This window comes from Microcaecilia unicolor, chromosome 2 (assembly GCF_901765095.1).
Source record: "Microcaecilia unicolor chromosome 2, aMicUni1.1, whole genome shotgun sequence".
Classification (NCBI taxonomy): domain Eukaryota; kingdom Metazoa; phylum Chordata; class Amphibia; order Gymnophiona; family Siphonopidae; genus Microcaecilia; species Microcaecilia unicolor.
This window is the reverse complement of record NC_044032.1, coordinates 233,063,163-233,314,766: the sequence shown is the minus strand read 5'-3', so window position 1 is coordinate 233,314,766 and position 251,604 is coordinate 233,063,163. Positions and strand designations below refer to the sequence as shown.

Genomic DNA, 251,604 nt, shown 5'->3' with positions numbered 1-251,604 from the left:
GCATGCCTAGCATTTAGGCATGACCACTTATGCCATGCACCTTCAGTCTGTCCCAGTATGGCAAAACTTATGTTCTTAAGAAGCTTTGGGGCCCTTTTACTAAACCGCCTAATTTCCTCAGGAGTTTTTTAAGAGCTGCGTTGTCAAATGCCTTTTGAAAATCCAGATACACAATATCAACCGGCTGAACTTTATCCGCAGGTTTATTCACCCCTTCAAAGAAATGTAATAGATTGGTGAGGCAAGATTTCCCTTGATGTGGAGGCCATTTTCGATATGACGTCTAAGTCAGACTTTGGATTTTTTGTGTTAAACATCCCAAATCCAAATAGCAAATGCAACCATTTTCGAAAAAAGAAAAACGTATAGCTTTTTTTTTTTTTCAAAAATACCATTTCAAAGAAGGTTTTGTGCGTTTATCTTTTTAGGCCATTTTCGAGAAATATGCACAAGTTAAAAATGCACAAAATTAAGCCATTAGGATGTAGGAGGGGCCAGCCTTTTTAACTGACTGGTTCCCCAGACACCCCAGGAGAGCAGTGGGGCACCCTATAGGGCACTGTTGTGGAGTTCATGTAAATGCTCCCAGGTACACATCTCATCCATTGCTCCCTTATCTTGTCTGCTGAGCCCTCCAAAGCCCACTACCCCCAGCTGTACACCACTACAGTAACCCTTACGTATAAAGGGGGTACCTATATGTGGGTGCAGTGGGTTTTTAGTGAGATTTGGAGTGCTCACAGTTCCCACTACAAGTGTAACAGGTAGGGGGAGGTCCACCTGTCTACAGTGCACTGCAGCCACCACTACACTACTCCAGGGACCTATATGCTGCTCTAAAAGACATCTATAACATCTGAAGCTGTCATAGAGGAAGTGAGTACTATTTTTATTCACTTTTTTTAGAGGTGGGTGGGGTCAGTGACCACTGGGGGAGTAAGAGGGGGGGTCATCCCTGAATCTCTCCAGTGGTTAGGGCACCCTTTTGTGTCTTAGTCATTAGAAAACAGGTCTAGACCAAAATATTGAAGTTTTCTTCCTAGACCTTTTGGTTTTGTTCCATTATGCCCTAATCTCGCCTTCTAAACTACACCCAACACGTCCCCTTGTGATTTGGATGCACTGCAGATGAATTGCACAGATAAACATCTACAATATAGGTTTCAAAACACCGATTTGGATTTTTTGAGAAAAACATTTGTCCAAATGGTGCTTTATGACACTTTTTTGGATATTTTTCTCTTTCGAAAATGAGCTTCTAAATCCATGTTGGCTTTGTCCCATTACTCCATGCTCTGTAATTTTGTTCTTGATAATAGTCTCTACCATTGAAGATCATGTGATGTGTTGAGGAAAACGGACATGTTGCTGCCTTCCTTTGGGACCCCTCCGCCTTCCTGCCCGTGCCCACTGCTGAATTGTGCATAAAAGTGGGAACTTATCGCAGAGCCTGAAAATATTTTATGTATGGCCCTCTTTGTCACCCATTCTGAGGTGGTGATGCTGAGCAAAGCCCCCACAGATAGTCCTGGCCCCCTCCACTATTGACCCCCCTCCCCCCGCTGCCGCAAGTTACCTTTGCTGGTGGGGGTTGGGGACCCCCGCCAGCAAAGGTACCTTGCGGGGGGGGGGGTCGGTGGCTGGGGGAGGCCAGCTAAAATGTGCCCCACCCACCTTGGACTCTGGACCCCTCTCCCACCAAGGTCTGGCTATGCCGCTGCTGCCAGGTACTTGTGACCTGGCTTGGCCACTGTTTCAAAAACAGGCTACTGGGCTAGATGGACCATTGGTCTGACCCAGTATGGCTACTCTTATTTTCTTAAGTAAATGATAGCAAAGCACCAAAGCTCTATTCTGCACATATCCACTTAACTTATATAGAGCATATTTGCAAGGGGGCACACACAGGTACAGAGCATAGGCAGGGCTTCTTACATTTATTTTTATTACATTTGTACCCCGCGCTTTCCCATTCATAGCAGGTTCAATGCGGCTTACATATTATATACAGGTACTTATTTGTACCTGGGGCAATGGAGGGTTAAGTGACTTGCCCAGAGTCACAAGGAGCTGCCTGTGCCTGCAGTGGGAATCAAACCCAGTTCCCCAGGACCAAAGTCCACCACGCTAACCACTAGGCCACTCCTCCACTCTGAGGATACTCTAAGTTATGTGCATTCCTGCCACATTTAGGTGCCCGCACTTTATGGCTAGTTTAAGTATGGGCACCTAAATGTTAGATACACCAATACCGGGTTACACTACTATTCTATAATGGAACCTAGGTGCCTAAGTTCTGTTGTAAAATAGACTCCTATTGCTTGGTCTCAGGGCGTATAAATGGAGGTACCCAGTTATAGCATTGCCCCCTTTTTGTGGGCAATGAATTGGTCAAAATATATGAATGACGTATATTTTTCAAGTGTCTAGCGTACCAAGGGTAGGGCGGTCCTCCCCAGGTGCAGGCAGCAAGGGGGTGCGCTGAGCAGTTGCGTGGCTGTCTGCTCTGCCGGTCCCCTGCCCTCTCTGACATCAACTTCCTGTTCCAGAGCAGAGCAGACAGCTGTGCAACTGCTCAGTGCACCCCCTTGCTCGGAGGGGGTTGTTCTGCCTTGGGTGGCATGCAAGGTAAGTACACCACTGGTGTTAAATGTTTATTTTGGCCAGTGTCACTTTCAGCATGATGGAAAACAGAGTAGTGACGGAAACACCATGCACCGGTGAGGGACATAGTAACATAGTAGATGACGGCAGAAAAAGACCTGCACGGTCCATCCAGTCTGCCCAACAAGATAAACTCATATGTGCTACTTTTTGTGTATACCTTACCTTGATTTGTACCTGTCCTTTTCAGGGCACAGACCGTATAAGTCTGCCCAGCACTATCCCCGCCTCCCAACCACTATCCCCGCCTCCCACCACCGGTTCTGGCACAGACCGTATAAGTCTGCCCAGCACTATCCCCGCCTCCCAACCACTATCCCCGCCTCCCACCACCGGTTCTAGCACAGACCGTATAAGTCTGCCCAGCACTATCCCCACCTCCCAACCACCAGTCCCCCCTCCCACCACCGGCTCTGGCACAGACCGTATAAGTCTGCCCAGAACTATCCCCGCCTCCCAACCACCAGTCCCGCCTCCCACCACCGGCTCTGGCACAGACCGTATAAGTCTGCCCAGCACTATCCCCGCCTGTTCCTGAACGCCCAGCTCCCTCCAATGTCACTTGCAGCATGATGGAAAACAGAGTAGTGACGGAAACACCAAGCACCGGTGAGGGACATATCCTTCTTGTTTTGTGCACTATCAGCACGATGCCTATGTTACATATAAATGTAGATCTTTCAAGAATCAAATGAAGTTTGGTTGATATGCACTTATCAGGGCTCTGATTATTGATCTGCAAATACCATTTTTTTTCTGAACTGATGCCTCCAGGAGTAATGATGAAATGGATCAGCCGGAAAGCCCAGCAATTACAGCACCATGCAAGAAAAAAGGGAAACAGCATGCATTGTAAAAATGAAAAACATAATGACGCAAACTCATATTCCAGATACTCAAAACCAGCGACAAGGGGAAGGTCTCACTGAAATGTATGTACTCACCTCTCACACAGGGGATAAGGGTAGCCCCAGAGGTGCTACTTGAAAGGAAAAAGATGGAAACTTAGAAATGTAAGGACCAAGCAGCAAAAATTTACCAAGACTGTTAAATCAAGGACTTAGGTGGCAGGGATGAAGCAAACATCTCATGATCTAAGCAGGAGTGGCAAGACAAGAACTCTTGAAACTTTAAATATTGTAGTCCACACTACTGTGGTATCATTAAGTAAAACATCTGTACTGGTAGTTCTCAAAAATATGCATATAAGATATAAGAATTGAGCAGGACAATAGCCCTGGGTGACCCAGGAAATTACAGACCAGTGAGCCTGACATCAGTGCCAGGCAAAATGGTAGAAACTATTATAAAGAACAAAATTGCTGAGCATTGTAAGAGGGAACCTGGAATTGAGGAAGAAATCCCCAGAGCTCCACTAGTTTTCCCTCTTATTTCAAGGCCGAGAAACAAAAGGGAGAAATTTGATGTAATGAAGGACTTTCCCAGTAGAGGGCACTAGGATGCATGTAACATGAGGGAAGATGTAGATTACAGGAGGAGGAGGAGGAGGGGAGATGTTGCAAGGGCCGACTGGGACCAGTTCAAAAGGGAGAGGTTCCCCAGGGAGGAGCTAGATGGTATAAAATCTCCCAGTGAGTTAGACTTGGAGGATCCCATGGAGGTGGAGGATTATTCCCTAACTGAGGAAACCAGAACTTATCATGAAGAGATGTCTGAGCCTAGAGATCCTGTAAAAGAGATGGAGGTTCAGTACCTTTAGAATCTGGAGAAAGGTAGCACTCAGCAGTATCTTTAAACAAGCAGTGAATGGTTAGCCTATGAAGACATAAGACACCTTTCTTTTTCCTTCCTTAAGTGACATCCCTGTTACTGGCAGAAGTGGGGTGGGTCACTTTGCAGTGTAAGCCTTCTGTGGTGTGAAAAAGGGTTGGGCCTGCCAGTCTTTGAGCACTAGGCTTACTGAGAAAGAGGGTTCAACTAGGGGGAGGGGAGTCTTTTTGTTAAAGTATTTTGTTTTGGTTCCTTGAAATGCGTGACTCTGTTGAAGAGAAACATAAAATACAGAAGAGTTTTCTTAGGTGAACTGCTGAAAGACTTTGTTAATACTGCTTGGAACTAACTGTCATAAATTGAGACTGAGCTGGGGAGGGAAGGGCGAGAAAGACATATAAGTCATTGACTCATTTGGAACTAATTTACATACAGCTTTACTTTCCCTTGCATGAACGTTGAGACTGTTCAACCTTCTACAAGAATAAAAAGGAAAGAAATAACTAACAAAGTAGCTGTCTGGTTATTCTTGATGAGAAAAGGAGTTCAAAAGATTAAGAGCCACTCACCCTAAAAGAAAAGGGGACTACTAAGATAGACTGTGAATAAAAAGAAGGGTTTTTGAGTGGGAGACAAGTTCTTTATAGACTTCTTTTTGGGAAATGAAGTTATCACTCTCTAGCATCTCCTGTTGGAAGAAGAAAGAGTGGAGTAACTCCCCTCTGTTGAAGGAGGAGTATTTGGGGCATATCCTTTTCTCGCTTCTTAGTGACTAGAAGAGAGCATTCCTGAGAGAGTCCAGTAGTGCTTTTCCTGGCTGGCAGGAGCACGCCACAACATATACATAGGTATGTATTAATGGGACAAAGCCAACATGGATTTAGCCAAGGGAAATCCTGCCTCACCAATCTGCTACATTTTTTTTTTTTTTTGAAGGAGTGAATAAAAGTGGATAATGGTGAGCTGGTTGATCTTCTGTATCTGTATTTTCAGAAGGCATTCGACAAAGTACCTCATGAATGACTCCTGAGGAAATTAAAACATGATGGGATAGGAGGCAGTGTCCTGTTGTGGATTAAGAACTGGTTAAAAGATAGAAAACAGAGAGTAGGGTTAAATGGTCAATATTCTCAAAGGAGAAGGATACATAGTAGGGTTTCATAGGGATCTGCTTTTTAACATATTTATCAATAGAAATCAAACAAAATAAAACATGGAAAAGAAAATAAGATGATACCTTTTTTATTGGACATAACTTAATACATTTCTTGATTAGCTTTCGAAGGTTGCCCTTCTTCGTCAGATCGGAAATAAGCAAATGTGCTAGCTGACAGTGTAAATAAGTGAAAACATTCAAGCATTACTATGACAGTCTGACAGGGTGGGAGGATGGGGGTGGGTAGGAGGTATGCATGGGGACATCAAAGCATGCATACCTCCTACCCACCCCCATCCTCCCACCCTGTCAGACTGTCATAGTAATGCTTGAATGTTTTCACTTATTTACACTGTCAGCTAGCACATTTGCTTATTTCCGATCTGAGGAAGAAGGGCAACCTTCGAAAGCTAATCAAGAAATATATTAAGTTATGTCCAATAAAAAAGGTATCATCTTATTTTCTTGTCCATGTTTTATTTTGTTTGATTTCTATTGATAACCTTAAGAGTGGACTAACACGGCTACCACACTCCTCTACTTAACATATTTATAAATGACCTTGAAATTGGAATAATGAGTAGGTGATCTAATTTGCTGATGACACAGTTACTCAAAGTTGATAAATCACAAGAGGATTGTGAGGAATTGCAAGAGGACCTTAGAAGACTGTTAAACTGGGCATCCAAATGGCAGAAAGCATTTAATGTGAGCAAGTGCAAAGTGATGCACATATGGAAGAGCATCCCAAGTTATAGCTCCAAGATGTAGACAGCAATCCAGCAGTGAGAGGAGTGCTATCGAGTCTTTTGTATTGAATGTTTCATGTATGATTATCTACCAATTGTGAGAGGTTATATGTATGCACTTCGTGCAAAAGGTTCCTAGCTCTCAGAGAACAAGTCTGATCTCTTGAAGCTAGAGTACCAGAATTACAGAGTACCAGAATTAGAAGAGCTGAGGCAGTTCGAAAGGTATTAGAGGAGACCTACAGGGTAGTAGAGAAGTTCCACTTCCAGTATGGCAGACTCTGTGCTGCCTTGGAGGAAGGAAGTCACCTAAACAGAGAACATCAACTTGGTGTAGCAGGAAGTGATCCTGTAGCCAGGACCTGCCTTCCAGGCAATGCAATACCCTATTGCACTGAAGATTTGTTGCCAGAAGCTTCTTTAAAAAATAAGGCACAAATGAGCCCTCAAAATTGGAACAATGGAAAGTCCTTTAATTGTAATAGACCCAACTTGGGCCGTGTTTTGGCATCAAATACGCCTGCTTCAGGAGTCAATTCAGTACTCTTTAGCAAAAGCAAGTAAAATCCAATAAGATCAGTCAAACAGCACTATGCGAAGGTAGGTGACAACACAAACGAAGCGTATCTATGCAATGTGAAGTCTTCCAACAAACAGGAGACATATTTGAGGTCTGTGGAATGCATAGGTTCAAAAGGAGGACCAGTAAGTGTCTGAAGTACCATATTGAGATCCCAAGCCACTGGTGGAGGTTGAATTGGTGGATGGAGCTGCATTAATCCTCTCACCGTTTGGTAATTGGATGCCGTATAATGGTAGTATTATCTAGTGAGTCATGAAATATTGATATGGCCGCTAGCTGTACCCTAATAGAAGAATAAGACAACCCACTATCAGGTGCATCAGATAATCTAAAATCAATGAAATGGAACTGGCAATTGGGTCGATCTTTTTTAGAGAACACCATTTTGCTGCATAAGACCGCCTAGTGGAATCATTCCTAGAGGCCAGAAGCACTTGCAGTACTGGTTGGGGGAAAAAGTTCATCAGCAGCTAAGGAGAAGGTTGTAGTAACCAAGCCACCAGATGTAGTGACTGCACATTTGAGGAGTGGCCTAGTGGTTAGGGTGGTGGACTTTGGTCCTGAGGAACTGAGTTCAATTCCCACTTCAGGCACAGGCAGCTCCTTGTGACTCTGGGCAAGTCACTTAACCCTCCATTGCCCCATGTAAGCCGCAGTGAGCCTGCCATGAGTGGGAAAGCGCGGGGTACAAATGTAACAAAAAAAAAGAAAAAAGATGTCCTTGATCTTGCGTGAGGAGGTCTGGATTCTGTGGCAGAAGCTGCGGATGGTAAACTGCCATATGTTTGAGAATTGGAAACCACAACTATCTTGGCCAGTGTGGGGTGATGAGAATCAACTGAGCCTTCTCCCTTTGTGCTGTTTGTAATGTTCTTGATATTAAAGGGATTGGTGAAAAGGCATATATGAGGCCTCCTGTCCATTGGATCTGGAATGCGTCCTTGGTGACTCTGTTTTGACTGGGTCACCGTGAGCAGAATTTTTGACATTTGGCATTTCGTGGGGACGCTAACAGGTCTATTGATGGTGTGCCCCACTTCCAAAAAAAAATAATATTGGTCTTGAGTGACCATTCGTCCAGTTGTAATTTCCTGCTCCGCCAAAGTCCGCCAAAACATTGCTTTTACCCGGAATGTAAGTCACTGTTATGGTAGACTGGAATGATAGGATTAATTGCCATATCAGAATCGCTTCTAAACACAGAGTCTTGGAACCTGTTCCACCCTGCTTGTTCACGTAGTACATTACAACTCTATCATCTGTGCGAACTTGTGTGACCTGATGTAAATAAGTCCAAAATGTCTGAATGGCTAGCCAGATGGTCTGGAGTTTGAGTAGATTTATGCTGTTTTTTGGAGACCAAACTCCCTGTGTGGAATGATTCTCGAGGTGCGCTCTGCAGCCCATCTTGAATGCATCCGTCATGAGGACTATTATGGGTTGTGAATTTTAAAAGGGTGCTCCCTGCAAGAGATGTTGCAGTTGTGTCCACCAGCTTAAGGACTGCTTGATCTGTGTATTGAGTAGAATTCTGGTCGACTGCAGCTGCAGGAATTGTATCCATCAATCTCTCAGGTACCACTGGAGTAGATGCATATACAGCCTTGCTAGTGGAAGAGCATACACTGTGGATGCCATGTATCCCAGGAACACAAGAAGGGTTCTAGCTGTTGTTACCTGCACTGATTGGAGGGTTCAGTATTGCTGTCAGATGGGATTGCGGTAGTTTTTCCAACGCAGTCAGTGTGTATCTATATCTGGTCTGATGTATTCTAATTGTTGAATTGGGATCAAATGTCACTTTCATCTACTGACAAGAAATCTGAGTTCTGTGATGAGGTGAACTGTGTTCTGCAATGCTTGGAGATTTTCTTGAGGTGAGTTGGCTACCATCAACCAGTCATCCAGATATGGAAATAGGACTACGCCTTTTTGATGTAGCTAGGCCACTGCTGCCACCACAAATTTCGTGAACACCCTGGGAGCTTACATGAGGCCAAATGGCAGTACTCTGTATTGGTAATGCTGTGCACCGACTACAAAACGAAGATACTTTCTGGATGATGTGTGTGTGCAGATCCAATGATGTCATCCAAACATTTGTAATAAAAAGGATTTTAGAGATTGCTTTTCAGCTCTATCTGCCTTGACCAACAAGTGCACTCGGGATCTGTATTGTTGATCAGAAGTAATTCTGTTTAAAAATTATTGTTTAACTTTGATTGTGTGAAAATAAGTTGGAATACAGAAGATAAGGCACAGCTCTAATTAATTTGGTATGTAAAGAGAAGGACGGGGCTTGTTTTCGAAGTTCAGACTGGCTCAATACATCTGAGTCTAAGCAAGCTACTACTTTCCTATGAGGATGACATCCTGCTTCTCATTCCAATAGACTCTACTACCAAAGATCCTATCCAAGCAGTAATGACTGGCATGAATGCTATTAGCTCCTGAACCCTAACCAATGAATTGAAATTGAACACTCAAAAAACCAAGATCCTGTGGTTCCAAAATCAGGGAATCGTGGCCTCAACTTCAATACCATTGGCTAATGGTCAAAACATCTCAGTTGAGTCTGAAACAAGAGTACTGGGAGTCTTGCTCGACTCCTCCCTAACCTTTTCCTCCCATATTAACCAAGTATGGAAGATAACTCTGTTCAGAATGAGACAGCTTCGCCTAATCAGATCATTCTTTGACCAAAAAGCCTTTACACTGCTAGTTCAAATGTTAGTCCTACCACTCCTCGATTACTGTAATATCTTATCTCTTGGTATTGTGTCAATATCAGAAAAAAATTGCAAATCATACAGAACACAGCTGCTAGACTAATCTTCAATCTGAATAGATATACTAGCCTATTATCACACTTCATCAAACTGCACTGGCTCCCCATCATTGAAAGAATTAGGTTCAAAGGTGCTTGTTTAATCTTCCAAATCTTACATGTCTTCACCTCAGAACTGCTAATGAGAGTTGCATCACTATGTCTGGTCCAGTCAAATTTCACTGAAAGATCAACTAATGCTATCCTCACCGTCTCATAAAGGAATTCGATACCAGAAGATCTTTGGTGCACTATTTCTGGTGCTAGGAGTCGCTCTATGGAACTCGTTACCTACTTCCATAAGAACAGACAATCAGCTTTCGAAAGAGAAGGACGTCCATCTTTCGACATAAATCGGAAGATGGACGTCCTCACAGAGACGTCCAGATCGGTATAATTGAAAGCCGATTTTGGACGTCTCCAACTGCAGTCCGTTGCAAGGACGTCCAAATTTCAAGGGGGCATGTTGGAGGTGTAGTGAAGGCAGGACTTGGGTGTGCCTAACACTTGGATGTCTTTGACCCATAATTGAAAAAAAGCAAGGACATTCCTGACAAACACTTGGGCATTTTCACCCGGACATTTTTTTTAACGAATAAGGCATAAAAAGGTGCCCAAAAGGACCCAATAACCACCTCCCGTTACTCCCCCAGTGGTCACTAACCCCCCCTTCACCCTCAAATAACATCTTTAAAAATATGTCGTGCCAGCCTCAGATGTAATACTCAGGTCCATGACAGCGCATGAAGGTCTCAGGAGCAGTTTTAGTGGGTACTGCAGTGCACTTCAGACAGGTGGACCCAGGCCCATACCCCCCCCTGTTATATTTGTGGAGGAAACAGCAAGCTCTCCAAACCCCACCACAAACCCACTGTACCCATATATAGGTGCCCCCTTCACCCGTAAGGTCTATGGTAGTGGTGTACAGTTGTGGGTAGTGTGGTTTGGGGGGGCTCAGCACACAAGGTAAGGGAGCTATGTTCCTAGGAGCATTTTATGAAGTCCACTGCAGTGCCTCCTAGGGTGTCTGGTTGGTGTCCTGGCACATGAGGGGGACCAGTGCACTACAAATGCTGAGTCCTCCCACAGCCAAATGGTTTGCATTTGGACGTTTTTGACATGGATGTCTTTGGTTTTGAAAATCGCCGAAAGTCAGAAACGTCCAAATCTTTTTTCAAAAATACGTTTTCCCTGCGCCTGGATTTGGACGTTTTGCAAAGATATCCAAATCGCAACTTGGATGTTTCTTTCGAAAATGCCCCTCAATAGCTACCTTATCTTCTGGAAGAGAATCAAAACTTTTCTCTTCCCAAAGACCGTATCATAATGACCCATTACTTCTACTGTTGCCCTCAAATCATCTATAAGACTTTCCTATAATGATCTTTGTCATGTCTACACTCTGACAGTTTCTATTTTTGACTCAACCAGTTTGTAAATCGCACTGAGCCCTGAAAAAGGGATATTAGCTGTCACGGTGGTGACTATTTCCTTGTCTGTGCTCACCTCGCCCTCTGGTGGCCTGAACCGGTGGCTGCTATGAACTGTCACACTTTTCAGACTTCAGCCCAGTCCGGTCCGGATCTTCCAGGCTGCCAGACTTGCTTTTCTTGTTTGTGCCAGAACAGCACCCGTAGCTGCCTTGTGATTCCTGCAGCTGAACTTCAGCTGCTGATGGGCTTTTTTTAGCCACCTAGAAACTTCTGTGTTTGCCTTTGCATCGTCTAAGGTCCCTGGTATGTGGGTGTGCTCTGTGCACTTCTGCCTAGTCCAGTTCTACTCTGAGTTTCTTGTCTGGTTCTAGTTTGTTTGTGTGTAGTTACCTTTGGTTTTATTGCTTAGTTCCTAGTCTTGTTTCTGGTCTGCATTTCCTTGTCTTGTATCTGTGTTTCTGTCTTAGTGGCTGCCTGGCAGCTTTTAGTCCTGACTCTGTTGTGTGTTTCCTGTTGGTATCCAGTTCCTGCCCTGTCCTGTAAGTCCTGCCGGCCACCTGCAACCAGGGGCTCAACTCCTGGGGAACGGCGGTCAAGCGCAGGTGAAGTCTAGCTGTTCCTGCTCTGCCTGTCCCAGCTTTGCCTCTGCTGCAACTCCAGTCCAGGGTTCCAGTCCTGTTCTGCCTTGCCTCTGGTTTGGGGGTGGTTTTGCCTGCCACTGCCGCTCCACGGCAGTGGTCCAAGGGCTCACAAACCCTGTGCCTCCGTGAGAAGCCTGGCATTAGCGGTATATAAGAATTGATTTGAATAGAATAAGGAGATGCTTTTTTCCTCCCTGCTTTCTAAACAGAGTTCAGAGGGAGTATCTTGATTGATCCATTTCTTAATATGAAATCTCAGGGGTCCTTTTACTAGGCTGTGGTAAAAGGGGGCCTATGCTAGTGTCAGCGTGTGTTTTTGACATGCGCTGAGGCCCCCTTTTAAAGCAGTAGGTAAAAGGCTCTCTTATTTTTTTTAAAAGAAATGGCTGTGCGGTAAGTGGTTCACTTACTGCATGGCCATTTCAGGGGGGAGACCACCTACCATCATCCATTGAGGTGGCAGTAAGGGCTCCCGTGCCAACCCGGCAGTAACCGGGCAGTGCCAATTACCACTGGGTAAGCACCAGCGCTACAAAAATAGAAAATATTTTTATAGTGCCAGAAATGGCACACGCTGGGGGGGGGGGGGGGGGGAACTACCGCCGGGTGCCAACCCTTTAGTAAAAGGGCCCCCCAGCTAGCTAAAGTAATTAGCACTGTATTTTTTCAAATTAAAATCTGTTAGAAGATTGAAGGATTATTTATCTTTTGAAAGTTTTTGTTTGGTGGTTCAAAGCATAGTAATACCTCATTTTCACTACTGTAAAGCTTTGCTCTGAGGTTTACTGAAACGTGACTTACGGTCATTACAGATAGCACAGAATGCTGCAGTCCATGTTCTTTTAGGAATTAGGCGTTTGGAACACATTACTCCTGCACTTGTTTATTTACATTGGCTGCCAATTGTGTACAGAGTGCAATATAAGATTCTGTTAGAGTGGAGGAGTGACCTAGTGGTTAGAGCACAGGTCCTGCTATCCAGAAGTGCCTGCTTCAAATCCCACTGCTACTCCTTGTGATCTTGGGCAAGTCACTTAAACCTCCATTGCCTCAGGTACAAACTAGTTTGTGAGCCCTCCAGTGACAGAGAAATACCCAGTGTACCTGCATGTGTCTCACCTCAAGCTACTACTGAAAAGGTGTGAGCAAAATCTAAATACATTTTGTGATGTTTTAGAAGGTTGTCTGTCTGTGTTGTGAATTTATGATTATGAGTGTAAATAAATTAAATATCATTATTTTGTAAAATCTTTTCTGGAAGAATGAAGTAGTTTGTTGTTGATTGACTATGGTTGTTTTAATGACGGTTATGTGTATTCATGTTTCTATTGCTTATGTATGTTTATTTGTTACCTGCTTTGGATAAAGGTGGGATATAAATAAAATAAATAAATAAATAATATTATATAAATAAATAGTCCCCCGCTCAGAATAGTAGATATGTAGGCTACACATTTTTAAAATAAATAAATAAAATAACGTGCCCTTAACACAGCAAAAATAGCCTAATGCAGAAAGCACTAAAATGTTCCATGTCATTTGTGGCATCTGCATGCACTATGCCTGCAATATTTTTTTTTGAGGGGGTGTGTCAGGGGCAGAGAGAGGGCATTCCTGTGCTAACCAGTTAGTGCATCTATATTAACACATGGCAGCTGGTTAATGTATGGTTAACGCAGGCGCCTTTACAGGGGTGTGGTGGTAAATTTTTAACAGCAGGCTCTTTCTCCGGACGTAGCCAGCTCTGCAGTTGGAAGGGCAAGGGGTGGCCGTGGGGGTGGAGTGGGGGGAGCAACACTTGTCTTTCTCTCCTCCCTCCCTTCCTGTGGGCACGCTAGGCATACCTTTGCTGCCACCACTCCCAACATCTTGCTCTGAGCAGCATGCTGGAACTTCTCTCACATGCTCGAGAAGTCCCAGGCTGCTGCCCAGAGCTGGAAACAAGGAGCGGGGTGCAGCAGTAGTCTATTTACTTGACTGGCAGGGCTCAGCATCCCCACCAGCAAAGTAAAAGAGAATTCAGCAGGGGGCCCAAGCCCACATTTTGGGAGCCCGTTGTTAAAGTAGCCATGGGGGCCCTACTTTAACAACCGGCTCCCAAAATTCTTAAAAACTTAACAACCGGTTCTTGCGAGCCTGTGAGAGCCTGCTCCAGCACACCACTGAGCCTTTACCACCTCTTAGATAGGTGGCAGTAAATGTTCTCACAATAATTTTTTTAATGGCTATGCACTAGTGCTATCATTAGCACATGGCCATATATATTTTTTTAAAATGGAAAATAGCTCTTTTTCATGGCCGTGGTAAGGTAGAGGTAAGCGAGATCTCTTTAAGAAGAAATGGATGCTCTTTCAAGCATTTTTACAAATGGGGGAAGAACTTGAAGGAGAAGGGAGTTGGATCCTTGCTATGTACCAGTGGCTTGCTCAGTCAAGTTACTGTATGTGCATCAGGATAACTGTACAGTACTGCTGGTGAGTTGTGTTTATTTTTCATTCTGGCTTTTGACAGAGAAACATATTGCAATGCCTGCTTAACTTCCAGCTCATCTTATACCTAAATGAAATCCTGTAGTGCCCTCTTGTGGTTGAAAGCAGAACATCACAATCCTTAGGAACCTCAGTTTGCTGGTGACCCACTGTACATTAACAAAAAATAGTAATTTGAACCATTATTTCATTAGTGATTTTTTTTCATTTTATTTCTCAAGTTATGTTGCATATTTTGTTTCTATCAAGTCCACGGGGTGGGGGGCACTGAATCCAATTTTTGACTCTGGATTTTCCAACCAAACTTATTCAACAAGCTTGCAGCAGCATAGACAACGGCACTGCAGGGAATCTAGAATAACTCAAAGTGGTACAAAGAGTAGCATAATTCCCCAAAGCACTAAAAAGGGGCAAAAGACACCAATATCAGTAGCTGATCATCCATAACAATTATTTCTCCAACGTTTTGTGAAGGTCCAGAGCAGTCCTGATGTGTAAATAGCTTCAGGAACTGGCTTCAGGAATAAAAGACTAATCAAACCATCTAATAACCCATTCCCTCCAAATTTTGCCTATGGAGTGAATGGGATACTGGGTCATGGGGATTAAGTTTGAAGACCAAATTCCCCTTCGCTGCGCTTCTGATCATGCTGCTACTTGTAGTGGGGGACAAGGTCTCCGGCATATCAGTCTCCTCTGCAAGCAGTGAGAGAGGATCAGGGTCGCAAGAGCAGAAAATGACACTAAAAACAGGGGCATGAACAATCCAAAGCACTAAGAGAGGGACATAGCAGCATCACAGTGGCATGAACTCAAAGCACCCTGAGAGGGTACATCCTGGAGCTGCCCAGTCTGGGTATTGTGGGGAAAGTAGTCAAATCATCTATGCTAATAGTCAAAGCAAACTATGAAGGATGTCTGTAGTTCTCCTGACATACAGTGGGGGAAATAAGTATTTGATCCCTTGCTGATTTTGTAAGTTTGCCCACTGACAAAGACATGAGCAGTCCATAATTGAAGGGTAGGTTATTGGTAACAGTGAGAGATAGCACATCACAAATTAAATCCGGAAAATCACATTGTGGAAAGTATATGAATTTATTTGCATTCTGCAGAGGGAAATAAGTATTTGATCCCCCACCAACCAGTAAGAGATCTGGCCCCTACAGACCAGGTAGATGCTCCAAATCAACTCGTTACCTGCATGACAGACAGCTGTCGGCAATGGTCACCTGTATGAAAGACACCTGTCCACAGACTCAGTGAATCAGTCAGACTCTAACTTCTACAAAATGGCCAAGAGCAAGGAGCTGTCTAAGGATGTCAGGGACAAGATCATACACCTGCACAAGGCTGGAATGGGCTACAAAACCATCAGTAAGACGCTGGGCGAGAAGGAGACAACTGTTGGTGCCATAGTAAGAAAATGGAAGAAGTACAAAATGACTGTCAATCGACAAAGATCTGGGGCTCCACGCAAAATCTCACCTCGTGGGGTATCCTTGATCATGAGGAAGGTTAGAAATCAGCCTACAACTACAAGGGGGGAACTTGTCAATGATCTCAAGGCAGCTGGGACCACTGTCACCACGAAAACCATTGGTAACACATTACGACATAACGGATTGCAATCCTGCAGTGCCCGCAAGGTCCCCCTGCTCCGGAAGGCACATGTGACGGCCCGTCTGAAGTTTGCCAGTGAACACCTGGATGATGCCGAGAGTGATTGGGAGAAGGTGCTGTGGTCAGATGAGACAAAAATTGAGCTCTTTGGCATGAACTCAACTCGCCGTGTTTGGAGGAAGAGAAATGCTGCCTATGACCCAAAGAACACCATCCCCACTGTCAAGCATGGAGGTGGAAATGTTATGTTTTGGGGGTGTTTCTCTGCTAAGGGCACAGGACTACTTCACCACATCAATGGGAGAATGGATGGGGCCATGTACCGTACAATTCTGAGTGACAACCTCCTTCCCTCCGCCAGGGCCTTAAAAATGGGTCGTGGCTGGGTCTTCCAGCACGACAATGACCCAAAACATACAGCCAAGGCAACAAAGGAGTGGCTCAGGAAGAAGCACATTAGGGTCATGGAGTGGCCTAGCCAGTCACCAGACCTTAATCCCATTGAAAACTTATGGAGGGAGCTGAAGCTGCGAGTTGCCAAGCGACAGCCCAGAACTCTTAATGATTTAGAGATGATCTGCAAAGAGGAGTGGACCAAAATTCCTCCTGACATGTGTGCAAACCTCATCATCAACTACAGAAGACGTCTGACCGCTGTGCTTGCCAACAAGGGTTTTGCCACCAAGTATTAGGTCTTGTTTGCCAGAGGGATTAAATACTTATTTCCCTCTGCAGAATGCAAATAAATTCATATACTTTCCACAATGTGATTTTCCGGATTTAATTAGTGATGTGCTATCTCTCACTGTTACCAATAACCTACCCTTCAATTATGGGCTGCTCATGTCTTTGTCAGTGGGCAAACTTACAAAATCAGCAAGGGATCAAATACTTATTTCCCCCACTGTATATACATGATTATAAAAAAACAAAAGGCTAATCAATCCATCTAAACCAAGGGGCAGATTTTCCATTATGGGGGCAGGGACAGTGGCATAACTGCAGTTCCTCTTTCCCATTCCATGCCAGCCTATCTTAGCTTGTTAGGAGGACAGCAGCAGTGCAGTACCTCAGGCTGTCTTCCTCTACTGTCCAGATCCCCACCGTCATGCTTTGAGCTGGGTGGGACACTGTGGTGCTGAGCAGCTCAAGGTGCAACAGGAGTGGTCTGGACCAGGCCTGACCTCAGATTTTGGGGGGCCTGAGCCCAGGGCTGAAGGCAGTGGGTGAAGCTTGCCGCCATATTGGTTTGTCCAAAAAAAAAATAGCAAACTTGTGAGGTTTATATTGTTTTAATAAACATCCTTGGTATTGCATTCTCTCTATTAGGAGGGGATACAAGTTACAAAATTGGTTCCCTTCTAACATTTAGCACCTAGCATATAATGAACATTCATTCCTGTCTGTCTGATGTGATTAGACTCCAACCACTCAATGCAAAGTGACTTAACTGGGCAGGAAAGGTTCCTGCCCGGTTAAATCGCTTGTGATGTGGGCTGAATATTGACCAGCAAGTTTCCATCTTCCTTTCTCTTTATGACTCTGCTCATTGTCTTGCACATAGAACTCCCTGGAAGCCTTTCACCGCTACAAGTGCTCTCTGACAGCTATTTTATTTATTTGAAAGCTTCCTGTATGTAGTTCCTGTGTACATCCCTATGCTGCACAAGCCTGCATGTTTCTAAATATAACTGAGATAAAATAACAATGCACAATGATGTAATGCATAGGGATTGCAACTAGATCATGATTCGCCCTACAGGGTTGATCCAGTCCTGGGCTTACCCCCAATGCATGCAGGGACTTGTAGGCTTGCTTTTCTTAGGGAATCCCATGGGGAAATCAGAACCACAAGTCCCTGCATGCAATGGGGTAATCGCAGGACTAGATCAACTCTGTCAGGTGAACCTGGATCTAGTTGGTGTTGTGGACATACCAAAATGGCAGCTGCTGGGGGAACTGACTTCAGCTTTTTGATGTCATGCCGTCTCCGGTCATCAAACCTCCTTGTTTTTTTGTGAAACTGAAAAAGAGACAAAAGAGGGAAAACGACCACGGACTCCTAAGATGAAGAAGATAGCCTTGATACTTTAGAAAAGCCCTCCCTCGTGCACTGAACATGTGCAGAGGGCAGGCTTTCCTCGTGCATGCTCAGTTTCACAAAAGCCAAGAATGTGTGTGTGTGTGGGGGGGGGGGGGGAAAGGTTTCTACTGACAGGGCTTGGGGACCCCCATAAGCCAAAGTAGCAGACTGTGCCTCAATTTGGGGGCGGCCCCCCATGGCTATGCCACTGGCCTGGACAGGATACAGCCCAACATATTCTCTGCCACTCCACTTTTCCTTATAAGCTGATTGGGCTGGAATGGGAAGGGAAGGGAAGGGAAGGAGAGAGAAGAACCACCGCTTTTGCCACTGCTACATTTATAATTTAATAAGCAAATCTATAGAAATTATGCAAATCAACCCTCTTCCATTGCAGTCAGCCTTCAGAATGTTTTTTTTTCTAGTGCAGACTGGTACTGAAATAAACTAACCAGCAGCATACAGATGGTGAACTATGAGGCAATATTCAAAGGGTTTAGGCTCCTATCATTGTTGCATTGCAACTTTACTAGAGCTGGGTTCCCAAATTTAGGCTCTGAATTTAACTAAGCTCCTAATTTTAGTATTATAAATATATGAGGCTACAGGCGGAAGAGGGAAGATATGATACAGATATTTAAATACTTCCATGGCATAAGCGCACAGGGGGTGAGTTCATTTCAATTGAAAAGAAGCTCTGGAATGAGCGGGCATAGGATGAAAGTGAAAGGGGATAGACTCAGGAGTAACCTGAGGAAATACTTCACAGAAAGGGTGGTGAATTCATGGAAAGGCTTCCCGGCAGTGGCGTAGCTACGGGGAGCCATGGGGTCTGGGCCCCCCCCCCCTCCAAAATTGGCTCTGGGGCCTCCAGTTTGGCTAGCAGGGGTCCCCAACCCCCGCCAGCTGCAGCATTTGTCTCGTGCTGGTCTCACCGCATTGCCTACCCTGCTCTTCTCAGTTGCACCGTGCGTGCTCGTTTTAGTGAGACTGAACATGTGCTCATGCTCAGTTTCATTAAAATGAGCGTGCACGGTGCGACTGAGAACAGAGCAGGGAAGTCAATGCAAGACCAGCTCGAGACAAATGCTTTAGCTAGCAGGGGTTGGGGACCCCCGTCAGCCAAGGTATCATTGTGCGGTGGCGGGGAGAGCGGAGGTGGGGAGGCAGGCCAAAATGTCTCCCCCATTTCTACCGGGAAGCAGGGGTGTAGCCAGATCTCGACAGGAGGTGGGGCCAGAGCCCAAAGTGGAGGGGGGGGGGGACTGACTGTATCTGAATTCAAAAAAGCTTTGGACAAATACATAAGATCTCTTAGGACAGGATAGCAGATGACATGATTGGGCAGAATGGATGTCTTTATCTACTTTCTTTTATCTATGTTCCAATGTTACAGAGATGAAGGTAGGGCCCTTTTACTAAGCTATGATAGACGCTAACACGCACCTAACACAGGGAAAATGGCCTAAAGCAGGACTCGCTAAAGTGTTCTGTGTTCGTTTTGCAACCTATGCACTAAGCCTGTGTATTTATTATTTTGTTGTTGTTGGGGTTTTTTTTGGAGGGGCATGTCAGGGCGGAGAATGGGCATGAATGTGTTAATCAGCTAGCACGCTGACATTACTACCATGCTAACTGGTTAGCATGTCCATAACGTGGGAACTCTTGGCGCCCCCTTTGCATCCAGCTTTTCCTATATAGGCGCGCATTGCCACTTGACCTGAAAACTATTCACGACCTAATCAACTTCCGAAAATCACTAAAGACTTTTCTTTTCAACAAGGCATACCATAATAATCAATAATAGGAATTCTAACTCATCACTACTTACTTGATATTCTGTTTTCTTATATACCGAATTGCTTATATCTATTACGTTACACTTGTTCTTTATGCAATACCAATTGTTTCTTTACTCTTGAATGGGGCTTGCCATGATGGAATATTGTAAGCAAAAAGAAGGGGTTCACACCTTCCACAAATCCAACAAGGAAAACAAATGCAGAGTGGAAGAAAATCCAATCCAAGAAACCAGTCAGAACTGACGGAATGAAAACTCCAAATAGACTTTATTAGGACCCTACATGGTCTGTGTTTCGGCTATAAAGCCTACATCAGGGGTCGATATGCTGATTTTCTATTGAGCATATGATACTACTGGAGCACTGAAAATAACACAAAGTCAAAATCAGAGATAGAGATAGTAGTAACTGGTGATCACTGCAAACTAATACAACTCCAAAGAAAAAAATATTGTAAGCCACATTGAGCCTGCAAATAGGTGGGGAAATGTGGGATACAAATGCAACAAATAAATAATAATAAATAAATAGGAGGAAGTACTCCTGCAGTAATTTTTTTTTATGGCCGGGCGCTAATGCTAACATTAGCATATGATCAGAAAATGATATAGTAGAAAATTGCCTTTTTACAGTCACACTAGAAATGCACTTAGTATGCAGGAAAGACTCACGTAAGAATACACTAAGCCCGTTTACTAGCGAAGCTTAGTAAAACAGCCCCAAAGTTAGTTACTTAGCACCGATCTTCTGCAGTGGGAACCCAACTCTAGGTAAATTTAAGAGACGTGATTGAGAACTAACGGAGCAAAAGTAAAGGCAGTGCATTTTTTCCAGCGAAAAAGGTGCCGGTACTCAAATGCCAGGCCACCCTTCAGGGGTGGGGTGATCACTGAGGGACCCACCGCACAATAGCCAGGTCCCCTGCAACCAGTCACAAAAGCTACAAGGCAGAATTGGTGTGTAGAGCCTGAGCTCTTTCATTAAAACTTAGGAACCATAGGTCAATTTTAACAGACAATGAAAAAGGTGCTGGTACTCAGTACCCCCCCAAATACCCCCTCAAAAAAAGCCCTGAGTAAAGGTAAACATAAGCCCAGGCACCAAGAGAGGCACAGAGCAGTGACAGATAAGGTAAAGCAACACCAATAGGATAGTGGGATGATCAACCCAAGGCAATATGAAAAAGGGCAAGATATCAGGAATAGTGACATTTACCACACTCCTTTTAGCTGGTTCTTTGAAGACACTTTTCCCATGATTAATCAAACTCCTAAAATTCCCCTTAATGCAGAAATATTATATTACCTCTCAACAAATACATTCATATATACTGTATATAGGGATCAATATTCAATTTATCTGGTTAACTTTGGGAATTTATATGATAAATTATGCCCTTTATATCGAAGCCCACAGAATGGCTAACTTTTGCCCACACAATTCAATGTCTTGCTAAAATTTAACCAGATAATAATATGAGGTCTGGAAGGCAGGTTGGGGGCCTATCCTAAAGGCAAATAAACAACACTGATAATGAGTGTTATCAGGTTAACTTTACCTGATTAGCTGGGACCACATAAATAGCTGGCCTAAATTTAATTGCATATTCAGTGGCCTGAAAATCCACTTAAAATTCTCCAGTTAACTTTTAATTGAAAACCTCTGTGTCCCCTTAAATATTAGTCTCACATTTTTTAGCTCAGGCTTGTATATGTGGGAAGGGATGTACACGTGCCATAAGAAAGTACATTTTTCGCCATATGAAAGTACATTTTCCTTCAATGCTGGTAACTGGACAGCTGTACACAGAAGCAGTGCAACGGGTTGGGCCAGTGGACCAATCTTTTGCCAGCACAACATCAGCATGGGGATAGACTTGGAGACTTGACTCCTTCAACCAAAAAGGTGTTCCACTGCCCCTGGTTGTACATCACACTTGCCTGCAGTGGGATGGCTTTATAGTTTGTTTTGATTCCCAAGGTACTGAATGAAAGACATAGAAGGATTAGATGTAGTAGTGTTTATCCTCTTTGGTGGTCTACATTATTGTTACCATGTTCTTTCCCTCATTTGGGGATTTTTTCCTGCTCAGGTCTGTCTGTCATTGTCACCCTAATTATATATATTCCCATTTCTCTCCACAATGACTTGTGCATCCCTTTGCCACCTTCTATTAAAAACTAGCTGTTAAGCCCGTTAAAACGTGCGAGATTTGTGTTTTGCAAAATGTAATAATTCTCACCTCCATCCATATCCAGCAAACCTCCTCTCTTCCCTGCCCTCCCCTCCCCTGATCCATGTCCAGCAACCGTGCTCTCTCCCCTGCCCCCCCCATGTCCAGCAGCCCTCCTGTATCTCCTGGCCTCCCCCGTCCACCAACCATGCTCTCTCCCCTGCCCTCTCCCCATATCCAACAACCCTCCTCTTTCCCTTGGCCTCCCCCCGCCCCGTCCACCAACCCTCCTCTCTGCCCTGCTCTCTCCCTTTGTCCAGCAACCCTCCTTTCTCCCCCCTGCCCTCCCCCCATGTCCAGCTACCCTCCTTGCCGCCGCTCCCTCCCCCCTCTGTGCCGGGCCCCCTGCACTGACATGAGAGCGCCTCTCACCTCCGTGTGAAAGCGCTGCAGGCAGCAGCAGATCGCTCTGCTGCTGCCTGCAGCGCTTCCACACAGAGGTGAGAGGCGCTGTCATGTCAGTGCAGGGTGCCCGATACGGAGGGGGGTGGGAGTGGTGGCGACGATGACATCGGGGATGGGGGGGTGGAGGTTGGTGCGCCAGCGATGTTGGTTCGTTTCAACTTTCCAGGCTCCAGCGGCAGGCAGCGTCCGACTCCGTTTCCCTCTCTGTTCCGCCCTCTGACGTCATCACGTCTTGACGCGAGGGCGGGACAGAGAGGGAAGTCTCTACTGCGCATTTGCAGGTGAGTCGGTCACTTGCCATTTATATGTTTGATGGTTTATTAAATCATTGAACAATGGACATTAAACATTAACACACTAAGGTGCTCATTTCTTTAAGCATATGGACGCTTCAAAAACCCAAAATGAACGTCCATGTAGTGGGAACCTTCAAGTACCGATTTTGCAACGTCCACACAGGGAGTATCCAAGAGAGCTAGGCATCATAAAGTGGATGTTTCCTGAAAGGGCGATCTGGGGACGTGTCGAAGGCAGTGTCACGATCTGGACGTCCGAATGCAATAACGTATAGCAGGCCGACATCCAGGGCCAGAAGTGAGAACATCCATCGCTAGACCTGATATAAAAATGGACAAGTGAAGCCACAACTTATCTTTTGTGACCCATCTGTGTTGTTGCTGAGTAAAAGAGAGTGGACAGGTGGCTTATGGTTTGCTTGCTGACTCTGTGGGCCCCAGTCTGAACAGTTTACGCTACAAATCTCCAGTTCTGCCTTTTGTATTGTCTCTTCCTGAATCTATTGCCCTTACCTATAGCGCTGTGTACATCTAGTAGCACTATAGAAATGATTAGTAGTAGTAAAACCTGCCTCTTCCGTATCCACACCCATTCCCTGCTGTATACTAGGCCCCATCCCCCTTTGCTATGTTCTCCTTCCCTCACCAGCCCCTCACTGTCCACAACCCAGCACAGATCCCATTCTAGCTCCTGGCCTTTACTGTTTCTCAGTGTGTGTGTGTGTGTCGTGGCGATGGGGGGGGGGGGAGGAGGAGCCCCGTCGACCCCACTGATCATACATGCATTGCTGGATATGGCTGAGAGTCAAGAGGAAAGGGCTAGCAGGAGGAGTAGCCAAATGATTAGTGCAGTAAGCTGAGATCCTGGGGAACTGGGTTTGATTCCCACTGCAGCTCCTTAGGATCCTGGGCAAGTCACCTAACACCTCCATTGCCCCAGGTATAAAAAAAAAAAAACACCTTAGATTGTGAGCTCACTAGGGATAGAGAAAGTGCCTGCATATAATGTGTTCAGCACTGCATACATCTAGAAATGATTAGTAGTAGTAAAAGCTTGCCAGCTATGTCCACCTCCTGGGTTCCATGCTGCCCAGCTCCTCTGTGGCCACCCCTGGCACTGCACTCCCATCCTCTGGCTCATCAGCTTCTCTGAAATCAGCTGGGGGTGGGATGGGTTTGACTAACAACTCCTCCTGTTCTTTCTCAGCAGCTGTCCCCTGCCTAGTGTCCTGCTGTTGTTCCAATGGAGCCATGGTATGCCCTCCTGCATCTTCCTGCCCCACTACCTTTTGTTCCTGCTCCTGTACAGGAGGCTGGCCCTCTGGCTGTGTGCTGGCACCCTCATTGTCTTCTGAGTCTGACTCAACACCTGCAGGTTAGTGGAAAAAATGATCTAGCGTTAACATAATCACACATAAATTCCCCAAAGCTATGTCCACTCCATCCTTTAAATCCTGGCCTCTCCATAGACCCTGAGGCTGCAATTCAGCAGACTGTTATACAAGGGCTGAAAAGATTCATCTTATCTCTCCCCCCCCCCCCCCCAAACTCTCATCATGTTTTCCAACCCTGCAGCACAGTAACTATGCCCTCAACAATGGCTGTACATAACACCACACTGTGGCATCATTTCCAAAGCAGATGGACGTCTCAGGATGGCCAAAAAGAATTAATCTTCCAAAAACATCCAAATCGTGATTTTCAAAAGGCAGAATTAGGACATCCTACACTGCAGTTCATCCAAATAGCAAGGGGCATGTTTTGGACATGGTTAGGGAGAGACTAGGGAGGGTCCAAATTTAGGATGTCCAAAAGTGATAATCAAATGGGAAGAAACGTTAAAGTTAAAAAAAGAAGGGCATCCTATCTTAGACCTGTTTCAATCACACTAGAGTATAAAAAGGTGCATTCATAATTTGGCCATTTTATTTTGGAAAATGGTTGTTAATTTTGGATGTATTTTTGACCAGAAAACCCTGATGTTTTTCCTGTTCAAAACTGGCTGAGAAGATTTTTTTTTTAATGTTCTGACTTGGATATTCATTTCAAAATGCCGGTCAACACATCAGAAAATAAAACAAATGCTTTACCTGCAAAGCTTACATCAAAAATCCCAGTTCTCTCTTCTGAGGTCCTTAAGGATCCCGCCAAGAGGCATACCCCTTTGACAAGCCCGTTCAGCACAACAGCTGAAGCATGGTGCTTTAGTGTTTACTGATGATGATGTCATAGGTGGGGGGAGTGGCTTTCACCCAATGCAGGAAGCAAACACTGAATTCCACATCTCTGCAGTACAAAGGATGCTGCTGTTCAGAAATTGCACCAGTTATGCCAAAGGTAAAGTAAAACATGCATAAAAGCCAGGCAGAATGCTCTGTTTGTCGATGTCTAATCAAGGCCACTAATGATGACATTATAGGAGGTGGCAGGGCTTCCACCCAGTGCAGGAAGCAAATAAGTATTGCCAAAGGTCCATGAAGCCCAGAATCCTGTTTCCAACAGTGGCAAATCCAGGTCACAAATACCTGACAGGATCCCCAAAAAGTACAAAACATTTTATGTTGCTTATCCCAGAAATAAACAGTGGAGTTTCCCCAAGTCCATTTTAATAATGGCTTATGGACTTTTCCTTTAGGAAGTCGTCCAAACCTTTTTTAAACACCACTAAGCTAACCGCCTTTTACCACATTCTCTGACAATGAATTCCAGAATTTAATTACACGTTGAGTAAAGAAAAATTTTCTCCGATTCGTTTTAAATTTACTACTTTGTAACGTCATCGAACGCCCCCTAATCCTAGTATTTTTGGAAAGAGTAAAGACAATTCATGTCTACCCTTTCCACTCCACTCATTATTTTATAGACTTCTATCATATCTCCCCTCAGCCGTCTTTTCTCCAAGTTGAAGAGCCATAGCCGCTTTAGCCTTTCCTCATAGGGAAGTCGTCCCATCCCCTTTATCATTTTTGTTGCCCTTCCCTGCAACTTTTCTAATTTCACTGAATTTCACAGCTCTACAGCACAATATAAGCTGCTGTTCAGTCCATATAGAAAAGGTAAAACTGCAATGTGCATATCAGATAGGCAGAATGCTCTCAATTTGCCTCAGTAAGTCAGCATCTAATCAAGGCCATTAATGAGCTTTGTAGACAATCTTTACACCCTTATACATATAACTTTGCTGTATATTTTCAAAATTTGAATAGTACTAAGCCAATAATACATCTGAATGCCCTGATGCTATCCATACAATATGAAAATGGGTTTAGGGTGGCACAAGGACAAGCTTTCAAACATCCATAAGTATATAAACATCTCCATATTGGGACAGTCCGAAGATCCATCAAATCCAGTATCCTGTTTCTAACAGTGGCCAATGCAGGTCACTTGTACCTGGCAAGGTCCCAAAAAAGTAAAACAGATTTTGTACTGCTTCCACCAGGTGTGAGAAATGGATTCTCCTAAGTCCACCTTAATAATGGTTTATGGACTTTATGAACTTTTGTTTTAGGAACTTGTCCAAACCCTTTTTAAAGCCTAATTTTCATTATGCTGAAGCATCGGCCTGTGCCTTCTCAGTGGTGGGTCCGAAGCTATGGAAATGCATTACAAGGGCACATTTGTTTTTGTTCAACACTGCAGTTATTGAAGACGCACTTGAATGTACTGGCTTTTGTTCATTCCTAAGACTTAATTAGGCAATCCTCCAGCTCAGGTTCTCTGTATGATTTTAAAATGTATTTTTGTTTGACATGTTTTGTAATTATGTATGTATGTTTTTATGATGTAAGAAGCTTAGGGATAGGCAGGATATAAATTTTTAAAATAAAATAATTAAATAAATAAGCTAACTGCCTTTACCACATTCTCTGGCAATTAATTCCTAAGCTGACTTTTGTAGGCTTATTTATGTTGGACCTTCAGATGTCACTCGGGAATATCAAATTTTCACTGAAACTCCTGCACCATGGTCATCATAGGTCTCAATCTTAGCCAACTTTTTAATTTTCAGAAACATTTTAATCCGTATTAAACAAAAATTCAGTCTCTGAATCATGATTTCAAATAAAGAATGGTACTCATCTGCTTAATAGAACTTGGCAGGGGGACTTAACTCCAACATGAAATTATGTTTCAACCTAGGCTTTATCAAGGATCATCCTCTCTATATGTGTACTTCTCTTTAATAAAATGAGCTTGCAAAACACAGAACAAAACAGTGATGGTCATTCAGCAGCGAACATAGCAGTAAACAGTGATTGCCTGTAAAACCCAAACTCTTGTTTTATTTATTTATTTATTAAGATTTATTTACCGCCTTTTTGAAGGAATTCACTCAAGGCGGTGTACAGTAAGAATAGATCAAACATGAGTAATAGGCAATTACAGCAGTAAAAATATTCAAAAACAATACAAAGTATGGCATGGTATACTACTTACAATGTCAACACAATACGTAATAGAACATTATAATTGATAGTGAAGGGTAAAGCAAAGATGTAACATATAGATAGGTAAGAAAGTAGGAAGAGTTAGCAAGTAAGGTGATTGATTTAAAGAAAGTTGCACATGAGGTCAGAGAGATGGTTAAATAGTATCTCAGCCAGAGTAGGAGTGGATAAGCATGTCCTGCTGCAGTATATGCAGCCCGAGTTACTCCTTGTGTGTGTGAGACTAGCAAGTTAGTTACTTCTTCCAATAAAGGCCTGGTTGAAGAGCCAAGCTTTCACCTGCTTCCTGAAGTAGAGATAGTCTTGTGTTAAGTGCAGCCTTTCAGGCAGTGCATTCCAGTGTGGGGGCTACTCCGGAGAAGGCTCACTTGCGGGTATCACAATGAGGCATATTTTCAAAGCACTTAGCCTTCCAAAGTTCCATAGAAACCTATGGAACTTTGGAAGGCTAAGTGCTTTGAAAATATGCCTCATTGTGTACTGTCTTTTGGAGAGAGTGTGGTTAGCGGAAGTCCATGGGAGGACCTTAGTGTCCTTGGCGGTGTGTGGAGGATCATCCTATGTTTCCCAAGCTTTAATACATAGGTTGACTGACTATACACCCACATTCTGCACCTGGACTAGCTTGCTACACATACTGTAACTTAGACCGGTTCCTGACATCTTGGTTAATGGCAAAGCTAGACAAGGATCTAATAGAGGATATTCAAAAGATTGGTATGAAAAGGGAGGTGCTACTGTTGGGAGATTTCAACTTGTCTGATGTGAACTGGAACGTCCCGTCTGCGGAATCAGAAAGAAGTAGGGAGACTGTGGACGTCTGTCAAAATACCTTGCTCAGACAAATGGTGACGGAACCCATGAGGAAAGGGTCGATGCTGGATCTAGTGCTCACGAATGGAGAAAGTGTTTCTAATATCCGGGTGGGAGCCCACCTATGTAATAGTGATCACACGATATGGTTTGATATAAGGACAAAGGCAGAGTGTGGATGCACAAAACTAAAAGTACTGGATTTCAGATGTACTGATTTTGATAAAACGGGGGAATACGTGAAAAAGGAGCTGTTGAGTGGGAAGACGTAGGAGAAGTAGAACATCAGTGGTCAAAGCTGAAGGCTGCTATAAATATGGCGACTGATCTTTACGCGAGGAAAGTAAACAAAACCAAGAGAAACAGGAAGCCTATATGGCTCTCCAACCAAGTAGCTGAAAAAAATAAGAGCAAAAGAGGCTTTGTTCAAGAAATACAAAAGAACGCAACGAGAGGATCATGGAAAAGATTATCAGATTAAACTCAAAGAAGCAAAGAGGGAAATACGGCTAGCGAAAGCGCGAGCGGAAGAAAAAAATGGCTAAAGATGTAAAGAGAGGTGACAAGACCTTTTTCAGATATATTGGAGAAAGGAGAAAAGATAGGAATGGAATTGCGACACTGAAAGATAACGAGAATGGTTACATGGAAAGTGAGGATAAAGCGAATGTGCTAAACAATTACTTCTCTTCAGTGTTCACGGAGGAAAATCCTGGTGAAGGACCGCGGTTGGCTGCCGAAGGAATATCTGGGAATGGAGTGGATACTGCACCATTTATGGAAGAAAGAGTTTATAAACAACTTGAGAATCTGAAGGTGGACAAAGCTATGGGGCCGGATGGGATACATGGATACTGAGGGAGCTCAGGGAGGTCCTAGCGGGACCTCTTAAAAGATTTATTTAATAGAAGATTTAGAGATGGGAGAGGTTCCGTGAGATTGGAGACGAGCAGATGTGGTGCCTATTCACAAAAGTGTAGACAGGGAAGAAGTGGGAAACTAGAGTGATCTTGCAATAAAAAAGTCTTACACCACTCCAGGGCTCGCACCAGTACCTGCATAGCTACATCACCTTGATGATGGAAAGAAGACCCTCCATCTAAGTTTTTGCAAGCTAAGTAGTTATTTTTATTAAAGATTCCATTCTTCTGATTATTTAGAGTCGAGATACAGGATAGGAGGCAGGGAGTGCTATGATGGTGGAATGGTGTTGTTGCATTTCTCGAGTCTTCGGGACGCTGTAATACACCAAAAAAACTGAGCAAAATTGACAATTTTATAAACATATTATTATAAGTTTTTCACACCAATATAGAGTTTGGTTTTGACCTTATATATATATTTGGGTTGGTTTCTTTATTATTTTTTTCAGTTTAAATTTAATGCCAAGAATTATAATCAAACTCAATAAATGATAAATAACATTAGTAATTAAAAATTGTGCTCAGTGAAAACATGATCATCCCTCAATGAGATAAACAAAGTGCTACAATCATTGCACCCAAGGACAGATAAGCATATATGTCCATGTATTTCACAACTGGGTAAAGGTGGTTTTTGTTTTGGACCAAATTCTCTCTAGGCATCTGCAATTTCTTTTTTCTTTGAGCATATTCTCAGAGAACCAGGGATATATTTTTCTGGAGAGTATAGATATTCAATGTTAAATTTTTCCTCTAGTTTGGAAGGTGAACTTTTTGTTGATTATGATATCTTTTGGGGCTATATTCTTTCAAACCGAGGGTAAAATTTAATTTGTAATGGTTTGACTATAGTATTGGTGACCATAATTCAGAGATTTGGAAGTCAGTTGGGTCAGTAAATCTAGATGCCAAGAAGTCTAATTGATGACCTTTGTTGTGGTATTGGGAGTTTGTGGATATAGACAGGATGGAAAATTGCCAATAGTTAAAATTCAGGAAACTCTTGGTGTTAAGGTCATTATGTTTTTCTAGATGTAGATTACTGTCGCCCACCAGTCAAATATTATTTGAGTTAACACATATGTTGAACAAGAATTCTGTGATATCCTCTTCCGCATTATTCCAATTTCCTGGAGGTCGATAGAATAGTAGTAGGCCAATTTAATTAGTGAGCCATCTGTGATATTGCAGGCTACTGCTTCTAAGTTAGAAGACTGTACTTTTGAGATTGGATCAATTGTAAAGAAAGATTTATAGATTATGGCTATGCCACCGCCCCTTTTGATATTTCTAGAGAGACCAACCAACACAGACATCCCATCTGCAGACAGCCTTGCTAAATACTTCAATGAAAAAATTACAAATCTATGTAACACGTTACCCCAGGACAATACCGACACTGAAAACTTCATCACTGGCCTGGACCCAACCCCTGGCGAATACCCAGTGGACAGATTCTGGTCAAACTTCGCCCTCCTCACCGCCAAAACAGTCACACAGGCGATCAATAAGTTCTCCAACTGTCACTGCAAACTGGATACCTGTCACAGCTACCTACTAAAATTTCCCCCCCCCCCCCCCCCACCGTTTCAAAGCAGACCTCACATCCCACTTAAACTACATGCTTCAACAAGGTCTCTTCCCTAAGGAAAAATGGCAACATCCTACCCACCCCAATACCAAAAGATCCCAAGAAAAAAATTAACAAAATCACTACCAACCAGTAACATCAATCCCACTGGTGGTCAAACTGATTGAAAGTATGGTAACCAAACAACTTACTGACTACATACACAAATTCACAATACTACACGAATCACAATCAGGATTCTGCACCCTCCATAGCACTGAAACAGTACTAACTACCCTCCTAGCCAAATTCAAGAAGAAAATAGCAACAGGTAAAAGCATACTTCTCCTCCAATTCGACATGTCTAGTGCACTCGACATGGTAAACCATAAAATACTACTAAGACTCCTGGACTACTTCGGAATTGGAGGACACATACTTAATTGAATCAAGGGCTTCCTAACTACTAGATCATATCAAGTGAAATCAGGCTCAAATATATAACCCTCTTTAACCTAGTGATGACCCCACTAGCCAAATCCCTATCCAAACAAGGCCTCAACCCCTACATCTACGCTGACAATGTCACGATATAAATCCCATTCAAACACGATCTAACAGAAATCACAAACAAAATCGAAATCAGCCTGCAAATCATGAACTCATGGGCAGATGCATTTCAATTAAAACTCAACACTGAAAAAACACACTGTCTCAACATATCATCACAACACAACACATACAAACCCACCAGTATAAACACCCCAGATTACACTCTTCCTGTCTCAGACAGCCTGAAAATTCTTGGGGTCACCATCGATCGAAACCTTATGCTAGAAAGCCAAGCGAAAATTACAACAAAGAAAATGTTCCACTCAATGTGGAAACTCAAACGAGTAAACCTTTCTTCCCGTGGAAAATATTCCGCAGCCTGGTACAATCAATGGTGCTAAGTCACCTAGACTACTGCAATCTATGTCGGATGTAAAGAACAAATTATAAAGAAACTTCAAACTGCCCAAAACACCGCAGCCAGACTCATATTTGGAAAAACGCGATACAAAAGGGCCAAACCCCTACGTGAAAAATTGCATTGGCTTCCAATCAAAGAACGAATCACGTTCAAAATCTGCACCCTGGTTCACAAAATTATTCACTGCGAGGCCCTGATCTACATGGCAGACCTCATAGACTTACCAACCAGAAACACAAACAGGTCAGCACGCACATTCCTAAATCTCCACTACCCAACCTGCAAAGGAATAAAATACAAATCAACATATGCATCCAGCTTCTCCTATATAAGCACACAAATATGGAATGCACTACCAAACACCACAAAAACAACGCATGACCTAACAACCTTCTGGAAATCATTAAAGACCTATCTTTTCAAGAAAGCCTACCACAACGATCCAACCTAAACACCCGAACCCTGCAACACAACAAAACTTGTACCAGAAAAGAACACTTAATTCTTCCTCCTCAACTACCTGTTACTCCTGAACTTTAACGCAATTACCACTATGTATTTCTGATACCGGAATTGGCGTTCACCATCATGGTACTATGTAAGCCACATTGAGCCTGCAAATAGGTACAAATGTAACAAATAAATAAATCACCATGGAAAACAGAATGCGGAGTACCTCAAGGATCACCACTATCGCCAATACTCTTCAACCTAATGATGACCCCACTAGCCAAAACCTTATCCAACCATGGGCTTAACCCTTTCATCTATGCAGACGATGTCACAATATACATTCCCTACAAACATGATCTGACAGAAATCACCAACAAAACCAAGCTCAGCTTGAATATCATGAACACATGGGCAAATGCATTTCAGCTAAAACTCAACACAAAAAAAACATTGCCTCATCCTCTCATCCCAATACAACACATACGAACCCACAAAAATAACCACCCCAAACCATACCCTCCCGATCTCAGACAGCCTGAAAATTCTCGGCGTAACAATCGACCGCAATCTCACACTAGAGAACCAAGTGAAATCTACAACAAAGAAAATGTTCCACTCAATGTGGAAACAAATGCCTGAAACCATTCTTCCCAAGGGAAACATTCTGCAACCTGATACAATCAATGACACTAAGCCATATAGACTACTGTAATGGAATCTATGCAGGATGCAAGGAATAAATCTTAAAGAAACTCCAGACTGCTCAAAACACGGCGGCCAGGCTTATATTTGGAAAAATGCGATACGAAAGTGCCAAACCCCTCCATGAAAAATTGCACTGGCTTCCAATCTGCACTTTGGTCCACAAAATAATCTATGGCGAAACCCCGGGATACATGACAGACCTCATAGACCCACCAACCAGAAACACAACAAGATCAACACGAACATACCTAAATCTCCACTACCCTAGTTCCAAAGGACTTTAATACAAATCAACCTATGCATCCAGCTTTTCCTACATAAGCACACAACTATGGAACGCACTACCCAAAATCGTGAAAACAACATATGACCACCTAAAATTCCGGAAAGCATTAACAACCAACCTTTAATATCTGCTTTATCAATAACTGATCTTGCATTAATATACCCTATTTGGTATTGGCAAGTAGGAATCTGAATTATAGTGAGAAGAAGCAATGTTGAATAGTTGTTTATTTTGTGGTGGTTTTGGTTTGAATGTATAAGTTGTTCTAGGAGAGGGGTAGTCGTGAGTATAGTAATTCGTAGAAGGGTTATCAATATTTAGTTTTCCTCTGAAAGGTATAGTTTAATTGTAGTCTGGGGGTATGTATTATTGGGATATTATGTAGTAATTTGTATGTTTGTGATCGAAGACTTAAAAGTCCACAAAATTAGAGAAATGAAAGGTAGCCAACGGAATAGTCTTGACATAGATTGCACTGTATTATGATAGTGGTCACCTTACTGTGAAGTAATTAGCGATAGTTATAAATCTGTACTGTTTATAAGGTAACGAGAGTTAAGATTTTGAAGCTAATGTAATTTGATTATAAAACAGAAAAGATGAGAATTTATAAATTATGATAATATGCATTGTGGTTTAGAGAATTATTGATGATAGTGTTAGCTGATATTGTAGGGAAAAGCAGCAAATAAAGAAATTACAATTTAGCGTTTAACACCCATACTGATAGTAATGAGTAGTATTACATTTGTAATGACCTATGCTTAGTAAGAAAAGATGGATTACATCTGTTTAAAACAAATGTACAATAACATTTGAGTCTCTTAGGTTATATTAACGTTTTGTTAACTGGAATTCTTAAACAGGAAGTAATAATTCAGCTGGTTGCTCATGAAGTTGCTCACAAAGGGGCAGGATGTGACATCTCAGCAGGCTATTGAGAATTCAAACTGGGGTGGAAGATGACATCACTGCTCAGCGTGTTCTGTCCAAGGATTGCTGCGTGCAGTAGCAGGGAAAATTTGGTGAAGCCTCCCAGGTGGACTGGGGTTTGTTTCAAGTGCTTTAGTGGAAATTTAAAGGGAGCAGGATGTTAAGCGACGCCTCAGCAAGCTGTTGAGATTTTAAACACTAATACAAAACCAGAAAATAGTCCTTTTACAGCTGTGGTAAAAATGGCCTTAGTGCATGGGAATGACCCGTGAAAGGGCCCGCTAAAGCCACTTTCTGCTGCAGCTTAGTAAAAGGACTCCTATGTGATTTACCCAAGATGAGAAGGAGCAGCATTGGGATTTTAAATAGGCTACTCTTCTCAGCATGGTGCTCTAACAACCAGACTATTCCTCCACTCCAGGTCCATTTTTCCTGTACACCAGGGCCCTTTTTCCCGCAGCGGGTAAAAAGCTTAAAAAATGGCCATGCAGTAGGATTACTCTTACTGCATGGCCTTGTGGCAGGGAGCACTTACCGTCTCCCATTCAGGTGGTGGTAAGGGCAGACCTGCCAAGTCTCCTGCACTGAGTGGGAGACTCCCGCTTTCACTAGTCATCTCCCGCACTCCTGCCAAAGCAGGAAAGTCTCCCGCTGATAGGGGTGGTCCTGTGAGGCACTAAGTCTGCTGCACTCCTCCTGCATCTTTCCCTTCCTGCCGCAACTCCCCCCCCCAATCTCTTTTCCTTCTTCCCTCCCTCAACCCTCTTCCTCTGAGTGCTACCTTTGTTTCAAACCTTGCCAGGCAGTGGCACCGATTCACAGGCACTACCCTGCCCCCATCCAGACATTCTCTCTCTACTGCTGTGGCCCACCCTCTCGATGTAACTTCCTGTTTCAGCTGGGGTGGGCCGCGCAGCAGGGCAGCACCCATTGATTGCTGCTGCTGCCCAGCAAGTTTTAAAACAAATTAAAGGTGGGCTCGGGGAAAAAAGGTTGAGGGCGGAAGAGGGGAGAAATAACAATTGAACATCAGTAAAACAGCTTAAAAAGTTATTGCAGCTGGTAGAGAAACTGCAGTTATAAACTGTATTTTGTGCTCATTTTTCTACAGTTCTATACAGATGGCCAAATTTCAGTGGGGATATCCTGTTTCTTGATGGGTTCATCTTAACTGCTGTAATCTGCCTTGGGAAGCCTGGTGCTATAAAGATGGAGTATACTGAAAGTAAAATTAAACTCTCCTTTCATTGGGGTACATGAAATCACATCTGCATCTGTTTTGTAGAAGTTTACATTTTAGATTCACAAACTATTATTCTGTTTGAACATGTTTCAGGGACAAGTGGTTTTATAAATCAAAATAAACATTTTGTTTCATGCAGATTTCTTATGTTTAATAACTAAATGGGCTCTAATCCCCTAATGCAGGTCATTGGTTTCTTATATTTTGTTTTAGTGATGACTTATACTGTACTAAAACTGAAAACTTTTATCTCTATCTGGTTGATAATAAACAAGTGCCACAATTTTGGAGTGGGCTTAAGCTCAAAGTGAGATGGCCAAAGCCCCCTTGCGTTATGTAATAGGGGATGTAATAGAGTGAACTGGAACTCTCTCTCTTACCCATCCCTGCTGTCACTGGTGTAAATAAAATATTTTCTGGAATGGCTGTGGGACTGAGGTGTACAAGGGGGTGGTGCCATGAGGTACAGTGGGTGGAGCCAAGGATGAATGGGGCCGGACTGGGGCCTGTACTAAAACTTCTCTCTCAAAAATTAGGGCCCCTTGATACTATAGCCAGTGTTGCCAGGTGGGCGGTTTTACCGCCCAATTGGGCGGTTTTCCGCGACCCGCCGCAGGAAATTTTTGCCCGCGGCGGGTTGCGGTTTTTTGGGCTGCTTTTTGGCTTCAGGGCGTTTTTTTTGGCCGCAGTGGGCGGGGTTGGTGACGTGGAGGCGGGGCCAATGACGGGGGAGGCGGGGCTGATTACGGCGGGGGCAGGGCTGATGACGCGGGGGCGGGGGTGTCAGGGGCGGGGTTTGAGTTTGGGCGGGTTTTGGGCTGGATTTTGGGCTCCTTTGTGCGGGAAAAAAATTTTCAACCTGGCAACCTTGACTATAGCTCTGCAAGGGCTCGAGCAGTAATTACCGCCAGGTTAGTGCCACAGTAAAAAAAAAATTGTTGTGCCAAAAATGGTACGCGCATAGGACAGAACTACCGTTGGAGACTGCATTGGGCGGTATTTCTGGGATGCTGTGCGGCAAACCTAGTAAAAGGATCCCTCGATCTGTATGCTGTTAACTTGAGCATTGGAAAGTTGTGTGTGCCGGTTCCGCAGTTTTTTTTTTTCCCCGCTGCAGTTCCCTATAGCACCGAAGTTGTGAGCATCAATTCATAGAAGCTTTTTCGCCATCTCAGCGTTCAGGCACACATTCTCTTCCCTTCTTCCACCCCAGTAGTACAGCTTCACCGGCTGTTCAACCCTAAAGGTCGCAAATATGGAGGCACTCCAACACTGCTACCAGCCCAGTCTCCTCTCTTCGTGGTGGCAAAGCGGGCAGGCACTCGTAATAGCACACAGCGCAATAATAGTTCAGTGGAAGACGTTTCCCTTTCTGCCAATCATCTCGCCACTCCTTTTGTCATCGTCGTGTCTCTCCCGAGCTCTTTACTTTTCAGGTTGCGACGTCCTGACCTGATGAGTGATGACCTACCCGCGCTCCCCCCCCTTTCCAGACACGTTGCAAACGAAACGATGTTCTTTCTATAGAGAGAGCGGCCGTCTTCTACTCAATCTCCCTCCGTCCTCCGATCGGTAGCCACAACTCCAAGTCCTCCTCCTCCACCACCCGCCGCGTGCTGCTGCTGGTCTCGCGATCAACGCTGCTGCGTAAGTTGGCGGCTTTAGCGGTTCTTATCGCGAGAGCAGCGCCACCGGCAGGGCCGGTCGTCTGAGTTGACGCGCTTTGCGTGCAGCAGCAGCTGTTCACACTGGAGGAGGAGGAGCGAGTGGCAGGCGGGCGGCGTTCCAGCGGCTGCTTTCTACAGCCCTCTTGCTGCATGACGCCTGGGGTAGCTGCCTCGCTCCCTCCCCTCCCCCCCGGGTCCCGGCCCTGCGGACCCAGAACTTCAGCCTGAGCCTCAGCATCAGCCCCCCCGCGAGGGCACGCTCAGCATGTATTTTCTGAGCGGCTGGCCCAAGAGACTGCTGTGCCCGCTGAAGGCGGCCGAGAAACCCTGCCACATCCAGCCCGACTCGCAGCGGCTCCTCTTCGCAGTGTTATCTCAGAGCCAGCTCAGCGTCTGGTTCAGCAGAGTAAGTACTGCGAGGGAAACAATCCCCGGGAAGCTGCGGACAAACACCTCCCCCCTCCCCGAAAAAAACCCCCAAAAACCTAACAACAACAAAACCCCTTCTCCTGATGTGTACGGCCTGGGATCGCCATCTGGCTCCAGAGATCTCCCGGGAGCTGAGCGCTGAAACTTCTCTGTGCTTGCAGTTTGACTTCTCTGTTTACAAGGGAGTCCTCAGCAAGTTGGTGGATTACCGTTTAGATATATAAGGCGTTTTCTTTGTAGGCTACAGTCTTTAAATCTATATCACTTAAAAAAAACCCCATGGAATATATTCTGGCGTGGTTAAGACAAAGAACCCGTTGTGCTGAATAATTTTGCTTGGTTGAAAATGTACGAATCCTACGTGATGTGTGGGGTTGACAAAATTCGTTGGCTGTATGCTTTTATTGTAGCTGGCAGTGAAGATTTTTGTCTTTTTACGGTGGTTAGGTAATGCTTTGTGTTGCTTGACATTTTGCAAGTACGGATTCATCAGTTCAGTTTAATGTAGTCAGAGTAGTGTTTAGTTTTACTGTTCTGCAGTGCACACGTGGCTGGAATTAGGTCCTCTACAATAAAGTGCCTTCCGTTTTAGTCCACGTAATAAAGATAATACCTAGAAATAAAACAATTGGACTAACCGAATACATTTTTTTTTCTTGACTGGATTTCGAAAGCAGAACCTTGCAAAAGATGACAATGGTTTTAACAAGTACAAGTTTGTAGGATCTTATTGTGCATGTCTCTCATAAGGCACCAGGTTTTGAGATTTATTGCACTTGGCTACTAACAGAGAAAATAGATACAAATCATATGGTGTATACAGACTGCCCATCTACTACCTCCACTGGGAGGCCATTCCAGTATCCAGCACCCTTTTTGGTAAAGAAGCATTTCCTTAGAGTACTTCTTAGTCTGTCCCATTTTACCGTGTTTAGTTCAAGGTAAATTGCATTAGTAAACGATATTAGTAACGCATGCATATCCCTAGTGACTGCAATAGTTGGAGAAAAGGGAAGAAAGTTATTTTTTGTGCCTTTGCATAAATCAGCTATTTTTGTAGAACTGTGTATTGGAATTTCCTTTGCAGCACGGGCCTCTTAGTACAGATTTCCAAGAAATTGGCAAATGAGCATGCACCCCATTAAAGCAGAGGGAATGTGATGACAGATAAGGGCCATGAGTCTCATCTAGTCTGCCTTCTTTGCTTGATCTTTGGTATTCTCTTATGCACAGTTAAGAATCTTATGTGTATTATGTGGGTTTGCTACTGCTTTTGTATCCACAATTCTATATCAATCATTTTTTAAGTAAATAACTATTGTTTTCATATTGTACCTTTTAGTCTACCCCAGTGCTCCCCAAGCTTTTATCCAATATAACCAGTGCATTTTTTCTAGTGAAAAAGGTGCTGGCACTCAAATGCCAGGCCACCCGTCAGAGGTGGGGTGATCATTGAGGGACCCACCCCACAGTAGCCAGGCCCCCTGCAACCAATCACAGAATCTATATCAAGGCAGAATTGGTGTGTAGAACCTGAGCTCTTTCATTAAAACTTGGGGTCCATGGGTCAATTTTAGCAGACAATGGAAAAGGTGCCGGTACTCAGTACCCCCAGGTACCCCCTCAAAAAAAGCCCTGAATATAACCCAGTTTTAAACATGTAAACAGAACCCCAGGTATTGATGAAAATAAACTAGCAAATATCTGCTGCCCTCACCCCACTTATCCAAAATATGAGTGCAACAGCAGTCTCACAGGACTCCATGAGTCTGTGTGTATTCTCAGACACCAGTATTCTGCATGGGGTCCCAGTCTAACAGGAAGCCCACCTAGGAGGAAGGTGCAAGGCCTGTAAACATTCACTGACTCTCGGGCCCAATGCTGAATGCCAGTTCTGTGCATAATGACGCAATGGAGGACCAAAGGGAGAGAGTTATCAGCCCTGTTTCTGTGACACTCATCTATTGATTGTGATCCCATTTATTTATTTATTTGTAGCATTTATACCTCGCTCTTTCCCGCTCGATAGCAGGTTCAGTGTGGCTTACAATGTATTTGTACAAAGTATAATAGAGAGAACACTGTGTATGGGTACAAAGTATCCTAGAGGTAACATAATGAATGGGTACAGAGTTACACATAGATAACACAATTGTATGGAGAAGGGTAAGAGGGAGAGATGTGAGGGGAAGGAATGAGTTATGGTAGTATTAGTGATGTGGATTAGATTTGTGAATTAAGTTGGGTTGTTTGGGTAAGCTTGTTTGAAGAGGTATGTTTTCAACAGCTTTCGGAATGGTAGATGTTCGTTGGTTGTTCGGATGTATCTTGGTATGGCGTTCCAGATTTGACTGCCTATTACAGAGAAGTTGGACGCGTAGTAGGTTTTGTATTTGAGACCTTTGCAGTTGGGAAGGTGAAGATTGAGATATGTACGAGAAGATTTGGACCCGTTCCTGGCTGGCAGGTCGGTTAGATTGGTCATGTAACTTGGAGATTCACCATGGAGGATCTTGTGGATCATTGTGTGGACTTTGAAGTTTATTCGCTCTTTGATAGGGAGCCAGTGGAGTTTTTCACGGAGTGGAGTTGCACTTTCAAATCGTGATTTACCAAAAATGAGTCTGGCTGCCGTGTTTTAGGCAGTTTGGAGTTTCTTCAGGATTTGGGCTGGGCAAGCAAAGAAGATGATGTTGCAGTAGTCAGCGTGGGTGAGTACTGTGGATTGTACCAGATTGCGGAATGTTGTTTGGGGGAGGAATGGTTTTACTCTTTTCAGTACCCACATCATGTTGAACATCTTCTTTGTCATGGCTTTTGTGCGAGTTCTAGAGTTATGTGATTGTCTAACGTTACTCCCAGGATTTTTAGGTTGTCGGATATTGGGATTGTAACATCAGGGGTGGTCATGGTGGTTGGGAGTGAAGTAGAGTGTCTTGATGAGAGGATTAAGCATTGAGTTTTTTCTTTATTCAATTTCAATTTTGAAGGCATTGGCCCAGGTGGCTAAGATGTTCATGCCAGTGATGATTTTTTCAGAGATTTCTGCAAGGTTGGATTGGAAGGGGATGAATATAGTGACGTCATCTGCATAGATAAAGGGGTTTAGACCAGCTTTGGATAGGGCTTTAGCCAGAGGAATCATCATAAGATTGAAGAGGATCGGGGATAGAGGCGATCCTTGGGGGACTCCGCATTGTGAGGACCATGCAGATGATACAGATGAGGTTGATTTGACTTGATAGGATCTGGTGGTGATGAAACTTTTCATCCATTTAATGATGTTTCCGCCGATCCCTAGTTTGTCCAGTAGTTTCGTAAGAATATCGTGGTCTACCATGTCAAATGCGCTGGATAGGTCAAACTGCAGGAGAAGTATGTTGTTGCCAAATGAAATTTCTTGTTTGAACTTGGATATTAGGGTGAGTAGTACCGTTTTAGTGTTGTGTGCAGGTCGAAAACCTGACTGCGACTCATGTAGTATGGAGAAATTTTGTATGAACTCGTTGAGTTGGGAGGTCACTCTATTTTCCATTAGTTTGGTTAGAAGAGGGATGGAGGCCACAGGTCGATAGTTGGTGATATCTTTCGCTGGTTTTTAAGGGTATTTTTGGTATTGGTGTGAGTAGAATATTGCTGTGTTTGGAGGGGAAGGAGCCTTGTTGAAGTAGGAAATTTAAGTGGGTGGTGAGGTCAGTAATGAATCGAGCTGGAGCATTTTTCATTAGATAATTGAGACATGATTCCAGGGGGCAGTGAGACTTGGAGAGTTTGGATAGTGCTATGGAGATTTCCTTTGTGCTGAGGGGGGAGAAGTTTGTCCAGGAGCGGTCTGCCGGGATCTCTTCTGGGTCGGGATCCATTTCGTCGAGGAAAGTATCAATGTTTGTGTCATCATGGGGAATTGTGTTGCATAGATTAATGATTTTGTCGTTGAAATATTTGGCCAGTTGGTCGGTGGATGGATAGTTTGAGGGTGAAGTTGTTACTGGATTTGTGTTGAGAAGGTTCTTTATAATTTGGTATTGTTTTTTTATGTTTGTTTTTGTTTTGTGTTGTATGATCTTTTGGCTTGTTTAATGTCATGCTTGTATTTCTTTTGCGTTTGTTTCCACGCATTCAGGGTGCGATCATCTTTTGATTTACTCCAAGTTTTTTCTAGTTTCCTTGTTTGTTTCTTTAGATTTTTTAGTTCTTCGTTGAACCATGGTGAGGGTTTATTCTTTGTGCTTAGAGTTTTGGAGTGTAGTGGGGCAATTTCATCCAGAATAAGTTTGCATCTGTGGTCCCATATTGTTAGAAATTGGTTTGAGTTTGGATCTATTGACCAGTCATTGTCATAGATTTGTTGCCAGAAGGTTTCATTATCGATTAATCCTCTGGTGTTGATTGTTATGGGGTCAGGTGGTTTGGGTTGGTTTTCTTTCCGCCATTGTATGGATAGGGTTGCTTTGTGATGGTCTGACCAGGGGGAAGCTGCCCAGTGGATATCTGATAGGAGAAAGGTTTGGTCTGTGGAGTGTTTGAGTGAGATGATATCAAGTGAATGTCCTTTGATATGGGTTGGTACTGTTGAAGGAAAGTTGAAATCCCATAGTTGGAGGAAGTCTTTACATTCCCAGGCGTGAACAAAATTGGAGTCTTCTAAATGGAGGTTTAGATCCCCTATTAGTAGTATGTTGGAGTTATTAACACATGCATTTGATATAAAGTCCATGAATGTGGTTTGGTTATGGTTCCAGTTGGGAGGTCTATAGAACAGTAAGCAGGTTATGTGTTCATATAGTGTGGGGCTATATAATTTTATAGAGGTAATTTCAAGTTGAGCTGAAATGGACTCAGAGATGGGTTCTGCAGAGAAGTTGGATCTGTGGATGAGTGCAATTCCTCCTCCTCTTTTATCTTTTTTATCTTTTGGGGTCCATACCCTTAGTTTGGAAACCACTGATCTCCCCTTCACCATTACCCCTCTCCCCCCTGACGCTCAAAACTTGTTTCTCCTAAATTTTCCCTATTGGAGCTTCATACCTTAACATCAGGAAAATATTTCTTTACCAAAAGAGTGAGAGAGACTGAAGCAATTAAAATAACATCATTCAAGAAAACATAAGTACTGAGAATCCCTGTTTGCAAAGAAATGAGGCAAAAGCTGGAGTCTATGAAATTTTAGGTAGACGGTGGTTTTCAACCCAGTCCTTGAGGACCACCTGGTCAATCAATTTTTCAGGATATTCACAATGAATATGCATAAGAAATGTACATACCAAGAAGGCAGTGCATGCAGATCTCTCATATATATTTATTGTGGATGTCCTGAAAACCCAACTGGCCAGTTGGTCCCTCAATGGACTTAAAAACCACTGGATTAAATGGGCATTATGGTCCTTATCTTCCATGGTATTTTATGGTTTTATCTTCCTGTGTCATTAATTTACCCCTTTTGATCATATTAAGTTGTTGATCTGCCATTTTGTGTACATATTTTCAGGTTGTCATATTGCCCAGTTTTTAGCTGTCATTTTGGGAAGGTGCTTCCTATACAGTGGTGGAAATAAGTATTTGATCCCTTGCTGATTTTGTAAGTTTGCCCACTGACAAAGACATGAGCAGCCCATAATTGAAGGGTAGGTTATTGGTAACAGTGAGAGATAGCACATCACAAATTAAATCCGGAAAATCACATTGTGGAAAGTATATGAATTTATTTGCATTCTGCAGAGGGAAATAAGTATTTAATCCCTCTGGCAAACAAGACCTAATACTTGGTGGCAAAACCCTTGTTGGCAAGCACAGCGGTCAGACGTCTTCTGTAGTTGATGATGAGGTTTGCACACATGTCAGGAGGAATTTTGGTCCACTCCTCTTTGCAGATCATCTCTAAATCATTAAGAGTTCTGGGCTGTCGCTTGGCAACTCGCAGCTTCAGCTCCCTCCATAAGTTTTCAATGGGATTAAGGTCTGGTGACTGGCTAGGCCACTCCATGACCCTAATGTGCTTCTTCCTGAGCCACTCCTTTGTTGCCTTGGCTGTATGTTTTGGGTCATTGTCGTGCTGGAAGACCCAGCCACGACCCATTTTTAAGGCCCTGGCGGAGGGAAGGAGGTTGTCACTCAGAATTGTACGGTACATGGCCCCATCCATTCTCCCATTGATGCGGTGAAGTAGTCCTGTGCCCTTAGCAGAGAAACACCCCCAAAACATAACATTTCCACCTCCATGCTTGACAGTGGGGACGGTGTTCTTTGGGTCATAGGCAGCATTTCTCTTCCTCCAAACACGGCGAGTTGAGTTCATGCCAAAGAGCTCAATTTTTGTCTCATCTGACCACAGCACCTTCTCCCAATCACTCTCGGCATCATCCAGGTGTTCACTGGCAAACTTCAGACGGGCCGTCACATGTGCCTTCCGGAGCAGGGGGACCTTGCGGGCACTGCAGGATTGCAATCCGTTATGTCGTAATGTGTTACCAATGGTTTTCGTGGTGACAGTGGTCCCAGCTGCCTTGAGATCATTGACAAGTTCCCCCCTTGTAGTTGTAGGCTGATTTCTAACCTTCCTCATGATCAAGGATACCCCACGAGGTGAGATTTTGCGTGGAGCCCCAGATCTTTGTCGATTGACAGTCATTTTGTACTTCTTCCATTTTCTTACTATGGCACCAACAGTTGTCTCCTTCTCGCCCAGCGTCTTACTGATGGTTTTGTAGCCCATTCCAGCCTTGTGCAGGTGTATGATCTTGTCCCTGACATCCTTAGACAGCTCCTTGCTCTTGGCCATTTTGTAGAGGTTAGAGTCTGACTGATTCACTGAGTCTGTGGACAGGTGTCTTTCATACAGGTGACCATTGCCGACAGCTGTCTGTCATGCAGGTAACGAGTTGATTTGGAGCATCTACCTGGTCTGTAGGGGCCAGATCTCTTACTGGTTGATGGGGGATCAAATACTTATTTCCCTCTGCAGAATGCAAATAAATTCATATACTTTCCACAATGTGATTTTCCGGATTTAATTTGTGATGTGCTATCTCTCACTGTTACCAATAACCTACCCTTCAATTATGGGCTGCTCATGTCTTTGTCAGTGGGCAAACTTACAAAATCAGCAAGGGATCAAATACTTATTTCCACCACTGTATCCAGTTGCATGGAATATTTAATGTTATAATTTCAGTTGCCTTGTCAGCTGTTATAAATAGAATTGACTGGAATAGATGTGTGTATGGGGTGGCAAGAGATTAACTATTGTGTAGGTATGTTAAGCTGGTTGTTGATCAATATATCTGTTTTCATCTACTGTCGTAAAACGAAACCCTCTAGTCTGCTATCCTTATCATTGTTTCATGATGGATAATTTCTTAGTATTTATTTACAAAACAAATGGTTGTTACTCTTAGTTTTTACATCAACTACCATGTTCCTTTAGGACAGAACTTGAACATTTGGTGGGTTTATAGATGGAAACCTGGACATTGGGTAAATAAAGCTTAACTGTTACTGTTTACGTTATTTCTTTATTATGACCCAAATGTCTCACTTTGAGTTGTCTGGGGAAAGGAAGCTGTTTGCAAATTCTCTCAAGTTGTATATATCGTACAGTGCTTCTCAACTCTAGCCCTGTTAGACTCTTCTAGTTAGTGGGGCGTTGATCTCAATGCCCTGTGTCATGTTTATTTTTTTACAGCTCCCTCTTTCTCTGTCACACTTATTATTCTCATCATCTTTTCTTCACTCTTATTGTCTTGTCTGACTCTGCATTTTCCTCTTTCTCATCCTTCCTAGCCTACATATCTCTAGGCCCCACTGTACTCTTCAGTCTCATCCTCCCTCGTACATGTTCACATATTTCTCTCCCTGAATCTCTAATGAAATATCTGATTTAGCAAGATGGCTGAGAGTTGCCATAATAATGATACTGCAAGCCATGATATAAAAGAGCAGAGAGGGAATATATGAGCAGAAGTTAATAGAAGACTTCACAACAAAGAAAATTCCCATATCTTAGCGTTGGCTTCCACTGTTCTGAACCAATGGGTTGTTATCCCCTCCTACCGGCAGATGGAAATAGAGAAAACTGAATTCTACTAATGACATCACCGTATAGGCTGTGGTGCTCCCTGGAACAATCCAGTATTTTTTCTACCTTCCAGCAGGTGGTAGGTCAACTTTTGGTGCTCCTATCCCTAGTCTAGCTTCCCACCTTGCTGGCTGTGGCTGCATAGCATTGTTGAGCCTAATGACCGTACCTGGTTGAGCATAGAGCTTGGCTGCGTAGCCCCCAGTCGCACTCCTTAGGGAGCAGGTCCCCATCCCCCTACCCCCTTCCCTGTTTACCCTGTTTGGGTATGACCCTATGGGCTCCCTCTGCAGCTTCTAGGTGCTAAATTTGGTCTAAATTGCCCTGGTAAGCTGCCTTTCCTATTATAGGGAATAAGGCTTTTTAGCTGCTACTGCAACTTTAAGGATGTACAAAAAAAGAAGAGAAGCCCAGAATATGGAAATCCCCCTTACTCATGGTTAAAGGATTTCCCTGCCTAAACACCCCCTGAGAGCCCAGGACTATGGGGGAACTGAAGTCCTGGGCTGAGGCAGGTTAATGTGTGACTGTCATTTGATCGGGCATGCTGGCTAGCAAGTGCTGAGCAAACTGCAAGAGCCAGCAGCTGAGCACAGCAGCAGGCTCTGTCTGCCATCATTGTGACAGGCTGTTTCTGACTTTGGAAATGGCTCGGGAGGGATGTTGAAGGGGGTCTGGGCTTGATGTGACCTCCCTCTCCCTTCTGAGGCATCTGGAATGGTGGCCATTTTGTTATCTTCTGCTTCTCTTGCTGCTGCTTTGGGATATTGTCTTCCTCTTCTACCTCTCTCTGGTCCATTTGTGGCTCCAAAGCTTGGTGCAGTTAGTCTGACAGCAGTTGCAGTCACACAGGTGCCCCAGTTTCGGTTCCAGAAGCTGCAGGACTAAGGTGAGGGCGCCAAAGGCAACTCTCCCCTCATAGGGGGTGGGGGAGGACTCAGAGGTCCTCTCAGGCTACTATTCCATGCTGACTTTGATTTGGAAGACCCCCCCCCCCCCCCCACACACACACACACACACACCTTGGGAAGACAAGGAAGAACGGTCCTATATGATCTGTCGCTTCTGGAGAGAGGAGCTGTCTCGTCTTGCTGATGAGGTTACTAGGGCTCTTTTCATACTCAGTACTTTGACTGTAGACCTTGTGGAGGGGGATCCTTTACTGAATGGCCTTGCGGGACCCCTGAAACATTTTCCCTTACACAAGGTTCTTGTTCTTATGTTGCTGGCGGAGTGGGAGAACCCCGATGGCTTCCTTCAGGATGCTAGGGCTCTTGATCGTTTTTATACCTTTGCTCCAGGGAAGATTGACAGGTACTGGATGTTCCCTAAGGTGGAAAACTTGGTTATGGCAGTCACAAAAGTAACTGAAGTGCTGGTTCAGGGGGTTTGACCCTTAAAGAGCTCCATGACAAAAAGGTGGAGCAGTAGCTCTGCCTGACCTTTTACATGGAGACTTCCAGCATTCAGGCCATGATTTGTGCTGGTTATGAGGCGAGGGCCATGCTGCAGTGGGTTGCAACAGTTCCCGGAGTCCCTAGATGTGGCTTGCCTGGAATTTGGGACAGCCTTTTTGGCTTCCCGTTCACTGATTGGCTATGGCTCTGCTACTGGGTGGCAGATGGAGCTTCCAAGAAGCTGTTGAGTTGGCTGCCCTTTAGGGCTCCTTCTCTTTGGAGAAGCTAGTGAAAGATACAGGGGAGGTTTGGCCTTATAGGCTACCAGAGCTAAAGCAGAAGGGTACGCAGTACTCCAGTGCTCCTAAGACGGGCTGTTTTTGGTCTGCTCTACACTTCTTGATGGGGGGGGGGGGGGGGTGCCAAGGCAGATTACTTCAAGCAGAGTTTCTTTCTTAGCCCCATGAGAGCCTGTGCTGTTAGTCCCTCAGGGGGAACATCTGCCACTGTCAGGCCCAGTGAGGGTGTGCCAGGCCCCTTGTTTATCCAGGTGGGAGGCAGTATGTCTCATGTGCCCACTTGTCCAGGAAGAATCACCTCAGATCAGTGGGTCCTGCAGGTGCTCAGGAAGGGGTACTCTGGAATTTGCCCAGCTAGTACTTTATTCGCTGCTTGCATAAAAGGACACGGGCCGTGTTTCGGCACAATAAAACCTGGGTTGGGTCCTTTTATCCATGCATCGATTAAAGCATCCTTTAAGTACTATTTCCTGTGTTTGGAGTGTCTATTGGCCAGCCTCTATTTCTTTTTGGTTGGACTTCCTACATGGAGGTTTTTCCTGTTTGCTGTGACTGAAGAGCAGGGAAACATGTCTAGTTTTATATTTTTGCATACACAGTTTTTGATGGATCCTTCAACTTTGCTTGAGAGCACATTGGGAAGGAACTGCATTGTGTTCTGTCACCTTAGAATTAACCATTTTAACTCTGGTGCTGATTGATTATAAGGATCATGAGAATTAATAGATAATGATCATTAAAAAAACAGACTTTGGACCCATTATGTTTGCAGAAGTTTCCAGTGAGATCAAGTTTTCACACTCGGAATGGCAGAATTTATTTTGTGATGTCATTGAAAGTGTAGGTTCTCTGTATCTGTCTTTGTAAGTGTTACACCTGTCACCTATTTTCTGTGGTCTCTAGCAACATTCCAGGTTGGAAGAATCTGTTTTACTTCCTGGAAGCCCTGCACTTCATTTTAAGCCTTTCAAGGAGTGTTCTGGCTGACATCATCATTTCCTGTCTAGTAGTATATAAGGAAGTTCCTGACTCCCAGCCAGTGCCTTTGCAACAGGTTGCCTAGTGTGAGTTGCAACCTTTTTCCAGCCGGTATCTTCAGCTCTATTTTAGTCTCTGCCTTGTCCTAGCTACTCTCTGGCCTCAACTCTGTCAAACCAGCCCTCAAGGGCTTTTTAAAGAGCCACTCTCCAGTCTGGTCTTTGTCAGAGTATGGCTCGCCTGCTGCCAGCCAGGACCTGTCTGGCCTTCGGGTTGGGCCGCAGTTGGGTTTATGCTGCTGACTACCCTCTTTGGCCACCTCCAGGATCTTGCTGAGGAGATCCAGCTACAACGGACTCAACTTCAACAGTTTACGGAAACCCTTTAGGGGATCTAAGCTCAGCTTGCTGTGATGCAAACCGCAGGCCCACCGGTTCTGAACCTGCCTCCAGGACCAGCTGTGGGTTACCCGAAGCAGAGGCCCTGAGTCTTGGCACAACCGTACCAGGTTGTGCCAAGGATTTATTAACCAGAGATTGATGAACTTTGAATTCTCCGAGGACAGGTAGGCCTTCTTGTTCTCACATTTGGATGACATCATCTGACAGAACCTGTTGCGGACCTTGCCTTGTAAGTGAAGTAGAGAGTTGTAGCAGCAACTCATCGCACATGTGCTGGTGCCGCCCAACGCACAAGTGCGGGTCCTCCAGTCTTCTTTTTTCCGTGGAGCTGAGAAGACGTTTTTGCGTGTTCTTGCGCTGTGATTTCAGATTTTTCCGAGTGCCTTCCTGTGTGGGTATTTTTCTTATTTTACAGTCTTTTTTTTTGGGGGGGGGGTCCCTCGTTTTATTTTCAGGTGTGGCTGCCCAGGCTGGGCTGCAGCTCCGACCTCAATTTGAACGCTGATCCTTTTTGAGAGTTCAAGATTGGGGAGTTTAATTTGGCTGAAATTCTTTTTTCGATGTCACTGAAGACACCCCCCCCCCCCCCCCAATGGCTTCAAGAGGTGCGCTCTGTGTAGACGGGTGAATGGGTGATTTCTCCCGTGGACCCACTCAATTGGTGCATCGGGCGCCTTGGGCCAGATCATGACCCCTCTGATTGATTGATTGTAATCTCTCTTTGAGAACTCAGCAGGTGCAACCGATCAACTTTTTTGGCTCCTTGAAGGCTGGAAATTGACTTTGGCACTGGTGGCACCAAGCTTCATAGCTGCTCTGACAACTTCGGCATCCCCTGGGAGCGCAGCACTTGCCTTGACTCCAGGCGCTGCTAGAAGGCCCCGGGCCTGGTTAGCATCAGAACTGATGCAGAGGATGTGTACGGATTCGGCGGCGTCCTCGTCAGCACTGGGGAATCGATGCTCTTTGCTTAAGAAGTACAAGCATCAGTTTTCCTCGATGTATGGTGCTCGGAGCATTGGGAATGGTGCTGGGAGCATTGGCACATCAAATCCTCTGATACCTGAGAAGTGTTGGCATTGGGAGGAGCGCTCCCCCCCCCCCCGCCATAGAAGAGGTGCCAGTGCGCAAGTGATCATGAGGCCCGGGCCCTGCCAACAGTCCAGTACCAATGGCTTCTGACTGCCTCTGCCCTGGCTCCCATGAAGATGCTCACCTTTGATGAGCGGTTCTGGAGCATGGTCCAAGAAAAGCTGATGCAGTTACTACAGGGGGCTCCTGCTCTGGCATCTGCTACCAGCGGACCAGCTCTAGGCCCTCTCAGAGGCTCCATCAGTGTCGGTGCCCAGATCTTCGTTATCTCACAGGGTGTCGACGTCTATGTTGGGGCAGGCAGTACTGTCTTCTACATCGGGAGAGGAAGCTTCCCCGGAGTCTGAGGGTAGGGCTGCACCTCGGGCAGTGTGGAGTGTGGACATTGCTCCACCAGGCCGAGGTCGGTACAGATTCATTCACCTGCTCCTGAGTATAAGGAAGAGTCTGATTGGGATCGCTCTTGGGAATCAGATGAGGATCCATATTACTTCTCAGAGGAGGAGTCATATGGAAATCCATCTAATCCCTCTCCTCTTCAAGGGAGACAAAAACCTCCACTTGAGGCGTTCTTTCACTAGTTTTGCGAGGGAGGTGACTGGCTGTGCCATTTAAGTTAGAGGTCTTTTTTTCTCCACTTTTAGAACATTTGCAGTCCTTCTGGTACACATTATTTATGTAGAATTTGCTATATATATTTTTTGGTAATTGAACTCACCCATTATTAGAGTGTTGCCTAATTTATCAGCTTTTCTAATTTCTATAAATATTTCATCATCTGTCTGTTCATTCTGTCCTGACGGATTGTGGTACATCTTACAAGAGTACACCTTCCCTTCATTCATGGAATTTCTATCCATAATGATTCCATGCTGCTATGTTTTCATGTAGAATGTTTATTTTGTTTGACTCAATTCTCTCTTTAACATATAGCACAGCCCCCCACCCCCAATGTGATCCACTCTATCATTGCGATATAATTTGTACTCTGCTAACACAGTATCCCATTGATTGGCTTCCTTCCACCAAATTTCTGATTTACTATTATATCTACATTATTATTTAGTGCCTTATACCAGTGGTTCCCAAACCTGGTCTTGGAGGCACCCCAGCCACTCAGATTTTCAGGGTATCCACAATGAATATTCATGAGAGAGATTTGCATGCTCTGCCTCCACTGCATGCAAATCTATCTCATGAATATTCATTGTGGATATCCTAAAACCCTGACTAGCTGGGATGCCTCCAGAACCAGGTTTGGGAACCACTGCTTTATACTCTAACTCTCCCATCTTATTTTTTAGGCTTCTAGCATTTGTATACAGGCACTTCAAATTGTGTTTTTTCCTTGCATCTACAAGCTGCTTTGAAGTTGGTGGGCATAATTCTCCCATTAGAGACTTCTGGCTTTCTTTCACCATTATTGAAACCTCTCTATTGGGATTCTCTAAAGATCCTGTTTCAGTAGTATCTTCAAGGATACTTCACACCGAACCATGCGCTCCTGGGTGACTGTCGCGCCCCCCCCCCCCCCCCCTTTTATTTTAAAAGCTGGTCTGTCTCCTTTTTAAAAATTAGCACCAGCAGCCTGGTTCCATCCTGGTTAAGGTGGAGTCCATCCTTTTGGTACAGGCTCCCCCTTTCCCAAAATGTTGCCCAGTTCCTAACAAATGTAAATCCCTCATCCCTGCGCCATCGTCTCAACTATACATTGAGATTTCGGAGTTCGGCCTCCCTCTTGGGTCCTGCGTGTAGAGTGGGGAGCATTTTTGAACCCTAACGGATGTTGTTCGCATACACCAGAACTGGCCCATTCCCTTCTCTGGTGGACAATCTGGTTTACTTTGACCCTAGGATTTCTATTCCAGATTCCACGCCTCAAAAGGTGTTGATGACGAATGCATCCAACTTGGGTTGAGGTGCTCATATAGATGGATTTCATACTTGGGGCCAGTGGTCTGCTCAGGAGGTTCAGTTCCACATCAATCTCCTCGCTCTCCAGGCCAATTGGAATGTTCTAAAGGCATTCAGACAGACAGCCAGGTACGGGATCCTAGGAAGCAGGGGCTTTACTTCATGGTATGGATCTCTGTGCCTCTTACCTGTCCGTCAAGAACAACAGCCTGGTGGACAGGTTGAGCAGGATATTGCAATTACACAAGTGGTCTCTTAATATGGGCGTAGCCTGGAAGATCTTCCAAGAGGGCATGGCCTTGGATCCTTTTTCTTGTCCTACACAAAATCTGCTTGAGTACCTCCTGCACCTTTGAGTCAGGTTTAAAAATCAAATCTCTAAGGGTTCATCTTATTGCAGTTGACGCTTATCACCGTGTGTGGGAGGCGAGTCCATCTCTGTACAGTATTTAGTTCGCTTTCTGAGTGGTTTTTGTTAACGAAGCCCCCTACCAAACCTCCCATTGTGTCATGGGATCTCAATGTAGTCCTCACCCAAATGATGAAAGCTCATTTTGAGCCTCTGGATACCTGTCATCTGAAGTTGTAGACCTGGAAAGTTGTGTTTCTGCTGGTGGTCATGTCAGCGAGCTCCAGGCCCTGGTAGCTCATCCACTGTATATTACATTTCATCACAACAGAGTTGGATAAGTTCTTGGAGGAAAAGTCCATAGTTTGCTATTAAGATAGATATGGGGAAGCCGCTGCTTGCCGTGGGATTGGTAGCATGGATTGTTGCTACTAATTTGAGTTTCTCCCAGATACTTGTGACCTGGATTGGCCACCATTAGAAGCGGGATACTGGGCTAGATAAAATAACACACAGCCTTGTATGCCACTATAACCTTACAGTTCTAACAAAAAAAGGGACTAGGATATAACCCCAAGGTGACATCTAATTGGACCCAATACCATCAATTATAAAACGTGACTTAGTACATTTTTCCTAAATAACCAGGCTTTTAATACTGTTTCTACAATCTAGATAAGAATGAGAGCTGTAAAAGAGAGGCAGAATCTTTCTCCAGTTCTGAATATTGATACGCCCAAGAATCTCAGCCATTTTTTTTCTCTCCCTTACAGATGGAAAACAAATTAAACTGGAATTATGAAATCTACGATTTCTAGTTGTAGTTGCAAATAACACATGTTGATACAGATACTGTGGAGCCATGATCTGATGTGTATTTTGACATGCATGAATTCAGAATGGGCAGAGGGTTTTAGTTGGATGCTTTGCAGAGCAGACAGGAGTGTGGAAAGCAAATTCTGGAGGTGAACCAAAACTGGGTTTTGGTGTGCCTTACAGGATGGGAAAAGGGAAGGGACAATAGTTTCAAAATTAGAACAGAATATAGTGGTTGTATTTACTCCCAGTCCTTGAGAGCTGCATGTGGGTTAGGTTTTCAGGATATCCCCAGTGAATATACATCTTCCTACCCCTGTGAGAAATTACCTCAATAAGTTACAATAAATATATTAACATTTCCTAGTAACTTTGACTACTTTTGATATTTAACAAATCTTTATTTATTCATTATTCCTTCACAAATTTATAAATCCATAAAACTCCCTTGTCCTCACTGTTTCAATCACATACATTCATACCATTCACCTCTTGGCACCTGTCAGTGAATATACATGGAATATTTGCATATGATGAAGCTGATATGCTTCATTGGATATGTATATAGATATATATACACACACATTAAGGATATTATGAAAATCTGATCCGTTTGTGGCCCTTGAGGACCAGAGTGAATGATAACTGAAATACAGTGTTAGAGGAAGAAGTGTCTGTGAGGGTAGGGGAAGAGGAGAAATGAGATAGAAGGTATTAAAGTTTTGTGTGTGTGTGTTGACTAGATGAAATTGGGGCAGGGTGGTTTAGATGGGATGGTCAGAGAGGGGAAGTCTGAGGCAGCAGTTGGAAGAAAGGACTAAGTCAAGGTAATAGCCTTGCTTTTAAGTGGAAGTAGTAGATAAGAGATATAGAATAAACAAGGAGGTTAAAGCAAAGAACTTGTGTCAGTCAAGAGTCAGAATTGTTATATGACAGTTAAATCCTCAAGAATCTGTTTTTGGATTTGGTTCCACGTTGGCTGGCAATGGAAAAGTATTTACAAAATTTGTGCCCCAATTAAAACATTTTTTTTAGAAGCCAGGGCAAATAATGCGGCGTGATGTCATTGGACAAAGACTTGGTTTAAGAGGTGACTGCAAGCTTCTGTTTACTGATGAGTGAGTGTGGGATGTTCAGCCTTGCTTCCTTTAATTCTTTTGCTGTGACGTCCAAGTGATGTTTTTCTTCACTCTGTAACAGCTCTGATATATAGTATAGTACAAATTTTACAAAGTGACTTTCTACCCTTAGCTGTCTCTTCCTTTTGGTTCCATTTAGTTAGTTTTATTGCTATCATTTCACATTTCTTAAGGGTCCTTTTACTAAGCTGTGGTAAGCACTAGTAAGTGCATACTGCAGATTAAAATGGTTTGCCATGGGACATGCTCAAACATCCTGTGGTTAGAGTTTTGGGTATGTGTTCGCAAACCATGTGCTAAAAACTTTTTTCTGTGGGGTGAAAAGTGGTTTCTGTGCTAATCAGTACATCTACATTACTGCACACTAAGGCCCTCATGATCAAAAGCAAACTCTGGCGCTAGAGGCTGTTAACGCCATACTAGCACCAGAGTTTGCAGCCGACCCATGATCAGAGCCCTCGAGCACCTGAAACAACGCACTCGAGGGCTCTCAGCGCAAGTAGCATGCAAATGCATGCTAAACAGGGCTTCTAGCGCAATTAGCTTGCAAATGCATGCTAATTGGCGCTTAACGCATTCATCCCCAATGATCAGCGACCAGCGCGCCAAAGATTGGGTCGCTGGCCGCAGCAAAATCAACGCCAGCTCCGAGCTGGCATTAGATTTTGCGGATCATTGGGGAGGAATGGTGAGCCCCCCCCCCCCCGTCGATGGATCACAGTGGGAGATCCTTTGGCCGGAGGCGGCCAATCAACGATTTCTGGGGGTTTCGGGGGTTGGAGACCCACCGATCCTCCAGCCCCCCCCCCCCTGTTGGTGGGTGGGAGGGTAGGACAGCGCTTTTCGGGAGGCGGCCACTTAAGGATTGGGTTCGGGGGGGGTGGGGATGCTGGAGACCCACCGGACCTCCAGCCCCCCCCCCCCCCCCCCCGTCGCTGTGCGGGAGGATGGGAGACGGTTTGTGCGGCGGCCTCATTGTTCGGCATGCTGTTTGACAGGTTTGGGCGTTTGACAGCCCAGACCTGTCAAACAAGTGCGGGAGGATTGTGCTTTTCGGCACAATTCTCCCGCACTTTAAACATGATAATCAAAGATAATAGCGCTGCTTAGATTTGCATGCATTATCTTTGATCATCGATGGCCATTTTCTGGTTCCGGTAAAAAGTAGCTTTAGCACTCGGGGAAAGACCACATAAAGGTGTGTTAAGGCTACTTTTTATCGCAGCCTAGTAAAAGGAGCCTTACAAGTACAAAGAATATTTTATCTTGTTTTACTTTAAATGTGCTACTATGACATGGCCTTTTGAAGGAGTGAACAATTGATTTGTGTTTATCCATTCCACTTCACTCAGGATTTTATAGACCTCTATCATATTTCTCCTCTGCTAGCTCTGCTGTAAGCTGAAAAGCCCTAACCTCTTTAGCTTTTTTCCTCATTTGAAATTTATTCTCTCTCCTTTATCATTTTGGTTATTTCTCTGTGCCTTTTTTCCTAATTGTGATGTGATATCTATAAGATAACAGCAACCAGAAGTGCACACAATAGTTGTGCTATGGTTGCACAATGGAGTGAGTGTCTTGATATTTTTTGTTTTTGTTCGGAAAGGAATAGAGAATAATTCTAACATTGTTTGCCTTTTTGGCTGTTGCTGCACGCGGAAGATATCTACTTGTTTATGATGGCACCTAGATCCTTTTCCTTGGTGGTGACTCAGTTTGTGTAGTTATAATTTGGATTATTTCTTTCCAGTGTGCATCGCTGTGCACTTGTCTGCATTAAACTGTATCTGCCATTTCTTTCTAGTGTACATCACTTCACTCATTCCTATTTTCAGGTCATGTATAAAAATGTTAAGAAGTGTAGGTCCTAGTACAGATCCATGTGATATTCCACTATTCATTTTTCTCCATTGAGAGAATTGTCCATTTAACCCTACTCTGTTTTTTGTATCTTTTAACCAGTTCCTAGTCCACAACAGGATATTGCTTCTTATCCTATGGTTTGTTTGTTTTTTTTAATTTCCTCTCTCTCGCTCTCTCATAAGGGGTATGGTTGAAAGGGTTTTTTTTTTTTTTTTTTCTGAAAATCCAGATAAACTGGCAATGTCAACTGACTCACTCATCTTAATCTACATGTTTAAAATGTAGTAGATTGGCTATATCCCATGTGGACTCTGTCTCATTAAGGTCGGGTAAGCCACCTAGGTGGATGAACAACAAAATCCCACAAAACAGTTGAACAAATAAGGAGAGTGGGAAGTGGACCAATGACTCCAGAGACTGGTACAGTAGGGTTAATCCGAAAAAATCTTTTATTACAGACTCGACACAGATCTGTGTTTCGGCCACAGACCTGCCTCAAGAGTCTCTGTGAGATGTAATAAAAAAAAGCACCTCTGAGAGATAAAGGGGTTTTGAAAAAGACCTGAAGGTATAAAATCTATTCGCTCTGTCTACGGAGCTCAAATGTGAAAAATGAAGTCATGCAGATCTATCTGCGGAGTCCGTAATAAAGTTTTTTTTTTGTTTAACCCTACTGTCCCAGTCGCTGGAGTCATTGGTCAACTTCCCACTCTCCCTCTCTGTCCCATTAAACCATGTTAGCCTATGTGTTTATTAATTTTGCTCTTTTATAATAGTTTCCACCATTTTGCCTTGTGCTGATGTCGATCTCACTGGTCTGTAATTTCCTGGAGCACCCTTTTAAAAAATTGGCATTTTTAGCCACTTCCCACTCTTCACCGTTCCTGCTGTCCTTTCCTCTCCCTTCACTCTTTAATATGTGGGATACATTCGATCTGGGCTTCCAAGATGGTATTTTTAAATGCTGCCCATGCCTAATTTGAAGTCTTAACCTTTGCAGCTGCTCGTTTTAGATTTTTAACACATTTTCCTTATTTTATCACAGTTGCTTTTCTGAAAGGTCAATATAGTATATTTTCTTAATGTCTTCAGTTATTATTTCAAATTTGATCATGCTATGATGACCATTGTTGGGTAATTATCTCACCAAGTCCTGCATTTCTCTAAAATAGCTTCCTTTTGTTGGTTCCCAAGTATCTGCTTCATGCAGCATTCATTTATTTCTTGTAGGAACTTTACATCTTTATAGCATTTTCTGACATGACATTTTATCCAGTCAATATTGGGGTGGTTAAAACCACAAACAGTAAAGGAAGATGACAGAAAAAACTACATTCAAAATACCTTGCACACTCTTGACAGGTTGATGCTGCATATAATGTAGATTTTTATGAAAGACACCAAAAACCAATCAACATTGCAAAAATGAGAAAAAGGCCTCATCTCAATATTTCTCATACTTGTTACATTCCATCATAGGTTAGCTGTTTAATCATTGATCAAAAAACACAAATCCTCCTATATCAACGTATAAAATTCACATTTACAAAATGTCTTTTATAAAAATTTGAAATAGCAAGTGAGTTATTTGCTTTCTCTCTCAGGTTGTTGCTGCTACATATATTATCAATTTAGTTTTTTTAATAGTAGAGGGTGTAGATAATAGAAATTGCCCATTAACATATGGTTGCAACCGTTAGCTTTTCTAATTTTTGGTAATGTTATATTATGTGTCTTGTTCTGACCTGATGAATGGCAGTATAACCCGTCAACTATTCTCTTTCCCTTTACTCATTTAATTTTGATCCATCAGGATTCCACATTGCAGACTGTTTTCTTGCACAATTTTAAAAAATTTTGATTCAGTTCCCTCTTTATAGCAATGCCCACCATAATCCGATCGTTGTGATATAATTTATTCCCTCCCTCCAGCAGGTATTGAAATGACTTTTATATCTACCTCTCTTGTTTACTTCTATATACTTTAACTTCCCCATCCTACTATTTTTACCTTCTACATTTCCATGCAGACATTTCAAAGTGTGTTTTGTTTGCTTAGCAGCTGACTGGGATAATTTGCAATCCTTATGTTTGCTTTTCCTTTAAAGATACCTGGCTTACTTTTTTTTTTTTTTTGTAACCTCTGACAGGATGCCCTAACTTCCCTGTTTTGATAGTTTCCTCCAAAGATTACCTTGCTCATGACATTAGTGCCAGCATCCTTGTTCCATACTAATTAACGTGGAGCTCAACTTTTTAAACAGGCCCCCTTGTTCCCTAGAATGCTGCATGGATCAGACTCAGAAGTTGTCATGGGGGTGTCCCAACAGCAGCAGTGATGGAAGTGTTATCAGAGGTGGCCATAGAGGCTTGATACAGGAATATCCAGGACAGAGAGACAGGACAGGACAGAGAGTACCTGAAGGGAAACAGAAAGAGACTAAAACAGGAAGATGAATAAAGGCTAGAGGAGACTGGCTTGGAGCTGAGTACATGGGAGCCTGGGGAGAGTGATAGCCCTCAACATTTTGTATGTTTAATAATGGGTCCACAAAACCAAAAAGGCTGAAAACCCCTATCCTAGCATTTCTAAGTATTAAACTTTGTGTCTATAAGGAAGAGTACCAAAACAGAACTAATGCTGTCTGTGGCTATAGCTACAGTCAAAATAGGTATTTGGTTAATTTTGAACATTTGTACTTCTACTGTGAAACCACACGCAAATCAAATCATAAATGGATTAGTAAATAAAAACATAGATACAAGACCATTTTGAATTATGTTGCCCACCAAAACTTTGAATTACTTATCAAAGTGCTAGTTGTTTACTATTTGTAAATGTATACATCACGTCTTTTGCTTCTTTCCACCAATCTAGATTTAAATGACCTAGCAGGAGAGGATTAGTGTTGTAAGTTGATTTCATGTGCTATAATTGGACTTCTTGCGTCAAGCTCAGATGAAGGGCAGGATATAATTAATTCACAAAGGATTTATTCACATAGCCATAGATAGAATTTCAAGGAAGAAACTCCATATGGTCCACTTCAGAACAAAGACGCCTCTCAAGACTTCTTAAGTGAGGTGACAACATGCATGTTCTTCCTGCAGGGTGATGAGCATGCAGTTTTCATAGGACAAGCAGGACATAGATTCTCACATGTGGGTGACTTTGCCGATGGAGCCCTGATGCGGGCACAGCCCGGTGTTCTGTGACTTGGCACCCCCCGACCGTGCATACTACTACTACTACTTATCACTTCTATAGGCTACAAGGCATACGCAGTGCTGTACACCATACATGAAAAGACAGTGCCTGCTCAATGAGCTCACAATCTAAATAGGACAGACAGACAGAACAACTAAGAGGTAAGGGAATTAAAGAGATGGGGATAAAAGGGTACAGGGCAAGTGAGTAGTGCTTAGGAGTCAAAAGCAGCGTTAAAGAGGTTGGCTTTTAGCCTGGATTTGAAAACGGCCAAAGATGGGGCTTAGACATGCAAGCTCGGGAAGTCTATTCCAGGCGTGAGGTGCAGCAAGATAAAAGGAACGGAGTCTGGAATTAGCAGTAGAGGAGAAGGAGACAGACAAGAGAGATTTATCCACAGAACGGAGTACCCGAGGGGGGGGGGGGGCGTAGGGAGAGACCAGAGTGGAGAGGTACTGTGGAGCGGTAGAGTGAATGCTCTTACAGGTCAGTAAGAGAAGTTTGAATTGAATGCGGAAACGGATAGGGAGCCAGTGAAGTGACTTGAGGAGAGGGCTAATGTGAGCATAGTGACTCTGGCGGAAAATGAGTCGCGCAGCAGAGTTTTGGACTGATTGAAGAGGAGAGAGATGGCTAAGTGGGAGGCCGGTGAGAAGCAGGTTGCAATAATCTAGGCGAGAGGTGATAAGAGTGTGGATAAGGGTTCTGGTAGAGAGCTCAGAGAGGAAGGGATGAATTTTGCTGATGTTATACAGAAAGAAACGACAGGTTTTGGCAATTGCTGAATGTGAGCAGAGAAGGAGAGAGAGGAGTCGAAGATGACCCCAAGGTTACAAGCTGATGAGACAGGGAGAATGAGAGTGCCATCCAAAGAAATAGAGAAAGGGGGGAGAGGATAGGTGGGTTTAGGGGGAAAGATGAGAAGCTCGGTTTTGGCCATGTTAAGTTTCAGATGACGTTGAGACATCCAGGCAGCGATATCAGATAGGCAGGCTGATACGCTGGTCTGGATGCTGGTTGAGATTTCGGGGGTAGAGAGGTAGATTTGGGAGTCATCAGCGTAGAAATGGTATTGAAAGCCATGGAATGATATCAGAGAGCCAAGGGAAGAAGTGTAGATTGAGAACCGGAGAGGACTGAGAACAGAACCCTGAGGTACACCGATTGGTAGTGGGATAGAAGAGGAAGAGTGTACACTAAAGGTGCGAAGCGAGAGGTAGGAGGAGAACCAGGAAAGAACAGAGCCCTGAAATCCAAGTGAAGACAGCGTATCATGGAGTAAGCTGTGATCAACAGTGTCAAAAGTGACGGATAGATCGAGAAGTTGGCTATCAAGAGCACATCAAAGCAGGGAGCTCACAAATCAGTGAAGAGAACTATTCAGACGTTGGAGCTACTAAGGTTCATGATCAACTACCCCAAGTCCCACCTGCTCTCAGTACAGCAATTGGAGTACATTGGAGCCCTGGTAGACATGGGTCAGTCTGAAGCCCAACTGCCTTAGGTACAGGCGGATTCACTAATTTCCATTGCCATTCAGGTTTGGTGTAGTCAGCAGGTCTCAGCTCGGCAGATGCTGAGGTTATTGGACCATAAGGCCTCCACAGAGCATGTCACACCCATGGTTCGTCTCCATTTGTAAGATGCCTAGTGGACCCTAGCTTCCTAGTGGTGTCAGGCCATGGAAAATCTGGCAGATGTCAGGGTCATAACCTAGCTGACTCAGTTACTGTTCTGGTAGACAGTTCAAAGCAATTTGACTCTGGGACTCCTATTCCAAATTTATCCTCCATGAAATATTCTGACCACAGATGCTTCCACCCTGAGAAGGGGTGTTCATGTAAATGGACTTCATATCCAAGGGCACTTGTCTGCTCAGGAGACTCAGTTTGAAATCGAGCTCAGGGCAATTTGGAACATTCTAAAGGCTATCAGAGGTTGTCTGTTTGAAGAGATATTGAACCAAATTATACTAATCCAGGTTGCCATGCACAATGTCAACAAACAGGTACAGATTCCTAACCCTTGTGTCAGGAAGCCTTTGGGATGTGACAGTGGGCCTCCTTTTATGGGTTAGTTCTCAGGGCCAAATACCTGGCGGGCAAGAACAATAGTCTAGCAGACAGACTGAGCATAGTGATGCAACTGCAGTGGGGCACTCCCTCAGTTGATCTTTTTGCCATTCATCTCAACAGTCTTTCAGTACTGTTCTAGACTCAGCTCACATGAGACTAGTGTCCGATGCCTTTCTCCTGGATTGAGGGAAGGGCCCCCTCAACGTGTATCCTCTTAGCCCTCTGATCGGGAAAACTTTGAAACTCGAGCAGGATCACGGCACCATGATCCTGATTGGCTTACTGGCCTATGCAGATCTGGTTCCCTCTTTTTCTGGAGTTATCTTCTAAAGATTCATAGAGATGGGAGTGTTTTCTGACCCTCATCACGCAGAAAGAGAGTAGTATCTTATGCATCCTAAGCTCCTAGACTCCCCAAAAATGATTAATCTCCGGTCCCTGGCCCTCATAGCCAGGACACTGAGAGCATAGAATTTGCATCCCTTCAACTGCCTGAGGATTTCTCCAGAATCCTGCTGGTTTTCAGGAAAGACTCCACCAAGAGTCTTTATGTTTAAACGTTTTTTTTATTGAAAGTGCAACTGTACAATGCTCCATCAACAAGGCACTCATTATATTCCATAACATTGAACACAAAATAATAACAGAGCTCAATTTCCAGTAATCTGTTTCCAACATTTTCTCCCCAATTCCCTGACACCCCCCCATCCCGTTATCCTCTTTCCTTCTTCAACTCATTCTCCTATTATACATGACCCCTTATTACTGTTCCTCTCTCGTCTTCACCTAAAACCATCCACCCCTCCGCTGTATCCTTTGGGGCCTGGACTCTGATGGCCCCCAGGATCCCGTAGAAGAGGGTCCTATAGTATGTCTGTAATGGTAGTATGGATGGGTAGATGGACAGGAGCGTTCCCAGCTCTTATAAAACTGGTGGATCTCTTTGTAAATACAGTCCTATCTATTTTGAATGCAGGATATTCTTCAACCCTTCCCCCCCCTCTCTTCCTCCCTTCCTAACCCTTCCAAACCCCCCCCCCCCCCCATTCCATGTATTTAAAGTTTCTGTGGGGAGCACATTACTCTGAATGTAGTATGTAACCTTCCCAATGTAACCCAATATTGTGGTGTCCCCTTATAAGTACCAAACCCCACCCCATCCCATCTCCCCCTCTATTCCCTTCAGCTCTGTGTTCTCCAAGCGGGGGTACTTCTTGATCCTCCTTCCCCATCCGTTTCCTATTCCCCATGTTCCTGGATGATGTTCATGAAAACGTGTTCAATACCAAACTACGGGCTCTGTGGGACAAAGATTGGATATAATTATTCCAAACGGACAGAAATTGTTGTTTCCGCTTGAATGTCACTCGGGCATATTGTAACTCTAACATCATAAGGTTATGCAATCTATTCCTCCAATGCCAATATGAAGGTACCTGATCACTGGTCCATACCCCCAATATCACTCTCTTACCCAGCATTGTTGCCTTCCGAACTAACAATTTATAATTTTTATTGTGCACCCCAAAATCCTGATACTGGTCCAACAACCATCCTCTAGGTGATAACCTAACTGGCCCAACCCCCAGGCTTTCCAGGTAAAGAATCTTCCAAAAGGCTTGAATCATACACAAAAACTACTAGAGTACCTTCTGTACCTTTTTAAGTCTAGTCTGAAAATCCGAGTGCAACTAGCGCCTACTGTTCCCATGTAAAAGGTAAACCCATCTCTGTACAGCCTCTGGTTCAATTTCATGAGAGGTTTGCTTTTGACACAGTCCCTTGTAAAACCTCTGACTGCATCAGGGGACCTCCAACATTGTCCTCACCCAGCTGATGAAAGCTCCTTTTGAGCCACTTGATTTCTGTCATCTGAAGTACTTGACCTGGAAGGTCTTATTTTTGATCTTGGTTGCTTCGGCTCACAGAGTTGGTGAGTTTCAGGCCCTAGCAGCGGATCCACCTTACACAAAGTTTCATTATGACAGAGTAGTTCTCTGCAGACATCTAAGCTCCCTTCCTAGGGTAGTCATCTTAATCAGTCAGTTGTTCTTCCAACATTCTTCCTGAAACCTCATGCCCATCCAGGTAAAAGCACACCCTGTACTTCAAGCAAGTCTTTTTTATCTATCTGGAGTGGACTAAAGCCCATAGACAACCTACCTGGAGTGGACTAAAGCCCATAGACAGTCCACCCAGCTTTTTATTTCTTTTGACCCAAACGGGATGGGGTCAACCATTGGTAAAACACACTGTATCCAATTGGCTAGCAGACTTCATCTCTTCCACTTATGCCCAGGCTGGTCTGACTCTAGAGGGTCATGTCATGACTCATATCAGAGCCCTGGTAGCATCGGTAGCTTACTTGAGGTCAGCCTCCATTGAAGAGATTTGTAGAGCTGCAGCGTGGTCTTCAGACCAAACTTTCACATCTTACTATTACCTTGAGCAGAATACTCAATATGACAGCCGGTTTGGTCGCAGTACTGCACAGTACTAGCTCCATTCTTTGTTTCAGGCTGCATCTTCGCAACAGGGTTGTTTTTATTTGGTTCTTGTTGGCCCTGCCACTGCAAGTCCCTATTGATCATTGTCTTCAGTGAGCCTGGTAGCTTTAGGATTCTCACATGTGAGAATCTGTCCTTGGAGAAAGTGAAGTTACTCATCTCTGGCAGGACACATATTCTCACATTACCTCCCACCCCTAGGAGTTGCATTCTGTATACTTTTTTAACCAATTGTGGGTCCTGCACAACTCAGGCAGGCAGGAAGGCTCTCTTGCATACATGGTGAGGGCCTGCCAAAGACTTCTTAAATTCACAGAATACTGGACAATGTCCACACCAGGGCTCCGTCAATGACATCACCCACATGTGAGAATACTTGTCCTGCTGTCATTGGAGAACATCTGCTACAGGTGAGTAACTTTGCTGTACTGCATTAGTTCCTGCTACCCAGCCCCCCCCCCCCCCCCACTTTGATTGTAACCACAGAGAGGTGGTATATAAAATCCCATCCCCGCTCCTTCCCTTCTCTAAATGAATGATAATCTCTCTCCTTTCCACCCCCAGATCCAACATCTCTCCCTTTCCCAACCTTCACTCCCTCTCCTTTTCCCCCAGACCATTATCTTTCTTTCCTGGGGTCCATTAATCTCTTTCTCTCTCCTCCACCCCCATGAGCAGCAACACAAATTTGATGTGAGCAGCAGCACCAAGCTCATCTTGTGGCTTCTGGAGCTCACTCTCTCTCTAGCTTCCAATGGTGACCCTTCCAGTTCTGCTTGAAGGTCAGCAGCTCACACCTAGGGTTCAGTATCTACCTCCACCCCCAATCAATACCCCTGCTGGTCTACCTTAAAGGTGGTCTTCTGCTGGTCCTCCGAGTGGCAGGCCACAGGCAGCATATGTGCAACGCTACTCTGAAGCTTTCCCTCTGGCCTGTCCCGCCTCCTCTGATGACATTTCATGTTTCTGCCTGGGCAGGACAAGTCAGAGGGAAAACTTAGGAGCAGGCAGCATATGTGCAATGCTGCCACTGGCAAGGGTCAACACAAAACCACCTTTAAGGTAGATTGATGCGGCAGGGGAGGGGGTGAGGTGTTGGATTGCACAGAAGACGTGTTGAGAGTGGAAGAGAGCAGAAGAGATGTTTGGAGGAGACCATAGGCGGTTGGTGGCCCAACTATTTGGGGAGGCTAAAGGGGGTGGGGTTAGGGGTGGGGCTTACATCCATAATTGTCTGACAACACATAGAAAAAAAATAAGTACAAATAAAAGTCATCACAAACAAAATATAAGAAAACCAATGGACTGCATTAGGGGCTTATAGCCCATTTAGTTATGTTTAAACAAAAGAGATCTGCACGAAACAAAATATTTATTTTTTTATTTTGACTTATAATATAAAACCTGCCTCAGAGTCAGCACCTCTCCTGAAATCCAAGTACGGCATGCCACAATTTAGGTCTGGGAACACTAGTATCAGACAGCCACACTGGGTGGATAGTATTCCCAAAAATGAGCTCCTTTTATTAACGACCAGATAGGGATAGATTGATAAGTTTTCAAATTTCAATTTTGGCACAGTATACTGTAAGTTATTATCACAAACAAAATATAAGAAAACCAATGGACTGCATTAGGGGCTTATAGCCCATTAGTTATGTTTAAACAAAAGAGACTCTTTTGTTTAAACATAACTAAATGGGCTGAGATCTGCATGAAACAAAATACTCATTTTTTTATTTTGACTTAAAACCTGCCTCAGAGTCAGCACTTCCTCTCAATGTGTGGTGCGTGCCACAATTTTCTTTTGAATTTATTATGGTCTTCTACCATCGAAGCGAAGGAAGTGGGTGGAAACTCTTAGCCAGCCTTGCCTTCTCCGTGACGGCCCCGCCCGCGTGTTCCCGACTTTGTGGAAGTTGCATCATGACAGGAGCGCCCTCGTAGGGAAGGCTGACTGGCTGAGGGCTGAAGGCAGCAGATGAGTCAGCGCGAATCGACAATCGCTATTCGCTACTACTGTAGCGAATAGCGATTAAGGCGGGAGCACTCAGGAGTCAGGACTCGATCGTGTTGGCAGGGCAGCAGCCGCCAGCCCTGAAGGCTGAAGAGACTGAGGCGCACGGGGGAGGGAAACAGGAGAAACGGGGCGCAGGCAGCACTGCAAAGAAGAGAGGAGTCGGGACTGGTTGGAGGAGGAGAACGGAACGGAGAAGAATAAAGACAGAGAAACAGCTGATCCATCGTGCTCCTGTTGTTGAGAACTTGTGACTGCCGGCTGGGGAGGGCTTAGTCTCCCCAAGCCTCTTATACCGGGCGCCTATGGAGGAGACTGACCTTGCATTGTGACTTTTTTTAAAAATTGCGATTCATTTAATTACTTCATCACAGAGTTAACTACTTAAAGTTCAGCCCTGTACTATTAAAGAGTAGGTTGTTCACTTACGCACTTCTAAGATCATTGTAGGAGGGGTTAATCATGATTGAGTTTAATTATCAAATTCTTATGGGGCAGGTCTAGAGGCCTGAAAGATAATCAAAGGAGAGGGAGTTGCAAGCCTGTAGGTTCACCTAGGGTGCATAATACTTTTGCACTGGCCCCTGGTTTAGGTCACCACTAGTCATGGTCTCAGACAGGCTGCTTTCCTTGGCACTTTTTTCTTTTTCCATTCTTTCTCAACCCCTTCAGCATCAAGTGCCTAAACAAATGTGCCAAGTCAGCCCCGCAGTTACACAGCTGCACAAAGTCTAGACAGTCTTTTGTAATGTACTTCACTTTCTTCCTTTAGGAGCCACATCAGGTAAATGACTGAAATACAGAACATAACATTTTCTTCTTAAAATAACACATTTTAATACAAGGCAAGTGGATGGGGTGGGGGTAGTTTTAAACTGAAATTCTCTGGACAATATGTGAGAAAAGGATGTGGATCTAAACTACACAGACTGAGCCACAGTGGGGAAAAAAATGAATAAACAATTGTTCTACCACCCTATACAATTAGGTTGCACGAACATAACTTTTTGCCCTTCCCATTAAAGCAAGTTGAAACGTCCACATTTACATTGTGACATAATGGTGGGTTTCCCTATTCTCCATGCACAGACACATCTGTATTGAGGATTCAGTGAGAGACGTGGTAAAGTATGTCTGAGTACCAAGGATTTGGTGGACTAGTGGAAAAGGAAATCAAACATATAAATGGCAAGTGACCGTACTCACTTGCAAATGCGCAGTACAGACTTCCCTCTCTGTCCCGCCCTCGTGTCAAGACGTCATGACGTCAGAGGGCGGAACAGAGAGGGAAACGGAGTCAATTTGTTGGACGCTGCCGCCTGGAAAGGAACATCGCGCAAAACAACCTCCATCCTCTCCCCCATCCCCGCCGCCCCGCCCCCCTCCGTATCGGGCCCCCTGCATTGACCTGACAGCACCTCTCACCTCCTTGTGGAAGCGCTGCAGGCAGCAGCAGAGCGATCTGCTGCTGCCTGTAGCGCTTTCACACGGAGGTGAGAGGCACTGTCAGGTCAATGCAGGGGGCCCGGCACGGAGGGGGGAGGGAGCGGCAGCGAGGAGGGTAGCTGGAAATCTCGCCCGTTTTTACAGGCTTAACGGCTAGTAAATACATAATCTGTGTGTTGTGACTGGTAGTGCATGTAAATGGGTATATCTGTGAGTGATGTGTGAAACCACATTACACAAAAATCCCCCAGGAGGACTTAACATGTATCAATACCTTTCTACATCACACTGCCCACCTGCCTCTGAAACAACAAAACATCTCAAGAACCCCATGCCATACTGCTCCTCCGTAAGACAGCATCCTCATACAAAACACAATGACACAAGCCCCCCTTCGCTCCCCCTCAGCCAATAAATATCTCATTCTAGGCTACTCCACACAACTCTCCAGCTCTCCACAACATTTCAAGCACATCCCATATACCTCAGATACATACCTATACTTTCTCTGATATGTGAATTCCATACAGGCACTGATGTCAAGAGCTGTCCTCTCCACAGCAAGAGGTGGCAGCATACAGCTACACTTTGACCTCGTCCTCCTCTTCCACCATCCTAGGTCTGACTGTTCATTTGAATGTCAAAGGCCTCTGTATAGTGGAGCGGAGGACAACATAGCCTGATGTGCAGTTGTTCTTGCACCAATTATGCTGCGAGAGCAGGTGGTGGTAGAGAGGAGACAGACTAGGCTGAGGTAAATACTGAGGGGAAGAGGGTCACTGGAACAGAGGGTGGGGGTGTACCATGTGGGTAAGGAGGCAGAACAACCTTGGGATATGCCATGGGAGCAGAGCAAGGTTGATGATGTGCAGTGGGGGAAGGGGAGCAAGCTTTTGGGTATGTGTGTGGGAGGAGAGTGACTTTGGGGACAGACAGAATTTGGATTCTAACTGGGAGTTAGAGGGATACAGAATTGGGGTGAGTGAAGTAGGGAAACTGCAGTCGAGTGAGAGTATTATAAACTTTTAAGGAGAGTGGTTGAAATTCATCATATAACTTTTTAGCCTTCTGAATAGCCCCCCTGTTTTAAACCACATAACTTTGGCCATCAAGTGACTTATACAGCCAAAGGTTGTGTGTTCCCATGGCCAGGATTATAAAAAACTTCTGGAAACCACTAAAAACCTTTCTTTTTAAAAATTCTTACAACAAAAAGATTAATTCTAATCCAATCTTATATCATCTTGGAATATTTCTGTACATCTTTCTTAGCCCTAAACTGAAATTGAATCATTCTGTAACATTGTGAAACAATTCACGTATTTTTCTGTTTTGACTTATAAGATTGTAAAAATACATTATTGCTTAATTGCAGTCAACTGCACTATACAGTATGTATTTCTCTAAATATTTGCATCTGTAAGCCACATTGAACTTAAACATTGTTTGGAAAAACGCAGGATATAAATGTTAAAAGAAATAAATATTTAAAAGGTTTGGGGTGGGGAGGAGTCGGACGACTTTTGCTGCCAACATCCAATAGTGGCTGCATACAGATTTTGGGCCCTGTTTACTAAGCCGTGCTATAGGCATGCTATTGTTTTTAGCGAGTGCCAATGCTAGAGACATGCTGTCTAGCGTTAACACATGCTAAAAACACTAGCGCACCTTAGTAAACATGGCCCTTTGGGATATCGACTTCAGTATGTTAAGGAATGATGCTTTTGCTTGATAAAGAATAGCACCTTGGTCTGGTTAGGCAAGTTGAAGGATAAAGGCTCACCACCTTTAGAGGCCGACCAAACCAAATTGTTTTTTTTTCCTGTTTCGTCTGAAACCGAAACTGCAGCCGAAACTGAAAACTAAAGTTTGGGTGTATGAGTGTGAACTAATGATGTCCACTGGGTATTGTTGGGAGCTTGAAATCAGCAGCCCTCTTCTGAACACAGAGAAAATTATTATCCTGCAGTCCTAGGAACTGCAAGCACAGGCAGACAACTGGGAGAGCCATTTTAACCAGAACTTCTCAAGAAGTCTGGCACATTTAAGTTTCAGTGCAGATGTGGTTGAATATCCTCTGAGACGGGAACTTTGTGAGAACATGTAAAAGGAAAAAAACATCACGATTACCAGCTTTTTATACTTTCCCAAACTGTGCACAAGTAACAAGAGGAAGTAGCATTGAGATTTCCCATTTTGTATTTAGTTAGAAAGACTAGAACAATATAGATTCTTACTAAGTATAAGATAAAGGAGTCCAGACACTGGTTTACACTGCGGACATTACACCAGCTTGATGCACAATCCAGAATAGAAAAGCACATTGATGTTACTGAATGTGAGGACTGAAAAATGACAATCAAGAGCAACACATTTCTCAAATTATTTTTTAATATATAAGCTTGTTCCATTTTACTATGTGAAGTCATATATGGCAAATGGTTTGACCATGGATGTTTAAATGATTAAAAACTATCAAGCATACCAGTTTTCCCCACACAATACATTCTTAAAGAGAAATTGTTCTGAATCATAGGTAAACAATGATTAAAGTGGAACACTGCGTGTAAAAGGAGGTTTAAAGGCACTGTGTAGCATTTTCAAACTTAATTTTTTGGGATAGAGGGCACATAACGCTGATCTGCAACCTGGCTGCCTAACCTGTATACTGTAATTCCTGCCTTTGTGTGGATCCTGATGGTGTCTGTGAGTTTTAAAAGCAATACACCAAACTTAAATTTTAGTAAGGAAAGGTCATTTGATGGTAGTAGGGGGAGGTCCATGGTTCTGACTGGTGACCAGTGGTGCGCCAGGTGCATGGTCCGAGAGAAGTAGGTAGGTTGATGCAGGAGGACACAGATGAAGTGGAAAAGTTGAAGAGTAGGCCGCGAGTAGGTGTATGCACAGTACCTCCAGAGTAATGGTGTGCTCACTGTTGTTGCCAAGCAGACCAGGGAGAGGACAGCCATATGGATGCTTCCAAAGGACTACCTCTTACGCTTCCTCTAGTTCATATCAGAGAGTGTAGAATGGTGATGGTGGCATTCTGTAAGCACGGAAGAATAAGAGTCTGTTTTGTGGGCATGTGCTGACAGGATAAGCAGAAGGGAGGCGGTATGAGACTGAGATCAGGTGGGCATAAAAGCAGCTAGCCCCCAATCCATTCCTGACATTTATATCCTGCTTATATCCAATTAGAATCAATGACACAATAATCAAATACAATCAAGAAGTCATATACATCAGAAATATTTACCAAACCAATACATTTTTAAAGCTTTTAGGAAATTCAGGTATATATCTATGCTTTGGATTGGGATTGAATTCCATAATTTAGTAGCAAAATAGTTATCACGAAAATGCTGCCCAATGGGTAGAATCCACACAGCTGCCTGTATACTCATTGCAACTGCTAAAATAGCGGGAATCATGGAAATGCTGTGGAGAAGCCTTGGAGAGACTTTGAATACAGAATACAGCACACACTTTTATTTTTTTATTTTATTTGTTACATTTGTATCCCACATTTTCCCACCTATTTGCAGGCTCAATGTGGCTTACATAGTGCTGGAAAGGCGTTTGCTGTTTCCGGTGTGAACAAATACAATGTGATGTTGTGATAAGATGAAGTTTAAATGGCAAAGTCACAGTAATAGTTGTAAAGTGGGAGAGTAGTGTTGTGTTCATACATGCTTCGGTCTTCTTGTGTAACCAAGGTCAGTCCTTTAAGTTGGATCGGGAGGGCATGCTTTTTTGAACAGGGTGGTTTTTGGTATTTTCCGGAAGTTTAGGTGGTCGTAAGTTGCTTTTAAGGCTTTTGGTAGTGCGTTCCACAATTGTGTGCTTATGTAGGAAAAGCTGGATGCATAGGTAGATTTGTATTTTAGACCTTTACAGCTTGGATAGTGTAGGTTTAGATATGAGTGGAGGAGTGGCCTAGTGGTTAGGGTGGTGGACTTTGGTCCTGAGGAACTGAGTTCAATTCCCACTTCAGGCACAGGCAGCTCCTTGTGACTCTGGGCAAGTCACTTAACCCTCCATTGCCCCATGTAAGCTGCATTGAGCCTGTTGGAGTAATGTATTGTGTTTTACATGCATTTTCTGTCAGCAATGTTTTGTTTTTTTTTCTTTCTCTGTGATTACTCTGTGACCTCTGATGTGAATTGCCTAGAGAGGTCACACCCATGCAACTTCCTGTGGGTGTGATTAGGAACAGCACATGGAGCTCTAAAGGTCTCTCCTAACTTGAGGATCTATGGTGTGAGCATCCATTACCATCTAAGCACATGGAAAGAGCTGATAATCCAAATGTATTGTATTATGTTATATAAGCCTGCCTGAATATCAATCTAACTAAAACTGTGAGTAAACAGATGTTTTGTTAATTCAACTTTAAAGTGACTCAGCAGTGAATTATTCTGGGGTGTATGTGAGAGAGATGAAGAAAAGAAATTAACATTTCTAAAGCTGAAGCTGTGTGTATAAAAATCTGCTAATTATTTACTACAAATAATCCAACAGAGCCTGCCATGAGTGGGAAAGCTCGGGGTACAAAAAAAAAATCATATTGAATCGGAGGCGTTTCTGGTTGGTAGGTCGATTAATTCTGTCATGTATCCAGGCGCTTTGCCATAGGGAATTTTGTGGACCATGGTGCAGATTTTAAAGGCTTTGCGTTCTTTGATTGGGAGCCAGTGTAGTTTTTCGTGGAGGGGTTTTGCGCTTTCAAATCACGTTTTTCCAAATATGAGCCTAGTTGCCGTGTTTTGAGCAGTCTGAAGTTTCTTTAAGGTTTGTTCTTTGCATCCTGCATAGATTCCATTGCAGTAGGTGGCTTATTACCATTGATTGTATCAAGTTATGAAAGGTATCCCTCAGGAAGTATTGTTTCACGCGTTTGAGGTTCCACATTGAGTGGAACATTTTCTTTGTGGTGTAATTTGCTTGGCTCTCCAGTGTAAGGTTGCGGTCTATTATGACGCCAAGGATTTTCAGGCTGTCTGAAATAGGGAGGGTGTGACCTGGGATTGTCCGTGTTGTGTTGGGACGAGAGGACAAGACAGTGTGTGTTTTTTCTTTATTGAGTTTTAGTTGAAATGCATTGGCCCAAGAGTCCATGATGGTCAAAGTTAGCTCAATTTCGTTGGTGACTTTTTTTTTTCTGATTTTTCTCCAGGCAGCCACCTTGAGGTTGCACAAGTGTGCAACTCCTTGACCCCTGGGCTCCTCACATTGGTATCAAGAGTTGGTGTCTCAGTCCTAGAATTACTCTGTTTACCATGGCTATACTGCCTCCTACTCATGAACTTGGTCAAGTTATGTAAAGGTGATAGCTAAATTTAGTAGACCAGTTTAAGGGAGTACAGCTGGGCCAGCAGTAACAGTGTATGCTTTGGCACAGACAATTTGAAAAGATCAGCTGCAGCCTATGCAGGCATTAGAAGTGGCCATTGCCAAGGAATAATTTCTGAATCTCTTGAGCTGCTTTGGAGAGATCTCCCCTCAGGAGTGTAAGACACAGCTCAAAGCACTGGATGACAGTCATCCAAAATGAGATTCATAGTGGTGAGCGGATTTATTGCTTATATCCCACCTATCTATAACATCTAAGTGGGTTACAGCTAATACATAATAATCAAACAGAACAACAAATAAGAAAAAGCAACAAACTCAGCAGAAAGCCTCACAAAACATATACGTTTTCAGACATTTCTTAAACAATGACAATCCAGCAATCTGTCACAACTCCAATGGAAGGGTATTCCACGATGTAGGTCCAGCCACTGAAAACATTCATAAGCGGCTGTCTTGATGACTGACCTGATGCAATGAAGGAAAATCTGGAATACAAATGAAATAAATAAACCATCAAAAAGTAGGCATCCTAAGACCTCAAGACTCTCGGAAGTTGTGTAAGGTATTGTAGGTTACGGAAAGTCACTCCCCAGGCAAACGGTGTGAAAGCTAACCCTAGACTGAGAAGAAACTCGCTCAGGGGGTCAGGGTGAGATAGTCCGAAAGACATGCCCTGAAGAGACAGGGACGGAGACCTCAGAGAAAAAATCAGAAGAAGTAGTAGAGCTGTCAGTCCGTGAACCAGAGCTGCTGTCGGACTTCATATGTAAAAATTCCATTTCACATATCACATTCTGCAGTTCCTGGTGTAGAACTTGTAACTCCTCAGCATAATGTGTCAGAAACTAGGAAAAAGCATTGTTCTGAGAAACAACATGCTGAAAACTAGCAGAGAGAGTGTCATGTTTCATACAGAGGGTCTCTAACTCTAGATTGGCTGTGCCAAAGTGAATGGGCAGAAAGAATTCTTGTCAGTGTATGGTTTCAATAAATCCCTGTTCAAAACCGCAAACCTCTGATCCAAAAGAGACTGCAACTAACTAACATGACCTGCTAAGCTTCATTTGTCAGCCAGCAAAGAATCACATTGCAACTGAGCTTGGAGAAAAGACGGCTGAGGGGAGATACGATAGAGGTCTATAAAATAATGAGTGGAGTGGAACGGGTATACATGACTCGTTTGTTTACTCTTTCCAAAAATACTAGGACTGGGGGCCATGAGCAGAAGCTACAAAGTAGTAAATTTAATACGAATCAGAGAAAAATTTTCTTCACTCAAAGTGCAATTATGTTTAAATCTATTTTATTGACTGACTAAACCGTACAGACAGTAAAGTACAAGACACTTTTGTTCAGACATAATCAGTATATCAACAATATTTCCACAATCACCACAATTTTCTTTCACCTCTCCTTTCCCTTAATTGGAGAACTCCAACCGTACAAAGCAGTATACTATAATCAACTAAACACAGTAACCTATCTTTCTTTTCTCCCCCTTACCAACCCCTCCCATCTCCTCCCCCACCCCCTATCAACCCTTCCCCTTTGCCCTCCGTTATTTCCTGCGTAGCACTGGGACTCAAAAGTTCAACATATAACTGCGCACCACAGAGGTCATAGTGTCCCAGAATGGGTGCCATCTTTGTTGGAACCTCTTACCATTCTTAGAGTCAAAATCTTTTATGGCCATGCGTTCCATGCACAACAGGTGCACCATACGTGTACGCCACTGCTGCCTTGTGGGGTATTGGTAGGACAGCCAGGATCGTTTGCTTACCCACAATTATTGCACGTAGTATAAATGCAGTGTATTCTTTTCTGGGCTTCGCCCCTAGTTTGGGGTGTCCAAAGAGTAGAGACGAGTCATAGTGCCACGATTGTCCCCACATTTTGGCAACGTAGGCTATGCTGCGTTCGGCACCTAACCCTTACCGTTCAGTGAATCCAGACTGCCCCAATTTGACTGCCCCTATCGGACCGACCATTCACTTGTCTATTAGATTGTAAGCTCTTTGAGCAGGGACTGTCTCTCTTTGTTAAATTGTACAGCGCTGCGTGACCCTAGTAGCGCTCTAGAAATGTTAAGTAGTAGTAGTAGTATGATCAATTTCCAGAATTTCTTGATTCCAACACAAGTCCAAAACATGTGACCAACAGTTGCTCCAGGGACGCCACACTTTGCACATTCTCCCAAAGGCTCTCTTTGGCGGTATGTGCAGACGCAGAGCCATTTTGTATTGTAATTCCCAATGTGTAGCAAAGGCTGTGGCTTGTCTTATCTGCAAAATGTGGGATTTTATCTGTTGTGTTGTAACTGTCACCTGTAAGTCCACTGTCCACATGTGCGCCAGTCTATGATACTGCAGCTCCGGCGCTGTCACTCAATGTGCAATTAAACTCTGAAATTCGTTGCCAGAGAATGTGGTAAAGGTGGTTAGTTTAGTGGAGTTTAAAAAAGGTCTGGACAGCTTCCTAAAGGAAAAGTCCATAGACCATTATTAAATTGACTTGGGGAAAATCTACTGCTAATTTCTGGGATAAGCAGCATAAAATATATTGAACTTTTTTGGGATCTTTCCAGATATTTGGAAACAGGGTGCTGTGCTTGATGGACCTTTGGTCTGTTCCAGTGTGGCAATACTTATGAGAAGGCAGGGACTAGCCAAAAACAGGCACAACCCTGGACAAGGCAGAGAACTCTCTGGCTCAGACAAGAAAAGTGCATAAGGTGCCATAGTGCACACAGAACACACAGCAAAATGTCCTGGACACAGTTACTCCAATATGTATACAGCAGCACACAGTACAATTCTGACAGGAAACAGACACAAAGTCCCAAGTAGGTACACAGTAAATTGCCTTTCTGAGACAAGAAGCACTAACAACCCATTGGATGAGATCACATGATGTGCACAGTAGCACTTCAGTAAATTCCTTCAAGGGACAGAACGCTAACAAGCATAGGACGAGCCCTCAATATGTAAGGTACTGTAGATACTTTAGACTTGTTTTTGCTAAGGATATGACAGTACCTAAATGTGGTCCTTAGGTTTTTGTCAAGCATAGGACAAGCACCAATGAAAGGAACAATGCCAGAATGGAAATATTATTTATTATAGATATAAAAATAATAATTGGCCATATGGCAAAGCAAAATGCAACAATAAAATACTGTACACTACAAGAATACTGATTATCAGTATATCCTGAGAAGATTGCCAACTTAGCAGCAAAGGTAGGCGAATGACCACATGTCCTGGGACAACCAGTCCTTCACAGACAAAAACCAAAACTAACTAAAACCTGCATCATAAGAGGAAAAGTCCTGTGTCTCACCCTTGCAGTCCTTAGGTTTGGACTTCGGATGGTGATGATTTGGCTCCTCTCCTGGCTCCAGCAGAATTCCTCCTGCAAGCCTATTTGTCAGGTATTAGTCTGATGTACTTGCATGGTGAGCAGCTGGTTACACAGTCTTGGGAGAAAGCCACAGATCTGCTTCTGAACTTGACTTTCTGCAGTGCGTGCACAGAGATACAGTTCACAGGTGTTTCGGGCAAACCAGTCTCTAGCTCCTGAGAGAGATCTATACACCATGAAATCTTCTCTTTTGAGTTTCTCTCCCTCATGCCCAGCATTGACACTGCCCTCTGGATCCAGCAGGTGACAAACATGGACCAGTCACTAACCATGTACCTCTGTCTAGCAGATTACCCAAGGTCATAACAAAGAGAGGCCTTGTGGGCTTCCAGCAAGAACATCTTATTGGTCAGGACCAAGCTCTCCTCTATGGTTCACAGATGTTCCAGAGACTCTGTCTCTGGAAGGCTAGTACACATAGACATGTCCTTGATGAAGTCACCAGCACAGCTGTGCCAAGAAGTAGTTTTCCTTTGTAGAAAGCTGGTAAATGTTGTATTCAGGCTGCAGGCCACAGAATCCATATTGGTTTAGGCCTAACTAGGCCTTAGACCAGCAAAGGTGAGAGAGCAGTTTTCCTTTGTAGAAAGCTGGTAAATGTTGCATTCAGGCTGCAGGCCACAGAATCCATATTGGTTTAGGCCTAACTAGGCCTTAGACCAGCAAAGATGAGATAGCAGGAAAACCCCTACAGATGGTAGGCTTGCAAACAATGCACAGTGGCCTCCGGGGCATCATCATTCAAGGCCATAAAAACCAGTAACAAAATTTGAACTTAATACACCAGGCCACTGTAAGCCAATGCAAGTTGGCAAACTGTGGGGTGATTTACCTCATCCTTTCATGTCCAGATCTCCAAAGTAGTACAATGATCTTTTCACAAATTTACGTCTCAGATCTATTCAACATTTACTAAACTTATCCGCAATAAATATTTTAGTTCATTCCTTAATCATCTATCTTGCAGCTAGATTATTGCAACCTCTTTCTTGTCATCAGCAGCAGATGAATCCATTAACTGATGGGTTGTATCCGCCTACCAGCAGGTGCAGATAGAGAACACTGAAAAACCATAGTGCCTCTTGGACGGCTAGCCCCAACTGCCTTCAGTATTTCTCTATCTCCCAGCAGGTGTGGACATAGCCTGATCAGCTCCTGGATTTCAGACTGCCTGGGGTGGCTCCTGTGCTCTGCCAGTTGAGCAGGGGTGTTGTGGCTGATGGTGCCCACTTTAAAGGTATATAGGTTCGCCCTTTCCCTGCCTTACCCATTCCCCCCGCCTCCTGTAATCCCTCTGTTGCTGCCTGCCTCCAACTTTCCTCACAGCATTAAAAAAAGGGAAAAAAAAGCGCGCTTTTACTGGGTGGCTGTTCTGAGGCTTTTTCCAGAGATTCTGGTTCTGTGCAGCTTGATTGGAGCTCATTGACTCGGTCTTCTGAGGTGAGAGTGGTGCCCAGCTCCTCCGTGAAGGTCCCGCGGACGCCGTTCCGAACGGGGTAAGCTTTGGTGCGAAGCCGCCATTTTATTGCCATATTTCCGTCCAGTCGGGCGATGGCTGCTGAAGGAGTTAAGCGCTGCTCCCGTTGTGGTAAACGCAGATCAGCAGCGGGGCTGTGTAAAACGTGCTCCTTAGACACTCACGCTAGTATGAGCATGGCGAGCGATGTTTCTTCCCGCTTGATGGAGCTGGCAACGGGTGCCATTTTGGAAGCACCGCATGTCTCGACCCTCGCGGTTGCGGAGGAGTCTGAGTGCAGGGGGACACCTCGTTTAGAGGCTGCCAGAGGAGCTCCTACATCCGTTTTTCCTAATTCGGAGGCGGAGGGCCAGGGTGAGTTTTTCTCCCCTGAGTTTGTGCTTTTAATGCATAAGGCTTTCATGCTGAAAAGAGCTCTGCCGCAGGTGTCTGACACTGTGTTGCCTCCTGGCTTCCCTTCGGGTGCTGAGGCCCCAGGGATGGCTTCAGAGGTTATTTCCTCCCCCGAGTGTTGGAAACACGCTAAACATAGACGGGTAAATTCCCCGTCTGAAAGTGGCGCATATCCTTCCCCCCCCCCGGTCGGGCTGTGGGAAGTCTGAGGTGTCTGGCAGGCCCTCAAGGATGGATGATCCAGAGGAGGGTGTCTGTTTGCCACTGGATTTGGATGATCCCAGTGCGGTCCGGATTTTCCACCGCGTCGAGCTGCCGCTCTTATTACTGACGCCTTCCAGGCCCTCTCGATTGATGATCCTACTGAAGGCGAGGCCTCCTCTGTTAATCTTAGGATGGCAAGTACTAAGAAGCCTTGCCTTAAGGGCGTCTATTTGCAGTTCCTATGCAGCCCGGGCATGCCTTTCCTGGTTACAGCAGGCAGTGGAACAGCCCGCCGATGGTGTGGGTACCCTTTCTGAGGTTGCCCCGCGGGTGGAGTCGGCCCTGTCATTTTTGGCTGACGCCCTTTATGATCTGGTCAGAGCTTCGGCTAAACAGATGTCTGTGGCGGTTTCTGCCCACCGCCTTCTTTGGCTGCGGCATTGGGCGGCTGACATGGCTTCTAAGCAAAGGCTGGTGAGGCTACCCTTTCGGGGCCTCCTGTTATTTGGAGAGGAATTGAAGATTGTGAAAGACCTGGGGGACTCTAAACCCCAGCGGTTACCTGAGGTTAGTAACAAGTAAAAGAAAAAGAGATAACAAGGTCTTTAAAAAGGGTGTACAAATTGTAGAAAGCATAATAATAATGTGGTTAATCAATAAGTAAGAAGGAATAGGAGGGATTAAGTGTAGAAGGGAATGAACATAGGGAGATGTGCTTAGGAAGGATGGAGAGGAAAACGATGGGGGATGAACATAAGGAGAATAGGAGATATGGTCAATGTATAACCATATAGCTGAGGGACCAAGAGCAGATAAATGATGGGAACAAGGTGCATGGTAGAGAGTCAGTTGTGATAATTTTGTGATGGTTAGTTAAACTCAAGGCAAGTTCGTTGTATAGTTAAACAAGAGATAAGGAACTGATCTAAGTTACAGTGTGTGTAGCAAGCTAGTCCAGATGCAGAATGAGTGTATAGTCAGTCACCCAATCAGGCTCATTTTCGAAAGAGAAGGGCGTCCAAAAAGAGACTCAAAAGGCACATGGGCATCCCCATGAAAGAAGGTCGCCGAAATCCAATAATCGAAACAGGGCCGTAAGGATGTCCTTAGTGTGAGGACGCCCATCTATGGTCGTCCCCACAGGGGGTGTGTTATGGGCGGTGTTACGAGATGGACGCCCCCAGCGTATAATGGCTGGCGAAATGGTTTCGCATGGGTGGGAACATGGGCACCCTTAGTTAGACCTGAAATAAAAGCGACCAGGGTAAGGGGGAAGTCGTCTTTAGACCCATTAGAGCTTTTGTGCAGTTGGAGAGTGGCGAGAGCTTTGTTGGGAGAGAAAGCTGAGCGTTTGTTGAGTACCTGTTACCTTTGTCTGTGTGCTGTAGTCGGAACGTTTTCACCCTCACCTGCCTCATTTCTGCTTTACCTTTTCAGCTTTCCCTACCCCTTCTAGCCCCCAAACCCAGACACCACTACTCCTTCCTCTATCTCCCCCACCCCCTCTCCTTCTCCATTCACTGTCCCCAAGTTCATATTTCATTCCCTTACCTGTTTGTAGTCTCTGTTTGTCTCTTTGTCCTGTGTACTGCTGCAGCGTGTTTGTGAAGACTGTCGTTTGCTGCTTGGAGAGTGAGTGGCTAGAGGGTGTGGCAGGATAGTTTGTAGTGGGTCAGAGAGTGCTTGCAGTGTGGCTCTGCTGTGTGTGACCGCATTGTTTGTCGGTGGTGGAAGAGTGAGTGTTAGCTTCTGTTTGTTGCTGCTGTGTTTCACCAAGTTAATAGGGAGAGGTGAGCACTAGTGTCACTGCATTGCACCTGTAGTGTGGGAAAATGGAGGCACTAAATGCACAGGTGGCTTACAGGTTGGAGGAAGAGGGGAAGTACTGCAGGAGGTACCCGCGCCCCAGAGTTTTCAGAGTGTGTAGAAGTCTGCCCAGCACTGGCCTTGTTCTCCAACTACTGAAGCTGTCATTGAAGCTCAACTCCCACCCATCCAAATGTGTCTGGCCATAATCAGGGCACACACTGTAGAAGTCTGTCCAGTATTGGCCTTGTTCTCCAACTACTGGTGTTGCCATCTAATCACTGCTAAGTTGTTTGGTTCCATGCCTTCCATAGTAACATAGTAGATGACGACAGAAAAAGACCTGCACGGTCCATCCAGTCTGCCCAACAAGATAACTCATATGTGCAACTTTTTGTGTATACCCTACTTTGATTTGTACCTGTGCTCTTCAGGGCACAGACCGTATAAGTCTGCCCAGCACTATACCCGCCTCCCAACCACCAGTCCCGCTTCCCACCACCGGCTCTGGCACAGACCGTATAAGTCTGCCCAGCACTATCCCCGCCTCCCAACCACCAGCCCCGTCTCCCAATCTTGACTAAGCTCCTGAGGATCCATTCCTTCGGCATAGGATTCCTTTATGCTTATCCCACGCATGTTTGAATTCCGTTACCGTTTTCATTTCCACCACCTCCCGCGGGAGGGCATTCCAAGCATCCACTACTCTCTCCGTGAAAAAATACTTCCTGACATTTTTCTTGAGTCTGCCCCCCTTTAATCTCATTTCATGTCCTCTCGTTCTACCATCTTCCCATCTCTGGAAAAGGTTCATTTGCGGATTAATACCTTTCAAATATTTGAACGTCTATATCATATCACCCCTGTTTCTCCTTTCCTCCAGAGTATACATGTTTAGTTCAGCAAGTCTCTCCTCATATGTCTTGTAACGCAAATCCCATACCATTCTCGTAGCTTTTCTTTGCACCGCTTCAATTCTTTTTACATCCTTAACAAGATACGGCCTCCAAAACTGAACACAATACTCCAGGTGGGGCCTCACCAACGACTTATACAGGGGCATCAACACCCCCTTTCTTCTGCTGGTCACACCTCTCTCTACACAGCCTAACAACCTTCTAGCTAGGGCCACCGCCTTGTCACACTGTTTCGTCGCCTTCAAATCCTCAGATACTATCACCCCAAGATCCCTCTCTCCGCCTGTACCTATCAGACTCTCCCCGCCTAACACATACGTCTCCCGTGGATTTCTATTCCCTAAGTGCATCATTTTGCATTTCTTTGCATTGAATTTTAATTGCCAAACCTTAGACCATTCTTCTAGCTTCCTCAGATCCTTTTTCATGTTTTCCACTCCCTCCCATACAGGATTCCTTTGTATTTATCTCACACATTTTTGAATTCCATTACCATTTTCATCTCCACCATCTCCAATGGGAGGGCATTCCAGGTATCTACCACCCTCTCCATGAAAAAGTACTTCCTGATTATTATTCCTGAGTCCCCCCCCCCCCCCCCCCCCCCTCAATCTAAATTCATGTTCTCTAGTTCTATCATCTTTCTGTCTCTGGAAAAGTTTTGTATGTTGATACAGACATTCAAATATTTGGAAGGTATCACCCTGTCTCGCCTTTCCTCAAAGGTGTACATCTTCAGGTCCTCAAGTCTCTCCTCAAATGTCTTGTGTACACACCCCATGCCATTTTCTCTGAACCGCTTCAAGTCTTTCTACTTCCTTAGCAACATATGTCCTCCAAAATTGAACACAATACTCCAAGTGGGGCCTCACCAACGACTTGTACATGGGGCATCAACACCTCCTATCTTCTACTGGTTATACCCCTCTCTGCAGCCTAGCATCCTTCTGGCCAAGGCCACCACCTCATCATCACATTGTTTCTTCACTTTGAGATCCTCTTACACCATCATCTGAAAGTCCCTCTCCTGAGTTGTGCTTATCAATCTCTTTCCTCCTATCTGGTATATCTCCTTTGGATTTCTGCATCCCAAGTGCATCACTCGGCACTTCTTGGTGTTAAATTTTAACTTCCAGACCTTTGACTATTCTTCTAATTGCGGAGATGTGTCGTCATGGTTTCTATTTCCTCTGCAGTATCCACTCGGTTGTCTTTGAGTCATCTGTAAAGATGCAAACTTTTCCTTCTGATTCTTCAGCAATGTGTCTCACAAATATATTAAACAGAATTGGCTCCAGAACCAGACCCCTGAGGTACTCCACTACTCGCCTTCCTTTCATCCAAGTGGATTCCTTTTACCACCTCCCTCTGACACCTGTTGGTTAACAGTTTCTAATGCAGTTCACCACTTTGGGTCCTAAGTTCAGCTCTCTCAGCGTATTCGTGAGTCTTCTGTGAGGAATCGTATCAAAAGGTTTTGATGAAATCCAAGTAGATTACATCTAGCGCATGTCCAGTTTTCTAGTCACCTGGTCAAAGAAATTAGATTTATTTGGCAGGATTTTCCTTTGGTAAAGCCATATTGCCTTGGATCCTGCACCCAGTTGGATTCTAAAAGGAGTTAAGATGTAGAGGCAGACATGATGGTTAGAAAATGGGAGACTTTATTAACAAATAAATTAGTTAAAAAGGAATGCCCGACACATCTGTGTTTCACCCGGTGAGGGCTGCTTCAGGGCTAAAATGTTCTTTAAAAACAAACAAAACCAATATATGAATAAGACCAAATTATAAAATCATCTCTCTCTATAAAAGGCAACACCAACGTTCTATGAAGCCTCCAGCCGGAAGTGTGAAGGGGGCGAGATATCCGGTTTCCCTATGAGTGTCTGCCCCGCCCTCTCTGTAACACAGTCAGTGAAGGAAAACAGCAGAGCACGAAATCAAATCGCTGGCTCTGTAACAGTGAAGGACTCAGAGGGGGGAGGGGAGAGAGGCCAGAGGGCAGGGACACACACACTCCCACATGCACACAGAAGAAAACATTGCTAGCCCCCGTTTCATTTGCATCAGAAACGGGGCTTTTTTACTAGTAATCAAATAATGCTAAAAATTAACATAAAAGGACAGCATAATCAGTACCAGTTGAATAGATAAATAAGTAAATAAATACATATATCAAAAAAATGTAGGCTTCAAAAAATATTCAAAGTGACATAACATACTAATGAACATTAAAATGTATGTGGGAACGCAAAAAATTATGTACCCCTATGGCACATGCTGATGTATTTATCTCAGGCGTGAGATTGAGCATTAACTGTTTTATTCATGTTTTCTGCAGCATTGCCTGTGGTGATGTAAATTGCTTACACCCATTGGATTCTAGAAAGTTAATTATCTTTTCCTTAGCAGCAGCTCCATTATTTTCCTACCACCACTATGAGGCTTTACTGGCTTGTAGTTTCCCACTTCTTTCCTGTCCCCACTTTTGTGGACCACATCCGCTTCTCTCCAATCCCATGGAACCTCTCCCGTCTCTAAAGATTTATTAATCCTTAAGAGGTCATGCCAGGATTTCTCTGATGGGAGTGGAAAGTGCAAGAGGAAATTAATTTGCTTCCTCTCCCCAATGTTGTGGTAAATGCTGTTTTTTTGACTTGCAGTTACTAGTTCAATTTTTGTTTTCAGAATTTGTGATCTGTGTTTGGTGCCAACGTTTCAGAACAGTTAGGGGTGCCAGACACAATACAATATAAATAACCCCTCCCTGATCACAGTGAAGGAGTTTGTCCAGTATTGGGGATGTTCAGCACACACTGGATCCACAGAGCTGGCTCCTGTGTGGCTGTTTTTGCCTGTGACCAAAGTATGGGGACTTCCAAGAAGAAATGTCCTTCCTGTTTTGTTTTGTTTTGTTTTTTTTTTGGGGGGGGGGGGGGGAGGTTGGAATTTTGTGAGGAATTTAACTCATAAGAACTGCAATACTATGTCAGATATTTAAGTTATGTTTACAGTATTAACTATTTTTAGTTTTCATATATGTAGATATCATTATTAATGTTAAATGTACAGAATTTTTGCCCTGGATTATATATTTAAATGTCTAAATGTTTGCAGAGAGAGAGCGGTTGGATTTATAAATGACAGAACATTTATATTACTGTGTAGTATTCCTCCGTTCCCACCTAGCTACTCCTTCATGCACTAGGCTGCCAAAAATTTCTGGCGAGAACACTGTGGTGTAAACCCGTTGGTTCTATAAAAGTTGCCAAACATTGTGCAATTTAATAGATTTAATGAGCCAGTTAGTGCCATTTATAGAATTCACCCCCCCCCCCCCCAAATGTATAAAATGTTAAGAAACACCGAACAAGATTTTGTTCATAATGTTGCAAAATTGTACTCCTGTTGATAATATTCTTTAACATTTTTTAAAAATTAAATCTATGAATTTTCCATGTATATGTACATTTCAGCTTACCTTCTATCCACAAATGAGGTATTGTGCTGAGCTACAGTCCTAGCCCCACCCCATCTACTTTTTGTCTACAAATTAACCCTGAGTATAGCTAAATATCACTATACAATGTGCAAAAATATTGTATATAAAATATGGAAAAAGTTGTCAGGTAGTATGAAAAGGCTCCTTTTGCCAGATCCCAGCCTGGCTTTAATTGAGCTGGAAGAAATAGAGGTAGGGGAGAACTCCCAGGGTCAAAAAGAAACCTTTTAATTTTCGTGTATGTGTGTGGTAGACATGTTTATGAAGGCATCTGTATTTTGACTGTCTAAACTACTAGCATAGATTATGCAGAGATATGCCTAGATTGTAGGCGCTCACATTATGCTTCTTCCAGAACTGGCCTAAATGTTAGCATGCAAGGCTCATGTATATGTGCATGCTTCCCTAATCTAACTGCAAGCATTTTCACCAACTCTATGGCTGGTGTAAGTGCTCATAAGTTAAAAACAAACCAACAAAAAATCCTTGTTACACTAGTATACTATGGTGCTCATTTTCAAAGCACATAGATTTACAAAGTTAACCTATGTAACTTTGTAAGTCAGTACTTTGAAAATGAGCCTCCACATAATAAAGTAGGTGCCTGTTTTTTGTTTTTTAATTGGAGACCTGGGAAATTAACTTTAAACTACTTTTCTTAATAGAAGAGGCTCTAAATAGATGCCCTCTTATAGAAGTGCACTGTTGTCTACATTGGAAGGGCAAAAGATTGAGCCAACTATATGAATTTGAATCTGGAACTTCATGTTAAATGTTACAAGGAGATGCTTTTGTTCTGAACAGTCTAGCCTTGTTTCCCGGTTATGGATAAGAACACTAATGCTGTTTTTTTTTTTCCACAGCCCAGTGTTTTGATTTTAAGTTACAAGGAATCTGCAAAAGCAGCTTCACAGTTTGGACCCTTCAAGCGAGCAGAATGGAGGCCTGACAGCTCCATGTTATGTGTTGCAGTAAGTGAAAATATTTTTCTCTTTCTTTAATGTAACATGTACTAAAAAATAACTTCTTTGATTCAGATGTTTCCATCATGGTTCTTCTGTTGTCTCCTTATTATGATAAACGCTACCTGGACTGGAATAAATGTACTGTGCCTTGCTTAAATCTTCACATTATACATTTTTTCACATTCTTCTGTCGGAAAAATACAACTCGGAGTGCATCAAAGTAGGCGTTTGTTATAATGATTGATTGAAAACACGGATTATGCTTTGTAAATGTGAAAGAACAGTTGTGAAGGGCGGCACCTGCAGCAGATGAATCCAGACACTTGTGGGTTGATCATCTACCAGTAGGTGGAGATGGAGTACTGAACTTATAGGACATTATGTTCCTTGGTTCGTCACTATATCTCTATCTCCAGACAGCAGCAGGTGGTCAGTCGCAAGGTTGTGTTTTCATCTGTGTTGTGGCTCCTGTTGGGTTTCCCGGTTCAGTAGAGCCTGGGGGTGATTACGGTAAATGGTGCTGGCTTTAGGGGGTACACCTGGTGGTGCCAGGTCTCTCTTTCCCCCTCCCTCACTCCTATCTTGCCACTTTCTCCTTCCTCAGAGATTAAAAAAAAAAAGGAGAAAAAGGATTATGGCAACTTTGCCTGCTTATGTGGTTACTTGAATGTTGGAAGGGGTTGACTCTTCTGCTACCAGTATACCTTGGGCCAGAGTGGTGAGTCAGAACTTGTTCCTGGAGATTTGGTGAGTGTTTCCTCAAATTTTTCTCCCTCTTTGGACATACTCGCAGTTTTGCTTCCTTTTCCTTGCGATGTCTGCAGAGTCTTGTCAGCACTACTCTTGCCGTACAAAGTGGAGAACAGTGTTGGGGAAATGACAGAGTGTTCTGAAGGCATTTTGGGGGGCAAAGCGTTGTCTTCCAATGCTGTGCAATCACAGCCTCTCTCTCAGCTGACATTCTCCGACAAGGTTTTCAGGTTCCCATGACTATTTTAAATCAGGATGATTCAGTTCCTACGGCTGCAGGATCAGTGCTGCCTTTTCAAGCTGGGCATATTTCTGGACCTGATACATGTGTTGGTAAGGTTTCTCACTGTATTGTAACTCCTGGGTCTCTGAAACCATTTTCCAACATTTGTTCTTTTAGTGAATCAAGCCTTTATTCTGCAAAAGTCTCCTCAGTATACATAGTCTATATAATCTTCTGCCTGTCTCTCTCAGTGGCAGTTGAAGATTTCTGGGTCCTTGCAAGATTTTTAGCTTCTGCAATTGGATTCTGTGAAAGGAGAGTTTTGGAACCTGTCTTTAAGACAGGCTCTTTTGATCCTCCATCTCCCCCTCAGTCTGAATCAGGCTTGTCAGCAGCTTCGCTACCTTCCAATTTTTTTCTGAGGGAGTTGAGGAGGGAGAGATTCTGGTGTGGAAGATGTTCTACAGCTGTTAATGTTTCCCCCCCCCCCCCCCCCCCCCCCAAGAGGAATTAACTTCCTTTATTGTTGAGGTTCTGAATGTTTATAGTTTGGAGTCACTCAGTCTCTGCTCCAGGGACGGCTAGCACACTGGAAACTGCCTAAAGCATTCCCTATACTTGAGCTTATGCATATGCTTATTTTGGCTGACTGGACCACCTCAGATTCTAGTTCTCAGGTGGGCCATGAGAGACAGTAATCTGTATATTGCTAGGTGGTCATAGGTCTTCTCCGCCCCCCCCCCCCCCCCCCCCCCCCGGTACTTCCTGATAAATCTTAATAGCTGTAATTGGGATCTCCTCAGGCTGAGATGCTTGATTCTTCATGTGGCAATGAATTTCAGTTGGAGGGATTCCTTCAACAAACAGAAATTCTATCGCAGCATATTTCTTAAATCACACTAACGAATGCTCTCACAGCTTGCTTCCATTTCACAAGCAATAGCAAAACAGCCTCTTCATACAGACACTTCTCACCAACTGAGGTGAAGAGCGATTCCAAAGAACAAGTAAACATGTGTAGCAGTTCAGTGCTGCCATCTCATGAATTACAGAAGTGGAGAAATTATTATGAGTACTGCTTGGATACATTCTTGTGTTTGGAAGAGGGGCTTACACAAGAACAGAGCATGATTTGGGCTCACACACTTAAGCATGTACATTACAGAATATTGTTAAGTCAGTGATTCTCAAACCTGTGCAGGGGGAGCCCCAGCCAGTCAGGGTTTCAGGATATCCACAATGAATATGCATCAAATTGATTTGCCTATGCTGCCTCCTTGGTATGCATATATATCTCATGAATATTCATTGCTATGTACCATATAGTGACCACTTTGTAGTTTGATATTTAATAAACATGTATTTCTTAAATACTTTTCTTGTTTGATATTTTTCTCATATAGATATCATATACTATGCATCCTTATCATTCAAACATCATTCATACTTGCGATACTTGCCACAATGTATCAAAACCACATTGTCAGACGTCTTCAGGGGTTTGACTAAAAGGAAATTAGATATGATACCTTAGAAATTCAAATCTTTTCAGCACAATTCTTTCAACTTACATATACATTATAAAACAGTACCTTGGATATTCTACCGGCTATATAAACGCACTGAAAGAATTGTGCTGGAAAGATTTGAATTTCTTTTTTTTTTTTTTAATTTATTGAAGTCTTTATTGAACTTGAGTTGATACAAAACAAAATATACTCATCGTATTACACAGCAATAATGAAACAAAAATCAACAGGCAGAAATGAACAGGGATCGTGTTCTGTATCAAAGCTACAGTAATGCCCCAGTTTCCTTCAACATTTTTCAGTTTTATAAACCAGTATAAACCCCTCCACCCCAACCTAAATCCCTCCCCACCCGTATCGCCCTTAAACCCTCCCCTCCCTACCCTATGCCTATCTCTATAACTCTCCCTCCCCCCCCCCCCCCCCCCCGGTCATTCAGACCAATACCCCTCCTCCCTACTTCACATTCAAAAATGGCTTCCATATCTTGTCCCACCTTGACAAGGTCTTATTTTTAACTGCTGTCAGTCTCTCCATTTTGCAAATGTAGCGCACCTTAGCCATCGCACCAACGACGGTACCAGGGGTGACTTCCAACTCTGTGCCAAATTCACTCGTGCCACCTGCAGGAGCACCCTCACCAGGAGCCATTCAATGCCTTTAAGGCCTTCGGGTCGCTGCCCAAGTATGAAGACTAATGGATGCCACCGCACAGATCTGCCCACCCACGCTTGGAGCCGAGACTGCACTCCCTTCCAGTAGGCCTTAGCCTTTGGACACGTCCACCAAATGTGTCCCATAGTGCCCACAGCCCCACATTTCCTCCAACACCGGTCCGATACCTGTACAAACATGTGGTGCGAACGTGCCGGTGTGAGGTACCACCTGTAAAAAACTTTAACTGCATTCTCTTTCATGGATACAGATCTCGAGGCGCGCAAAATCCCCTTCTTCAACTGCAACCACTTTTCTTCTGTTAAAGTGAAATCTAATTCCTGTTCCCACCTTCTCCTGTGCAGCAATGAAGGCTTCTGGCGCGCCACCAATGAAGCGTATAAGAAGGTAATCATACCCCTCGTACTTTGAAACCTGACACATACCTCCTCCATCGGATGTACCTCCCTCCGAAGACAGTCTACATAGGCGGGCCCTTTAATAAAATGCTTCAATTGCAAGTAAACGTAGTAGTCACTTTGTCTTAGCCCAAAGTCGTCCTTCAAGGTAGCAAAAGGGACTAACTCCTCTCCCACATGCAGTTGCCCTAACATATCCAAGCCAGACACCGCCCAACGACCAAGAGGAGGGTAACCCACTCCCTGCCCGAACAAAGGATTATCCGCTATGGGTGCCAATCCTGAAACAGGGGGCTGACTCTCAACAAACATGTGATCCCAGTAGTAGAAAGTAGCTTGTACAGATGGAGGAAATCGATCGACCTGCCCTCTGTATTTATTAGGAAGCCACATCAGATGTCCCAACTTACGAGTCCCCACCAGAGATTGCTCAATACGGACCCAAAGTTTATAATCTTCCCCCTAAACCACTCAACCGCCGACCTGGCCTGGGAAGCACAATAATACCAATATAGGTTCGGCATCGCTAGCCCACCAAGGTGTTTACTCCTGTACAAAACCGCCCGCGGCAAACGTGGTCTCTTCTGATTCCATACAAAACGTAATAAGCGGTCTTGTAGACTGGACAAGAAATTTCAAGATATTCTCATAGGAAGAACCTGAAAGAAATACAGTAGCCGGGGCAGGATAGTCATTTTAATCACTGCTATCCGGCCCAGCCAGGACAGTCCCATGTGCGTCCAGCGCTCCAGATCTCTACAGACCGCCTTCTGAAGCGCTAGATAGTTAACAGCACAAAGTTCAGGCAGAGCTGCAGGTATCTGTACCCCTAAGTAACAGAAAGAGCTAGCTGTCCATTTGAAGACATATGAGGCTTTCAACGCCTCCCACGTCTGCGGTGACACCGCCATACCCACCGACTTATTCGTGTTAAGCTTATATCCCGAAACTCACGAGTAATCCTCTATTTCCTTCATCAGGTTGGGCAGAGAAATTGATGGGTTGGTCAGTGACAAGAGCACGTCATCCGCGAATAATGCAATTTTGTACTCCTGCCCCCCCCACCCGAACCCCACTGATGTCATTATTCTCCCGAATGGCTGCCGCCAGCGGCTCCATAGCCAGAGCGAACAGCAGAGGGAATAGTGGACAACCCTGCCAGGTGCCCCTCTCCAACAAAAAAGCTCCCGAGTTCCCACCGTTAACCCGAAACACGCCTGCGGTAGGCTATAAAGCGATTGGATCCAGGACCTATATAAGGGGCCTATCCCAAATCTGTGCAGAACCTTATCCAAGTACCCCCAGTGAACTCGGTCGAAGGCCTTCTCCGCGTCCAGTCCCAATAACACCAACGGACAAGCCCTCGACCGAGCTACATGCAACAGATCCAAGGTTCATCAAACGTTGTCCATTGCCTGCCTCTTTGGAACAAAGCCCACTTCATCCGGATGGATCAAGGTAGGCAGCATATACTCAAACGATTCGCAAGCACCTTGGCCAAGATTTTTACATCAGTATTTAGGATAGAAATAGGGCGGTATGACGCACATTCCATATTGTCCTTGTCTGGCTTAGGTATAACTGCTACCCAGGCCTCCATCATAGTTCTAGGGAGAGTCTTCCCATCTCTTACGGAGTTAATAACCAATGTCAGGTATGGAGCAACTTCTCGAGCAAAGGTCTTAAAAAATTCATTGGTGAAGCCATGTAGACCAGGAGATTTGCCCGTTGGTAGAGCCTTAATAACCTTCAACACCTCATCTAGTGTCACCGGAGCGTCCAATTCTCTTTTCTGCATTTTTGAGAGAACCGCCAATCCTCAAGCCTCCAGGTACTGATCCACTTCCCCCAATCTGCACGGCGGCATCCTCTTTGTAGAGAGTCTCATAAAATTGGGCGAAGCGCTCCCTAATTCGGGCCGATTTATATAACATGACACCACCCGCATCCTTCACTCGCACAATATGTCTATCTGCTTTCATCTTTCTGAGTTTCATAGCCAACAACCTCCCGGGCTTATTGGAACCTTCGTAGTATGTCTGTTTCAGCCGTGCTTGCTCAAACTGCAGACTCTCCTCATGCAACGCTGCCAACTCCAATTGCACATCTTGCAGCTTGCGATAGTCAAACACCCGGCCAGTGGCCCTATACCTGGTCTCTAACTCCCCAATTTTTTCCATACATTTCTTCAGGTGTTCTTTATGATCCCTGTTTCTCAGACTAGCACACTTGATGAAGTATCCTCGCGAGACCACTTTAAAAGCATCCCATGTATCATATCTAATTTCCTTTTAGTCAAACCCCTGAAGACGCCTAAGGGTGAAACGCAACGTTTGCGTAGGGTTGATGGCATAAGAAATTGGATATTAAACCTGTGTCAGTGATCTTCGCTGGATGACAGTTAATTGAAAGCACGATTTGGCACAATTGGCACGCATTTCTCAAGGGACGTTTCCTTTTACCTTAACTACAATATTAAGGATTCAGCGTGTAAGAATGGGACTGTATATTACTGCAGTCGAATGTGGCTCAAAAAGAAGTTCTAAGAGCACTAACTGTATAGTAGCGATAACACGCTGGAGACTTTGCGATTTATGTGGAACTTTGAAATTTTCTGAACGTTTTGAAGTTTCTACTGTGGGCAGTTAGAGATAATATGTTAGTAAGATAGATTTGATCAAGAAAACTGTTTATACCCTGACAATGTGGTTTTGATACATTGTGGCAAGTATTGCAAGTATGAATGATGTTTGAATGATAAGGATGCATAGTATATGATATCTATATGAGAAAAATATCAAACAAGAAAAGTATTTAAGAAATAAATATTTATTAAATATCAAACTACAAAGTGGTCATTATATGGTACAAAGCATAATCAAATGTGTGATTGGTTTATAAGTTTGAGCTCAGATTTGGGAGAATATGAATATTCATTGTGGATATTCTGAAAACCTGAGTGGCTGGGGTTCCCCCAGCACAGGTTTGGGAAGCACTGTTGTAAGTTATGCAAGTATCTGCTGCGCTTAGGTGTTCACAATTAAACCACCAGGGGCTGGCATAAGTGCTCAAGCCTAAATGTTAAGTGTGCATATACCCGGTTACACTAGTATTCTATAAATATGGTCTAATCAATATATTCAGCACAAGAGAGAGAGAGAGAGAATGAGTATATCTTTCACAGTAAATCAACTATTAAGGTTTATTTTATTTATTAGTAAAATCATCCTAATGAGCCATTCGTGTTTAGTTAATATGATCTTTTGGTGCAATGTGATTTTTGCTTGTAAAAACCTGTTCAAAGTGTTTTGTTTAAATGCAATAATTTTAAGTTGTGTGTTTTGGGAACTGATAGGGTTTAATTAACAACAACAACAAAAAACCCCACATATTAACTTTAGGCAGTCAAATACCTTTTTCTACTGAAAGAACCCAGTATCCCATCTAGTCCTGCCTAATTATGCTGTCACCTGTCCACCCTTAATTATTTGTTTGTCCTTGAGATAGTCTAAACCTCTGGTTACTTACTGCACATGTATTAATTTGTTTCTTGAACTTATTGTAGTTTTGTGTTATGTTCTGTACAATTATGTTTTATTCACTTTATTGTTTGTAAGCCACGTTGAACTTGAATATTTCAGGCTAATGTGGGGTATAAATGTCATGAATAAATAAAATATTAAATGTTGAGATTAAAATTCTGTAACTGTATTAGTTGCTGCATTCTGCTACTTCCCAAAGATCACTATGAAGACACAGCACAAGCTTCAGGCATCATAAAGAGCCACTGATACCAGCCAGATGTTTAAAGAGGGGCATCAACTATATAGGGAAATTTGAGTGAGAAGGTTTTTAGCAGCTGCTGTTTTGCACCAAGTGCTAACCAATTCATAGGAGGCAATTTTATAACACATTGCTGTAGGAGCCTATTCTGTGAAGGAAAATAGGTGCTTACTTTCTTATCCGATCCCATCCCCTTTCCCCGTTCCTTTGTTGTCACGCAGCTGTAGTAGGATAGGGTGGAGCAATTTGCAGTAGGATGAGAAATACATCTATACGTTTTGCAATTAGGGCTTATTTGTAAAGGGCTTAAGTAGGGAGGCCTGCTGTAATGAGAGAGATTTTCTGCTTCCTGTCTTTTGTCTTTGGAAGGTTGGAAGCAGTTAACTTACATTGTAATGTATAGCTCTTTTTCCATTTTTTTCAGTTTGGTTCATAAATATTTTTTGTATAAAATGGTTTGAAAATTATTTCAGAAAAAACAACAAAACGGAAGAATACAAAAGAACCAGGCTCAAAAAATATTTTTTGAGCCTGGTTCTTTTGTATTCTTCCGTTTTGTTGTTTTTTCTGTTGTTTTTTACGGGAGAATTGGACTCTTTGTTGTTTTTGAAAATTATTTCTACAGGTGTTAATATTATTGGGCCTATAACTGGCATGCTCTTACAGGCCTGAGGCTCTACCTGTTCGGTAGGCTCACCATTACCACAGAAACCATGACAGTCAGGATTGTTGTGTTTCATTTTATGGACCTTTTACTGTTAAGGCTGCTACTGTTTCAGGATTACTGCCATGTGAAGTACTTGTGACCCCAGTTAGGGAATTCCAAACAGCTGTGAACTTGCCTTCTAATGAGTGTACGGTAGAACCAGTAATCTGCTCCAGGCAGAGAAAAGATTGCCTGAAGCAGAGAAGTTGTTTCTCAGCAATTTAGAGAAATGTTGAGCTGCTGTAGAGGCCAGATATGGATATCTACAAGACTTGATATTGAAGTGAGATATATATGATCTTGTTGAAGCAAAGTAATTGAATTGTTAAGTACCTGGATATAAGGAAGTGAAGTAGTTGAGCTGTCTCAGGCAACTGGATATTCTGACCTTTGACTGGACCTATTTAAGTACTGTGAAATGAATCTGTTTATGGCTTTTTAGCACTGACATTCTAGTTTTTAAAATTTTATTATTTTTTGGCGAGTCCTTCAATATAACTGGATTTGTAATTAAAGAACTGTGGTCTAAGCAAAGCTAGAAGACGATGGGTTCATCTCAGCTGAGGCTCAAAACCTGACATTGAGCAAAAAAATCCTAGTAACTTAGCAATTTTATACTGAATTCCATCACAACAAGGACATTACACACTCATTCTGAATTCCTTTGTAGTCCTTCCAATGTTTTGTTTTTCTTTTTTCTTTCTTAGGACATGGGTTCTTAGAGGTAAGTAAACCATTTGGAGTTTGGATTCCAAAAAGAGCTTTTTTTCGCCCTCCCTTTTGCTTTCTGCCCTCCTTCACCTCCTCCTCCCTTTTTTTTTTTTTTTTAATTTTCAGCTGTAAAATCATCCAAAACCTCCAAAAGGTTCCACACAGAGCAAATGGAGTCTGCTTCCTGCATTGTGTACATGTGTACTTTGGAACTTGTATACAAAGCAGTATAAGTATTTCTCTTTTTGTTTCTTTCTATTGTGATTTCCCTGATATTGTCTTTTGGAATTGTAAATTTCAAAATATTATGAAAAAAAAAAAAGCCCCAAACCTAAACACCTCTGTTAGGTTTGTACTGCACCCCGATGTGTGCTAAATTTTATGTGGATAGGGGACATATATTCTGCAGTCCTTGTCACAGCCATGGGTTATCAGGGAGCTCTGAGTGTGAGACTTCTGTGCTTTGTTTTTGTCTGCTCACCTGTGTTCAGTATGGAAGCTGAGAGTCTATATCCTGTTTAACAGCTGAGTGAGAGCTGGGTTTTAGTTTGTTTTGTGAAATAATCCATTCAGCACTAACTGCACATCATGCACTGAAGTTTGTGTTTGATTATTCAGCGGTGTCTCATGCAGCTGGTTGCTTCTAAGTGAAAAGTCATGCTACAGAAGCTCTAGGGGATCACTGTTTTGTACAGCTTGATCAGGTTGTTCTTACAAATAACTGAACATCACTGTAAAAAATCACATGGTCGTTTCTTTAGCAGGTTGTAGGAATACCTGGTCACTGACCATATTTAGGTTACATCTGCATATATTCAGCATTTCATTTTTTTTGTGTGTGAGAACAGTAAAGTTGTCTTCCCAAGTGTGTTGGCACTATGTACTTACTTTCTTAAAGGTAGCAGTTTTATATATATATATATATATATATATTCTCTCTCTCTCTGTGTGTATACAAGTGAGGAAAGCATGTAGAGAGCATGGCTCATAAAATTATTTCCAATCCCTCTGTGTATATGGGTGTATGTAACATATAACATAGTAAATCACGGCAGATAAAGACCTGAACGGTCCATCCAGTCTGCCCAACAAGATAAACTCATTTTACATGTTATGTATTTTAGCTTGGTTGCTGCTATTTGTGTCTTTGACTTGGAGGAGAGAACGTAGTTGTTTGTGAGCTTGGCTTATCAGGGACATCAAATTTCAAGATTCACAGGTCCTTCCATCACCCTGTGGACTTGTGCTGCTCCAGCAAACCTTAGCTGTATAATTTGTAGGACCCATGCTGCACATGTGGCACAGAGGAGCTTAGAGGCCAACCGAAACTGCTTTTTTTCAGTTTCAGCTGAAACTTATCGCCTGGTTTCAATTGAAACCGAAAACTAAAGTGCGGAACACATTTTAGTGTACTATTTCTTTAAGAGCTCGCAGCATGCTCCCACTGCACATAGCGCTAATGCCTTCCCGCCTGCCGTGAGAGCACGGGACCATCGGTCTCTCTTCATCCGCATGAGGAGAGAACGCATTGGTTGTGGCTCCTCACAGTGTCTGAGTGTGTGTGTTTTTTTTTTTAAGCTTTTGTGCTTTCCCTGCAAGGTTCCTCCCCACCCCAATTGGTCCTTTCCCTCTGCAGGATATTTTTTTTCCTTCCTTCCCTTACAGGTTTTAGTTTGTTTTCCCCAATTTTAAGTTTTCTTTATGTTTCTCATTCTCACAAGGCCCTTTTAGGCCTAAGCATCAGCTAGGATTTATTTTTTGGGTGATTTGCCCCTTTTTATATCACCATAGAGTTGCTTGATTTGTCCATAGCTGTTCTCTTCCATGTGATTGAAGGTTCCCAGTGGCTTCAAGCGCCGTGCTCAGTTCAATCGGATCATCTCTGTGGCTGACACCCATTCCTAGTGTATCCAGTGTTTGGGGCCAGACCATAACTCTACTGTGTTCTTTGTTTGCTTATGCAAAAAACAAGAAATCTAGAGAGAGAGAATTTTTGGAGCCAGGTCTGAATCATCAACATCTGTGTCGGCACTTGCACCGTCATTGGTCCCATTGGTTCCCATGGCTGCTAGACCCATGTCTGACACTGGGAGCGGGCCTGCATTGAGCAGGTCTCCACCTGCCTGAGGCCGACCACTGTGCAGGGACCCTGGGACTGGTCAGCATTGAACCCTACACCGAGGAGGTGTGAGGATTCAATGTCATCCTCATCGACTCAGAGGGTAAAGCCTGAGAAACACAAGCATTGATCCCCCCTCAACACATGGTGCTGGGAGCACCAGGGCTCCCGAGGGATCCAGTACCCGAGAAGTGTTAGCGCCAGGAGGAGCACTCCTTTCTCCATCAAGGAGGTGTCAGTGAGGGGATCTCCATACAGCCAGGTCCAGGTACCCAAGTCAACATCGGCAGTTCAGGAGGCTGTCTCCGACCCGACCCCCCAGCCTTTCCTGATTTTGACCCTCGATGAGCATATCTGGGCCATGCTCCAGGAGCATTTGGGGATTCTTCAGCAGAGTGCATTGTCATTGGGGGTGCTTGCGCCAGCCATGTTTCTGCCTGCTGCCTCTCAGGGCCCTCAGCCTCTGATGAGGTCACCAATGCTGATACTGCGTGTAGTATCTGCGTCCACAGCTGCCCATGCGGGTACCCCTGACGTCAATGGAGGAAAGTTTGCCGGAGTTGAGAGTGGAGCCTGTATCTCAATGCCATTCTAGGCAAGGACTTAGTCCCTCCTACCCAAGGCAGGCTTGGTCTCAGCCCTCCCATGAGGAGTTCTTGGCTGACACAGATATGGACTGTTCATGGGAGTCTGATGAAGATCCACTGTACTTCTCTGAAGAGGAGTCCTATGGAAATCCATTAGACCTCTCCCCACCAGAGGAGAGGCAAGAGTTGCCACCTAAGTGTGAAGGAGATGGCAGCTGCCATCCCCATTCATTTGGAGATGGAGGATGAGCCCAGGGCTGAGATGTTCGAGGTCCTGGACTATGACTTCTTCCTAGGGAGGCTGTGACTATCCTACTTCACAGGATCTTGCGTGATATTCAGATGAAGAACTGGGGAGTCCCTTTGTCTGTCCCTGTCTTTCCCAAGCAGATTGACACCATGTATCAGATCCAAGCAGCAGAAGGTGTGCCATAAATTCCTGGCCAGGTGTGCTTACAATACTTTTGATGTGGCATCCAGGATTTCTGCCCAAAGTATAGCAGACTCTCATGGCTGCATGTCTCTGACTTGGACCCTGCAGTCCAGCAGAGGTTTGCGGATGCCTTATGCCGTGGGGATAATCTTTTTGGAGAGCAGGTGGAGGAGGTCGTGGACCTCATGAAAAACACCAATATAATTGACACTCTCTCTCCCTGCAGGTGCCTTCTGCACCCTCTTTATCCAGGAGGTTTTCAGGCAAGTCGAAAAGGGGTCCTTATTTCTCACAGAGGCATAGGTACACTCTGTGCCCTCCTTTGCAAACTCAAACCCAGCGCATGTGTTCTCATCAACAGCGTGGTGCCTAACACCCAGCTGGTTCCCCAGTCAAAACAGGAGACAAGTTTTTGACTGGCTCCAGCAGAGCATAGCCACAAAAGTGACCATCCCGGACAACCTACCGGTAGAGGGAAGGCTGAGGTTTTTTTTTTCCAAGAAAGGTGGCCCCTTGTAACCTTCAACCTGTGGGTTCTTCAAATAGTCTGTCTCGGTAGTGCCTTGCATTGGCTTCAGTGACCACCAAATTGCCTTCCTAGAACATCCTCCTTCAGCTCTCATCACAAGAAGTAAGTTGCCCTGTTTTGAGGAAAACCTTGAAAAGTTGGTTAAGCACTTGGGGGGATGTTCTTGTGGTCAAGCCCGTTCTACTAGGGGAAGAAGGGCACTGATTCTATTCCAGGTACGTCGTATCCTAGACCTAAGGGCCATGAACAAATTCATTCTTCCAATGGTTCAGGCTTAAGATTGGCTATGCTCTGTGGACTTGAAGAATGTCTACATGCATATCCTGATACTTCCAGGTCACAGGAGGTATCTCCAGTTTTGGTTAGGAACACATCATCGTGTGTTGTCTTTTGGCCTCATGTCGGCTTCCATGGTGTTCACCAGATGTCTAGAGGTAGTTGCAGTATCACTATGCAGACTTGGGAGTTCCTGTGTTTCCCTACCTGGATGATTGACTGGTGAAGAGCACGTCGAAGGACTGTGAGGAGTCCATGTGGAGAACTAATCGGGTGCTAGAGCTACTAGGGTTCATTTTAAACTGTCCCAAGTCCCACCTGGTTCCGGTTCCCCAATTGGAATTAATTGGAACCCTGCTAGACACACAGCAGGCATGAGTCTTTCTGTGCTGAGGGCAGATGTTCTAGTCATTTTTGCCACTCAGGTTTGAGCCAGCCAGAAGGTCACAGCTCGACAGATGTTGCTAGGCTATACGTCTTCCACTGTGCATGTCACTCCCTTGGCACGTCTTAACATGAGAACTGCCCAGTGGACCCTAGCTTCTCAGTGGTGTCAAACCTTCAGTAACCTAGTGGAAGTGATCTGAGTGACAGCAGAGTTGGTTTAGTCCCTTCTCTGGTGGACATTTCAATCCAATTTGACCATGGAACTTCCATTCAGAGTTCCTCAGCCCTAGAAGGTGCTGATGACGGATGCATGGGATGCATCCCGCATGGGATGCATCCCACCTGGGGTGGGGAGCTCACAAATGGTCTTCACATTCAAGGTGCTTGGTCTGCTCAGGAGACAGATCTTCACATCAACTTTCTGGAGCTGCAAGCAATCAAACTCTCTAAAGCTTTTAGAGATAAGCTGTTCAACCACATTGTACTCATTCAAACAGACAATGAGATTGCAATGTATTACACCAACTAGCAGGGATACAGGATTATACTTTTTGTCAGGCGGTCATTAGGACGTGGTAATGGATTGTTCAGAACGGAATAGTTCTCATAGCCACATACCTGGTGGGCAAATCCAACAGCTTAGCTGACAGAATGAACATGCAACCGCACGAGTGATCACTCAGCAAAGGCGTCACCCACAAGATTTTCTGAGAGTGGGGCACTCCCTCGGTGGATCTCTTTGCCACTTCGTAAAATCACAAAGTCCCTTGGTATTGTTCTAGGCTTAAGGAACATGACATAGCGTCAGATGCCTTCCTCTTGCATTGGTGGCCTGTGTTTGTTGCCGTAAGCAAGTGTTGAGAGGATCCAGGGCTCATTCAACTCAGGCACAAGCAGCCTCCTGGACTGAAGCTCAAGCAATGTTGCCTGAGGATATCTGCAAAGCAGTTACTTAATTGTCACTACATTCCTTTGTGAGGCATTATAGACTGGATGTGCTTGCCAGACAGCAGTCAGTCATCAACAGAACAGTTATCCAGGGGGTCTTCTTTTCCCTCATCCAGTAAGTTTTTGCTTGGATATAAACCACTTGTTCAGATTGATATGCTAGAGATAAGGAGAGTAAAATTTCATCGTACCTGTTAATTTCCTGTTCAGATTCAAGGCAAGGAAGTTAACATGTATGACTAAATTTCACCGTTGTTTTTTTTTTTTTTGTTACATTTGTACCCCACGCTTTCCCACTCATGGCAGGCTCAATGCGGCTTACATGGGGCAATGAAGGGTTAAGTGACCTGCCCAGAGTCACGAGGAGCTGCCTGTGCCTGAAGTGGGAATCGAACTCAGTTCCTCAGGACCAAAGTCCACCACCCTAACCACTAGGCCACTTCTCCACTTCAATTGGCCTCAGTGTCTTTTCTTAGCAGGTTCTTTCACTCATGACTAATGACTTTTGAGGGATGCCTAGATCAAGGCCATTGGTGGTGTCAAATATTTTTTCCACCCTACAGTGATGGTCCCTATAGTGCCCAATAGGATATTCAAGCATTGAAATATTTCTTAGTCTTCCCCTTAATCTGTAGTTTTGAATAACTTAGTCCTGAAGCTCTTTTGACAGCTCCATGTTAGGTATATTTAGACCTTTGTTTCAACTTCAAAAAGAACATCTTGATTCTCCATCCAGCTTAGCTTTTATGATAAGACCTAGATGGGTTCTAATTTATTGTGGGTCATGTTCCCGGGATCAGAGCTAATTCAGGTTGATACGTCAAAGGGTGTGAAGACATATTCTTAATTACTTTTAAAAATTCTATAATTCTTTCACACTGAAAAAATGCTGTGTTAATCACTGATACAAGTTTTTTACTTTAATGCATTTTGAATTGTATTTTTTAGACAGCAGAATTTGACTTTTACAAGACACTGTAGCTTTCTTCTTTTCTTTTTCATTAAATTTTTCAGTTCAGTAAAGGCAAATTGTTATTGTTAGCTGTTATCTCTATTACATACAGTGGGGGAAATAAGTATTTGATCCCTTGCTGATTTTGTAAGTTTGCCCACTGACAAAGACATGAGCAGCCCATAATTGAAGGGTAGGTTATTGGTAACAGTGAGAGATAGCACATCACAAATTAAATCCGGAAAATCACATTGTGGAAAGTATATGAATTTATTTGCATTCTGCAGAGGGAAATAAGTATTTGATCCCCCACCAACCAGTAAGAGATCTGGCCCCTACAGACCAGGTAGATGCTCCAAATCAACTCGTTACCTGCATGACAGACAGCTGTCGGCAATGGTCACCTGTATGAAAGACACCTGTCCACAGACTCAGTGAATCAGTCAGACTCTAACCTCTACAAAATGGCCAAGAGCAAGGAGCTGTCTAAGGATGTCAGGGACAAGATCATACACCTGCACAAGGCTGGAATGGGCTACAAAACCATCAGTAAGACGCTGGGCGAGAAGGAGACAACTGTTGGTGCCATAGTAAGAAAATGGAAGAAGTACAAAATGACTGTCAATCGACAAAGATCTGGGGCTCCACGCAAAATCTCACCTCGTGGGGTATCCTTGATCATGAGGAAGGTTAGAAATCAGCCTACAACTACAAGGGGGGAACTTGTCAATGATCTCAAGGCAGCTGGGACCACTGTCACCACGAAAACCATTGGTAACACATTACGACATAACGGATTGCAATCCTGCAGTGCCCGCAAGGTCCCCCTGCTCCGGAAGGCACATGTGACGGCCCGTCTGAAGTTTGCCAGTGAACACCTGGATGATGCCGAGAGTGATTGGGAGAAGGTGCTGTGGTCAGATGAGACAAAAATTGAGCTCTTTGGCATGAACTCAACTCGCCGTGTTTGGAGGAAGAGAAATGCTGCCTATGACCCAAAGAACACCGTCCCCACTGTCAAGCATGGAGGTGGAAATGTTATGTTTTGGGGGTGTTTCTCTGCTAAGGGCACAGGACTACTTCACCGCATCAATGGGAGAATGGATGGGGCCATGTACCGTACAATTCTGAGTGACAACCTCCTTCCCTCCGCCAGGGCCTTAAAAATGGGTCGTGGCTGGGTCTTCCAGCACGACAATGACCCAAAACATACAGCCAAGGCAACAAAGGAGTGGCTCAGGAAGAAGCACATTAGGGTCATGGAGTGGCCTAGCCAGTCACCAGACCTTAATCCCATTGAAAACTTATGGAGGGAGCTGAAGCTGCGAGTTGCCAAGCGACAGCCCAGAACTCTTAATGATTTAGAGATGATCTGCAAAGAGGAGTGGACCAAAATTCCTCCTGACATGTGTGCAAACCTCATCATCAACTACAGAAGACGTCTGACCGCTGTGCTTGCCAACAAGGGTTTTGCCACCAAGTATTAGGTCTTGTTTGCCAGAGGGATTAAATACTTATTTCCCTCTGCAGAATGCAAATAAATTCATATACTTTCCACAATGTGATTTTCCGGATTTAATTTGTGATGTGCTATCTCTCACTGTTACCAATAACCTACCCTTCAATTATGGGCTGCTCATGTCTTTGTCAGTGGGCAAACTTACAAAATCAGCAAGGGATCAAATACTTATTTCCCCCACTGTATGGGTACTTAACTTCATCGTAACTGGAATATAACAGTATTCATTAATGTATTCTTTTTTCTAGACTACAAATGGATACATCTTGTTTTTTGATATTCACCCAACAGGAGAGGACAAATACCTATATGAACCTGTATATCCCAAGTAAGAGTTTCTTCTTTTAATATTTTCTTGATTAGTAACGGGCACTGAAAATGTTTTAAAAGTTTTTCTTTTTTTTTAATTACTATTTACTACCTTCCCCGCCACCCCCCCCCCCCCCCCAAACTTATAGTTCTTCCTTATTTTGGTTCATAAACCCAGATCCTGTTTAAATTTGGAATGTGTTGTTACTATGCCACAAAACTGTATTTTAATACATTTACGTTCGTAACTTACAGTATTCTGTAAATTTTATGCACTAAATTGCCACATTTAGGTGCAGCCACTTACTCTTTGGCGCATTGATGCCAATTTACATCCTTATTGTATAACGAAATCTTGGTGCACAGATTCCATTATAGAATTAGTGCTCACTGGCCCTGATGCTCAAAATTAAATGTGAGTGTTACAGACTATCAGCACTACAGTAGCTCCCGCATTTACCTGCTCAGAATGTTCAGAGGCTCGGAGTATGGGAATAGCACAAGTAGCATGCTAATGTAGTCGACCTCATGTTAATGAGGTCATTTTGTATTTCTCCCCAATGCTCAGAAAAGGGCGTCCAAAAGAAAACTGCCTTACTGCTGCAAAAAAAAAAAAATTCCAGGTTGCAGCAGGCGTTAGGGTGTTGGAAGAGATGATTTCTCATGATATTTATCTTCTCTCATGATTCGTTCTGCAAAATCTGCCTGTTTTGATTGCTTTTGGAAGCAGAAGGAAGCTCAAGCCCTTAAGCGCTGGGTTTGTGAGAAACAGCAGACCAAAGTGAAAGCACACAGTGTCTGTTTCCTGTGTCTAAATTTAAAGCGGCCATGCTAATAAATAAATAAAAACCTCCCAAAGAGAAAACATATATTGGTGTCTGTTTCCTGCGTCTAAATATTAGCATCCAAGCTAAAAAAAATAAATAAATTCAGCTTATATTTAGGCCACAGTAAGCAAACGCCAATGTGTGCTTCATGTCCATGTTTTAACAGGTGCTTGCTCAAAGGAGCCAAGCTTACTGCGGAAGTCTTCTGTCCATGTGTCAAGCTCAATCCTTCCGCCAAACTCCCTAATGCTCAACGCTATGAGCATGCCTATATATGCATCTTATTAGCGTTGAGCATTAGGGTATTCTGAGCTATTCTGGTGGTTTTTTTACGGCACTTTTCAGAACAGCGCTAGAATTTTGAGCATTGGGGCCTCTGTGCAGCGTCTAGATACCTAAATTATGGCACCCAGTTATAAAATTGCCTCCTACATGTACTAGAAATAATGATCCAGAAGAGGATCTGATACACTAATGTGCCCCCCCCCCCAAAAGAAAAACCCACCATAACAAAGCAGAACACACTATACTACACTTGTTTCACCCAGGTCTACCCCGACTTTGAAGATGTTCTGTAAACATATACACTGTTCCTTTATTTTTGATAATGTAATTTATGTTACTATGTTATGGGGTATTTAAAATCCATTCCAGTTGCAACAAAAGAAACTTGAATACCTTGAATATGAAATAGTGTTGATTTTGGAGTAAAGAACATAGCATAGCCAGAGTAACAGTGATGACCTGCCGGTCTGGGGGAGGTTGAAGTTTTTTAAAGAAAGATGGCCCTTTGTAGCCTCCGATCGATGGGTTCTTCAGATAGTCTGGCTTGGTTATGGCCTACATTGGTGACTGAGACCAACAAATTACCCACGAGAACAAATCACTATGGCTCTCGGCAGAAGCGGGTACTTGTTCCGCCCCTCTAAAGGCCCATGCGGTCGAGCCCATTCCAGCAAGGGAAAAAGGGCAGTGATTCTATTTCAGGTACTTCCTTGTTCCAAAGAGGGTGGGGGAGGTGGAGGCATTCTATTCTAGACCTAAGGGCCCTGAACAAAGGAAAGTTCAGGATGGTTTTCCTGGGCACCCTTCTCCCCATGATTCAGGCAAACAATTGGCTATGCTATCTGGACTTGATGCTTACACTCATATCCTGATGTTTTGAGGTCACAGGAAGTATGTTCAGTTTTGGCTGGGGACACATCACTTCCAGTACCGTGTGTTGCCTCCTGGGCTTGAGTTGAGTACTTTACTAAATGTCTTACAGTAGTAGCAGCATTGCTATGCAAACTGGGAGTCCCTGTATTCCTCTATGTGGATGATTAGCTGGTGAAGAGTACATTGAAGGACTGGTGCTCAGGAGTCCATGCGAAGAACCATTTGAGTGTTAGAGGTACTAGTGTTCATTTTAAACTACCCCAAGTCCCGTCTGCTCCCTGTTCAGCAGTTGGAGACCTGCTAGATATACAGCAGGCGCAAGCTTTTTTCCCTGTGCTGGGGGTGGACCCTGTTGTCACTCTTGCCACTTAAGTTCAGGCCAGTCAGCAGATCACAGCTCAGCAGATGTTGAGGTTGCTAGGTCATATGGCTTCCACCGTCCATGTGACAACCATGGCATGTCTTCACATGAGAACAGCCTAGTGGACCCTAGCTTTCCAGTGGTGTCAGGCCATGGGGAACCTAGTCATCTGAGTGTCACCAGAGCTGGTTCAGTCTCTGTTTTGGTGGGCAATTCAATCCAGTTTGACTCTGGACTCCCATTCCAAATTTTTCTGTCCTGGAAGGTGTGGATGACGGATGCATCCCACCTGGGGTGGGGAGCTCATTTAGATGGGCTTCAAACTCTGGGTCCCTGGTCAGTCTAGGAGACAGGTCTCGACATCAACCTTCTGGAGCTTTGGGCAATCTGGAATGCTCTAAAAGCTTTCAGAGATCAGCTGATCAACCAAATTGTTCTCATTCAAACATGCAATCAGGTTGCAATGCACTACACCAACAAGCAGGAGGGCACTGGGTCACGCCCTCTGTGTCAGGAGGCTGTCCGGATGTGGCATTGGGCAGTCCTACATGGAATACTTCTCAAAGCCACTTACCTGGTGGGTAAATCCAACAGCCTGGCTGACAGACTGAGCAGGATTATGAAATCGCATGAGTGTCTCTCAGCATGGGCATTGCTCAAGAGATGATCTGTGTGGGTCACCCCCCTCTGTGGATCTTTTTGCTACTCAGTTCATCAGAAAGTCCCTCAGTACTGTTCCAGGCTCTAGGCCTATGACAGACTAACATCAGATGCCTTCCTCCTTCATTGAGGGAATGGTCTTCTGTATGTATATTCTCCCGTTCCTCTTGTGGGGAAGACTTTGTTGAAACTTGAGCAAGACCATGGGACCATGATTTTGATCGCGCTATAATTGGCCCTGGCAGATCTAGTTCCCTTTTCTTCTGGAGTTATCCTCCAAAGAACCGTGGAGGTGGTAGTGTTTTCTGACCCTCCTCATGCAGAAAGATGGGTCTGTTCTGCATCCCAACCTCCAGACTCTAACCCTCATGGCCTGGATATTGAGAGCTTAGAATTTGCTTTCTTGCATCTTCCATAGGGTGTCTCCAGAGTTTTTCTGGCTTCCAAGAAAGATTCCACTAAGAGATGTTACATTTTGAAATAGAGGTTTGCCGTGTGGTGTGAAGGCAAGGCCCTAGATCCCATTTCCTGCCATACACAGACCCTGCTTGAATACCTTCTACACCTCTCTGAGCCTCTTCTCAAGACTAACTCTGTAAGGGTTCACCTCAGTACAATTAGTGCTTATTGTGCAGAGGGTAAGCCCATCTCTGGACATCCTCTAGTTGTTTGATTTATGAGAGGTTTGCTGTTGACAAAGCCCCCTGTCAAACCTCCACCTGTGACATGGGACCTCAACATTGTCCTCCCAGTTGATGAAAGCGCCTTTTTAGCCACTTCATTACTGTCATCTGAATTACTTGACCTGGAAGGTCTTGTGTCTGTTTCTTCAGCTCATAGAGTCAGTGAGTTTTCAGGTCTTAGTAGTGGATCCGCTTTATACTACATTTCATCACAACAAAGTAGTTCTCTGCACACACCCTAAGTTCCTGCCTAAGGTTGTGTCGGAGTTCCATTTGAACCAGTTGATAATCCTGTGAAAATTCTTTCCAAGACCTCATGCCCATCTTGGTGAGAGCGCACTGAACACCTTGGCCTTTAACTTGGAGCGGACTAGGCCCTACAGAAGGTCCACTCATCTTTTTGTTTCTTTTGATCCTAGGATGGGAGTTGTTATCGAAAAATGCACCGTTTCTGGGCTGTCTCTTGAGGGTCATGTCAAGGTTCACAATGACAGAGCCATGGCTGCGTCTTTAGCCCACTTGAGGTCAGCCTCCATTGAAGAAATTTGCAAGGCTGCAATGTGGTCTTCAGGATACCCGAAGTGACAGTCCGTTTGAACAAACTATACTTCAGAATTGGGGGGGGGTCTAGAATCCAACTCCATCCCCCTAGGCCCATTTTATTCTGTTTCAGGCTGTACTCTCACATAGTTATAGTTTTCAGGTTAATATGTATTTTGACCTCACCATTGGCGAGGTTCAGTTGACCACTGTTGTTTTTGGTGAGCTTGGTACTAGGTATCCCCATGTGAGAATTATTGGTCTGTTTGTCTTCGGAGAAAGTGAATATACTTACCTGTAGCAGGTATTCTCCAAGGATAGCAAGCCATATATTCTCTCATACCCTTCCTCCTCCCTTTGGCGTTTTCTATTTCATTATATTAGTGACCTTTTGCTCTCGCGGTGGACAGGAAGACACTTGGGCATGTTTGGTGGGAGTACTGTGTGTGCTCTTAAAACTGTACAAAGTTTTTTTTGTTTTGTTTTGTTTTGTTTTTTCAATCTCTGAACTGGGTAACATGGGACACATCACCCACATTTGAGAATATACAGCCTGCTGTCCTCAGAGAATACCTGCTACAGGTAAGTATCTTTGTTTTATCTGACAAAACCCACCTCTAGTAAAACTGTGCGGCCTTGAATCATGTAATCCAATTCCGGGAACTTCATTATCCTTCCATTGCAGTGTGGTCTGGCTTGTACTTCCCAGCCTCTTCCTTACTTAAGGTTTTGTGGAAAGGAATCATATCTGCCTTCTCCAGACCTTTGGGACCAGTCCTGACTTTAAAGAAGCATTGAAAAGGTCAGACAGCAAGGCTGCCAGAACTTCAGAAGCTCCTTCAGTGCCCTCAGATATATCCCCTCCAACCCCATTGTTCTTCCTTTTTTTGAGTTTAGCTAGCTCCTCATGAGCACAGTCTTAAAATTGTTTGAGGCCTATGTTTCGTCCATTCCTATTTGTGTTTGTTTTCTGAGATCCAACTCCCAGCCTCATTTGTTAACACAGAACAGAAATGATTAAACAAATCTGCTTTATCCTCATTGGGCTGTATAACTTCTATCCCTTCACCTTTTAGTCTTAACGTGCCACTCTTGCACTTCCTTCTGTCACTAATACATCTAACAAAAAGGCTTGTCTTCCCATTTTATTATTTTTTCTTCTGTGTGTGTCTTTGCTTTTCTGATAAGTTTATCAGCTTCTTTTAGCTTTTCTGATTTTATTGTTGCTTGACTTCTTTTTTTTTTTTATGCTCTCTTGTAATGTGTGGAAGCTAATCTTTTTACTTATATACAGCTACTTCTTTCAAAAATCATAGTGGTTTCTTTTCCCTTGCTTTTGTTCGCTTTCCTGACAAAAAAAAAAAAAGTTTGCTGCCCTTGAAATATCTTTTCTGTTTTTGCCCACTGCTTTTCTACTTCCCTTAAATGGTCAAATCCTGCTAATGACTCCTTGATCTATTCTTCCATCTTGACAGTTAGTTTTCCAAAAGTCTTGAGCTCTGAGTGACCCATATCCAGCTGTGTTCTAGTACTGAACCACACCATCTAATGATGGCAACTAATCGTCCATCGTTACATCAAAAACACTCTCCCCATTTGTAAGCTGGTACAGTATTGTCCCCTCCCACGTGGGTTCCATTACCAGATGCCAGAAAAGTTTTCACTGCAGAGAATCCAGGATCTCTCTACTTCTATATGACACTGCAGCTTGGATGACCTACCCAGACTAGTAAATTGAAGTGATCTAATACAGTGCTTCTCAATCCGGTCCTCAGAGCACATTCAGCCAATCAGGTTATATACAATAAATATGTATGAGAGAGATTGTCATTTAATGCCTCCTTGGTAAACAAATCTGTCTCGTGCATTTTCATTGTAGATATTCTGAAATCCAGCACAGCTAAAAAGGTTCAACAACTGCACTAGCACAAAGTAGATTGCTCAGTCTAATAAAAAGATCTTTCAAATTGGGCCAGTTTGTAATATTATTATGTCTTCTGACTGGGTCTGCAGGTTATGATCAAGGGAATCTCTGAAACACTTGACTTCCATATAGCAAAATAGTACTTTATCATCATTGTCATTATCATCTGTCTGATTAATCATTTGCATCTTCATCTTTATCATCATACTGTTCAGTGGAGTGGAGGAGTGGCCTAGTGATTAGGGTGGTGGACTTTGGTCCTGGGGAACTGAGGAACTGAGTTCGATTCCCGGCACAGGCAGCGCCTTGTGACTCTGGGCAAATCACTTAACCCTCCATTGCCTGCCGCATTGAGCCTGCCATGAGTGGGAAAGCACGGGGTACAAATGTAACAAAAAAAAAAATTACAAATAAGGCTTTCACAAAATTGGAATCAACTGTTGTTCTAACAGTTTTTCATCTGATGGCAAACTGTTTGAATATCTTCGAGAATTGATGCAAGAACGTCAGATGTGCGGGAACCCTTCAGTCTTAAGGCCAGACAAGCAGACTTCCTCCCTAAAGATTCTCATCAATCCAGTGGACAGTTACCCCAGTGTAAAATTTCCCATGGGATGATGTGCAGTCTGTTGTGGTAGACACATGTGTCTGTTCACCAAGAACTGCAACAAGCTTCAGCTTCATCTCCACTTTGTAACCCAACTCATCACTGTTCTGTTTGGCTGGACCAGTTCAACAAACACAGACAACTCCATTGTTATATTCACTGAACAGCAAAATTTAAGATGAGATGATCCACTGTTTGCGTGACAAGGTTTGCAATAGCAAAATGCTGTTCCCAGTTTTGCTGTTTCATTTGGTTTACTGAGGAGTTGCCATTTATATCTCCCTTCCACTTTTACTTTTAACTGCAAGCATCAGATGTAATTGTAAATAGTAAAAAGTTGACAAAACTATTACTTCAGTAAAAGTAACAAACATCCTGTACTTCAGTAAAAGGATTAAGTAAAAGTAAATCTAACTAGTTACTGTACTTAACTTTTACTTAAGTATGGTAACTAGTTACATTTACTTAGTTACTATACAACACTGTCTCTTGGGCAAGCCAGGAGTGCAGTATCTTACCAATGTTGTGCTTCGCAGAATAACAAATAGTTTCACCCCAGGCAGACTTCAGAGTGGTATCTTGCAGTATACAATGTAGCTTTATTTCATTTTTAGCCAACCTTATAGAGTTGATTCATTAACCCAGTATTTATCAAACTGTGGCCATGATCCCATTATCGCAGTCCTAAAAAGTGCATTACCCCTGAACGCTTGGGTCAGTGACATTTGTATTTATTGGTCATGACCCCAAATACAAGTTTTGCAACCTAATTTGGGGTTGTGACCAAAAGTTTGGGAAACTCCACATTAACCCCAAAGTCCTTAGCAATTTTAGCTTAGGGCGACACGTTTTACCTACAAGGCATTGAAAAGGATGAGTCTTAGTAAGCCTTACACCATGTGTTTTTTTTTTTGTTTAGGCTTACTTGTGATTTTAGGTGAGAGCACATTTAGTGCTATCATAAAGGTTGACATACACCACGTTAATGATCACTGTGTCTTAAGCTTTGGATTTTCTCTCGTCGAGAGAAATATATATATAATTCTTGTATCAGAATTCCTCATAACGATTGTCCCTAAACCACGCACATAGCCTTTTTAAAGGCACAGTGTTATTGAATCACGGTGTGTCCTATTGAATACTCTACAAGAATTTACACTGCTAGAAAATACACACATGGTGTAACAGACTCCTGACGCAGGCCAGTTGGGCCGAAACACAGCTGTGTCGAGTCATATCACCTTAATAAATTGATTCATTTTTTTATTCATTTTACTTGTGTCGTCCACTTTTTCTTCTTTTTTTTGATTTTTATACCTCAGTTCCTTTTCCTTTTTTAAGTTTTTCTTTTTTAACACATATTTTGTAATTTTCCCTTTTCTTATTATTATTTTTTTTCTTTTTCGTTTTTTTTGTTCATCTGTGTCATCTTCGCTGTTTTTTGATTATTAAGCTGGAAGCATTCAGGATGTGAATTTACTGTATGTTAAATGAATTTGCACTTAAAACAGTCTGCACTGTGTTTTCCACTCTGTTTCACTGGGCAAGAGTTATTCTAGAATTATGAAACAATTCTTGTAAATGGTCATACCAGAATGCAACATTTCAGGTTGCCAGTTTACTCTGTGGGATCATTTGGTTGGGTGAGAGGGAGAGGTAAAGGAATAGGAAAAGAGTAAAGGGAATGGATGTCGAAGGATATGGGGCAGTGCTGATGCAGGGAGGAAAAGCTGAAGCTTGATACAGAGAAAGAGAAGTGCAAGAGGCACTACAAAGGGCAGTTGAGTGACATGAGGGGAAAAAAATCAAGATGAGAGAGAGCATTAGACAGCATTTTCTGGGCTCGTTACAGTAGCAGAAATCACCTTATATGCTGGTAGATTCTACCAGCATAGTAGGTCTTATCCCGTTTCCTCTTTCGATAACATTATTGATAGAAAAGGCCAGCACAAAGGAGAGTATCATTGACCACATGGTGAGTTGTGATACTGTTGTGTTAGAAAAGTACTGATCGAATTTCCTAAGCCCTGCTTTTAGAGTGAGCAAATGTGTTAAGTATAAAGTTTTTTAGGTTGGTGCCATAGAATCTGAAATTTCATGCCTTGTGTAACGCTATCCATTAATAGCAGATTAAGTGAGAAACCTAAGCTGATCTTGTTGCCAAGGTCTGTCAAGAAGGGGTTACTGCAGTGCAGTGTCTGAGAAACATTCCATTTATTTCATATTTACTAGAAGAAATCAACCAAAACAGGAGCCAAATTTTATATACGTATCAATGAGCACACATCTGTAAGTTCAGTTTTTGACAGGGAATCAAGCATAGAAATAATTGGCATGCAGGAACGTATAGCAACACAGTGCAGGTGGGTAAGCCCCAAATAGGTCTGGGCCTCGCACCGTATAGAGCACTGTTTGTAGCATTTTATTACCTTAACTGCCAGTGAAGGCCTTATTTGTATATTCTGAGAACTATAATATGCTTGAAGGGGCTCGCTGTTGCTAAGAAAACCATTGCAGGAATGTAAAGAGAATGTGCAGCTGCTATTCCTCAGCAAAGCAGTTTTGTTACTAGATAATGCCACAAGACAGGAGATGAAATTGAATGAATAAGCTGTCAGACAAAAGTCTTAATGAAAAAGAAAAAAATCCCCTTTGTAACTGATGACACCACTTGTAACGTAGTATATGACGGCAGGTAAAGATCCTCATGGTCCATCCAGTTTGCCCAGTAAGGCAGCCAGAGCCGCAGCTGCCACTCTGGAGGTCGCAGTCCATCATGGTCATATACTGGCATGACAAAGTGGTCACACAATCATGGAAGAGTGGTTCTATTGTTTTGGTTGCAGCATAGACTCTGCCAATACTTGATTGCAACATTGTTGGATTGCTGGTTTAAACTGACATTTTACTCTCTATCAACCTTAAGGTCTCTCTCTCTCTCTCTCTCTCTCTCTCTTTTTCTCAAATATATGTATATTATGTGATATGAATTAGAGGCTGACTGAATTTTGGTTTCGGTTTTGGCACCAAAAACGGGCCAGAATTTGCATTTGTTTCTGTCGAAAATTCCTGTGCATTATCGTCTGAAACCAAAACTGCCCAACCACTCCCTCACTTTACCCCTGAAGAATAGTCCACCCACTGACCTAGCTCCCAACCATCAGCAGGCCCTACCCAGACCTACCTTAACAAGCCCTGGTGGTCTTTGAGGGCAGGAAAGAACCTCACTCTTTCCTGCCTAGTAGAGAATGACACGGGGATGGGATTGGGAAAGGGACAAATTTTGTCCCCGTGTCATTTTCTACTTTGAAGCCTGTTAATGAACTGGACTGTTATTTATGTTTGATGCAGACAACGTTATTTTGATTTTTTTTGAAAAACAAGCAAACATGCTGGTCACACCTAACAAAATTTGCATGGGGGATCTATACATCCTGCTACCAGCACATCTTCTAAGAAGACATCTTCTGTTACTGGCGAGCATGGGACAGCGTATCAGTCATGATCCTTTCTCATCTGGGGTAAGACTTGTGGAGACTGAGCTTGGAGTAGCCAGCGTTGGTAAGTCTGACTAAAGTTTGACTCAGACACTTGGAAGCCTGAAAATTCTACTTGGTGCAAAGGAACGACCCTGACTCACTGCTTGGGATTGCATTGTGCTGCGCTTGCAACAGTCAGGGTGAATGGTGGCTCCAGCAGAGGCAGTTAAACTGTGTTCCATCTGTGGGACCTGCCAGCTGGCATTAGGGTGTTGCATTGCATGCAAGCCAGGTCATTGCCCTAAAAAAACCTACAGGATAGGAGGCTGGAAGGCTCTCTAAAACAAGACTTTTGAAGTGGCCTCTGGGCAATCAAGCGACAGTGTGCAGCTTCTTCGTGGCAAGAGCATACCTGAAGTGGCATCAGCAGTCTGCAACACAAGACTGGCGCCCTAATGCTTATCTAAAAGCTGGGTCTACTTACTTGGCGGATGCTATTTATGACATCTTAGGGGTTACAGCCTGCAGTAGGTCTTTGGCTGTTTCAGCACGTCAGCAACTCTGCTTGTGGCATTGTGCAGTGGATGCAGTGATAAGTCACATCTAGTTAAACTGCTCTTTCGGGGTAAGTGGCTATTGGGAGAAGATCTCAATAACTTGGTGAAAGAACTGGGGGGAATTAAGCCACAGCGTTCCTGGAGGATAAGCCGAAAGACTCTTGTTGTCTGTCTTCAGGGGACTTTCGATTGCAAGTCAGCAAATGGTTCCTATCCTATCTAATTTATCTAGGAATCTTCACGATATTGATCCTTCATCTCTATCCTCCCATGTTTCAAACCTCCTCTCTACTGTGGCACCATCCACGTCTGTCAACGAGGCTGTTTCTTCTTACAACAATACTCTATCCTCCGCCTTAGACACTCTTGCACCTTTGATGACCCGCCCTATAAGGCGTACAAAACCTCAACCTTGGCTGACTTCTGATATCCGCTACCTACGTTCCTGTACCCGCTCCGCGGAACGCCTCTGGCAGAAATCTCGGGCCCTTGCTGATTTCTTACACGTTTAGTTCATACTGACCTCCTTCCAATCTGCTCTTTTATGCGCCAAACAGGATTATTATATCCAACTGACCAACTCTCTTGGCTCTAACCCTCGACTTCTCTTCACCACATTGAACTCTCTCTTCAAGGTGCCCCCTCCCCCAGCTCCCCCTTCATTATCTCCTCAGACCTTTGCTGAATTCTTTCACGACAAGGTTCAAAAGATAAACCTTGAATTCTCTACCTCGCCACCTCTCCCTCCACTAGTCCGTTCCCCTCTCTCTCCTTCCCCTCATTCCTTTTCCTCCTTTTCTGAAGTTACTATAGAGGAAACTACACTTCTCCTTTCTTCCTCAAAATGTACCACCTGTTCCTCTGATCCCATTCCCACCCACCTTCTTAATGCCATCTCACCTGCTCTTATTCCTTTTATCTGTCACATTCTCAACCTCTCACTTTCCACTGCAACTGTCCCTACTGCCTTTAAACATGCTGTGGTCACACCTCTCCTTAAGAAGCCTTCACTCGACCCTACTTGTCCTTCTAATTACCGACCCATCTCCCTCCTCCCTTTTCTCTCAAATTACTTGAGCGTGCTGTTCACCACCGCTGCCTTGACTTTCTCTCCTCACATGCTATTCTTGACCCACTACAATCTGGTTTTCGCCCTCTCCACTCAACCGAAACTGCGCTTACTAGTCTCCAATGACCTATTACTGGCTAAATCCAGAGGTCTGTATTCCATCCTCATTCTTCTTGATCTTTCCGCTGCTTTTGACACTGTCGATCACAGCATACTCCTCGATACCCTGTCCTCACTTGGATTCCAGGGCTCTGTCCTTTCCTGGTTCTCTTCCTACCTCTCCCTCCGCACCTTTAGTGTTCACTCTGGTGGATCCTCTTCTACTTCTATCCCTCTGCCTGTCGGCGTACCTCAGGGTTCTGTTCTTGGTCCCCTCCTCTTTTCTATCTACACTTCTTCCCTTGGTTCATTAATCTCATCCCATGGCTTTTCCTACCATCTCTATGCTGATGACTCCCAAATCTACCTTTCTACCCCTGATATCTCACCTTGCATTCAAACCAAAGTTTCAGCGTGCTTGTCTGACATTGCTGCCTGGATGTCTGAACGCCACCTGAAATTAAACATGACCAAAACCGAGCTTCTCATTTTCCCCCCCAAACCCACCTCCCCACTCCCCCCATTTTCTATTTCTGTTGATGGCTCTCTCATTCTCCCTGTCTCCTCAGCTCGAAACCTTGGGGTCATCTTTGACTCTTCTCTCTCCTTCTCTGCTCATATCCAGTAGATCGCCAAGACCTGTCGTTTCTTTCTTTACAACATCCGTAAAATCCGCCCCTTTCTTTCCGAGCACTCTACCAAAACCCTCATCCACACCCTTGTCACCTCTCGTTTAGACTACTGCAACCTGCTTCTTTCTTTCTTTTTTTTTTTATTTTATTTTTTTTTATTTGAATTTAACATTTTATTACAAGTTAAACACTTGTGAAAGAAAACACAGCTTAAGATAAAGAAAGACAAAATGATATGTAACATATACAAGGAAAAAAAAGATCAGCTTCCTTAGACCACTAATGTTGAGGGGACGCAGCAGGATTAAAAGGAGTCATTTAGGTATAGTCTAAACAATTCAACAAAAGGCTTACATGTGATTACCCTCCCCAATATTATCAATCTTTAACCCAACAAAATTACAACTTTTTCAAATCCAAAAATGCCCTTAACTGTTCAGGTGAATGAAATATGTACTTTACATCCAAATATCTTATCAAACATTTACACGGATAGGCTAAGAAGAAAGTGCCCCCCAAGTCCAGAACCTCCTTTTTCATAATCCTCTTGAGTGGACTTTGTGACATCTGGATATATCCAGATCCTATTTCCTCCAAAAGGAATTTTTGATTGTTTGAAGTATAGTCTTAAAATTGTATTGAGGTCCTGTTCAAAAACAAATATCACCAAAAGAGTAGCTCTCTCTAAACAATTTTCTAGCGATTGTTCTAAAATGTGTGAGATATTATTCACATCAATATTCAAGTCCGGACCTCCTCCATTACCTCCCGCAGTCACTGGGCTTTTAGGCAAATAGTAAATCTTGGATATAGGGGGAAATGCTTCTTGGGGAATTTTCAAGTTTTCCAGAAGATACCTTTTAAACATATCAATCGGTGAGATCCCAGGAACTTTAGGAAAATTTAATATTCGAAGGTTCAGACGTCTATTATAGTTCTCTATTTGTTTCAATTTTTTTATGAAGAGCCAACTTATCTTTAGTAATTATATGATTAAAGTCTTGTATTTGCTTTACCTCAAGTTGTAATTGTTTAACTTGGGAAGACAAATCCTCTTTTACCACATCCACTTTCTTAACTAATTCCTCGAAATTTTGGTGCAAAGTAGATATCTCACCTGAAGATTTTTGAAGAGTTGAGTTCATACCAGTGAGCATTTTCCAAATTTGTCCAAGATCTACCTCCTTTGATGTTTCGGGGGCCTCAGGAAAACCATGGGCCTCTCCTTCCAGACACTGTTCCTGCAGCGATGAACCACCAACAGAAAACGCCGACGCAGCACTTCCGGCAGCATACTCGTTTTCTTTCAGCACGGCAGTGGAAGCTGGACAAGGAGGATTGTTGGAAGCTGAGGGAGGCGATAGCGATGCCTCTAAACCCAGCGGAGATACCGCTCCTTCGGCTAGTTCCGCAGCGGGAATTCTCAGACCTGGAAGGGAGGTACCGGTAAGGAAGCGGTCGAGCCTCTGTTGAACAGGGGAAGATGTTGAGGTAGGTTGGGGAACCGTCCTCACATTCCCTTTCCTCTTAGAATGGGGCATATTGGAAACGCGGTAATTGTGAATATTCAGCACGGAGCTCGATAGCGTTCTCTCTACCGGAGTTCACAGCGCCATATTGCCACGCCCCCTGCAACCTGCTTCTTTCTGACCTCCCACTTAGTCACCTCTCCCCTCTCCAATCGGTTCAAAACTCTGCTGCCCGTCTCGTCTTCCGCCAGGGTCGCTTTACTCATACTACCCCTCTCCTCAAGTCACTTCACTGGCTCCCTATCCGTTTTCGCATCCTGTTCAAACTTCTTCTACTAACCTATAAATGTACTCACTCTGCTGCTCCCCAGTATCTCTCCACACTCGTCCTTCCCTACACCCCTCCCCGTGCACTCCGCTCCATGGATAAATCCTTCTTATCTGTTCCCTTCTCCACTACTGCCAACTCCAGACTTCGCGCCTCCTGTCTCGCTGCACCCTACACCTGGAATAAACTTCCTGAGCCCCTACGTCTTGCCCCATCCTTGGCCACCTTTAAATCTAGACTGAAAGCCCACCTCTTTAACATTGCTTTTGACTCGTAACCACTCACCTCCATCTACCCTCCTCTCCTCCTTCTTGTACACATTAATTGATTTGATTTGCTTACTTTATTTTTTGTCTATTAGATTGTAAGCTCTTTGAGCAGGGACTGCCTTTCTTCTATGTTTGTGCAGCGCTGCGTACGCCCTGTAGCGCTATAGAAATACTAAATAGTAGCAGTAGTAGTACCAGCCTGGTCATCAACAGTATGGTCAGAAGTTCCGCTTTCAGGCATGCCAGTCTTCCTTTCGTATGGACAGGAAGTCCTCCTCTCAGTCAGTCAGCTAGAGCTCCCAATGCCTTCTGAGCTTTGGAATGATGTGAGACTGGTTTACTCTTCTCTTCCTCTTCAGGACATCTTCAGGAGTTTTGGAAAGAGTGGGCCGAAATCACATCAGACCAGTGGGTTCTGGATATTCTTACTGAAGGTTACAAGTCGGAGTTCTCATGCCTGGTCGCTTCTTCTTGTCGAAAGAAAACCAAGGCAGTCGAGGTTCAGGCCACTGTAGATTCCTTGCTGGTGCTCTGGGCCATTGTTCCAGTTCCTCAGGTTGAACGAAGGCAAGGCAGGTACTCTACTTCATTGTCCCAAAGAAGGAAGGCATTTTTCATATGGCCTTCGATCTCAAAGGTCTAAACTGCTGCCTTAGAGTGCCCCGCTTTCACATGGAAACACATGAGGTACTTTGTCAAATGCCTTTTTTAAATCCGGATACACATTATCAACCAGCTCACCACTATCCACATATTTGTTCACCCCTTCAAAGAAATGTAATAGATTGGTGAGGCCAGATTTCCCATCACTAAATCCATGTTGGCTTTGTCTCATTAATCCATGCTTTTGAATATGCTCTGTAATTTTGTTCTTTATAATAGTTTCTACCATTTTTCCCGGCACCGACGTTAGGCTTGCCAGTCTATAATTTTCTGGATCACCTCTGGAAACTTTTTAAAAAATCATCGTTACATTGGCCACCCTCCAATCTTCCGGTACCATGCTTGATTTTAAAGGTAAATTACATATTACTAACAATAGTTCTGCAAGTTCATTTTTCTATTTTTATTAGTTCTCTGGGTTGAATACCATACGGTCCAGGAGATTTGCTAGTCTTCAATTTGTCAAATTTCACCATTACATCCTTAGTTTTATAGAGATTTCATACAGTTTTTCTGACTTGTCAGCTTTGAATACCATTTCTGGCACTGGTCTCTTTCCCAAATCTTCTCGGTGAAGACTAAAGCAAAGAATTCATTTAATTTCTCCACTATGGCTTTGTCTTCCCTGAGTGCCCCTTTTACCCCCTCGGTCATCTAGCGGTTCAACTGATTCTTTTGTCGACTTCTTGCTTCCCGTATACCTAAAAAAATTTTAACTATATGTTTTTTTTGCCTCCAACGCAGTCTTTTTTTCAGTCTCTCTTTGCCATCATTATCAGTTCTTTGCATTTGATTTGCCAGTTCTTATGCTGTTTCTTATTATTTTCAGTCGGATCCTTCCATTTTCTGAAAGATTTTCTTTGAGCTCTAATAGCTTCCTTCACCTCACTTTTTAACCATGCCGGCTGTCATTTGGTCTTCCTTCCTCTTTTTTTAATACACAGAATATATTTGGCCTGGGCTTCCAGGATGGTATTTTGGAACAGCATCCACGCCTGTTGTAAATTTTTGACCTTTGCAGCTCCTCCTCTAAATTTGTTTTTCACCGTTCGTCTCATTTTAGTTTAGTCTCTCTTTTTTTTTGACTGAATTTTGTAGGGGATGGTAAAAATGGGGCAGGGGATTTTAATATGGTCCCAGATGAGGCTGTGGATCACTCTTAAGTGGGGGTGGGGTATGGAGCTGCACATCATAAAGCTTTAATGGCTCTGATGCAGGGATTGGAGTTGGTAAAAACTTGGCACTTGCACCATCCTAGTCGGAGAAATCACACCACCTACTCTCATGTTAAAGATACCTACATGCCGATCACTTGTGGTGCCATAGGAATTTTAAAGGACAGATGAGGGACACCCATATAGAAACTATCCAGGACTCCGAGCATGCCCCTATTTGGCTGCTGGTGATTCCTTGGGTAGAGAAAAAAATCTATGGGATTTTGGAGGGTTAGCATACATTATGGGGGGATAAAGTTGTTTCTTAGGATATTAGTACTTTTTTGTAAGATAATTTTTTTTGTTACATTTGTACCCCGCGCTTTCCCACTCATGGCAGGCTCAATGCGGCTTACATGGGGCAATGGAGGATTAAGTGACTTGCCCAGAGTCACAAGGAGCTGCCTGTGCCTGAAGTGGGAATCAAACTCAGTTCCTCAGTTCCCCAGGACCAGAGTCCACCACCCTAACCACTAGGCCACTCCTCCACACTGATGATTTAGTTTTTTGTGGGATGCCCTCAAGGCAGTGGTGTGGAGCTGTAAATGGGGAGCCCGGAAAAACCGAGCATGTGATAAGGAAATGCTATCACTGGGGAGAGAGGAGAATTGCTGGGTGGCTGGAGGGGGGGCAGGGGAGAGAGGAGAATCTCGCTGGGTGGCGGGAGAGGGGGGGGCAGGGGATAGAGGAGAATCGCTGGGTGGCTGGAGGTGGAGCAGGGGAGAGAGGAGAATCGCTGGGTGGCTGGAGGGGGGAGCAGGGGAGAGAGGAGAATCGCTGGGTGGCTGGAGGGGGGGCAGGGAAGAGAGGAGAATCACTGGGTGCCTGGAGGGGGGGAAGGGGAGAGAGGAGAATCGCTGGGTGGCTGGAGTAGGGGGTAGGGGAGAGAGGAAAATCGCTGGGTGGCTGGAGGGGGAAGCAAGGGAGAGAGGAGAATCACACACACTCTCTCACAGACACACTCGCACCCAGTCTCACTCTCTCTCTGTCACACACACACACTTGCACGGTGCTGCCAACCACGCAGAGGGGGGGGAGGGACAGGGGGTCCTGAGACTAGAGGGGGGGGGGAGGGGGTCCTGAGACCAGAGAGGGAGGGGGGAGGTATCTGTGTCACACACACACACTGTCTCTCACACACACACTCTGTCTCTCTCACAGTCAGTGTCTTTCTCTCTCTCACTCTCATACACTCTGTCTCACACTGTATCACATTCACTCTCTATGTGTCACACAGTCACTCTCACACACTCTCTCGGTCTCATACACTCTCTCGGTCTCACAGAGAGTCTGTGTATCGCACACATACTCACTCTCTCTGTGTGAAACACACTCCCACACTCACTCTCATTCTCACAGACATACTTGCACCCAGACTCACTCTCTGTCTGTCTCACACACACACACTCGCACATTCACTGTCTCTCACACAGTCACTCTCACATACACTCTCAAACATACACACTCCGAGGAAAACCTTGCTAGCGCACGTTTCATTTGTGTCAGAAACGGGCCTTTTTTACTAGTATTATATACATGCTCAGAAGCTGTTGAAGAGACTAGCATGGGTTTACAACCCTAAGTTATAACTATCCTATTTCTCAATCATCACATGCTGTATACCCAACCCTCATTACATTTTCTATAAACGCATGCTGTGCTATCAAAAATATATCACACTAAACAAGCCTCAAGGTGAAAAAATAAAATGCAAAACAAATTAAACATTTCATCAAATATGTAAACGCTTCAAACAGTTCTTCAAATGCACAGTACTTCAAAACAACCTAAACAGTTCTTCAAATGCATAAAACTCCAAGCAGTTCTTCAAATGCATAAAACTCCAAGCAGTTCTTCAGATGCATAGTACATCAAGCAATGCTCGCAAAAGGGTTTTGCGAGCATTGCTTGAAGTACTGTGCATTTGAAGAACTGCTTGGAGTTTTATTCATTTGGGAGTCCTTTTACAAAGGCATGCTAGCACTTTTAGTGCACGCTAATGATTAGCGCTTGCTAAACGCTAGAGACGCCTATAGGAATATATGGGTGTGTCTATCGTTTAGCACACGCATATTTAATGCATGCACTAAAAACGCTAGTGCACCTTTGTAAAAGGACCCCTTGAAGAACTGTTTAGTTTGTTTTGAAGTACTGTGCATTTAATGAACTGTTTGAAGCTTTTACATATTTGATGAACTGCTTTACATTTTGAGGCATATTTTCAAAGCACTTAGCCTTCCAAAGTTCCATAGTTGGAACCCCTCGTCATTGAAAAGAGCAAACAGCCCCATTGCTTCAAGAAAGTTAAGTGACTTCCTGTGTCATACGAGGCTAACGCAAATTCATGGATGACTGGGGAAATTTGGAAGCAGTGGCTTAAAGAAGTTAGACACTAGAATGTGGGCACAAAAGTGTCAGATTTTGTTGCTTTGTGATAACTGTGCTGCACACAGGGATGATGTCAGGCTATCTAATGTGAAGGTGGTCTTCCTGCCACCAAGCACTACCTCTCTGATCCAACCTCTGGATCAGGGCATAATAACCAATTTCAAACAACATTATCGGGCTCTTGTGCTACGTCGTCTGATGAGCGTTATGGATGACCAGACTGGGAAGGATAAACGTGCTGTTGAACTGGCTCGTAATCTATTACTGTTGGATTCCCTACATATGCAGAAAGAAGCCTGGAATCATGTTACACAGGCAACCATTGTGAACTGCTACAAGCGGACAAGCTTTGTTAAGGATGTGGAGAGGGATGAAACAGGTGCAGCTGTTGCAAACGCATCAGATAAAGAGGTTATTGACATCCCAGCCGGTTTTACTGAAGAGGAGTTCCATCGCTACATAGCTGTTGATTACGATCTATAAACAGCTGAAGACAGCACTGATGTTGAGATTTGCTCCTACATGCAGGCAACAATGGCTGATGATGGAACAGATGAAGAAATGAGCAGCGAGGCACATGCTGATGAAATTCAACAACCTCCTCCTGTTACTTTTGCAAGAGCGTTGGAGAATCTCAACACCGTGCAGGCCTATCTGGAGGCCACTGGATGTCAGTGCTATGACAGTTTTTACCGTCTGGCAGACGTAGTCTATGGAACTCACAGACCCAAGAGTGTACAGAGGGCTATAACTGATTACTTCAAGCCAGCCTAATATCAGTTAACTGAGACTGTATATTGTACGTATAATAATAAACAGTACTGTACATATGTTTATCAGATGTCAAGCTTCTTTGGGTCACAACGATTAAGTGCACGCTCTGGTGCACTTAAGCGGATTGCACTGTGTGTGTGTGTGTATGTATGTATGTATATGTGTATATGTGTATATATATATATATCTATATATATCTATATATATATATATATATATATATATATATATATATATATGTGTGTGTGTGTGTATAGTTTTATATTTAAATTCTCTTTATTGAGTAGCAACAAAGAATATCATGCTAGGAACATCAAAACAAGGAACAAACAGAAACATCATTTAACAGACTGAAGTAACATGGCATTACACACGCTAATTTTTGAGCTATATATCCCTCCCCTCGTCCCTACTCCTGGGGACAAGCCAGTAGTTTAATGTGCATACACCAATAGAAACCAAATAGTAGGAGAGCCTAGTTCAGACATTCAAGATTCTGCTTCTTGCAGTGGGTGAACCAAAATGGTTGCCAGGCAGCCTGAAATAGGTGTACTGCTGGAGTATCCAGATCTTGTACTCGCCGCTTCTCCATGGTGAGTAATGTATATAATATTTTTTGAACTTAAGTTCGATGTGGATAAAACATTTTGTTTGGCCGTGGGTTCTTTTTTTCTACTGTTTGATATTTGACACATTACCCGTCAGCATTAGTTAAATATTTTGTCCCCTGATTGGCTTTTGTAGATCTGAAGCTGGAATTTGTTTTCAAGTCTCTTCCTCTCTTTGGATGTCTGAGGCACATACCAGTGAAGCCACAGAGGATAACCCCATTGGAGGGTTTGCAGAAGCCTAGCCTAGCAGTTCCAGGACTGCACCAACCCTTATTCTGGTGATCATGAATTGTTGGTGTCGTCTGGACTGGTCCACCAGGACTCAAGGAAAGGAAATAATCTGATAAGAAGAAATTTCACCTTATTGGGGAGAAAAAAATCTGGTCCCCCTCTCCCCCCCCCCCCCCCCCACCTTAAAAACTTTGGCTGGTACACAATTTTACTAAGTAATTTTGTAACATATAGGAAGCTTCACTTTTGGTTTGGGGAATAGGACTCGATATGATGCCTTTTCTGTGGTTTTTGCAACTACATTCAAAGGTATATACAGGTACCTATTTGTACCTGGGGCAATGGAGAGTTAAGTGACTTGCCCAGAGTCACAAGGCGCTGCTGTGGGAATCGAACCCAGTTCCCCAGGATCAAACTCTGCTGCACTATCCTCTAGCTACTCCTCCCACTCCATGATTTAGAAAAAGTTTCACTTTTTACATCATAAAAGGCTAAAGGTGAAATTGTGATATTAGTCTCTTGGGGGGGGGAGGGGGGAGGCAGTGCAGATATGCCTGTCTGGATTGATGTGTAATAATACTGCAGCCAGTTATCACTTAAGGCAAACCTTTTCTAAATTCATGATTTTTTTCTCTTGTAGAGGAAGCTCTCATGCAAAGGTGATTCCACATTACAAAGAGGAACAATGTGCACCATCATTAAATTTGGAGGCAAAGAAAGTGCTGGATCTGCAGGCATCTGTCACATGGTAAGGCAAATGTTACGGATTGCTGTATATTAAGAAAACCGCTTGTACTAGCACAGTGGATTGCAAACCCGTGTTTTTCCAACCCTTTTTTGTTTTGATCCCAAAGTAACAGACCCCTTGATGGCACAGAATAACATTACCATAGGCTGCCTCTTGCATTTGTGTGGCCCAGTGGCGTAGCTAGTTTAGTTGGCATGCCGAGAATACAAAACACTCAGGACCTATAGAGCAATTCTACCATACCATAAGCAGTCGTTTCTACGAATCACACAAGGAAAAGGAAAACATCTTAAACACTACAGTGAGCACTAGAACATCAATTCACCTATTGTAAAATGAAACCAGACAGAATAGTACAGATCGTCGATCCTGCACAGTCAATGCCAACTGAAAGCCATGTCTTTTTCACAAACACAGATACACCCTAATCCACTATAAAATAATAAACTTTCTATTTAGACAAAAATTAAACAACCCCCAAGATGCCAGACTCTGCATACAATGCAACACCACAGAAACCGAAAATGTCCCTTAGTACAGTGCAAAATATAAAGACAGCAGATGTAAATTTGAAAAACATTTACCAATCACCATTTTTCAAATTAACAAATAGAAATAAAACAAATATAGAAAATAATACCATTTTATTGGACTAATACATTTAGCTTTCAGAGGCCAAAACATCTTTCCTCAGGTCAATATAGTATAGTGCTGTTACAATATCCTATCCTGACCTGAGGAAGGGGGTTTTGTTCTCCGAAAGTTAGCCAAAATGTATTAAAATTAGTCCAATATAAAGATTACCTTGTTTACATGTTCTATTATAAACATTTATTAACACAGCTACAATAATACTTTATCCTAAAGCAAAAAAATAAAAATATATATTTTATTTACAGTTTGTCTCTGGTTTCTGCTTTCCTCATCTTCTTTTCACTGTCTTCCTTCCATCCAGCATCTGTCTTAGTTCTCTCTCTGCCATCCAGTGTCTGCCCTCTCTGCTGTACCCTCCATCCAGTGTCTGCCCTCTCTCCCTGCTCCTTCCATCTACATCTGCCCTCTATCTCTGCCTCTTTCATTCACTGTCTGCCATTTCTATCCCTTCCATCAGTGGTGTGCTGGTAAATTTTTAACAACAGGCTCTCTCCCCAGTCCACCTCAGCGCCCCCCCCCCCCCCCCCCCCCCCGGCCACCACTGCGCCCCCCCAAAATTGCAGAACTGGCTATAGTGGGGGAGGGGGCAATGCATTACTCTCTCCAGGGAAAAAAATTAAATGATCCCAGGTTCCAATCTTATTCATGTTTAATGTGGGATAAAATGCCATAAATAAGTAAATAAATATAAACTTTTAATGTTGAGCACCTGATTCTCAAAGTGAACATATTCCAAACACTATAATGAAAATAAAATTATTTTTTTTTCTACTTTTGTTGTCTGGTGACTGTTTTTCTGATCATGCTGGCCCAGTATCCGATTCTGCTGCTATCTGTCCTCTTAACTCCGTTTCCAGGGCTTCCTTTCCATTTATTTCTTTCCGCCTTTCTTCTTCATTTCTGGTCCTCAGCTTCTGCCTATTTTCTTCATCCATGTGCAGTTTTTCTCCTCTGTTCCTTTTCCCTCATCTCATCTCCTTCCTCACTCTTCTCTCCCCTCCATCCATGTCCAGCATTTCTTCTCTCTCCCCTGCCCTGCATGCACCCATGTCCAGCAGTGACCCTCCTCTCCCCTGCCCTGCATGCACCCATACCCAGCGACCCTCCTCTGCCCTGCCCTGCATGCACCCATGTGCAGCAGTGACCCTCCTTTCCCCTGCCCTGCATGCACCCATGTCCAGCAGCGACCCTCCTTTCGCCTGCCCTGCATGCACCCATGTCCAGCAGTGTACCCTCCTCTCCCCTGCCCTGCATGCACCCATACCCAGCGACCCTCCTCTGCCCTGCATGCACCCAGATGTCTAGCAGTGACCCTCCTCACTCTGCATGCACCCATGTCCAGCAGTGACCCTCCTTTCCCCTGCCCTGCATGCACCCATGTCCAGCAGTGTACCCTCCTCTCCCCTGCCCTGCATGCACCCATGTCCAGCAGTAACCCTCCTCTCCTCTGCCCTGCATGCACCCATACCCAGCGACCCTCCTCTGCCCTGCCCTGCATGCACCCAGATGTCTAGCAGTGACCCTTCTCTCCCCTGCATGCACCCATGTCCAGCAGTGACCCTCCTTTCGCCTGCCCTGCATGCACCCATGTCCAGCAGTGTACCCTCCTCTCCCCTGCCCTGCATGCACCCATACCCAGCGACCCTCCTCTGCCCTGCATGCACCCAGATGTCCAGCAGTGACCCTCCTTTCCCCTGCCCTGCATGCACCCATGTCCAGCAGTGACCCTCTTCTCCCCTGCCCTGCATGCACCCAGATGTCCAGCAGTGACCCTCCTCTCCCCTGCATGCACCCTTGTCCAGCAGTGACCCTCCTTTCCCCTGCCCTGCATGCACCCATGTTCAGCAGTGTACCCTCCTCTCCTCTCCCCTGCCCTGCATGCACCCATGTCCAGCAGTGACCCTCCTCTCCTCTCCCCTGCCCTGCATGCACCCATGTCCAGCAGTGACCCTCCTCTGCCCTGCCCTGCATGCACCCATACCCAGCGACCCTCCTCTGCCCTGCCCTGCATGCACCCATGTCCAGCAGTGTGCCCTCCTCTCCCCTGCCCTGCATGCACCCATGTCCAGCGACCCCCTCCATCCACCCATGTCCAGCAGCGACTCTCTTTTCCCCCTGCCACCCCCTCCCGAGTTGTTTTGTGAATTCTTCTTCTTCTCCCTCCCCTCCCTCCCGATCCAGTCCCTCACCGCCCGCTTGTTTTTTAAATTCTTCGCTTCCAGCGCCGAGTCGCCGACTGTCCTGAGTCCTCCCTTGCCGATTCGCGCTTCAAAATGGCCGCCGAGACTTCATCTGGAAGTCTCGGCGGCCATTTTTAAAGCACAAATCGGCAAGGGAGGACTCAGGACAGTCGGCGACTCGGCGCTGGAAGTGAAGAATTTAAAAAACAAGCGGGCGGTGAGGCGGATCCGGAGGGAGGAGGGAGGGCGGAGAGCCAGAGCCGGCTCGCTATTTTCAACAACCGGCTCGCAAGCCGGAAGAAAATTTAACAACCGGCTCTTGCGAGCCGGCTCCAGCACACCACTGCCTTCCATCCATTGTCTGCCCTTTCTCTCGGCTCCTTCAATCCACCATTTGCCCTCCCTCTCCCAACCATCCAGGGTCTGCCCTCTCTCTCACTCCCCTTTCCATCCAGGATCTGTCCCCTTTGCCCCTTTTTTTCAGCCCCCAGTTCCAGCCCCACTATCCCACCAGTCCCCCAGCCCTTTTCTCCCACCAGTCCTGAGCTTCAGCCCCCAGTCACTTCTCAGCCCCCAGTTTCAACCCCAGCCCTTTTCTCTCACCAGTCCCGAGCTTCTGCCCCAGCCACTTCTCCCTGTCTACTTTTCAGCCCCCACAGTTTCAGCCCCTGCCCCTTTTCAGCCCCCAGTCCCAATACTAGCCCCATATCCCACCTACCCTCCTTTTCAGCTCCCAGTTCCAGCCCCCTTCATCCACATGCCTTACATTAGGGCCCCCCTTTTCAGCCCGACCCATTCTCCCACCTGACCCAGGCATGCCCCCATTTTCCCTCATGACCCCTTCTCAGACCCCAGTTCCAGCCCCCTTCTCCCATCTGAGAACCCCCTCCCAACCCCAGTCCCCTTCTCCCATCTGAGAACCCCCTCACCTCCCTTCCCCATCTGAGAACCCCTCCCCTCTGAGAACCCCACAACACCCCACCCCCCCTTCTCCCATCTGGGAACCCCCACAACACCCCTCTCCTCTCCCATCTGAGAACCCCCACCCCAACCTGCCTACCAGTGAGCTCCGTCGAGAGAGCCCTCTTCTCCTGCTCCCATCCTGCCTTAAAAAAAAAATTTTGTGAAGTGGATTCGCATGCTGGCAGCGCCTCGCGTCTGCCCTGCTTGTAAAAGAAGTAAACCTCGTCGTAGTCGGGCCGCCCTCGCGGAAATAGGAAGTTACCTCAGAGGAGGGCGGGACCCAGTGAAGAAAGGCCTGACGACGACGAGGAGGTTTACTTATTTCACAAGCAGGGCAGACGCGAGGCGCTGCCTGCCTGCTACTCTGCTTCACAAATTTTTTTTTTAAAGGCAGGGGAGCAGCGGGAGCGAAGCACCCCCCCCCCCCCCCCCCCACCTGCTGACACCCGGGGCAGACCGCCCCACCCTTGCTACGCCACTGGGGGTCTCAAAGCATGTGCTGTAGGGTGATGACTTAATTGGTTGTCAGTGTAAGGTTTACTTTCTTAGAGAATAGCAAGGGTGCAATATAGAGCTTGATCTAGATATTCAAGAATCTGATTTGGCCTCCTGTAATGCCTATTTTGTGGAGTAGATTCAAAATCTTTACCTCATAGAGCCATTTGTTCTGGTTTTCAGGTTGTTTCCCTATCTGTGCATCTTAGTTTAAAACCACATCCCACAAAAGAGATTCCCTTACAAGTAGTTGTTTTTTTGTTTCATTTATTGTGGTAATTGTTTGCCTTCCCCCTTTTTTTTTTTTATTTGGAGGAGGTGGGGGGTTTATGGGACCAGGGTGGAACCAGGCTGCTGGCATCGGCATTTAAAAAGGAGATAGAGCAGCTTTTAAACTAGAAATGGGAGGAAGGCAGACAGTCGCTCAAAAGCGCATGGTTCGGGATAAGGTATCTTGCAAGGATACCTCACAACCAGGGAAGATAGGGTTTCTGGATAGTGAGGTTGCACAACAGACCGTGGTAGGCCAGGTGCCCTTAAATACAACTAAAGATCAGACAAAAGATGGCAAATCAATAGTGTCAAGTACTAAGCATCATGCATATAGGAACAACAAACATACTCTGAAATGTCTATATGCAAATGCTAGGAGTCTAAGAAATAAGATGGGAGAGTTGGAATATATTGCACTAATGAAAAATTGGATATAATAGGCATTACTGAGACCTGGTGGAAGGAGGATAACCAGTGGGACACTGTCATACCGGGGTACAAAGTATATCGTAGTGATAGGGTGGACCGGACTGGTGGATGGGTAGCGTTGTATATTAACGAGAGCCTTGATTCAGATAGATTACAAATTCAGCAGGACACAAATCACACCTTTGAATCATTGTGGGTTGAAATTCCATGTATAAAAGGGAAAAGGACGGCGATAGGAATGTACTACCGTCCGCCTCGCCAGGATGAGCAGGTAGACGCAGAAATGATAAAAGAAATCAGAGACGCAAACAAAATGGGCAATGTGATAATAATGGGTGACTTTAATTATCCAAATATAGACTGGGTAAATGTAACATCGGGACACGCTAGAGAGGTACAATTCCTTGATGAAATCAAGGACAGTTTTATGGAGAGCTGGTTCCAAAAAGCCGCCACAGCTCCCCAGTGTCTCCCTGGAAGCCAAAGCCAGAGTCCGCTGTTATCGGAGCAGGATTGTGGCAGTCCAGAGCTGCAGGAGGCCAAGGAGCAGCAGTAGTTGGAGGAAGCTGCTTTCCTGCGACCTTGGGGATCCGGTAAAGCTCCTGCTCCTTTCCCAGAGCTCGGCCACTTCTTCTCTCCCTGTCGTCTTTACCTCTTCTCTGATATTCAGCCCTTAAGTAGTCCGGTTTAGCACATCAATGGGACCGCATAAAAGTCTGTCCTATTTTTGTATGCTAGCCATGGCTGCTTTAGGGCTGAATATCAACTTAAGTGGCTATGTGTTAGCCAGCTTAGAAATAACCAGATATTAAAGCCGAAGCCCGCACATGTCCCAGCTTCAAATATCTGGGAATAACTCTGGTGGTGAGCAAAACACCATCGCCACCAGCTGAATATTGGATCCTTTATTTTAGCAAATAGAAGCTGTCAGTTTTACAGTAGAAATTTACATCTACTTATATTTTGCAATTTAATATTTTTGTACAGTGAATTATATGAGGAAAGATCCTAGCTCCACTATTGGGAACTGTGATGTGTGTTACAATACTGGAGGTTCAGGGTTTTATTGAGATTCTCAGAGCTACCAACTTTAAAAAAGGAGACTATGATAAAATGAGAAGAACGGTAAAAAAAAAAACTTAGGGGGGCAACTGAGAGAGTAAAAACTGTACAACAGGCGTGGACGCTGTTCAAAAATACCATCCTGGAGGCCCAGGCCATACATATTCCGCGAATTAGAAAAGAAAGACGGAAGTCCAAAAGACACCCGGCCTGGTTGAAAAGTGAGGTGAAGGAAGCTTATTAGGGCTAAAAGAAACGCCTTCAGAAAATGGAAGAAGGAACCGTCTGAAAATAACAAGAAACAGCATAAGGAGTGTCAAAGCAAATGCAAGGCGCAGATTAAGAAGGCCAAGAGGGAGTATGAAAAAAAGATAGCATTAGAGGCAAAAAAACATAGTAAAAAAAATTTTCGGTATATTAAAAGCAGGAAGCCGGCAAAAGAATTGGTTGGGCCGCTGGATGACCGAGGGGTAAAAGGGGCGATCAAGGAAGACAAAGACGTAGCGGAGAGACTGAATGAATTCTTTGCTTCGGTCTTCACCAAGGAAGATTTGGGTGGGATACCGGTGTCGGAAGTGGTATTTCAAGCGGACGAGTCGGAGAAACTTACTGACTTCACGGTAAACCTGGAGGACGTAATGGGGCAGTTCGGCAAACTGAAGAGTAGCAAATCTCCTGGACCGGATGGTATTCATCCTAGAGTACTGATAGAACTGAAAAACGAGCTTGCGGAGCTACTGCTAGTGATATGCAACTTATCCTTAAAATCGAGCGTGGTACCGGAAGACTGGAGGGTGGCCAATGTAACGCCCATTTTTAAAAAAGGCTCCAGGGGAGATCCGGGAAATTATAGACCGGTGAGTCTGACGTCGGTGCCGGGGAAAATGGTAGAGGCTATTATTAAAAACAAAATTACAGAGCACATCCGAGGACATGGATTACTGAGACCAAGTCAGCATGGCTTTTGTGTGGGGAAATCTTGCCTGACCAATTTACTTCAATTCTTTGAAGGAGTGAACAAACATGTGGACAAAGGGGAGTCGGTTGATATTGTGTATCTGGATTTTCAAAAGGCATTTGACAAGGTACCTCATGAAAGGCTACAGAGGAAATTGGAGGGTCATGGGATAGGAGGAAATGTCCTATTGTGGATTAAAAACTGGTTGAAGGATAGGAAACAGAGAGTGGGGTTAAATGGGCAGTATTCACAATGGAGAAGGGTAGTTAGTGGGGTTCCTCAGGGGTCCGTGCTAGGACCGCTGCTTTTTAATATATTTATAAATGATTTAGAGATGGGAGTAACTAGCGAGGTAATTAAATTTGCTGATGACACAAAGTTATTCAAAGTCGTTAAATCGCGACAGGATTGTGAAAAATTACAAGAGGACCTTACGAGACTGGGAGACTGGGCGGCTAAATGGCAGATGATGTTTAATGTGAGCAAGTGCAAGGTGATGCATGTGGGAAAAAAGAACCCGAATTATAGCTACGTCATGCAAGGTTCCACGTTAGGAGTTACGGACCAAGAAAGGGATCTGGGTGTCGTCGTCGATAACACACTGAAACCTTCTGCTCAGTGTGCTGCTGCGGCTAAGAAAGCGAATAGAATGTTGGGTATTATTAGGAAAGGTATGGAAAACAGGTGTGAGGATATTATAATGCCGTTGTATCGCTCCATGGTGCGACCGCACCTTGAGTATTGTGTTCAATTCTGGTCGCCACATCTCAAGAAAGATATAGTAGAATTGGAAAAGGTGCAGCGAAGGGCGACTAAAATGATAGCGGGGATGGGACGACTTCCCTATGAAGAAAGACTAAGGAGGCTAGGGCTATACAGCTTGGAGAAGAGACGGCTGAGGGGAGACATGATAGAGGTATATAAAATAATGAGTGGAGTGGAACAGGTGGATGTGAAGCATCTGTTCACGCTTTCCAAAAATACTAGGACTAGGGGACATGCGATGAAACTACAGTGTAGTAAATTTAAAACAAATCGGAGAAAAGTTTTCTTCACCCAACGTGTAATTAAACTCTGGAATTTGTTGCCGGAGAAAGTGGTGAAGGTGGTTAGCTTAGCAGAGTTTAAAAAGGGGTTGGACGGTTTCCTAAAGGACAAGTCCATAAACTGCTACTAAACGGACTTGGAAAAATCCAAAATTCCAGGAATAACATGTATGGAATGTTTGTACGTTTGGGAAGCTTGCCAGGTGCCCTTGGCCTGGATTGGCCGCTGTCGTGGACAGGATGCTGGGCTCGATGGACCCTTGGTCTTTTCCCAGTATGGCATTACTTATGTACTTATGTACCAAGTTACCCAGTTTCAACAGGGAGATTTTAGGCTATTTCTGTCTACCCTGTTCTGATGCATTAAGCCCTGCTGATGATAGACTTAAAAACCTTTTATTGATTTGCTTGATGGAGGCATTCTTCCTTCTGCTGTATAGATTTATCATGACTCTTGATACTTAATTTTCTTTGTGGATGTTAATATAACTTCACAAGTTGAGCTCTAGCATTTCTTTCAGGTTGAACCCCCTCAATGGTATGAACTCTTGAGAGTTCATCATTTGAGATTTGTAGAGTTCTCTACCTATTTACAGTCAATCCTTAATGTGATGTACTTCTGTTGATCGCAATAACCGTCTCTCAGGGCCAGTTTCTCCAAATGGATTAATTTTTCACATGCAAAAAAAAAAAAGAACCAGAACCAGAAGCAATAGTAGAATTGGAAAAGGTACAGCGAAGGGCGACGAAAATGATAGTGGGGATGGGACGACTTTCCTATGAAGAGAGGCTGAGAAGGCTAGGGCTTTTCAGCTTGGAGAAGAGACGGCTGAGGGGAGATATGATAGAAGTGTATAAAATAATGAGTGGAATGGATCGGGTGGATGTGAAGCGACTGTTCACGCTATCCAAAAATAATAGGACTAGAGGGCATGAGTTGAAGCTACAGTGTGGTAAATTTAAAACGAATCGGAGAAAATTTTTCTTCACCCAACGTGTAATTAGACTCTGGAATTCGTTGCCGGAGAACGTGGTACGGGCGGTTAGCTTGACGGAGTTTAAAAAGGGGTTAGATAGATTCCTAAAGGACAAGTCCATAGACCGCTATTAAATGGACTTGGAAAAATTCCGCATTTTTAGGTATAACTTGTCTGGAATGTTTTTACGTTTGGGGAGCGTGCCAGGTGCCCTTGACCTGGATTGGCCACTGTCGGTGACAGGATGCTGGGCTAGATGGACCTTTGGTCTTTCCCAGTATGGTACTACTTATGTACTTATGTAAGCAGAAACCCTCACATAATGAATCACAAAGAGAAAAAAGTAGGGGCGGGCAATGTTCTTTCACACATAAAAGAAAATTGGGCTCATTTTCAAAGCACTTAGCCTTACAAAGTTCCATAGTAACCTATGGAACTTTATAAGGCTAAGTGCTTTGAAAATACGCACAATAGTATTGTAAAGGCACCACGTATGTAGAGACCCAACACGGGACCATGTTTCGGTGGTTGAAACCCAACCCGACATCATTCAAGAGCACTGCTCGATTTGTCTGAGCATAGCAACACTGAATGAGCCAGTACTAGGGTTTTATTTTCTGTGTACCGTTTTCATTTTGAGCCTTCTGATAACATTGTACAGATTATGTGACCTCGGATGCAGGCAGCTTTCAACCGCCAAAACACGGTCCCCTGTCAGGTCTCTATATATCTAATATAATAATTTGCTCCTCCAACATTCCAATGTGTCTCACTGGGATTGTAACCACCTGCTGACATCGCTCCTCCAAAGTTCTCCATCCCCCCTCCCTCCCAGTTCCATGGGACCCTGGAACTGGGAGGGAGGGATGGAGGGACAGAGGGAGGGGGGACCCTGGAAATGGGAGGGGGGGCCTGGAATTCGGAGGGAGGTGGAGGGGGCAGGGGAGAGATGCTGCACATGGATGGATGGAGGGGGCAGGGCACAGAGGATGTTGCCTGCATATGGATGAATGTAGGGGAGAAAGCATAATACAGGGGAAGGAGGGGACCCTGAAACTCGGAGGGAGGCAGGGAGGGGACAACCCTGGAACTCGGAGGCAGGGAGGGGGACAACAACCCTGGAACTGGGAGGGAGAGGGGGATGACTTTGGAACTGGGAGGGAGGGGGGGGACGACGACCCTGGAACTCAGAGAGAGGGGGGCCCTGGCACACACTCTCATGCTCACACACACACTCTCTCTCACACAGACACACTCTCACCCAGTCTCACTCTTTCTCTGTCACACACACACTCGCACATTCACTCTCTCTCTCACACACAGTCACTCACACACACTCTCTCAAAAATACACACTCAGAGGAAAACCTTGCTAGCGCCCGTTTCATTTGTGTCAGAAACGGGCCTTTTTTACTAGTGTTATCATAATCTTTTCATTCTCCACAGTTCTTAGGGTCATGATTCCAGTGCTTTTCCAGTACAGTATGCTGTTAAAAAATTTCCAATAAATGAAACGTCACAAATTTTCAACCATCAGCACTTAGCAGCCAGCTACAAGATGAGAAACCATTTCCAGCTCTTATTTACAGTTGTCTATTGTACCAGTTTTTGCTGTGCTTACTGAGAGCCATCTCATCCATAATCCACTGTCTGGGCTGCACCTGTCGAGCTCCCTGGGTGATTGCTGATGCTGTAGAGGCAGCATTCACAACACACAACCCATGGAAGGTAGATGGGGGAGAGAGGGCTATGATTTCATGGTTTCAGAAAGAGCCCAGGTACGGTGATGTAGTCACCATTGAGCAATCCTGGCAAAGAGCTGGGAGCTTTCTGCTTTTGTATCTACAGTTGGATGGACTGCATTAGTGGAACCAAGATTTGAGGAGCAGTGGCAGTGTGCTGGGAGGTCAGTGCAGCAGACATAGTAACATAGTAACATAGTAGATGACGGCAGAAAAGACCTGCACAGTCCATCCGGTCTGCCCAACAAGACAACTCATGTGTGCTACTTTTGTGTATACCCTACTTTGATTTGTACCTGTGCTCTTCAGGGCACAGACCCTATAAGTCTGCCCAGCACTAGCCCCGCCTCCCAACCACCGGCTCTGGCATAGACCGTATAAGTCTGCCCAGCACTATCCCCGCCTCCCACCACCGGCTCTGGCACAGACCGTATAAGTCTGCCCAGCGCTATCCCTGCCTCCCAACCTCCAGTCCCGCCTCCCACCACTGGCTCTGGCACAGACCGTATAAGTCTGCCCCGCACTATCCCCGCCTCCCAACCTCCAGCCCCGCCTCCCACTACCGGCTCTGCTATCCAATCTCGGTTAAGCTCCTGAGGATCCTTTCCTTCTGAACAGGATTCCTTTATGTTTATCCCACGCATGTTTGAATTCCGTTACCGTTTTACATAGTAACATAGTTTTACACATGCATGTGGAATGTGTAAAACTATGTTACTATGTTTTACACATTCCACATGCATCCTGCCCTGTATACCATACTCCGTACATCATACACCGCTCCCAATCCTTGGCATCCATCCAAAAGCATTTGAAAATTGTTTAGATGGCATGCAATATGTCAATGTGTTCAGACTGTATTGCTGGATAAGGATCAGTCTGAGAAGTTGGGATTTGGTAAATAATATCATGGTTTTATGGGGGTTTTTAATATGTCATATTTTTTGTAATCCACTGATAGCTGTTAGTGATCAGTGGGTTATAAACGCTTTAAATAATGTTTATGAAACTTAAATTAGTGATGTGTAAGCAGAGCTGACGAAAAATGTTTTGCTTTCTTGCAGTTTGCAGTCTGTGCTGGAGGATCTTCTTGTGGCTACGGCTGATGGGCTTCTCCATCTTATTCATTGGGATGGATTAACAAATGGGAGGAAAGCCATCAACCTCTGTACAATTCCTTTTTCTGTTGATCTGCAGTCTTCTCGAGGTAATGCCATGTTTTCTATTTTGTATAAGTTAAAAAGCTTTCTAATAACTATGATTTTTGAAGATGGTTTTATATTGTACTACACACCAGTTTGGAGTTTTGGGTGTATGGTGACAGGATAATTGATTTGTTCACTGTCAGTGTGACCACACTTTTACTTTTATAGGTGGTCTTATAACGGTACAGAATAAGGGCTACATTTTTCTCAGGCTCTTACAACTTCCGAGTCACTCAAAACACATTTCAAGCTCCCTTCCACCATATTGTAACTGATGTAGTTCCACCATTGATACTAAAGACAGCTTGTCTGCCCAGCAGGACTTGAAGGGAATTGAGCTAATTGTTGCTACACATAACCTTTGAGCTTGTCCAGCTTGCTTCCCTAAGGTAGATTGTCAGAGAAAGTCTCCCACCTTCTCTTAGCTCCTTGTGGCCAGCACTTCCCTAGAAGGGCAAGTTTCAGAATCCTGCAGAGCTGCCTACTCATTTCAAAAGGGTAACTTCTGTGAGGTTTTGGAAATCTTGGCTGGCATATACACTGCAAGAATATACTTGCAGTATTAGCGTACTTTGCACTCTCTTTGGAAGAAGTTGCAACATACATACTGGAAAGGATGACAATGATAATTTTTTTCATACAGGCAAACGTACATCTGGGGTCTGGTGGGGGGAGGATTTAGTACAGTTTTTAGAGGGGTTTTTTTAAGTTAATTAAAAACTACTTAAACCACCTTTCTACCACTGAAAAAAAAAATATTGTCCAAAGCGGTGTACAAATACTAATAAAATACAAAACTAAGTCAAATCATAACACAACTCAATAAAATATATAACTCGAAATATAAATCAGTAAAAATCAGCCCCGATAAGGTGCACCCTGTATGTTGTTCAGCTATCTCTTATCCCCTAAATGAGATGACATTCTGCTATACCACTCTACTCCACTGGGTAAAGCTATGTTTTTAATTTTCTTCTAAATGTTAAATAATTGAGTTGAGCATGTGTTTACCCGTGTAAAAGATTTTGATTCTTGGCACCCCGGTGATTAGGTAGAAGTTGAAACATGCTGCTGTTGATATTTCCAGTGTGGAATATGTCTGCAAGCATCCAAGTTAAAATCCTAATGCTATCTCTTTGAAGAAAAGAGAGAGAGAGAGACAAGTTTGGGGCCAGCCAAGGGCTGAGCAAATAGTATACTCTCAACCTTTCATCAAGATCCTCCTCATGCAAAGCTAAAGTGAGTGCCAGGCAAAAGAAAAGGAACACATCAGCTAAACATCTTTTATCATGGTTTCTTATGTCAAAGGAGTTCTATTTATTTTTCTGCCCTATTTCACTGTATTTCTATGGTAATTTTACTACTACTACTAATTTCTAAAGCTCTACTAGACATATGCAGTGCTGTACACATTATATTCCTGTACTTTCTCTGTCCCTAGAGGGCTCACAATCTTAAGTTTTTGTACCTGGAGCAATGGAGGGTTACGTGACTTGCCCAAGGTCACAAGGAGCTGCAGTGGGAATCGAACCCAGGTTGTCAGGACTAATGCACTAACCACACTGGTCTACAAAAACTTTTTTTTTCTGTAACAAGAACAAAACATACATTTTCTGGAAGATAATTCTTCCCTGAATCCAGATCTCATTTCAGAATTTCTGTATCAGCCTCAGTTTTCATGTGATAATGGTTTTTGTAAATGCTTGTGTCGACGTATGTAGCTATTATATGTATCTGGCAAAATGGCACGCTTCTGCTACAAGAGTTCCAAAAAAACTGTGTCAGTTCACAAAGAAATCAAAGATATAAGCAACATAAGAGTAAAAGTCCAGTAAAAGATCATTACAAAAGACCATCCTGCTTATAAATCGAACGAGAAAAACGCCCAAGTTCCGACCTAAATCGGGAGATGGACGTTTATCTCACAAAAACGAATAACGTGGTATAATCGAAAGCCGAACTTGGACGTTTTCAACTGCACTCCCATCGCGGAAGCGTACAAAGTTGATGGGGGCGTGTCGGAGGCATGGTGAAGGCGGGACTGGGGCATGGTTATCACCTGAACAGAGATGGGCGCCTTTCGCCGATAATGGAAAAAAGTATGCGTTTGTAGCTAGAATTGAGGGCACTTTTCCTGGACCCTGTTTTTTCATGAATAAGGCCCCAAAAAGTGTCCTAAATGACCAGATTTACCCCCAGAGGGAATCGGGGATGACCTCCCCTGACTCCCCCAGTGGTCACTAACCCCCTCCCACCACAAAAAAATGTTTCACAACTTTTTATTTTCACCCTCAAATGTCATACCCACCTCCCTGGCAGCAGTATGCAGGTCCCTGGAGCAGTTGTTAGGGGGTGCAGTGGACTTCAGGCAGGTGGACCCAGGCCCACCCCCCCTACCTGTTACAATTGTGCTGCTTAATGCTTAGTCGTCCAAACCCCCCAAACCCACTGTACCCACATGTAGGTGCCCCCCTTCACCCCTTAGGGCTATAGTAATGGTGTAGACTTGTGGGCAGTGGGTTTTGAGGGGGCTCAACACACAAGGGAAGGGTGCTATGCACCTGGGAGCTCTTTTACCTTTTTTTTTTTGTTTTTGTAAAAGTGCCCCCTAGGGTGCCCGATTGGTGTCCTGGCATGTGAGGGGACCAGTGCACTACGAATCCTGGCCCCTCCCATGGACAAATGCCTTGGATTTATTCGTTTTTGAGCTGGGCGCTTTCATTTTCCATTATCGCTGACAAACAAAAACGTCCAGCTCACAAATTGTCGAATAAAACATGGACGTCTATTTTTTGCGAAAATACGGTTCGGTCCGCCCCTTCACGGACCCATTCTCGGAGATAAACGCCCATGGAGATAGACGTTTTCATTCGATTATGCCCCTCCACGTCACCTTCCTTGGAGAAATAGTCAGAAAAAATAGCATGTCGGTCACGAAAAACACTCACTTTCGTATCACAAGAAAGAAGATTCCATCCTTTTAATCTCGAACCTAAAAGCTCAGCCTGTTGCTTCGACAAATTTAAATCACGAACAAGATCGTTGAGATCCCCTTGTGTCAAAAAGTGGGGCACATTTGATTCACAGAGGTCCTGAAATGATGGGTCGGTATGCATATCCCCTTCTCTGTCTTCTGCATGTTCGTCACTGTATTCATCTTTACTCACTATCAAATTCTCAGGAGGCACTGGTACTGGCAATTCTTCACTGTGACATACAGGTCTTATAGCAGATGGTAAGTTAGGATATTGCACAGTTTTCCTTGTTTTCGAGGTGATTCCTGCTATTTTTGTCAGACAGAAATAACAGTCTGTTGTGTGATCCATTGGTTCCCTACAAATCATGGGAACAGCAAAGGGCATGCGACGTCTTCCTTTTAACCAGCCTGTCAGGAGTGTAACACACATCAAACAGCAAATGTAGGGAGCCCATTTGCGGTCCTATTCACCAACCTTAAACCCGAAATATAGTTCGTAGCACTATTTTACAAGAGGATTAAGTTTTCGTTTTTGCGCTTTTAGAGTAAATTCTCCACAGATATAACAAAAAGAATTTGGGCTATTTGCACAGGTACGAGGCATTTCTTCTGAAATGACACAAAACACAAACCTTCACAAACGTAGAACTACAAGCAGTCTCAGCATTGAGAGTTCAGGCAACTGACGCAACAGAACGTGTTTGAACATGTTCGAGCATGACTCATGGGCAATGTTGCCAAACCTCCCTTATTTCCTGGTGGTGGCTTTCTAAACTAAGGGTTTTGTATTGTAATTCCTAGTATATTTCAATTGTTTTTCCAACACTGCTGAATTAAATTAATCCACAGCAGCAGGGCCGCCGAGAAACTTGGCCGGTCCCGGACAAGGCCGCCTCGCCCCCACCGCAGCCCCACCCCCGAGGTCGCCTCCCCCTTCCAAGGTCGCCGCCGCTGCTGCTGCTCCCCCGAGGGCGGGATACAGGGAGGGAAGGAGACCAAAGGGAGGAGTTCCGCCTCACAGGGAGGTGAGAGGGAGAGTCGCACCGCGCGGTGATTTAAATACAGGGAGCCGGCCCGGTGGCAGACGGTCAGAGGGCGGGTGAGACTGGCACCGGGCCCCTCTTGAAGGCCCGGGCCCTGGGGACTTTGTCCCGTCCCCCCCCCCCCCCCCCCCCCCCCCCCCCGCTCAGCGGGGGATTTTTATAAAAAGGGTAGCGTGTCACAAGAAAACTGAGCCCGATAAGCAAAAACTGATTTCATTTTCGAATTCAGCACCCATGACTTAGCTAAGAACACCATTCACATTCTTTGTAACAGAAATGCCATTTACCAGTGCCATTAGGCCACTGTTCCCTACAATTTTAATTCAGAATCAGAGGACAATTTTCAGCAGTTAGACTTTGAGAAATCTGAGACCAGAGCTTTAACTAAACACATCTCTCTGACCTTAAATCTGAAACTGAAAAACTAGAAAAGCCAGCATTACACTGTGTAAGGGTGGAGTTGCTGATTATGAGAAAAGTGACTTACCTTGATTATAAGGTGTATTGGTCTCTTTCCTTACCTGTTGTCTGGGGTAACTAACAGCCTGACCGTAGGAATCTTCACCTTCTACCGGAAACATGATATTATCCAGCATCTCCTAAGAATACCGCCCTTGACCATCAAACATTGCAAATTTTCACCCTATAACCAACCTAGGGCTGGATTTAAATATTGTTGTTACTAAGTTTTAACATTTAAAAGGCCCCCTCAATTAATTAGGAAGTAAATTTTAAATGTAATAATTTTCTATGCTAGTAAAAGGGTAAAGGGTCATAGATTTGATATACTGCTTTTCTGCAGTACAACCAGAGCAGGTTAATATATTATATGTAGGTACTTTCTCTGTCCCTAGTAGGCTCACAATCTGTTTTGTACCTGGGACAACAGAGAGTCCATAGACCGTTATTAAATGGAAAATCCACTATTTTTGGGATAAGCAGTATAAAATGTTTTGTACTTTTTAGGATCTTGCCAGGTATTTGTGATCTGGATTGGCCACTGTTGGAAACAGGATGCTGGGCTTGATGGATATTTGGTCTTTCCCAGTATGGCAATACTTATGTACTTATGGGTTAAGTGATTTGCCTGATTTGCCCAGGGTCACAATGAGCTGCAGACATGAGCCCTTGTAACATGAGGCCCTAGCTGTAGCTTGTCTACTTATATGTAAATCTGGCCCTGATCTACCTTTGCTTTTCCATTGAAGGTGTTAGAGAAGATTGGTTAAGGAACAAACTGACACCGCTGTAGGCAGCCAGGAGTTCATCTGGGACACTGCATGGAGTCCCCTATTCTTGTGCATGGTGAATGAAATATGCTGCAAACTTAAAAACAACCAGTCTGCCCTGATTGTCTCACTCAACCTAAGTGCAGCATTTGATCTATTAGATCCAATCTTATTACTGACCTATCGATCAAGTTATTAGAGAGAAGGTTTACTTTTGTTCTAGTCTTATTTTAGTGGCCAGATTTTCCCCATGAAATCAGGATCTACAATGTCTACATCGTAGACTTTTCAATTTGGAGTACCCCAAAGACCCATACTTCCCCAGTCCTCCTCTAAGCTCCCTTGGTAACCCTTACACAGAGGCTAAGGTTAAGCAGTTATGTCACAGATAACATTCAAATAATTTACTTCACTGATTGATCAGTTCTGTAAGTGGGCACCTCCTTTTAGGTGCCCCAATGCCATGTGTTGAAAGTCTATTCTAGCGCCTACACCAGCTCAAGCCCCTTAGATTGTAAGCCCTGTGATCACAAGGAAATACCTTCTATGTTACCTGAATATAACTGACCTTGAGCTACTACTAAAAAAGATGTGAGCAAAATCCAAAATATATAAAAAAAAATAGCTAAAAGAACATCCTTTAACAAATGGAAAACAGGCCAAATGAAGAAAATGGAAAAAAGCATAAGCACTGGAAAGTTAGATGTAAAGCATTGATAAGGTAGGCAAAAAGAAGTTGAAAAGAAGCTTGGTGTAGAGGCAGAATCTCATATTTTTTTTTTCAGCCACTTTCAGAGCAAGAAGTCTGAGGTAAGTGGACAATTTGATGATCGAGGGTTAAGGGAGGACAGTAATATAGCAGAGAGACCAAGGGGAAAGTTAACCAAACTGAGACTAAAATATGGCATTTTACTGCAGCTTAGTTTACCACAGAAGTCACTAAGTTGCAGTAACTCTGTACTGCAGATTGATGACTTATACAGTAAATGGATAACCCAGCTTGCAATAATCTTAGCTACATTATTCTGGTCTGTGAGATCATTGGACTGCTAAAGCACAACCTGATGTTTCTGGGGAGCCAGAGCTGTATATATAGTGGTACCTCTCCTCTCTCTCCCTGAACAGACCACCTGCACAGCAGGCAATTTTCCTAATCTTAGTCCAAGGCCAGCCCCTCCAGTTTACCCTTGTTAGTCCAGTGCAGTGGGGTAGGACTGATCCCCAGTCACTCCTATTCCTTGTGGTGCCTGCGACCTCTAGTGGTGGTCTTGCGATACTACCAGTGGGGGTCAAGGTACTTTAGCAGATTGAAATTTCAAAAACTTTTTGAGGTATGTTTTATAGATTTTAGGTCATTTATGTCCTGCAGATGTCATTTTCTGAATAGATTTTTTTTGACTGTATATTTATTTCAATTATGTATGTATTTTTCTGACCCAATTTAGGTAAAGCTGGATATCAATTTTTAAATAAATATAAGGGAAAAAGGCAGTTTAATGCCTAGCTGTAGTACCCGCAAAACTGCTAGGGGTCACAGGTGCTATTGTGCATCTAGAGATGCAAGGGGAAGGCACTCCTATCCCATTCCACTGAACCACCAGAGATTGCTTCAGGTAGGCCCTGTGTTCTGTTGGGGTGGGGGGGGGGGGTTGGGAGGCCTATGGAAGGGCAGGGGCTTTAGGCTTCAGTTTGGAGAGGTGCCTGCTGTGAGGCTATAGAGGTACTGCTTTTTATAGAGTTCTTCCCCAGGAACATTGGGCCACATGTTGAAAGTTGATGTTGCTTTTCCATGTATAATGCAGGTTGTGGTGGTCAATGCAAAATGTGTTATTCAATCTGTGTAATAATGAGGTCCTTTTCAGGAATTTGCATTATTTGCATTTCATTGTTAATGCAGCCCACAGTAACTTACACTAGTGTGTGTTAAGGGAAAGTAGCTCACACTGTTAACATGTATTAAGAAGCAAATATGCATTATTCCCTTTAATGCACGTTTAGTAACTATCCTCCTAAATTAATTCTTTGCCTCTGTCTTTACTGAGGAAGATGTAAGAAATATGTGCATTTGGGAAATGATATTAAATGGTGACAGTTCAGAAGAACTGAAACAAATCAGTAAACCTGGGTATGCAGTTGGTCAAATCAACAAATTAAATAGCAAATCACAGTAATTTGTCAGATAAAAGTAATTTAAGATTGAAGTATTGCCAACAGAATGCCAAATTAAAAACAGAATAATATACATTTATTTTTTATTGTACCTCACTTCAAATAATTGATGATTAATTAAGAAAGAAAGAGAGTGTCACCGGGAATCTACATGTTGGTGAGTCTGACATCACTGCAGGTCAAAATGGTAAAACCTTATTATAAAGAACAAAATTACTGCATATATACATAGTCATGGTTTTATGGGTCAAAGCCAATGTGGATTTATACCAGGGAAATCTTGCTTTGCCAATCTGCTGCTGGATCAGTACTCAAAAGCACTCATCTGGATAAGTGCTTCTGATGGGATATTCAGATACGCAGACTGTGGGTACTGCATTTACGTCCCAGGGAGGTCCCAGAATTTATCAGGGTAGTGGAAATATTCAGTCTGCTATCCAGAAAACTTAGGACAGTTAGGTAGGTAGCTTCTCCAGTTAAGTTATCTGTATATTAGACTGAGTATTGCCATTATCCAGTTACCTTATTTGGGTATTCAATACTGCAGCTGAATATAGGGTGATATATTTTTTTGTAGGCATGAATAAATCTCTGGATAAAGGTGAGCTAGTTGATTTAGTGTATCTGTATTTTCAGACTGTGTGTGACAAAGTTCCTCATGGGAAACTCCTGAGGAGATAGTCATGGGATAGGAAACAGAGTCCTCTTGTTAAAAATAGCGATTCTCAAACCGGTCCTGTTTTCAGTCGTAATTTTAGACTCCTGTCACCTGTCATGTGCTCTTAACCATCTCTTCTCCAAGATGGAGTCCTAACCTCTTTAGCCTTTCCTTATTGGGGAACTCCACTCCTTTTAGTTGGCCTTCTCTATAACCTTTTCTAGTTCTGCTAGATTTTGAGATTTTTTTTTCACTCTGTGCATAATTAAGTTCTGGAATTTGTTGCTGGAGGATATGTAAAAACAGTTTTAAAAAATGTTTGGACAAGTTCCTCAAAGAAAAGTTAACAAATTAAGATAGTCTCGTAGAAAGCTACTGCTTATCCCTGGAGATGAGAAGCATGGAATCTAGCCACTGGTTAGGGCTCTGCCAGGTACCTGTGATCTGAATTGGTCAGTGTTGAGAACAGGATACTAGATGTGATGGCCCTTTGGTCTTATCCAGTATGACAGTTCTTATATTCTAAGTGTTTGTTCAACGTGGTTAGCAGGATGCAAATCCTCACATATCCTCCCAACTCCCATGTGAGCTGTGTTCTAAGCTCAGCTGTTCAATGGCTGAGGAGGGCCTGCAAGGTGGCTTGAAGTCATCCATATGTGCAGTGTGTTTTTCTGGAAACTTTGAGAAGTTTTACTAAGCTGGAGATGCTTTTCCCACATTGGCTTTCTCAGATGGCATCACCCATATGTGAGGACTTGTGTCCTGCTACTCACTGAAAACCTGCTACAGTTAAGCAACTAGATTTTCTGTCTCAGTGCCAACAAAGGATGCAAGTAAGCACATTTTTCTTTCCATTGACACATTCTGTACCTGCAGTATATTTGCTGAGAACTGTGCTATAAAAAGAGAGCTTTTTTGAGAACATTTATTCATTAAATCTCCTTTCATTAGTAGGTTCATGCTTGGACTTTGAGGATGTGCATATCAAGGACATGGAGTATTGCGCCACACTGGATGGCTTTGCTGTGGTATTTAGTGATGGTCGTGTTGGTTTCATCACACCAGTGTCGAGTAAATTTGTTGCTGAGGTATGGGGTAGGGGTGTGTGTGTTTTTGTACACATATTATTATTAGCATTTGTAGAGCGCTACCAGACACACGCAGCGCTGAACACCTGATACAAAGAGACAGTCCCTGCTCAAAAGAGCTTACAATCTAAATAATACAAACAAGACAGTTACGGGTGAGGGAAGTAATGGGAGCTAAAAAGCAGCTGTGAAAAGGTGGGTTTTCAGCATAGATTTGAAAACAGGTAGAGATGGAGCTAGATGTATAGGTCCAGGAAGTCTATTCCAGGCATATATGTATCTATATATATCTATCTCTATATACCTCTTGAAGAACTAAGAGGCCCTTTTACAAAAGTGCACCAAAAAGTGGCCTGTGGTAGTGTGGGCACATGTATTGGATGCATGCTGGACCAATTCTCCACCGCATCTGGAAAAAAGGAGGGATTTTGGGGGCTGGGAAATGAACGTGCAGCAAAATGAAAACTAGCACGCTTCTGTTTACAGCTTGAGCCCTTAAATGTCACCCATTGACTTAACGGTAAGGGCTCATGCATTACCCGCGCGGTAACCGTCCAGCTCACGTCAACTGCCAATTACCACCGGGAACGCCCCCGCAGTAGAAAATAGAAAATTATTTTCTACTGCAGATTTTCACCATGCACCAAACTTGGAATTACTGCCAGGCGCACGCGCTAGTCAGGCGGCAATGTCGATTTGACGCGCCTTTGTAAAAGGGAACCTAAGTAAAAGGGAAATTGGCCCGACTATGGTTTGTCCTCTTATCCCTATCCAACTCTTACAGATGATGGGTTAGTTTAATTACAATTTAATGTCCTGGTACATAGCAATATACTAAATATTCCACTAGTAAAATATTTTTTTAAACCACCTTGACCAGTTCTAACCCCTCCCCCAATTTAAAGAAGTAACTTGCTTCGATGACTGAAATTATGGCTGGAAGGAAAGATTTAAGTGTTCTGTGGGTGGCAGAATTTGCCATAGTACCACCATAGGCCTCCCTCTTCCCAGGATATGTTCTGTGGACAGCAGACCTGAACACTAGTTTGCTGTGCTGCCTATATGGACCCAACACTGCTTTTGTAATGAAACAATTGCATATAATCTCGCTTTTTAATTTCTTACAGCAACTTCATGGAGTTTGGGCACAAGATGTTGTTGATGCTACCTGTGTGGCAGTTAACAACAAATACAGGCTGATGGCTTTTGGGTGTGCCAAGTAAGTCTTAATTTACCACTCAAAATCGTATAAGGTAATATATTTTTTTTATCCCATGAAACAATGAAAGTCAATGTGTACCTTTCACTAATTGTGTGTGCGCATATGCGCTTCATGATTACTGATTCTAATATAAACGTGGGTTAATTTTTTACTTTGGCAGTCTCAGTTTTAAACAAATTGGTGTATTTAATTTTCTGCCAAATTACTGAGTTTGAACAAGAAATTAGATGGCTAATGCTACCCCTTGCGTAATTTATAAAAACAATTACCCAAACTTCTTTCATTGCTGATAACTCACTTTAAGAAGGACCCTGTTCTGTGATCACAAATAGACTCCATTATGACACTTTCATTTCATCTCTCTCTTTTTTTTTTTTTAATAGAAAGCCTCTTGTTGAAAGTTTTGTAATCTGAGCACCTTAATTAAACTGTAGCCTTGGGGCATATTTTTTTTTAAACGTACCTGTGTAAAATAAAGTATATGTAGTTATAGAAATGGATTGGTTTTTACATGAAGGTTTGCAGAACTATTTTAAGTCATCTTTGGTTTTTTTCCTAGTGGCGCTGTTCAGGTTTATACAATAGATAACACTACAGGATCCATGCAGCTGTCTCATAAATTGGAGCTAACACCAAAACAATATCCTGGTGAGTTTTATTATACTCTTGTATTTGATATGTTTGATTTTTTTTTCTGTTGACGAGCAGGATTGAGTCACACCAAGTGGGCGATAACTTCACAGTTGGCTGGGATGGAACAGCTTTCCCAGAGCTCAGAGCATAGTGTAAATTTCAGTGTCTGCTAGGCTTTTCCTACGCATAGCAGTATCCTCAGCCTCTGTTGTTTTTTTTTTGTTTTGTTTTTTTTGTTTTGCATTCTGCTGAACAGCTGTAAAAATAAAGCACTTCTGTCTTTGAGACATTTTTACCTCTGTCTTCTGAAGTTGTTTTACTGTAGTTGTGTTTTCCTTCCTTCTCTTATCTTCCTTTCTAAAAGCAAAAAAAAAAAAATCCTTTTTATTTTTGTGGGGATTTTTCATTGTCACCAAAGTTAGGGTTCCAGTCCTGTCCACAATGTGGCAGAAAACTTTGACAGGAATTCTAAGTATCTTATTTGCATGAGCTCTGACCAAAATCAAGCTGAATGCAAGCATTGTATGTGCATGTCCCCACAAGTCCAAAAAGGACTGCCTCAGTCATCTTTGTAATCACTGTAAAGCTGAAAAAAGGCGTCATGTACAAAAAGAAGAAAAGAGAGCCTTCTCTGTGCATTGAATTATCTGACACTGTGCAGTTGTATAGAGCAGTGATTTGCAAACTTTTTACTGTGATGGAACTCCTAAAATAATTTTTTCATGCACTGAGGAGCCCTCAGTTTTTCTAATCAAATGGATGTTCATACAAACAGATTCTATAATTTCTTGAGGAACTCCTAAAAGAGAGTTTGTGGATCCCTAGAGTTCCCAGGAACCCAGTTTGGGAATCACTGGTATAGAGTCTCTTTGGTGGAAAACTTGTCTACTTCTCAGTGCAGTGACTTTATAAAAGACCAGCCACAAAGGATGACAGCCAGGTGCTACTCACATTTTTGTATAATGTTCTATGTTTTGTTTTGTTTTGTTTTTTTGTTACATTTGTACCCCGCGCTTTCCCACTTCTTTGTTTTATTATGTTTGCAGTCTGATTTTATTTTTATTTAAATTAGTATTTTAGTTTTATTTATTCCATCTGTGGTTTATGTAACTGTGACTGTACCCTTGTTAACTCACCTATTTTTATTATTCTGAACAAGTTATGAATGCCATAGGTAATTAAATAAAATAAACGTAAGTATCAGTCTTCCTTTTTGACTGTTGTCTACTGTCATAGTACTCTTTGGTATGTCTATCCAGCCAGTTTATGGTTTCCTGAACCACAACAATTCGATATGGAAACGAACTCCAAAATAACAGGAAAGATGAAGAGAAAGTAAAGTGTGCCCAGTAGCAAGAATGCCTTATACCAGTGGTCCTCAAATCCAGTCCCCGAAGTCCACAACTCAGCCCATTCTCCAGGACCTCCACAACAAACCTACATGAGATCTATTTGCATTCACTGCTTCCATTGCATGCAAATAGGTCTCACACACATTCATTATGCAAATACTGAAAACCAGAACTTTAAATATCTTGGAGTAATCTTGGGCTCCAAATTCTTTCTCAAACACAGGTTTTATCAGTACTCAAGTCAGGGTTTATGGTTCTCTGGAAATTAAGATCAGTTCATAGTTATTTAGATCGCATTATTTCACACTCTCATTGGTTTCTGACCAGACTATTGTGACATGGTATATGCAGATATCTGTAAATCTGAACTAAGGAGATTTCAAACACTACAGAATACAGCAGTTAAGAGTGCTTTGTTGTGCCAAATGTAAAGACCACATCCCCCACTGCTTAAGAAGTTATGCTGGTTGGCAGTAGAATATAGAATTTGATTTTAAGAATCTTTCATTGACACATAAAGCCCTCCACACTGGAACCCCAGACTGTTTAGCCTCCCTGATGATCCTGTATGTTCCAGTCAGTGAGTTTTTCCTAGCGAAAAAGGTGCTGGTACTCAAATGCCAGGCCACTCTTCAGGGGTGGGCTGATCACTGAGGGACCCACCCCACAATAGCCAGGCCCCCAGCATCCAGTCACAGAATCTATGACAAGGCAGAATTGGTGTGTAGGGCTTGAACTCTTTCATTAAAACTTGGGAACCATGGGTCAATTTTAGCAGACAGTGGAGAAGGTGCTGGTACTCAGTACCCCCAAGTACCCCCTCAAAAAAAGCCCTGGTTCCAGTGCACTGGCTTTGATCATTAAATGACCATTGCCTTGTTCTTTCCAGTCCCTCATGTGCTTATTGGGTGTCAACTAGAAAAAGTACTTCCTGACCCCTCCTCTTTGATCAGAACCATCTTTTAAAACTTTTAAGGTAGGTCTGGAAACAGTTTTCGTCAGTCAAGCCTTCAGTGCTCTCTAGAGTCCCTGGGAATTTGACAGCAAGTGGTATCTATCTTAGGAACAGTTACTTGGTTATTTGAATGTTCTTTTGTTATGTTTGAGTTTCCTTTTATAATGGAGTTCCTTTCTTGTCATTTTCTGTTTTGATTTTATTTTATTGTACATCACCTTGATTTGTAAAAATATGAATTTTAGCAATTATAAATAAACATAAACACAAATATAGCTAGTGTCTATTCAGAAAAAAAGCAACCTACCCCAACCGTAGAGGATCAGATTCACTACTTTTATTTATTATTTCTTTTTCATGGTACTTGATATACCACATTCCATTAAACATATCAATGCAGTTTACAGTATAAAAAAATAAGTCAGAACATACAGACATAATTCACACAAGAAAGTTCAATTAATAAACATTTAAAAAACAGATAACATACCCAATAGAAACAAGAGGAAGGGGAAGCTATAGCACAAAAATTTATTACCTGCAGACATTGATTTATAGAGAGACAAAAGGGAAATTACTGCTTTCAGCAATGAGAACAGATTGCCATGGATTCCCGAGTCATCAGCATAGTTGAGACAGGCTACTGATTGAGTTTTCTCTCCCAGCCACCAGATTAGCCCTGCAGTGGTCTCATCTGTCCCAGTCCCAGAGCCATATCTACATGCCACAGGAAAAGGTCAGTCTCCTTTCCAGCACAATGCAATAGAACCAGTTTCACCATAGGAAAGAAACTGAGGCTTCTAGTTCTGGTACTCCTTCATTCCACAAAACGTGGGGTGCTTATACCCCACCTTGTATCTCTGAGACCTTGAGGAGAAATTCAAGATGTATACTGGGTCTCAAAGATTTTTACACGCATATCATTGCAAAAATTACTTTCTGTTTCTTATTTATATGAGCCACTATTAAGACAAGATCCTTCCTTTCAGCTTCTCTTTAGCCCCCAGAGTCTTCAAGAAATGCCTTGTAGTGGTAGCCACTTATCTGCACAAGCAAGATCTAGTTTTTCCCTGCCTCAGCGACTTCCTTTTTGTAGCTTCCTTAGAAAACTTAACCCCAGTCCACAGGGACTAAACAATCTACTCTGGAGTCGAGGCTTCATTAGCAACTTCAACAAATCAAATCTGAGTCCTAGAAACAGAATTCTTATAGGTGTGATTCTGGGCACAGTACAGGCAAGAATATTTCTACTTAGATTACATTCCCCCCAGAGGTGGACTGACCATACAGTCATCCAGGCAGGTAGCCCAGTGCCTCCCCCCTGCACAGTACAGCTCCCTGTGCCTCAGTGGGGCCCCCCAGGCCTACTTTGAAGGGCCCTGGTGGTCTAGTAGCCTCTTCAGGGGCAGAAAAGAACCCCACTCTTTCCTGCCCGCTACCGCTGCTCTGTCCGGTATCGCTGCATCTTTAAAATGGATGCCGAGACTGCTGCGACCCACGAGAGAGCCGCAGGAAGTCTTGGAAGCCATTAAGAAGAAGCGGCAGTGGGCAGGAAAGTGTGAGGTTCTTTCCTGCCTCTGAACAGACCATTAGACCACCTGGGCTCTTCAAGGTATGCCTGGGGGGGCTGTCATATGCAAGGGGAGTGGTTTGCTGGAAACAAACAGGAGGCCCAATGACCCTCTGTGCCTGGGGGCCCAGATTATTGTCAGTTCACCCCTGCAGTCCCTATTATATGCATGCAAAATTCAAGCATCCATAATGGCAATGGCTAGAGCTTTCTTAGAGATATCGGGTCACATGTCCGCTGCTATTTGTGGTTCTTTTTTATTCACTTGAAAATGAAAAGACCTCAGTGGTATATCAAATTCCAGTGGAATCAGCATACAGTGCTCATCCCGTGTCTGCTGTTCTTCATCCTTTAGCTCAGCTACAAGCTGATGGTGATTTTTGCTTAGTTTGACATAGACGTACCTTTTTAACTCCTCTGAAATATCAGTCTGCCCTAAGAGATGTTTCTGACATTGAGTGGTGAGCTCATGTAGACTTCATATTTCCCAGGGCACTTGGTCAAAAACCAAAGGACTTCTGCATATCAGTTGTTTTAACCTTTGAGCCATATTTTATGTTATGTATAAACCTTTTTCACATATAAAATACCTTTTGTAAATATACCTCACATATACAGCTTTACATGGAGCAATTAAGTGTGTGCTTTGAATAGGCATGTTCAGAGGAAACATTTGGTTGGAGCATGGTTGGTGTCGTAATTTTGCAAGCTTATTTCATAAAGTGTGCATGTACTTGACACACTAACGTTTAGGCCTGCTCCCCAAGCAGTGACCTCAACCTAGGAACTGTTTCTGCAGGATTTATTCTAGTGCTTTATAGGCTGTTATGTTCCTTTATAAAATAGTGCAGATCGGCTTTTTTTTTTTTTTTGCCCTTTACATATAGGCATTAGTTTTATTTTAGTAAAATTATCTTCTTTGTTTTCATCTTCTCCAAGGCAGCTCTGTGTTAATTCAAATGGACAACCAAGTTGCCATATTGTATCTCAGTAAGTAAGGAGGAGCCAGTTCCCTCTGCTTTTTGCCAGGAAGAAGCAAAGATTTGAGTCCTTTTTCATTGCCAATCACATCCTCCCCAGTGTTCAGAACCAGATAGGTGACACTCAGAAGAGTTCTTCAACCACACACAGTCCCATGGATATCAAAACGCTGTGCATCAGAATTATTGTGGAAGGAGATAAGGAAAAGTCTGTCGACATCAGTCAGCATAACAGATCAGGGTTATAATGTTTGTGACCAGTTTTAACTTGCTCTGTGTGCCCTGTGGGATTATGCATTTGTGTAATTTCATACATAATTAACAAGTTTGTGAACAACCACTACCATAGCCCTAAGGAGTGAAGAGGGGCACCTAGATGTGGGTACAGTAGGTTTGTGGTTGGTTTTGGAGGGCTCATATTTACCACCACAAGTGTAACAGGTAGGGGGGGGGGGGATGGGCCTAGGTCCACACCTGCCTGAAGTGCAGTGCACCCACTGAAACTGCTCCAGGGACCTGCATACTGCTGTGATGGACCTGAGTATGACATTTGAGGCTGGCAAAAATATTTTTAAAGATTTTTTTTGAGGGTGGGAGGGGGTTAGTGACCACTGGGGGGGGGGGGAGTAAGGGGAGGTCATCCCCGATTCTCTCCGGTGGTCATCTGGTCATTTCGGGCACCTTTTTGTGCCTTGGTCGTAAGAAAAACAGGACCAAGTAAAGTCGTCCAAATGCTCGTCAGGGACGCCCTTTTTTTTTCCATTATGGGTCGAGGACGTCCATGTGTTAGGCATGCCCAAGTTCCGCCTTCACTATGCCTCCGACACGCTCCCGTGAACTTTGGCCGTCCCAGCGATGGAAAGCAGTTAGGGACATCCAAAATCGGCTTTCACAGTTTTCTGCAAGTGGGGGGGGGGGGGGGGGGGGGGGCTACTAGTGGTTTTGAGTTTATTTTTGATGTTAATAGTGGATATACTGTTTCTGCGTGTGTGTTTTCTTGAAAAATTCTATAAACACTACATGGGGAAAAAATGAAAATCAGTGTCCTTGGAGGTGATTCATCAATGCTGAGGCTGCAGGATCTGTTTGCTGTATCCATCTCCAGTGTATGGAGGAGGTGGCATTGAGAGCTTCTGTTACAGGAACTGGAACTTGCACACTCTTACGGCTATGGGCTTCAGACCTCTGTTAGGTGTGCAGGAAAGGCTTGCCAGTATTTTTGCCAAATGCCTAGATATGGTGTTAGTGTATTTACACAGAGTTCGTGTTTCCCCTGTTCAGATGATTGGTCAAGAGTCCATCTCGGGAAGCAGTTAACAAAACTTTACGCAAAATCATCTGGATGCTGGAGTCATTCAGATTCATCAAAGTTAAGCTTAAGCCTGTTGGCTCAATTGGAATTCATATATACTTTGCTAGGTATGACTCGGGCAAAAAAGCATTTGTCTTACAGAAAATGATCAGCACCGTTGTATCTGTGGTTCATGCGATTCTGTTGAGTCAGCAGACAGCAGAATGGGGCTTGTTGAAGTTGTTGCGCCACATGGCTTTAGTATTACTTGTAACTCCCTGGACAAGTCTCAAAATGAGACAGGCACTTAGGCCATTCAGACGTTATGGGACGTAGTATGGATCATCAAACTTCTCATGAACTCTGTTTTGATGGATGGATCAAACTGAGCACTCCCTTCAGCTTTCTCTGATGCAGTGGACCCTGAGATATCAGTGGCTGCACATTACTCTAGATTTATGAGACATAGGGGCTCATTTTCAAAGCACTTAGACTTACAAAGTTCCATAGGTTACTATGGAACTTTGTAAGTCTTAAGTGCTTTGAAAATACACCTCATAGTGACTCAGGGGCTAAGGGACACTGTCTTGGAGACTAGTGTAGTCAAATCTGGCCAGATTATCCTTGCAAATTCCTCTCAGATCATCCTAAAAATGAACATCTCCAACCTGGGCTAGAGTACACATGTAGTAGAGCTTCACTCAATTTTTTTTTTTTTTTTTGGGGGGGGGGGGGGTGGTAATGGCATGGTTGAGGAGAAATTTCATCCAATTTCTTACAGCTAAAGACAATTTCTAAATGTCCAAAACTAAGGCTTTCAGAGATCAATTAGCCCATAGTCATCCTGATCCAGATATTCCAAGTGACTATGTTCCTGAATCAGGAAAGTGAAACTGGGCCATTTTTTAAGGGATGACTTTAAGAGCTATGTATTTGATAGAAAAGGAGACTGTACTTGTGTACAAATTTAGTTGATTCTTGGAACCTCTTGAGCGATCTCTAGACAGAAGTAGAAAATTGGTTATTCTAAAAGTGAGAAACACCCACAGTGGATCTGTTTGTCATCTCTGAATAAGGAGTTTTCAAAGTTCCGTTCACGGAGAGGGGGTCACAAGGCATTTTAGTATTGGGTACCTTCCAAAGTAGGAGGAGTGGCTTCTCTGTGTGTAACCTCCAATCACACTGATAGTAAACTTTGAAAGTTAGACAAAAACAGAGAACTATGATTCTAAGTAGCTCCCTTTTTGGCTAAGACACATTTGACTTCTAATTCTGTGGCAGTTATCAGGCAGTCGGAGAATACTGCTCCTTCCTGCCATCAGGGCCCTAGCCTTCACAGTTTCAATGTTGAGAGTAATAATTGGTTCCTTGAGTCTGCCTGATAATGTCTCATTCTTCTGACTTGAAAGTTTCCACAAGGAGATTTTTTTTTTTTTTTAAGTGTAGGAGGGTTTGCCTTTAGGATCCTACGGCCTTTTCCTCATACCATGCTCATATCCCACACACAAACTGCTTAAATACAGTTATTTATATCTTTTGGAGTCAAGCCTGAAGACTAATTCAGTTAGGGTTTATTTAGTGTAATTGGTATTCACCATCAGCACAGAGAAAATAAACCCAACCTTTAGTTACCAGATTCATATGGAACTTGCTTTAACTGAAGCCTTCTATCAAACATCCCACAGTGTCTTGGGACCCCTGTCTGTTTTTTGAGCCATTGGTCTGTGAGCTAAAACATCTAACATAGATCATGTTTTCAGTGGTGATCACTTTGGCAGACAGAGTCAGTGAGTTTCAAGCCTTAAATCACTTAGCCACCTAGCCACCTTATACAAATATTTTTTAATCATAAGAGAATGTGATTTATCATGCTCCTCCTAAGTTCCCTCCTAAGGTAGTGTCACATCTTCACTTTCACAAGTAAATCATCCTTCCCACATTTTTCTTAGGCCACATGTCTATAAAGGTGAACAAGCCTTCCACAGCTGCATTGTAAGACAGCCTTAGCTTTCTATTTGAAGCAGACTAAGGCCCTTAGTAAGTCCATTTTTGTTTTGATCCAGGTAGGCCAGGGATTGGTGGAGCCAAAGAAAATTAATTTGATAGGGGATCACGGTTATGTCCAGTCAAGCATGTCTCAAAAAGGATATGTCAAGACTCTGTGTTAGATCCTTGTCAGCCTGGGTGGCTCACCTGAGGTAAGCCCCCATATGGGAGATCAGTAAGGCTACAATGTGGAGTTAGGCCACACTTTCAAATCATATTATTTGGATTGTTATTCCTAACTAGCCAGGTTTGGTCAATCTGTCCTGAAGGGTCCCATACCTCTAAGACCTGTTTTTATTTACAGGTTGTCATCTTACTAAGAGATTCCTGTATGTGAAGACGTATCTTGCGATTATTGAGAGAAAGCAAAATAACTTACCTCAGAAGCTTAGCTGAAATTAGGTGGCGGAGCAGGTGGGGGGAAGAGGGGGTGGTGGTTGGGAGGCGAGGATAGGGGAGGGCAGACTTATACGGTCTGTACCAGAGCCGGTGATGGGAGGCGGGACTGGTGGTTGGGAGGCGGGAAATACTGCTGGGCAGACTTATATGGTCTGTGCCCTGAAAAGGACAGGTACAAATTCAAGGTACGGTATACACATATGAGTTTGTCTTGGGCAGACTGGATGGACCATGCAGGTCTTTTTCTGCCGTCATCTACTATGTTACTATGTTACCTATAATAGCTGTTCTCTAAGGACAGCAGAGTATCAATTCTTACAAAACTCTCCTACCTCCCTTAGGCGTTCTCTTTAGTGTATAACTATAACAATGTGGTCCCACATGATAATGATGATGTAGGATGGCATGTTTAGAGCAGATTAGAAAAGTCTTATTCTCTGCTCCAGCCAGGGCTCCTTCTGATGTCACCTGTCTGTGAGAACTGATAACCAGCTGTTCTTGGAGAACATCTGCTATAGGTATGCAGTTTTGATTGTATATGCAATAAAGTTTGCTTGGAGTATGAGCTATTGTAGTGAATTTCTAAGTATAGCATATTTCAAAGGAGAAAGATCTGTTGATTCTATAAATAAAACATGATGTGAATCCTGTTTGCACACTTATAACCACTGTACTTTTACTCATATATTGTAAAAGAGAGGAAAAAACCTCATCCTACTGTGGCTTTGCATGGTTACTTTGAACCGGAATAGTACTAGTAGCACACAGTTAAAAAGTAATCATAGGCAAAAAAAAAAACCTTTCTTTGATTTTAATGACAACATGGTGTGATAACTCAAATCAAAATAAAGAACCACTTATCTCTGTTAAACAGCGTTCAGTCTGTGCTCCGCAATCAACTTCCAAGAGTGAGGCCCCGACGGACCCGTTTCGCTGCTGCTTTTTCAAGGGTCCTCACCGTCCAACCCTGGGAGCTGCAAATTCAAAAATCCTGTGAAGCCCTATACATTCTATAAATAAAACTTGGATTTCCCAGTGGAATTTTATTGTACTGTAATCCAAATCTCAATCTTCTATTCCATATTTATTTACAAATGTATGAAAGACATAGTTCACAACTATATTGTAAAGAAGAAATGTACTTTATTCACAGCATCATTACCTATAGTTTTCTGCAATGCCTTGGGGAGGGGGAGGAACTAGCAGACAGAATTTCATATTAAAAAGTATAGGGTATGCATAACAAAGTGAAGTAGCCATTTGAAGAACAGACTAGCGATGCAGGGAAAGACCAAGTGAATGTCACTGTGGTTATGAGAACTCCTTTTCCAAAGTGCTCATAACCCAAGACATCAGTTTTCTTCAGATGCATTTACTACTTAGTGTTTCTTTATCTTATGAGAACTATTGGAAGAATGTAACTTGGTACATATTTACCATGAAATGCATTGCTTTTGATGTTTTGCCTTGTAGTGTAGTTATTAATCTTTAATCCCTTCGACCCTTTAAATATCTGCACCATGGTAGCATTTTGTCTATTTTTAAGAGGTTGGCTCCCTCTGCTGGCTGATCAAGAATGTACATCTGAATCATTTTAACTTCACAAATGCTTTAAATGGTGGTGTACTAAAGCTGAATATGAATACAAGATTTTTAAGGATAAATACATATGGCATGTCTTCCATGAACTATTTTTTTTTTTTTTTGCATAATCCTAACAGATATCTGGAACAGAACAGGAGCTGTTAAACTGATGAGATGGTCTCCAGACTGTAGTGTTGTCATGGTGACCTGGAGATGTGGAGGCTTTTCCTTGTGGAGTGTCTTTGGTGCTCATCTTATTTGTACTCTGGGAGGAGATTTTGCGTGAGTATAGTTTAACAGCTATTGTAAAATAACTTACCACTTCTGTGGTAAAATAGACCTTCCTGTCATTCCAGGAAACATTTATATATTTAACTTTACTCATCAATTGCTAAATAAAAATCTAAACAATTAGTCACTTGTTAATGCTGGTTTTGGCAGCCAGTAAGGTTGTCATGTCATATTTGCCAATACCATGTCCGTAACAAAATAATTCATTCCATTACGTAGCTTCCTGATATTCCAGAACCTGTAAGATAGTTGCAAGATAGTTGTGTCCATCAACCAGTAGGTGGCGATAAGGTAACTGAAAACTGAGCTGAGACATACCTCTTGGCATCCAGTCCAGCTCATCAGTATTTTCTATGTCCAGTAGGTGGATGGACACACTTTTCAGTCTCTTGTTCTGAGTGATTTGCTCCTGGTCTAGTTGGTCAGCTGGTCTCCAGTTGAGCTTTGCAGGTGACTTGAGTGTGCAGAGTCATATCTGGAGGTCTTCAGATCCATCTCTGTGGTGCCCTGCGAATTTACTTCCCTCCCTAAGGAGAGAGATTTGTTGGAGAACATGGGGACAGAGTATCAGTCCTGAGCCTTTCTCATCTGTGGTAAGACTTGTGGAGACTGTGAGCTTTGGGGGAGCAGACGGCAGTGGTGAGTCTGACTAGAATTTCTCAGAACCGCGTGAAGGGCTGCAAGTTCTGCTTGATGCAGGGGAGAGATCCTGACTCACAGCTTGGGACACATTGAGGCATATTTTCAAAGCACTTAGCCTTCCAAAGTTCCATAGAAACCTATGGAACTTTGGAAGGCTAAGTGCTTTGAAAATATGCTTCATTGTGCGTGAATCCAGCGTAATAGTGCGGGGATCTGGGAAATTCACCCTGCCCTGTGACTTGTCCAATATTAATTTAGAGTAGCCAATGTGTGCTGCTAGTCCCTGCCATAAACATTTTCTGAAAATAGTTTTCAAGGCCAGCTCCTTCTTTCTCTGCACCCAGATGGGAAGTGCTTGTAGGGAGTAAAGCAAATTAGGAAATATGGCCATCTTGACAAGGTCCACCCGTTCCATAAAGGAAAGGGGAAGTTCACTCCACTTTTGACAAAGGGATTTGATCTTATCTGTGCCCGCCACTATATTACACTGGTACATCACTAATATCGAGGGATTTAGGTAAATACCCAAATATTTCATATTGCGAGTAATAGATTTAATCAGTAGCCTGCTATGCCAAGTCTTCTCCCCTGTGTTCTGTAAAGATAGAACATCTGATTTATCACAATTCACCCTGAGAAAGTACGAAACTGGTACACCAAATCTAAAAACTTGGCAAGGTTCTCAGGTTGCCCAGCTCACGTAAAAGAGCATATTAGCAAACATGCTCAAACGAGTTTCTGAACCTCCAATCCATATGCCCTGGATGTCTGGATCGTGTCGGATCCTCACTGCCAGAGACTCCCATCACTAAAAGAGAGAGCAGGGGGGAGAGGGGACAACCCTGATAGTATACCACACATCAGACTGAAGGGAGAGAATAATCTGCCATTGATTATCAGCTGTTCTTACAGGTTGGTATACAAAACTTGAACCCAGGTAACGAAATTCCACTGTAATCCAAACTTATCTAATGTCCAAAACAGGTGTGGTCATAATACACTGTCAGATGCCTTTTCAATATCAAGGCTGGCAATGACGCCTGGTTAGACTTACCCTTATTGTCATGCAAGGCCATCATAACTTTACACAAATTCATGGATGTGTAGCAGCCTGGGACAAAACCCACCTGACCTCATGAATAACCAGAGGCAGGTAAGCATTCAGTCTACCCGCCAGCACTACTGCTAGAATCTTAAAAGTTCTGGTTGACCAATGATGTGGTATAAGAACCTGGCTGTTTCAAGTCCTTCCCAAGTTTTAGAAGAAGAATTGCAAGGGCCAAATTAGGCCTGGCATAATGCTGATCCTCCAAAAGGCCATTACACATATTTCACAGAGGGGGAACTACCAAATTGCCCAGGATGTTATAATATTTGGGACCCACCTTATCTGGTCCCAGGCGCCTTAGTTAATTTAAGGTGTTTGGTGACTAACTGGAGCTCCTCTGATGATATGGGCCTACCAGGCTCCTGAACCTGGTCCTCGCTGAAATGGGAAAGTTACAATTGAGAGTAAAAGAAGTGAGCTTCCTTATTCAGAAAATTCAGAGTGAGTGTGACTATGACTGGGGCATTGTCTGGCACAGTGGGTATATAAGTGGTGCCATACTGGGACAGACCGAAGGTCCATCAAGTCCAGTATCCTATTTCCAACAGTGGCTAATTCAGGTCACAAGTACCTGGCAAGATCCCAGAACAGTACAATACATTTTATGCTTCTTATCCCAGAAATAAGCAGTGGATTTTCCCAAGTCTATTTTAATAATGGCTTTTGGACTTTTCTTTTAGGAACCCATCCAAACCTTTTTTAAACCCCGCTAAGCTAACTGCTTTTGCCACATTCTCTGGCAACGAATTCCAGCGTTTAATTACACGTTGAGTGAAGAAATATTTTCTCCGATTCATTTTAAATTTACTACTTTGTAGCTTCATTGCGTGCCCCCTAGTCCTAGTACTTTTGGAAAGAGTAAACAAGGCGGTTCACATCTACCCATTCCATTCCACTCAGTATTTTATAGGCCTCTATCATATCTCCCCTCAGCCATCTTTTCTCCAATTTGAAGAGCCCTAGCCGTTTTATCCTTTCCTCATAGGGAAGTCATCCAATCTCCTTTATCATTTTCGTCGCCCTTCTCTGTAACTTTTCTAATTTCACTATATCTTTTTTGAGATGCGGTGACCAGAATTGCATACAGTATTCGAGGTGTAGTCGCACCATAGAGCAATACGGAGACATTATAACGTTCTCATTTTGTTTTCTATTCCTTTCCTAATAATACCTAACATTCTATTTGCTTTCTTAGCCGCCGCCGCCGCACACTGAGCAAAGGGTTTCAACGTATCATCAATGATGATACCTAGATCCCTTTCCTGGTCGGTGACTCCTAATGTGGAACCTTGCATCATGTTACTATAGTTCGGGTTCCTCTTTCCCACATGCATCACTTTCCAGCTTGTTCACATTAAATGTCATCTGCCATTTGGATTCCCAGTCTCCTGGTCTCGTAAGGTCCTCTTGCAATTTTTCATAAACCTCTTGCATTTAACAACTTTGAATAACTTTGTGTCATTGGCAAATTTAATTACCTCACTGGTTATTCCCACCTCCAGATGATTTATAAATATGTTAAAAAGCAGCGGTCCCAACACAGACCCCTGCGGAACCCCACTCTCTAAGCTTCTCCATTGAGAATATTGACCATTTAACCCTACTCTCAGTTTTCTATCCTTTAACCAGTTTTTAATCCACAGTAGAACACTACATCCTAACCCATGATTTTCCAATTTCCTCCAAAGTCTTTCATGAGGTACTTCGTCAAATGCCTTTTGAAAATCCAGATACACAATATCGACCAGCTCACCTTTATCCACATGTTTGTTCACCCCTTCAAAGAAATGTAATTGATTGTTGAGGCAAGATTTCCTTTCACTAAATCAATGTTGGCTTTGTCTCATTAATCCATGCTTTTGAATATGCTCTGTAATTTTGTTATTTATAATAGTCTCTACCATTTTGCCCGGCACCAACGTCAGGCTCACTGGTCTGTAATTTTCCGGATCAATTTTGGAGCCCTATTACAAAATTGGCATTACATTGGCCACCCTGCAATCTTCCAGTACTATGCTTGCTTTTAAAGATAAACTACATGTTACTAACAATAATTTTGCAAGTTCATTTTTCAATTCTATCAATACTCTGGGATGTATACCATCCAGTCCTGATGATTTGCTACTCTTTTATTTGTCAAATTGCCCCATTGTGTCTTCCAGGTTTACAGAGATTTCATTCAGTTTCTCTGACTCATCAGCATTGAATACCATTTCTGGCACCAGTATCTCTCCCACATCTTCCTAGGTGGAGACCGAAGCAAAGCAGTTAATCTCTCCACTTTGTCCTTATCTTCCCTGAGTGCCCCTTTTACCCCTCAGTCATCTAACCATCCAACCGATTCTTTTGCTGGCTTCTTGCTTTTAATATACCTAAAAAAGTTTTTACTATGCGTTTTTGACTCCAATGCAATCTTCTTTTCAAAGTCTCTGTTTGCCTTCTTTATCAGCGCTTTGCATTTGATTTGCCGTTCTTTATGTTGTTTCCTATTTTCAGTTGGATCCTTCCGTGTTCTGAAGGATTTTCTTTTAGCTCTAATAGTTTGCTTCACCTCACTTTTTAACCATGCCGTCTGTCGTTTGGTCTTCCTTCCTCCTTTTTTTTAATACACAAAATATATTTGGCCTGGGCTTCTGGGATGGTATTTTTGAACAGCATCCACACCTAGTGTAAATTTTTTACTTTCACAGCTGCTCTTCTAAGTTTTTTTTTTTTTTTTTTCACCATTCTCATTTTATCATAGTCTCCTTTTTGAAAGTTAAATGCTAACATACTGGATTTCCTTTGCGTATTTAACTCCAGAGGCCCCAGCACCATTACCTCCTGCACTAGATTATTTGCTCCACTAAGGACTAGGTCTAGAATTGTTCCTCCTCTTGTTGGCTCCTGAACCAACTGCTCCATAAAGCAGCCCTTGATTCCACCAAGGAATTTCACCTCTCTAGCATGCACTGATGTTACATTTATCCAGTCAATATCGGGGTAATTGAAATCACCCATTATTATTGTGTTCCCCAGTTTGTTAGCCTCCCTAATTTCTGATAACATTTCTACATCTGTCTGTTTATCCTGGCCAGGTGGATGGTAGTACACTCCTATCGCTATACTTTTCCCCTTTACACATGGCATTTCAATTCATAGGGCTTCCAAGATGTATTTCTTGTCCTGTAGAAATTTTAGTCTATTTGATTCAAGGCCCTCCTTAACATACAATTCTACTCCTCCACCAATTTGATCAATCTTGTCACTGCATTATAATTTGTATCCTGGTATGACAGTGTCCCACATCAATGCGCACTCTATCTACATTTGGGAGTACTTGGAGAAAGAACAACAAATAATCTAAGCAACCATACAAATTATGTGCATGAGAGTAATAGGTAAAGTCAGATTCATCTGTATTGAGGGAGCGCCAAATGTCCACAAGCCCAAGCTGCTGCATAAGAAAATTCAATTCCTTTGATGTATGGTCTTTCCCCACTACTTTTGGAGGTTTGCAGACTATCAAGGGGTTAACTAATATTAAAGTCACCACCAAGCAATAAATGGTAATCCGGGTGAGCAGCTACATGAGATACCAGAACAGAGAAAAACTGTTGATTGTAGACATTAGGCACATACACTGAGCACAGCAATAGCCTCTGGCCCTACACAAGAACAAACCGTCCCTCTTTATCCTGAATAGATTTATGCATCTGAAGGATCAGGATAGCAGCTCCCCTCTGTTGCCTATTGAAGGAGGAGTAAAACACTTCACCCATCCAGGAGCACTAAGTTTCTAATTCTCTACTGCAGTTTAGTGGGTCTCCTATAGAAAAGCAAAGTTAATACTTTAGCCTGTTTCACAGGAGAGTTCTTGCCATCAACATTCCGCGTAACTGTGGTGAGCATAGCCATGGTCCTAAACACAAAGGAAAGGCATTATTACATGACAGGAACAAAATACAACTGAGGAGGCCCCCAGCTAGACTCCCCTGGTGAGATGTATGCCCGCCCCCCCCTTAGCTGTACCATAACACCCCTCAAGCAAATCTCTGGGGTCCCATACACACATCATCCCCTCCCATGCACCCAGCCATCCACACTCATTCTAAGCACACTAGCTACCCCCCAACATACAGCCCCCACTCAACAGCCACAGAATTCCAGCAAAAAGGACCTGCCCTCTCCCCCCCCCCCCCAACCCCTCCCTCCCACCTTACCTTGATTCATTGACATACTTCAAAATACTAGAATAAACAGAGAGCCCACTTGGGTGCCCCACTCTATGCACGGAGTGAGGGCACTGAAGAACAGCACTGTGACCGGGGGAGGGGGGGGGTCAGGGTAAAATTGCCAACCAACTAAATCCAGAAAAGGTCCCCCCATACATCTGCTTCTTTCAGTCATAGCAGTACAGTTCCCAAGCTGGTAGAAAGCACTCGCTTAGAAACATGGCACCAAAAATATCCAAGTCACACTCCTCTGTCATGTTGAGAGGATAGCCAAGGCACCTCAGACGGAACTGGGGTCAGAAACACGTGCTTAGGCAACTAACGCTTACACAGCCAAAAGCATGCACAACCAAAAACAAACACAGCCATCCCACTTCTCCAAGGCACAGCGCTGTAATGTTGCATTGTACCGCAACACCTACCCATTGCTCAAGGTCCTGTTGCAAAAGCTGAACATCCGTTACTGAAAAAAATTCAAACTATGGTATGCATGGGCATTACTCCCAGTGCTCTCCATTCGGCAGTCTCTGTATATAAAGGACCCAAGTTCCTTTGGGTCATCAAAAAAGATGGTCTTACCATGGTGAAGAAAGCACACTTTAGCAGGATATTGCAAAGAAACTTTGAACCCCCCCCCCCCCCCCCCCCCCCTTGTATAGATCCATACAGGAAGGTGTCATTGCTTTTTTTGGGCTGCTACCGTGTTAGCAAAGTCCTGAAAAAGCAAAAGCTTCAAATATTTGTAGTGCAGAGGTTAGACAGCTCTATATTTTTGCAAAATACGTTCTTTGTAAGCATAGTTCAGTATTCCAAAGATGACAGTGGTTTTCCTCCAGCCTCTGTGCTGGCTCTATCTGAAACGCATGAGAGCCTCCACCTTACTGCAGCATGGTCAGAGCCATTCCTCAAGCCATTCCCACAACTCTCCAGCCTTTACAGACTCTGGGAGCCCCATGAGCTAGAGGTTGTTCCGCTGACTGCGGTCTTCATGATTCTTCACTCACTCTTCCAGTTGGTGGGTGATGCACTCGAGTTCCTGCACCCACGTCTTCAAACTTGCTCTCCGGACCTCTTGCTGGACAATGCTTTCCTTGACTTGTAGAAAACGTTGATTGTGCGAGTGAAAGCCATCTTTAATCTCCTGTATAACCAGGTGTATTTGAGATAACTTGTTCTTCATTACTGTCATGAGGTGTTTTTTGAGTTCAAGTACAGTGGCCTCATCGGGAGTGACAGGAGTGCTGCCCTCCGTTGCCATTTTGGACACCGTGGTGCATGATGATTCTGTAGGTATTTTTGTGCCTTTATTTGGCATATCCCACAAGCAGCTGACTTCAGGTTGCATGGATAGTGATAGCTGTTCAGTAGGGATGCTATGGAGGATTATCGTAGATGGTGAGATTGAGGCATGGAACACTTCCCCTGGTCATCCTGCTAGGTTGGTAGCATCACGTGACCCCTTGAGGCAGTTAAATGGTGTTCCTGCTATGGGACCCACCAGCCAGCATTGGGGTATTGCAGTACGTGCAAGCAGGGAATCCTGCAGGACGAGGAGGAAATGGTTGGCAGCAGCACTTCTTGGTATTCAGCGCAGCTTCCAAATATTCCGATATCTTCAGGCTCTCCAACAGGGTCGGTGCACAGTTGGATGCAGGAATGCGCAGGAACAAGTGCCCATTTTGTCAGGGTGACTTGCCCTGAGGAGCAGCCCCTCTGGTTGATCATGCGTGGAGCACAGCCGCCATTTTACAGCCTCACAGCCCAACAGAGCATTCAGCTGCATCGGGATCTTTGTTTCCTCCGCAGTTTATATTGCTCTTACACCAGGCCTGTTAACTGAAGCACAGGACAGTCAAAGTTGCAGCAAGGTGCTTCAATTTCTCGCCCCACTGCCCCTTTGGCTCCTAAGAGATCTCGTTTAGACCTCCAGGAGTGGGCAGATGAGGTTATCTCTGCTACTCCCTTCTTATCTGATGTGGCTTTGGTCTATTCAGAGGAGCCAAGGAGCCATTGGATTAGGGGGATGATCTGAAAATGCTGAGGCTGTTTCATAAAGAGGAGGTCATTACTCTTATTTCTGAGGCACTGGTGGTACTTTTCTTTTTGGGGAAGCTTCTGCTTTGGCATTGGGAGGTCCATCTTCATTGATCATGAGGGGGCTTAGAGGTCCTCTTAAGGCCTTTCTGATGCATCTAGACATTCAGAACCTGATTACAACAGAATGGATCTCAGTGAAGGCGTGGCTGAGAGTAGGAAGAGCCATGGCTTACATAGTAACATAGTAGATGACGGCAGAAAAAGACCTGCACGGTCCATCCAGTCTGCCCAACAAGATAAACTCATATGTGCTACTTTTTGTGTATACCTTAACTTGATTTGTACCTGTCCTTTTTAGGGCACAGACCGTATAAGTCTGCCCAGCACTATCCCCGCCTCCCAACTACCAGCCCCGCCTCCCACCACCGGTTCTGGCACAGAAGTTCTAGAGGAGAAAGATAAATTGGAGCTTCCCAGGGTGGGCTGCTTGGTTACAGCGGTGACTAAGATCATCACCTTGCTGGTGAAAGAGGGGCATTGCCCTAAAAGACCTACAGGATATGAATACAGGATATGAAGCTAGAAGGCTCATTGAAACAAACTTTTGAAGTGATCTCTTTGGGCCGTCAAACAACAGTGTGCAACTCGTTTGTGGCAAGCGCATGCCTGAAGTGGTGTTGGCAACACAAGACGTGTGCTGTAATGCCCAGCTGGAGGCAGGGTTGGCCTACTTGGTGGATGCTATTTATGACATGCTATGGGTTACAGTCCGCAGTATGTCTGGTTGTCATGGCACATTGGGAACTCTGGTTGTGTTATTGGGCACTGGATGCAGCATCAATCACATCTAGTTAAACTGCCCTTTTGGGGCAAGTTGCTATTTGGAGAAGATCTCAGTAACTTGGTGAAAGAACTGAGAGAAATAAAGCCACAGTGGTCACTGGAGGATAAGCTGAAAGCCTCTGGTCATCTGTCTTCAGGGGGCTCTCGATTTTGAGACAGCAGACGGTACCGGCTTGGTCATCAGCGATATAGTTAGAAGTCCCGCTTTCAGGCTTGCCAATCTTCCTTTTGTGTGGACAGGAAGTCCTCCTTCAGTCAGCTAGAGCACCCAATGCCTCCTGAGCTTCACAATGATGGAAGGCTGGTCCACTGTTCTCTTCCTCCAGTGGGAGGATGTCTTCAAGAGTTTCGGGAGGAGCGGGCTGAAATCGCATCAGACCAGTGGGTTCTGGATATTCATACCAAAAGTTACAAGTTGGAGTTCACTCCTCTCTTCTTGCAGTCTCCTTGTCGAAAGGGAACAAAGGCAGTTGAGGTTCAGGCCACCGTAGATTCCTTGCTGGTGCTCTGGGCCATTGTTCCAGTTCCACAGTCTGAACAGGGAAAAGGCTCTTGAGATGCCTTCTTGAAAGATCTTACGTTAAATGTGTGCTTGGTGGCTGTTGCATTGGCATATAGGGTTTCAGAGCTTCAGGCTCTCTTGTCTTGATCCTTTTATTTGTTGCTTGGAGGCAGGGTCTCCCTGCGCATAGCTCCTTTTGAAAGTGGTATCGGCATTTCATCTCAACCAATCTGTGGAGCCTCCATCCTCACAGAGAAGACGAGAATGCTCTGTATTCTTCTTTGAAGTTTCTCGATGTGCGTAGAGACCTCATTAGATATCTGGAAGTCATAGCTGGAAATCGGACAGACGATTTGTGCTTTTTGGTAAACAGAGGCTTGGCATCATGGCTTCCAAGCCCACAGTTACTAGATGGCGTCGATTTGTTTGGTTTTGTGGAAGCAGGATCCTCAGGCCTTATGGGCTCATTCTCTGAAGTGCACAGCAACATCCTAGGCTGAGACTACTTTACTGTCTCTGGCGGATATTTGCAAGGTGGCGACATGGTCGACGCTGCATACTTTTGCCAAGCACTACAGGGTGGACATTGCAGTGTGTGATAAATAAGAGGCTGTCCTAGCTGGGGCAGGCCACTAGATGGCGCTGTTCCCCTAAAAATGTCCAGGATGTCCGGGGTAGGCCACTAGAGGGCGCTAGGAGAATAGGTGGAGGTCGCTAGGACCGGGGAGAGCCCTGGGAAGTCCACAGGTGTAGGAGGTTATGGGCTGGGTCCTGTGTCGCTAATTAACCACTTTATACCCCACCTGAGATGTGAAAGGAAAAGAAGAGAGCTGGTAGCTGAAGAAAGAGAATCCCGCTGGAAAGAACTGGCTAAACCCTATGGACTTGTGGTGGACTGTGTGCTCAAGGAAGAAAAACAGGCTGGGGTAAGAAGTCCCTAAAGCATAAGTGTTGGACTGTGTAGCCTCAGTACTTAAAGGAACTGTGTGTTCAAAGAAAGGACTGGGTGTCCAAGGAAGGAAGGACTGGGTGTCCAAAGAAGAAGTAGGGCTGTGTGTCCCAGTACTGAGAAGCAGGCTGCAAAGCCTGGGGTTAGAAGTCCCCAAAGTATTGAGGTTAATGCTGAGCCCAGGAATCTGTGTGGGGAAGCTCAGTGTGAAGATATGTAAATGTATAAAGTATTTAAGCTAGAAGAACTGTGCCCAGGGGCTGGAATAAAGAATTGCCTGAATATGCTGTTGGTAAGACCTGTTTAATTTTGCCTCTGGAGAACCAGGTCACCCTGAGCGTGAAAGGATAACATGCTAATCTGCATACAATTTGCATACTGAGAACCAGCTCACCCTGAGTGAGAAAGGGGCCCAGGAGCTTGAGGTTGGATTGCTCAGGATGCTGGGAAGAGACTGTTTGGAGTCCTGTTCAGAGGCCACAGGCCAGTGAGGCCTGCTGGAGAGTGGGAGCAGAAGCCTCATCTTCACAAGTGTGCTTGGAAGCCAGTTTTGGAACTTCAGTCCTCAGGTTGGTGTTGCCAGGATCCCACCTCTAGGAATTACTTTTGAACTTCCCACAGGCTCTGGAGTAGTGGGAATCTTCATAATGGAAGGAGAAATTAGTTCTTACCTGATAATTTTCTTTCCATTAGTCTTTCACTATTCCAGAGGTCTGTCCGAGGTTTCTGAGATGTATAGTCGGTGTGAAGTAATGGGTCAAATAATGATTGTCACCTTGCACGGTGCTCCCTGCATATGTCTTGTTCTCTATAAGTTGTCTGAAGGTGAGAGGTCCACACATGTTTGCTCATCTGGTTAGTGTTAGGTTAGTGAGTTTTTTAAGGTTATTGTGTTTATTCTGAGTTTATCCTTACTGCTTGTCTACATAAATACTGAGGAGCTGGACTGGATGCCAAGAGAGAGATATCTTAGCTCAGTTTTCAGTTCTCTGCTTCTGCCCACTGTTTGATGGACACAACTATCCCACAGGTTCTGGAATAGTGGGAAGGACTAATGGAAAAAAAATCAACAGGTAAGACCTAATTGTTACCCACAAGCCTAAAATTCAGCAGAAGATGCTGATAACCCTTGTGCCCTGTGAGAAACACGGTTGACACTCCCTTTCCTTTTCACCCCCCTGGCTGTTCTTCTGTTTTCTTTTTGTTTAATTTTGAGCAACCCACCAGGAGGAGAAGCTCTGAGCTAACCAGAGTTGTGACTTCACTCAAACCCAAGCCAAGAACAAGTGCTGAACTTCAGAGCATTTGCAGTTTTCCTACCTCAGCATAACATTAAAAAATTCATTGTTAAAGCAAACAATGCCTCTGAGTTACCAGTTTCATAAACATTTGTGTAAGAGATGAGATTATAATTATGTATGATCCTTTTTTTTTTCTGAACTTTCAAGCAAATAGTGTCTTGGTACTATCTGATGAGGCCAAGAAGACATAGGTGGGATGATGGACTGATGAGTGTTGGATTGAACTTGGAAAGTTGTTTGCCTACTTGCATGAGATGTTGAAAAACAAAGTCACTTTAAATTTAATCTTAAAAGTATGTATAATATTGAAAATAACTATTTCCCTTCTATTTTAACCATGTGGAAGGTAATTTTGTAACAGGGCACCTTATTTAAGAGGGAAGAAGGCACCTACTTAGGTAACATATATAGTAGATGACGGCAGATAAAGACCTGTACGGTCAATCAGTCTGCCCAACAAGATAAACTCATCTTACATGGTATGTGATAGAGTAGCCTAGTGGTTAGTGCAGTGGACTTTGATCCTGAGGAACTGAGTTCGATTCCCACTGTAGCTCCTTGTGACTCTGGGCAAGTCACTTAACCCTCCATTGCCCGTGGTACCTGAATATATGTAAACCGCTTTGAATGTAGTTGCAAAAACCTCAGAAAGGTGGTATATCAAGTCCCATTTCCCTTTCCCTTTATATGTATACCCGAGTTTGATTTGTCCGTATTATTCTTGTACTAAGTTCTGAAGCTAATGTCGAAGCCCCTTAAAATTTACGCTCCAGCCCATCCCTATCTATTCAGTCACAATCAGGGCGTAGACCATAGAAGTCTGGCCACGTCCCGTTTTGTTTCCCAGTTACCGGCGTCGCCACCCAATCTCCGCTAAGATTCCACGGAACCGTTGGCTTCTAGAAAGTTAACTATCTTTTCTTTCAGCAGCGACGCCATTATTTTTCCTACCACCGATGTGAGACTTACCGGTCTGTAGTTTCCCACTTCTTCCCTGTCTCCACTTCTGTGGAGAGGGACCACATCCACTCATCTCCAATCTCGCGGAACCTCTCCCGTCTCTAAAAATCTATTAAATAAATCTTTAAGAGGTCCTGCCAGGACCTCTCTGAGCTCCTTCAGTATCCTGGGATGTATCCCATCCGGCCCCATAGCTTTGTCCACCTTCAGATTCTCCAGTTGTTTATAAACTATTTTATAAATACATAAGTGTCTCTTGATAATATACTAGTGTAAGCAGCAGAAATCATGCCTACATTAGTGTGCACATAAATTTAGCATATTTTACAATTTTGTATGCATATTGTGAATTGTACCCATGCTGCACTCAAACTCCACCCTGTTTAGCCCTACTAGCAAAGTATGTGCCATCATGCCATGTGGGTCGGTCACCAAATCTGTAAAACCCATCTCTTGTGCTACTATTTGTCACTTTAATAGAAAAGAGACTCTGTTTAAGTGGGGAAAAGAATGAAAGCATTATGAAGTCTCAACAGTTTGTTCCTGATAGGAATAAAAGCATAGCCGAGCCCTTTCAATACAGTCCTCTAACTTGAGTTTTATTTCCATGCATGCATAATCCAAAGAATGCAAAGAGCCTGCATTGAGCTGTGGAAAAATTGAAATGTTCTATCTAAGTGTGTGGAAGTATTAGACTATAAATATGCCAATATTCAAGGCCGGATAAAGTCTATATACCAGATCTCCCTGATGGAAGAGCAGTGGTACTTAGCCTAGAAAAAACATTGGCTGCTGGGGCAGAAAGATGTAGCATTGGATCAGATTGGAGAAGGAGCAGTAGTGAACCCAGGGCTGTTAAGAGCTGCAGTGGTCTTAAACTAGAAAAAAGCATTAGTGGTTGTAGCTCTGGTATCCAAGCAGTGGTCCTAGACTATAAAACATATTGGCAACCAGACAAGCATGAGCAGCAGTTGTATGTTTTTTCTGTCAGAGCAGCAGTGGTCCCAGGATGAGAGGGACCAGGGCTTGGAACAGGCAGGGAGTGAGTAGCTTCTGATGTGCAGAAGAGGAAGAAGGGTGGGAGAAGGAACAAAGAATAAAAAATAGTGCAAAAACATTAGATTACATAAAAGCTATAAAGATTAATTCTCCTGCTCCACATCCAGCCTTTTAAGAACTTGGGAACGTTGGCTGCCATCTGAGCATCTACGTTTTCTGAACATTTTTCCATCCCTGCTGATAATCTTTTGTCTTTGGTTTTAGGTACCAATCCGATGGCACCAAAAAAGAGCCTCTGAAGATCAGCTGTATGGTAATTAGCAATATTAATGCATATTACAGTATAGATAGATCTATGTATTTTAAAGTAGCTGCCCATTTGAGACTTTAATTGAGAAATGAGCATAAAATGAAGTTCAGGGTGTACAGTGTTGGTACGCCCTATGAAAATGTAACACTTTAAACTTGTTTTAAGATAGTTTACTTGTTTTACCTTCTACTGCTCTGTGAAGAACAGACAGAGCCCGATATTCACTCTGGTGGTCAGTGATTAAGGTGCTGGCCACACAAGCAGACTGCAACCCAGATATTTAATGCCAGGCTTAATCTGGACACCCGACAGTGAATATCCAGGTCCTGCCTGGCTGCTGGAAATTATCCGGTTTGCTGGTGGATATTCAGATTAGTGCCCAGATAGTTTCCTGACTTTATCCAGGCACTTACATGATTAACAGAGTAAAAATCAGAACAAATTTCAGCAGCATGTAACCAGATAGTGCTGGATTTTCAGTGGCACTATCCAGCTGTATGCCGCTGAAAAACTGTGAATCACCCAATCGGTGTGATTTAACTAGGCAGATGATATGGTAAGAGCTAAAATCCTCTCTAATAACAGTGCTGTTTATTTCTCTCAAAATATCATATCTGGTATTAGCTTTAACCTAGGTCTCCCTACTTTTTTCTAATTCACCATGTAAAGGAAAGAATGCAGTTGATACAGTAGGCAGTAACCTGCTGCTTATTTTTGACATTTGAATGTTATATTTCTGTAACGCCTTCCTTAAACTTAATCCACATAGTGGTTTGTAAAGCATCAAGGTATTTTTTTTTCTAAGCAAATATTTATTGAATTCAACAAAGAAAACACAATAATTCAGTAAAGAAAACATATAATGTAAATACACTTAAATAATCAATACCACAACACAGGGGATATAGCTTACCATGTACTGTGAGCACAGCAAAAACAGTTATCCTACATTTTAGAGATGAAAACAAACCAACTCAAAAATAAAATTTCATTTTAAGATTTATGATTTATCAAGCAAAGAGGCAGTTGGGAAGACTCCACTGAATACCTTAATAAAAAAAAAAGCATACGACAACAAGGAAAGCATAAGAAAAAGGATGCACCAATAGCAAGAATGTGGGGTTTCACATCAATACATTTCTAAACAAACTACAAATACAGTTAATACAATATAATGCAGGGATGTTGACCTGTAATCCTGGAGGGCTGCAGATGAGTCAGGTTTATAGGCTGTCATTAAAGAGTATTAATGAGAAAAATTTGCATACATTTTCCCCACTGTATGCAAATATGTTCCATGCATATTTATTAGGGCTGTCCTTAAAATTGTGGCCCTCCAGAATATGAGTTTGACATCCCTGATTTTGAACCTTACATTTTTTTGTCATCAACCACTCAAGTGGGTAGCATTTGACAGCACTGGCATGGAACAACTCTCGGAACTGGTGATGAGTTTCCAAGTTCTGAGTATGCATGGCCCTTCCCAGATGTACAGTTTATTTTCTATTTTATTGCATCACTACACACACAGACAAATTATGAACCAGTGCCCAAAACAGCCATGTTTCACTCTCAAATAAAAACCAAATGGCGTATTTGGACTGGTATCACTAATTTGGCAAAAACAGCTTCTTTAAAACTGGCTAAATGGGCTGTTTGAAAACTGCCTGCCCCCCTTTATTGTTTTGGTGTAGAGAGGTGTGGTAGCCGTGTTAGTCCACTCTTAAGGTTATCAATAGAAATCAAATAAAATAAAACATGGAAAAGAAAATAAGATGATACCTTTTTTATTGGACATAACTTAATACATTTCTTGATTAGCTTTCGAAGGTTGCCCTTCTTCGTCAGATTGGAAATAAGCAAATGTGGTAGCAGATAGTATATATAAATGAGACATCCAAGCATTACTTTGACAGTCTGACAGGGTGGAGGTGGGTAGGAGGTATGCATGGGGACATCAAAGCATTTCATTGATATTCTAACAGGATGGGTGTGGGTGAGAGGAGGGTGGTAAATATCAATGAAATGCTTTGATGTCCCCATGCATACCTCCTACCCACCTCCACCCTGTCAGACTGTCAAAGTAATGCTTGGATGTCTCACTTATATATACTATCTGCTACCACATTTGCTTATTTCCGATCTGACGAAGAAGGGCAACCTTCGAAAGCTAATCAAGAAATGTATTAAGTTATGTCCAGTAAAAAATATCATCTTATTTTCTTTTCCTTGTTTTATTTTGTTTGATTTCTATTGTTTTGGTGTGAAAGCAGCAACAGTTTGCATACCTTTACCCCCTTCTCCCCCCCCCCCCCCCCCAAAAAAAAAATGCTGCCATAGGCAACTGCCTAGTCGTGTCTAATGTTGGGGCCAGCCCTGGCTACAGCATCCTAGGCTGGAAATTTCAATTAATTGACCACAGTGACTTCAAGATCTTTTTCTTGGATGTTGACTCAGAACGCAGCATTTTGTACCTGTGGTTGGGATTATTTTGTCCTACCTGTATATGCATGCATTAAAACTGCATTGACCATTTGTATGCCCAGCCTCTTAGTGTCAAAGATCCTTCTGCAAGTCCTTGCAGTCCTCTGCCATTTTAATGACTGAATAATTCTGTGTTACCTGCAAATTTGAGCACCTCACTCGTCACTCCTATCTCCAGACACTTCATCTGTTGGAGGCTCACTTTAGAGCAATAACAAGTCTACTCCCACTATCCACAGTCTTTTCATTTGTCACATTATATTCCTTTCCTCTTCATACCTACCCCCATTCCCCCACCAACTGAGCTATGGAACTAACCAAAGGGCCTAGAATACCACTGCATGCAGGAAGAGCTGCTCATGCTTAGAAGTGTACATTAGTTCCGAGTTCTGGGAGAACTGTTCTGTCCTAGCGCTGTCAGATATCACCCACTCGTGTGCCTGATCAACCCTGCTGTCCATAGAGAACACCTGTTAAAAGAGAGCAACAATGCTTTGCTTTTCTTAATTGACTAATACAAAGGAGATTACAGGATGAAGTTAATGCATGAGATTAAACTAGCATATTGGCATGTTAGTATGTGTAGGAATATTTTGGCAAAAGTACACAGACTATTGTATGTATTTCTTTAAAGATGTATATTTTTCTTGGTCCAATAAGATATCATACCCTCAGTACATATCTTTCCTAGAGCTGATATAACAGTTAACATTTTAATCTATTAAATTTGTTTCAACCTTTGGGTTTCTAGCAAACTTTATACTGTTGCTGCTTTAAGAAGTTTATTGTTGAGTTAACATGAAGTAATTTAAACATTTTTAATTTGTTCCAATATTTAAGCAAGTCTGAATAGGAGTGCTAGTTCTGCAGCTTGAATTGGTGCCTTTAGCAGAGTAGTGATATTTATCTCTTCATGCTCTCCCTGTGTGTCTGTTTAGAGCTGGGGTGCAGAAGGTTACCACCTGTGGGTGATAGCTGGGGAGTCCTCGCAGAGCACTGGCTATGAGCCCGACACTAAGAATGTGGCCCAGCAGTCTGGAATTCTCCAATTTCAGTTCATAAAGAGTGCACTGACTGTGAACCCCTGCATGGTAAGTGATTTTTGTTTTTCTCTACTTTAAATAAATCACATGCTTTGTTCTAAGGAAAGCATGTTTTCTTTGACATTTGGTAACAGTTTCCCTGTTAGATAAAACTTTGTAGTTCATGATAGCCGGTACAAACAAATTTAGGAAGCAGTGTTCTAAGTGCATCAAGTGTAATACAGCATTAAGGCTACATTATTTAATGCAGTTAGAATGTAAGTCTAACGTTAATGGGAGCTTAATTTATTAAAATGTTAATAGCCTTTATAAGTGCATTCAACAATGTAGCTCCTTGATATCAAAATGGCTGATGCAAAGTTCAGCTCAGTAGGGAGGAAAATGTAAAAGTCAAATATGGAATTGTAACAGTTGCACGTTTCCATTGGTCTTATGGTGGCAGCAGACAGTAATGTTCCCTATGTATTAATCTGATGAAAACTGCTGATACTGTTTTTGGGTGATTTTTGTGCAGAGTAACCAGGAACAAGTACTTCTCCAGGGAGAGGATCGCTTGTACCTGAACAGTGGAGATGCAGCACAGGCCCAGAGTCCCAGGAATACTTCAGCACACTCAGAATATAAACCAAGCAGAGAGAGAGTCCTGCTCACAGATGAAATTTTAGATTCTCAGGGTTTAAGCACTTTACTAGGACACAGACATTGGCATGTTGTACAGGTACATTTTATTTATGGTCATTTTATTAAAGCCTACAAAAAGTGAACTTTGTAGTCCATAGCCATTGTGATAAATAGCAAATGGTGTATGTTGAATGATTTTCTGGTGACACTATGAAAAATATAACTAAATATCTGGTAGATGCAGTAGCTACATCAATAGTGAGTGACCCAGAAGATAAGAGACCAGAACATGCATAGATTTTTAGCAAAAAGCATAGAGAAACATTGATCATGTGATTAAGTTACTATGTGCATCCAGGAAACCTTTGGCCAGTGGTTGGGCAGACAGTTGTTTTTGTTGGTACACATCACTTCTGTCCATTTGTCATCTGCTGTGACTTTCTTTATATCCATGCTGCTTGTAGTTGAGATTTGCCTTTTGATTGACCATATTTTGATTCCTGGTTAATGCTATTTGGAGAGTTTATAGGCATGATAGAGCAAGATGCATCCCTAATTGAAGCTGTGTGTTCTTATCTTTACTTGCACTCACAAGTTATTACACTTGACAAGTAATACAGATAGGTAACTAATTTTTATAAACAACAAAGTTTTTCGTGGTAAAAGTTACTTTAGACCACAGATATGAAAAGGGCTAGTCTTTAGAAAAATATGCATCAAGGTATAGTGTCCTAATGAAAAATGCTAAGTTTCATCACAGCAGAGTAGTCCTCTACACGCACCCTAAGTTCCTACCGATGGTGGTGTTGGAGTTCCATCTGAACCAGTCAATTGTTTTGCCAACATTCTTTCCCCAACTTCATGCCCATCCTGGCAAAAGCAGCTTGCACACCTTGGATTGCAAGAGAGCATTCGCCTACTACATGGAGCGGACAAGGCCCCACAGACAGTCCGCCCAGCTTTTTGTTTCTTTTGATTCCAACAGATTTGGGGTCGCCATTGGGAAGTGCACCATTTCAATTTGGCTGGCAGATTGCATTTCCTTTACTTATGCCCAGGCTGGGCTGGCCTTGGAGGGTCATATCACAGTTCAGAATGTCAGAGTCATGGCCACATCGGTAGCCCACTTGAATCCTTGAAACAGCACCTTCTCACGCAGAAAAAAAGAGAACTGAGATGGCTGATGTCATAACTCTACAGAGAGGCTATCATCCCAAATTTGCAGACTTAAATTCCTGCAAAAAGTTTGTATCAAAAGTATTTATTCAGAGTGTTCTATTTACCATATAAACTATTGTGCATCATCATAACTCCATTACTTGCAATCTCAGTACAAAAAAAGGGAATAAAGAATATTCCCCCCCCCCCCCCCCCCCCCCCCAGACCACCTTACAATCCCTGGTGGTCTAATGGTGTATTAAGGGCAGGAATGATGCCCTAGTTATGGTAGCCATTTTGAGAGCACATCCAAAATGGGCAGGAGTAACTGGAGATCACTTTTGCTCTGACTATACCCCTAGACCACCAGGGATTGTATGAAAGGCCCAGTGGGGCTTCGGGGTTGGAGAGGGTCTGGGAGGAGAGCAATTTCTGTTTGGGGAGAGGAAGGAGACAAATGGGACAAAGCACAAATTTTCTGCTTCCATCGCAAACGCATTGTCATTTTTGGCCAAAACCAAAAACATAGCTGAAAATTAAAACAATATTTCAGGTGGAACCAGCCTGAAAAAGGATTTGGGACCAGTTTCAGCACCAAAACCGAAATTCATTTGGCCTCTATACATCATTAAACATTGGAGATTATTTTTCTCTTTATGGTACCCAAACTATGGGTACTGACCCAATGACAGGGCAGCTTTCCAAATGCCGAATACATCACTGTGCCAATAACTGCGCAGATATTTCAGCTGACCTGGCTTGGCCTGATTGTCTGTAGGAAAAAAAAAGAAATGTGATTGTAGTTCTGGATGTGTAGAGCATATAAATATGTGAGCTGGGAGTCATTGAGGTATTATATGTGACAGAAATTTAAGGAAAATTGGGTGAACAGTTCAAAAATGTAATAAACAAGGAGAAAAACAGGCATAAGTTTATAGAACTGGCATATCCTATAGGAAACTCAGCTAAAAACAACTTCAGAGTTTAAAAAAAAAAAAAACTGTCAAAAAGAGCTTTTTAGGGTATCTGTTGTGTGGAATATTGGCACTTTTCAGGTGATTGAAGGCAGAAGACTTGAAGGTAGGCTGAAATCTACCCATAAACATCCTCTCCTTTTTTACTGCTTTAAATACAGCACTGCTAGTCAGTCAATATTTCTTTGGCCAATGAATATATAGCACACTGATCTGTTGTATCCTTTTTTTTTTTTTAGATCCACAGCACCTATTTAGAGAGCAACTGGCCTATCAAGGTGAGTTGTTTTTGGTTAGGTAACAAAAGATCTACAGATGTTATTGTATTAAACATGGAATTTTATGGAGTAACAAACCTTAAAACAATTGTCACTATTAACTGATTACTGGTACAGACATAGTTTTACTTTTCTTTGCCCTCTCTTCCTCTTTTCAGTTTAGCTCAGGAGAACTAGATTGCACAGCTGCTATTGTTTTCCTTGTTTTTGCCCAAATACCACAACATAATTAGTTTGTTAGCTAGATGATGATCTGCTTCTAGAGATACAACTGCATATAGTACTGCTTTTGTTTGACTGCCTTCTATTGGTATAAAACAAAACTTTTCTCTCATCCCCATTGGGGCAGTAAGCCTTCCTTCTACAGAACTCCAACCCTTGGCAGCGCAAGGAACAGGCCTGTTGGGTCTGATATGAAACCTAGTAATGTCAGGTTGCAGTACAATGTTTAATTACTAAATTACTCACCAATGCCCTACATTTTACTAGAAGACGTCTGGGGGATTTTTATAGTAGATATCAATTACCTGCAATTATCCAGTGGAAACTGTTATTTGCCTAATCTTTCAGTGATCTGAATGTTAATAAGGTTTATTTCTTTTACACTGATCATTTTAATCCATATTTTGTTTGTTCAGGAGTCTGAAAGAAATGGTATTCTGTTTTGCTTATTTCTAAACAGTTCTCCACAGTTGACAAGCTGGGACAGAATATTGCTGTGGTTGGCAAGTTTGGGTTTGCACATTATTCCTTACTCTCCAAAAAATGGAAGCTGTTTGGAAACATCACCCAGGTGTGTAGCTGGAGCAGGGAGTAAACACTTCCTGAATGACAAGTAGCTCTCTCAGACAAAAACTTTTCTCACTGAAGGTGTTAACAGTTTAATAGTTAAATTTTTCCAGAAGAGCCTGTTTAACAGCCATGCCGGCTGAAAAGTACAATTTGGGGACCATGTACAGCAGCCACACCCTAGCAAGTCATGTTAAGGAAGAGATGGAGTGATGGATGGAAAATCGTCACAGTATTTTTTATTATCTAAAAACAAAGAATGAACTAAAATAGCCAATAGAAATTGAAGGTGTGTAGGTAGGGAGTTGTAGCCTTTCTTGTTCATTGTTTGTCTCTAAAATATTTGCTTTTTTCTAGTTTACATAACACAAATCCATCTGAAAGGATGAACTCCACCTTAACTAGGGAGAAACCAAGCTGTTTGTGCTAATGTTTAAAAAGGAGAGTGAGCAGCAGATCTTAGAGGAAAGCTGACAGTTGCTCAGTAACACCTGGTTCAGTATAAGGTATTTCAAGAGATACGGAAAAATGGAGGTTAGAATATGCCGAGAGATTTTGGCCGAAGTTGCCCAGGTGTATTTAAAGAAAGAACTGACAGAGATAAAGGATACAAAATTATCCCTATCAACTGAAAGGCATATTGTGAATACCAGTTTAAAAAAAATACTTTAAATTGTGTGTATGCAAATGCCAGAAGTTTGAAAAATAAGATTGCAGAGTTAGAATGTGTAACACTAAATGGAGGTGATATAATAGGTATCTCAGAAAGTTAGTAGAAGGAAGATAGCAAATGTGATGCTGTGATACTAGGGTGTAAACTATATTGAAACAATAGGGTTGATCAAACTGGTGGAGGGGTGGCACTGAACCACCACATGTTAAGGATAGAATAGTCCTGCAGGACATAAAACGTAATGTGGAATCTTCTTGGATAAAAATCCCATGTGTAATGGGGATGATGAGTATAGCACTGGAAATATGCTATCATTCACCTGTACAGGATTAAGCGACAGCAAAATGCTAACCAGCATTAAGTAGACTAACAAATTTGGTAACAATATGAATGGGGGATTTCAATTATCCCAGTAATAACTGGGTAAATATCTTAGAGCATGCTAGGAAAGTAGTGTCTCTGGACATAAATGACTTCTTCGTTGGTCCTGCAACCGATGGAAGAGGGACGTAATACCCATATAGCAATACAGAAACTAATGATTTTTGATATTGGTGATGGACCTGCATGTCAGTAGTGATCAAGGTGCAATGAAATATTTCCTAATCATGGGAAATTTTGGAAAAGGAGATTATGATAGTGAATGTAAATAGAAAATAATTAAAAGGAGCAGAGCATATGCATGTACATTATATTAACATGATTCAGAAGACCAGCTAAAACCTTTTTTTTTCCCTGTAATTTTCAGAAATGTTTAAATTACACTATCAAATGCAAGAAAAACAGTAAAGAAACCAAGAAAAAAGATTATATGAAACATAACTAGTGTGTATAGGTCATATCAAGGAAGAGATGGTGAACAAATAAAAAAGACAGTAATCATTCAATAGGAAATCAGGGAGATAAACTTCCCTCACGTAGGGCACATAGGGATCACTCTATTACGGGGTACTATCTCCCACCCCAACCCCTACCCCCAGGTAGTTACTACCTTACCATCTAAATACAGATTAACCAGCATTCTAAAGTAACTAAGGTTCCAAGTGAATTTGGTGTACAACTACTCTCCTAAATTGGCATATAGCATTTGCAAGAAAACTTTAAAAAGAAAGACCCCCCCCCCCCCCAGCCAAAACTTGAGGCTTTAACCAAGGGAAGGACTCTTATGTAATTGGTAGAATGAACTACATCTGGGAAGAGCATCACTGTGTCATCACTGTTCCCGCTAAGATGTGCGGCCATGCACGTCTTTTCAAAATCCCACACAGCAATTCTGGAATTCCATTCAGCAAGAGCAGCCCCACTTCCTTCCCGATGCAACCCTGACTACTGTTGCTGCTTCTGCAAATGAGCAGCAGCAGTGGCAAAATAGCCTCACTCCTGCGGGGCTATAGCCTCTGTACATGCAGCTGCTGGTCATGCCCCTCTGACTTCCTGTTCCAGGGCAGAGCTGGCAGCAATACATACAGAGGCTGCAGCCCCACCAGAGTGAGGTATGCTGTTTTGCTGCTGCTGCTCATTTGAAGAAGGAGAAGCAGTGGTAGGGATGTCACGGGGGAAAGAAAAGACAGGAAGGAGATCATGACGAAAGGGGAGAGGAGAAGAGAGAAAGGAAGATGCTGGATGGAAAGGAGAGAGAGGGGGCAGACGCTGTATAGAAGTGGGTAGAGACATGACAGATTCTGGATGGAAGAGGGGAAGGAAAGAGGGCAGATGGGGGAACAGAGGAGGGAGATGATGAAAGGGGGGACGTGAAAAAGGATATGCTGGATGGAAAGGTGAGGGAGGGGGCACATGCTGTGTGGAAGAAAGTGATACAGAGAGGTGGGAAATCCTAAGGGGAGAGGGGAGCTGATGGAAAGGGGAGAGAGAGGGGGCAGAAGCTGTATAGAAGGGGGGAGATAGAGGGCAGATACTGGATGGAAGAGGGGAGAGACAGGAGGGAGATGATGGAAGCGGGAAAATGAAAGAAGAAACATTGAATAGAAAGGGGAGAGGGAGAGAGAGGGCAAACACTTAATGGAAGTTGGGGGAAAGACATGAGGGAGGTACTGATGGAAGTGGAGAGAGACTGAAGACACTAGATGGAAAGAGGGAGAGGGGGGCAGACACTGTATAGGAGACGCTTTATAGAAGGGGGGGGAATAGGGCAGATGCTGAATGGAAGAGGGGAGAGAAAGGGGCAGGTGTTTGGGGGGAGAGAGATAAGAGGGAGAAAACGATGAAAAGGGAGAGATGGGGGCAAACCCTGTATAGAAGGGGGAGAGAAAGAGGGCAGAGATAGTGAAAGACTGGGAATAAGGGTAAGTAAAATAGGAGAGCCCGGGTGAGGGAAAAAGATGGAATACTGCTGGTAGATGCAGTGAAAAAAGAGGGAAATTGATAAATGCTGAAAGGAAAAGGAGGAGAGAGAAAATTGGCAAATGGACAGGAAATCCTGACAAGAGACTTAAAAGAAGACAGAGGAAGGCAGAAACCAGTGAAGTAAATGGCCAGAAAGTAATGTAGAAAAACTTTTCTAACATAGTATGGTACCTGTGTTTTATAAGAAAATGAAATTGATTCTTTTCATTGGACTAATTTTAATACATTTTTGACTAACTGTTGAAGACCAAAATCTCCTTTCTCAGGTCAGGACAGAATACTATAGCAGCAGCTTACTGTCCTTGACCTGAGGAAAGAGGTTTTGGCTTCTGAAAGCTAATTAAAAAATGTTAGTCCAATAAAATATCCTGTTTTCCATTTGTTTTGTTTCATTTGTATTTGTTAATTTGTAATGTAGTGATTGGAATTTCAGTTTTTGAAGTTTGCTGTCTTTATATTTTGCACAGTACAGGGAAACATTCATTATTTTCTCTGGTGTGTTCACTGAATGCAGAATCTGGCTTCTTCGAGATTTGGTTTAATTTTTGTTTACATATTTCTAATTTTAGTTTATGGTTTCTTAATCTATACTGGGACCTGTGTTCTGCGTTTGTGAAAGAGACATGTTTTCTTGTTGGCATTGTCTGTGCAGGATAGATCGATCTGTAATACTCTGGTTTGTTCAGTTTTCCCTTAGTGTATTGATGGTTTAGTGTCTGCCACAAGGTTTGTAGTGCCGACTTTTCCTATGTAGGCTCTTGTGTGACTCATGGAAGTTACTGTTATTATAGTATGGTAGAATTGCACTGTAGGTACTGAGGTGTGCCAGGTACTGAATTTTGATCACACCTTTCTCAGTAGTAGCTCAGGGCATGTTACATTCAGGTACAGTAGATATTTTCCTGTCCCTGGAGGGTTTACAATCTAAGTTTTGTACCTGGGATAATGGAGGATTAAGTGATTTGTCCAAGATCCCAAGAAGCAGCAGTGGGATTTGGTTCTCAGCCTGCTGCTTTAACCTTTTGGTACAGATAATACATACAGGTGCTCATTTTCAAAGCTTCTAAACTTACAAAGTTACATAGAGGTTCATTTTCAAAGCACTTAGACTTACAAAGTTACATAGTAATTCTTTCAAGCCTCCCTGCAAGTGTTTGTGTCAGGGGCATAGCCAGACTTTGGCGGGAGGGCGGTCCAGAGCCCGAGGTGAGGGGCACACATTTTAGCCACCCCCCGCCACCACCACCAACTTTGACACCCCCCCCCCCCCCCCCCCGCCGATGACCCTCTCAACCCCCCTTCGCGCCGCCAACCCTCCCCCGCCATCGCCTACCTTTGCTGGCGGGGGACCCCAACCCCCGCCAGCCGAGGTCCTCTTCTTCCTTCGTTCTGTTTCTGAGTCTGTTTTCACAGGACATGCAGGATGTCAGACTCAGAACGAAGGAAGAAGAGGACCTCAGCTGGCGGGGGTTGTGGTCCCCCGCCAACAAAGGTAGCAGACGGCGATGGTGGGTTGGCGGCGGTAGGGCGGGTCGAGAGGGTCATCGGCAGGGGGGTCCAGGGCCAAATCTACGGGGGCCCAGGCCCCTGTGGCCCCACGTATCTATCCCCTGGTTTGTGTATGCTTGCACACTGTGTTTGAATCTGTAAGAAGTGCTCACAGGGTAATGTAATGGAAAACATTTTTGCTCAGCTCAGTCCTTTGCTTATAAAAGGTTTTTGCTCACATCAACATAGTGCTTAGAGTGAACATTGTCTGTGACTACAAAAGGGAATATACTTTATTCCTGAACTATGCCTTCAACACATTCCATTTATCTTGTTAATTTACAAATGAGACTAAGAGGGTTGCTGTGTTGACATCAAATCTTGGGAATCCTCCAAAAAAGCAGTCAGGTTTTCCCCATGGGAGTCTTAAGTACTCTGCAACTCCCTCCTTCACCATTTTTGTCTCCTACCTCCATCAGGAGGATATTCCAGGTATCCACCACTCTCTCTCTCTGATGGAATTCTGATAAAATTAAAAACACAGATGATCCCTATATAGAGAGGATGGAATCAAATCAAAACTGAGTGATGGTTTTAAGGGTCATTCCATGTCCTCACCATTTCAGAAAGTAATAATAATCTACCAGAAGATGAAAAACTGCAAACTTTTAAGACTTCTATCTTCAACGGTTTTCAAGATGCCTCCTTTATATCCAGTGGTGGGTCGGTACAGTTTGTGGCTGACAAAGTTTGGGCACCTTTGAGGTCTTAATAACTCTGCCATTAAGTGTCCTACAGCTGTGAAATTTGCACCACTTATTCAGAATGTTGTGCAGATTCAGAAAGTGCAGCCCATTTTGAGTGGGACGCATGGTATTGGAGAGATTTATTGTGCTGACCTCCCCCCTTGGTAAAAAGCTGGTATCTTGAAAATCGTTGAAGCTAGAAGTCTGAAAGTTTGCAGTTTTTCATCTCCTACATTGGTCTGCATTCTGGTAGATTATCAATTTCTGAAATGGTGAAGTGGGGAGGTTTCCAAATTTTGGTTGAATTGACATTGAATGATCCATAAGACAGAACTCCAGTAGTTGGGAATTAAGGCTAGTGCTGGGCGGACTTCTACTGTCTGTGCCCCTAAAATGGAAAAAAGATGGATCAGGATCAAATATGCATGTTTTATATCAAATTCATATAATATACTACGAGTGCAGATGTATCTCAGTGGGAAAGAGGATGACATCTTAAGGTTGCAATTAGCAAATAAAAGGACAATACAACATTGTTGGGTTGGGTTTAATCACGTATGACAATGAAACGGACTATGCTGTGGACAAAATACAAAACCACACTAATATAAATGCCTTTCTGTGGCTGGCATTTGTGATGAAAGGGTGTAACCTGCACAGAGTGGCGAGTGCAGTTCTCGCGCTTTGGGCAGAGTGGATAGACCCTGTGGTCTTTAACTGCCATCATTTACTATGTTTCTATGTATAATTTATAAACGTTCTGAGGGCCAAAATGGACGTTTTAATCACAAATGATACAGCTGCTTTAAAACCTTTCAGAATAGTAGCAGTGAACATTCCTTATACTGCAGTAGTTGTTACCAGTGAACTGCTGAAGGTAGCAGTGATGGTGGTAGTCTAGTTTTAAAGCACTATGGCAGCAATGCTATAAATTAGAATTTATAGAATTTGTGGCATCATTTTAGGTGCCATAAATTAGCACACTCAACGCCAATTCTCTAGCAGCTTAAGAGCGCACTTAAACCATTATAGAATACTAGCACAAGGCCACATTGACATGTCAGAAGTTAGGCTACCTACTTAGGACAGGCAAATAGCTGGCATAAGTGGGTATGCCTAAGTGCACCATACTGAACATGCAGTTGATTAATATTCTATAAACTGCGCATGTTGCTTGGTGTTAACACCTATGCTCTGCCCACATGTACACCCCTTCTGTCAGCCACACACTGTTTACAGAATAGCGCCTAGGAATTATGCGTGTAATTGCCAATTATTGGCACCAATTTTGTTCCTAACAGCTCTTATTCTGTAAATTAGGTACCAGCTTATAAAATTGCCTTTGTATGGAAGAAAGTGGGATGTTTGACCACAGAAATACAAGACCTGGAGAGATGGATCTTAAAAATACTTGTTTATTGATGAATAAAGACTTGACACAACCGTTGTGTTTCGGCCGTTAGGCCTACATCAGGATGCAGGCCTAATGGCCGAAACACAACGGTGGTCAAACATCCCACTTTCTTCCATACCTGTGTTCTCCCATGGGGCTTTCGAGTTTTCCGCTGAACAGCGGATTTTTTTGAATTTGTATAAAATTGCCTTTCACATTTTTACAAGAGTTGTAGGTCATGCACTATAAGTTTATAATTTACAAAAAAAAAAAATTGGTAATGTGGAAGGAATGAAAGTTTTCCTTTTTTGACTCAGTGTTTATATCTTAGGAGCAGAGTATGATAGTGACCGGTGGCTTGGCTTGGTGGAATGATTTCATCGTCCTTGCATGTTATAATTTAAATGATCATGATGAAGAGGTAAGCGTTCCATGTTCCTAGATCAAAGAATTGATACAGCTGTTAATTCTGTATTTTTCCAACACTGGAAATAAAGATTGCAAGCCAGAATGGTTAGTATGCAGTTGATCTATGATACTTTTCTCTACTAATAGTTTACTGAATCATCACTTTGGAAAATGTTTGAAATTTCATTTTGTCAAGGTTTGGCATGCTGGTGATATTCTTTCAAACTATAAATCCCAGTGGAGAGCCAGAGTGTATTGTACTGTGAACAGTTTCTTTTTTTTTTTTCTCTTGCAGTTGAGAGTCTACCTGCGGACGTCCAATCTAGATAATGCATTTGCCCATGTCACCAAGGTGCAGTCAGAAACCTTATTGCTTAGTGTTTTCCGTGACATAGTGATATTGTTCAGAGCTGACTGTTCCATCTGCCTTTACAGTATTGAAAAAAGATGTGACGGGTAAGTACAGAATGTAACAAGAAATTTCAAAGAAAAAAAACAATACACTAGAAACAAGTTGTTTGATACCTCCTCACTGTATCTGAGGACTGCATGGGTTTCTGTCGCCATCCTTTTACAGTAGAAACAAAACAGAAGGTCATGATATGGGACTCTAAGCATAGATTCCAAAGAGAAAATTCAGGAAGCATTTTTGCCACGCAAAGGGCAATTGATGTATTGAATGCCTTCCTAGAATTGTGGATTTTAAGAGGGTATAGGATAAGTACAGAGGAGCCTTAGTTGCAAAAAGTGAATAGATAACACATGTTGCTAGGTGTTATGCCTCTGGATAAGGTGCCACTTGGAGCATTCTACAGTAAGTGCTGGGACTGCCAGAATGAATGGAAGTTCGTAATATAAATAGTAGTAGTAGTAGTAGTAGTAATATGAAGTATTAGAAGTCCTAACTAAAATTCAGGCAATCTGTCTGGACTACTGGTTATAATTTATTGAGATTTACTAGACCACTTTAGCTGCCAAGGCCGAGCAGAGCAATGTACAGGCTAATATACATTTTTTTTTTTAAATGGAAAAGGAAGGGAACTCCATTTAAAAAACAGGAAAGATATCCAATTACATAAAGACAGAGGAAGAATCAGCACAGCACACAGAGATTGACAAAGACGAGCAATGCTTTAAAAAAAAAAATAAATTCTCAAGCTGGAGTAAACTACTAGGTATGCTAGTTCATCAGAGGCTTGTCTGAAGAGCCAGGCTTTTAAATTGGATTTGAAAGTCTTTAAGGAAGGGTCACTGCAAAGAGAACGGGGAAATTATTCCATTTGTGGGGGAGGGGGAGAAGGGAAAGAGAGAAAAAAGTGCTTTGTCTAGTGGATTCCAGATGTGCAAGTTTAGGACTAGGTAGTACTAAGCGGTGATCTTTTAAAGAGCTGAGTACCTTAGCAGGAGAGTAAAGGCTAATAAGACAAAGATAATCAGTGACACCTATTCTGTAAGCCTTGAAAGTCAGAAGCGCTATTTTATAAATGATCCAGTATCTAACGGGTAGCCAGTGGTGGTGTTTCAATAAGGGGTTGCGTTATCTGAGCGACAGGTGTGATAAAGTAGTTTAATAACTGTGTTCTGGAGAGTCTGTAGTTTCTTCATGGTAGATCAAGGGAGACCTGTGTAGATAATATTACAATAGTTTAAACGAGATGTGAAGAAAGAAAGAATGCGTGCAAAAAGGTAGTGGATGTGAATGTGGTCAAAAAGGTAGCGGATGGTCCTCATTTGAAGAAAGGAGAAAAAACAGAATTTTTTCAGAGAGGAGATGAGGCAAAAAAGAGAGGAGTTGAGAATCGCACCTACGTAACGAAATTGGGATACTGGAGGTACCCAATAGAAAGACAGGATCTGTGGAAGGAGTTTTGGACCCAGAGAACCAACAGGTGGCAGTTTTGTCGGGGTTGAGTACAAGTTGATGTTCAAATAACTAAGTTGTGACCTCATCCAAACAGGTCTGGAAGTGGGTAATTGAAGGGGAAGATGGGCTTGTTGGATAAATGAGTAGGATATTGTTGGCATAGAAATAAACTGAGATCCCAAAAGGTTGAATAAGGGCTGCCAGTGAACTTAGAAATAGATTGAACAAGAGGAGGGACAGGATAGATCCCTGTGATGATGATAAAATTAACCTACAGCTGGCTCAGTCTTGCAGGCTGCCATGCAGTAATAACTAGAAGACCTAATGGCAGTGCAGGCACTAAGGTAGCAAAGTTTATCTGTCAGACTGCGCAAGGACCTAGGAAGCTGGATGTTAAGGCAAACAGCCACACTAGCCACAGCAACTTATATTAAGTAGTTGTAATAAACTTAAACTAGTGTCTAGATCTTAACACCATATATGGACTCCCTAGCTCAAACATGGTTCATGGACATTGGGGAACCACTCACAGGTTGAGAGTTTCAGGAATGCTAAAAGCTTGGAGAGCATAGCTACAAGAAATGGATATTACACAGAGCATACTTAACCAGATATCAGGGAGCCTGAGTGGGTCAGTGGAAGGGGGAGGAGTGTGTGAAATGCAATTGTAAGAAAGGCACATTGGTTCATATGTTGGTTGAATGTGTCAAATTGGGGACTTAGGATTCTGAAATCACTTACTAAAATTGTTCAACAAACTGTACAGTGGTCGTATGCAGTGCTGATACTTGGCCATGTTACCACTTTGAAAGATCAGAACTTGTCTTTAGAACATTGCAAGTTTTTATTCATTGTGTTTCTGTTGACAAAAAGAGGGATATTACTTTATGGATGAACAAATCTTCACATTTGCAAGCCTGGAAGGATAGAGTGAGGGACGTAGCCCAGTTGGAACTTCACAGTAAGCGCCATTACTTGAGAGTCCGAAAAGGGGTGAGAGGTGGGGAGGGAGGATGAGGGATGGAAAGGACTATGTATATATATTTTTTTTAAATGTCGGAAACCGATCTGACTTTAGCTGGCCTTACGCTGACCCTTCCTCCTGTAGACACCAAGAAATTAGTCTGCAGGACCAAGAGTGGCAGTGGAGGCCTGATCACATGGGATATGTTTCTGCAGCTTCTTTGTTTATGCATTACATCAAAATGTTGGAAAGCTTGACATAAGCTGTTTTTTCCCTTTATTATTCATGTTACTTTATATCATGTTTGTTTTTGACTGTAATAAAAATCATTACAAATATATCCGTTTATTCAGTGCTAAACTATTGCACAAATACCAAATCATTTTAGTTGCCTGCTGTAAGGCCAAATAATTTGATTCATATCTAATATTAGCTAATAAAGAGCTCCACACACACTTCTTAAAATCAACTTCTTTAGTATCATCTTATAATGAAAATATAAAAGTGCATGTACTGTTGCTCTGCCCACCCTTGCACTTCTGCTCAATACCGTGCTATTTACCCTAAAACATCACTTTGAAAATTGCCCTCTTATATCAGAATAAATGAAACATTTGGATTTAGTGGCTATTTAGTTATGTGGCCTCAAGGAAAAAGGGTTGTACAGGTTATCTCAAAGGCCTTCTCAGGTATTGAGGGCAATGGAGGAGTGACCTAGTGGTTAGGGTGGTGGACTTTGGTCCTGGGGAACTGAGGAACTGAGTTCAATTCCCACTTCAGGCACAGGCAGCTCCTTGTAACTCTGGACAAGTCACTTAACCCTCCATTGCCCCATGTAAGCCGCATTGAGCCTGCCATGAGTGGGAAAGCGCGGGGTACAAATGTAACAAATAAAAATAATGGTTCTGATCTGAACATACTTATAATTATGTATATTTCATATAAGCTGTTATATATTTATCGCTGTACTTTCTTATAAACTAGGTTTCAGACAAAAATTAAGTACTTATTATATTTTCTTGCAGCTCAAACCCTACTGCCATTATTCAAGTTCTCCAGGAGGTGTCAATGTCTCGTTACATTCCTCACCCTTCCCTTGTAGTGTCTGTTACTCTGACTTCTGTGAGAACAGAGACCGGCATCAGTTTGAAAATGCCACAGCAGGTAAAATTTTATCATTTGCACGGAGATATTTGTTGGCTTTTTTTTTTTTTTTGTGAATGGGGAGGACTTGACCCTATTTTTCATAATTTTTCCTCCCCAGAATGCTTTCTGGGTGTGTGTGTCTTCTCCTGAAATATATATAAAAGATCACATGTATTTTTGGAGGGTAATTTTACATACCATTTTCGTGCATAAATGGTCTCTTATAAAATTTAGGTCACGCCTAAAAATATACTGCAAGTATAGTGCACAGTAAGCATGCGCCAAGGTAGATCATGGGTAGAATTGCAGTCGATACATGTTTCTTAAAAAATACATACATATACTTGTTCTTGAGCACGTGTAATGTATGTGCCTTCAATCTACTCATGATTTCTGCAGGATTTGTGTTAGTATTTTATAAAGACACACAGGTGCCTAGGTGTCTTTAAAAAATATACGTTTCCATTCTGTTAACTAGTTGCCCTGTTATGAAATTACTCTTACTGTCACAGAGTTGTAATTCAAATGCATATCTACCTTTGCTAACCCAAGTGGAAAAGAACACAGTTTACTTCCAGTTTCTTTTCTAATTAACAGAGGAGATCTATTAGCTGCTTCAGATGAGCAAATAACACGTCTGGTCCATTTAATTCATGCTGATATGCCACCTTTGCAGTGATAGTGCCTATTATAAATTTGCAGACATCTGTTGCAACTGCTAATTGCCTGACTGCAAAATTGCTAACCTAGCAAGTGGCAATAGGCACAAACAGGAGTGTTGTTACTAGAAAGGCCTCCTAGTGGAGGTGGTAGAGATGAGTACTGTAAGTTCGAGAAAACATGGGACAAGCATAGAAGGATATCTAAGGGAGAGGAAGGGGTAGAGATTAGTAGCTGGTATGGATGGACAAACTGGATATGGTCTTTGTTTGCTGTCATTTTCTGTTTCTTCATAAGACTGATTGCATGTGCCAGTAGTGGTTTATATTTGTATATATGTGTGCTACACAGACTGCAATATGCTCCTCTTAAAGGCAGCAAAAAATAGCTCTAAAACAAGATATTTGATATCTGTCCTATATTTTTTTCATATTCTGTTCAATGGCACTTAGCTGAAAAAGCAGGAAGCATAGGCTTCCATTTTATGTATTTATTTTAAAATTTATATATCACCTTAAAACCTAGGTGGTTTCCAAAATTGCATATATAATAAGAACAAAACACAAAAAAATACAGAACAATCCAATTATTACCCATTAGATTAAATCAGATAAACAATATAGTAATCACTATTCAGTGGAATGCTGCCTCAAAAAGCTGCATTTTAAACTGCTTCTTAAATCGAAACGCATCATTATGTAAATGTAAGTGACCTTTGAGTGTATTCCATAGCTGTGTACCAGCCACTGATGAAGACTTTGTTTCTGCATATTGTGTGATTGCATAATTGGATCCAGTAACAATTGCATTTTTTTATCCAATCTGAAAGATTTGGTAGGATGATATACCTTCAAAACTTCCTGAAAATAGGCAGTAGCAACCGCATACAAAGTGCGATGAATTAGTGTCAGAACCATATACTGTATCCGCTGGATAACAGGTAACCAGTGCAAGTTCTTAAGAAATGGTGAGACATGAACAGACTTATCCACTCCAGCTATCAATTGTGCTGCCACATTTTGGACCATCTGCAAAGCCCTAGGCCAGGGCATTGCAGTAGTCCAACCGTGACAACACTAGCCCTTGTACCACAAGGCTCAAATCATAAGTGGATAGCATCGGTTTAAACCTATGAAGCACATGTAGCTGAAAAAAAGCAAGCCTGAATAACTTTACTTTCCTGGGCACCCATGTTCAAAGCACTGTCTAATTGAACCCCTAACTGTCTCATCTCCTTTTTCACAGGTACGTATTTATCACCCACATTGACCCTTTCAGGCCATGAGTTGTGCTCAGTTTTCCCCACAATCATGACCTCTGTCTTATCCACATTCAAACACATTCCATGCAGTGCCATCCAGTCTTTCACCCACCCCATATACCTATTCAGTTCATCATCTAAAGCAATCCCCAAAACAGCTATGGGGGTGGGGGGGGGGGGCTCTACAGCATAAAACCGATAAAAAAAAAACACCCATGAAATCAAAGAGCTTGCCCAACTATATGAGGTAAGCATTAAATAATAAGGCAGAAAGAGCCAACCCTTGCAGTACACCCCTCTCAACTGGTACCTCTCTGGTGACCCATGAACCAACTCTCACTACCATTGATCTTCCACTCAAAAATTACTGAAACCAATGGAACATTCGTCCACCTAAACCCAACTGTTGCAGTTAATCAGCTCCAAATCAACCAAGTCAAAAGCACCCAAGATGTCCAAGGAGACAAAACAAACATGTTCCATCACTCATCTTCCTCCTGCTACAGTGTACAGTGGCTATCATGTTTTTATTTTTAATTAGAATTTTCATAATTGTTCATGAAATAACAAAGGAAACAAAAGAAATAAAAATACCTCAAAACACAACTCAAAAACTAAGTCCACATCAAGGGAACTAGAGAGAGAGAGGACACGCAGTAGATTAATATTAATGATGACTCCAACATTCCAGAATTCTACACCAATTCCCTATCCCCCAGGAAAAATAAAAGCATACATGTCCCCAGAAATGTAATCAATCTACCAGGCATCTCTTGAGGAAAGAATTCTTATTGAATTGGTTCCAAGAAAACAAATGTAATACTGGAGATACTAATCAGGCACTTGCAGGGAAACATAAGGAAGAAAGTTGCCCTCAGAGCCAACATCCACAAGTGCAACTACAGAAACGCTTTCCCCCTAAGATGGGCTGCATGGCTAACATCAGGAAAAATACACCCTCTGTCCCCTCAAAATATATCCTTTCTCTGAAAAAAAATCTTTTCATAATAATAATTTTATCAAGTTCCCTTATAAAAGGAATGTTTGTTTAGAACGCTATCAATGGAAGACTCCACTAATAAAACTGATAATCGGCGATATCTAGAATTTCTTCCTCCGATAGCATATCCTTACCACCTTCAACATCTTGTAAATTAATAGCCTTAGGAATATAATAAATACTAGAAATACATCAAATCAGACAAATTCAACATTTCAAAAACTGTTTCTTAACAATTCTTAAGGTAACAAAAGCCTAGTTTTTCAAAAATGTAAGCACCTCAACTCCAGTAACTCTGACTGGTGGTGCAGAATCAAACTAATCAAAAAAGGATCTTGAAAGCGAATGGTCTTGATAAAGACCTTTATGAATCTCTGCTGGCGTAGCGTCTCAATACAGTCTGCATGACGTGTACGAACAGTTACTACATGCTCATTCACCAGGTAACTGCTCACTAGTAAAAGGCCCCTAAGCATAGCTTCATTTTTTTTTTTTTTTTTTTTTTAGGATGGTGGTGATTTATGAAATTGAATAAATAAATGTTTAATAGTAGTAGTACTGTCTAGAGATGACCTCCTGTTAGTGGAAAATATTTGGATTGTCTGTCCTCCAGAGTCTGTTGGAAGGATAGAACCTAAGCCCCTCCCTCCCTCCCAAGGCCAGTTTTTATGATTTCAAAAGTTATTTGGTGTTTAAAAAGAAACAAAATGACAATATAGAAAAGGTTTTCCTGGAAGTCACTTGATGATCATATGCTGAGCAAACACTTTCAGCTTGAGCTTTCAATATTTACTTTGAATATATTGCCTGAGAGGAAATGTGAACTAAGAATTTCAACTGTGGTTCAGTAGCTCAGTTAATTCTCTTGTTCCTTTTCAGGCTTGTGATGCTGAAAGCATTATGTTGAACCTAGCAGGGCAATTAATTATGCTGCAGAGGGATCGATCTGGTCCTCAGATACGAGAGAAAGACAGCACTACAAACCAGAAGCTTGTAAGTAAAAGGATATCTTCAGTGTCTTTATTGTTGAATGCTTTTGTTTGAAATTTTTAAAATTTGTAGCATGCTATCAGAGGTATAGATGGTGTAGATTGTGTCGGAAAATTATAAATAAGTTATATTGTGTGGCCTCATATGTTGTGTCTCAGTTAGACAGTGGCGTACCTAGGATAGTTGACACCCGGGGCCGGTCATTTTTTAACACCCCTCCCCCCCCCCCCCCCCCCCAAAAAAAAAAAAAAATCCAGTACTAGGCATGCCGAGAATACAAAACACTCAGGACCTATAGAGCAATTCTACCATACCATAAGCAGTCATTTCTACGAGTCACACAAGGAAAAGGAAAGCATCTTAAACACTACAGTGAGCACTAGAACATCAATTCACCTATTGTAAAACGAAACCAGACAGAATAGTACAGATCGTAGATCCTGCACAGTCAATGCCAACTGAAAGCCATGTCTTTTTCACAAACACAGATACACCCTAATCCACTATAGAATAAGTAATCATAAACTTTCTATTTAGACAAAAATTAAACTGAACCCCCAATGCCAGATTCTGCATACAATGCAACACCACAGAAACAGAAACTGTCCCCTAGTACTGTGCAAAATATAAAGACAGCAGATGTAAATTTGAAAAAAAACTAACAAGTACCAATCACCGCTTTACAAATTAACAAATAGAAATAAAACAAATATAGAAAATAAAATACCATTTTATTGGACTAATACATTTAGCTTTCAGAGGCCAAAACCTCTGTCCTCGGGTCAGTACAGTATAGTGCTGTTACAGTATCCTATCCTGACCTGAGGAAGGGGGTTTTGTTCTCCAAAAGTTAGTCAAAATGTATTAAAATTAGTCCAATAAAAAGATTACCTTGTTTACATGTTCTATTATAAACATTTAACACAGCTACAATACTACTTTATCCTAAAGCAAAAAACAAAAATATATATTTTATTTACAGTTTGTTGTCTCTGGTTTCTGCTTTCCTCATCTTCTTTTCACCATCTTCCTTCCATCCAGCATCTGTCTTCGTTCTCTGCCATCCAATGTCTGCCCTCTCTCCCTGCCCCTTCCATCCACATCTGCCCTCTATCTCTGCCCCTTCCATTCACTGTCTGCCCTTTCCCTTCCATCCACTCCACTGTCTGCCCTTTCTCTCTGCCCCTTCAATCCACCATTTGCCCTCCCTCTCCCATCCATCCAGGGTCTGCCCTCCCTCTCGCTCCCCCTTCCATCTAGGATCTGTCCCCTCTCTCTCTGCCCCTTTTTTCAGCCCCCAGTTCCAGCCCCCTTCTCCCCTCCCCTTCTCCTGTCTGTGACCCCCACCCCAGTCTTCTTCTCCCCTCTGAACACCCCCACCCCAGTCCCCTTCTCCCCTCCCCTTCTCCTGTCTGAGACCCCCACCCCAGTCCCCTTCTCCCCTCCCCGTCTCCCATCTGACATCCCCAACCCAGTCCCCTTCTCCCCTCCCCTTTTCCCCTCTGAACACCCCCACCCGAGTCCCTTTCGCCCCTCTCCTTCCCCACTCAGTCCCGTTCTCACTACTGTCTGAATCGGCGAAGCAGCATCGCAGGCAGCGCCTCGTCTGCCCTGCTGCTTGTAAAAAAAATCAAATCTCCTTCTCCTCGTCTTGACGTCGACTCGGGCCTTCCAATCAATCACTATGTCCCGCCCGGCGCCCACCCTCACGGAAGTTACCTTAGAGGAGGGCGGGACATAGTGATTGATTGGAAGGCCCGAGTCGACGTCAAGACGAGGAGAAGGAGAGATTTGATTTTTTCACAAGCAGGGCAGACGAGGCGCTGCTTGCGATACTGCTTCGCCAATTTTTGTTTAAAGGAGGCGGCGGGAGCGGACCGCCCCCACCGCCCCCTTGGTATGCCACTGCAATTAGAGAATCCTTTTATTGTTGACTTGGTAACTTGATTTTTGCATAGCACATCATAACTTGTTTTTCAGCATTTACACCAACCCTCTTGATATGCAACTGTTTCTATCCTCTGGTTACTTCAGGTAACAAATGGTTTCTACTGGTGCTATAACACAAGGTCAGGATGTGCTGCACTGAGATGTATTTTGCAGTCCATTCCTTTTCCCTTTTGAAGCTGTGATCATTATTGCCAACCTAATCTGAATTCAGGGAAGTTCAGAGTTGCCAGTAAACTTGGGTATCTGCTTTCAAAACATCAATTGAGCCTCTGGCCTGACTGTTTGTCAAATAACCTTTGTAGCGTCAAGATTTGTGAAAAAGGGTAATTTGCCAGTGCTAATTTAGTTATAGCTCTATGAATGGGAGAAGAATGAGAAAATAGTTCTGAAATGGATACATAGCAGAAATATACGTGTATTATATTCTTTTCCTGCTGTTATATCAGGAAATGCACACAAAGTAATGAGGGGAATTATTAATATGCATAAATTACTAAAGAACATGATGTAAACTATGCAGGAACTTTTTATCTGGAGAAAAGAAAAAACTTTAAGACATAATGACAAAAGTGCATTTATTATACAGAAGTAAAAAAAAAAAAATGATGTGATCTATGTAGTATCTTTTATTTCCAGCTGCCATTTTGTGCACCTGTGGTACTTGCCCAGTCTGTTGAAAATGTTTGGACTACCTGCAGGGCCAATAAACAGAAGCGCCACCTTTTAGAAGCCCTGTGGCTCAGTTGTGGTGGCTCTGGCATGAAAGTTTGGCTTCCACTATTTCCACGAGACAATCGCAAACCACATTCCTTTCTGTCAAGACGGATTATGCTGCCTTTTCATATCAATATTTATCCTTTAGCTGTTTTGTTTGAAGATGCTTTAGTCCTTGGTGCTGTCAATGAGACTGTGCTCTATGACTGTTTCAGCATGCACAGTAGTGCAATGGAACATTTGGAGGTCCTTCTTCCTTTTTGTATTGTGGAGAGGACCTCTCAGATCTACCTCCATCATATCTTACGCCAGCTGTTGGTCAGGAACTTGGGTGAACAGGCCTTGCTTTTAGCACACTCCTGTGCCGCTTTACCTTATTTCCCTCATGTGCTTGAACTGATGCTTCATGAAGTATTAGAAGAAGAAGCTACCTCTCGGGATCCTATTCCTGACCCCCTACTTCCCACTGTGGCAAAGTTCATCACCGAGTTCCCCCTCTTCCTACAGACAGTTGTTCACTGTGCTAGGAAGACAGAATATGCCCTATGGAATTACCTTTTTGCTGCTGTTGGAAACCCCAAGGATTTGTTTGAGGAATGTCTGATGGCACAAGACTTGGATACCGCTGCCTCCTATCTGATTATTTTACAGGTGAGTGTATTTTGTCTTAGATGAAAACATAACCACTGAAAGTATTTTTAAACTATTTTGTGTATTTTGTGGCAGTTCTAAAACTGGACATCTCCAGTGAGGCACTTGGAGGACGTGTGGTAAGAACCTGTTCTGTAAAGGAAAGTTGGTGCCTAACATTTAGGTGCTTCCACGTACCATATATACTCAACTATAAGTTGAGAAATTTAAAGCCAAAAAATGCCTCAAAAAAAAAAAAAAAACACAAAAATACCCAGAGCCATGTTATCTACAGGTAGCATTCATAGTGCTTTAAAAAAAAAAAAATCAGACATTTCTCAGCCCTATTGGCAGCACAATCTTCTGCCCCACCCTTGCTGTGCACTTTCAAATGTATCTTCTATAGAGCAATGGCAGTGCAGTGATACTCCTAGGCTGCCTGCGGCCTGCTCTGGAGCACTCTGATCTGTCCCGCCCCTGAATAAACAGGAAGTTGAATCGGAGGGGGCGGAACAGATCAGTGTGCTCCAGAGCAGGCCACAGGCAGCCTAGGAGTATCACTGCGCTGCCAGTGCTCTATAGAAGATACATTTGAAGGTACACAGCAAGAGAGATGGAAATTAAAATGCTGAAAGGGCTGGTGGAGGGGGGAGCAAGGGAGCAGTTTTGAACCCCGGAGGTGGAAGGGAGGGAGAGAGATGCTGGCCCCGGTGAGAGAAAGAGGGCTGGAGGGGAGCCTTGACTTATACATGGGTCACAGCGTTTGTGTCTTTTTTTTCTTTTTTTTTTTTAAGGTCTAAAGCTACCCTTTTATGCTTGAGATTGACTTGTCGAGTATATACGGTACTCTTTCAAGCACTCACACATAAAGCTGGTGTAAGTGCGAGCACCTAAGTACAGCAGGTACCTGCATAACTTAGTGTTCTGTAAGTTACGTGAATGGAAGGCCTACTTATGTCCTGCCCATACTACGCCCCTGTGTTCACTCCCTTGAAAATACATGCTATGTAATTTAAACAGGTATTTGCAGAGTAGTTCTTAGTCGGCATGCTGGCATATTCGCATGTAAGTGTGCACGTATGTGCGTATATGGTAGCATTCTAAACATTTTCATGTGTAACACACAGAAATGTTAGCACATAGTTAATAGAACTGGCCTCTTAATGGGAAGAAATATTTTGTAAATAGTGATGATAACTAGCCAACTTCCTGTGGAAGTCACATAAATATTCCCAACTATGTAGCTGTGTATAAATGCAGGGCTGTGGAGTTGGTACACCAAACCTTCGACTCCTACTGATATCACACACACACTTTCTCTTTCTCTTTCTCTCGAACAATCTCCTCCAGCCACAGGCTCCCGGTACAATGAAGAAATAGATGTCCACCAGTAACTTCAATCTTAAGGACTTTTATTCCATGCAGGTTTCTAGTACACAGTTCCAACAGCAGCATAGCACATACCAGGATTCAATACAGGCTCCAGTCTGGGCTCTTTATCCAGTGCACAATAAACAGTAATTCAATTCCCAAGACAAACAGTTCTTTCAGTTCATCATCACAGTTCAGTCACCAAGCAGCATTTTCTACCTTCTATCCTCTTTACCTTCAGGAGAGTTCAATATTTTAGGGACTCCTTCTACCCAAGAGTTTTCCCCTGCATCAGCTTCACAGTGAATTCAATACTATTGGGACTTCCTCTCACCCAAGGAATTTAAGCCCGCTTCAGTACTTTAGGGACCTCCCTGCCCAAGGATTTTCAGCCTGCAAATACTTCTCTCCTTCAGCTCCTCTCTCCTGAACTGAACTGCTGGGACTCCTTCCCACTTGCCTAATCAATCCCTGGCTTCAGCTACCCCCACCAATCATTCTCCTTCCATTAGCTTCCCCACACCCATACCAGCTGAGTTGAGCATTAAACTAATGAGACCAATGATGAGCTCCTGCACACAGGCTTCCTAACTCTCTTTCCGCCTAGTGGCAGCCACTCTACACAACCTGCCAGCCTACACCCAAGTCTTCCCCGATTGCAGCTAGGAGTCCAGTCCGGGTTCTTCTCACCCTCTGGCTCCTTGCCTGCAGTGCCTTCTGGTACTCGTATTTCAGACTGAAACTGCCTTAACCCAACTATCCTGGAGGTGACTTTATCACAGTGTGTGTATAGATATAGATAGGTATGTATTACCATATATTTTTATTTTGAAGCTAGATTTGATACATTTTTGCCACCCAACTCCACTCAAAATTGCCTCTGACTTCTACTCCATAGCTTGACCTTTTTTGTTTTAGCTTCTGAGAGCTGGTGGTATATTCAGACTTGTAGGTCTCTGTTGTGATATTAAAAACATACTGGAGATCCATTTCTTGTATAGCTTCTCTTATAGGACTATTCTTATTTAACAGTGTATGGTCAATAGCAGGATAAGTCTTTCATCCCTTGCTCTTATACAGTCTTCCTTGCCCAAAGGCACACTTATTTTCTATCAACTGACTGGTTATCTTGAGTCCTAAGTGGTGGTACAGTATAGCTTCAGTGTTGCAAATGGTGCGATATCATTTTTTACATTGGGGTTGAGTTCTTGCTTATATCTGTTTTTGCAAGAAGAAACTTGAATATCTGGTTCTGTGATTCCTTGAAATTCCTCAATCTGTGTCCCTCTGTGGTTCTTAGGTTTCTTTCTGGGCTTTGTGAATGGGAAACATCTACTCCTTATTAAATTTCCCCTCTATACCTGGGATCCTTTGCTCACTTGTGTGCTTTACTAGACCTTCATTCCTCTCCTCTTTCACTTTCTTCTTTTGGGCACCGTCTTTTCAGCTTCTTTTCTCCTTTTAACCTTGTTGGTAGCTGGGTGTCTCAGGTTGGGAGGCTCCCTGGAATTTCTCTCCTTTGGACAGGAGGAATGGACTAAAATGTCCTTCTCAATTCTATAAAGAAAAATTACACAAAGAGGAAGCTCTTATCTTTAGTCATTATTTTCACCCCAAATTCATTTTGAAACTGAAGTTTAGTGAAGAAAAAGGGAAGAGTGCCTGCGTTTGCTAAAATGAACTCAAAAGTCCACACTATGACTAGGAGGGACTAAAACTTAAAAGATTTTCAGCAGTATCATTGGAGCAATGTGGCATGGAGGTGCAGTAGCAATTCTTTTTCTCCTTTAGTTCTGCATATTATTTCCTGCTGCAGATAACTCTGTTGGTAGGGATGTATAAGAATGCCTATCCTTGTAATATTCAACCTGCATTAATATTCCATGCCAGCTCACAGAACCATAATCCAAGCCTTCCCATTTCCAGTTTCTTAAATGCAAACAAGTTGTACTTCCGTGTATCTACGTATGTAATGCCATTGTGTTTATTTTTTGTTCCATTTAAAAGAAACCCCTTGGTAAATTTGGTTTTTATAAAGCAGAATTATCAGTTCTTAGAAAGTGTAATGGGTATAATGGCCTCAAACTTCATATCATAAGATATTGGCATTTTAATGATCTTTCTGTTTGAGTTTATTTTTCAGTTGTGTGTACAAGTTCAAATTCAGGTTGTATAGTATGAAGGAGTTTGTATTTGTTTGTTCTGCAAGTTATGTTGTGGCAGGTGCCTGGAATGCCCTCCAAGAGGAGGTAGTGGAGATAAAAACAGTAACAGAATTCAAAAATGCATGGGATAAACACAAAGGAATCATCTATGGGAGGCTTTGAACCAAATGAGCTTTAGCGGTGATTAGATGACAATACCAGTAATTGAGAAGCCAAGCACGTGCTGGGCAGACTTCTACTGTCTGTGCCCCAATAGTGGCTAGAGAGATTTGAATGGGCTGGAGTGGGCTTCGATAACAGCTTCAATAGTTTTTTTTAATTTTTATTTATTTTTTTGTTACATTTGTACCCCGCGCTTTCCCACTCATGGCAGGCTCAATGCGGCTTACATGGGGCAATGGAGGGTTAAGTGACTTGCCCAGAGTCACAAGGAGCTGCCTTTGCCTGAAGTGGGAATCGAACTCAGTTCCCCAGGACCAAAGTCCACCACCCTAACCACTAGGCCACTCCTCCAGGCTAGACTTCTACAGACATATCAAGATCAAGTATACATATGTAGTATCAGATCATATCTTATGCTATGAGTTTATCTTGTTGGGCAGACTGGATGGACCATACAGGTTATCTTCTGTCATCTACTATGTTACTATACGTTACATAAGGTAAATTGGATTTACCTTTATTGCATTCAAACAGCTTCTTTTTTTTTTTTTTTTTTTTTTAATCTGTTCCTTTCAGAATATGGAGGTTCCAGCAGTCAGCAGGCAGCATGCCACTCTTCTCTTCAACACTGCCCTGGAGCAGGGAAAGTGGGACCTTTGCAGGCATATGATCAGGTTTCTTAAAGCTATTGGCTCTGGAGAATCAGAGACTCCTCCACCCACACCTACAACTCAGGTTGGTAGCCACTCATACACCTTACATTTACTTCACTAGTCTTGTTTACAGCCTTGTGGTGCAAGTGTTGCCTTCACTGTTTTGCATGTATGTCTTCTAGGAAACCAACTCTACAGGAGGCTTTGAGTTCTTCAGACATCGAAGCATTAGCTTGTCTCAATCAGCTGAAACTGTTCCAGCTGGTAAACTTAACCTACAGAAAACTCTGAGTATGCCTTCTGGTCCATCTGGGAAAAGGTAATACCAAGAACGTAATCAGTAGAATACTCAAAAGAGCTTAATCTGCACAGCCATTGTATCTAAGATAACCATATAATTTTAATAGAAATTTAAGAGTTAGCCAGAATGCAGATTGTAAGAGGTAAAACTGTTGGGACTACTTGGCAATAGTGATCATAACACAATCAAATGTGACTTAACCAGAGGGAGGACACTAAGGAAATGTACTGCACTAGCATTTAACTTCGAAAAACAAGACTAGGATAAAATGAGGAACATGGTTAGAAAAATACTTAAAGAAGTAGCTGCAAAGATGAAGAGTTAATATCGGGTGCAGATGTTTAAAAATGTCATCTTGGAATCCCAGACCAGATGTATTCTACATATTGAAAGGAGCAGAGGGAAGACCAAATGACTGCCGTCATGGCTAAAAGGTGAGGTGAAGGGACTATTCTAGCCAAAAGAACTTCCTTACCCTGCTATACCAGTCCAGTCTGCTGGGTTATGTTTCTCTACAATCAGGTGGAAGTAGAGAATCTGAGTTCATATTGGTGACATCACCAATATAAGGAGTGGTACAGTCTGTACTTCTGTACCTCCAGCAGATGGTGCACATTAAACTGGTGCAACAGGACTACTTCTTCAGAGGCCTGATTCCCTGGAGCACACAGTCTGGCCTGTAGCCCCATATTCCATGTAGACAGGAAAATAGTACTTACTACCTTCTGTCCCAGACCTCATGAGGTTCCACATGAGAAGATCCTTCACCCATTGAAGTATAAATGTGTTGTCATTCACGACCTCAAAAGGACTGAATCTACCAGGAAGTCTATGTAGTTCTTTGTCTCCTTCAACCTGAACAAAATTAGCTTTAGCATATTGGCTGGCATCCTGCATCCAACTTATGAATAAACTGGTACTGTTCTGGGCAATGCAATTAAATTTCATCAGATCAGAGCCACCACAGCCTCTGTGGCCCTCCTGAAGTCTTGGATATCGTATGCAAAGCAGCAGCTCGGTCCTCATTCTATACCTTCACTCCACACTATTGCTTGAACCAGTCCATGATCAGCGGCTGTATATTTGGTTCATTTGTGCTGTCCATCCTGCCTTTGTGATCTTGCAACCCCCATATTTTCTGATGAGATCCTGAGCAATGGACCATACTTAAGGGAATAAGCAATCCTGAGCTTAGGATTCTGCCCACTTGTGTGGCTGACTCAGTCCGGCATATTGACAGAAAATGCATAGTTAATAATGTATAGTGGATGTTTTCTGTAGGCAGCAGGATTGATCATGTGCAAAATTCCTCCCGTCTTCCCAAAAGCTGCATTCTTGAGTTATAACATGAACAGAAGTCCTGAGGAGACTGTTGCATGCAGGAAGGACCACATGCTCAACACTTTACAACTTTTCTGAGATCCGGGAGAGCTGTTTCATTTTGGTGAAATTTACCACCACTTGTATATTTGATGAACCTTGCTGCCTGCAAAAAAACATCTACTACAGGGGAGCAATAATAACTATTCACAGGCAACTTTTGATACATGATTAGGAAATAAAAAAAACAATAAAACAAGTCATTTGTGATTCTTTAGAATTTAAAATAAATCTTAAGAAATTGTAAATATTTAACCCACCAGTGCAGACACTCATTCCTCCAGCCAAATGTGAGCACTTTTTATGATACCTTGAATATTCAAATTAAAATGTGTTTGCTTTGCATTGCTCTGGCCTGTACTTCTTTTTTTTAATAATAATTCTTTCATATTAGCCACAAAAGAGGCCACATTTCTCATATAAGCCATAAGCTGAATGAGCACACATTTAACCCAAAATTTTCAAAATTTCTATTATCCACCTTTTCTAACACAATTTGCAGCTTCTTGTGGTATGAGTGAGTATTGATGTGCCTTCAGTGCCAACGTTGTATGATACATATTCAGTTTGATACAAAAGTTCCTGGCCTCTTCCTAGGAGAACACAAAGTCCTGAAAGTGGTTTGTGTCAACATTTGGAAGGAGGCTAATCATAATATCCTTTTTTGCTAATGAAATTAGGGAGAGTTTCATTCCCCTTTTTCCTTCATATTTAAACCTCTCCTCTCCCCAGCCAGAATGTATGGGAATCTGTCAGAGCTGGGTGGGTGCCATTCTCTGGCCATCAAGGTGCCCACAGTAGTAGAAGCCATCTTCTCTTATTCCCAGGGCCTGAACACAGCACCATCCAAGTCTGACTGGCCCTAATAGATGGGAGATCCAATGTGAATCACCTGCACCTTCGTGCACAACGCTGTGGCTTGAGGCATAGGATCAGCCATAAAACCAAGTTTTACCAAACTTCTCCACAGCTATAAAACTAAGAGGAAGGTTTTTGCTCTTATGAAACAGATGGGCAATTATATGTAAAACAGTTTTGCAAGTAAAACAGTATTTGAACGAAATGAGTGATTTGTTATGAAGTTAACATATTTCTTATCCGTTTGAGATTTTTAATCACTGTCTGTGATCTGTCTGAGTATTTTAGGTGGAGTAAGGACAGTGACTGTGCGGAGAACATGTATATTGATATGATGCTTTGGCGACATGCTCGGCGATTGCTGGAAGAAATACGTCTCAAGGACCTTGGCTGCTTTGCCGCACAGCTGGGCTTTGAGCTGATAGGCTGGTTGTGCAAAGAACGTACCAGAGCTGCTCGAGTGGAGGATTTTGTACTGGCTTTGAAAAAACTACACAAGGATTTCCTCTGGCCTTTTCCGATCATTCCAGCTGCCTCTGTTAATACTCCGTTCAAGAATGAGAAATACAGGACAGGTATTAAAGCTTGAATTTTGGTTATTTCTCACTTACGTTTCATATTTAACATTTTTCTCTGAGCAAGCAGGATGAATCAGTTTCATGTGTGGATGACATTCAGTAGCAGAAAGGGTAGAATATTTACTAGCTAGAGCTTGAAAGCCTAGAAGGTGATTTTGCTTATGTTCACGCATCGCTGCACACATGTTCTCCACTAGGCCTCCTTTGTCGTTTTCTGTGGAATGAGATAGACGTGTTCCCAAGTCAGGAAACTTTATTGCTTCAGTCACAAACCTCACTCTATATGTGTGTGTCAAGAATTTTTCTTTCTATATTGCCTCAGCTGCAACTACATATGTCTTGAAGTCATTTTCACTCAAGCCCATGACTATTTCCCTTTAGATTGGCCTACTCTATTTTCTCCGCAAGGGCTTGAAAAGAGTCAACATGGTTTTATATGGTCCTTACGTGTGATAGGAAAAAATGTGCATCACTGGCCATCATATCAAGTGTATGCATAGTCTAAAACTTGAATGTGATCATCCAAATTGTGTATTCTGTTCTCACATGTCTCCTAAGACAATAGGATATCTTCCAGATTATTCTGTACCCAAAGCTATTTTTCCATTTTAAGGACAGTTCTATAACAGGGTGTTTACCATTAGTAGAGTTGACTGAGCAACAAGAGGGGTGTTCACATGAGCAAGGCCCCCACTTAAATGTGCAACTTACAGAATATAGTACATTTATGTGCCTACCCAGATCTATGGCTGATATAACTATGGTCACATAAATGTAAGGCACTCCAGTACCAGGTTTATTCTAATATTGTGTAACGGAATCTCGGTGCCCAGATGCCAGTTACAGCTGATAAAAAATAGGCTCTTACCACATGGCATCAGGGTGCCTAAAAGGAGGCACCCAGTAATACTACTACTACTATTAGCATTTATATAGCGCTACCAGATGCACGTAGCGCTGAACAATTGACAGAGAGAGTAATAGAATTGCCCATTTTGTCTATAGCAATATATCAGGCCTCAGTGCATCATTGCTTATCCCCGTAGTCTCCTCCTCTTGTCCTCACAAGCCCCCCCCCCCCCCCCTTTAGCTGTCAACATTGTGTGATCCAGCCATCATTGTTTACAAGTTGGCCAGCTATTCACCCAGTCCCCAACAAAACAACCAGCCTCTGCCATTGTCTTGACCAGTCTGCCCCTTTATTAACCATCTTGTACTCACCTGTCTTCTCCACTTTGACACCCCCTCCCCACACCTACCTACTCAGCTAACAAACCACACCCTCCAACAAGCTAGCCATAGTTACTCCCAGACTGGTTTATCCAGCCAGCCCTCTCACCTTGCTGGGTGCTTCTGGTTTGCTGCTACCAGCTGGGGGCTTCTGATGCTCCTGAAGCCACCACCTCACTCATGCTCCTCCTCTAGCTTGTCCTCTGCTGTTGTCAACTGCATCATCTGTCACTGTGAACTTCTACTGCCAAACAGCTTCTTTATTTAAGCCTGCACCATGCAGGTCCTATTGAGTTTGAGCCACACTGTCTAAACTCTCACACTGGTCTCTGGTCTGAAGCAGGGCTTAATTTCTGGGGGAACAGCCTGAAACACAGCCTTCACTTTTTTCAGATTTCTGAGAAGCGGCTTTTTTTTTTTTTTTCTTTTTTTAAATTTCTGCTCTAGACCCTCCCTTCTATACAGCTTGCAGGGGAGAAAAGGGGAAGGGATGAGCCTAGAGCAGATAATAGTAATTCTGCTCTCCAATTCAGCCTCTCTGCTTCTTCCCTGGCTCCAGTGTTCCACTTCCTTTTTATCTACAAATTCTGACCTTGTCTCTTGAGATAGCCAGTGCAAGAGTTCAGGCACTGCTTGGCTGAGATTCACTGAACTGTGAGGCACAGGCTTGGAGAATCAGTTGCGGTGATCAGAAGGACATTTGAGGCATTTAAATGACAGACATCACGGCCAAATTTCTTGACACCATGGTGTTCTGTCTCACAGAATTTATCAAGCTCTTTTTTTCATGTACCTATTGATACTGTAGCAGTTCCAGTTCATCAGATCCTAAAAGAAGGAGAACTGAAAACTTGGAGAGACAATGCTTACTTAAAACCACTAGATAATAAAAAAAACAGGTTCAGATGATACATGGTAGTAATGGAGAGAGTGCTTTTAAAATGTAAAGGTCCTATTTGTTGGTATGAAGAAGGAGCCTGTGAGTCATATAGATTTTGACCACACACAGACAGGCTGAGGCTTTTTCCTCCATAGATAAAAAAAAAAAGATCAATCATTAATATTTGACATACCACAATAGAATAATAACCACAAGTGTGTTTAAGAAGGAGCCTTCATTGATCAGTGGTTATAGTTCCAGCCAGTAAAAGGTACTGAAATATCCACAAACTTTGGATCTGTTCAGTGGGAAGTTAATTTAATGCTCTTTGTGCTCACATCTTACCATCTTTTTATGGTACAATATATTCACTCCATTATACAGCTGCTACACAAAGATTCTATAACAGTTTATTTTTATATTTTGCAAAACCGTACAGTTCGATGCGGATTAAAGAATGAAAAGCTGGACAAACCAGGACATAACAATATATTAAAAAAAACGGAATCATAAAAGAATAGTTATAAAAAAATAGTTAAATCCCCACCAATTTTTGAAGTAAACAAGTTTTAAGTTGACGTCTAAACTCTAAACACCCCGGTGCGTGCAATATCAAAGGAGAAACTTCTTTACCTGACCTAACTGCCTGAAAAGAAAGCAGAGAGTCTACACATCTTATTCTTTTCTTACCCCTTACAGAGGGAAAAGCGAACTAATTTATTATTTGAGAAGACCTCACTGAATTGAGTAAGACAAACCAATTTTCCAAATAACACAGAGCTAACCATAAGAAACTTTATACAATAGGCAAAAAAATTTTAAAAGAATTCTAGCAGATATTGGCAACCAGTGAACCTTAGCATAATAAGCAGAAAGTCGATCTGATCGTCTGAAAGAAAAACAAAAATCTGTTTCAGTGTAGTAGTCTGAGTTACCTGCAATTTTTGTTTCTCACTACTAGTGAAGCACCATATAAATCATGTAGTTCTATCAACTGCAGCAGAAAACTGCAATCTACACATGATACTTTTGACACGTGACTAGAAGTTCAGCACTTTCCACAGGTGCATGCAGAATAGTCTGGCTTTGAACCTTGGGTCTAGCAGATAATGTATGTGATAAGTTAGCTGATAGTACCTATTCAGGAGACAGTCTATTTGGGAGCAAAGTTAAAGAAGCAGTAGCCCATAAACCCCCTAATTCTATAAGTCGCCAAAAATTGAGCGTGCAAATTTGGACACGCAATTTAATTGAATAATGAGCTACATAACACCAATTGGCTTTTTAACAAACAGTTATTGGCACTGATTAAATTTAATTGGCACTTACATACATAAATTTAGGCACAGGATCCACACCTAAATGTTACATACAATTCAAAAAGGGGGTGTGAAATTTGTTTTTATTTGTTACATTTATATCCCACATTTTCCCACCTATTTGCAGGCTCAATGTGGCTTACATAGTACCGTATCGGCGTTCGCCAATTCCGGTATGAACAAATACAAGGTGATGTGGTGGTAGAATAAGGTTCATGTGTGACAAATACATTAGGGGATCATAGAGAGGAAGAGTTAAGTTATGTCCATTACGAAATGGGCGGATCGGGGGCTTTCCTTTACGTCATGCATGTACTTATAGAGTAAGGTCATCGGTGCCTAAACTTACGCGTGGATATTTGCCCAACATTTTAGTTGGTGCGAATGGCCGTGCCTAAAGTTAGGGGTGATAACGAGCGTAAACGCTGTTCTACAAACCGCACCTAACTTTTAAGCGCATTTTGTACAATAGTGCTTTTTTGGTACCATATATAGAATTTACCCCAAAAAGGCTGCTGCTTCACATTGCAAACACTCTACTGCGATTATGGTCTATGCCTCAAACTATTTCAAGCATCTACCCGTAGATAAGTGGTGTGGTAACTGTTAGCTCACTTTTAAAGTTAATAAATAGAAATAAAACAAAGAAAAGAAATGATACCTTTTTATTGGACTAATTTAATACATTTTTTGATTAGCTTCTGAAGGCAATACCATTTTCAGATCAGAAATTTATTCCTCATTTGATCTGAAGACTAATCAAAAAATGTATTTAGTCCAATCAAAAGGTATCATCTTATTTTATCTTTAATAGAAATACTTCTAAGCATCTACTCGGAATGTACAGTTTTCACCAGAAAAGGCTAATTGCCCCACAGGCACAGCCTCACCACCTCACCACCTCATTCTTGGAAAGACAGGTTGCATGGCTGCAAAGCAAATAATCTTAGCTTGATTTTGCAATCTGAGTTGTTCTTGATTTGGTACATAGTTCATTGACGATGTCCCGGTCTCGGAGCAAAGGTGAATTGTTATTGGGGGAGGATAAGCATATTTTGAAGATCAGCATTTGGAAGTATCATTTGACTTGAGGGTTTTTTAAAATAATTGTTCAAAAGCAAGAATTGTCAAGTATGGTCTACTTCAGGAAAGGAAGGGTTATTCCAAATATGTCATAAGCCCCCCAAAAACTGGGTATCTTTGCCCCACCCTAGAACAATATGTAAGCCGCATTGCGCCTGCCATGAGTGGGAAAGCGCGGGGTACAGATGTAACAAAAAATAAACTTAAGAGGAATGGAGGAGTAGCCTAGTGTTAGTGATAACCTGGGAAATGTGGTTCAAATACCACTCCTGATCGTTGCCCTCTATTGCCTCAGGTACAAAATTAGATTGTAAGCCCTCTCTGGGAAATACCTTGTGTACCTAAATGTAACTCATCTTGAGGCACTACTGAGAAGGTGTGAGCTAAATCCCAAATAAAAAAATAACAAGTTTCTTCATTTAAAAAGAAATCTATATGATCATATAGCCCATGATCATGTCTCTGCTGGGCTAGGGAAGACTAGCTTTGCTCACTAGATCAGAAAAGTATAAATATGTACATAATGATACATTCAAAGCACAAATAATTTCTTAGATTTGTCCTTGGATTTCTCCTTCTTCATGACAGGGCTCTAGCCTTCAGTCTTGCATGAGTCCATTGAATTGTCACAACAGGAGTAGTTCTGTAAAGTGGCACTAACATTTATGTGCCAAATACTTACCTAAATGATTAGAATGACATATACACATGTATTTATTTGCACATAGACATGTAAATGGCAAAATTCCACATAAGCACTGTGTAGTTGGAAAGTGGACATACACATAGGTGGTGGCGGGGTGAAGTGCACAATTACATACATAAGATTACTAGAATTTTTACAAGCCCGTTTCAGCAATTTAAGCATGAGCACTTACACCAGCTCTATAGTTGGCATCAGGGGCGTAGCTATGTGGGGCCACGGGAGCCTGGGCCCCCATAGATTTGGCCCTGGACCCCCCTGCCAACGACCCTCTCGACCCCCCCCCCCCCCCCCCCCGTCATTGCCTACCTTTGCTGGCAGGGGAACCCAACCCCCGCCAGCCAAGGTCCTCTTCTTCCTTCGTTCTGTTTCTGATGATCTCCACTTAGTCCTTCTGTAGAGCACTACACAAAATGAGCATTTTTATAAAATCTATACATGCGTGGGAGCAGCTGTAAATCCCAACATTGGTCTGTTTTCTGAATTGGGAATATACGCATATGTTTTGGGTTCTGCCCTCATCCTGCCCAAACCCTATCCCCTTGCCATATGCACACATTGCATTTTTATATATGTAAATTATGGCTTTCGAAAATTGTGATTTCAACATTTATTTGATATAGCTACCAAAATAAGGACCTTACTTTCAGATAGTGTCCCAAAGCACTCTTTATAGTGCATGTGGCATTTGAGGTAGTGGTTTGATATTTTATCCTTATAGTAAAATTTGTTGTGTAAGATAGCAGAAGTGCATATGGCCATGTAACCACTGAAAAAAATACCTTTGACTGAACTTGAAGTATGTATCGGATATTATTATATGCCGTTGGTTGATCTAATTTACATATTTAGCTTGTATTTGGCCCAGAAGTGCAGATGGTGCAAGTAAATTTATAAAATAATTAAATTGGTTTTTAAATTAATAGCTTGTACAGTAGTAGTATGTCAACTGAATGTGTCTAGAATTTTTTTCATTATGAGATGTATTAAATGTTGGTCTACTATTCATAGTTACATTATCTGATTTTAGTATACATAAAAGACTTTGGGGGCTTCGAAATGGTTTTTGCATTCATACGAACTACTTTGTCATTGGAATACTGATGCTATATCGATGGATTCATTTATTCAGTTAATACATTTATATGCTGCCTATCACAAACCATGTTACAACTTAAACACACATAAAATTAAAAAAAAAAAAAAGAATAGTAGAGTAAAACATTAAATAAGCACTTAAAAGCTATACAAAAAATTGTTTTCAGTTTCAGTGGATTGTAACCCACTTTGATAATCAAAGTGAAAGGGGGAGAAATCAAGCCCATGTTAAGTATATGACTGAGGGGGCATGTGGTATGCCTTGTGGTACAGGCTACACATGAGTAGCTTTTTCTAGTAAATATTCTGTCCTCAATGCAGTCAAATGATGTCAACTACCATGTATGACTAATTTTATCTTGCTGTCCATGGAGAATTGGAGTTACAGGTTTATTGAGAAACACCAAATCAGGAACATTTTAAATAAGAAAGGTTCAGAAATTATTGCTCACATGTACATTACAAGGACATATCTCATTTTTAATATTAACTCTTCAGAAGAAAAACATTTCCAGTTCTTGATCAAATTCAGCCCTCCTTCCAGCCGTTATCTGTGATGTTCATCTTATATTGTTGCATTCAAACTGACACTGTGACTGTGCCTCGACTTTCAGATCAGTTCTGTTTACCTTTTTTTCACAGTTGCTGTGCAATAAAAAATAGATTACAATTGCAGAATTTGAAATAATATTCTGAATTAAGGACTGGTTCTATCTGATGTCTGGTCCTGAAAGAATCAATCGGGATCTTTGTATTCTATCTTATTAGTTCTTCTCATTCATAAACTATTGGAGGCAAAATACCATGAAAAATGAATCGGTGTACTATTTTTTTAATCATGAGTTAGTTGCCCAGCATGCATGTGTTCTAGTTACAGGTTTTTCTGCATTGTGGGAAATAGTCATAGAACATGAAAAGAGAAAATTTCACACAGTAAAAAAAAAAAAAAAAGGGCAACCAAGAGCACAGCCACAGCTGGCCACGGTGAGCTCTTCCTCCTTTGGAGTCAGGTCCATCAAATCAGCAGCAGCAGCGGTACAAGCCAACGAGAGGAGAACTGTAGATAGTGTCAATGTTGGTACTGCTGAGTGCTCACCCATGTTAACTTCAGACCTCACTAAAAAAGTTTGTCCTGGCTGTGCCATTGAGGACAGCTCCTCTATGTTACTAACCCCTAGCAACTTTGTGTTACTGTGGAGGAGTGGCCTAGTGGTTAGGGTGGTGGACTTTGGTCCTGGGGAACTGAGTTCAATTCCCACTTCAGGCACAGGCAGCTCCTTGTGATTCTGGTCAAGTCACTTAACCCTCCATTGCCCCATGTAAGCCGCATTGAGCCTGCCATGAGTGAGAAGCGCGGGGGTACAAATGTAACAAACAAAAAAAGTTTTCTTGCTGTTATGGCCCAATAAAAATACAATTTGATGTATAATGTTGCTTAGAATTGCAGATGGGTTGTAGAAAGCATTACTGTGTGGTTTACATAGCTGAAGTGCTGTCAGCTCTTGTTTCATGAGTACATAATTGTTTAAGTGCATTTCACTAATTGCAAACCATACGTGGTGGTTTGATTTTATTTTTTGTATTTTCTCTAATTACGTTTCGCACACATACATTTCAGGCATTGATTTTTAAAATGTAAAGAAAATGAAGGTATGTCTGCATAACAATTTGTGTATGTATGTTATGCAGATCTCATTATATTCAATTCCATGTAAAGGTTTTTACAAGATACGTTTTAAAATGTGGCTTAATGTCAGAGAAAATAAATACAAAAATTAAATGAAAAGGCATCATTCTCTCTCTCTATATATTATAACATAGTATCTTTTGGAGCTATTCTGTACTAGGCATCAACATAGGTTGCAAAAACCTATATATCTAGCTAGCATGTCCAAAAATACGCTTATATTTTAGGCGTGCCACTTATGGCAGCCATAGAGCTGGTACAAGTGCTCTCACTTAGATTGCTAAACAATGCATGTAAATTATAGTATTCTATGATTTACATGTGTAATTGTGCACTCTACCCACCTTCAAATTGCATGCTATCACAAGCGCCATTTTATAGATTAGGGCGTAGCAGGAATATTGACATGCATGTGTGCACACATACATGCATACAGTGGGGGAAATAAGTATTTGATCCCTTGCTGATTTTGTAAGTTTGCCCACTGACAAAGACATGAGCAGCCCATAATTGAAGGGTAGGTTATTGGTAACAGTGAGAGATAGCACATCACAAATTAAATCCGGAAAATCACATTGTGGAAAGTATATGAATTTATTTGCATTCTGCAGAGGGAAATAAGTATTGATCCCCCACCAACCAGTAAGAGATCTGGCCCCTACAGACCAGGTAGATGCTCCAAATCAACTCGTTACCTGCATGACAGACAGCTGTCGGCAATGGTCACCTGTATGAAAGACACCTGTCCACAGACTCAGTGAATCAGTCAGACTCTAACCTCTACAAAATGGCCAAGAGCAAGGAGCTGTCTAAGGATGTCAGGGACAAGATCATACACCTGCACAAGGCTGGAATGGGCTACAAAACCATCAGTAAGACGCTGGGCGAGAAGGAGAAACTGTTGGTGCCATAGTAAGAAAATGGAAGAAGTACAAAATGACTGTCAATCGACAAAGATCTGGGGCTCCACGCAAAATCTCACCTCGTGGGGTATCCTTGATCATGAGGAAGGTTAGAAATCAGCCTACAACTACAAGGGGGGAACTTGTCAATGATCTCAAGGCAGCTGGGACCACTGTCACCACGAAAACCATTGGTAACACATTACGACATAACGGATTGCAATCCTGCAGTGCCCGCAAGGTCCCCCTGCTCCGGAAGGCACATGTGACGGCCCGTCTGAAGTTTGCCAGTGAACACCTGGATGATGCCGAGAGTGATTGGGAGAAGGTGCTGTGGTCAGATGAGACAAAAATTGAGCTCTTTGGCATGAACTCAACTCGCCGTGTTTGGAGGAAGAGAAATGCTGCCTATGACCCAAAGAACACCGTCCCCACTGTCAAGCATGGAGGTGGAAATGTTATGTTTTGGGGGTGTTTCTCTGCTAAGGGCACAGGACTACTTCACCGCATCAATGGGAGAATGGATGGGGCCATGTACCGTACAATTCTGAGTGACAACCTCCTTCCCTCCGCCAGGGCCTTAAAAATGGGTCGTGGCTGGGTCTTCCAGCACGACAATGACCCAAAACATACAGCCAAGGCAACAAAGGAGTGGCTCAGGAAGAAGCACATTAGGGTCATGGAGTGGCCTAGCCAGTCACCAGACCTTAATCCCATTGAAAACTTATGGAGGGAGCTGAAGCTGCGAGTTGCCAAGCGACAGCCCAGAACTCTTAATGATTTAGAGATGATCTGCAAAGAGGAGTGGACCAAAATTCCTCCTGACATGTGTGCAAACCTCATCATCAACTACAGAAGACGTCTGACCGCTGTGCTTGCCAACAAGGGTTTTGCCACCAAGTATTAGGTCTTGTTTGCCAGAGGGATCAAATACTTATTTCCCTCTGCAGAATGCAAATAAATTCATATACTTTCCACAATGTGATTTTCCGGATTTAATTTGTGATGTGCTATCTCTCACTGTTACCAACAACCTACCCTTCAATTATGGGCTGCTCATGTCTTTGTCAGTGGGCAAACTTACAAAATCAGCAAGGGATCAAATACTTATTTCCCCCACTGTATATGCCAGTATTCTGGTCATTTATGTATGTTCTTGATGCCTAAATGTTAGCGCCCTCCTTATATAATTACTTTATATGTGCACATGATCTGTTCTCATTTCCTTGGGAAACTGAATTGAAAACACATATCTGCACAGTAGGCTTCACTGGTGAATGATTGATAGATATCTATAAGTTACTAGTTTTGTTAAAAGAAAATTAATCAGTATGTTTTTTTCTATGAAATATGTCTGGCACATTCTTGGATGTGGATAATTCATTTAGCAGTTAGAGACAAAGTGATCTGTTCTTACTTTTATGGTTTGGATTCATATTTCATTCTCAACAGAATCTTGGAGTTGGTTTAGGGACTTTTTTTTTTTTTTATTTCTTCCTCTTCATCTACCCCCATCTTGGAAGGAGGTCTAAACTGAAGAATTATTGTACTAGTCCTTATCAAAGCTGCATGTGTAGGTATCAAGTCGATAACACGTAAAGCACAGCTGTAGTGTTAGCACCGGAGAAATGTATTTAGGAAATATTTTACACAGCAAACAGTGTAATCATAACATGTATTTTTTTATTTTATTTTATTTTTTTGTTACATTTGTACCCCGCGCTTTCCCACTCATGGCAGGCTCAATGCGGCTTACATGGGGCAGTGGAGGGTTAAGTGACTTGCCCAGAGTCACAAGGAGCTGCCTGTGCCCACAAGGAGCTGCCTGTGCCGGGAATCGAACTCAGTTCCTCAGGACCAAAGTTCACCACCCTAACGTGGATAAAAGTGAGCCGGTTGCAGTATGAGAACTATGACAATATTAGAAATGAAATAGTGGTTCAAAAATAAACCAAACCTGACTAAGCCAGGAATTCTTGGCATTAAGTAATGACAACATAAAGAGAATAATTTATTTGGATTTTTCTCACACCTTTTTCAGTAGTAGCTCAAGGTGAGTTTACATTCATGTACACTGAGTATAAGGATACCAACATCTCCTTTTTATCAGGTTCTCTTTGCTAGGGCTTAGGGCAGTGGTAAAATTTTGTTATTCCTCTAGTACATACAGTGAGAGATGTGATTGCTTTGCAATGGAAACAAATACCTAAGATAACTACAGAAAGATTGTGGACTCACACCGTTGCTTCAATCAAAAATCATACTGATGGCAGAGACTATTATACCTGGTTATCCTTTTGGAATAATACAGTTTTATGCCTAAGAAGTGGATAGTTGTCTGTATTTTGTCAAATACAAAGTTTATTTTTAAAAAGGAGGAATAATAAGCAAAAGAACCAAGAAGCAGGTCGTTATTTTGAGGAATCTAGTTTAACGTAGCTTTATTGTGAGTTTTGATTGTATTATTCAGATCAGAAGCTTTGATAATAATTAACTTATACTTTGCTTAAATTTGCTTTGTAACAACTGGTAAAGCAGTGGTAAAACATTTAGCAGTTCTAGACTCAGGAGTTAGTGTAGATATGAGACTTAAGTATAAGTTGGCTATCTCAGAAATATAGGACGATTGGAATTATCTTGAATCAAAAATAGTTTTAAATTGAACTCCTTCATATTTCTAAGACCTATACAAATCAAGTTTTAAAACCAGTGATCAGTATTTTTTTTAAACTGACTATGCTTGTTAAAAAAAAAAAGAAATCATATACAGTGCCGCTATACAGTAGTCGGTGATATAGAATGTCTGTATTTGTTGTTGACTGATGACCTTTATCCATACAGTGGTGATATTCATCAGGCCTAAAGTAAAGTAAATGCACAAGCTGAATATGGATAACTTTATTCACTTTCTAGCTAAGTCCTTCCTCTCCTGAAGTTATGTGGCGAGTATAGGGCTAGTCAGGCAAATATTCAGCCTGTACTATGTATAATTTTCCAGAATATACATGTAACTGATTATGTGGTTGCTAGGGACTGAATAAATCTTTTTGCATATTGATCCAATAGTGAAATTATAGGTGACATTAAAGCCAGTTTGTTTCTTTGTTGGGGATATGATTGAACTGTTTGAATAGCCTTTTTATTGTAGATTTTTCCATTATTTCCATGAATCTTCTAGCTATTGAAGAGCAGTTACTAAAATCCCAGTCTGCTGATAGTTTTCTAAACATGGATATAGATACTGGGATTTCCAGTGCCCCTCGAAGTCACAGTTGGTTCGGTAGTCTTGGCTCCACCCAGAGAGAGATGGATACCATGTCATCCCATGGACCTCACACACAAGATGCTTTTCTTTCACCATTGTCAAATAAAGGTACAGTTTTTAAACTTGTTTTGATAAGATGGTTGTTGTGTTAGAAAAAAAATATTTTGGAAGGTGGCTAACATTTTTTAGAAAAACATACTACATATAACTCATGGGCCGATGATCAGAAGCAAATGCAGGCACTAGAGGCTGTTAGCGCCATACTAGCGCCTGTGTTTGCTACCGCCCCATGATCCAGAGCCCCCGAGCACGTGAAATAACACACTTGCCGGCTCTGAATGCAACTAGCATGCAAATCCATGCAAAACAGGGCTGTTAGCACAAGTAGCTTGTAAATGCATGGTAAACCTATTCCTCCCCAATGATCAGTGACCAGCGCACCAAACATTGACACACTGACTGCGGTAAACCCTACGCCAGCTCCAAGCTGGTGTTAGGGTTTGCAGACCATTGGGGGGGAATGGTGAACCCTGTCCAGCATGCGTTTTTCATGCTAGCACGCCCCCATTCCCCCCAATGTAGCAGCCTCCCCGACAGGTTAGGCGGGGTGCTGGAGATCCGATGGGTCTCCAGCCCCCCTACCCCCCTCGGCATCCCCTCACATGAATGGAGCCCTGGTGGCCCAGTGGACTGCTAGTCAATCCCCCCCCCCCCCCCCCCGACTTGGTGATCTAGGCGGCCCTTCCCCACCCCCCTGCCTTCATTGGAGGAGGGAGGTGGCCTCCCTCCTCTTCCATCGACTCCCTTATATGGATGCATTGGACAGGGCTGGACACTGCCATTTTCGAAACAGCGCGGATGAAAGAGGAGGGGAGGCCCACTTCCCTCCTCCAACAAAGATAGGGGGCGGGAAAGGGCTGCTAGACCACCAGGTCAGGAGGGGATTGACTTGCGGCCCACTGGACCACTAGGGCTCTATTCGAGGGGACGCTGGGGAGGGGAGCTGGGGGGTCAGGGGGACTGGAAGTCCGTTGGACTTCCAGCCCCCATGTCGCTTGGCTTGGGGTGGGGGTACTTGGGGTCTGGTGGTCCCATGGATCTCCAGCCCCTGTGTTTGACAGGTCTTGGCTTTTGACAGCCTAGACCTGTCAAACAAGTGCAAGAGGATTGTGCCCGAGTGCATGCTCAGGCACAATCCTTCTACACTTTTACCCTATGATCAGAGAGAATAGCATGCCTAAATTTGCATGCTATTATCTCTGATCATAGGGGCGGTAAAGTACTGCACTGTTCCAGCGATATTTTTAGAGTGCTGTTTGGAACAGCGAGGGGCTTTTGATCATCTGCACATCAGTCCTGTGAAGCAGCGCTATGTTTTTCCTTCAGCTATAATTGAAATGCCGCTTTGTCAGCACTTCTCTATATCCCTGATTTTCCAAGTGATGTCATAAAGATGCCGTGGTGATGCACAGTTCATGAACAGAAAAGATCCCTTTATAGATGTGTGATTTTTAGGAGTAAAGTTCTCTGCACATTTAAGCATCAGTGATGAGAGTTCAGTTACAGAAAAGTGAGGAGTGAACTGGGATGACATTTGTCAGGTGTTTTTATACAGAGCCTTGTGGTTTAGCCTGGAATGAGAAGCTGTGGAAAGTTTATAATCTTATGTTATCCTTATACCCGTGTTGCAGCCCAACCTGAGACTTTTTTCCTAGCCTTGGAGAACTGCTTTCACGGAGAGTAGCAAAAGTAGGAATTCTTATGCCTAGAAACCAGGTTTCAGAGAGGATACTGCTTGTTGTTCTGCATGAAATGGTGGGGTTAATACCTTCCAATTGTCAAGAAGAATTGTGGGGAAAAGAGCCAATATCTAATCAAAAATGTATTCAGGGAGTTTTTTTTGTCTTTTTTTTTTTTTTTCAATATTTTACATGGTAAAAGGTGCTCATTTAATAGGTGTGGGGTGAAAGAAGAATGGTTTCAGGAATGGAGCGGGTCAGAGCAAGGACAACCCCTGCAACATCCTCTGATACGCTCCCAGTTTGCTCCCATAATTTCTTTGCTGATGGACTGTGCCATCCAATCTGTTGGAGTATGTCCCAAGCACACTTCTGTTGTACTGAAGCTTTTTGCTCAGGTTTTTAGTGTTCAAACTGACAGCTGCTGCTGATTTTAAATGAGAGTATTGTTTCATTTCCTTCTGGCTTAGGTGACGAATGTAGCATTGGTTCAGCAACTGATCTGACTGAAACAAGCTCTATGGTAGATGGGGACTGGACAATGGTGGATGATAATTTCTCCACTCTAAGTCTGACACAGTCAGAGCTTGAGCACATCTCTATGGAATTAGCCAGTAAAGGCCCACACAAGGCACAGGTTCAGCTACGGTAAGTTCAGCACTGATGGGTGCATATTATGTATACTGTAGACTCCAAGAACAAGCAGGATAGGAAGCCGTCACAGCATGGATGATGTCACTGATGGCACCCGACACAGGAGTGCTACTCCAGTGTCAATTACTGTAGAAGCTTTTGAAACCTCACCACACATGCATGCCACTTCCTGCCTGAGGCTGTTGTTCAGGACTTCCTGAGGCTTTGTTTTTCCACATGCTTTTTTATTTTCTTTTTGGATATTTTCTTTGAGTCCTTTATTTACACCCAATACAGGCTTCGGTGGAAGGCCCTGGGCTTCCCAGTTGGATGCATTTTCAAAATTGAGTCATTTGATTTTGCTGTAGTTGCATTGTTTGGTAATATGTCCCATTAAAAAAAAAGTTTCCATGCTACCTTAAAAAGATGTACTTGGTATGGCAAGACCATATGTATTATAGATACTCAGTTGGTGCTTGCAGCGTCTTGAGATCAACCACAAGCCATCACAACATAATTTGTATTCACAGATGTCAAAAAGGTCTTCAGTATTGAGAAACAGTGCAAACAAATTTGTAGTGCCTCTGTCTGGCCCATCAACATCAGAGTAATCTGTTTCCATGGGTCCATGACCTGCATCAGATGCTGGGTACATTGACATCAAGAGTGCATCCATCACCTTCAATCAATGAAACAATTAGGAGTAGACATCTCTAATTCCCACCTGAAGAGGAAGAAATTGTCCTTATCTTTACAAACGTCAAGCTGTTGTCAAAGGCTGGGGTGCATCTATATCGCACTTCATCAGAGGATGATATTGATTCATCAAGATCACTGGTATCCTCAAAGCTCCCCTGCCATGAGGACACTCATCTTCTGCTGTACTAAATGGAACACAGCCTCCAAGAATCCAAAACCAGGCATCTGATACTCCCCAAGTGACTCAGGAGGACATGATCACTGTACCTCTAGCACTGTTTGTAAATGGTAGCCTTCAAGGAACAGCTCATGAAGGTTTCAGTGGATAAAGCAATTCTTTGCTCAACGTGACATTGTGGCTTTGACACCATTGATATTGGTGCATCAAGGCATCTAGCCAGTCTTTGAAACCCATGCACTGCTTGTAAGAGAGACATCAACACTAAGACCTCAGAGAGCTTCAGGATCAGTGTCTGCCATGCCACTATTTCAAGAATGTCAGGAAAGGAATTTTCATGTTGGTGTATCTGTGCTCTCATTCACTGATGTGCAGAGATTGAGACAAGAAGCCCCCCAGCCTTCTTCAATTTTATGGCTTAAAGCCCTCCTGGGATGCTAACTATGAGCCAGAGGTACCCTCTGAAGAGGAGGGTTCAACTTGCTTGTCATCAGACCCATCACCACCACGTGAAAGGAATTGTCCTTCATTGATTTTATTAGGAAAACTAGTAAGGAATGCCCGGTTCGGAAAAAAATGAAACGGGCGCTAGCAAGGTAATTTCCTGGCCACCATCCTCCTTCCCTCCCTCCCTTCCAAGTTCCAGACCCCTCCCTCCGTCCTTCCCTTCCGAGTTCTACACCCCCTCTCCGTCCCTCAGTCACTTGGTTGCGAGTTTGTGATTAAAGTTCGCAGCGCTGTCCCCGCTGCTGTCACTGAATGTGTGGGACTCCCCGCTGCTGTCACTGAATCTGTGGAACTCGTGCGTTGTGCAGGGTTGCCAGATTTAAATAACTTTTCCCACCCCAAACCAGTTGTAAACCCGTCCAAAATCGCATACCCCCGCCCCCAACGTTCACAGCTCCACCCCCTACGTCACCAGCTCCACCCTTCGTCACCAGCTCCACCCCCTACGCCATTAACCACGCCCCCGCGCCGCGAAAACCACAGCCGAAGAACAAAACAAAATCTGCCCAACCGAACGCGAAGCCGCCCAAAAAACCGCGACCTGCAGCAGTTGAAAAATTCCCGCAGCGGGTCGCGGAAAGCCGCCCAATTGGGCGGGAAAACCGCCCATCTGGGCAACCTTGGCGTTCCCTGCCCCGCCCTCTACGTCATCGCGTTTTGACGCGAGGGCAGAGTTACACTGACTGCAGGCCCGTCCTGCCCTGTGCGTCATCGTGTTTTGACGCGAGGGCGGAGCTACACTGACTGCAGGCCAAACCGGATATCTCGGGCGCCTCAAGTTTCCGACTTGAGGCTTCATTGGAACGTTGGAGGTGCCTTTTATACATATAGATATTGGAGGCTGTTCCATTTAAGTTAGATATGGAGAAGGAACCCAGGGCAGAAACACTGAACATCCTCCAATTCCTCGATCCAACCAAGGAAGCTGTGACAGTACCCATTCACAGAATCCTCAAGGAAATATAAATGAGAATTTTGGAGACTCTCCCCCCCCCCCCCCCCCCCCCCCCCCCCAAACACACACACTATTCTATACATTCTATTATTAAGAATGGTTTGACTTGATGCACAGAGTTCAGAAGGTTCCGGGATTGAGAAGCAGCAGCTTCCTTACTGTTCCATGCTGGTCAAATCCCCACTCAAAAGGGCTAAGAGCTCCAGGTCGCACACTTTGGTACCCTAGGGAGGGAGATTAGGATATTGAATCTTTTGGAAGACATTTTTTCAAAATGCTATGCTTACTTCTTGCATACCTTCTTACTAGCTCATTATTGGCATGTATGTGCAAAACACTGTGAGCAAAATGCAGGGGTTTGCGGACTGTCTCCCAAAGGGGAAAGCCAGGCAATTCCTTTCACTAGTGGGCAAAGCATCCTGTATTTTCGAGATGACATTGAGAGTATCTGCTATGGATATGGCTTTGAGCGTCAAATCTCAGGTACAATATAGAGGGAAAGATGCTGACGTCCCATGCCCTGGAGACAGTCTCTGTGGAGATAAAAATTTAAGAAGCTGATTCTGTCATCAAGCAGTGCAGTGATACTTTGAAGAAAACTTCTGGCCCACCCTCCTCATCTTCTAGGACATGTCAGAGTAGAGGGTTAAGGAAATTTATTACTGTCCTAGGCATAAGGTCTCCTCTCTCTCGCTCATCCCAGACAAAGCAGGGATCTCATATAAGAGCAGGGACCCATTCCAATATGGCCACAGGAGCAGGCTGCAGAGCTTTACCAGTTGGCCAGTAAGCAGCTGGAGTGTAGGAAATATCTGGCCAGGGACGCATACGTTTCTTTTGATATTGCATCCAAGCTCTCCACCATGGGTGTAGGGATGCATAGACTCTAATGGCTAAGTATCTCTAACCTAGAACCAGCAGTTCATGAGAGGTTGGTGGATGTATCTTGCCAAGGAGACAGTCTTTTTGGGAACAAGGTGACCTCAAAAAGAAACATACTGACAACCTCCAACTGCTTCCTCTTCATCTAGGAGGTTTTGGAGTGGGCATGGGTGGTGACCATACTACTCTGAGGCATAGGTTTCCTCCACCTCCTCGCTCTGCCCAGAATCCCCAGCCCAGCATTCTCACCATTTCTGGTCTCAGAAGTCCCAGCTGACTCCCCAATCGAAGCAAGGGGTGAGCTTTTGACTGGCTACAGGAGAGCATAGCTGCACTCAAAGTAACTATCCCAGACACCTTTGTAACCTTTGACCAGTGGGTTCTTTGGGTAGTCCATCTCGGTCACCCTGCATTAGTGTCAGATGTGAATACTGTTCAAAAATACTATCATGGAAGCCCAGGCCAGTTATATTACATGTATTAAAAAAGGAGGGAAGAAGGCCAAGTGACAGCCAGCATGGTTAAAAAGTGAGGTGAAGGAAGCTATTAGAGCTAAAAGAAAATCCTTCAGTACATGGAAGAAGGATCTGACCAAAAATAATAAGAAACAGCATAAGGAATGGCAAGTCAGTTGGAAAGCGCTGATAAGGAAGGCAAAGAGGGACTTTTGACAAAAAAGATTCCATTGGAGGCAAAAATACCTAGTAAAAGCTTTTGTAGGTATATTAAAAGCAAGAAGCCAGCAAAAGAATCAGTTGGATCACTAGATGACCAAGGAGAAAAAGGGGCACTCGGGGAAGACAAAGCCATAGCAGAGAGATTAAATGAATTTTTTGCTTCGGTCTTCACCGAGGAATATTTGGGAGAGATACCGGTGCCAGAAATAGTATTCAGAGCTGACGAGTCAGAGAAAATGAGTGAAATCTCTATAAACCTGGAAGATGTATTGATGCTGTTTGACAAATTGAAGAGTAGCAATTCGCCTGGACCAGATGGAATTCATCTCAGAGTACTGATAGAATAGAAAAATGAACTTGCAGAACTATTGTTGTAATATGTAATTTATCTTTAAAATTGAGCATGGTACCGGAATATTGGAGGGTGGCCAATGTAACGCTGACTTTAAAAACAAAAAACAAGGCTCCAGAAGTGATCCAGGAAATTATAGAACAGTGAGCCTGACGTCAGTGCTAGGCAAAACGGTAGAGACTGTTATAAAGAACAAAATTACAGAGCATATTCAAAAGCATGGATTAATGAGACAAAGCCAACATGGATTTAGTGAAGGGAAATCTTACCTCACCAATCTACTACATTTCTTTGAAGGGGTAAGCAAACATGTAGATAAAGGTGAGCTGGTTGATATTGTGTATCTGGATTTTCAAAAGGCATTTAACAAAGTACCATATGAAAGATTCCAGAGGAAATTGGAGAGTCATGGGATAGGAAGTAGTGTTCTATTGTGGATTAAAAACTGGTTGTAAGATAGAAAACAGAGAGCAGGGTTAAATGGTCAATGGAGAAGGGTAGATAGTGGGGTTCCCCAGGGTCTGTGCTTGGACTGCTGCTTTTTAACATATTTATAAATGATCTAAAAATGGGAGTAACTATAGTGAGGTAATTCAATTTGCTGACGACACAAAGTTATTCAAAGTTGTTAAATCGCAAGAAGATTGTGAAAAATTACAAGAGAACCTTATGAGATTGGGAGACTGGGCATCCAAATGGCAGATGACATTTAATGTGAGCAAGTGCAAAGTGATACATGTGGGAAAGAGGAACCCGAACTATAGTTACGTGATGCAAGCTTCCACATTGAGTCACCGACCAGGAAACGGATCTAGGTGTCATCGTTGATGATACGTTCAAACTCTCTACTCAGTGTGTGGCGGCAGCTAAGAAAGCAAATAAAATGTTAGGCATTAATAGGAAACGAATGGAAAACAAAAATGAGGACGTTATAATGCCTTTGGATCGCTCCATGGTGCGACTGCACCTCGAATACTGTGTGCAATTCTGATCACCACATCTCAAAAATGATATAGTGGAATAGGAAAAGGTACAGAGAAGGGTGACGGAAATAATAAAGGGGATGGGACGACTTCCCTATGATGAAAGGCTAAAGTGGCTAGGGCTCCTCAGGTTAGAGAACAGATGGCTGAGGGGGAAATATGATAGAGGTCTATAAAATACTGAGTGTAGTGGAACAGGTAGAAATGAATTGCTTGTTTACCTTTCCAAAAATACTAGGACTAGGGGGCATGCAATGAAGCTAGTAAATTTAAAACAAATCAGAGAAATATATTTTTTCACTCAACATGTAATTAAACTCTGGAATTTAAAAAAAGGTTTGGATAGCTTCCTAAAGGATAAGTCCATAAGCTATTATTAAGAGCGAGTTAAAATCCACTGCCTATTTCTAGGATAAGAAGCATACAATGTATTTTACTGTTTTGGGATCTTGCCAGGTACTTGTAACCTGGATTGGCCACTGTTTGAAACAGGATGCTCGGCTTGAAGGACCTTCGGTCTGTCCCAGTATGGCAACACTTAAGTACTTATATACCACCAGTTTGCCCACCGAGAGCAAGTGGGTATTTGTAGAGGAAATCTCTGCCCTTCTACAGGCCAATGTGGTCGAACCATGCCACCAGGGGAAGAAGGGAAGGGTTTCTATTCCAGGTACTTCCTTGTGCCCAAGAAAAAGGGGGGATTTGTCCTATCCTAGACCTAAGAGCCCTGAACAAATTTCTGGTCAAAGAAAAGTTCATGATTTCCCTGGACACCCTTCTCCCCATGATTCAGGAAGAATATTGGCTTTGCTCTCTGGACTATCCACATTATGCTATACCCACATTTCGATACTTCCCAGTCACAGAAAGTATCTCAGATTCCAAACAGGGAAACACCACTACCAGTATTGCATTCTGCCATTTGGCTTCGTGAGAGCTCCCAGGGTATTCAACAAGTATCTAGCAGTAGTTCCATCATGTTGCACAGACTGGGGGTATACGTGGTTCCCTATGTGGATGATCTACTTATCAAGAGCACATTGCAGGAGAGAGCTAGAGTTAATGTGCCTAACTATTTGAGTGTTGGAGCTATTAGGGTTCGTGATCAACTACCCCAGGTCCCACCTTCTCCCAGTTTAGCGATTAGAGTACATAGGAGCCCTGTTCAATATATCACAGGCTCGGGCTTTTCTTCCCCAAGCGAGAGCAGAGACCTTGATAACACTAGCCTCACAGGTCACAGCTCAGCAAATGTTGAGATTAATGGGCTACATGGCACGTCTCCCTTTGACAGAGGTCCAGTGGAAAGTAACGGCAGCTGGTAATCTAGCAGATGTAATCCAGAGTCCTCCAGAGTTGACTCATGCCCTTCTCTGTTGGACAATTTGAACAAATTTCTGTGGCACTACCATTCCAAATTCCACCACCTCAGAAAATGCAAACAACGGATGCGTCCAACCAGGGATGCTTATGTGGATGGGCTTCACACCCAAGGAACTAGGTCTGCTCAGGAAACAGATCTCCATATCAACCTCCTCAAGCTGAGGGCCATTTGGAACGCTCTAAAGGCTTTTACAGATCGATTACAGAACCAAATTATTCTTATTCAAACGGACAACCAGGTTGCAATGTTCTCTGTGAACAAGCAGGGGGGCACAGGATCCTATCCCTTGTGTCAGGAAGCAGTAAGGATGTGGCAGTGGGCTCTCCTTCATGGAATGGTCCTAAGCCACATACCTAGCAGGAAAAGACAACTGCCTGGCGGACAGAATGAGCAAGGTTGTGCAACTGCACGTGTGATCTTCAATATGGGCATAACCTCAAGATCTTCCGAGAGTGGGGCACCCTCTCAATGAATCTTTTTGCAGCAAAGTTCACTAGTTCTGTTCGAGGCTCAAATCACACAGCAGACTAGCGTCAGATGCCTTTCTCCTACATTGCGGAAGGGGGGGGGGGGTCTTCTATATGCCTGTTCTCCAATACCTCTCCTAGAGAAGACTTTGCTGAAATTCAAGCAAGACAAAGAAACTGTGATCCTAATTGCTTCTTACTGGCCAAGGCAGATCTAGTTTCCTCTCCTTCTGGAGTTGTCCTTTGAAGATCCGTAGAGATTAGAATATTTTCTGACCCATATCACACAGAATGAGGTTTCCTTTCTGCATCCTAGCCTCCAATCTCTGGTCCTCACGGCTTCGATGTTGAGAGCATATAATTCGAATCCTTAGATTTGCCGGAGGGAGTCTCTCGTTTCTTGAGGCTTCCAGAAAAGACACCACTAAGAAGTGTTACTCGTTTAAGTGGAGGAGGTTTGCCATCTGGTGTGAGGGCAAGACCTTAGATCTCTTCACTAGCCCTACACAAAAACTGCTTCAATACCTCCTGCACCTTTTCTGAGTCTGGTTTGGAAACCAAATCTGTAAGGGCTCATCCAAGTGCAATTAGTGTTTATCACCTTGTAGGAGGAAGCCTATCCCTGTACAGCCTCTAGTTCACTTCATGAGGTTTGCTATTATCAAAGCCCTCTGTCAAACTTCCAACTGTCATGGGATCTTAACCGTTGTCCTCACCCAGCTGATGAGAGCTCCTGTTGAGACACTGGACTCCTGTCATCTGAAGTATTCAACCTGGAAAGTTGTGTTTTTGGTGGCAGTCACTTCAGCTTGCAAAGTCAGTGATCTTCAGGCCCTAATAGCTGATCCACCTTACACTAAGTTTCACAACAATAGAGTAGTTCTCCACACACACCCTTAGTTCCTTCCTAAGGTAGTATCGGAGTTTCATCAGTCAATGGTTCTACCAACATTTTTCCCAAAGCCACATGCCCATTCTGGCAAAAGTGTACTGCATACCTTAGATTGCAAGCGAGCCTTAGCCTTCTATCTGGAACAGACTTTTTGTCTCAGAAGGAGGTAGCCATCGGCAAATGCACAATTTCTAATTGGCTAGCAGATTGCATCTGTTTTACTTATGCCCAGACTGGGCTGACTCTAGTGGGTCATGTGAAGGCTCATAATGTCAGAGCCACGGCCCACTTGAGGTCACTTCCATCTCATTACTGCCTTGAGTGGGATACCTGACGTGGCAGCCGATTCAGACGGGCAGTCCTGCAGAATTTGTTCAGTGTCTAGAATCCAACTCCACCCCTCTAGTCCCAGTTTTCTTTGGCTTCAGGCTGCACCTTCACAACTAGTATATAAATAGTTTCACATTAATTGACTTTGAGGCTGCAACTTTTCGAGTCCCTATTGTCCTATCATTGTTTTTGGTGAGCCTGGTAGCTAGGGATTCCCAGCTGTGAGAATATATCTGGCCTGCTTGTCCTTGAAGAAAATGAAGTTACTCATCTGTAGTAGGTGTTCTCCGAGAACAGCAGGCCAAGTATTCTCACATATCCTCCCACCTCCCCTTGGAGTTGTATTCTTTAGCTATTTTATATGATTGAGGGACCCATTCTCGTGTCGGTTGGAAGGCACCAGCGCATGCATGATGGGACGCTGCTAGAAAATTCTACATTAATCTCGGAATTTGCACCAGGCTTCGTCGGATGATGTTACCCCGCTGTGAGAATACTTTGGTCTGTTGTCCTTGAAGAACTCCTGCTACAGGTGAGTAACTTCACTTTATCAACCATAGCATGCTCCTGTATCTCCTCTCTGTTCTTAAAGTTGAATATCATCGTTTCCGCTGAGATCTTAAGAGCTGCCATAGACAGTTTGTCTATGGTGGCTTCCAATGTTCAGCTGCTAGAGACCCAAGATAAATTACTGCTGAGGGCCTGTGTGGCACTATGGTGCCTGTTTTGAGTGGATCTTTCAACCGTGAGAACCTGTCCCAAATGTGGAGGAGAGAGAGTGGCTTTAGGAACTATGTTTTGGCTTTTCCCCCAGCTATAGGCCTTTGTGGGAAACTGGTATCAAAGATAAATAGGATTGTACTGCTTCTTGACATGGCAAGCTCCTGTCCTGTTGTTTGAGGATTTATCCATTCTGCCTGGCTAGGGTGAGGAAAAGATTTCTTCCTTTATTAAGGCATTTTTGATTGTAATCCTCTTTGTCCCCCTCTTATGCACAATGGAATGCACTGCTCTTTAATATGTTGCATTTGAGAGACAGAATATGGGGCATGGGGACTCTCCCAAGAGACTTAAATTTCAGCATTTGGGAACCTTATTCAAACACACTAGCTTGTAGACAACAAAGCCTTGTTCTGAATCGGTGAATATTTACATGTTTCTTTCTTGACATGATGTAACGTGATACAGAATCATTATTCGCCTTGGGTTGACTGCTTCCAAGGGGATAAGGGGGGTAGGGGGAAATTGAGACATTAACTGTTAGGGAGGTAGGCATGAGAGTAGGGTTTCAGGGGTTTACCATATTGTAAATGTTCAAGGTAATTGTATCTATGATCCCTCCTTTTTATAAATATGTTGTTAGTGGGTGAGAAAAGAAAAATACATGTCAGGTACAGTCTGTTTCCATTTTGTTGGAAAAGAATGCTAATGTATGTAATTGTTGGTTCATTGTATATTTTGTGACAAGGTGACAGAAGAGAGGGTAAAACAGTATACAAGTATAAACAAGAACAAGAAAAAAGCAACACTGGGCCTTCAGGTTGGAGGTAAATTAAAAGAAAAAAACAGAGCTTGTTAATGAACTGTACTGGCGGTTTTTTACCTATAGCTTCTACTGAAATACCACACTAACAATTGCCACGCGAGGGGCAAAATACCTTGTTCACCTGGTTTACTCCAATATATTGTGATCAAATCCATAAGAACACTTTGACCCCTGAGGCAGGCGTTTGTAAGCCGAAAAACACGGCCCGTGTCGGGTCACTTCTCAATAAAAGAACAGCATTTATCTCCAACTTGAAGGCCCAGTGTTGCTTTTTTCTTGTATATTTTGACACTCCTAAAGAAACAGTTGTATAAGCACTTGTTTTGTAACATCTTGACTGTATCCAGTAAAGGTAAGCATACAAAAATGAAATTTAATTTGTCTACTTCATTTTTTGTATGCAGCTATTTATTGCACATCTTTACTGAAGCAGGATGCCTCGAATGGTGCATCATTATAGGTCTTATTCTTCGAGAAACAGCAGTGATCAACCAGGTTTTTAACCTGATGCAGTTTCCTGAAGTTGCTGGAGAGATGCTTCCAAACATAAAAAGAGGACTACAAGCTGTAGACCGTTGGGCCGCTATGGACTGGTGAGTAACACGTTTCATCAGTTTTTTTTGTGTGTTTTTTTAAATTTTATTTTATTTTGCAAATTTACAATAAATTCAAGAACACATCTTGACACAGAAAAGATAATTGTATTCAAATGTCCATATTCTCAAAATGGTTAACATAAAATTCCAAAGAAAGGAAAATATAAGTTTCCCCGCACTGAACCTGCTATCGAGCGGGAAAGAGTGGGGTATAAATGCTACAAATAAATAAATATTACTTTTCATAGTATTCATCTTCAGTCCACAATTAGTTGGAGGCATATCACTTATATCTGTGGAAAAGCAAAAGAATAATTCTTCCTATAAAGAAACAGGAGGCTGAAAGGGAGCTCCAGGAATTTTTCTTCTTAAATTACAGAGTAGATGTAATTGTTGTTCTTGGTTCTACAGAAGGGGTCAAGGCTATTTTAGAATCTAAGAAAGAACTAAATTGTTTAGGATCAAAAAAACACATATTTAACAGAATTTAATGTTATCACACATCATCAGTTTTAAGAACAGATGATTTTGTGTGTTGTGGATGCTAGCTGGATGCAATACTGAACAACTTCCTATAAGAATTATAACTGTACTCAACTCCAGAGGGGTACTTTGCGTATGCATGGAGAGATGTTGGACAAAAGGTCGTTAAAGATGATTCAAAAACATTCTTTTCTTAGGTTGTTTTTTTTCTCTGAAGTTTTTCTCTAACTACACTATAAACTGAGGGAATTCTTTCATTGGCCCAGTGTCTCATAGAAACTATAGTTTTGTACTAAACATTAATGTAATTGCTTTTCATTTTTATATCTTCCAGTCCTGGGTATAAACCATTTTTAAACGTAATTAAACCTCAGCTACAGAAACTGTGTGAGGTGACCGAAGAACAAGTCCAACCTGAAGCCTTTCAGCCAACAAACACTTCTAAGACTATGGAACCTGCTAGCTCACGAGCAGAAGAAAGTCGCAGCTCTGCCAGCCATAGCACAAGCCCTCAGAGTGAGGCTGGCAACACCACCAGTCGGCACGAGGAGAGCATGTCAGTGTCAGAAGAAGAAGACACTTTCCAGGAAGGCAGTTACGACTGTACAGTGTCATAACAAGGCTTTGTGTGAGGACAGTATTAATGACATCACAGCTCACAACTATATATACTGTGAAATTATATCACACTGTAATGTGTGTATGCAAGAGGTGAGAGAGAGCTGTAGACATTTTTCAGGAAAGCATTAACTCTTCATATTGATGTTCTGAACTTTTTTTCACATTCATTGAATAAGAAATCCTTAACTTTTTGAACCTGTGAGAGAAGATCTTTCACTTCATATGTAACTATATGAACTGACCCAAACTTCCAATAATTCTGCTCTTGCTGTTTCTTCTCTCTCTTATTTTTATTATAAAGGTGCAGTGTAAAGTAATGATGCTGAGTATTGTACAAATAATATATAGAGAGAGTCTATTTTATAGTGGAGGACCTGACTGATAATTCCCAACTGAAGTTGTTTTTCCTGACCATCTTACTTCCCATACTGTAATGCAGAGATGACGAGCCTGTGGAGTACACTGATCATTGGTGTTTTAAGTGTAGCCACCCTCCACAGACACCATTTGCTTGTATTTAATCTTTTTTAATGTGACAAATTGAAAACATGGCAGCTTTGATATAAAGCAGATATTCTCCTTAGAAACGGTTAAACTTCCCATGTTGTATATAAAGTAGATAACTGAATGCCACTGTGCATCCACTAACCCACAGTACATTTTATATAGGTGATATTGAAACAAGATCTACCAAAGCCTCTGCATTGTGACTCTTGGTTAAGACCACCCACAGAAAGAAGTGCTGTATGTAGGATTTAAAATCTTGGGAAGCTACAAGGGAAATTTTAAAAAAAATACAAATTAACATGGAAATGTGGTAAGACACACTAACTTTTTGCCTAGTAATAGAGATGGACAGACCTTTTTTTTTTTTTTCTTTCTTGCAGCCCGTATCTGTAGCTCTCACCTGCACAATGGGGGGGGAGCTTGGTCAGGAAGCAGAGGGTTTCCTCAATAACTTCACTTGCCACCATGAAAAAAACCCACAACTTATATTCACCGCATAATCATAGTTTACAAATTCTTAGTTTTGTGCTTTTTTTTTTAAATGCTTATTATACTCCACAGAATTGTAGTTTTTTTTTTTTTTTATATTAAATGTACTGGCTACATAATAAAATACTGACTTCAGCATCCTTTTTCCCTGTTCCCAGTACTCTTTCTATTTAGACCCCAGAATAGTCCCTCCTACCCCTCAGGCTTTCTTCCTTCTAGGCCAGTCACCTCCAACAGGTTTCTGCTGAAGGGCTGCAGTTGTCTCCCTTTTCTTCTATCAGATAGCAGCAGCTAGTTCCTCCTTCTGAATCTGCATAGCAACATTTGATCCTCCCCCTCCCCCCTCCAAATCCCGACCCCTTGCAGGGTTGCAGTTAGCTTCCTCTTTTCTTTTTGCTGCAAGGCAACATAGCTTAGCTGGCTTTTCTGCCATGTGGTAAAACGAAGGGCCTGCAGCTCTGTGGCTGTCCCTCTTCACATCATGAAAGGCTCATAGTTCTGGCCCTTTGGTATGGTCAGTGTGAATGCGGATAGCTGTGGTGTTACAGCAGACTATATTGGTAACTTTATTCAATTAACGGATTCTATAGGACAAGCAGTTTAGGCCTATGGGCTGTAATTTGCCCATACAAGCCAAATAATATAGTGCATGGTACTGTCTGCATGGTACAATTTGGTATAACCTTAATATTCAGCTGTATTTATCTATTGCTTTAATATAGAAAGCATTTTGCAACAGGCTGGGAAAAAGCTTGTGTTTACCACATTCATTAGCATAACAAAAGAAACTGTTTTGAAAGTTTCTGGCCTGACACAAGTAAAGCTCTAATAATTCATAATACAAGCTTGTAAATATGTAATGTATGTGAATATTGCTGTTTTGCATTTGAGCTCATATCATAATTTGTTTGGCAGATCTGTGTAATTTGCCTAATAGCAAACGGTAAATAGGTGCACACCTCTGTCGGGTAGCAGTGTGGTTCAGCGATAGCATTATTCTAAAGAAACTGTCACAAAAGCATCAGTCCAAAAATCTGGCAGCAAAGTTGATTTTAAACATGCAACTCGGGCTTCTTATTTATTGCATTTGTAAATTTTCTTTTTTTTTTTTTTTTTTTGCTTTTCAGACCGAGAGGGTTTTTATGTAAATAATCTGTAATCATGTATTATTGCTATTTACAACTTGGCAATGTAAACAATGCATACTTCAAAACAAGTCATTTTCAAACGTTTTGTAATGTGTATACTTATAATTGAGACTGTGTTTTAATTTTCATACCAGTTAATGGAAAACTGGCTGCAAAAAATGCAGTGTAGTTGCTTCGAGGTACTTTACCCCATTTTGTTAATACTCTGTACCTATAACAGTATTACAATTTAAAAATTTGCCTTGTTTCTAATGTGCAATTTTGAACAAAAAGAATGCAACCTAATGCTCATTTTATACAAAACTATTTTTATAACAGAAATGTATTTGACTATTACATGGACCAAATTAGCATTTATGGCATTTAGACCACATCTTTCTGTGCCAGTCAGTGCAGTTCTTAGGAGTGAGTACAAAATGGTTGTAAAGGAGCTTGATGTGAACAGGGAATGGAAGGGGAAATATGAGCTGTTTGTACTAGGTGGTCAGCGTTTACAGTACAGGAAAATGACAGACTGCTTTCCTTTGTTTACTTGTACATTTCTGCTAAGAATCATATGTTTTAGGATTTTTTAGATTTTTAGTTCAGGGTTGAGCCCTTCAGAAGTATTTCTGTAGAATGAATTGGAAGTAACTCAGCTTTAGTAGATAATCTGTTTTAATTTCTGCAAATATCAGGACTGTTTTATATATTTACCATGACAAGTGCAATAATATGCTAGTAATAAAATGAACCATTTTGATGTGACTAATGGCTGGATTTTTTAATATCATTTGAGTCAAGTGAAATGAGAAGTAAAGCTTTGTTATTGATGTTCCTAGTGAGACCTTTAACATATTTTTGTAGCAGTGGCGTAGCCAGAAGGCAATTTTTGGGTGGGCCAACAGGTTGGATGGGTGGGCACTAGAGTTGCCAACTTTTTTGAAAAAGAAAAAAAACAGCAAACCTGATGCACCCATGCTCTGTCCCTACCCCACTCCCCATAACTTCAATGAGGGTTGCAGTGCAGGCTTCAGTGGCTGCAGGCCAATTTAGAGCTAAGGGAAGTACAATAGACTGCACTATTCAGCCCCACTGAGCCATGGTCCTCCAACACATATATGGTATTGAAGCCAAACACATTCTGCATCCAGAGAACCTCCTGGCCCTCCACCAACAATGGATACAGAGCACAGCAAGGACAATTCTCCATAAAACTCATCATATAAAGAAATTTTGTTTTCTAGTGTAATCTCAATTACAGACATATTATAAATTAACTTAAAAAAAATCTATAAAACAAAAGTCACTCAGAACCTTGAGCAAATCTACCATGCCAACACTAACTTCCAAAAACAAAGATCCTACCTATGAAAAAGAAGTGCCTTAAATATTATAGTAGGGCCCTAAAATACAAATACATTTATCAGGAAAGCTGAACAAGCCAAATTACTACAGAATGCTACATGGAAACTTCATGCCAACAGAATACCTCAGTCACACACCCAAGACACAAATGCCAAATACAGAATAAGTAACCACAAACTCTAGAAATATAAATTAAATGGAAACCCCAAGAAACTAGACCTTGCATGTAGTACAACACCAGAGAAACAAGAAAGAAAGGCATTTGCTCCTGTGCAAAATATAAAGATGGCACATGCCAGGGATGGTGTTAGGGGATGCAACTAGGGCAATTGTGCTTGGTTCCTTGGCCAGAGAAAGCCTGCATGCTGGAAGCTGAAGGCGTAGCCTGGTAATGGACTTTGGGGTCCTTTCTTAGATTTATTTCCTGGACCCCCAGCCATATTTACCATCAACTTTGGCAAGATGTACATTCCAAATCCAACATATTATTTTTTTTAATTTTTGTTACATTTGTACCCCGCCCTTTTCCCATTCATGGCAGGCTCTATGCAGCGGGCAATGGAGGGTTAAGTGACTTGCCCAGAGTCACAAGGAGCTGCCTGTGCTGGGAATTGAACTCAGTTCCTCAGGACCAAAGTCCACCACCCTAACCACTAGGCCACTCCTCCACTATTATATTCACAACATTAAAAATAAAATATTTTTTTTATACCTTTTTGTTGTCTGGTCATTTTTTCTCAAATCATATTGGTCCCAGTCTCTGGTTTCTGCTTCCCTCTGTCTTCTCTTAACTCACTTGCCAGGGTCTCCTATTTGACATTTCTTCTTTCTTCATGTCCATCATCCATCTCCCATCTCTGTTTTCCTATATTTCCTTGTTCATTATCTCCCCTGTGTTCATATCCCCTCATCTATCATCATTCCTCTGTGCATCTATGCACCCCATGCCCAGCATATCCCTTCTGCGTTCCTATTCTCTCCCTTGTCTGGTATCTCCCCCCCCCCCCCCCCCCGTGTCCATATACCCCCCTCTCCAGTGTCCAGCATTTTATCTCTATTCCATATCCCTGTCCCCCCCCCCCCCCCCCTTGGTCATGCATTACCCCTCTGTGCTCATGTGCCATCTCCATACAGCATCTCGCATTTGTGTCCCTGTCCCCATGCTCCCACCTAATGCCCATCAACTCCCTTCTGTATCTGTATACTTCCCTATGTCCCCTTTCTCCCTCCTCCACACCAATGTGTCCCTCCTCCTCTCTGATCCCACCCCCCAACCAGCTTCTCTTCCTCTCTTTCCTTCCCCTTATGCATCTGGCTCTTTCTCCCTGCATCTCGCTCCCTTCCCTCTGCATATCATCATCTGCATATCCAGCACCTCTCCTTCAGCCCCCCCCCCCCCCCACACACACACGTCCAGCATCTCTCTCCCTTTCATCCAGCCCCCTTACATGTTCAGCACCTCTTTCCCTTTCATCCAGCCCCCATACATGTCCAGCACCTCTCCCCTTCTCTTCAACCCTCTGCATATCCAGCACTTCTCCCCTTTCCCTCCACCCTCCCTGCATATCCAGCACCTCTCCCCTTCCTTCCACCCCCCTATATATCCAAAACCTCTCCCTTCCCTCCAACCTCCCCTCTGCAATCCAAAACCTTTCCCCTTCCTTCCAACCTCCCCTCTGCAAATCCCAAAACCTTTTTCCTTCCTTCCAACCTCCCCTCTGCAAATCCCAAAACCTCTTTCCTTCCTTCCAACCTCCCCTCTGCAAATCCCAAAACCTCTCCCCTTCCTTCCAACCTCCCCTCTGCAAATCCCAAAACCTCTATCCCTTCCCGCCAACCCTCCCCTCTGCAAATCCCAAAACCTCTATCCCTTCCCGCCAACCCTCTGCCCCTGGCAAGTCCAGCACCCTTCTGTTCCCTCCCCTCCCTGCCTCCCCTTACTGGGCCAGCACGCAGCACCCCACTGACTTCCTCTCCCACCCCTGCCGCAGCGCTTCATTTAATGTCGGCACTGCTGATACAGTTTCCACACCCGCGGCGGCGCTTTACACGTTACCTAACAGCAACGCTACAGATGCAGCGCTGACATCCGAGTCCGTCGTCCTGCTCCGGGGCCTTCCGCGTCCCGCCTCCGTAACAGGAAGTTACATCAGCGTGGAAGGCCCCGGAGCAGGATGTCGGACTCGGACGTCAGCGCTGCATCTGTAGCATTGGCTGTTAGGTAAAGTGTAAAGCGCCGCCACAGGGGGTGGGAAACTGTAACAGCAGCGCCGACAACATTAAATGAAGCACTGCGGCAGGGGTGGGAGACAGTCACGGTAAGAATCTGCTTCTGGGTGGGTGGGTGGGTGGGTGGGTGGGCGGGCGGGCCTGAGGCTAAACTGGGTGGGCCTGGGCCCATCCAGGCCCACCCGTAGCTACGCCCCTGTTTTGTAGTACAGAAGGTTGTACAATTCAAACTACTCTCCAACAAAGAGAAAAAAAATTAGGTGTTTATGTAACAGTTCATATAATTGAAAGTTCACAAAACTGATGGACCACTAAGGAGAGGAGGGAAGGATGTGAGAGATGGACTTTATGAAAGCAGGGGCGGAAAGGAGGGGTAAAAAATGCCAGACAGTGAGGAAGGGAGATGCTAGAGTGGCGAAAAAAGGGAGAGAGGGTCAGATAGACATGGCAAGGGGAGAAAGTTGCTGGATGAGAGGAAGTGTAAGAAAGCTCGGATGGAAGGAGAGAGACTTTGGACCAGTGGGGGGGGGGGGAGAGATGCAGTTCTATGGTGAAAGGGGTGGGAGGAGGGAGAAATGCTGGTCCTTGGGTAGAGGGTGCAAGAGAAAGAAACTACATGGAAAGACAGGGACAAGAGGTGATGCTGGCATTGGGGGGGGGGGGGGGACAGAGGGACACAGCAGATGCTGAACATGGGGAGAAGGATAGGGGACACGGGAGATGCTGGATGGGAAGATAGGGATGCAGAGGGGAATGATGGTGAACATGGAGAGAAAACTGGAAAGGACACCCTGTAAAGAGCAGAAGATGGATGGAAATTAGGGGTGGGAAAGGGGAACAGAAAAGAGAAAAGGACCAGGGGTTGTGGGGGGGGGGGGGGGGGGGGGAACAAACAGAACATGGGACTAGGGGTGGGGGAGGGAAGAAGGGGAACAGCAGAAAAGAGAAAGGGACTCTATGGGATAAGGATGGGAGAAGTAGAACGGCAGAAGATGACTGGGACTTGATGAATGAGTGGGAAAGTGTTGGGGCAGAACGGGGAATTGTGGATATGAGATGGAGTGGGAATTTCAAGGGGATAGTGAGGGCTTGGCAATTGGTAGGTATGAGTGTGGGGGGGTGTTGATGGGTTGGGAGTATGATATAAGCTGTGAAATGGGAGTAAGAAGGAAATGAAAAGGTTGAGACATGGTGTGATTGACCTGGGAGAGATGAGAGGCATTGAGAAGGGGTGGGAGTAATAGTGATGGGGATGGGTCTCTGAAGGGGCTGAGTGATAATGGAGATGGGGTTGAAAAGATGATGAAAGAGACAATAGGAGATGTTAAGAGATCAGACAAATGACTCGGAGGGCAAGGGGAGAAAGGAGAGACAGGAATTTGCTGAGGCTGGTGAGGGAGTAAGAGGCAGTATGGGAAGGTAAGTAATGGCTGAGAGAATGGAAATGGACTAGGGAGTTGGTGAAAGATGATGTGAATGGAGAGAGACAGCGATGGGAGTGCTGGAGAGGGGATGGGAAAAGCTAGTAGGTAGATGAGGTGAAAAGGACTACAGGGTGAGAGGGAGTATGAGGGTAAAATCAAATGAGCAGATATAAATGCAGAGAAGACACAAGTGTGGAAAAACATTTTTAAAAAGGTCAGTGCCAGACAAATAAAAGAGTGAAGATCTTTTGTGCACGAAAAAGGAGTGGGACTTCGGTGTGATCATAAGCTGGCCAAACAGGTAGGTAGAAAAGGCAACAACGAAAGCTAGAAGGATGCTTGTGTGCATAGGAAGAGGAATGGCCAGTAGAAAAAAAGGAGGTGATGAAACTTCATTTAGAATATTGTGTACAATTCTGGAGGCCACACCTTCAAGATATAAACAGATGGAGTTAGTCCAGAGGGTGGCTCCTAAAATGGTCAGTGGTCTTCATCATAAAACATATGGAGACAGAAAGATCTCAATATGTATACTTTATAGAGGCAGACCAAATTTCCAATTTCAATTATGGTGCAAAAACTAGCCCAAAATCATTTCTGCCCAGTTTCAGCTGAAAAGCTACGGCCATGGTTTCAGTTTTCAATGATACTAACTCTTTTTGGTGGAAGCCAAAAATGTGTGCCTTGTCCTGTTTGTCTCCCTCCCTCCCCTCCAAACAAGTTACCTCTTTCGTCCCCCCACCCCCCATTCACCTGTACATGCCCCCTTCAAGCCTGTCTTACATTCCCTGGTGGTCTAGAGTTGTAGTTGGGGCAGGAGTGACCTCAGTTGCTCCTGCCCTCAAAATGGCTGCCATGACTTCATGGCAATCTTGCAAGACTGCTGCAAGAGGTCACAGCAGCTTTTTGTTAGTAGAGCTGATATGGGCAAGAGCAACTGGGGATCACTCCTGCCCTGACTACACTAGAACACAAGGGACTGTAAGGTAGTTGGGGGGGGGGCACTCTTTGCATTCTTTTTTTTGTGTGTCTGTAATGTGATTGCAAGTAATGCAGTTATGATTTTGCATAGTAGTTTCTAAGGTAAATAGAGTGCTCCAAATAAATGCTTTTGATACAAAAGTCTACAAAGACTTTGTAAATTTGCGATGATATACTCCTTAGGAATTAGCCCCTTTCTAGAGATATGACATCAGCTGTTACTCCAAATGTGACGCAAAGTCAACCGTTGTAAAAGCACTGTGGCTAGTCCCTCATTACAAGAATGTATATGAGGGATAAGTAGCAAATATCCCCACGACGAACAGAGCACACATGAAGATAAAATAGTGTGGCCAATATGGTCATCCTTACTGTAATACAACCCCTTCCCACAATTCTAACTCTCCAAATCATAACCCTTCTCCCTACTAAAGTTCTCCCCCCCCCCCCCCCAAAAAAAAAAAAAAAAAACAAGTTGCATGGGTAAAGTCAAACAATCAGGTTACTATTATAGAATTACACAGCCAACCTATTACGAATGCCACGTCTCATTCTCATAGGCAGTGATGGAATATACACCTCCCAAATAGAAACAATTTTCATCTTCTAAGGGATGAGTGGGCATCTCTACCTTCCAATATCATAAGTTCGTACAGCTTATTCCTCCAATGCCAATAAGAGGGTGCGTCCATACCCACCCAGCATTGCAGGATACAGCGATTGGCAAGAATACAGGCTTTAGCCAGTAACAATTGCTCACCTTTAAGTAGTATATCGCAATCTGAATGTTTCCCAAGCAACAACCCAAGTGGTGAGATTGTAAGATTTTTCCCCAACAGATATGACAAATAACTATTTAAGACCAAAAGTGTTGTATCCTAGGACAACTCCAGATTGCATGAGCCAAGGTGTCCTCTCCCATACCACACTTGAGACAGGTTGGGGAGGAAGCAAGTGACATTCAAAATGCTTGTGTGTTAGAAAGGTAAACTCAGGTCAACGTTCAAAAGTGGCATTCTCTCACACTGGCCCAGCAAGAGAAAGAAGGAGCCCTGCCACACAATTGAAGGAACTCTGCATTAGTTATGTTTATGTCTAAGTCAGAGTTCCAACACCTAAATGTATCTAAATAAATCTGGGGGGCAAAGAGGGCAGAGATTTGTCTGTGTACCATAGAGAGGGATTGGTAGTCCATAGTCTCCACCTGAAAAAACTCCCTAAGCTTGCCAAATACCCTTCTAGTAAAATTATCTGCTCACAGGGAGGCCATATAATGTTCTGTTTGTATGCAAACTTCATGTTCCATACTCCCTTCCCCCCCCCCCCCCCCCCCCCCCCCCCCCCCCCCCCCCCCCCCCCCCCCCCCCCCCCCCGCAGGAAAATGCCCTCCTGGGTCGCAGCATGCCGTTTTCCTGAAGAATTTGATAAAGAAAATGGAAGCCCAACTGAGCCCATCTCTGGAAGATCGGTTATCCGTACCCGGCTGAAAGGTCCCATTACCCACAAGTTCCCACTTGTGGAAGATCAGTAGCAAAGGGATTACATCCCAAAAGCTGCATGAGCTTCCTCCAAGCCTCTTTCAGTGGACGTATTAAAACACTTTGTCCTATGGTTTCAGGAAGTGTGAGGGCAGGCGTGCATGCAGTACATTAAATGAATGAAAGGGCTCAACCAACGCCTGCTCCACGGCCAAAGGGGTGTAAGTGGATGTCTGGAGGAACCAGTCTCAGACATGGCGCAAAAGGCATGCCTGCGCGTACCACTGAAGATCAGAAAGATCCAGTCCCCCACTCCTCTAGGGACCATATAATTTATTCACTTGCAATTTGGATTTTTTAGTCCTCCAGCTAAATTTGACTAACCATCTATTAAGATAATAGGTAGTGTCTAAAGAACATATAGCCACTTAGGGAAGATATTCATATTAATTTAATTTGTCTGCTAATCGATAGAGGTAGGGCTTTCTAAATCTCCAATCTGCACCTCTTACAACTTAGAAGCTGTGATAAATTGGTGTGATATAACTGTCAGGGATTCGCCAAAAGTTGAATTCCAAGATAACACAAGCAAGCTTCTGTCCAATGGAGAGGAAACCTATCTCCCCAGGCAACAATCAGGGAGGCATCCATAGGCTGAGCCTCTGATTTGTATTTGTTTAATTTAAAGCCCAACAAGACATCTTGAGGGATCCAAGATGGCCACCTAGAGAGCTGTTGTACCAGACATGCTCAACTTGCTCTTTCAGAACGCTGCGAGAGGGCTTTGATTCCCTATCACTGTGGGGAAAAGGAGAGGGAAAACTCGAGTTAATCCCTCAACTCCGAGTGGAACCCACCTTCTACAGCAGCCGACACTCGAGCAATTTGGTATGGTCTCTGGCCCGAGTCAAACATCTTCCCCTGCTATCGGAGCTGGAACTAATGAGCTGGCCAACAGTGTAGACGGGGTTTCTTTCAGCCCTGTCACGCGCATCCCCCCCCCCCACAACCAAGAGGGTTGGAAGCTGGAGAAAGTCCTGTGTCACAGTTTCCCATAGAGGAACGGAGAGAGCAGGGAGGGAGGGAGGGAGGGAGCCTCTCTTCAGCAGTGTTAACATGGAGGGCAGAACCGTGGAAGAGCAGACTGTGAGTACACTGAGGCAAATTGCTAATGCCCCCCCCCCCCTCTGGTTTTTCAAGCGGAATGTGTTAAAAAACCTGCTGTGGTGACATTAGAGTCACTTTGGGATCAAACTGCTGCTTTGCATTCCTCTTTACAACAACAAACAATAAAGAACTCAGCTGAAATTAAGTTGTTATCTCAAGTTGCCCTCCAGCAAGCACAGACAACTAATCAACATACTTCTAAAATAGAACAATTGGGAGAGAAAATGCAATCTTTGGAAGTTATCAGTCAAACCTCAATTAGGGATAAAAATTATATGTTATGAAGTTTAGAATATCTTGAAAATAAATCAAGAAAACTTAATTTGAGATTCACAAACTTTCCAAGATCTCCCTTAATTTCCCCGATTGATATGGTGAAAAAATATCTGACTGAGGTATTAGGAATGCCAAGTGATTCCTTACCTCCTATTGTTCGGGTACAATATCTACAAACTAAATCAAATTTAGAGACTCTCCAACCGAACAGAGGAGAAGCGATGAACTTGACATCATTTCTTGAATCATCTTTGGAAGTAATTTCTCAGAGGTTAACTGCTTTGGTTGTTTTTGCTTTAGAAATGGACCGCGACGCAGTCTTAAGACTTTAATTTAGACATTTAGAATCTACTTTTTTTTGGATCTAAAATAAGAATAATCCCTGATATGGCTAGAGAGACCCAAAAAAGACGTAGTGCTTTTTTAGCACTACGTCAGAGGACTCTGGCACTTGGAGCAAACTGTATGTTAAAATTTCCTTGTATATGCAGAGTATTATATCAAGCCAAATCATTTCAGTTTTTTGATCCTAAACAGTTAGAGGAGTTTTTAGTTTCAAAAGAGGATGTGAATGTAGTAGTTGGATTACCAGACCATACTGTATGATATGCTTAGGGAAGGTTTACTTGGTAACAACAACCCCACTGTAAAAACTTTGTCCTTTTTTTTTTCCCCTGTTCTCTTCTTGGATCCTATTACTTTATATTTCTGGTCGAAGTAGAGTGTAAACATTTCAATTGTAAAAGATATTAGATATATTGTAAATTTTCTCATATTGTAATCTTCTCTTGTGAGTTGTTAAATTTGGATGAAAATTATAAATAAAATATTTAAAAAAAACTTTAAAGCCCAAGAAATTGCCATATTCCTCTATTGATTCCAAAAGGGTCAGGAGGGAGCACATCAGATCCACAAATGCAGCGACCTTGAATTCAAGAGGACCCAAGTATACTCTTTCATTATTTAAATTATTATATATGTTCTGGCTTGGATACTATTTGGGTGATTCTAAAGAATTTCCAGGCTCTGTTGGGTATGATGAAGATGCAGAGTTTTAATCAAGCTTGTGTGCAGAAGCTAGATTCTATAAGAAAGGAACCTGCAGTGGTTGTTTTCAAGTACAAAGTACTAGTCAGCTTATAGTGTTGGTAGGGAAAATGATGTTACAATGAAATGAAGTTTATATATTTAAAAATAATTTGAAGAAATGTATTGCTCAATTGTAATTTTCCAGAGCATATATAGTCCTCACATTCTGTAACATCCATATGCTTTTTTTATTCTGGATTATGCATTAGGCTAGTATAATGCCCGCAGTGTGGACTCCTTTACCCTATTCAGTAAGAATCGATATCATGCTTTGTCTTTAATCAGTTTTATATCTAAATGCAAACCAGAAAAACTTCTGAGTTCTACTTTCTCTTGTTACTTCTGCACAGTTTGGGTAAGCATAAAAAGCTGGTGGTAATCAAGAATTTTTTTTAAAGATGTTCTCACAAAATGTTTGTCTCAGAATTTATTTAACTAGATCTGTTTTGACTTGACAAGTCCTTGTTAAAATGGTTCTCCCAGTTGTCAACGAGAAGATCAGAAACAGCAACACAAATGATCATGGAACAATAAGTAGTATAGAGGACCAAAGGGGATGGGACTTGATATTCCGCCTTTCTATGATTACTGTCAAAGTGGTTTACACATTATGTACAGGTATTTTGTACCTGGAGCAATGGAGGTTTTATTGACTTGCTGAAACAAGGTGGAGCCAAAATTGCAAGGAAGCAAATTTATTCAAAGACCCAACAAGGCCCATGTTTTGGTGAATGCTTGTGTCAGGGGTCATTTAAACACACAAATTCCAGAATGAGGTTACAACATATTACATCTTCCTATGAGAATCCACAGTCACAATGGCAAAGTATCAACTTGCACTCTTTCGTACCCACTCCAGCAGCGGCAGTGGCTGGATGCACTCGCTGCATCAAAGTGAGCTGAAATCTGGGAAGTGTTTCTGGCATGACGACTGCTACCAGCCACTGCCGCCACTGGAGTGTGTGCTAGAGAGTACATGTTGATATATTGCCATTGTGACTGTAGACTCTCACAGGAAGATGTAATATGCTGTAACCTCATTCTGGTATTTATGTATTTAAATGACCCCTGACGCAGTCACTCACCAAAACAAGGGCCCTGTTGGGTCTTTAATACATTTGCTTCCTCAGAATTTTAGCTCTGCTTTGGTCTCCCAGTTGTCAGCCTGTGCTTATAGTTTCTAGGACTGGAGGATAACAGTTTCCTGTGGGTTTAGTAGAGGGCCTGCCAACTGCAAGCTCTGATAATCTCCAGTGGGCCTCTTTGGTTCACATTCACACAACCAATCTTTAGTTTTTGATTTCAGCTGTGGCTGAAACCAGGTTTTGCCTACAAATTTTGGCCAAAACTTAAAAAAAAAAAAAAAAAGCAGCTTCAGTCAGTCTCTGATACTTTGGAACAAAGGCTGAAGAGAGAAGATATGATAGCGACATTTAAATACCTATATGGCATGGAGGATGAAGGTGAAAGGGGACAGACTCAAAAGTAACCTGAAGAAATACTACTTTCATGGAAAGGGTGGCAAATTCATGAGATGGCCTTGTGGTGGAGATGAAAACAGTATCTGAATTCAAGAAAGCTTGGGGCAAGTACATAGGATCTCTAAGGGAGTGATAGGGAGAGTAGATGGCATGGATGGACAAACTGGATTGGCTACATAGTCTTTATCTCCCTATATTTTTCTCTGTTTATGTTTCTACGTTTAGAAAAGAAATGGAAAGGCAAACCTGGAAAATAATTTAGGAGAAGACTGGTACAAAGAAAGTGGAAAAGAGACTGGGATTAGCCCAATTAGGAGAAAAAATGCCCAGAAACAAAGGTAGAAATGAAAAATATTGAATAACTAGTAAAAAAGGCCCGTTTCCAAAACAAATGAAACGGGCGCTAGCATGTGTTTTTTGTTTTGTTTTGTTTTTCTGTTTGATATTAAGGGATATTTTTTTTTTTTTAAAGGAAAAGAGTTTTTTTTTTAAGTTGTAAAGTCTGTATGAGTGTTTGTGGTTTTGAGGGGGGTTGTGGGGGTCTATGGGTGTATGCTATTTTTTTGGGGGGGAGGGTGTTTGTGGGGTAGGGTTGTTCTGTATGAGTGTTTTGTGTTTTGGGGGGGGGATTATGGGAGTCTGTGGGTGTTTGTAAGAGAGAGATGTAGGTTTTTACTGTTTCAGTTTTTGTATTAAGGGGGTTTGGGGAGGGAGTGTGTGTGTATGAGTGTGAAAGCAAGATGTTGTCTGTCCATGGCATTGTGTGGCATTTTGGGTGGTGGGCAGTTTGGTTGTATGTATGTGTGTTAGTGAGTGATGCTGATTGTCCATATTAATGTGGGGTTTTTTTTGTGGCTGGTAGGGGGTGATTCTCTGCGTGTGAGTGTGATACAGTAATCTTAATTCAGCAGGGCACTCTGATGTGGTATTTGTAGGCACTTGTATTTTTGTTGAAACCAGAGGGATCCGTTGCAGGCAGGCAGTAGGCGTAGATATGGTTTTTTTTTGAGTGTGGAATGTGGGTGGTGTTCTGTAGGGGGGGGGACGGGGCTGAGGGTGCATGTGTCTGGAGGTCTCCTTGTAGGCACTGATTTCATCTGGGCACTCAGGTGGGCTGTGATCCGTTTTTTTTTAGGGGGGGTTGGGTGCCGGAGGTTTCCGTTTGGGTGGGGGTTATTTTTTTTGGGGGGGGGGGTTGGTTTGGTTTTAGTGTGGAATGTGGGTGGCGTTCTGTAGGGGGGGGGGTGGGGCTGAGGGCGCATGTGTTTGGAAGTCTCTGTTGTAGGCACTGAACGCCGGCTTGGAGACTCACCGCATGAACAGCTTGCAGAGTAAGGTCCACAATGTAGTGGTTGTTTAGTGGCGTTCTTCATCCGCGCTTTCCTCGCGGTTGGTCCCCGTGCTGGTAGCTACCCCCTCCTCAGGAAGGGGCGGGACTCATGTGTGTTTGTTTGTTTTTTCCTGAACGCCGCTGCATTTTCTTCGCTGTCCCACTCCTGCTCCTCTGCAGCACCGGTCCCATTCAAAGGCTTGGTGGTTTCTAAGTCCATGTGAGTGTTTGGGAGGTGGAACCGTACTTTGTGTGCATCACCTGAGGCACAGCCAATCAGCAGCACATGGGCGGGGCAAACACTGATGTTCAAAAGTGGTCTCTGCCGCCTCACTTTAGAACGTTGGGAAAGTGAGGCTTCATTAGAATGTTGGAGGTGCGTTTTATATAGAGAGATTTTTAAAGATTGAGGCGGTATGTCTGCTTTGGGAAATATACATGTTTTGTATTTCACTGTTTTTTTTTTTTTTTTTTTTTTGCACAATATAGGGGAAAATGCATTTCTATTACCAGTATTGCACCACTTAGAGTCTGGCTTTCTTGAGTGGAAATGGGGGAAGGGGTGTCTCCATTTCAGTTTTTATATGCATGTTTTTGTATCAGGTATCAATCATGTTCAGCATGTGAAACTGAGGTGTCCTAGTTTCCCAGTAGTAGGTATATTAGTGCTGTAGGCCCAGTTAATTAGATTGTAAGCTCTGTGGAGCAGGGACTGTCTCTTCATGTTCAAGTGTACAGCGCTGCGTACATCTAGTAGCGCTTTAGAAATGATAAGTAGTAGTAAGTAGTAGTAGTAGTAGTGTAATATTTATAGCACTGGAGGAGTGGCCTAGTGGTTAGGGTGGTGGACTTTGGTCCTGGGAAACTGAGTTCGATTCCCACCTCAGGCACAAGCAGCTCCCTGTGACTCTGGGCCAGTCACTTAACCCTCCATTGCCCCATGTAAGCTGCATTGAGCATGCCATGAGTGAGAAAGCGCAGGGTACAAATGTAAAAAAAAAAATGCAGATGGGGCTGTTATGATTAGTAAATTTGCTATATATGTTTTGAATGTCTTTTTGCAGAGTTTGTTTTGCAAATGTGTCTGGGCCTGTTTGAACACAGGTTATTGGAACACAAAAATGCTCAAGATTAGTGGTTTCCACATCCTGCTCTACAGTCCCCAGGGCACACCCAGCCGGCCATGTTTTCAAGATAACCACAACGAATATGAACAAAACATTTGCACACACTGCCTCCTTGGTATGTAAATCTAGTCATGCATTGTGGATATCCTGAAATCTGACTGGCTGCATGTGCCCCCAAGAATTGTTTTGAGAAGCAATGCTGTAAAGTCACCACACAAACAAAAATCCAACTGATTTAAACAGTGTGTGGCAGTGATCACAATATTTTTTGTATAGTGAGTTGTAAGGGGGGGGGGGGGGGGATCCACAACTCAATAAAAGAAACACAGAAGTCATGGCTTAGCATCCCCCAAATAGGTGATATGGCATTTTTATGAGGAAAAGACCTCAGCAGTCTCATCCAGCTGCTTTTCATACCAGTACTCCGTATAGGTATCTGCAGTTGTTACCATTTTAGACTCCAATCTCATTCCTTGGTCAAAATCCTCCCTATAGTGATTTCTTTTCACCTTTGTTTTAACCATTTAGTAGTTTTTAATCTTTTTTTTTTTTTTTTTTGTCCATTATATGCCCAACAATAAACATTTGTCTTTGCAAAAATTCTCAAAACACTTCATAATTATTTCAAAACACTGAGCACTTTACAGCAAAACTCAAATCCCAAAGGAGGGGGGGGTCTCTGGTTCACCCTCAGGCTTCCTTAGGGGATTTTAAATCACACCACAGCATTACTTTTACATAGCAGCAAAAGGTGTACCAAATGGAATGAGAAAGAGAAGCTAGGGAAGGGTTTGCAGGCCAGGTATCATACCAGAAACAGGCAGCCCAACAAAGCATCTGCCATGGACTGTGAGGCTGCTACAACAGGAGATACATATAGATATAGCCCTATGAAAAGTCTCATAGCTGTGCACATATTTGCCAGTGTTCTGAGTTTACACCAAAACCATTGTTATCTCCCACCTGCAGCTGAGGTGCCATGCTTTGATTCTGAGGAGGGAGACAGCAGAACCATGAACTCACACAGTACACATGGAATCAGGCAAAGAGGGCAAGCTTCTTGTGCCATGGCCTTCCATGTTGAGGACCATGAGAAGCCTACAGAGGGTAGTGTTGGCAGGTGGTGGTAGCATGCATGAAGATGTTGCCAGGATCTCATCAGGTGTGCTGTGCAGCTGATATACCAGAACAAGGAGGTCATAGCACAAAGAGAGAGAAGCACCAGGCTTGCCTGTAGGAATAAGTACAAGAAAGTCAGGTAATGGTGTGCAAGATACACTCCATGAACGGTGGGATGCAGATCATATGCCAAAAGATGGGCAGTCTGCATAGGGCACTGGAGAACATAAGCAATGCCATAACTGGGACAGACCAAAGGTCCATCAAGCCCAGCATCCTGTTTCTAACAGTGGCCAATCCAGGTCACAAATACCTGGCAAGATCCCAAAACAGTACAATATATTTTACGCTGCATATCCTAGAAATAAGCAGTGGGGTCCATCTTAATAATGACTTATGGAATTTTCTTTTAGGAAGATATCCAAACCTTTTTTTAAACCCTGCTAAGCTAACCATATTTACCACATTCTCTGGCAACCAATTCGAGTTTAATTATATGTTGAGTGAAGAAATATTTTCTCCAATTTGTTTTAAACTTACTTTGTAGCATCATTGTGTGCCTCCTAGTATTTTTGGAAAGAGTAAACAAGCAATTCACATCTACCTGTTCCACTCCACTCATTATTTTATAGACTTCTAGCATATCTCCCCTCAACCATCTTTTCTCTAAGCTGCTTTAGCCTCTCAGGGAAGTCGTCCTATCCCCTTTATCACTTTCATCACCCTTTCTCTGTACCTTTTCTAATTTCACTGTATCTATTTTGAGATGCGGTGACCAGAATTGCACACAGTATTCGAGATGCAATCGCACCATGGAGCAATATATAAGCATTATAACATTCTCATTTTTGCTTTCCATTCTTTTCCTAATACTACCTATTTGCTTTCTTAGCCGCCACTGCACACTAAACAGAGGGTTTTGGTTTTAAAGTATTATCAGTGATACCTAGATCTTTTTCCTGATCGGTGACTCCTAATCTAGAACTTTGAACTACAAAACTATAGTTTGGGTTCCTCTTTCCTACATGCATCACTTTGCACTTGCTCACATTAAATGTCATCTGTCATTTGGATGCCCAGTCTCTTAAGGTCCTCTTTTTTTTCACACAATCATCTTTCAATTTAACAACTTGACTACCTCACTAGTTAGTCCTATCTCTAGATCATTTATAAATATGTTAAAAAGCAGCAGTCCCAGCACAGACTCCTGGGGAACCTCAGTATCTACCATTCTCTATTGAGAATACTGACCATTTAATCCTACACTCTGTTTTCTATCTTTTAACCAGTTTTTAATCCACAATAGAACACTACCTCCTAACCCATGACTCTCCAATTTCCTCTGCAGTCTTTTATGAGGTACTTTGTCAAATGCCTTTTGAACATCTAGCTACACAATATCAACCAGCTCACCTTTATCCACATTTGTTCACCCTTTCAAAGAAATGTAGTAGATTGGTGAGGCAAGATTTTCCTTCACTAAACCCATGTTGGCTTTGTCTCATTAATCCATGTCTATGTATATGCTCTGTAATTTTGTTCTTTATAATAGTCTCTATAATTTTGCCCAGCACCGACATCAGGCTCACCGGTCTGTAATTTCCCGGATCACCTCTAGAACCCTTTTTTAAAAAATTGGTGTTACACTGGCCACTCTCCAATCTTCTGGTCTAGAATTGTTCCCCCTCTTGTTGGTTGCTGAACCAACTGCTCCTTAAAGCAGTCCTTGATTTCATCAAGGAATTTTACTGCCCTGGTATTATGCCCTGATGTTACATTTACCCAATCAATATTGTGGTAATTGAAATCACCCATTATTGTGTTCCCAAGTTTATTAGCCTCCCTAATTTCTGATTCTGAATATTTCTGTTCATCCTGGACAGGTGGACAGTAGTACACTCTTATCACTATCATTTTCCCCTTTACACATTGAAATTCTATCCATAGGGCTTCCAAGATGTGTTTTGTGTGCAGCAGAATTTTTACTCTGTTCGATTCAAGGCCCTCCTTAACACATAATGCTATCCATCCATCAATTCGATCCACCCTATCACTGCGATATAATTTGTACCCTGGTATGACATTGACGCACTGGTTATTCTCCTTCCACCAGGTTTCAGAGATGCCTATTATATCTTTTTATTTAGTGCAATATATTCTAAATCTCCCATCTTATTTCTTAGACTTCTGGAATTTGCATATAGGTATTTCAAACTATGTTTGTTCCTATTTACAATTTACATAACAGTAGCCATACTGAGTCATACCAATGGTCCATCTAGCCCAGTATCCTGTTTTCCAAACAGCGGCCAAGCCACGTCACAAGTAACTGGCAGAAACCCAAATCGTGGCAACACTCCATACTAAAAACCCCAGGGCAAGCAGTTGCTTCCCATGTCTGTCTCAATAGCAGACTATGGACTTTTCCTTCAGGAATTTGTCCAAACCTTTTTAAAATCCAGGTACACTGACCACTGTTACCACATCCTCCAGCAAAGAGTTCCAGAGCTTAACTGTTCATTGAGTGAAAAAATATTTCCTGCTATTTGTTTAAAAAGTATTTCAATGTAACTTCCTCAAGTGTCCCCTACTCTTTGTACTCTTGGAACGAGTAAAAAATGTACTTCTACTCATTCTACACCACTCAGGATTTTGTAGTCCTCAATCATATCTCCCCCCTCACTGTCTCTTTTCCAAGCTGAAGAGCCCTAACCTCTTTAGCCTTTCCTCATACGAGAGAAGTTCCATCCCCGTTATCATTTTGGTTGCTCTTCTTTGAACCTTTCCTAATTCCGCTGTATGTTTTTTTGAGATAACCCAACCAGTACTGAATGCAATACTCAAGGTGCGGATGCACTATGGAGCGATACAAAGGCATAGTATTTTCGGTCTTATTCACCATCCCTTTCCTAATACTTCCTAGCATCCTGTTTGCTTTTTTGGCTGCAGCCGCATACTGAGCAAAAGATTTCGGTGTATTCTCTACACCACCACCCAGATCTTTTTCTTGAGTGCTGACTCTAAAGATGGACCGTAGCATCGGGTAACTATGAGTCAAATTATTCTTTCCAATGTGCATCACCTTGCGTTTGTTCATATTAAATTTCATCTGCCATCTGGATGCCCAGTCTTCCTGCAATATTTCACAATCTGCACATGTTTTTTGTATTGTCTGCAAATTTGATATCACTCGTTCTGATTTCCATATCATTTATAAATATGTTAAATTGTACCGGTCCCAGTACGGATAGATCCCTGCGGCATTCCACTGTTCACCCGCCTCCAGTGAGAGAAATGACCCTTTAACCCTACCCTCTGTTTTCTGTCCAATAACCAATTCCTAATCCACACCAGAATCTTGCCTTCTATCCCATGACTCCAATTTTCTCAGGAGTCTCACTCTAATGAGGAACTTCATCAAAAGGTTTCTGAAAATCTAGATACACTACATCAACCGGTTCACCTTTATCCACGTTTATGCACGCCTTCAAAGAAATGAAGCAAAGTGGTGAGGCAAGACTTCCCTCGGTTGAAACCATGCTCTGTCCAATTAAACTACGTTTGTCTATGTGTTTTGTAATGTTGTTCTTTATAATAATTTCTACTATTTTGCTACTGGAGTACTTGACCTACAAGGTCTCAGTTTTAGTGGTGGTCGCTTCTGCTTGCCGAGTCAGTGAGCTTTGGACCCTGGTGGCAGATCTGCCTTAGATGAAATTTCATCACAACAGGGTAGTTCTTCATACACACCATAAATCCCTCCCTAGACTGCTGTACAACTTCCATTGAAATCAGTTATATGTCCTATCATCATTCTGTCCCAAACCTCATGCCCATCCCGGTGAGAATACAGTCCACGTCTTAAGCTGCTCGCAAGCCTTAACTTTTTACCTAGAGAGGACTAAGCCCTTTTAGCAGTCCACTCAGCTTTTTGTCTCTTTTAATCCATACAGATCAGGGGAGACATTACTAAATGCACACTGTCCAATTGGCTTGTGGACTGCGTTTATTTTGCTTCTACACAGGCTGGGTTGACTGGAGAGTCATGTCATGGCTCACATTGTCAGAGCCATGGCTGTATCACTACCCCTACTGAGGTCAAATAAATTAGATTTATAAGGCTGCAGCATGGGCTTCTGTCTTCACATTCAAAGCTCACTTCTGCCTCGAGTATTGTTCCTGGTGTTTAGACAGACAGTTCTGCAGCGATTGTTTGGTGTCTAGAATCCAACTCCATCCTCCTAGGCCCATTCCAAGCTGCAATTTCAATGCCAGTATGTAGTTTCAGGTTATATGCTGTTCCTGGGACTCATCGAGAGTTTCTCTTGGCCTGTTACTGCTTTTAGCCTAGTAGCTAGGGATTCTCATTTGTGAGAAGCAATGTCCTGCTTGTCCTCAGAGAAAATGAAGTTACTTACCTGTAGCAGGTAGTCTCTGAGGACAAGCAGGATGTGTTCACATACCCTCCCACTTTTCCTAGGAGTGGTACTCCTTCAGCTATCATATTATACTGCTGGTCCCACAATCATGTGTTGGGCAGGAAGGCACCTGTGCTTGCACAGTGCAATGCGGTCAAAGGCCTCTTAAAGAGATATTATTCTGGACAGTGTTCACACCAAGCTCCATTGGATGATGTCACCCATGTCCTTCCGTCCTTGGAGAATACCTGCTACAGTAAAAAAAAAAATCACTGTTCCTTCCAGTGATGCCCTGCTGCTATGGATGCAAGCTCTCTTAGGGTGGTAGTACTTTCTCCCTGTGTCCATATTTCCTGTGCCTATACCTAAAGAAAAAGATGGCATGTGGGAACTTGCTCCTTTTGTTTTGTGAATTGAAGTGGTATATTATAAAAATGCACTTGGCTTTTTTATTACTACTTTTTCACAGAAAGGTATTGAATAATTAGAGAAGGGCTTCCTTCATGCAGAAGTTTTGTCCAGCATCAATCTAAATATGCCAACACTGTCCAGTTCAGAACACTATTAGCCACCAAGTAAATATAAAGTTAATTATGTTC

The 251,604-nt window shown here is 43.0% G+C and overlaps 1 protein-coding gene across 3 annotated transcripts; it reads left to right on the top strand.

The window, feature by feature from the left end:
* The first annotated feature begins 36,851 nt into the window (after positions 1-36,851).
* RIC1 (RIC1 homolog, RAB6A GEF complex partner 1) lies at positions 36,852-232,344 on the top strand. Of its 3 annotated transcripts, none has more exons than XM_030193794.1 (26): positions 36,852-37,138; positions 84,677-84,784; positions 101,552-101,631; positions 122,796-122,903; positions 134,746-134,888; positions 143,917-144,050; positions 145,178-145,269; positions 145,832-145,920; positions 156,220-156,364; positions 170,193-170,241; positions 173,661-173,813; positions 174,280-174,483; positions 176,758-176,796; positions 177,479-177,589; positions 184,581-184,670; positions 184,953-185,113; positions 188,511-188,649; positions 192,432-192,545; positions 195,129-195,857; positions 200,111-200,269; positions 200,370-200,506; positions 203,015-203,301; positions 215,385-215,579; positions 217,681-217,858; positions 228,100-228,288; positions 229,109-232,344. In XM_030193794.1, exons 1-26 carry the CDS (start codon positions 36,998-37,000, stop codon positions 229,389-229,391), a joined length of 4,257 nt encoding a protein of 1,418 aa, XP_030049654.1. In that variant the 5' UTR covers positions 36,852-36,997; the 3' UTR covers positions 229,392-232,344. The 3 variants fall into 3 exon arrangements, with proteins under 3 accessions (XP_030049654.1, XP_030049652.1, XP_030049655.1); XM_030193792.1 differs by having other exon boundaries at positions 143,914-144,050; XM_030193795.1 differs by lacking the exon at positions 195,129-195,857 and having other exon boundaries at positions 143,914-144,050.
* The last annotated feature ends 19,260 nt before the right edge of the window (positions 232,345-251,604 follow it).

Bases quoted from the DNA above. Each gene is read 5' to 3' on its own strand.
- RIC1 (XM_030193792.1), top strand. From the start codon at position 36,998: ATGTATTTTCTGAGCGGCTGGCCCAAGAGACTGCTGTGCCCGCTGAAG. The intron at 173,814-174,279 runs GTAAGTGATTTT...ATTTTTGTGCAG, and splicing joins TGACTGTGAACCCCTGCATG to AGTAACCAGGAACAAGTACT. The intron at 177,590-184,580 runs GTGTGTAGCTGG...TTTATATCTTAG, and splicing joins TGTTTGGAAACATCACCCAG to GAGCAGAGTATGATAGTGAC.